The 234,076-nt window shown below is 38.9% G+C and overlaps 3 protein-coding genes and 4 long non-coding RNA genes across 8 annotated transcripts; 4 read left to right on the forward strand and 3 right to left on the reverse strand.

Annotated features, from left to right (window-relative positions):
* Nucleotides 1-23,244: 23,244 nt before the first annotated feature.
* LOC132711233 (uncharacterized) lies at nt 23,245-25,329 on the reverse strand. The gene is made up of 2 exons (XR_015732986.1): nt 25,202-25,329; nt 23,245-23,724 (listed from the first exon to the last, which is right to left on the reverse strand). It is a non-coding gene; the product is annotated as an uncharacterized LOC132711233 (long non-coding RNA).
* On the forward strand, nt 25,220-38,102 carry KCNK15 (potassium two pore domain channel subfamily K member 15). Its single transcript, XM_034413881.3, has 2 exons — nt 25,220-26,095; nt 30,527-38,102. The coding sequence occupies exons 1-2, from the start codon at nt 25,780-25,782 to the stop codon at nt 31,441-31,443; spliced, it is 1,233 nt and encodes a 410-aa protein (XP_034269772.1). The 5' UTR covers nt 25,220-25,779; the 3' UTR covers nt 31,444-38,102.
* Nucleotides 38,103-47,225: 9,123 nt separating this feature from the next.
* On the reverse strand, nt 47,226-146,523 carry RIMS4 (regulating synaptic membrane exocytosis 4). Of its 2 annotated transcripts, none has more exons than XM_034413883.3 (6): nt 145,166-146,523; nt 86,412-86,550; nt 63,984-64,096; nt 61,283-61,384; nt 58,578-58,717; nt 47,226-55,009 (listed from the first exon to the last, which is right to left on the reverse strand). In XM_034413883.3, exons 1-6 carry the CDS (start codon nt 145,260-145,262, stop codon nt 54,791-54,793), a joined length of 810 nt encoding a protein of 269 aa, XP_034269774.1. In that variant the 5' UTR covers nt 145,263-146,523; the 3' UTR covers nt 47,226-54,790. The 2 variants fall into 2 exon arrangements, with proteins under 2 accessions (XP_034269774.1, XP_034269773.1); XM_034413882.3 differs by having other exon boundaries at nt 86,412-86,553.
* On the forward strand, nt 83,124-91,490 carry LOC148114522 (uncharacterized). Its single transcript, XR_015732987.1, has 3 exons — nt 83,124-83,876; nt 86,756-86,917; nt 89,855-91,490. It is a non-coding gene; the product is annotated as an uncharacterized LOC148114522 (long non-coding RNA).
* On the forward strand, nt 95,049-143,375 carry LOC148114523 (uncharacterized). The gene is made up of 4 exons (XR_015732988.1): nt 95,049-95,162; nt 98,588-98,658; nt 128,310-128,416; nt 143,207-143,375. It is a non-coding gene; the product is annotated as an uncharacterized LOC148114523 (long non-coding RNA).
* Nucleotides 146,524-206,736: 60,213 nt separating the features above from the next.
* Nucleotides 206,737-208,697, reverse strand: LOC117663612 (uncharacterized). Its single transcript, XR_004590756.3, has 2 exons — nt 208,415-208,697; nt 206,737-207,697 (listed from the first exon to the last, which is right to left on the reverse strand). It is a non-coding gene; the product is annotated as an uncharacterized LOC117663612 (long non-coding RNA).
* An 84-nt stretch (nt 208,698-208,781) lies between these two features.
* On the forward strand, nt 208,782-229,654 carry YWHAB (tyrosine 3-monooxygenase/tryptophan 5-monooxygenase activation protein beta). Its single transcript, XM_034413884.3, has 6 exons — nt 208,782-208,911; nt 214,583-214,884; nt 219,367-219,490; nt 224,278-224,441; nt 226,020-226,115; nt 227,468-229,654. Exons 2-6 carry the CDS (start codon nt 214,591-214,593, stop codon nt 227,522-227,524), a joined length of 735 nt encoding a protein of 244 aa, XP_034269775.1. The 5' UTR covers nt 208,782-208,911; nt 214,583-214,590; the 3' UTR covers nt 227,525-229,654.
* The last annotated feature ends 4,422 nt before the right edge of the window (nt 229,655-234,076 follow it).

Consider the following 234,076-nt stretch of genomic DNA (forward strand, 5'->3'; position numbering starts at 1 on the left):
CCAGCAACCAGGCAGAGAACCCCTTGCTAAAATTTTTGAAGCCCCACCCCTGGATAGAATAGAGGAGCATGTGGCTCGGGGACTTTATCTCCCCACGTGGGCTTAAACGCTGATGTACAGGGGGAAATTATATAATAAATTATCAATTAAAACATTGATCATCCTCTCAAAAGTCGCATTCCTTGTCCTGTTGTCTTTCATTGTCCATCCCAGTAATGGGAACCATGCTACAAATATTTAGTAACAGTGATCTCGGAGGCCATAAGACAAGGGTGTTTAGGGACTTCATAAAGCCTCAGGCCATCAACTGCCTTCTCCATATCATTGTGATAGGAAAAATAAGACCCACAACTTTATAAAATGTCTGCAAAGACAGAAAGAAAAAGATAATAGGGCGATATTCAGCAGACACTGAAGTCAGTGATGAATGTTTGATTTTCCCTATAAGTTTTCTTCCACAGCTAGCTCTGAACATCAGGAAAAATTTGTATGATAAATATTTACTGAACCAATTTGTTGTTGTTGTTAGTTTCAAAGTCGTGCCCGACCCATCGTGACCCCATGGACAATGTTCCTCCAGGCCTTCCTGTCCTCTACCATCCTCTGGAGACCATTTAAGCTCACGCCTACTGCTTCAGTGATTCCATCCAGCCACCTCGTTCTTTGTTGTCCCCTTCTTCTTTTGCCCTCAATCTTTCCCAGCATTAGGTTCTTCTCCTTCCTTCTCATTAAGTGGCCAAAGTATTTGAGTTTCATCTGCAGGATCTGGCCTTCTAAAGAGCAGTCAGGGTTGATCTCCTCTAGGACTGGCCGGTTTGATCACCTTGCAGTCCATGGGACTCACAGGAGTCTTCTCCAGCACCATAATTCAAAGGCCTCAGTTCTTCGGCACTCAGCCTTTCTTATGGTCCAACTTTCACAGCCATTGAACCAATAATACTTATCAAACTATTTTCCCCCAAAGATTTGGAAACTGGATGAAGATTCATCATATCAAGCTGTCATTGTGTGAACTAATAGATCTTCTTTGGAAATCAGATCTTCTATTTATATCAGAGAATGGTGGTAACCAAATAAATATTTACAGTTTAGAAAGCAACATGACTTGACTTCATTTGCTTCAAAGGCACATGAATACAAGCCAACTAGTCTGGGTTTCTATAGAGCATTACAAGATCCTGCTCATAGGGAAACATGGGGAAGAAATGGACTTATTTGGTCAGTTGGCTAAGAAACAAGAACACAACTGCTGTGGTCAGTGGATCAGATTAAGCATTCATCTTGTCTAAAATTTTGCTTTCCTCAACTGAAGCTCCACAACACATCTTAAAAAAAAAATTCAGACAGATCATAACTGCAGTCTTGATGTGGTGACAAATAAATAAGCCAGTACAAAGGGTTTTAATCAGGGGTGAAATTCAGCAGGTTCTGACAGGTTCTGGAGAACCAGTAGCGGAAATTTTGAGTATTTCGGAGAACCGGCAAATACCACCTCTGACTGGCCCCAGAGTGGGGAGGGAATGGAGATTTTGCAGTAGCCTTCCCCTGGAGTGGGATGGGAATGGAGATTTTGCAGTATCCTTCCCCTGCCATGCCCACCAAGCCACGCCCACAGAACCGGTAGTAAAAAAAATTTGAATTCCACCACTGGTTTAAAAATCTCACTTCAGCTTTCCTTTGCTTTATAGATCTGTGAAGATTGTAAACGATAGTTGCTGGCCAAGTCAGTTGCTAAACATGGACTACAGTACTTGTAAAATCAGGTTAGTAGCCATTAAAGAAAAAAAATTGCTCCATGAAGAAAAAAAAACTGGTTTCAAAATATTTGTTCAACCATGGTAATTATGGATTCAGTTGAAATGGCATGCCTTGTAATGTATCCTGTGAATTTCTAGGCTTAGCCTGTAATGGAGTAATGCGTACCAGAGAAAATGAGCTCAAAGTGCTCATGAGAGAGAAGGTGACTGTAAAACCACAGCAGGAAATTGTGCCCAGAGCTTTTATTTACAACTGGAGGGTGTGAGTATAGAGCAACATCCATTCCTCTCGTCTCAGCCTGGCTGCTGACATACTCAGACAACAGTGCAACCAGAGGTGCTCATAAGACATAAGATCTGTCTGTGCTTGGTAAGAAATCCCAGGTGTTTGGCATTTCATGTTACAGTGGATTCTGCCATTGTATATTTGTATTAGGAAACAGGGACATGGTGGCTCAGTGGCTAAGATGCTGAGCTTGTCGATCGAAAGGTGAGCAGTTCAGCGATTTGAATCCCTAGTGCTGCGTAACAGGGTGAGCTCCCGTTACTTGTCCCAGCTTCTGCCAACCTAGCAGTTCAAAAGCATGTAAAAAATGCAAGTAGAAAAATAGGGACCACCTTTGGTGGGAAGGTAACAGTGTTCCATGTGCCTATGGCGTTTGGTCATGCCGGCCACATGACCACGGAGATGTCTTCGGGCAATGCTGGCTCTTCAGCCTTGAAACGGAGATGGGCACCGCCCCCTAGTGTCGGGAACGACTAGCACATATGTGTGAGGGGAACCTTTACCTTTAATATTAGGAAAATGAGCAAGAAAAATAAATCATGTTCTATCTATATCATTTCACAGCCCATAAGAACACAAGTCCATAAGAACAAACCAGAAAAGTAGGAGGAGGGGGGAAAATAAGATTTATTTTAAAAAATTACAGCCATAAATTTAAAAATAAATCTATAAATTATGAAGATAGGCAATAATCAAATATATATTCTACAGCCTAAACCCCCCACAATTAATTAATACATTAAGGAATTGTTATGGTTAATATTATACAAACCAGAGAAGAATGAACACAAAATAAAATTTAATGGAGGAAGCTTTTTTTTTTGGTAAGGCCAATTTAATGATAGGAAAAAATGGGGAGGAGCAGGGAGTGGAACAGAAAACAAGGAACAGAGTGAAATTGCAGTAAAAAAAAAATACTGAAGACTATAAACGTCCTCTATAAACAAGGTCATACAGATATAAAACCACGTGTGTCATTGAGAACCAGAGATTTTTTTTTAAAAAAAGTCTAACTGCCTCAATAAAAGCAAATGGAATTTAAAAAACCAATTACATTTTAAATGTTCAACGTAAGCTTAAGAAATGAAGCACTTTTCAGCTTCCATGAATTTCTAAATACCATTTGATAGATGACAAGTGCCTGCTGAAATATTGAAGATTCTCCAGAGGTGGGATTAACAAAATTTACCTCAGCACCAAAAATGTGAGTGCGTACTTCACTCGCACATGCCATCTCTGGCATTCGCCTGGCCTTCCGTGCATGCGCTTTGCTCGCACGCCTTCCACGCATACACTCAGCCTCAAAAACCTGGCTAAATAGTGGTGGGTTGCTCCTGGTTTGGACCGGTTTGCAAGAACCGGTAGTAAAACCGGTGGGAGACTCTGTCCACCACCCCGGATGTCGTCATTGGCGATCTGCGCATGCGCAGAAGCTTCTCCACATGTGCAGAAGCAAGGTGCGCGCACGAGCAAAGCAAGCGAGCACGATCCCATTGCGAACCAGTAGTAAAGGTAAGTAGAACCCACCCCTGCAGCATACCCATGATTTCTGCTACCGGTTCACTCAAACCAGTCCAAACCGGATGAATACCACCTCTGAGATTTTCCCTTGAGTGGTATTTCTTCTGTTATGAAGCATATTTCTGCAAGAGACTTTTGCTATCCTCTTTCAATTATATCAACAAAGAGGACATTCCTTAAGATTTCATTCCTTGAAGAAATGCCTAAGGAACTAAATAGCTGGACTTATCATCTGTGTGAAAAGGGGAAACTAAAATACGATGCAGTCTCCAAATATCTAGCCAATAATCCCAGAGGGAGCAAAAGTCTCCCAAATCAAGGTTAACTTTGTTGGCTGGCCTTTCTCAGTTCCATCCAGAGAAGTGCTGCCTTTCCTGACAAGACTGAGGTTCTGGAGATGTGATTTTGACCTGAAAAATCTTTAAAGCTTTTGGTTAAATTAGTCATATGTGTCCATTGACTTCCCAAGATCTTCGAGATATGCCCATCATTTTCTTCAATAGATCACTCTATCAAAAAAGTTCAGGTTGAGTTGACACAACTTATTTTTGAGAAACTCATGCTATCTTATCAAAAATAAGTTGTAAGTAAGCACTGCCTACTTTTCTAAATACTCATAGACCAACTGTTCATCTGTTGATGAATCACCTATTTTGGAGTTTTAGCCAGGATGAACCAGGATGCAGAGCTTGTGATTTTCAGCATTCTTAGCTTAGTTGTGTGCCCCACCAAGTCTTTAACCATCCATGGATGCACCTAAAACAAATAGGGAATTGACCAGAGAAGTATTACTTTGTCTGCAAGACAGGGTCTTTAACAAGTCATGGTTAAAATAATCATGTATGAATAATCATGATACGAATACAGCCAGTAGTGTGTGAATACACCCAGTCTTTAAATGGAATTATTCAACACATTAAAATCAAATGTCATTTATCTGTTTGTATCTCAGGAACTGTGTTGTGTTTTTTTTGTTTTTTTTTGGTAACCACAATTAAACAAACCTCATGTGTTTGGCATGATGTGTAATTAAAACATCTAATTGGCAACTGGGAAGACATTTAACATTTATGATATTTTTGCAGTTTTGAATTTATTGCAGTCTTCAGATTTATTTATGCTATGTTATCATTTGCATGAATAATATGGTTTGGCAGTATAAAGAATGGAGATAGGGTGGAAAATGGAATGTGGAAAGCTGTTTTGATGTCCTATATTTCATTTGTTGGTCCCTGTGCCAGAAGTGAACATAGAAAAGCTTTACACAAGAACTCTGTCTTGTGTTCTTACAGGTTTAATCTACTTTTGCTTTTAACAAGGTTTGTGACATTTGTCATAACACTATTTTCACAAGACATACTGAACTAGCCAACTGCATTGTGGCCTAATTCAATGTGTGCCATCAGTATTTGAAATTATTCTCTCCAGAAAATTGAGTTGAGTGAATCATGGTTAACTCTGTGAAAACTACCATGCAGTTGCAGCCAAATTGCATATTGATATATTGCCCATTTTAAAGCCTTTATTGTGGAATAAATAACACATTTATTTGTAAATGTATGAGGAGGGAAATAACACTAACCAACTTGTAACTACATATCCTAAAAGACAGATAGGTCAGGATAACCTAGCAGATATAAGAGGCAATTCTTTCATACTGATGAATCAGAGAAGGGAATTAGATTAAAGGCACTCTAGCTTTTCCATCTATTTCTGAAAAAAAACTTAAAATAGCCTTGCTTTTGTGTTTATTCAGCAATACTTTAGCCCATATGTAGCTGAAATACTTGTGGGAAAATGTAATAAAAGGTAGTCAGTGACTGAATTCAGGTCAGGGGTCTCTGCAAAGTTAACATGATGCCCTCAACCACATGTTCAAAGCCCTGTACCTTTGGTAGGGTTTTAGGGCATTTTTGCCACATTTTGATTCTTCTGACCTCTATTGATGCTCCAGTTTATATATCACATCATGTCATTGTTTATTTAACCATTGTGGAATTGTGGTCATTGTGATATATAAGCACAGTGTGCTAAGTCTTAAATCATGGCTTGCAAACCAGAATGGTTGGGTTCATAAAATACTGCAATACTACTATGAACCAGGTCGCAGCTCAGCAACAACTTTTATCCAAACAATACACACTAGATATGTTACCTTGCACCATCTACTTGCATTATCCTGGCATCATTTTCAGCCAGTGCAACAATGACCATGTTGGCTGAGGATGACAGAAGAGATAGGCAATATGTTGAAGAGAAGAGTTGTCTAAGATAAGGAGGCAAAAGCAAGCTTGGAGAGGGCTGAGGGGCAACTTCAGGAAGGAAAGCTAAATAGTAGGTGTGTGTATATGAGAGAGAGAAAGAGACAGACAGACAGACAGACAGACAGAGACAAAGACGGGGAGGGGAGGGGGAAATGGAAGGGGGAATAGGAAAATGAATAAAAAGGGTGTGTCAGATAAAGGTGTTATGACAAAATATCAGAAGGATGATTGAGGAGAGAGAAAACATTTTGGGGTACGTAAGTTAATATGAAAGAATATTTGTGGATAAATCAATCATTCTGACAGTGAGAGCAATTAATCACTAAAACAGCTTGCCTCCTGGAGTTGAGGGTGCTCCATCACTGAAGATTTTCAAAAACAGACTGGACAACTCTTTGACTGGGATGATATAAGGCTCCTGCATTGAGTAGGGGGATGTCCTAGAAGACCCCCAAGGTCCCTTCCAGCCCTATGAGCTTATGATCCTGAGAAGAATGACTACTCATCAGTTTAGTTAGTGATCCAGTCTGTCTTTCACGGAATGGAATGGGAATGGGTTTGGGGACTCTAATATGTCTTTTGTTGGTAAACTAAACCATGCCCTTATACTTAATTTTGGAGGTCAGGTTTTTGTATAGAATAGGGAATGTGGCAGGAAGCTCAGCTGTTGGTGGCAGACTGTCAAAATATCTTTTCATTGGGGATCCTTGGCAGAGCCTTTGCAAACATTTGGCAATGTTCTCAAAATTCCAAGTATCTACACTGTCCTATAGATCTGCAACAAACCAAGGTTAGATTAGATAAACCAAGATTACATCAAAATGACAATATCCATGTGGTGACATCATGATGTAAGTATTTGCATCCTTGTCTCTGACTTAACTACGGAAGTCATGGCCTTTGTATCATGATATGAGGACAGCCACAGATACAACTTTGGAACAGAATGCAGAATGGACTTTGGAACAGGATACAGAAATGGTTATGAATACAAAAGCACGTATTAAGCCTAGAACAGAACGTATGAGAAAGAAGCTAGACCAGCAACACCCTAATTGACTGAAATGTAAGAGAGAGGGAAAGGAAAATCTATTTAGGCTTTCAGGATTCTGTTTGTGATAGCCTACATCAGGGATGTCAATCTCAAGGCCCGGGGGCCGGATCTGGCCTGTGGGGTGCTTAGATCAGGGGCACCCTGAAAAACAACAAAGGAGCAGCCCATGGTGCCTCTGCCAGGGAAAACGGCACTCGGGAGGGCTGCCCCGGCAGAGGGTTGCAAGAGGCTGTCGCAGCCGAAAATGGAGCTCACAAAGGCTGTGGGTGACCCACCCAAGCTCCATTTTACCTGGCAGAAGGTTGTAGGAAGCCGTCCCAGCCAGTAGTGGGTTTCAAATCCCATCACTACCGGTTCGCTCGAAGCTTCTGCGCATGCACAGAGACATCTGGGCAGGTGGGCAGAACCTCCCGCTGCTGCTACCGGTTTTCCCGATCCAGGGCAAACCGGTAGCAACCCACCACTGGTCCCAGCTGAAAACGGAGCTCGGGAGCCTGTTTTTGCTGGCAGAGCACTTGGACCACCATAGGCGCCCCTGACATGAATGATATCGAGCTGGTCATGCCCACCCTGGCTCCCCAAAGTCAAATACAACCCTGATGTGGCCCTCAATGAAATTGAGTTTGACATCCTTGGCCTACATCAATAAAGTAGAATTCCAGTCAAATCTGCGGTAGTCTGTTTCCTGATCTGCTCTGCCTCATTTTGTCATTTCCCCCTACTTCCCTTGCTATGGGGACCCTCTTAGGGGCTAGTAACTCCTTTTTAAAAAACAATAGTGCTCTCATCAAGTCATTGTTGAGTCTTAACAACTGCATAAATTTTCTCCATGTTTGTCTAACTTGTTCTTTCAGGTCATCCAAGAATACATAAAATGCCCATTTTCAGTCCACTTATTTTATCTTTTATTTAATCTTCCAACTCATTTTGGATCACTCCACCATTTTCAAAGAACACTTTTCTCCCCCAGTCCTTCCAGCCCATTTTTTAAGATTTCACATCTTGATTCTAAAAAAAATCTGGTCTGGATTCAATTTCATGTTTCTCCATGAATTCATTTCAGTCGCACTGAATGTATTGAATGTGATCTCAATTTCCCATCAGTAAAACTGGATCAAAGCAAGATGGGAAGCTTTTTCAGGATACATCCATCATCTCATATCCATTGCTCTAAAATATATTTAAGTATACAAATATCTTCCTGTGCTCCTAGTTCATTTAAACTAGTATCTGTATCGTATCATACCCCATAATAACGTCCATATCAGTGTTGAATTTTGAATATATTCCCCTCCCCCCAATGTTGTTGAGACATCTGTTTAGGTAGCAGAACAAGATGCTTTTGACCTACACTTTTCTTTTAAAAATTAGCAAAGATTTTAGGATTCAAATTTGTATGCAAAAGGATGAGTTAATGTTACAGTAACTATAACAACAGGAATTAAATGAACAATAGTCACAGTGACATATCACCCACATTAGTAGAACTAGGAAATAATAACAGGGTAGCAGTTTATAGAAACAGTACATAATAGAAAGCTTCAAGCTTTATAGTAGTTTATAGATTTGTGCAGATGGTTTGGGGCATAAACAATGATTGTAGGTTAGATAAAGAGCAAGCAGAATGAACAGCTGAGAATTAGACAATGTGATATATGGATGGTTTACTGTAAATTCTGATGGGAGCTATTAGAATGCAACTTTGATCCTGTCTGGCTATCCAAACCTTTTTTGGATTACATTTAGTAATAATTCTTCAGGAACTCAAGCAGACATCTTTTCTGTCATCTGCTGCCTGACTATCCTAAGCAGAATTCAGAGTTTAAACTAGCCTTCCTAAACTGATATTCTGCAAAAGATTTGGAATTGCAACAGATTAGGTGGATATCAGATAGAGAAGAGAAGCATAAACCTTGGAGTTGACAAATGCTTTTCTAGCTCTCAACATTGTTGTTACTAATTAAGACTGTGGATTACAACTCAAGAGGTCCCACTGGAAATGGAAAAAAATATCCTCATATTAAGCCCTTGCTAATTTTGTGAATTTCTCACAATCTGATACCACCTTGACAATATTATTGAAGATCTTAAAATTTTAATTTCTCACAAATAGTGTGGGAAGAAATATCCATCTGGTTCAGTTCCAACACTGGAAACATGGAGGCTGATTGGAAAGATGGCTTAATGATGAAGCAGAAGCACATGGGTGGTTCTTGGCAGCTGATCACATGGAGTTGAGAGTGAGGGGTATTTATATCTTCTCTTGGGCTTTGAACTTGAGCCTCCTGTTCCTGTGCAAGAACATGTATTCTATTGGCTGTTGTAGGGGTCATAGCTGGCTCTGTAGGTTGTCCCAGGTTTGGTTGACATTTGGAGGGTGTGGGACAACTGAGATGATGCAATGAAGGAGCTTGTGTTCTGAAAAGGTATTGGGCAATTCCTATTATGGCTGATCCTACCTTTGTTATGTCCTTGCTGCAGGGAATTTTTGCCTATGAATAGAACTACCTATCTCTTTATCTCTTAAGTGCTGACATCTGCTGTGGGCTATTAAGGAAGGTGGGGGCTGCTTTCCAAGAACATGTTTCTCCATTTCTCATCCAGGGAAATATAATATTCTGCCTTTTTAATATTTCTCAAAATATTTCATTCTTCTAGGAGAGGGGTGGGTGCTAACTTTCTACAATAGAATATGAGTTTGCAACATGATGTGAGAGCACAAAGTCAAACACACATTTAGCCTGCAAACCATGAGAATCCTACCCTTTGATTCCGTATTGGTTAGATCACACCCACAGTTTAAGAAAAATTCAGAAAAGTGAAAAATTTCCAAAGAATGCCAACAATGATTGAAGATTTGAAAATTAATTCCCAAGTAAAGCTTAAGTTTTATTTTGAGCAGGCTGTGAAGATGAGGTAGCGACAAGGTGTAGGTAGAAAGGCAATCTTACCTAAAGCATTTTGCCCCTCCAATTTTAAATTTGGATGGAATTAGTGGTCTTTGAAGATATGAATCATGTACTCCTTTGCTGAACTAGAAACCCTAGCCTTTGGGCAGAAGATACAGTACATCCTTGTTTATTATTGTACAGAGAACAATTACTGTGATCAAAATTTGGCAGAACAACTGAGAAATTCTCTTCCAAGCTAAGAGGATAATTGACCTTATGATTGTAATGAAACATAAATAAGTACATGGGGCCTAATATCTGTCAATTCAAAAGTTCTAAGACAAGAAATCTATTGTAAGATGTTCATATACAAGTATCAAAACATGAGTTGTACCACAGTTTATCATGTTTGCAACTTAATAAAGGTATTTAATAACGGTAGTGGGATCTCTTAAGAGCTGTTTAGTCTGAATACTACTTCATAATAAATGCAGTAGATTAAACTGAAGTTGTTCACTGCACTTTTAGTGCATTTTATCTACTGTACGCTTTTCCTGCAAATGAGGTGGAAAGGGAGCAAGCAAGGAAGATGAACAATTTTTTTTATTAGCTTGGAAAGGAAAATTACATTTAAACCCTGAATGTAGAATGGTTTCTTGAAATATGGAACAGGTAGTGAAGTTTACTAAGCCCTTTATTTTGCTGATGCAGTTGGAAAGAATTCTGGCCTTGCCTGGCTTTTCTCATAACCAAAATCATGCAGGGACTGAATGGATATTGGACGAATCCTAGCTGCTGCTTATATCTTTGCTGAGAAAGCAAGAGAGATGAAATACTGCTGATCTCCAGGTTGCAATATGGTGATTCCAGGGGAAAAGAGCAAACTCATCAATAGGCGATCCAATAGCTCAAAATAACAGTTTTTTGTCTATTCTGCTATTTTCCCATTCAACCTTGAACCTGGGACAATATTTAAATGTGGTGTGGCTTAGCAAATGGCATTAGGGTAAAAACTAATAAATTCTTTAGAGCAATTGGTCCTTTGAAACTTTAGTTCATGACAAAGTGCTGGAGAAAGAGGCAATTTTGAAGGGTTCCAGCTGGGAAGGGAAGGGCTAATCTTCCTTTCCCTTTCTCATGGTCATTTATTTATTTATTAAGTGTATATAGCAATAGCACTTAAACTTATATACTGCTTTACAGTGCTTTACAGCCCTCTCTAAGTTGGTTACAGAGTCAGCATATTGCCCCCAACAATCTGGGTCCTCATTTTACCGACCTCGGAAGGATGGAAGACTGAGTCAATCTTGAGCCTGATGAGATTTGAACTGCCAAATTAGCAATCAGCTGGCAGTCAGCAGCAGTAGCCTGCAGTACTGCACTCTAACCACTGCACCACCGCAGCTCATATATCTTGCTAACATCATACAGTTCTGCATATTCTCTCATGGTTGTCAACCATGACCTGGATGACTGAGATTCTCCATAGACATTTAGTGATGCATTTTGGGATGAACACCCTCCGAATGGTGCAGGAGTATGAACAGATTTCCAGAAAAGTTGCAGACTACAGGAACCATTTGCACTTCAGTTTGAGATGCAGACAGCACACTCATCCCCAACATCCCATAAACTGAGCTCAACAGTGAAGGCACACAGGGCAGAAAACATCCTGCAGAAAGCACAGCTCCAACTTCTCAATATCAGAGCTAAAGAAGCTTCTTGGATGACAAGCAAAACGTCTTCAAAGTGCAGACTAAAAACCGATCCATAAATGAGCTCTTGGTGGAAACGAGTTTCTGATTTTAAAATTAAGTGTTGGTGTATTTAAATGGAGAAAAAGAAGTGTTGAGATACTGAACTCATTTCTTTGTGGGCCACTTTTCTCTAGCAGTAATAATCCTCTCTAGGCTGCTTTCCTCCCTATATGAAGAGAGGGAGAAATTCTATACTAGCTTTTTTTTTTTTTGGACATAAAGTACAGTCTCCTTCAAGATGAGTTCAGCTTGTGATGATTTCATCCATTGGACCTTGTGGTTTTCTTGGCAGAATTAGGGATTTGCTGCTGTTTTCTTCCAGAATATTCTTTGAACTGTTCAATCCAATCTACAACCCTTAATATCTGGAAGCCTCCTCTCCAAATTCTAACCCATCTTAATTTCTAAGCCCAAATAAGGTCAGTCAGGTGCTTCTGCCTGCTCCCAAAGTGTTAATATTCAGAGTTGTCAATCGCACACATACAAGACTATATGCTATGATTGCATTCGTATCTGGTACATCTGCTGGTATTTTTATTTTTAGCAACAGTGATCTCGTTGCTGGTTCCACAATGTGGCTTGTTTCTTGTTTCTTTTTGGCTTAGTGTATTGTGAAGAATCCAGCCATTTGGGTTTGTATATTAAACTTAATGGCTTAGCATGATGTGTGAATCCAACCAATTTTGGCTTACTTAACACCCTGTGGTATAGCATCATGTATGAATTCAGTTAGAATGTCTAATGTGACACAGATCCTCCTGTATACAGAAAGAGCAAACAAGCAAACATTTTAAGACCCCTCGAAAGGGTTCCCCCCACTGGTGAAATCCAATTTTTTTTACTACCGGTTCTGTGGGCGTGGTGTGGCTTGGTGCGTGTGGCTTGGTGGACATGGCAGTGGGTGTGGTGTGGTGTGGCTTGGTGGGCGTGGCTTGGTGGGCATGGCAGGGGAAGGATATGCAAAATCTCCATTCCCACCCCACTCCAGGAGAAGGATGCTGAAAAATCTTCATTCCCACTCCATTCCAGGGGAAGGATACTGCAAAATCCCCATTCTCTTCCCACTCCTGAGGGAAGGATATTGCAAAATCTCCATTCCCACCCCACTCCGGGGCCAGCCAGAGATGGTATTTGCCAGTTCTCTGAACTGCTCAAAATTTCTGCTACCGGTTCTCCAGAACCTGTCAGAACTTGCTGGATTTCACCCCTGGTTCCTCCTTATTCCTTCTAGCATCAGAGATGAGAAAAATTGTTAATGGCCTGAAGAATCAGTCTGTTCAAGTGCAGTTGCAGTTCAATCTTTCTCCTAAAGAAACATAATGAGTTATTTTGGTATTCTTTTCACTAAAATGGTTGATAATTGTGGTAGTACTGTATTTACTAAGTATAAATAGAAGGAACAAGAGGACACTGCTTGCCTGCTTCAGTGGGTTTTTGGTTCCATTCCATTAACTCAGGAGGAGGATAAGGTTTGATGGCAATGTATCATCACATCTAATTCCACTAATAGCAGCAATAGATCAGTTTCTGAAAGACAGTGTGCTGGGTGGGGGAGGGGAAACCTCAGCTGAGTCCCTTTTTATTACTATTATTTGCTTACCACTTTGCTGATAGCCCACTGTGACCTGGCTGGAGCAGATGGCAGCTATTGCAAGGGGGAAGGAATTCCCCTCCCCATCTCTTAAAGGAATAGAATAAATTGCTGCAAGGAAATTCAAACTGACAAGAATGAGCAGACTTACATAGCTTGTTTGAAAATTGTCATTGCAGCTAAGGAAAAAAAAATAGTTTTGTCTATCAGCCAGATGATTTTTTTGCATGGGAAGAAATGCCATCAAAAGGAAATCCAGTTTCCCAGATCTTCATGCACTTGGTTCTAAGAACTCTTCCACTAACCCCACAGCAGCAGTCCTTTGCATTATACATTGTGTAATTTATTTAACCATTGATGATTAGAAAGTGCAATAGTCAGGTTTATACAATACACCCATGATGGCAGACCTGTGACACACCTGCCACAGCTGGCATGCAGAGGGCAAGCGAGCTGTCGCCCCAGCTCCGCTACGCTACACCTCCCGCCAGCCAGCTGGTTTTTGGGTCTCTGCCGCACATGCGCGGGGTGGTGGTGGTGTGGATGCGGGAGATGTGCATGCATACATGGGGTATCGTGTGAATGCACAGGAGCGGGGCGCACGCAGGGGTCACGAGCTCATGCACGTGGGCAGACGGGGGGGTCGCACATGTGGGGGGCAGGGTGAGGGGGTCTCACATGCATTGCATTGTGTGTGTGTGTGCGTGCTTTTCGACACTCGGTGCCAAAAAGGTTAGCCATCCCTACAATACACTAATAACCCATAGCTAACAAATTGCAACCCTTAATGCACTAAAGCTGGGTTCATACCAGACACTAAGCTTGTTTGTGGCTTAATGTCTTGTTTGTGAGAACCCAACTCCTGTGTTCTGATTTAATATGATGAATAAATCATATCAGTTTTAACCCATTCAATATATAATCATGAAATAGAATAGAATTTTTTATTGGCCAAGTGTGATTGGACACACAATTGTGATTGGACACACAATTGGTGCATATGCTCTCAGTGTACATAAAAAGAAAAGATGCGTAAGGCATAATTTAGCTCAAAGAACTATGGAAGCCCAGCCAATTAATTAAACCCTAGTGAATTACATAATAGCAATATTGCACTCAGAGAAGATCTGGGTTCAGGAGCTCACAAGGTGATTTTTACCTTGTGAGCTACACAAATGTTTGCCCAAATTTGGCACCATTTGGAACAAATGATCTGTTTGGGGCAATACATTCATTTAATGATTGCAATTGTTCCTAATCATGTTCCTTCACCTTTTGATCTCTCTCTCAATTTCTTGCCATAATTTAACATAATTATTTTATTTTCTGATTATTACCTGTCAAATGCAGACCAAGCTATCTCTCTGAGTGGGCTATCTGATGGTCAGATTTTTCCTGCAAAAAATTAACTACTTACACTGTTTATCTTGTAATTAGTCTTGGGTTTGGGGTGTTAATTTTGTATCCAGAGAATTCTCCAAAACTATGAATTGTTTTCATTAATGAAATATTAAAATTCATCAACTCACCTTCAATATTATTCAGTATAATTCCATATTAATTCCATATTCAATAATGAATAAAATTATTGACTTTCATGGTATTGTGGTAGTTAATATTACAATACACCGCCTGTCGAGTATTTGAGATTATATTCTATCTCCATGGATTTTGACAATTGATATTTGTTTATCACTTGAAGCCTTTCCTGCCAACATTATTACAGCAATGATAAATAGTAAGAGAAAGAGTGGGCATCCTTGCCTTGGACATTTGCTGATTTGAAAATCTGTGGAGATTGCTACATAATCTTTGTTATTTGCCATTGGTATATGATTCTGTCTTAAACTTGGAACTCTTATCTCATTCAGTATAGCCAACAGGAATTGCCACTGCAAATTATCAAAGGGTTTTTTCCCACACCATAAATGTAGCTTTTTTCCGTTTCCCTCCTGTTCTATTATCTTGATTGTGAACCTACTGTTGACTTTGATATTTCTCTTTGGAATGTAGACTGTTTGATCAATCAATATTATATCTGAAGCACATTTCAACTGAGCAGCTAGTACTATTATAAAAAAATTGTAATCTACATTCAACTTCTTTCTTTGTAAATCAGACTTATGAATGCCTCTTCCCATGTGGGTGGTATTGTCAGGTGAGAACAAACAAACCCATACTTGAAGGATTCAATTAGCTGTTTTATTGCTCAAGTCTATACACAGGAACCTTCTCAGTCTAAAGGTTTGCACCTGGGTGAGACTAGATAAAGTTCAATGGCATTCAAGGGGGCAGGAGGGGTCAGATTTCTCTCTCTTGTGCCCACATAGGGATTCTAGACTAATTCCCTCTTTGACTCCTCCCCCTGTCTCTGCCTGTCTCTTCCTTTTACAGATATTGCCTTTATTTCTTTAATCTCCTTCATGATGTTCATCAATGGCTCCAAACATCCTCCTCAAGTTTTTATAACACTGAGTTTTCAACCCATATGGACCTGATAGTTTTCCTAATTTGATTTGGTTTTTTGTTTCATGGACAGTTATGATTGTACTTAGTGTTTCCATGTATTGATCAATGAATTCTTTGATAACTGACTTTTCAGTATATTTGTTCGTGAAGCTTCATGACTGTTAATTTTTTAAAAAGAATTTAATTCTTTAAAAAAACAAAAACCCTCTGCTAGTTCTATTATTTCCAATCTTGAATGTAGTAGTTTGAATTCCGTCTTTTTCTGTCAGAAAATCCTGACATGAATGCAACAAATAATTGTTCCTAAATAAGTGTAAAATATGAAATGGCACTATAATCACAAATTCTGTTAGGTGCACAGCATTCTTACAAGGAAAAGTAATGCAGGCTCCTAAACTTAGCACCAAACTGTAAAAGCACCTGTCAGTGAAATATTCATGCCAAGCTCAGGGGAAAGTGAAAGGTATTTTTAAAATTTAATTTGCTACATATTATTTTGGGCTATGAAATGAGAAACTAAGGTTGCATGCACTAATGTTTCCCTAAATAAAAAAGGAGACAATGCACAAGGCTAGAACAGTATAGTGAGTAAAGAAAGATGGTTCTATTGCTATGGTATAAGTTTTAATTTTTGACTGGCAGGTAAGACTTTTAGGCAGTGAACTTTAGATAATCTCCAAATGTTGATGAACTACAGTTCTCAGTATTTCACCCTGTCTATTCTACCTAAGACCGCTGGAAGTTCAGGCATATCTGGAAGCCAATTGACTTGAATAACAAAAATATATATCTTCTGTGGTTTAATTTGGAATTGACATCTTTTGTTGACTTGAATGGAAGATTGAATTTGGAGTGCAAGCACCCCAGGGCTATCCTTTATAGACTACAAAACCTGGATGACCATTAAATAGCAACAAATATTTAATATTTTTTGCATCTTTTTAATGCTGTCTAATGTTGTCTGGATTTTTTCTAGCCCAGATCTTGTAGGCACAACTTGTTGCATTCCTGTCCTTTTTAGATTCTCTCTTTTTTTTACAGACCTGAACAATGAGTTGATCTAAAATGTTGGCTGCAGCATTATCCTAGACATTAAGCTGTACAACACATTGATTTTACAATGTTCTTGCTACTGCACACATCTTGAATGACCTGAAATTGGGATCAGCAATTGGGATTGGGCAGAGACCTCAAAGAAGCAATTTCATTCAGAGATCAATCAGGTACAAAACAGAACTATCTGCCAGTTTGTCAGGAAAACACCCAAATGTCCTTTGAACACTTGTGGATCCATAAAAGGCTTGTGAAATTTATGCTCAGAATGAATCACTTTTGGTTTTAGTAGCTGCCAAAAGCTGGACATTGTATTTCCCAAAATGATGTCTGCAGAAGGGCCAAGGTGACCAACTCTGGAAATATCAACTCTGTTCAATCCTAACAAAACTAGATACTTGTGGTTGTTAGGACTGCCTAAATCTGGGGAATTTCTATGTTTATTTTTGGATGGAGTTACACTTCCCTTCAAGAGTAGTGTGCGATCTGGGGGTCCTCTTACACTCACAGCCTCCGCTATGAATGAAGAGCAGGTAGCAACTTGGCCAAGAGGGTCTTCATACCATCTGGTGAGTGAGTTGCGCCTCTTCCTGGGCTGAGTAGCTCTTCAGACAGTCACTCATATCATTACCTCATGTCTTGATTAATTCAATATGCTGTATACAGGGCTGCCCTTGAAGACTAATCAGATGTTTCAACTGGATTGGAATGCAGTGGCACAAGCCATGGAGGTGGATGTCAGCCCCACCAAGTAGACCAGACCAGGAAATCAACACCACAGGAAGACTAAAACCCTGTTTATTGAGAGTGGCTATAACAGAATTTTGCATCTGATTACTCTGTGCCTCCTCCCTTTCTTGAATTCTTGTGAATTAGGGAAGCCAGTCTAGTCTTCTTCAGCATATTTTTGTCAGTTGTGGAATAGAATAGAATAGAATAGAATAGAATAGAATAGAATAGAGCCTAGGAGCCTTGGTAGCGCAGCAGACTAAGTGCTGTTAAGTAACACCAGCTGCCTGCAATTACTGCAAGTTCGAATCTCACCAGGCTCAAGGTTGACTCAGCCTTCCATCCTTTCGAGGTAGGTAAAATGAGGACCCAGATTGTGGGGGCAATAAACTGACTTTGTATAAAAAAGAACACCGCTTAGAGGGGGCCAAAAGCCCTACTAAGCAGGTATATACAAAAGTATGAAGGCTATTGCTTAACGCATTGTAAGCTGCCCTGAGTCTCCGAAGAAGCGCGGCATATAAATTGAACCAATAAATAAATAAATAAATAAATAAATAAATAAATAAATAAATAAATAAATAAATAAATAAAATAGAATAGAATAGAATAGAATAGAATAGAATAGAATAGAATAGAATAGAATAGAATAGAATAGAATAGAATAGAATTCTTTATTGGCCAAGTGTGATTGGACACCCAAGGAATTTGTCTTTGGTGCATATGCTCTATGTGTACTGTACATAAAAGGGAAAAAAAAGAAAAAATGAAAGGAAAAAAATACATAAGATACACTTAGTGATATTCAGGGAATTATTTGTTTAGCAGAGTGATGGCATTCGGGAAAAAACTGTTCTTGTGTCTAGTTGTTCTGGTGTGCAGTGCCCTATAGTGTCTTTTTGAGGGTAGAAGTTGAAACAATTTATGTCCAGGATGTGAGGGGTCTGTAGATATTTTCACAGCCCTCTTTTTGATTCGTGCAGTATACAGGTCCTCAATGAAAGGCAGATTGGTAGCAATTGTTTTTTTTTTTTTTTTGCAGTTCTAATTATCCGTTGAAGTCTGTGTCTGTCTTGTTTGGTTGCAGAGCCAAACCAGAGAGTTATAGAGGTGCAGATGACAGACTCAATAATTCCTCTATAGAACTGAATCAGCAGCTCTTTGGACAGCTTTCTGAGTTGGCACAGAAAGAACATTCTTTATTGTGCTTTTTTGATGACATTTTTAGTGTTAGGTGTCCATTTTAAGTCTTGAGATATGATAGAACCTAGAAACTTGAAGGTCTCTACTGTTGATACAGTGTTGTCTAGTATTGTAAGAGGTGGTAGTATAGGAGGCTTTCTCCTAAAATCTACCATCATTCCTACAGTTTTGAGTGTTTAGTTCAAGATTATTCCAGTTGCACCACAAGGCTAATTGTTCAACCTCCCATCTGTAGGCAGATTCGTCGTTCTCTTGAATGAGACCAATCACTGTTGTATCACCTGCAAATTTCAGTACTTTAACAGAGGGATCTTTTAAGATGTAGTTATTGGTGTATAGAGAAGAGAAGTGGAGAGAGCACACAGCCCTGGGGGGCTCCTGTGCTAATTGTACAGGTTATCTGATGTGATTTTGCCTAGCTTAACTTGTTGCTGTGCCAACTCAGAAAGCTGTCCAAAGAGCTGCTGATTCAGTTCTACAGAGGAATTATTGAGTCTGTCATCTGCACCTCTATAACTCTCTGGTTTGGCTCTGCAACCAAACAAGACAGACACAGACTTCAGAGGATAATTAGAACTGCAAAAAAAAAAAAAAAAAAAATTGCTACCAATCTGCCTTTCATTGAGGACCTGTATACTGCACGAATCAAAAAGAGGGCTGTGAAAATATCTACAGACCCCTCACATCCTGGACATAAATTGTTTCAACTTCTACCCTCAAAAAGACGCTATAGGGCACTGCACACCAGAACAACTAGACACAAGAACAGTTTTTTCCCAAATGCCATCACTCTGCTAAACAAATAATTCCCTCAACACTGTCAACTATTTACTAAGACTGTATTACTATTATTCTTCTCATCCTTCCTATTACCTATCTCCTCCCACTTATGACTATAACCATGTTGCCTGTATTTTTACGACTTACATTGTTCTGTTGTTTCTTAGTATGATTTGATTGCTTATTAGTAATCTATGAATATCACTAAGTGTATCTTACATATTTTTTTCCTTTCATTTTTCCTTTTCCCCCCCTTTTATGTACAGTACACAGAGAGCATATGCACCAAAGACAAAATTCCTTGGGTGTCCAATCACACTTGGCCAATAAAGAATTCTATTCTATTCTATTCTATTCTATTCTATTCTATTCTATTCTATTCTATTCTATTCTATTCTATTCTATTCTATTTCTAATTCTAATTCTAATTCTAATTCTATTCTATACTGCAAAATGGGGATTTTGCAGTATCCTTCCCCTGCCACGCCCACCAAGCCACATCACACCCATCAAGCCACACCCACAGAATCAGTAGTAAAAAAATCTGAATTTCACCATTGCACCAAATGACAATGCAGGCATTTTTTGGCACCTCCTGTTCTGCTGCAGTGGTTCCCAGTAGGCTTCTAAAACCAATTCTAGGTGATGATTACTATCTATAAAGCCTTACATGGCATAGGACCAAGCTATTTGTGGGAGCATTCATTCCCCATTGGTTCTACCAGCTCTTCCAGGTCTAACAGGGAGAGCATGCTCTGGATCTCTTCAAACAATGCCATCTTGTTGGACCCTGGAATATTGCCTTCTTTTTGACTCCACCCACAGAGATTCATATGGCCCCAACCCTATTACTTTTTGTAAGACACTGAAGACCTGGCTGGTCCCTTAGGTTTTTAGGCTAGGGCCAGGCAGTTAAGCAAGTACTTTGTTTTGGGTATTGTTTAATTGGGGTCTCGTGAATTTCTACTTTTGTGATAATTGATAGTTGCTGGTAAAACTTCCATTATCAAAGATTAATTACTGAATGAGTATTCAAACCTGGCACAAGGAGTTGCTGACCAAGCATAACACCTGGCTGAGAGAAGGGAATGGGATTTAATTTTTCTCAGTTCCATCTGCTGAGTTAGCCTGTGATACAAGCTAGGGCTGAAAGATAGGAGTGTGATATGAATCTTCTCTGCAAGAATTCCATTTTACTAATCAGAAGTTCCATTTCAGTCTTACAAATTTTTAAACATTTACAACTATATTTGAGTGGCTAAAAAGATACAGCTGGTGTACTGTCCTTCCATTGCATAATGTTTTCTCTTCTTGACCTATTCTGCATTATCTTTGATGACAGAATAGACAACATACCTCTTATCCTGGAGGACTTCAGTATCCACCCTAACACTGCCTACTTAGGAGCAGAAGATTTCAGAGGATTTCATGCCTGTCATGATGATCACAGACCTATTTCTGACTGGTATATCTGTAGTAGGGCACAAACTGGATTTGGCATTTAATTTCAGTTCAATTTGGATTCAATGGGACCCAGTGATCTGAAAATAGAAAATGTCTTTGTAGTTCTGTTGTCATGGGCAGATCCATTCTCCGGTCACTTTCAGAAAGCAATCTGCTATGAACCTCTTCTGTAGTGCCTGATAGAGGCTTTCTGAATGCACTGCAGATGTTCTCAGTCTGCTGACACTGTTGTTGAAATCCTGGTCAGTTTACAGAACATGGGAATGGCCTAGGCCAGGGCTGTCAAACTCCCGGGCTATGGGCCGGATACGTTATGCAATGTCCATGCCCACACCTGGTTTAGCAAAGGGGAAATAAGTCCTGATACATCATGTGACACCGCCATGATGACATGAGTTTGACACCCCTGGCCTAGGCAATTGACACAATTTCTCCTGAGTATCCCTCTAAACCAAGGGTCTGCAACCTTAAGCACTCAAAGAGGCATTTGGACCCATTTCCCACAGAAAAACACCAGGAGCTACAAAACCTGGGTGGGCGTGGCCAACTTGATGTCACTCACTTCCACCAGTCACATGACCCCCCCCAGCCACGCCTACCCAGCTGGTCATTAGGGCAGAAAACCAGTTGTTAAAAAACACCAGGAACCACAAAAACCTTTTGACATCTCTCTCCCTCCCCCCCCTCCCCCCTCTCTCTGTATCTCTATATCTCTCTCCCCCCCCCCCTATATCTCTCTCTCTGCCCTGGCCATTTCTCCATCCCCTGCTGTCGCCCTTACCTTCTCCTGAAACCTTATTGATTTATGGTTGCAAGGATGTTAAGAAAAGACTTTGCCTAAATTTTAGTAAGGCTGATGATCCTTGTATTGCACTGAATTTTGAGAATGTTTCTTATGGTCAGATTACAATATATAAAGAAAATTGTGGGTTAATTTAAAAAGTTGATGGAGCCATCAATTCCACAGAAGTGACTTTGGATGGTGTGCAAAGGTTTAAAATCATCACAAAAGTAGAAACTCAGGAGACCCCAATTAAACAATAACCCCAACAAAGCACTTGCTTAACTACCTAGCCTAAAAACCTAAGGGACCAGCCAGGTCTTCAGTTTCTTACAAAAAGTAATAGGGTTGGGGTCATCTGGATCTCTGTGGGTGGAGAATGCCACTCCATAGTGCAGGTGTAGCCAAAAAGAAGGCAATATTCCAGGGTCCAACAAGATGGCATTGTTTGAAGAGATCCAGAGCATGCTGTCCCTGTTAGACCTGGAAGAGCTGGTAGAACCAATGGGGAATGAATGCTCCCACAAATAGCTTGGTCCTATGCCATGTAAGGCTTTATAGATAGTAATCATCACCTAGAATTGGTTTTAGAAGCCTACTGGGAACCACTGCAGCAGAACAGGTGACGCCAAAAAAATGCCTGCATTGTCATTATGGACCAACTACAGCTTCCAAACACTCTTCAACAACAAGCCCATATAGAGCATATTTCCATAACCCAGGTGGAGGGTGATTAAGACATGAATCACCATGAAAAAGGCCTCCCACTCCAGGACAGGGTGCAATTGATGCAAAAGATGCATCTGTTCAGAGGCCCTTATCCATGGCTGTCACCTGCTCTTTGAAACCAAAAGAAACCCCCCCATTGCACACCTGCTCTGACTAAGATATTGATGACAAAGAAATAAGCAGAATAGATAACTTTAGACTTTGGGAGATTGCCAGCAACCCAACAACAGCCTTCTCTTCATTAGCAGCTGCAAAGAGTGACAGATTCTAACTAATTGTAAATCAGGAGTTGGCAATCTTTTAGTGTCTAAGAGCCATAAATTTTGAGATACATTAGGGGGACTGCGGGCAGGACACATTGACCCTAAAATTTAATAAGCTGTTGCTTCCAGCTCCTGAAACTCTCATATTACAAATAGGTACTAATAAAATTGCTATCATTTTTTTCAAAGCTTGTTTTAAATTTCATTTATTTTAACAGTGTCTTACTGAAAAAAGCAATTGTGGCTTACCATCTAAAAAAAAGCTAAGCCAAAAAGTAAAAAAAATTAAAGATATTACACTATGGCTTAATATGATGTGTGAATTCAGCAAAAAAAAGTCTTTGATATAATACTTGCAGGGGGAAACTTTATACAACATAACCTACTGGCTTTGCAGGAGACCAAATTCTTCACAATTGGGTACCTACATCTGCTGAAGCCTTCATGCAGTGATCACTATGCATAAGCATTTTCTATGCAGATGCCAAGTGAGTACACAGACATAAAGTTGGGAGTATCTGCATGACTTAGGGTCCTGTTGTATGAGGCTTCATCCCTTTGATTTATGCAGCACTCTTCCTGATTCTATTGTACAAAGGTGTGTTAATACAACACAGATGTTCTAAATTCAACATAAAATTCCTAAATGATGTAGAATTAAATCAAATTTTATTCTGAATGTATAATGGGATGTGGACTTTGGGACATGGGGTGAAGAGAGGGTCCTTTGTTGCTGTTGTTAGTTGCAAAGTCATGTCCGACCCATCAAGACCCCATGGACAACGTTCCTCCAGGCCTTCCTGTCCTCTACCATCCTCTGGAGTCCATTTAAGCTCACACCTACTGCTTCAGTGACTCCATCCAGCCACCTCGTTCTCTGTCGTTCCCTTCTTCTTTTGCCCTCAATCATTCCCAGCATTAGGCTCTTCTCCAGTGAGTCCTTCCTTCTCATTAGGTGGCCAAAGTATTTGAGTTTCATCTTCAGGATCTGACCTTCTAAAGAGCAGTCAGGGTTGATCTCCTCTAGGACTGACCGGTTTGATCGCCTTGCAGCCCAAGGGACTCGCAGGAGTCTTCTCCAGCACCATAGTTCAAAGGCCTCAATTCTTGCTAGAACTGTATTTGCTAAAAACTGGAAAGGAGAGAAAATACCTACTGATGAAGAAATTATTAGGAAAATGATAGATTGTGCAGAAATGAGTAAATTGACATTTGAAATAAGAGAACAGGAAGATAATCAATATTATTTGATATGGGGTTTGTTTTATCAATGGATAGACAATAAAACATGGAGATAAAATATGAAATATGAAGTGGAAGTTAAGATAAAATGTGTAAAATTCTCTTTTAGGGAAAGGAAGCTTGTGTCATGTATTAATATTTTGAAGATTTTTTGAGCACAAAAGGATGTTAACCAATCGATACGCTGTCTATGACTGTTTGGAATGATGATGTTTTATGCTGTTTTTGTTTGAAAATAAAAAATATTATGAAAAAAAAAGAGGCCTCAATTCTTTGGCGCTCAGCCTTTCTTATGGGCCAACTTTCGCAGCCATACATTGCAACTGGGAAAACCATAGCCTTGACTATACACACTTTTGTTAGCAGAGTGATAAGTGGCAGCATATTCCCCATCTGGATAGTGGGTGGGGCAAGAGGCTCAGAAGAGATCCTCCCTAATTTTTTGGGATGTAAAAGTGATGGGAGAGAATTGCACTTTCAGAATCACAAGATTCTGATAATATAGCCTTACAATATAGTGGAATTAGCTCATCTGGTCATGTTTCTTGTTTGGTCCACCTGGTAAGGCTGACAGAATATGATTTTGTTTTTCATATATGAAGTTATTTTCAGCAAGTTTGCCATCTGCTTGGTCTAATTATTATTTTAAAAAATTACAAAACAGGAACTAAAAGCAGCAAGCATGTGACTTATCCACCCTGTTGTGCTGGAGGGCTCTTCAAATCTCCTAGCAGTGGGTGGGAACAGTATAATGTCTATCCAAAGGATTACTGAGAGCTAAATTTATACAGACACCATTTTGGCTTTGATCTCAATGAATCAAATCCACAGTTTTACCACACTTCACCTTAAACCATTTTTCCTACCTTCGTTTCAAGTACCTAATTTTTGATAGATTGCCTGTTCATTAGTTTGATACGTTAATGGAATTGCTGACATTAAATTTACCACACGTTGGCAACAACTATAGAAGACAATTTCGGTTGCAAACAGAATAAAATCAAGAGTAACCTGTTTAGTCGATAATGGGAATGTTTTCTTTTCAGTGCCTCAGTTAAGCTTTTACTACCTGGTGGCTTTTCCTGGCCAAAGCAAAGCAGCATTAAGCCAAAGGCTGCATATGAAATCGGAGGTGCTTCAGAACCTTAGATTTCCAGCTTCTGAAAACCTCCCAAAAGTTATTGCCAGTGGAGAGAGGGGAGATAGACTACAACCGCAATAAAAGATGCCAAACGCCAGATAAAAGCCACTTTAATTTTTGTCCTGCTAGAGGGGCTCACTGCTCAAAATGTCGAGAGAGCCAGGACAAAAACTGGGCCTAATGACGTCATCCGAAGACCAAAGGGGAAAAAAATTGCATACAGTACTTGGAAAGAAATCCTACTGCGCGCCAGTGAGTGCCTTGCTTGAGAAACCGATGGGATTTCGCTTCCAGTACTGCTAAGGTTCCGGACCGCAGTTAAGGGGCTAAAACCTAAAGGCGATTCACGGTCCCGGTTTCAAGGCGCTCAGGTTCCAGCTAGGACAGCGCGAGTTCACAAAGCGAAGCTCCTTCGGCTCGCCGGGGTGCGGCCTCCGGTGGCGCAAGAGCTCCCGGCCCCGCCCGCCTCCTCTTCCCACACCCGCAGCTGGAAAGGGGAGGCGTGGTGGCTCCTGCCTGCAACTGGAGCCGCTCGTTTGTGGCTGCAACCGCGCCGGAGATCGCCGCAGGTACGAGCAGCTGAACCAGGGCGGGAGGCAGAATCGACCTCTCGGCTGTCACTCGGGGAGCTGCTCGATCCGAGGCAGGGCAGGCGAGCCCGGCTGCTGGCGGAAGCTGCTGCCCCCGGGAGCTCAGCTCTCCCCTCCCCCGGGCTCCCTCGCCGCGCAAAGCCCCGGGGGTCGCCGAGGGGATGGCGGGCTGCTCGTAAGGAGGCTGCGCGGGGGCCATGCGGCGCCCCGGCTGATGCTGCCTACTTGGGGCGGCCGCCTGCTCGCCATGAAGCGGCAGAACCTCCGCACGGTCTCCCTGATCGTCTGCGTTTTCTCCTATCTGCTGGTGGGCGCCGCCGTCTTCGATGCGCTCGAATCCGAGGCCGAGATCGGCCACAAGCGCCTCCTGGAGCAGAAGCGCAGCGACCTCCGAAAGAAGTACCGCTTCTCGGCGGAAGACTACCGGGAGTTGGAGCGGCTGGTCTTGCGGGCCGAACCTCATCGAGCCGGCCGTCAGTGGAGGTTCGCCGGCTCCTTTTACTTTGCCATTACGGTGATCACCACCATCGGTGAGTGCGCGACTCTCGGCACCAAGCGCCCGCTTTTCCCTTCGGCCACGAGGCGGCGGGGCGGCCCTCCCCTCCCCTCCCCTCCCCCGCCCCATCCCCATCCCCATCCCCATTATCTCCTCCTCACTCTCCTTTCAAGAAGCCACCTGTGGGTGCGCTCGGCTCTCCTCCGCCTCGCCGGCTGTACTAGGAGGTGTGGCGCGGGGCATCCTGAGGCATCCATCCATTCTAGCCTAAACGCGAGCTCTGTGCGCCAGATCTTAAAAGGCGTAGCAGTTTAGGGGCGTTGGCGTTGGCATGTAGTAAGGATTGGTGGACAGAGTTTACCTGCGTTCAGGTGAGCCTTTAACTCTTGGGTGGACTCAGAGCCCACGAAGTCACAAGAAGCAGAGCAGAGCAGAACAGAACAGAACGGAAAGGAACGGAATGGAACAGAACAGAACACAATAGAATAGAATTTTGTATTGGCCAAGTGTGATTGGACATACAAGGAATTTGTCTTTGGTGCATATGCTCTCAGTGTACATAAAAAGACAAGATACGTTCATCAAGAATCATAAGGTACAACACTTAATGATAGTCATAGAGTACAAATAAGCAATCAAATCATATTAGGAAACAGTCAATTTAAATCGTAAGGATACCAGCAACAAAGGTTCAGACCGATGACCTTAGTCAGTGTGATCTTAGTTCCTGCAGCTGCTCTTACACCAGCCTTCCCCAGCTTGGTGGTCTCAAGATGCTTTGGGGGCTACAAGCTGAGGAATTGGCAGGCAGATTGGACCACCAGAAATCATGGTTGCAGCCATCAGTCAGTGTGAGCTTTCCTTGGCTCCCCCAACAAGCCCACATTTCAAGCTTAATTTTAGCTGTTTTCTGAACGATAGAATGTACGAGCTAACTTATGAAAAGCATTTCTGAATATGTATAGTGTACTTTGCTTGCTCACAATCCACTTTCCACCGGGAACTGGGGTCACTTGCAAAAGAGAAAAGGACAGTACAGGTAGTCCTTGACTTATAACAGTTCGCTTAGTGACAATTCAAAGTTACAACAGCCCTGAAAAAAGTGAATTACGACCGTTTTTCACACTTACGACTGTTGCAGCATCCCCAAGGACACGTGACAAAGATGCTTGGCTACTGACTCATATTTATGACGGTGGCAGTGTCCCTGGGTCATACGATCCCTTTTTGCAACATTCTGACCACCAAAGTCAATAGGGAAACCAGATTCAGCCGTATTACTAATTTAACAACTGCAGTGTTGTCACTTAACAAATGTGGCAAGAAAAGTTGTAAAATAGGGCACAATTCACTCAGCAACATAAATTTTGGGCTCAGTTGTGGTCAGAAATGGAGAACTTCCTGTACTTCCAAAACAGGCTTGAGATGTGAATACTGCTCACTGGAGAAGTCCAGCATCAATGCCAGTTTAGTGTACTGACGATTTTCAAGAAAATTAGGATGTATAAGCTCTTTATCTCATGAGCTTTCAGTGAGAATTATTGCTATCTCACTTCAGATCTCTTCTTCCAATGCTACTCTTATATTCTTTTGCAATCTTATATGCTATAATGTAACTGGCCACTCATCCCCAATTGATCTGGGAAAGTGAAGAGAAGGACCAGGGGAGACACGATAGGAGTGTTCCAATATTTGAGGGGCTGCCACAGAGAGGAGTGGGTCAAGCTGTTTTCCAAGGCGCCTGAAGGCCAGACAAGGAATAATGGAAAAATTAGTATTGCACCATAACAAGATTTCTTCTCTTCGCACAATAACATAAATAATAGCAAGTATGATTTCCATCTATGGTGATATATTCATGTATCTTTAACTGTCTCTTCTTTGGAGAAGAACTGTTGACATCACTGTTTATGTACAGGATAAGGGGACAAGAATGAATGGGAAAGAATCCATGCAAAGTTGTTCTTGCCAAACCTTGCAGAAAGCGAGTTGCCATGTCTGGTTTGCATATGACTCTATCCTTAGAGTACCTTCTCTTCCACTGTACTTTTGTGCAATTTACGTTTCTCAACATCCAGTTTTTGATCCCCGCTTTCTTTTTTCTTGTCGTGCAAATATTGTCTTTACTTCTCAGGAAACCAGGACTTGGGTTTCAATTTGGTTAAAGATTGAAGTAAATACTGTGTTTCCCCGAAAATAAGACCAGGTCTTATATTAATTTTTGCTCCAAAAGACACATTAGGGCTTATTTTCTGGTTAGGTCTTATTGGGGGGGGGAATGATACTAAATGCACTCATCTGGCTGACAATCATAACTAGGGCTTATTTTGGGGGTAGGGCTTATATTACAAGCATCCTGAAAAATCATGCTAGGACTTATTTTCCAGTTGGGTCTTATTTTCGGGGAAACAGGGTAGTAGAAAACATGGGCATTTTTCCGAGTGGAGGGATATAAGACATGGAGCTCCAAGTGAGTCTCACCAATGGAAATGTTGATTTTTAATATTTTCTCAGATAATGTAGAGATCAGAATGGGAAGTAGATGATGCTCATTGATGGTGGGGGGCAAGAGATTACAGAGAGCTCTCCAAGCATGATTCCGAATTGAATGGATAAGCAGTAAAATGTAGATGTAGGTTATGATAAAATATTTATTTTATATATGCATGAATTTGACCAGCTGGGAAAAGTGCTATAATGAGCATACTGTACTCAAAGAAAACATTGACCTGACATTTGGCAACTGTTTAGCAAAAAGATAATGGTGTAGCACATTTCATTAGGAAAAGAATTGAAAAGAAAAAAAAAACCATAATTTTATAATGCCTATAAACAAATCTAGAGAGGAATGACATTTGAAATATTTATTTGTCTACCCACTCCAGCCAAGAAAGAAAGAAAGAAAGAAAGAGAGAGAGAGAGAGAGAGAGAGAGAGAGAGAGAGAGAGAGAGAGAGAAAGAAAAAGAAAGAAAGAAAGAAAGAAAGAAAGAAAGAAAGAAAGAAAGAGAAGAAAAAGAAAAAAATTGGAAAAGGTTTAGAAAAATAATAAAATAAACAAAATAATAAATAGATACTGTTAATGCATAAAGAAAATCAGCTCCTGTAGGTTTGAAGTGGAAATTCGTAGTTCAGCTTTGCCAATAAGTCTTCAAAAGCAGCTACCAAACAAATATTTACTAGCTTTCTGTCAATACAATTTCATGCCTGGAACTAACTCATATTCCACTCAATAAACTGGGCATGTACGAACAAGCTGGAGTTGTTGCTTGTAGGCCTCTTTGTTTCTAAAATTACTGGAGTAGGGGCCTTTTAGTGAACTGGCTACTCAAAAAGGGTATTGGATAGAGAAGACCAGAAAGCTTTTCCAATGGTTCTCAAACTTGGCATTGAATATAACAAATTTCCCTTTCCCCCTCTTGAGTAACTCCACTCGCTAACAGTTCTTGGGGTTTTTAACAGTGATCAAGTTTGGAAAAATGGAAACAAAGTTGTATCATGCTAGGAATCGCCATCATGCACATCTTCAACATCTTCAGCAGCAAGTGTTTTTAATTCTTGGAAAGGATTATCAGTAATCTCTAGTGCAGGGGTGCCAAACTCACGTCACCATGGTGTCGTCACGTGACGTAGCGGGACTTGTTTCCCCTTCGCTAAACGGGGGGGGAGCACATGATGCATCTGGCCCGCGGGCCGCAAGTTTGACACTCCTGCTCTAGTGTGAATGCGAAAGCTTTGTTCTACTACGTATTATGGGTTAATAATAAGTTTTCTTTATATATCGGCTCAACATAGGTTGGGCCAATAAATTATTACTTGTGTTTTCTAAGGTGTCATATCATTTCATGTTTTCATTTCTTCTCATCATCCTTAAATATCTGGTCCTTCAATACATGTAAGGTTTTATTATCTTTTCTTTGTGTATCATATTGTACAAGGTTGTTTTGTATCGTAGGGCAGGGGTCTGCAACCTTAAACACTTAAAGAGCCATTTGGACCCATTTCCCACAGAAAAGAAAACACCAGGAACCACAAAACCCTTCCCGTGCCTAACTATTTCTTGAACGGCCACAAAACTAGCATATGTAGTTGAATTAAACGTTCTGTTTTCTTCAGAATTTTTTCTTTTCTTGGATTTATCCATGGTTGGGGGTTGAAAAGCTCAATAAATCGTGTGCCGGTGGGTTTCGCACATTGGTGGCTGTGACACATTTTGAGTGATAGGGAGCCACCGCAGAGGGGTGAAAGAGCCACATGCGGCTCCAGAGCCGCAGGTTGCTGACCCCTGTCCTAGGGGAATATCTAGTTTTTGAGACCGACATCACCTGTTGCCCACACACACAGGGAAAGACAGTTACCTGAATTTTCCATTAATAAACTAGTTCTTGAAATAGGATGGACTGTGATTTTGTTTCTTTCTTAATGTTTAATACAAGTTTCTCTTTTTGTTTCCTTGTTTTGCTGCAGGCTATGGGCATGCGGCTCCTGGAACGGATGCTGGCAAAGTGTTTTGCATGTTCTATGCGATCCTTGGTATCCCACTCACCCTGGTTATGTTCCAGAGCCTTGGGGAGCGTATGAACATTCTTGTTCGGATGGTGCTAAAAAAAATAAAGCAGTGCCTGGGAATGAGGCAGACAACAGTCTCCATGAAAAACATGGTTGTGGTTGGTTTTCTCTCGTGCATGGGGACATTAGGCATTGGGGCAGCTGCCTTTTCCTATTTTGAAGGCTGGACTTTCTTCCATGCCTTTTACTACTGCTTCATAACGTTGACCACCATTGGATTCGGAGACTTTGTCGCCTTGCAGAAACACGAAGCTTTGCAGAAGAAGCCTCCCTATGTAGCCTTCAGCTTTATGTACATCCTAGTGGGCTTGACAGTGATTGGGGCCTTTCTTAACTTAGTGGTCTTTAGATTTTTGATCATGAACTCAGAAGACGAGCGTCGGGATGAAGAAGAGAAGGCATCTTTAAGGAGAGCCAGAAATTACATCAACTTGAAACCCAGGGAAGATAGCAGGAGTACAAACGAGATCTTGCTCCCTGTAGAAGACAGGACCAGTCAGATGAACCTCATCCCATTGATCCATGATGATGCTGAGCGGCAGAGAGGCAAAGCCTTGGTTTCTACCACGAAAGTCCCTTCCTTTTGTACATGCCTATGTTACAGGCCACGGCTGAGCAGAAGCCCAGATCCTCCCCATCCCGAACCTTTCAACTGTCATACGAATCTGGTTTATTACAATTCCATTTCTTACAAAATCATGGAAGTTTCCCTCAGTGGTAAGGATCCCACTGGCCTCTCTTCCCCTGGCAGTACTTTGTCATCTGATAGTCCCAGTTGCCGAGGGCACTCCAGAGTCCGGAGAAAGTCTATTTGAAAGCATGCATGCTCTTTGGGACTTTTGTTTTGTTTTTGTTTTCATTTTTACTCGGGCCCGTGTCCTGCTGCCGAACGTGTGTTTTGATGATAAATTGTGAATTGAATTGTCAGATAGTTGTGGAGTGCCCTCTTTTCTTTCTTCTCCCCCTTTTCTTTGCAGGCACATTCTGAAACGTCTACCTGTGTATATGGCATTCTTGCCGAGCCCATGCAATGCTGCCTGAGCAATGCCCTTTGAAAATTAATGCTGAATAATAGTTCTCCCGTCAACATATGTCACAACGTTTGTATTGGAACCCGAGTGTTCAGTGGGTTTACTCAAACCCCACAGTGCCTCTGAGTTGCCGTAACATCTGTGGAGATACCTAATTATTCCTTTGGGGGTAAATATACAGATAATACCCAGTTTTTTCAAGACAGCCTGTAGGCTCAGCTTGTCTTGTTTTTTGCTGAAGAAGTCGACAGATTCTAAAAGACACAGTGAACAGATGTCAGGCTTGTGGGCTCTGCTGAGTATTCTGCAATAGGGCAAAGAATGGACACAAAGTTTGGGAGCACCTTCAAGTCCAACCAACCTTAATAAGGCATCAGATTTGGAGCATCATAAAGTTGGTTAGTATTGGAGGTACTACCAGACTTAGTATCTGTTTTATTGTCATGGACAAATATGGTTCTTTACTCCCCTATCCACCTTTTGCTCTTCACTTGGAAAGAAAGGGTTCTTTCTAGAAGTTTATTATAGGAATCAAACATGAGCAGGGTTCATTGTCCTTCCCTATAAAAACTCCGCTCCTATTTATCCAAATCATCTTAATTTTTGCAGTTCACATTCAGGCTGGGAGGTATTGCTATTGTTCAAGAATTGAGAACCAAGAATCTGTATGGCTCTAGTTCAAACCACTCAACTCTAGTAGCTAAACCAGATTTACCTTGGGACTACAGGCAGATTTTGTTTAGCGACTGCCTCATTTAGTGACCGTTCACAGCAACAATGATGGAAAAAGTAACATTACAAAATCCATTCGCCATCTTTGCTTTGGTAAGGCAAAGGAAAGCTGAACTAAGGTCATAAGCACAGTCACAGTTTCATTTAGCAACCATTTCATTTAACAACAGAGTTTTGGTTGTAGTTTTGGTCACTAAACAAGGACTATCCATACTTGTGTGCCCCACTGGGGCTTCTTTATAATAGTTATTGTGGAGAAGGTCTGCTTTCTCACCACAACTGTCTTTGTCTACAGTACTGGTGCATATCTTTAAACATCAACGGTTCTTTGGAGGGATGTTGATAGGGAGATGCTTCCATTCAGATATTTTAGATCTGTGCTTTAATTGCTCTCCCATTTGATGTTCTGGAATTGAAATGTTATTCAGGGATGAAGGTGGGGGCGCTTATTTTAAGGCCAATCAGCATAGCCTATCTCATTTGAAAATGGGGAGGACTAATGGTGCCTCAATTAAATTTATTTATGTGCATGTATTTACAAGTGTTTTAGGCCACTGAAAAAAGCTATATAGCTGTCCACCAGACGTGAATGATAATCTATCATAGTCCCATCACTCAGGCTACACATCCATGTGCATCTCACTTCATTTTGGCTATACAAATAGCATATTTAGAAACTTATTTGCATACACAGTGGTAGGAAATAAAATTGTACAGTGATATCACTTTGGGGGCTGAAAACAGTATTCAGGAGGAGTGGGAACAAAGATACTATAAAAAGCCAATGTGGTTTTTTTAAACCATAAAGAAACACAGCAATTTATAGAGCCAACTTTCACATACAGACAGGATCCAATTAAAAGCATTGCTTTGTCTGGAAATCATTATGGAGCAATTGCCTGCCACAACTATTGCATGTCTTTAGCCGTTCTCTTGGTTATTTATATTCCAAGACTTCCAGTGTTGCTAGGATCTCTCAACTGCCTTTCTCTCAGCTGATAAAACTGGACAAGTTACATAAGATAACATTGTTCCTTGGGCCACTTAGTTTACATTTCACCTGCAATCCTTAGTGGCCTTTGGAAGAAAGTCAATCAATCTGTGCTAACCATCAGAAAACCTCTCCTGCTCCTCTGCAAACCCCAATCATAGTTACAAATTTTCTCCTCATTTCCCTTCCGGTTTAGAAGAACAAATGGGATCACGTATCTGAGGGGCAACAGATTGGGGAGCAGCCAATTGTGATTCACAATTTCTGTTATTGCTACCTCCCTCCCAAGTCCCTTTTCTGAGGAGCTTTCAATCTTGTTTGATCAATATATGCAAATATTTGCTTGTAAAAAAAAACTAATTCTTATCACTTGGCAAAGCTAGGCATAGAATAGAATAGAATAGAATAGAATAGAATAGAATAGAATAGAATAGAATAGAATAGAATAGAATAGAATAGAATAGAATAGAATAAACAGTGTTCTAAGCCCTGAGGAGAAATTTTAAGTTCAAGTAGTCCACATTTGCGGGCTTGAAAATTAATGAACATCATTAAAAAAGAAAAGAAGGAAAAGGAACCTGATGCACCAAAGACCGAAACCAGCCTTGGAGTAGCAGTATCTTTCTTGGCTGCAGCCTCCTTCGGCAGCTCTACTGTCAATATATGCAATTACAAAATGGAAAAGAGATCAAGTTAGAAGAAAAACTGCATGTTTTTCATAGCCTGGTGCTCCAGCAGCTGCTGCTGCCTGGACTTGGTTGGCAGATAACATGGAAAATAATGGCAATAGAAGGTTGCTGTTTTCCCTTTCCCACTGCTGCTGCAGTGGTGGGTTTCAAATTTTTTTGCTGCCGGTTCTGTGGATGTGGCTTGGTGGGCGTGGCAGGGGAAGGATAATGTAAAATGTCCATTCCCACCCCACTCCAGGGGAAGGTTACTGCAAAATCCTCAGTTCCTCAGCTAGAACTTGGGAGGAATAGATGGGTGTGAATTTTTACTACTGGTCAGAATTTTTACTACTGGTAAATTTCCGCTACTGGTTCTCCAGAACTGGTCAGAACCCCAGTTCTGAAACCCACCTCTGAGCTCCTGGTTATATGTGAAGTGAGACAGAGAGTAAGTATTGTCTTCTCCATGTCGCTTTTTGGCTTCACTTGGGAGGGTTAGCAATGGCATGGTTAAAATCCTTTCAGAAAGGCCAAGGATGATATTTATATTATTGTTTAGGTTCTGCGGGGTCCTTGGTGCCCTCTAGGCTTGGTTGTTTTGGTTCTGTTTCTAGTTTAGAATAGAATAGAATAGAATAATAGAGTTGGAAGGGACCTTGGAGGTCTTCTAGTCCAACCCTCTGCTTAGGCAGGAAACTCTATACTGTGGTGTCAAACTCAAGGCCCGGGGGCTGGATCTGGCCCACATGGTACTTAGATCTGCCCCATGGGGCCGCCCTAGAAACAGCGAAGGACCAGCCTGCGGTGCTTCTGCCAGCAAAAATGGGCTCCCAAACTCCTTTTTCACTGGCAGAGGGTTGCAGGAGGCCGTGGCAGCCAAAAAACACAGCTCGGGAGCCTGCTTTCACCAGCAGAGCCCTCAGGCCACCACCGGTGCCCGCGACAGGAGTGACGTCAAGCTGGCCTTGTGCACCATGGCCACACCCACCCTGGCCCCCTGAGATCAAACACAACCCTGATGCATCCCTCAATGAAATTGAGTTTGACACCCCTGCTCTATACCAGCGGTCAACAAATGGTGGTCCATGGACCACTGGTGGTCTGTGAGAAAATTTTGGTGGTCCCCAGAAAAATTATTTGCATTTTTTATATTGCACTAAATACTATTTATCCTTTTTAAAAATTCATATTAGTGGTCCATGGGATTTAAAATTATGAATTTAGTGGTCCCTGAGGTCCGAAAGCTCTATACCAAAGCACTGCTCTATACCATTTCAGACAAATCTGAATTGTCCAATCTCTTCTTAAAAACTTCCAGTGTTGGAGCATTCAGAACTTCTGGAGGCAAAATGGTTCCACTGATTAATTGTTCTGTCAGGAAATTTCTTCTTAGTTCTAAACATACAAAGTTAATAACGTACACAAAGCATTCTTGCTGTGAAAGGATTTATTTGGGAAGCCTCCATTTTAGAAAACCCTAAGCTACATTTTCTCATCGGGCAGCATCCACCTAACCTTTGGATCAGGGGTGAAATGTAAAATTTGTTACTACCAGTTCTGTGGGCGTGGCTTGGTGGGGGGGGTTAATGTGACTAGGTGGGCGTGGCCAACTTTTTAAAAAAAAAACTTTTCAAAGCATTTTTTCTAATGCTTTGAAAAGCCTCTGCCAATCAGGCAACTCAGCTGGGATCATCAGAGAGGCATTTAAAAAAATACCTCTCTGCCAATCAGGCAACTCAGCTGGGAGTTGCCAGAGACTTTTCAAAGCATTTTTTTAACCACCTCTTCTGCCAAGAGGTTGCAGAAAAACATTCTTTGAAAAGCCTCTGATGATCCCAGCTGAGCTGCGCCATCATCAGAGGCTTTTTTAAAAAAAACTTTTTAAAGCATTTTTTCTTCGGAAGAGGTTGTAGAAAAAATGCTTTTAAAAGTAAAAAAAAAGCCTCTGATGATCGTGCGGCTCAGCTGGGCATGGTGGGGGGGGGAGGGATTTTTGCTACCGGTTCTCCGAACCACCCGCCGCCATCGCTACTGGATCGGGCAATCCAGTCTGAACCGGGAGCATTTCACCCCTGCTTTGGATTCAGGCCAATTCAGATATTCTCTGTGTCCTGCATTGATAGAATGTGTGCTGTGATTTTAAGTGACTCTTCCCAGTCTGCAGCATCTTTTCTAAAATTGGTAAGATCGCCCCTTTGCAATGGAGGATTGGCCTATATTGTCTGAAACTGGGAATGTTAACTACAGTGCTGGGAGCAAAAATGACACTTTTTCTCCAGTTAGATAACTAAAATAGGCACACCGAAAAAGCAGTCTTAACACTGAGTTCCAGTCTTGAGTGTAATGACTAATTTGGCACAGTGGTTAATTACTTTTTAATTTAGTTTCTTGTACAGTGAATGCAGGAGCTTCCCCTCCTAAGGTGCCATAGGAATGCAATAAGGATTGCATTTGAATAAGTGAGCACAGCATTTTCAGGCTTCTACAAGAAGTGAGCAGGCTTCTAAATTGCTTCAAACTAATTTGAATAATTATTGCAAATTAGGCTTAAGATGGTGAGTGAACCTAGTTATTTGTGACTTATTCAACAGCCTATGTGTAACACTGGCTTAGTGTGACATATGAACCTTTGCTATTACATAAGAAGTTGCTTTTCTTAAACTAGGTCCATTTGCCCATCTAGTCCAGAATAATCTAGCTAGACCTTTTGGTGATAAGGGAAATGTCTGGATATTTTTTTTAAAATCCATAATTGTTTTTAGCTACAGTAGAGTCTTACATATATCCTTTTACATGCAAAGCAGGCATATTGCAGATGAGGAGATGTTCTTATTCCTTTCACAAGAAATATATTGCTATATTTATTGCTTGGCACTCTCCTATGGTTGCTGAACAATACAGGGCTGTGAAGTTAGCTTATTTATAATATGAAGTCTCTTAGAGTATAATAACTGTTGAAAGGCATGGATGATGAGCATAATTTTTTCTTTTTAAAAAGCCCAATTTTGTTGCATATTGTATGGGAATGGTATGTGTTTCTGTAAACACACATCGTCTTGCTAATGAAAAAATTGAAAATATTATTATGCAGTAGTTGGAAGCAGAGTATCTATGCTTGCTTGTTGATGATTTAATCTCAGGATGCGGACCAATCACCTGATTTGATTCTGGGCTTATTCTAGTATTTCAAAGGGGAAAAAAAATCTCCTTTCCTTGAATCAGAGGTTGTCTGCTTCAACTTTGGTCCTGATTTGTGTTTCCCATCAACTAGCATGGGAGAAATCATAAATGGCTGCATCTTTTTCAACAGATGTATTTACTGTGAAGTATCAGTAAGTATATCCGAAAGAGTCAAGCTGCTCAATTTTTAAAAAGCGGATGCCAGAGATTTAGATCAAGGCCCCTTTAAGTTTTTTTTTTCCAACGATGGTAATGTTATTTTTGGAACTGATTTAGCAACCAAATTTAGAGAGATATTTAGAGAGAAATTTAGAGAGGGAAGGAGAATTTATTAATTCCACTTATTGTTTAATGGGTAAAGACACAGTAGAAGCTTAAGGCAGGGAACTTGCAAATTACCAAACAAAAGAAGGAGGTTTTTGTTATTTTAACTTTTCTATGCTATAGTTACCAGGTGCTGGGCAACATTAAAATACTTCTTATGCAGTTAATCAAATAACCCACCAAAAGTAATAGAAAATTAAATATTAAAACCTATAAAACAATGGAGTTTAAATAATGTGGGTGCAGCAGCAGCATGAGACATCAAATGTCTAGGAAATGAAATATGATTTCAACAACATTGAAAGTAAGTTTTATATTGATTTTAACGAATTTGTCTGGAAGACTGTTCAAACAATTGTTTTCATTTGGGTATGTTTTCTAAAAAGATATAAAGCGCTCAGGTCCATTTTGTTACTACATATGGATGGCCTAAACTTTTCCAGTGGTTCCTTATGTCCATCCAGAGGGACCATCTTCGTGAGAAAAGATATTCTGTATTCTTCCTTCAAACATTTCTGTACTTGCTCTAAGTAAAGAACTATTTCAAATTTAAGTGTGACTTTATTCCACTCTACAGGTGTACATAAAATGGGGGAATGATCCTCTACTGAACCATTTCAGGTCAGCTATATGTCTATGGGGATTCTCAGTCATCCAGGTCATGCTTTTTCAAGAGGCAAGTGGACTTTCTGGTTTTTCTTTGAAGATGTTTTGCTTCTCATCCAAGAAGCTTCTTCAGCTCTCAGAAAAAGCACCTTTGGTTCAGGCCAGCTATGGTGCATAGAACTGAAATTCAGAGTGAGGGGGTGGTCAAGGTTGGTCTCTCTTGGACCACGGAGATACATCCCTCCAACTCAATCTTCCCAGCATGTTCCTCCTTTCCTCTCTCTTCACCAACTGCTGATCTCACCTTTTTCCCCCTGCTGCCCAAACCTGCTTGGACCAAAATATCCTCATTTTTATTCTGTGCACAGACAAAACAGGTGCTTCTGTTCAGGCACAAGCTGTTCCTTACCCAGGTTTTTTTTTTCTGCATATACCTATTTCTGGCTTTCTCTCTTTTCCCATCAGAGTGCTTTACAGGGGGAAAAAATGGAAATAATCAAGTTTTACTGATAATCTCTCCCCTTTTATCCCCCAGTCCTTTAAAACAGTGTTTATCAACCTTGGCAACCTTAAAATCTTAATCTTAAAATCACATCGTAAAAACGGCCGTGGCTGAGAAATTCTCCTCTATAGCATCAAATCGTATAGAAAACCTATCTGCTTCAAGTTTTGGTTTTTTTTCATAGGAATCCTGTTTTATTTTTCCTGTCATAGGCCATGTAGCTGTTTTGACTAAATCTAGGGCAGATTTATGCCTGGCTAAAAGAAGAGGATGCGGTGGTTCAGTGGCTAAGACGCTGAGCTTGTTGATTGAAAGATTGGCAGTTCAGCGGTTCAAATCCCTAGTGCTGTGTAATGGGGTGAACTTCCGTTACATGTCCTAGCTTCTGCCAACATAGCAGTTCGAAAGCACGTAAAAAATGCAACTAGAAAAACAGGGACCACCTTTGGTGGGAAGGTAACAGCATTTCGTGCGCCTTTGGCGTTTAGTCATGCCAGCCACATGACCCCGGAGACGTCTTTGGACAGCGCTGGCTCTTTGGCTTTGAAATGGAGATGAGCACCGCCCCCTAGAGTCGGGAATGACTAACACCGTGATGGCGAACCTATGGCACGGGTGCCACTGGTGGCACGTGGAGCCATATTGGTCAGGCACGCAAGCTCAACTCCGGCACGCATGCGTGCGCCGGCCAGTTGATTTTCAGGCCTTCTGGGCCACCAAAAGTCAGGAAACACACTGTTTCCGGCCTCCGGAGGGCCTCTGAGGGGGTGGGGAAGGCCGTTTTTGCCCTCCCCAGGCTGCTAGAAAGGCTCTGGAGCCTGGGGAGAGCGAAAAATGGGCCTACCGGGCCCACCGTGCCATCGTGTGCCAAAAGCAGGGGGAGCTTGGGGGGGTGCATAAAATTATGGATGTGGGCACACATGTGGGCTCCCCCGCACTCTCCCACTTTTGGCACACGATAGCAAAAAGGTTAGCCATCACTGGACTAACACATATGTGTGAGGGGAACCTTTAACTTTACCTTTAAAAGAAGAGGGAACAGATTATAGGAAGTGCAAATTGCTGGACTAAATACACTTTCTGTGATAATGTATTTCTAATTCTCTTGCTCATTACACCTGGAACAAGGGATAATTGACATAATGGCTTTTAGAATTTCGCTGAAATAATGGAAATATTTAGAATAGCTGACGTACCACCTGTTTTTTCCTATATGGGAGAACAGGTTCATTGTGCGTCTCTTGTTTAGGCCATAACACACCCACCTAGTTTTCTTAATCTGACTAATCAAATTAGCATGTTCTCACATGCTATTCTGAATCAGAAAGCAGACAATCATATTTTCATCTAATGGGAAGGGCAAAACAAGCCACTTAGGGTACATTGTTTGCAAGTGCTTTTTTTAAAAAACCCACCTTTAATTCAGCTTCAGTGTGCTAATAATTTATGAAGAAGTAAGTGGGTCAATATACTAGATATGTTGCTAAAAATAGTTAACTGTTACGTGAATTGCACTGCTTCAATTAGCTGTGCGGGGATTTAAAAATACAAATTATCTTAAAATACACTCTGATAACATATGCTGTAATTATTTTGAGAGCTGTCTTTGTTCGATGATCTCAAAATAGATTGGTATTTTCAGTTTTACCATAAATTAATCCTCTAAAAGTGGGAGGTGGAGTGGGAGAATTGATTTTTTAATTTTTAATTTAATTTGTTAAAATTTCATTTCTCCACTGACTTGCTTTAAATGACCTAATTATGAATGTTACTTGATAGTTAAAATTAAGTATACTTTGAGACCAGCTTTCATTTTTTTCCAGAATATATGAAAATATTTTTCCTATGTTCAGATGCCTGGACAACAGAAATGGATTCCCCATCTTTTAACTTGTTTTTTTAACTTTACAAAGATACATTTATAGTACCCATTTCTCAATGGAATAAAAACTTGGACCTTGTAAATTAATTCCTTGTGGACCAAATTATAATATGGTTGTCCTTTATTGAAATGTTTGATTAAATTCTCTAGCTCATAGATATGCATGAGATGCCTTAAATTTTCTTTTTCTTTTTTCCATTCTTTAATTAACTAAAATAAAAGGGGGGGGAGAGGAAAACCACAACCCTGCCTAGGTATACAACAGCAAGATTGCAAAAGTTCAGAAAGCCGCTACATGGAAATCATAAGAATAATCTTTTATTCCTTTGCTGTTATCCAGCGCTTGTCCAGATGCTTGCAGTACAGATATAAGCTCCTATTAAACCAGTGGTGGGTTGCCCCCGGTTCAGTCCGGTTCTATAGAACTGGTAGTAAAACTGGTGGGAAGCTCTGCCCACCCACCACGATGTAATCATGGGTAATTTGCGCATGCGCAGAAGCACACTTGCTCCCGTTGCGAACCGGTAGTAAAGGTAAGTAGAACCTATCCTTGAATTAAACATAGTAAGAAATATACAAATAGAAATCCCATTTTTTATTACATTCCTCCAGTTTCCCAAAATAAGGAGAACCATTTATGGGTATAATGCAGGGGTGAAATCCAGCAGGTTCTGACAGGTTCTGGAAAACCGGTAGCGGAAATTTTGAGTAGTTTGGAGAACCAGCAAATACCACCTCTGGCTGGCCTCAGAATGGGGTGGGAATGGAGATTTTGCAATATCTTTCCCCCAGGAGTGGGGACGGAATGGGGATTTTGCAGTATCCTTCCTCTGCTACGCCCACCAAGCCACGCCCACAGACCCGGTAGTAAAAAAATTTGGATTTCACCACTGGTATAATGTACAAGTAGTCCTCAACTTAAAACAGTTCATTTAGTGACCATTCAAAGTTACAACAGCACTAAAGAAAGGGACTTATGACCATTTTTCACACTTACAATCATTGCAGCATCCCCTTGGTCATGTGATCAAAAAATCATATTTATGATGGAGTCACGTGATCAGTTTTTGCGCCCTTCTGACAAGCAAAGTCAATGGGGAAACCAGAATCACTTAACAACCATGTTACCAATTTAACAACTGTAGTGATTCACTTAACAACTGTAGCAAGAAAGGTCGTAAAATTGGGTAAAACTCATTTAATAAATGTCTCACTTACTGCATTTAGTAGTAACATAAATGTTGGGCTGAATTGTAGTTGTAAGTCGAGGACTACCTGTAGGGTATCATGCCTATAAATCTTTATACTGGCATGGTATATGAACGTGGCTACCCATGTTCCTGTGGAGAGAAAATACCCTGAAGGCAAAACCACAGTAAGGAAATACTTAATAAAAGAAGAGTTATTATTTCACAGAAATGAGTGCCATCTTGTGGTCAACAGGCAGAACAACTACTCAACAGTCTGTGATTACAGAATTTTGTCAAGCAGGAAGATTTTTTTTTTTTTTGACCTGGTTGCAGAACCAGCCCAAAGAACCTCTTAGGCTGGGGGACCTCTCCTGATTTTCATCCATTAAAAAAAAACCACAAGACTGGCATTTGACTCAACTGCCAACAGTCTCTCTCTCTCTCTCTCTCTCTCTCACTCTCTCTCTCTCTCTCACACACACACACACACATCCACTCCTTATTTTTAAAATCTTCCACTTCAGTACACTTAAGCAGAATGAGCTGGTGTGTTGTTGACATGCTAAATATAGCAGCACCTTGGATTTTGCATCCAGAAACAAAGATTGCACTGCTTTTCATGGTTGCAAGCTTAATGAAGACTGGTAAACAAGGAAGGACACATAGGCAGGGGTGGGCCTCAAAAATTTTAGCAAGGGGTTCTCTGCCTGGTTGCTGGGTGGGCGTGGCCTTGGTGGGCATGGCCTAGTTGGCCTCCTGTACCATGGCAGGGGTGTATCTGTTCTTACCCTCGCCGGGCTCCATAGACTTTTCTCCAGCCTCTGGGAAGGCAAAAATGGCCTCCCCAGGCTCCAGAAGCCCTCTGAAGGCCAAAAACGGGCCCATTTCTGGCCTTCCTGAATTTCTGATAGGCCCGTTTTTCGCCCACTCTGAGGGTCCGTGCACGCCCTGCACTTACCTGCATCCAAAACGGGTCATGTGGGGACTCCTGGGAGGGACTGGGTGGGGTGGGCAAGGCCAGCCAGGAGTGGGATTTGTGGGTTCTCCGAACTGCACAGAATTTTAGCTAGAGGTTCTCCCGAATCCCTGCAAACCCCCAGCTGCCCACCCCTGTACATAGGTAAGGGAAAGACAATAAGTTCACAAAGGAACTTTCGGTAGCCTATCACTGCAGAACTGGTGCCAGGAAAGCAAAAGCCTGGCATTAGCAAAGGACGTTACAAATAACAAAAAAAGACTTAAGTTTTCCTCTGTTTCCCTTAAAAAATATGAAGTTTGTCAGTGGTGATTGAAGAAGGCAAAATTCTAACAGGGTAACAAAGGAAAATCAGAGTTACTCAAATGTCCTTATGGGTTATTCCTCTCTTTCAAAAAAAAGAAAAAGTTGTGTTCCACCAGGAAATTGTGAAGAACAAGACGAAAGGCAGGATTGAAACTAAACTTTTAGGGATATGGTCAGGAAGTGCATCTTCATTTTGAATTATCCTAATCTCCATAACAAAAGAAGCATCTGGCCAGAAGTCAGCAAAGACTTGTCCGGAAAAAAAATCTTGCAGGGCTATACCATTGTCCATCATCAAACTGGATATAGGTGTCAAGTAGTTCTATATTATTCTTATTTGTACCCTATGACTATCATTAATTCTTGTACTTTATGATTCTTGATGAACATATCTCTTCTTTTATGTACATTGAGAGCGTGTACACCAAAGACAAATTCCTTTTGTGTTCAATCACACTTAGCCAATAAAAAAATCTATTCTATTCTATTCTATTCTATTCTATTCTATTCTATTCTATTCTATTCTATTCTATTCTATTCTATTCTATTCCATTCCATTCCATTCCATTCCATTCCATTCCATTCCATTCCATTCTATTCTATTCTATTCTATTCTATTCTATTCTATTCTATTCTATTCTATTCTATTCCATTCCATTCCATTCCACTCCAATCAGAATTGGCCCATCTGGTATTCATTTTTTTTAAGCAATGACTTGAAATGGTTTAGGGAAAGCTAGTTACATCTGCAGTTGATACAATTAGTGGGTGGATAGCTCATAAAACCGTTTAAAACTGTACTGTGACATAATGTACTTTGTTTAGTTTGGACCTTGTGTGAATCAGTCTGAACCCACTCGCTGTAAACCATGGTTTGACTTATCTTGATGACTCCAGTCATTTCCCTTGGGCTCCCTGTCTCACTTAGCTTCCTACATTCAAATCAATTTGTTAAAAAAAATTAAGCCGCCCTGAGTCTTCGGAGAAGGGCGGCATATAAATCAAATTAAATTAAATCAAATCAAATTTAAAAAAAAAAAAAAGAGATACTGGCAAACAACAATAGCCTCTGGCACTAATTTCTAAGAATGCTTCTGGAAACTTTCCGAGAAAATAAAAAAGATTGGTAGACACTGTCCTGAAGTAGAAAAAAGGAAGCAAGGGTAGTGAAAACATTCTAAAATGGTAGGTTAGAAGAAGTTGCAAATGGCTAGGTTTCCTATAGCAGTCATTTTGCAAACTGAAAAAGTCCTTTGGCAGCCATTTTTGTGAGAGCTTTCAGGACATGTTCTCAACTATCTAAACAAGTCTTTGTTATCCAGAAAGGTTACAGATATCTAATGAACTGTAGCTAAAAGGAATCTTCAGGAGGCAGAATCTGGATCCCGATTATTTTTCTGAAGGATTATTTTGTGGATCATATACTTGTGTATAACCACAGTGATCAGTGGTGGGATTCAAATTTTTTTTACTACCGGTTCTGTGGGCATGGCTTGGTGGGAGTAGCAGGGGAAGGATACTGTAAAATCTCCATTCCCTTCCCACTCCAGGGGAAGGTTACTGCAAAATTCCCATGTCCCGATCAGCTGGGACTCGGGAGGCAGAGAATAGATGGGGGCGGGGGCCAGTCAGAGGTGGTATTTACCGGTTCTCCAAACTACTCAAAATTTCCGCTACCAGTTCTCCAGAACTGGTCAGAACCTGCTGAAACCCACCTCTGATAGTGATGCAGCAACAGGTTCTGTGACACAAAGCCTGCTTGCTATTCCACTGACGGTTCCCCGCTTTACACTGTTGTCTTTTTGCAGTCTCTTCAGAACTGATGGAATTTCTAAGTGGGGCTTCCAGTAGGCTGTGTTACTTCCACAAAGCAGTGTGACTGCTGGCCCTATAGAATCTGGCAAACCATCAAGCAAAACAACCATTTGTTGTTTGTTGCCATTACCATGCTGATGTTGCTAGGTGATATTGATGCTAAGGCCACTAGTTGCCTAGCAGCTGTCAGAAATTGATGTTGCCTTTGGAAACTGGAGTGGGGGACTTTATAGTGGCTCTCTTACATTCATTTGTTAAACTTTTGATTAACAAGAATGGAGCAAACTTAGCATCATTTCTTACTTTGCTATTCTTTCTGGTTTTTATTTCATCCTCTCATTTCTTTCATTCCATCTTCCATTGCTGTGATCAAAGGAATGTATATTAATCTGAGTAAGACCTTTGGATGTGGCTGTAATTGACTTCAGATAAAGCCCATGCATTCACCTACCAATATTTCTATTATATATTCAGTTTTGTCCAACTTGATAGACTTTCTAGATTTGTTGATCTAGTGATATGTAATCAGCCTATGTGGCTTATCAATAACCTCTTTACTATGGCATTATCAGTGGTGGGATTCAAATTTTTTTACTACCGGTTCTGTGGGTGTGGCTTGTTGGGCATGGCTTGGCTTGTTGGGCAAGGCTTGGTGGGCGTGGCAGGAGAAGGATACTGTAACATTTCCATTTCCTCCCACTCCAGGGGAAGGTTACTACAAAATCTCCATTTCTTCCCATCAGCTGGGGCTCGGGAGGCAGAGAATAGATGGGGGCGGGGCCAGTGATATTTACCAGTTCTCCAAACTACTCAAAATTTCTGATACCAGTTCTCCAGAACTGGTAAGAACCTGGTGAATCCCACCTCTGGGCATTATGCATGTCAAGGAGGAATTCTGGGCCACATCATGTTTAGAAGAAATGCTAAAAATATCAGCTCCGCCCCTGCCCCCCTGAACTACAGACCCATTTTTAGAATTTCAAGTGTGGTCTCCCTTTTAACAGACCATTGTCTTCGTAAATGGACTTTAGCTTCCAGAGTTTTTATCAATGGCCATTCTGCACATTTTTCACATTTAAATCCACATTTCTGAAGGGTTTTGCAATAAAAATTATCTAAATTTTTTTTCCTTGCTGTTTCCCAGGGGATGCAAATGTTTGGTTATTGGGTTGGTTGCTTGTGAAGATGATTATGAAATGATACATTTCCAGAAACCAATATGCAATGTACATCTTATTTGCAGTATCTAATCTGGGTTGGTTACCGGGACTAGAAGTTTTGTCATCTGAATTTTAGTACTTGTGCTAAAATCCATCTTCAAGAAACTTTTAAGTTCCCTGAAGATGAGCTCCAATATGAGTCTGAAGGCTCAGAAGACAAAACCTCTGGTCCAAAACATCTGTCCAAAACCTCGGAAGACAAAACCTCCAGATTGGATCCTGCAACATTGTCCTGGGACATGTATATTCTCCTTCATTTGTGCATCTTATTTGTTTATGAACATGTTTATGAACTTACTCAATATATTATATAACATTTATGAAAATATTGCAAGCCATTAAAAAGTTTCCAGGAAAAACCTGAGCATCCCATTCAATTATGTTGATTCTCTGAATTGATCTCATCTAATATCTCACCTAATTCCAATACTTATTGTGTTTTATATATTAGAGTTCCTTCTCCCACTTCCCTCCAACAAATGTTGAAGAGAACATGTCTTTTAAACCTGAAAAATGTCTAGGGTTATGGCAGCAATAACAGTCTGGGTTAGAAGTCTTTTTGGACAGACTTAATACCAAGGTTATAATGATATTGTACAACACTTGCATTTACAATACAAAAAATACTTTTTACAACAGTTAAATCTAAAGGGAATCAGGAATAAGTGAACATATTTCAAATCCTCATAAGCAGTGAACCTGTCAGGTTACGATGTCGTCTCAAATAAATTGCATTTCCAAACAAATAGTCTTTGATGAAATCTTTCATTTATTGAGCACAACAATCTGTCCCCGACTCCATCGTAGTCAGCACTGACCTTCTGATCCCAAACGCTCCCTTTCCGTTCCCCAATTCTCTGCGTCTCATTGGCCATCTTCCAAGTCACTCTCCCCATATCTACTACTTCAGCTCACAGGAATGTCCCCCCTCCCATCCCATCTCTTAGGGGATAATATCTTCAGGGAAAATAAGTAGGTGAAGAGTCAAGCGTCCTCTTCTCTTCCTTATGTCAGCACTGCAAACTACATTCTACAAACTGTAGTTTGGTAGTTTGATGCAAATTGGGCATGTTCTCTCTACTTCATTTCTTTCCCCAAGAAGGAAAGTGTGTTCTTAATCCCAATGCAATGTGGTAAAAAAAAGCATGCAATCAATAAAAAGCCACAGATTCGGTTTTTTTTTTAAAAAAATGAAGGAAGATTTTTTATTATTTTATTATTATTATTTTCAACAATTTCTTTATCTTAACACTTAATTGTAAATTACCCAACCATTGTGTATTTTCCAGATAAAATTAACGAAGAAAACAGTATACCAGAATCTTCCCTTAAAGACAAAAGACAGTATCCAACATGAAGGTGCCAGACACTATGTGTGAAATCACACTTTGCCACATGTACAGCATTGCGACTGTGGGCAGGACAATCTGCCACAGAAAATTCCAACCAGGGAAATTCATGCACCTTAGTAAAACTTTAATAGTATTCATTAGTAGAAGTTAGCGCCCTGGTCTTTTGGGGGAGAGCTTGTGCTGTGTGCTGCAGTTGCAAATTGGCAATAAAACAAAACAAACCTATTTATTTACTGAAACTGCTGGAATTCTCATGTGCTGGTTATTAAATTCTAATACCAGCTAAGCATGGCAATGGAAATGAGATATCCTACCTTAACCAGGGAGATAGGGACTAAATGACTGCCAAGATCTCATTTTTTCCATACTTTTACACAGTATATTTTGACTATCTTCACACCTAGAGTTATTGTGTACAGGGCAGAACAGGCTGGACTTAATCAACCCTCACAAAAGGCCCTTACCTATATGAGTTATTATTTTAGAGCCCTTGGCTATTGAACTCTCAACCTTCTGAGTGGGAGGCAAACATCTTTACAACTAGGCCATCATGCCACTCATTCATTGCACCATGATGCTTATAAAAAAGGACTCTTTTATATTGTTTCCCATTGTGTCAAAGATGCAATCCGAAAACAATATTTGACCCCCCCCCTTACACTGGTTTCTTAGCAGCTAGTCTCTAGAAGTAGGCTAGCAGATATTGTAACTAGTTTCATATTCTTTGAATATATATAACCCTCTTTTAGAGCTTCCTATGTTGGCAGCCATCACTTTATCATGATGAATTTCATGATTTAACTACTGTAGTCATGCCGATTTGGGAATTGAAGGAGTTGAAGTTTACACATCTTAAAGTAGCCAAGGTTGAGAAACACCAGTACACATAATGTGACTTTTCAGGGAAGGCCTTGGCATTAGAGTGGTGGACTTCTCTAGGGAAAATACTGTACCTTTGTGTTTGGGCTCTGGGTTTGGCAGATGGAAGTAAGATTTGGCCCAGAGGAATTGTTCCCTGACAGCTATTTTAAATTTGGCACGCTAAATGTAGCTGGCAATTAAATTAATCAGCACAAAGGTATTTAATTTTCCATCAGATTGCCAGAAAAAAAGGGCTACCTGAGCTAAATTTTAGCACAAGAAAGTAAAATATATTTTCAATGGGATTTTGCCTGCTCATTCCCCCCCCCCTTCTCATTGCATTTCAGCACTTTTGTTTGGCACTGGATGGAGCAGAATAATATTTATTTTGTAAATTGGGCTGATGGTTTTTTGGATGCTATTTAACAAAGTAGATTCTACAGCTGTCCTCTGGCAGAAGCCTTAGGTAAAAGCTCCCAGAAATCATTTGCAATTTTGTGAAAAGACACACAAACAATATATTTTTGCAGGTTTGGCCGTTTGATTCATCCTTGCAGTTTATAAAGGTGCATGTATTTCTCTGCTTTGGTGTCATCTTAGAAATATTAGAATATAGCCCAGGAAAAATAATGCACTGCAACTCATTTCTTTCCGTGAGGAACATTTGCCAAAGAGGCCATTAGAGGGGGCAGTGCTACTATGAAATTCAGAGTTTACATTTTGGCAGTGACAAAGCCTGGAATAACAATGACAAATGTTAAATGATCCCAAAATTAGAAAATCTGACACATCTGTAAATTTTATATTGAACCCTGTATCATGAAAGTCAACTTACAGAAATGGGATGGTCAGTGAAAGGATTTGCTTGCACAAGTAAATTGAGAATTAAACCATTGGCAGAGCATTACTAAAACATACATTTAAAGGACCATGATTAATATGGCTATTCCAGAGCTGAAATTCCAAAGAATTAAGTCTGTCATTGTAGATTATATCCATGTACTGCCATCTCCACATCACAATCAATACACACCAAAAAAAATATATTATTGCTTGTAAGACTATTTAAACTTATTATCAAAAAGACTCTTTTATTTTGTTTATAGGGATATAGGATTAGGACAACTAGCAAAGTAGATCTCTTTTTTCCCCCTCAGCTTCAAATTACATCAATTCCTTCAAGAAAGGCTTGGTTCTTAAGACTGTTAGCAGTGATTTAATAAAGAATTGCAAATATTCTTACACAATATTAATAATATTAAATTATAATTTCAAGTGAAATTTCTACAGGAAGATTTCCTGGTATCTATTTACATATTTCTGTATTTCCAGACTAAAATGTTTAAATTATAATATACTGTATCTAATGCTAAATCGATAAAGTCTTTCAAGGTTAACTTATTAGTTGTGCTGAAGTTCTGTTTTAATTCAGTGGGACAAACCAGTTACTATGATCCTGTAACCCATTTATTTCTAGTAGGTTTAAAAAATGTTTCTATGGACAAGAAAAACAATATTACATATACCAAGAGCTTAAAACATTTTCTGTTTTAAAAAAAGATTAAATTATATAGCCTCTGTAAAAAAAAATACAGCATTTTTTGTTTTTAAAGAACATATTTCTCCAGTGTTAAACAGCCTGTAATAAACTTAGAATTTATTTCATTAAAAAGTTGACCTGCTCTCTAAGATGGTTTCTACTATACATGCTTACAGTGAGATTCTTACTGCCTCAACATCTACAGAATTTCCTTCTATACATTAATTTATGACTACTTTTTAAACAGTACATTTATAAGAGATCCAGTATTAGAAACATTAAAAAGGTGTTATATATACAATAAAACCATTCGTGATTTATTCTTTTCTTTTTCTTCGGAACTCTCATCACAGAGCTAGAAATTATAAAAATAATTCTACTTATCGAGAAAGAATAATCAGGTACTCTCAGGCACTGGAAACCCAGATTCACTTTCCTGTTTCAAAAACAGATTTCAATTCTGAATCTGGGTACATCCTGTGCCATGAAAACTATTACAGACAGATCTTTTCATTCTTAACAAATCTTAGTTTCTCCTTTTCTACAGTTAGGAAGATGGAAGAGAAATCCCATCTTTATTCTTGCAAATTTCTACACCATCTATGGCTGTTTAAAAAATAAATAAATTTGCATCTGGTATGGCTCATCTTTTATCAGATGTATACAGGTGAAGAAAAACTGCACCTAAAATATAACTTAATTCCGGTGCCAAAAAAACAAGAAAATTTTGTAGGTAGGTATATTTGCATGTATGTAGGGGTTGGAAGTGGTTGTTTTCAGATCAAATCTATATACCTTCCTTACTATTTATGATAACTGCTGGACTCTTGCAACTATGAGCGTTGCTAATTCCCTCTGATGACACAGTTTTGTCAATAATTATTAATAATATCACTCCCATAATAGATCCATCTTCAGGGGAAGTCTTTTGGACTGAATGCTAGGAATGAGAAGAGGCTAAATAATTTCCATAAATTTAAAAGGTTACAAGTACTCCTTCCCTCTGTTTGACTTGTAGTACATGCACCAGGACTTCATGTTAGGACTTTATTGGGTGATCAGGGCTGCCATCTTGATATTTTTTACCCTTCCTGTTACCTTGATATAAGATTAGTAAATTCTGCCCCATCCAGGTGTACAGCTGGTTTCTCTTTTAGAGGATGCAGAGAACCCGGCCAAGATGTGGAAGCTATAACTTGTGACTCTTGTTCTCCTGCCCTGAGCATGAATGAGATGCAGGGCACATAAAATGAATTGGAGGAGCACTATAACAGTTGTTTACCCTCTTGCACCATTTTTATTTAATACTATCACTGATGTAGCTTTATAGAGGAGTTAGTAACCTTGCCTGCTATTTCAACAAATTTCAGTTAATTTATAAATAATTTGTATACAGAACGATTAATGGAATTGCATGCTTACAAAGGACATAAAACCTGAATTTCAATAAATCAATTTCCAATTCTTCATTTAAAAACAATCACTATGTGCATTATGCATATGGTTTAATAATGTATTTGAAATCATTCTGGATCAAATAGCAATTTATATCTCATTTTACAACAGTGATTTATTCAACAGGCTTGGAACCAGCTTTTAACCTGATCGTAAAGCCCATACTGATATGAGCTTGAATTAACAGAAATATTTCAATGCAGCTGGTATTCTACTACTTTTGGTACTTTCCTGTACAAGTTTGCATATTAATTATTGTTTGCAACCTTCCAAGTCAGATAGCTGTATATTACAGTAAATAAATATTTAAACCACAAATGTATGTTAACTTTATATTTCATTGTCTATTTCCAAATGCAGAGTGTACATTTACATATATTAAATCATACGCCATAATGTATACTTCTCAGTCAAGATAGCTTTAGGCAGAATTTCTCAGAGGATGAGAACTTACTGAAAACTTCATCATCTTTGTCCCACTCAACTTTATCAATGGTTTTTGCCCTAGGCACGCAAAACTCTTTTTTATGCTCCCAGGGCTTTAATCTATTAAGAAGTGAATTTTAATCGTGTTAATGTTCAATTCTATTTTGCTATATTTAATAGAATCTCTTAGTGGAATCCTTGGGGTTTTTTTGGATGCAGTTTTTGTTGCCTTTTTTATTTTGTTGATAATTATCCAGGGAATATAAGAATAAAAGATATTTAAATTTGCAGTAAAAATTGGCAGCTGATTGCAGAACATATACAAAATACGATCAGATTTATAAGTTTAAATAACCAAAACATCTTTTGAATTTATAAAACATGAACATCTGCCCTTCAGTTCCCAATCCTGAAATGCATCAGTTTCCTATAGTTCTTCTAAACATCAAGATTGTTAGATTGGCTACCAACTATTAAATCTAACCTAAACTATTCTAATTCATACAGATATTGTACAATATTGCCTAATAATTACTATACATAAATATGAATATATACCAACTTGAAGTATAAGGTTTTTAAAAATAAACTTAGAGTCATAACATACTTTGACCAGTGTCTATACTGCAACTACCTTCCTTCAGTCTATACACAGAAATTCTCTGATATGAATGTTGAAAGAAATTCTCTGGAAAGCACATAAATAAAACAATTTTAGACAATCAGACTGAAACTCTGGAGGTTTTATGATTGTAAATGCTTAAAATTAACATCATTCTTGTATTCTATTACCTATATTAGATTATTCCTAGCAGAGTTCATACTAGGCTTATTGATTTTGCGATCAACATTTGATTGTTATTTTACAAACCATTAAAATGCTACATACAACATACAACTGTCTAGATTTCATTCTATGGGTATCCCTATAGTCATGCTTTAGCCATGCTTTTTTTGTGTTTCCCCTGATTACTACTTTCTTCTGTAATAACAGGTTAGGAAGCCATTTTCAGATGGCTCCAAAATATTAATACATAGTTTGGAATCTTGAATCATGAAATGAAGACAACTGTTGCCATTCTAACAGAAAAACATAGCAATCATTAGAGTAGAAACGAAAAGGAATATATAATAACATCTAGATAGAATTTCTAATCCTGGCATGAAACACCATTTAAAACAACTGTCTCTAATGCAGTCTTATGAATGTTACCTTCTAGATGTGTTGGGGTATAAATCCCAGAATTCCCAGCCAAATATGGACATCCATCATGCTGGCTGGGAATTTAGGGCCATGTAATCTAAACATTTGGTGAGGACCAGATTGGAGAGACAATTCTATTGCCTTCATTTAGAACAATGTCCAGGTAATCTAGGATAGTGATTAAATTATCCACCACCAACTGTTGATATTTGTTGTCTAGCTGTATATTATATATGTGTATATATAGCTAACCTTTTTATTGGCTAATTTAAAATATTTACATTATTATTATTCTTATAGTTTTAAATTCTCCCAAAGGTAATCTGCAACAACTAGAGCATTTTCACAAGTGACTTGTTAGAAAGTCATTATTCCATCTGCAAATGGTGATAGCCCCACCTCTTCTGTTGATTCAAAGCTAACTCTGCTAAAAAATAAACGTTCTCTTTATGCTAGATGTAGATCAGTATATCTAGCACAGTAGAAGCCATATTCTTATTTGCTGCTTCTGGAACATGTACAATTGTATAATGATGCATGGAGGAATCAAGAATATAATACAAGTAGGGCATGTTCACTCATAGATTAGCTATATGTACAAGCATACAAAGCCACATGAAAGCCAAAATGCCAATTTTAATTATTCCCTGCGCTCATTAGTTCAAAAGTGCATTATAATAATTCACATATGAACACAAATAATTTCAAAGACCTCATGATGCTTTTAGAGTCACTTGTGAAAATGCCTTTACTACTTCCTGCAACTGAACTTGGAAAAATCCAGCTCTTTCTCTCTTTTCCCCAGGTTGCCTCTCAACACTGGTAGATCAAATAAAATTTCCTTCTGTTAAATGTAGCTTCCCAAAACCCTTTGCACATGTCTCTCAGATGATAAATGGAATGTCATCTTCTTGTATCTTCCCCTTAAATAAAGCAAACCTTTATATTGTAATTTTACTTGCAATAGTGGAATAAATTATTGTGTTTGAAACAAAACCCTATTCTACATCAAAAGATATGCACTAAAAATCCAAAGCATGGCTAGAATATGGAAATAAGAAGACACAATGAGAAGAAGCACAGCAAAAGCTGAGGTAAGGTATGGTGTGTGTCTTTCTGTACTGACAATGTTCATATCCAATAATAAATCTAATCTCTACAAATTTTCCAATTTGTAATTTTTGCGCAGTGTTCCAGTTAAGTGGTTTGCTATGTTCTGTGTTGCAATTGAGTGACCTAGAATCTTTTCTAGTTCTTCCCACAAAATAATTCTTCAGCAGTATTGTTGACCTAAGTCCTATAGTAGTAGAAGACACTGCTGGTAATTTGGCACAGCATTAAAAAAATACAGCAATGGTACTTGTACCTTAAATGCAACTTGCTCTAAGAAATAGTTGCAGTTCTTTCTCCCTCTTCCCCACTTTAAAAGGAAAAAGAACATTTACAAACCCCGTAAAGTTTCCCTGAAACTGCTGTTATTTAGGTCAGATGTTTGCTTTGAATAATTAAGAATAGCCAAAGTTCATTTTATTTTCAAATTTGTAAAATAGTATTAAAAAAGAACATCTTCCCCAATGAAAATAAATGGTTGCAACATTTCAAGATGTTACATTGATCTGAAGATGTGTAGATGACAGTGAATAAATGAAAAACCGAAAAGTGTGTCTTATCAGCATCATTTCATAATTAGGACTTGTGCCCCACAGCTCCTCCTACTTGGATGGAGAAAGGTCAGTGGCCTCCATTTTGATTTCATCAAGGTTACTTGGCTATCCTCACCTTCAGACTCCCCCAGGGACTGATTGAAGATGCAATGCACTTGAGGACAGCATTCAGGCAAACAAAACCTTGAGATCATGATCTTAAAAATAGAATCAGTACCCTTAGTACTTCCTTGCTCATTAAGATCTGTCACAACAAGGTCCTACTGTACTCTCCAGGGAAAGCTGTGAGGACTGGCGCAGGAGGGGAGCAGTAGTAGGATCCACCATTGAAGAGGTTGGGAAAAGCTTATACCAACCAACTGCCAGAGTGGACAAATCCAGTTCTTCCAAGAGGACCCGAGCAACACCCATGAAGTGCTTGCGTTCCATGCGCCCGTAGTTTCCCCAGACGATCACCTTGGGAACAAAAAGGATGGGGATTGAGTTGGATCCAGGAACACTAATGATGGATGCTGAGAGATTTTTAACATGGGATTTTTTTTTTCTTTTGACAAAGTATTGTCACACACTGTGATCTAATCAACATCAAAAGGAGAAACTTGAGGGGAAATATGATATCAGAGGAGGTTGACACCAGGTATTTCCAGTATTGTCAAGATGGAAAAACCTATTGGTTTGTCTCCTGCATTTCTACTTTCAACATAGCATTAGGGCAGACAGTTTCTAACAGCCCAGCTATAGGAATATAGACATCTCTTTTAATCTACATTATATTATTTGATCCTCCCAATATTGTTTACTCTTGCTTACAATAGCTAGCTGGGGTCTTACTATCTCCTGCTATCTGACCTATTTCTTCTCTAATTATAACATATTGAAGACCTCCTGCATGAAAGTGACTACATATTGAGCTATGGTTCCTTCCACTTTTTGTCATTTTCTATTACAACCAGAAAAACAAATTAGGGTACAGTTGAAAAAAGGAACGGAGCGGGGAATGGTTCACTATGATATCCCTCCCCTTTTAAAGGCATATGAATTACTCAAGCCAGTTGGTAGAGATTTATCCTTTCATCAGCTACACTGAACAATGTTTTTGATCATTACATTTTGTATACCATCTAAAATCTTTGGGGACTGAGTCATTCATAAATATTATAAATAAATGAAGGACTATAAATATTCAATATGTTTTCAGGCTAGTAACTGCTACTGATTTGATTATACCTCCACCATCCTTAACTATAGGGCTGGGTTGGATGGTGTTTAGAAAGACCAGCTGGCCCCAGAATTTTGCAGCAAGACTGGTGATTATGAGAAGTATATGATTTCCCTGGTCATTGAGTTTTTTTTTCTGAAGGCAATTCAAGTATTGGTTATATGACTTATGTACAATACATGGCTTCATACTATAGGGCATGGTTGTCTAAGGGACTGCTTTTCTCCACTCTTTCTGCCCATTCTGTAAGACCCATCAGGCATGCTTTGAGTCCCATCCAGGGGTTTGCTGCTGGGGGTTTGTAGGGGTTTGTGAGAACCTATATCTAAGATTCTGTGCAGTTCAGAGAACCCCCAAATCCCACTCCTGGCTGGCCCCACCCACCCCACCCCACCACTCCCAGGAGTCCCCAAGCGGCCCGTTTTGGATGCAAAATGGGCACGCACAGAGGCTCATGGAGGGTGAAAAATGGGCCTACCGGAAGTTCGGGAAGGTTGGAAACGGGCCCATTTCCAGCTTCCAGAGGGACTTCGGAACCTGGGGACGCCGTTTTCGCCCTCCCAGAGGCTCAAGGAAAGCCTCTGGAGCCCGGGGAGGGCAAAAATGGCCACCCCCTGCCATGGTACAGGAGACCGACTAGGCCATGCCCACCATGGCCACGCCCACCCAGCAACCCCTTGCTAAAAGTTTTGAAGCCCACTCCTGGTTGCAGTAACATTTTCAAACGGATCCTAGGAAATACATATTTTCTATCACATTGCCTGCTGTATGCAATAGCAGCCCACCAGAAGTTTGAACTGCCTTTGAATGACTCTTGTAAACCTATTTTTTCCCCAAGCTCTGGAATAGATCAAGATGTCTCTTTTCACAAGGCTCTGAAAGCTCTGCCTTTCCCCCTGAAAATGGCATGAGAACATTGGATGAATCCATACAGAGTTTAAGGAATGAGATTGTGTTGGTTGGTCTCAATTGCTTCTGTTATTATTGTTATTTCTATTTCATTACCCTGTTTGTTTTTAACATTCCAAGGCCATGCCTTTTTAGAATGCACTTTGTTTTATTTTTTATTTTTTTCATGTTTCTTTAATTTGCCCAACGTCACTCTTACATATTGTTAGCAATATACACCAAATAAAAAAAACAAAGAAGCTGGGAGCATATTTATCAGGGATACCAGAGATAGTTTCAGAAATTCTCTGCAAAAGGAGGGAAATGTAGCTTTGATTTCAAGTACTTGACATGGCTATTTTCACTTCCCAAAATCTCAAGAGTTGTTTATAAACCAATTGTGATTATGTGTTTATTCTATTGACTTGAAATGTTGAGAACATTGGGCAAATTCTAAGGTTGCTGCTCAGGATCCTGTAGCAATAATTTTTTTCTCCTCAGCATTGTTTCCACAGAAGCAGCCTCTGATTATCTTATTATTATAAGACCCCCCCCCCAAAGAGAAAGCAAAACAGAAAACTTTGATCAAATTTACCTCTGCTTCTTTTAGCTGGATTATTAAGTGGAAGTGCAAAGCTCTCAGAATAGCATCTCCTTGAGACCCCTTGGAGAGGGGTCTCCAACCTTGGCAACTTTAGCAACTCCTGGAGGCCCCTTGGAGAGAGGTCTCCAACCTTGGCAACTTTAAGACTTATGGACTTCAACTCCCAGAGTTGAAGTCCACAAGTCTTAAAGTTCCCAAGTTGCCAAGGTTGGAGACCTCTGCTTTAGAGGACCTCTGCAGGCAGAAGGAAGGATAAGGGAAGAGCGCCCTGCTATACCATTTCAAAAAGGCACAACATTGCAGCAGGAAAATATTAGTTTCACTCTGCAGAAGAGCCAGAAAGAAACTGATTTGCTGATGTTGTGCAAAAACACTGGAGTTACTTTCGGACTGGTGCAGCACCCTGGTGTGCACTCTAATGACTTTTTGTCAGCAAGCATTGGGCTTTTGAGGGTTAAACTGTCTTGCTCCTTAATTAGATTTCGGTGCCTGCTTCCCTGCCTTCCCCTCCCCCCAATGGTATGCTTTTCATTTCATTTCATTTAAAGAGTGTAGAAAGTCAGCACCGACACCCCATCCTAGAAGAATGAAATATTTTGAGGAATATTAAAAAAGGCAGAATGTTATATTTCTCTAAATGAGAAATGGAGAAAAATGTCTTTTTAGAGGCAGAAAGCAGGCCCCACTTTTTCTTAATAGCCCACAGCAGATGTCAGCACTTAAGAGATAAAGAGCTTATTGAAAGAAGGCAAGTATCTAGATAGCTCTATTCATAAGCATATACCCTCACCCAAGAGCCAAAACAGGACAAAAGCCATTAAGCCACAATAAGAATTGCATCATCCTCAGAGCAGTCCAAACTTCAACCAGACCTGGGAGCTCAGACAAACACCTAGGATTTGCATTTCCTCTTTTGCTTACAGAGCCAGCTACGACCCCTACATGACCCCATAGGAATCTGACAACAACCAATAGAAGACATGTTCTTGCACAGGAACAGGAAGCTCAAAGCCCAGAGAAGGTATAAAAACCCCTCATTCTCAATTCCATTTTGTCAGCTGCCCAGAATCACAGGTGCTTGGTGTTTCTGCTTCATCAATAAATGGACCCTTTTTCCAATCAGCCTCCATTTTTATTTCCAGTGCCTTCCTCCCGGATTGGAACTGAACCAGATGGATATTTCTTCCCACAAGAGTTTTGATCATAATGTTATTTTATCTAGTTTTGATTGTGTCTTGAAATGGAAGATTGTGTCTTCCATTGAAAGCAATGGAAAGGGGGAATATAAATAAAGTGAACAAATTGCACCTTACCTGAAGTACTTTGCCTTGCGGGCTCTCTGGGAAAAGTAGCACTTGATTGTACAGGGGGTCTAAAGATTTGCGAGCCACTTTAGTTTTCTTCTTTGCAATGCAAACCCCATTTTCTAGGAGATAGGCCTTGATGTATGCCGCTAGAAGAAAAGCATGTGATTCAGGGTAAGTTCAAAGCCTTTTTTTTTTTTTTAAATTCACCATGAAGCTTATGTGGCTTTTTTCACAGGCAGGAAGTTATTTTGTGGAAAGAGTTTACTGTATAGTTACTGGCTTTATTTTTAAGAAGTTTAAAAAAAAGGTTTCTTCACTTGTGTGTCTCAGCAAAGGGTGATATTTGGCTTAATGGATCTGTGCAAGATCAAACCTGACTATTACTTGAATCTCAAGGAAATATCAAGGCTGTAAGCTAGGCTGAAAAGTCAAAATATATTTCAGAAAAAGGCAGTGGCCAACCATTTCTGTAGAAACTCAGCTGAGATTCACTTAAAGTTTTCAGTTTGTACTTTGCTTTGATGGCTGCCCTGATCTAGTGCCTGAAGGTTGTGAGGATTGGAGGAGGGTGAGCAGAGGGTGAGCAGACTGAAACTGAATCCCATTAAGACAATATTACTATTTATACAAATGTGTTCGGGGCCCCATTTGCTTCATTTATTATTCTTGGTGGAATTGTGTTTATCTGAAGAAGTTGATGTACAAACTGAGGGTTTCCCAGCTTCTAGAGCAGCAAGTTGGGATCTGTGGCCAGGGAACTTTTCAGCCAGCTTTGGCTGTTCTGTCAGTTGCAAATTTTCCTGGACCAGGAAGTGTAGAAAACAATGATTCATCTGTTAGTTAAGCTGCCTACCTCCTGTGAAAGTAACTGGGAAGTTGCAGTTGGTGCAAAATGCAACTCCTCATACAGTGATCAACATTAGTCAATTCAGTAGAATTAATATCCTCTTTGTGAATTGCATTGGTTGCTTGTTCCCGACATATATATATCTATATATGGCGTTTTAGCCACATGACCATGGAGACGTCTTCGGACAGCGCTGGCTCTTCGACTTTGAAACGGAGATGAGCACCGCCCCCTAGAGTCGGGAACAAGTAGCACATATATGCGAAGGGAGCCTACACACACACACACACATTCTTATTGGAACAAAAATTTAATTCCATTCTCATATCTAGAGAGCTTGTGAAAATTAAGTTTCCCACTAAGAAAAGTAAGAAGGGCGTTTTCTTCCTAGGGACACTAATTGCACAAAGGGATGAATTTTTGTTCCAATCATAGCGGGGAGGGGAAAGAGATATACCTTAATCTTTATGTACTGTGTTTCTGCTATGGATCACACATCCATAAGACCACTCATATGTAATTAAATTGTGTTATATTGAGGGCAATTAATTTCCCATCGTGATAGCTTGATTTGTTTACAGCTACAGTGACAGTTCACAATCATAATGAAAAGCTCAATTCTTAGCAATGATTGGAAGAATTTTTCTCACTATCTTGCATGAACCTTTTTATCTCTATAGGTAAAGGTAAAGATTCCTCTCGCACATATGTGCTAGTCATTCCCGACTCTAGGGGGCAGTGCTCATCTCAATTTCAAAGCTTCGTTTCAAACCTGAAGAGCCAGTGCTGTCCGAAGACGTCTCTGTGGTCATGTGGCTGGCATGACTAAACATCAAAGGCGTACAGAATGGTGTTACCTTCCCACCAAAGGTGGTCCCTATTTTTCTACTTGCATTTTTTATGTGCTTTGGAACTGCTAGATTGGCAGAAGCTGGGAGCTCACTCCGTTACGTGGCACTAAGGATACGAACCGCTGAACTGCCGACCTTTCGATCGACAAGCTCAGCATTTTAGCCACTGAGCCACCGTGTCCCTTTTTTAAAATCACTATAGGAGACTTTATAATAAAATTAACCAATGAGATGATACCAACCAACAGTTCTTGCTAGATTTTAACAGTTGGTGGACTTTTCTTGCTCAAGGTCCATCATCTTGCAATAATACTTCTCAATGCCTTGAAACAGAAATGCAAAAATGTGGGAACTACTGTATAAGGAAAATAACAAAATGGTTTGATCTTCCCTTACTCATACCTTTCCTCGTCCCTTTTTCAAGCAAAGAAGTGCCCTAATAGATTGCTTACTTCATGTAGTCACGTTAGCTAGCAGAGCAGCTAACATCCCTACCCAACTGTTTGGGTAAATTGTCACTGGCAAAGTTGGCCAATCAATGTCTTCTCAGATTAGTCCCCAGGTTATACTATGCACAATGGTAAGGAAAGGTGAAGGGGCACTTTTGGGTGGGGATTGGCAGGAAAAGACTAACTGGCTAAAGTAGAATATTGGCAAAAGATTTCAAGCCTTAATCTAAACTTTCTTGGGTCTCTGGGACGATCTTAGAATGGATTGCAACTTTTCAAAAGGTGTGGATTTTACTTTAATCATCTTTAAAAGTGTTTATCCATGTCTGAAAATTTCTCATAGAAGGACTTCAAATCATTCAGCTATCACTAAAATATTTAGCTGCATTGTACAGCGAAATAAATTGCTGTAAAATCATCTATCCTTACTGATTATCCTTTCTAGAATCAAGCACCTTCTGCTAACAAAAACAGGGATGTAGCTATTGTCCAACATTTTGTAACAACAGTGAGGAAACAACAGTTTATTAAAAGGAAGAAAGAACTGAGACTGAAATATAGTACCTGGAAGGGTTTTAGAGCCAGGCTTTGCAGTCAATCCTCGGGCTTGAATAATATCCACTTCCAGCTGTCCATTTCGTTCTTGCAATCCAATTTCCACATCTCCTGTGCATCAAGCAAAGTGTAAATTAAAAGCCAAATAGTCTTAACGTTTAATCCCACTATCCCATAGAAAAGAGCAATATTCAACAGATTCTTTACATCTAAAAGGCTTTTAAATATATGGGGGTCTGTTGAACATTGATTCTTTCTAAGAGAAATTGCAACATTTAGATATAGCTTTTCCAAACACTTCCTTCCAGATATTTTGTGTTCACCCATCACCTTGGCAATTCAGTTTAGCACTAAATACACCATGAGGAACTAATATTCATGTGAATATTAGGTCACATGATATTTTTAAATATCATGTGAACTATCCTATTTTTTTTTTAAATGTGTTTGTTTATTGGAGCCCTGGTGGTGCAGCTCTGCCCACAGCCTGGAGTTTGATCCTGATGGGGCTCAAGGTTGACTCAGCTTTCCATCCTTCTGAGGTCAGTAAAATGAGGACCCGGATTGTTGGGGGCAATGTGCATCTAATGCTTACCTTGTAAACAGAGTGTTGTAAAGCACTATGGGATAGTATATAAGTTTAAATGCAATTGCTATTTATTTTACTGATCACCTTTTCTTGGGAAGTCCAGGACAGTTTGCATGGAGAGTTCCCCATGGTTTTATTCAATATTAACCTTTTGATGTAGGTTAGGCTGTGAAAGAAGAACTAGCTCAAAAAATCACTCTGTAAGCTCTATGGTCACGTGAAGCCTTGGATCTGAGTTGTTTTGATGTACAGGGCAGCATCTTAACTGCTACATTTCCCCTAACAATACTACAGTGGCAATAGTGCAAATAAGATGGGAGAAAATGGCTACAATTAGAGATATTATCTGAATCAACAAGGAAAAGAGAGGGGAAAAGAGACCATCTGCCCAGGAAGAACATGCTTGCACTTTTACCATCTGTTTCTCTTTGACCTTTTCCTCAAGAAATACTCCGAAATACTGCTAATCATTCTGTTTTGCCTCCTTGCCTCAGCTAATTTAAGCAATCCTTGCCCACTTCTGGGACAGGGTTACAAAAAATTGCTAAAGGGATTGTTCTGCAGAAGATTCATTTTTCTTTTTTCTTTCCTTCTTTCTTCCCTCCATCCCTTCCTAACTTCATAGCATAATTATACATATGTTGTTATAGAACAAAATTTCTTAATATGTAAAGTATAGGTAAAGGTAAAGGTTCCCCTCACACATATGTGATAGTCATTCCCGACTCTAGGGGGTGGTGCTCATCTCCATTTCAAAACCGAAGAGCCAGTGCTGTCCGAAGATGTCTCCATGGTCATGTGGCTGGCATGACTAAACGCCAAAGGTGACACGGAATGCTGTTACCTTCCCTCCAAAGGTGGTCCCTATTTTTCTACTTGCATTTTTTACGTGCTTTCGAACTGCTAGGTTGGCAGAAGCTGGGACAAGTAACGGGAGCTCACTCCACTATGCGGCACTACAGATTTGAACCGCTGAACTGCCAACTTTTCGATCGACAAGCTCAGTGTCTTAACCATTGAGCCACTGTGTCCCTTATGTAAAGTATGGTAATAGACAATTCTACAAAGTAGGGCATAGCTCTTTTTAAACTAATATCTGATCATAGATTACCATGTAAGTTGGTCACCTGGGGATATCCATGGTGTGGATAGAGTGACAAAATCTGTAAGATGGTGGTCCTGGCATTGTGGCAGAGGTAATGCCACCTTGCATCCATACACAATATGAGCAAGGTTCTGATTGCAATGCAGTGCCCATTATTAGGGCCTGTGATGACAGAAAAAAGGATGGCCTTGATCCCTTAGCTATCCTATATAAGGAAGTGTTAGTAAACTAGAAGGAAAATGAGTCTGCTTTAATAAACAGAATGTTACAGCATTCAGAGAACAGAAGATTACAGCTGCAGATCATTAAGTTGAAGAGAATGTAGTTTAAACCTTTTCATCTGCTTCTCCTTCAGCTTAATCTGTCTATCTCAACTGCTGGTTTCTTCCTTATGAACATTGGAAAACCTTTTAATCTCTGTACTCTTTTAACTGCTAAGGCAAAGTATATATCATTGAAATTAGGACTTATTCCTTTCCTATTTTTGTCCATATCTCTCTCAGTTGTTTTCCCTGACCCCTTGTGATATGGATTCATCTAACCCAGGGGTATCAAACTGGATTTCTTCAAAGGCGGATCAGCATTGTAGTTGTCCTCTATGGGCTGCCCGTGGGGGGTGGGGAGGAGATGGGACAGATGACAAACAGGAAGGACAGCCTCTTGCAGCACTCTGCTGGCCAAAACGGGGCACAGGGGAGGTGTGTGTAGCCCCCTCACACCCCATTTTGGCCAGCAGGGTGCTGCAGGAGACCATCCAGGCCAGAAATCAGGCACGGGGAGCCGGTGTGCAGCCCCCCATGCCCCGTTTTCACTAGCAGAGGCACCGCCGGCTAGTCCTTTGCTATTTCCAGGCTAGCCCTGTGGGCCAGATCTAAGTACCCCATGGGCCAGATTCGGCCAGTGGGCCTTGAGTTTGACAGCCCTGATCTAACCAATTCTTCCTAAAGCACCACAGAGATAGATAGGGCTAAATGAATACTTTCATTCAGAGAGAGAGAAATTTTTTTTTTCCTTACCCATGGAGGTAGTGGCCAAGGTCTGGCGACCCACAAACTGTGCTGGTCCCATGCTGCCCAAGAAATCACTGAACTGCCCAGCAGATGCCAGATGAACTCCATTGAAATTCAAGCTGCAAAATCAGTAGGTTAGCACTGACTATTATTTCAAGTCTTTACAATGGCCTGATAATTAAATAGTCGACAATTACTTGAAGATATGCATAGAATGAATAACTATTTCTATAGATACCATTCTCACTGATTTTCACACAGATTGTTACATGTCTTTCTCAGTCAATTTCTCTTTCTAATTTAGGAAATATATATGTGTGAGCAGGTACAGATAATTACAGGCAAATTCTTCTTGGTAAAAGAATTTGAGGAAAATATAATTTTCTACACCAATCTTAAATGCTTGCCATTTCTCAACTGTACTCCTCTCACCCCCTCCTCAATACTGCAGAAAAATACAAAATATGTATCCTGCAGAGCCACGTAGTTTACAATTAATGTTTTAATGAATCTCTCTTCTGAGGTATACATTTTTAGAAGAAATCTATTATTGCACAGACCAGCCATTTGTTATTCATACTCAATGAAAGTGCTGGAAATTGGGGGGTGGGTGGGTGGGAAATATATCTACTCTTACAGAATTAAAAAAAAAAAGCTAAGCTTTTTATTCTTTTAAAGATCGTGTTCAGAAATTAAAATAACAGGGTGTGACATACTGAATCTGCTATGGAATAAGTGATAATTTTCTTAATTTTATTTTGGCACCTCTTTGTCCCAGCTGGAGAGGGGAAAAAAATCCCAATTAATATGTAATTTAATAATCAACTATCACCCCTCATCTTATTCAAGGGTGTTTTTTTCCCCCCTAATATAAAATGTCTCCCAAATCATGTTTTTTGGGGGAGAATTCGGCTCATTGCTCCCAAATCATTGCTCATATTTTCTTCATCATTTTGATTATGCAGCCTTTTCCAGCTGCATAATATAAGATAATACAATTGTTTGAGAGGCAGCAACCAGTTTAAAATAGTATTTTAAACATTGCACTATATACTTTTATAAAGACATTCCATTTTTGATTCCTGTCTTAAGAACTTCCAACATGGAAGCTGTGTTTTGTACAGTAATCACACCCAATAAACAGTTTCATCAAGTCATAAACCACAGTGTCAAGATTTATTTCTTGGACAGCTGACTTAGTTTTCTTCCAATGACCCCAATACAGTCTGAAGTAACAACAAAAGTAAAAGCAAAGGAATAAAGCAAGCAAACAAGCAAACCCCAATATAACACCTTAAAAAACTTATTTATTAAAAATGAATATGTGAGGAAAAAATACATCACTTTTTCATCCGCTGGTTTAAATATATTAACTGCACAACAAAGGTTTTAACAGCTGTTTATTACCCAATTTAAGTTTCCTAATAAATTTAATTAAATAAAGTTATAGGTATTTTGTGTTTATACTCTGTTCATCGTACTGTAAATGAAAACAAAACACTACTTTGACCTTTTTACTCATAACTAGGGTTGAGAGGGATGTCTGTTCCATCAGTTTGATGAAATCTTCTTAAATAATCTTTAGTCTTCAGTTTCATTTTAATCTTCCTGAACAAATCTGGACCACTTCTTGTCATTCACTGTACATCATATATGAAATAATTAACGATTTCTAGTTCTAACAGAGCACGAAGGGGTTATTACTTTTTAACCCTTCCACTTATATATGTTCTTCAGGTAAATATTGACCACTTTACGGCTTGTGGACTTCAACTCCCAGAATTCCTCAGCCAGCACATATGGACTTCAACTCCCAGAATTCCTCAGCCAGCATGTGCTGACTGAGGAATTCTGGAAGTTGAAGTCCACAAGTTGTAAAGTTGCCAAGGTTGGAGACCCCTATACTAGAGGACTTCAATTTCTATGCTATATGGTAATTGTAGGGTTTTTTTTTTTTTTTTGCTCTTTTGAAAATCCAGTTTTTGAAAAGATGGTCTTTTGAAAATCCAGATTAATAATTGCAAAATCTTTAGTCTACATGCTTTTGACAGTCTTGATGAAATAGAACTTTATTAAATATTATGTTTGCAAACTTTCTTTGCAGAAGCCGTATCAATCCTTAAGATCTGTCCTTGACAGATATGTGGTCTTTATTAACTTTTGCAGCAATTATCTAGAAGAGACTGTAAACCAGTAACTTCCTTTTTGCCCCCCCCCCCCTCTTTTTTTTAATAAACTGGAATTGTATAATGTTTCTAATGTTATAGAAATTGGCCTTAGGAAAACATCATCTCCACATTTGTGTTTTTTAGAATTCTCAGACAGATATTGTAATGTTTGCTTTCAATGTGTTTGTATGATTTTAGTGGGAACTTTATAGCAGTAAGCTCCTCTGTCAGATGCCAGATGAACACATCTTGCAGAAGAAAATAGCAGAAAATTAATTATACCATTTCAATCAATTGGTGAGAATCCTTTTAGAAACGGGAGGGCAGATTTTAACCTTTACCTCCAAATCCTTTGTAAATTAAAAAAATAATAAAAATGGGTGGGACACTGAAAGATTTCGTCCCAGCATATTATACTAGCTTTCTGTTTAAGGAGCTCCAGAATTTTATGTAAAGAAACCTTCATGAATAACATCATCTTTATTTGCAATTTAAAGTGATACATTCTGTTCCACCATTTGTTTTTGCCTTATGCTACACTTTCTGCTCTTCTTCATTAGAAAGCTAAAGCATCTTTATGACATCATCTAACCATCACTGAGATAGTACAAAACCTGTCCTCATTACTGTTATATCAGTACAATGATGTTTGGATGACATAAAAGAGAGTAGAAATCACTAATGAGAAACTGACCCAAGTGTTGTCTTCAGTCATCAGTGCAAAAATAAATAAGCTCAGTCTGCACAACAGAATGCTAGTAACAATGCATTTCCTCAAAATTTGTTTGTTCCAACACCACACTAAGAAGAATTCCATTCCACTAAATTATATGAATATAGAGAGCCAAATGTGTAGATTATAAGAACAAATTTATGTATGTAGTTAGTTAACAGTCAGTAGCTGGTATATTTCACCAGCTGTTAGATGGTAGCAGAGGTGGGTTTCAGCAGGTTCTGAGCAGTTCTGAAGAACCGGTACCAGAAATTTTGAGTAATTCGGAGAACTGGTAATAAAAATTCTGACTGGCCCCGCCCCATCTATTCTCTGCCTCCCAAGTCCCAGTTGATCGGGAGGAAATGGGGATTTTGCAGTAACCTTCCCCTGGATTGGGGAGGGAATGGAGATTTTACAGTATCCTTCCCCTGCCATGCCCATCAGGCCACACCCACAGAACCGGTAGTAAAACATTTTTGAAACCCACCACTGGATGGTAGTTAATTTATAATCAGAGGTGTTAGAACTTAGAATCCTCCATTCTTGATTTAGATACATTAATCCAAAATGTCCCTTCTCCTTTATTCTACAAGTGAGTAGACCTTCTGGGTTTATTCATTAGCAAAACAAGTCCTGTGCAAAACTTTCTTCATTATTAATTAGGATATAATTTAACCATTTTATAATGACATAGAAAATGAGTGATGCAGTGGCCTAGAGGTGGAGCTCTCGCCTCACAATCAGGAGGCTGTGGGTTCGATCCTAGGTAGAACTAGATATTTCTCTCTGGGCATGATGAGAATATATCTGCTGAATATAACTCCGCATTGGCGATAGGAAGGGCATCCAGCCAGTAAACACTCAACTCCATTCAGTTGCCCAGACTCCATCCCACAAGGAATTATGGGGTCATTGAAAAGAGATGATAATGACATAGAAAATGCTGCTCCTGTGATGTGACCTTCCCCAAACTGGCTGGGAGTTCTGGGAGTGTTGTAGTATCAGTATATCGTATGGATATCATGTTGGAGAAGACTGTGTAGTGGAGCAGAATGATATTATGAATCAGTCGTGAAATTCAATTTTTTTTACTACCGGTTCTATGGGTGTGGCTTGGTGGGCGTGGTGTGGCTTGGTGGGTGTGGCTTGGTGGGCATGGCAGGGAAAGGATACTGCAAAATCTCCATTCCCACCCCATTCCAGGAGAAGGATACTGCAAAATCCCCATTCCCTCCCCACTCCTGGAGGAAGGATATTGCAAAATCTCCATTCCCACACCACTCTGGGGCCAGCCAGAGGTGGCATTTGCCGGTTCTCCAAACTACTCAAAATTTCTGCTACCGGTTCTCCAGAATCTGTCAGAACCTGCTGGATTCCACCCCTGTTATGAATGTTCCAAATAGAGCTTAGAAGTGAATTCCAGGACTGACTCAAAATTTTAGTACTTGTCCATATTAAACTTCACTATAATATGGACAGGAACATTCACAAAACCATAAGGCCTTTCTACTTCTCTGCAGATAATACATAGGCATCTTTAATGCATTTCTTTGTTTCTGAAAAATAAAACAAATTGTGTATTGCTAGATCACTATTATAGCTGATGGTGAAATAGATAGCCTAGCTGCTAGACCCAGCCTATTCCTGCTGCAGATATTTCTCCCAGATGTTGGTGACATGCAGAAGCAAAGCTGGAAGAATGTATCAGTCTTGTGCTACTTGTGAAAAATCAAGCCAGCATCTTTCAACAATGAATTGGAATAGGAGCAGAATGGCAGGATTGGCAATTGGGAGACAATGTTAGGCTGGCAAACCAGTCAGTCCTAGAAGAGATCAACTCTGACTGTTCTTTAGAAGGCCAGATCCTGAAGACGAAATTCAAATACTTTGGCCACCTAATGAGAAGGAAGAAGGAAGACTCACTGGAGAAGAACTTAATGCTGAGAAAGATTGAAGGCAAAAGAAGAATGTGACGACAGAGAATGAGGTGGCTGGATGGAGTCACTGAAGCAGTAGGCGTGAGTTTAAATGGACTCCAGAGGATGGTAGAGGACAGGAAGGCCTGGAGGAATGTTGTCCATGGGGTCATGATGGGTCGGACACGACTTCGCAACTAACAAGACATGTTTAGGTTGAGGAAACTGGAAATAAAGGGAAGTTAAAGAGACAAAAAAGGAGGGACATTAAGTGGCCTACAAAAATATCCTTAAAAGAAACTCCAGAAGGTCCAAATTATTACTAGAGACAGGTTGAGATGGGATTTATCCATGCAGACACTGGAGATCAACACTGACTTGATGCACTTAACTAAATCATAAGCAGATTCCTGTGCAACTTGACCCCCCCCCAAAAAAAACCCAACGCAAAGGATTAAGACAAATTACTTCTTGTACATTCCAGAAAAGATAAATCAGAGAAGAAGGAAATTGAGGGGGAAGGGGAAGGGCTCTACCTATTCTCTATTACATAAAATATTAAATTCACGGTTCTATTAATTCTACCAGACCTGAAGAAACCTCTGCATTCTTTATTTAACAATGGCTTTGTCCTCTGTGCTTGGCTCTCTAATTGTTACATATGCAAGCAAGGAACAAAAAACAAAAAAACAAAAACAAAGCTAAACTCAGTGAGCCACCTCTTTTAAATCCCTTCAATCTCTTGCCTTCTATCATTTTTGCCTTCTAGTCAGTATAATTAATGATGTACTCATTTCAGCAGCATGTTAATGATTTTTAGAAAATTAGATCCGATCGCTTTAGGAAAAGTCCTCCTCAAAAACTTTATACTGATGGAAAAACCTGCCCTGAGGAGCAGCTATGAAGCAATATGTGCTGTATCATCAGGTTTGAACAAGGTCAGCAGAGTGCAGAAAGGGTTGCTGGGCCATTGTAGTGGAAAGTAATCTATCAGCAAGAAAAGGAGGGTGTGAAGGAGAAGTAAGCCTACATTACCCTCAGTCAAGCATTGGGGACTTTTTTTGTAGATTTGTAAGGAATCAAGAATGACAAGAGAAGTTACCTCCAAGTATTGTTGCTCACATATAAAAGATGCTTGCTCCTGGGGAGGAAAGCTATGGCAAATCTAGACAGCATACTGAAAAGCAGAGACATCACCCTGCCAACAAAAGTGTGTATAGTCAAGGCTATGATTTTCCCAGTTGCAATGTATGGCTGTGAAAGTTGGACCATAAGAAAGGCTGAGCGCCAAAGAATTGAGGCCTTTGAACTACAGTGCTGGAGAAGACTCCTGCAAGTCCCTTGGACTGCAAGGCAATCAAACCGGTCAGTCCTAGAGGAGATCAACCCTGACTGCTCTTTAGAAGGCCAGATCCTGAAGACGAAACTCAAATACTTTGACCACCTAATAAGAAGGAAAGACTCACTGGAGAAGATCCTAATGCTGGGAAAGACTGAGGGCAAAAGAAGAAAGGGACAACAGAGAATGAGGTGGCTGAATGGAGTCACTGAAGCAGTAGGTGTGACCTTAAATGAACTCCAGAGGATGGTAGAGGCCTGGAGGAATGTTCTCCATGGGGTCTCAATGGGTCGGACATGACTTTGCAACTAACAACAACAACAAAAAGGAAAATTTGCCAGACGTAAGCCCAAATTTGCATAATTTTTATATGTACCCTGTAAAAGGTTAGGGAGGGTTACCTTGGCTCTCTTCCTACACATCAAAACTTCCACACTGAACTGCCTTCTTGCTCCTTGGGAAAGATACCTCTCTGTTGTGTCTCTGAAACATTCCATCACAATATTAAACTATCTTGGCTTGAAATTTGATCACAAGAACACAGCTAATATAATTTTCAGTGAATTTATGAGGTCTGCATTTTCCAGATCCCTGGAAGAAGGGGAAGAAAGAGAGAGAGAAGACTGAAGAGGGGAAGCAGCAATCATTTTGCTAATGGAACTTTGAGATGACTGCAAAATAAGAATACTTTTTGTGTGTGTGTGTGTGTGGAAAAACCAGGTAAAACATCCAAGTCATGTGGGCAACAATAGCAATCCCAAATCTTTCTAATCTGGCTATATAATTTTTGTTCACATTCATCTGAACATCCCCTGTTATAAATATATAAGTGGCTTCAGACTTGGAAAAAGCATGATAGTACTTGTGAAAAGAAAGTGAGTGTTCTAGGAATCTGAAGATTGAACATGAATCAATAGAATGCCACATGTACCAAAAGAACCAATGCAATCTGGGATTGCATCAACAGAGATATAAGATCACAGAGAATGACAGGCTATGCTGCATTGGTCAGATTGCATCCTGTTTTGATCACCACAATCCATGAAGGATGCTGAGAAACTGGAAAGAATATAGAGCAAAGCAATATAGAATAACAGAGTTGTAAGGGACTTTGGGGATCTTTAAGTCCAACCCTCTGCTTAGGCAGGAAACCCTATACCACTTCAGACAAATGGTTGTCCAATCTCTTCTTTAAAATGTCCAGTGTTGAAGCATTCACAACTTCTGGAGGCAAGCTGTTCTGTCAGGAAATTTCTTCTTAGTTCTAGGTTGCTTCTCTCCTTGATTAGTTTCCATCCATTGCTTCTTGTCCTGGCTTCAGGTGCTCTGGAGAATAGCTTGACTCCCTCTTCTTTGTGGCAACACCTGAGATATCGGAACACTGCTATCATGTCACCCCATAGTCCTTTCCATTAAACTAGACATACCCAGTTTCTGTAGCCGTTCTTCATATGTTTAAGCTTCCAGTCTCCTAATCATCTTTGTTGCTCTTCTCTGCACTCTTTCTAGAGTCTCAACATCTTTTGTACATTGTGGCGCCCAAAACTCAATGCAATATTCCAAGTGTGGACTAACCAAAACATTATAAATGGTATTAACACTTCACGTGATCTTGATTCTATGCCCGTTTATGCAGCCTAGAACTGTGTTGGTTTTTTTGGCAATTGCTGCACACTGCTGGCTCATATTTAAATGGTTGTGCACTAGGACTCCAAGATCCTTCTCATAGTTACTATTATTGAGCAAGGTACCACATATATTGTACCTGTGCATTTTGTTTTTCTTGCCTAAATGTAGAACCATAGACATGAAGTGCTTGGAGGTGAAATCCTATAGTTAATGGAACTGGGCAGGTTTCCTTTATCTTAAAGGGAGACATGATAGCAATCGTCCAATACTTGAATGATTATCACAAGAAAGAGGATCTGGATTTATTTTCTGTAGTGCCAAAAGGTAAAACAAGAACCAACCAAATGGAAACCTCATAGAGAAAGATCCAATCCAAAATGAGGAGGAATTTTCTGTGAATTTTTCAGTGGAACAGCCTGTTACCTAGAATTACAGCTGCTCCATTTCTGGAGGTTTTTTAAACAAAGGTTGGGCAGCTATTTGGGTGATTTGAAGATTCCTGCCTTGGGCAGGAGGTTGGACTAAAAGACCTCCAAGATCCCATCTAACCCTAAGTTTTTATGAGAGAGTTGTGGTACTGCAATTTCCACTTCATATTTTCTGCATCTCCTACTGCCTGCCAGATGAAAAGAAAAAAAAGCAGACAGTTAGATAAAAGGAACAGCTTCCCATTGCTGGGATCACAGAACACTACTGCTACTAAAAAGTATTTTAATGTGGTATAATCCAAGTTTATAGGCACTGATTTATAGGTGTATGTAAATATTTGGAGAACCAGTTTGACGTAGTGGTTAAAGGACCAGGCTAGAAACTAGGAAATGATAACTTCTAAACCCACTTTAGGCATGAAGCCAATTGGGTGACCTGGCCAGCCAGACACCCTCTCACAGGAAGGAGGCAAGACAAACCATTTCTGAAATTCTCGCTAAGAAAATTGCAGGTACTAGTCCATGGAGTCACCAGGAAGCAACACTGATTCCATGGAAAATCAGGCTAGTGAAAGCAGCCTTGCAGTTCAGTGGTGGGTTTCAAAATTTTTTACTACTGGTTCTGTGGGTATGGCTTGGTGGGTGTGGCGTGGCGGGCATGACAGGGAAAGGATACTGCAAAATCCCCATTCCCTCCCCACTCCAGGGGAAGGTTACTTCAAAATCCCCATTCCCTCCCCACCCCACTAACCTGCTCTGGGAAGAAATCAAACTCCCCCCTCTTCATTTCCCCAAATAAAATATTACTCATATGAAAAGGCTCCCAGAAAAGCAAGGAAAAATCAAGCTGCTAACAAGGAACCTGCCTGATGCTCATTCCATATTCCTGCCAGATGCATAAAGGAAACTTTGTAAGAAGAAAACAGCTACCAGTGTTTAGAGATAATAGAAAGTGGAAGCCGGAAGTTTGGCTCCATTTACAAGCAGGCAGAAAATACATTCAAGACAGGATATTTCACAATGGAAATCGGCCAAACCTTTTTAGAAACACAAAGCCTATGTTGCACAAACCCAAAACTTCAAAAACATAGAACCATATAAGAATCCCTCCTCTTATCCAGTTTGTGTTCAGCTGACCCAGAAACAAACTGCTGAATGTCACTTCGCTTCTGCAAGCAAAAACCTCCTTCCAGCAGCTGCTTCTTGGCTTGTCAATTTAAAGCGACAGCATCTTTTATTTTTCTTTCTTCTTTGCCAAGTGGTCTCCTGGCTGAGAAGTGAGTCCTGATTTTTTCCTTCTAGCCAATCAGCTGGGAGTCAGGAGGCAGTGAATAGATTGGGGGCGGGGCCAGGCAGAGGTGGTATTTACCGGTTCCCAGAACTACTCAAAATTTCCACTACCGGTTGGCAAGAACTGGGGAGAACCAGTAGCAACCCATCAGTGCTTGCAGTTTCATGTGAATTAGATAGCTTCAACCTATCTCTTACTTTTAAAAATTACCAGCTGAAACCTTGGATCAGACCACCTTCAAAAATGGTATTTTGAGGATGACTGTGGGTAGTTTTAATATATCATGCTAACCAAGAGACATAAAAAAGACCAAGTGCGTGTACAGAATCTGCAAATTAGCAATAATCTCTGATCCCCTTTGATCGCACGACATTGGTTGTGATGGATTGCTGAGCTGACTTATTTCTGGATTAGCCTTTTCTTATTTAAAATTGTAGTACAGCTCGTATTTTGTTTTAAAAGCTAGGCTCTTTGAAGCTTGTGAGTAGACCATTTTCTCATTTGCCTCTTCCTACCTCCCAGTTTTAGAGTTTGAAAATGATCAGATTTTTTTTTTTGGCAGATAAATGCATGCCATCTGAAATATTGACATGGGAGCATGGTGTGGGCACAAGCAGTATGTTTTATTTCCCTTTGGAATGGATTGGGAGGTTAGGGGATTTTTGTTTCCCAGGGCTACCATCAATGATTATTTTTTCCTTATGTTGGAAGAGAAGGGAATTCTCTATTGATTGACACTACTTTTGAAGAATTCAAGTAAAAAAAAAACTGATGTTATGAAAATACCCACTAGTTCTGCTTTTAGTTGCAGGGATAAACATGAAGGCTAATATTCAGTGATTGACAGGAGTACCACAGACCACTTATTAGTCTTCAATGATATTTAACATGTATAGCAAAAAATCTCTGGCAGGTGTTATCAATATGCTGATGATGCTATATTTCTCCATATAACATGAATCAAGAATGTCAGCATGTTCCAAACTAGAATCTGAAGACAGCAATGAGATGGATGAGAGCCAATAAACTAAGAATAAATCATGACAAGATCATGTAGTTCTTCAGTGTGCAAATTGGGAAGATTGCTTGTTGTCAGAAAGAACAGGTAAATAATATGGGGAGGGGGCTCTTACAGATTTCACTGTCATGCAAGGCCAATCTTGAGTGGCAGTTATGCTCCAAAACAATCTTGTCCCTGAAATTCATGAGGGGGCCTATTGTTACATCATCTTTTAGACCTTTGCTGAAAAGCCCTCTGTTCATCTAGGCCAGAGGTCTTCAAACTTGGCAGCTTTAAGACTTGTGGACTTCAACTCCCAGAATTCTCCAGCCAGCAAAGCTGACCCCTGCTCTATAGGAAGATTAGATTACCTGTTTCCCCCCAGTGTTTTTCCCATTTCTATTTATGGTTTATATATATTTTAGTGTATTGCTCTTATTCTTTGTTTTGTAAACCATTTCGAGAGGCTTTTTTTACAGGAAGTGGCACAGATATTAAATAACAAACCATGTGGAGCAAATGTAAAGGTAAAGGTTCCCCTCGCACAAATGTGCTACTTGTTCCTGACTCTAGGGGGCGGTGCTCATCTCCATTTCAAAGCTGAAGACCCAGCGCTGTCCGAAGACGTCTCTGTGGTCATGTGGCCAGCATGACTAAATGCCAAAGGTGCACGGAACGCTGTTCCCTTCCCACCAAAGGTGGTCCCTATTTTTCTACTTGCATTTTTTACGTGCTTTTTGAACTGCTAGGTTGGCAGAAGCTGGGACAAGTAACAGGAGTTCACCCGATTATGGGGCACTAGGGATTCGAACCGCTGAACTGCCGACCTTTCGATCGACAAGCTCAGCATCTTAGCCACTGAGCCGCCACATCCCATCAGAACAAATGTCACCATGTACAAATAGAAGCAACAGCAGCATCAACAATAAAGTTAGACAGAAAGAACAATGTCACAGATGTTGCAGTTATTCATGACAATACTAGGTCAGCCAATTCATGAATGCTTACCTAGTGGCTAATCCCAACTTGGTTACCCTGCTGTTCTGCTCCTAGTTGAACCTGACATTTCTAATATGTAAATATTCTCCTAGCTCAATGTCTCTCATCATCACATTTATTCTGTGCCATAAATCAGCTAGATATTCAAACATATCACCTTGTTGTCTTTGCTAGATTTAATGATATTTTTCCCATACATTCCCTTATAAATTATCTGTATTCTTGACCTGCTTTTAAACTCTTATTTTGGAAAGTCATAGTCTTCAAAGAGCCTAATGAAAGAAATTGCCTGCAGCAGGGAATGGCTTTGAAGAAATCCCAAGTGGAAGCAATTCCCTTTCAATGTGCCAAATGTGACACATTAGCAGGTGGAAAGCATCTTTTGCACAGCTAAGTTTAGTCCAACATATCATTAATTTCTTTTCTTGACTGTGTGGAGTTTGTGACCTCTTTTCAAATCTATTTTTAATGCTCTTCTAAGATCTTGCATGCCAAGCACTGCTATGCAATGCCAGACCAGACTTATTATTCAGCTTCTTAAATCCCCCCAATCCCCCAAATAGCTATTGATCCATATCTTAAAAAAAGATTTATGTAGCAAAAGCAGGTTGAAGATCCTCCTCACTGACATTTAAAAGCCCTGTCTTTTGGCTACTTACTCGGGCTTACATTATGGCATTTTTGTAGCCAGCGAAGGCCTTAAACTTAGTAAGATTACCCTGATTTTCTGTGTTAAGAGTTACAAGTTCAATCATAGCAACTTTAATTGAAAGGATCTTGCCTTAGAGCAAAGCTGACTGAGGAATTCTGGGAGTTGAAATCCACAAGTCTTAAAGTTGCCAAGTTTGGAGACCCCTGCCTTAGAGATTCAGTAAGATTCCAGCCACGACCTTGGGAAAACGATGCTAAATGGAAAGAGAATATTCCAGTGGTAAAATCCAATTTTTTTTACTACCTGTTCTGTGGGCATGGCTTGGTGGGCATGGTGTGGCTTGGTGGGTGTGGCTTGGTGGGTGTAGCAGGGGAAGGATACTGCAAAATCCCCATTCTCTCCCCACTCCTGGGGGAAGGATATTGCAAAATCTCCATTCCCACCCCACTCTGGGGCCAGCCAGCGGTGGTATTTGCCGGTTCTCTGAACTACTCAAAATTTCCGCTACCGGTTCTCCAGAACCTGTCAGAACCTGCTGGATTTCACCCCTGGAATATTCCAATATTTCATGTCACCAGATAACTAAAGTAGGTGACAAAATCCTGCACCATTCTTGTGAATATTCCACCCAGCAAGCCTTTTTTAATCCCACCAAATTGAAAGAGAATAACAAAAGAAATTTCTAGCCCAGTGGTCATTAATCTAAAAAAAAAAAAAAAAAGGATGCCACTGGAAAAGTGCAGCAAGAATTAGGGAACATATACAGGCTTGCTGCTGGATGTAAAATGAAGTGGAAGGAGACCTAAATAAGAGAAGTTCAAATCATAATTCTGTGGTTTAGGTTGGTTGGGAAGATAATTATACACCAGTTATAAGCTGCAAAATTACTTCTAGATGGCATCAAAACTACAAGGGTTTAAAAATCTTCTAGCCCAGCTGTGGTAGATGGGCATTTAATTGTCAGAAGCCCCAATAATTTGGCCAAATGGAAATGAAGAAAGTGAGTTTTCAACATATAAGTGAATTCAAAATGCCAACACCAGTGAGAGGGAATGGACAGCATACTAACAGATCTCCAATACCAAGAATATTGTTTATAATTGCTGTGAATTTCATACTTCTGTTCATCAGACATCAACCTGAGAATTGAGATAAACTGAATCAAAGATACAGTTATATTCAGTCAAAAGAAAGAGAATTGCAGTAGCTTCCTCTTATTCCTGGAGACTATTTATTAAGGGCCATGGTTTATAAAGCAAGCACCAATGATCAGAAAAGAATGAGAGCAAAAATCATTGTCTTAATTGTTAAATGCCGCATCACCATATATTTTCTCTCTAAAATTGGTCTTTTACGAAATCTGTGGCCACTGAGTTGCCTGATTACCTAACGTAATAAATGGAGCAAATAATCGGTTAGAACTGGCTTTTTGTTTACTGCTCTACTCCTTAAAAGAGATTAGCTCTTGTTGTTGCTGATATCATATAAGTTAGACAATTAAATGTATTTCTATTCTCCTTCTTCCCAGGCAATTTTCAAGAGAATTTTCCTCCTTATTATTAGGAAGCCCTGGACCACCTTGTCAGTTTTTTTTCTAAACCAGCATGTCTCAGCCAATTATCCTTTAAAGTTGTTGGAAATCTCTTTTAAAAACTGAACTGGCTGGATTTTCTGCAGTGACTAATGACCATTATAGATTTATAGAGAGGAAACATTTCTAGTTACATAGAGAAGACCTCCCTGGAGTCAAGTTCCACTACATAGATGTGATCATGTGTTTTCTTGGAAACAAAAGTGTTAGATATGTAAGAAGACTGGAAGGCATGTTAGACATAAATAACCAAAGGAGAGCAACGAAGTCTACAGGAGTTTATCCCCCTTATATTCTGCAATCCAAGGTTGGATCTACCATTACTTTACTTTAAGGTAGCCCAGTGTGAGAAAGTTGGAGGGAACTTTAGACATAACCAAGAGAGAGCAGTAAAATCTACTGGCAGTTTATTTCAAATGACAATTTAGTTGACATGGCAAACCTGGGAAGAATGGGTTCAAATCATGTTGAGATAATCTATTTTAATAAACATACAGTTTCCCAGATTCTCTCTTTACCCTTCGTACTAGTATAAAAGACACCTTCCTGCAATCTGGACAATTCATGTTGCTTTTATCTAGTCCAACTGGATGGGGGCTTCTTCCAGATGAACTTTCTAGCGTTTAGCACACCTGTATGTGCTATGAACAGAAATGATGTCACAAGTAGACGTGTAACAAACAGCTGCAGGCTCTTCATCCACTCAAGTTGCCTTTTTGAGTGGAGTAAATGAGAAACAGGCTCATACAATCTCTAGGGAAGCAGCAAGAGAACATTTTGTTTTAAGAGTTCAAATAAAACCTGAAAGGGAAGGCGGAATACAGTGACAAAGTGTCCTTGAATAATGGGTTTCTTTTTACTTCCCCTTATCAAACAGGAGTACCTCTCTCCTATTCTTGCAGTGACAGACTGTTGAATTACACTATTCTAAAGAAGGCTATCTTAGCTCCAGCAAGCAAAACAAGCTAGTGGTAAACTAGAAAACAAGCAAGCCTTTAAATACTACTCAATGTGGGATGTCTGAAACTTTTGCACTGTTGGTATCCTGTGGACTAGTCAGCACATTGTAGGCTGGGTAAATGTTGTAGGATAGTGTGGAAAAATTATCTTTTCTGTGTTTGCAATAATCTCTGATCTCTCTTACACATTAGGGCTCTGGTATTTCATCGAAACACTTATACTCCACTTTCTGGCCACATCAATACCCTTCTCAAAATAATTATAATTAAAACAATAAAACTTCCCTCAGACATATACTCTCAAACACAGTCATGAAAGCATCATAAAAATTGTGCTGAAGGAGTGCAAAGGTCGAGTTCAGCAGTTTATTCCTACGGTGGCTAAATAAATCATTTCAGTACAATATCTAATCACGGTAGGAGGATGCAAGCATCCCACAGAGTCAATAAAACAAACATAATCTGCTGAAAAAACAAAACCACAACAAAAGCCTACTGAATTTCTATTGGAGTTAGCTCCAAATCTGAAAGAACAACAGTGATACTCTGATATTAAACCTTGCCCTTCTCTTCACTGCAACCAGAGTTCTAAAGGCAGCAATACATGAAAGGAAGTCATAAAAGAATTCTGAAGAACGTCTTCATACAGACTGAATATGCAAAAGGTTGCAAGGGTGGCGGAATTAGCTACAGTTTGTGCTTCATGGCTAAAATGATGTCTGTAAGCCTATGAGGGAATTTTAGACATGTATTGATATATCACGTACAGCCCAACTAGAATAATAGAATTGTCATATTGGAAGAAATCACAAAGGTCATCTGTAGCAGGGCTCTCCAACCTTGGCAACTTTAAGACTTGTGGACTTCAACTCCCAGAGTTCCTCAGCCAGTTTTGCTGGCTGAGGAACTCTAGGAGTTGAAGTCCACAAGTCTTAAAGTTGCCAAGGTTGGAGAGCTCTGATCTATAGTAGTCCGATTAATCCTCTGTGATGTATAGGATAACCATCCAAGAGAGCCTCTTCTTAAAAACTTCTAGAAATATAGAACCCCAAACCCCCATAGATACTTTGTTCTGCTGTTAGGAAAGTTTTCCTTATATTTAAAAAAAAATCTAGATGGCTACAATTTAAATCCTTTGTTTCTGGTTCTAGTTTCTGTGGGCATGGAAAACAGTTCTCAGGGAGCTTCCCTATAGCTTTTCTTTATGGATCCAAGCATGGTTATCATGTCTACTTCAATCTTCTCTTCCTGAAGTGCCTGTATTATCTTTGTTGCCATCCTTTGATTGGTTTGTCAGCATTTTTTTGGAAATATGTTGCTTAGAGTTGTAAACAGTACTCCAGGTATGGTCTTCTATAAAAGAAGGATTCAAACTGGATGGAGATCTGTTTTCATACCTCAGTATGTACTTCAATATATACATAATGCCATTTCACAAAATGAACTATGTCCTATGGATCAGTGGTGGGTTTCAAAATGTTTTACTATCGGTTCTGTGGGTGTGGCTTGGTGGGCGTGACAGGGGAAGGATACTGTAAAATCTCCATTCCCTCCCGATCAACTGGGACTTGGGAGGCAGAGAATAGATGGGTGTGGAGCCAGTCAGAATTTTTACTACCGGTTCCCCGAACTACTCAAAATTTCCACTACCGGTTCTCCAGAACTGGTCAGAACCTACTGAAACCCACCTCTGTTGTGGACCTTCTTACATGAATAAGATGTAATTCATGTGTTCGGCATGAAATCATGCTGTATGGAAGATTCAAGTGGGAGAGACTAGTTCTGCAAATAAGTTGTACTTAGACCTTTGAAACAAATGCAGATGGATCAAGATAATGTACTCTACAAAGCAAATTAACAGTGAGCATTTTAGTTCTGTGTTTCACATTGGATGAAATTAATGAACACTTTATAAAAATATCCCCATGCAGAGTGCTTTGCAGTGACTTGATCTGGTTTCTTCCTGACTGTCTGTCAGACCTGGTTTGGAAATCAGAAGGCAGCCTCAAAAACATCAGGTCCTCTAATAAATATTAGTTTTAATTAGATCAGCATCAGTTCACATTTAATCCTAAACCACAGTTATAGCTGACAAGGTAGAGAAGAATCATGGTTGAAACATTAAAAAGAAAGGGATCAACAGTTTCAAAGATGTTTTCTATCTGAATACTATTAATTACAAGGGAATATATATGTATATTCTAATAGCTACATGGCTTTGTGTATGAAGGGCACTTATTTCCATATAAACTATGTCAAGGTAAAAGCAATGCAGAAGATAGGTGAGCCAATCAATAGTGGGTTTCAATTTCGGCCGCTACCGGTTTGCTCGTGGGTGCGCGCATGCTCGTGCAACTCTTCTGAGCATACGCAGAAGCTTCTGCGCATGTGCAGAGATGTCCGTGTGGGTGGGTGAAGCCTCCTGCCACTGTCGCTACTGGTTCGCCCGATCCTGGGCAAACCGGTAGCAACCCACCACTGGACCCAATGTAACTGCTTGTTAGCTTCATTAAGCAATTAATTTTTTATGAATTCAAATCTAATTGAAAGAATATTAAAGTCAGGGTTGAAAACTGCATTCTACTATGTAAGATCTAGCCTAGTATTTTAAGCAATGTTTCTAATGGGGAAGATTCAATCCTTAGTGAAGATGCCAGGACTGTATGTTGAACTTTCAACATGGAAAGCCTGAGTTCTTAAATCAAATCATAATATCACAAAATGAAAAAAAGTAGAAGATGCATTGTCATTATTAACACATATATTCTGAATGCACTAATTCAAACCATAGGTTATGAAAAATGAAATTACATCAATATTTGCAAGTAAACAACCAAGCTCAGAGAGCATCAAGGGCTTCATAATTACATCATATAAGTTATACATACAATGCATTTGTTCTTTAGCAGTATTGCCTTAAATAAATTACAGTGGCAATCAGTGCACCATTGGAAGACTTGAAAGAACAGGTTAAGGACAGATCATCAAGGAAAAAAATCTACATTTGTTGTTGCTAGGAGTCAAAAATTACTTAATGGCATATAATCAATCAATCAATCAATCAATCAAATATTGCCTTAAATAATTGCACAATACTATTTCTATGCTACAGGTTTAGTCAGCCGTAACTGAAATCTTAATTCAAACACTTCTTTATTAATCCTTTAGCACTGATTGGTTTTGGCAATCAATTGAAAAGGAAATTAAAATGGAGATTCCATGGGAAGTATTTATTTAGTGCCTTCCTTCTTTGAACACAGAAAAGGCAATAATATAGAATATTCTCTAGTACCACAAATGGTGTCCAATTCTAGAAAATAAAAGTGAGATTGGTACTGGAATAAATTTAAGGATTCACATCTCACACTTTCCTTAAACTGCCTATAAATTTTGCAACAATGAGATACTATCAAAAATCTGAGACTGTGTCTGAATTTGGGAACCTTAACCTTTTAATTTGGAAGAAAGCTTTCTCTAAGGAAATGTATAAGATAATAATTCTGCTTTTATCGTGTTTTATGGAGCCATCGTTTTGTCTATTGTATTAACAGCTATTAATCCCATGACATGAATACTTCAGAGGCATAAATGTCTATCAACTGACATTTTACATTAAGGAAAATATAACCCTCAAGGAAGCAAACGATCAAGAATGAAAATGAGCGTTTCCAGATAAGCACAAATTCACACTATTCTGCTTACATCCCATTGGTTTATTTAAAAATACCCCAAACGTGACATTTTCAGCATAATATAAAAAAATCCTTTGTGGATCAATATAAGAGAAGGTCTAGAATATGAGGCAGCTTTTTTATTCTTTCATTCCTCCTCTAACTTTACTGCCAAGACCACAGGTGCATGCCATTAAGGGAGCAAGTTTATATTTTGTCCAGATGCAATACTATTTTTAGAATTGCACTGTTATTGCCTTCTCCCCTCTGATCACAGCTGGAAAGTAAAATCAGCTCACTGTGCAATAAAGCTGCTGAGATGTTGCAAGGTGTTTGTTGTTTCTGAGAAAAAGTCAGAATATCCTGAATAGAAGATCTGCTGTCATGTGGCAAACAGCTTTTTAGCAGCGTCAAAGGCATAAAAATGCATCCCTGTTCATCTCAGTTTTGTAATACAGACAAGGAGCAGAGCTGCATTATTAAAATTACACAGGAGAATCATTTGCTGGAGGCATTTTCATTGAGAATGTAAGTTGTATTATAGTTACATAGAGCAAAGCAACTTAATGGCAGTGATGAGTGTAATAGGATGATGAGAAAAAACAACCCTGTGAAGGTTCTTAGTTTTAAATCATCCTTCAAAAATTAACTGAGTCACTTGTCTACGTATCAGTTAGAAGGAAATTAACTAGAGAGACAGACAAAATACTGAATAAGACAGTGAAAAGATTGGCAAAAATTAAATAAGGATGTGCAGAGGAAGTTGAATGAATTATTTGCAACTGTCTTTTCAGGAAGAAAGAGAAACAAGGCAAATATTGACATGAAATGAAGAACTAGTAGGATCTAAAACCTAGATTTTACTGACAAACTGAAGACAACCTAGATTTTACTGACAAACTGAGGACAATCAGTTTGAAGACAATCACCAGGTCCACATAAGAGTCATCTATACATTCTTCAAAAATGTGAATGTAAAATTTTGAACTTTTCAATAAAACAGGCAATATACTCTTCTTTATATTGGAAAACTGGAAAGTGACCAGTGTTAATATCCATTTTTAAAAAGGAATGGAGAAGAGATCAAGAGAATTACAGGCTGAATAGCTTACGTGTCTGTTTTTAAATAATTGATGGGGAAAAAATTGCACCATAGGTGGACATTGGTTCAAAGTGGTCCAAGAAATTGGAACATTGGGAAGAAGACTAGTCCCAGCAACTGGTGCTAGGAGATTGTTGCTAAGGGGATGGAACATACAATAAAGAGCAGTTTTAAAAAGCAATTGGAGAAAAGGAGGAAGAAGAGGAAAATTGTATGCTCTGCAGATCCAGAAATGAGTCAACATCATTATCACCGTTCCAGTAAAAAAAAAAAAAGCAATGCAAGAAGCAGGTTAAAAATGCTATGGATGTGCAGGAGCTTTTGACCAAGCTAAGAGTTAAAAGAAAAGTGTAGAAAATTGAAGATGGATGAAATCATCAAGCAGAAATACTAGCAAGAGCCTCATACCTGGAAAATATTGATGATAATGTGATTATATGTGAGTAGATTATAACTCAATCAATGGTATAATATAGGATAGTGAACTATAGAAATAGAATTTATGTAAATATGAATGTTATGGATGATATGGAAATGCTGTAATGAGTGGAAATTTGTGTGTTGTGTTTTAAATGTTGAAAAATTTATATATATATATATATTAAAAGGGGGGCCTCATACCTGGAAAAAGAGAGTCAGAAAGGCAAACTTGCCAAAGGAACTTAGGTTAAAAGATCCAAAAAAGGGGTGCTTTTGGGTTAAAAAGGAATTTTAAAGCAAATTTTTAAAAATATAAATACTGCTCAGATAATATAGTGGGATATTTACAGGTGATGGGAGTATACACCTTGCTTCAGTCTTGCCCTGCAAGAGGAACAATGTTCCAGGACCTCAAGGAAGAAACAACAACAACAAAAAAAAGCAAATAGTAGTATATACGCAAAGAGACAGTAGACTGCCTCAAATATGCCCTCAGAACCAACTCATTTGCATCCAAGAGCCTTGAAAGACCTTGAAGGATGCCATCTCAGGTCCTGTTCTATGAACTCTGAAACTCACAAAAGATGGGGATAATTCCAGAGGATCAAAGAATGGGGAATATTGTCCCTATCTTCAAAAAAGGAGAAAAAAAAAAGGACTCGGACAGATGATCCGCTTTTACTTTTTTTACTTTTACTTTTACTTTTACTTTACTTTTACTTTTATAATATTTATATACCGCCCTTCTCCTGAAGGACTCAGGGCGGTGAACAGCCATGGTAAAAACAATATACAAGACAAAAAATTTAAAAACTTATTAAAATAATTCAATCACTGGCCAAATTTAAAACACCCAGCTAAAATCATTATTTAAAACCCCTATCAAAACCCAATTAAAATCCTTTATCCCATCAGACCGGCTTGCTGGAATAATAGGGTCTTCAAAGCATGACGGAAGGCTTGATATTGATACAATAGATTATTAAGCACATGGTTTATGTAATGCAAGCATTACTTGGCAGGCACCAGCATGGAATTATCATTGTTCTTTGATCTTAAAAGATTCAACCAGATTGCCACCAGATTTTTATGAGGCAGAATGGCTCTGAGCGACAGTGATATGGATCTTGTGGGAGGAAAGAGTTCAGCATATTGCTGATTTTTCCATAAAAAAAGACAAGAAAGGCCACAGCTGCTAAAACTGAGAATATCAATAATGAATAAAGAAGAAATATAATTGTTAGGGAAAGCAGACAAAACCCAACCCTGATTCTTAGAAATAGGATTTTAATATATGAAATTTTACTGCTTTCTCTATGTGACTAGATCGTTCTCAGAGCTTTGTTTATTGGAACATGTGACTTTTAGGTATCACATGTTGTTTAACGATAAGATTATAAGCCATCCAGAAGGACAAGTCTGGCTAAAAAACACTTGGATATGTTAAAAAAGTTTTTTCCCAAGGCAGCCTTAGGAATAAGAGAAGCAATGATTGAAACTGGGTTTTTTTTAAAAAAATAAAATAAAATAAAACAAATAATTATTTCAGTTGATGAAAACAAACAAAAACCACAAAGAACTCAAAAAGGTTCTCCCCAAACTGGGACTAAATTGATTCATGTTCATATAAACAAGTATAAAGTGGTGCACATCAGAGGTGGGTTCTAAATTTTTTTACTACCGGTTCTGTGGGTGTGGCTTATTTTGTGCATGTGACTTGGGTGTGACTTGGGGTGTGACTGGGTGGGTGTGGCCAACTTTTTTTTTTTTACTTTTAAAAGCATTATTTCTACAACCTTTAAGAGGTTGCAGAAAAAAGTGCTTTTAGAAGCCTCTGACGATCAGGCAAGTCAAGTCATCTGGGATTGCCAGAGGCTTTTAAAGGGATTTTTTTTCCTACAACCTCCTCGGCTGGAGAGGTTGCAGGAAAACAGGCTTTTAGAAGCTTCTGATGATCAGGCAAATCTGCTGGGATCGCCAGAGGCTTTTAAAGGGATTTTTTTCCCTACAACCTCCTCAGGTGAAGAGGTTGCAGGAAAACAGGCTTTTAGAAGCTTCTGACAATCAGACAAATCTGCTGGGATCGCCAGAGGTTTTTAAAGGGATTTTTTTCCCTACAACCTCCTCGGCTGAAGAGGTTGCAGAAAAAATGTTTTCAGAAGCCTCTGAAGATCCCAGCTGAGCCGCACGATCATCAGAGGCTTTTTAAAAAACTTTTAAAAGCATTTTTTCAGCCAAAGAGGTTGTAGAAAAAATGCTTTTAAAAGTTAAAAAAAAAAGCCTCTGATGAGGTGGGCGGGGTAAGCAAGTGGCGACCGGGCTGGGGACCGGTTCGGGGGCATGGCTAGCCAATGTTATTACCGGTTCTCCAAACTACTAAAATTTTTTACTACCGGTTCTTGTGAACCGGCGCGAACCGAAAGCAACCCACCACTGGTGCACATGAACTAAAGGAAACTCCACCTTTATATATATACTGGTGGAAAACCATCAAAAGCATGAATTGCAGAGAATGTAGAACCACATGCTCCTTTGTCTCTTGCTCACTACTTACTTTCCTTCTGATCCATAGCTGTTCATACTGTCCTCAATGGATTCGTGACTGGCTTGCCGGATAGTTCGACTTGGCATTTCAACAGCCAGTCCAGTTTCTGTACTCCGCTGGATAGCACCTTTGAGTTTGCGGCCATCTCCTTCTAAAGCAAAGAGGAAGAGAGAGAGGGGAAGGGAAAGCGAGGAGAGAGAGAGAGAGAGAAGATTAGGCATTTAGACATTGGATGAAAAGTATTCAGTAATGAAACACTACATACTAATAGCATGCCTAAAACTCTAACACTTAGAAATCTGGAATTTCAAGCTAGCATAGACATTATTTAACTTGAAGAAGATCTCTTTCAGAAATACAGGCGGTCCTCCACTTACGACCACAATTGAGCCCAACATTTCTGTTGCTAAAGCAAGACCAGTGGTGGGTTGCTCCCGGTTCGACGTCATCATGGGTGATCTGTGCATGTGCAGAAGCGTGCGCACTCCTGCTCCCGCTGTGAACTGGTAGTAAAGGTGAGTGGAACCCACCCCTGAGTGAGACATTTGTTAAGTGAGTTTTGCTCCATTTTAGGACTTTTTCGCCACAGTTGTTAAGCAAATCACTACAATTGTTCAGTTAGTAACACAGTTGTTAAGTGAATCTGATTTCCCCATTGACTTTGCTAGTCAGATGGCTGCAAAAGGTGATTACATGGCCCTGGGACATAAATATGAGTCAGTTGCCAAACATCTGAATTTTGATCACGTGACCATAGGCATGTTGCAATGATTGTAAGTGTGAAAAATGGTCAGAAGTCACTTTTATCAGTGCCATTGTAACTTTGAACAATCACTAAATGAACAGTTGTAAGTCAAGGACTGCCTGTATTACCATAACACATTTCAGATTTTGTAGATTAAATTAAAGGGAGAATCTTTCTGTCTTTATCCTCCAACAACAAAACTTTTGGGGTTGGTCTTGCCTCCAAATGCTGGTTCAGTTGAAATTACTACACCCACCTATTCTTTCACACTTTTTCTGGGTTCTATCTTGAGATTATATTAAAAGAATATTTGTGTATTATATTAAGAAAATCAGTTCTGTCTGAAAAATGTCATTTTCAGTGCAAATAGCAAAAACACTCATTTAAAATAATAAGACACTGCTGATCAAGTGCAATCAAGAAGAGATTGGGCTATTGTTCTGGATGCAACCAGAAAAGAATGTGCGGTAAGGCTTGAGTGTTTCCTCCTGAGAAAAGACCAGCTCTTGGCATGACAAACCATTAAATCAATGCTATACAGAGCTACCAGTTAATGCATTATTCATTTATTTAGTATGTGGCAATGATACATTATCCAGGATACTACTATGTTAATACAGAGTACAGTTATTTGGCTGCCTAAGATTCAGAGGTGGGTTTCAGCAGGTTCTGACCAGTTCTGGAGAACTGGTAGCGGAAATTTTGAGTAGTTCGGAGAACCGGTAGTAAAAAGTCTGACTGGCCCCGCCCCAATTTATTCTCTGCCTCCCAAGTCCCAGCTGATCGGGAGGAAACGGGGATTTTGCAGTAACCTTCTCCTGGATTGGGGAAGGAATGGAGATTTACAGTATCCTTCCCCTGGAGTGGGGTGGGAATGGAGATTTTACAGTACCCTTCCCTTGCATGCCCTCCAAGCCACGCCCACCAAGCCATGCCACATCCAAGCCATGCCCATAGAACCGGTAGTAAAAAAATTTGAAACCCACCACTGCTAAGATTGCTAGTCTGTATAATTCATGCTTGCGCAATATCCAGAAGAGTAAAATAAGGGGCAAACTAACAGCATTCTGCAGCATCATTCAGGGCTTTCTTCCTCCATTGAGGTTGCCTCACCTTCAGGTGGCACATTCGGGTAGGTCCAGCACCAGTTGGATGTGTACTACTGCATGAAGCGGCATTATTTTCCCACCAAAATGGTACCTATTTATCTACTTGCATGTAGCATGCTTTCGAACTGCTAGGTTGGCAGAAGCCAAGGCAAGTGACATTAGCTCACCCCATCCCCTGGTGCTAGGACTCGTATTACTGGAGCACAGACCTTCTCGAGTGTCTTTAAGCCACTGAGCCACCACACCTATAACTAGTTGATTCAACATCAGCTAGTTATAGGTGATGCAAGCTGAAAGCCCGTTTTTTGAAATCTTTCATACTAAGACTTAGATGACAATGAATAATTTAATTAATTTTTCACATTTGGAGCCAACAAAATTTAGAGGGCAAGTGAAAGTCGTACCCCTCTCCTGCCAATTCATAAATATCATGGAGAATTTTAAGATAAAGGATAGAAAACCAGCAGCTTTCCATTCGTTAAGAGTCCAATTTCCTTCAGTCTCATTCAGTAGACTCAGAGATGATAAGTTGTTGTCTACCTCTTGGATTTATCCACTTATTTTTATGAGCACCTGTTGCTTCTATTCCTGGGAAAATTTTAAAAATCTCTTCTCTTTATGAGTAATGAAAACTGTATGTAGCCAATAAGATGGGGGAGGTTATTATTTATGCAACAATTCCTTTTCAGCCACTCTATTTTATTTATTTTATTTCTGTCTTGCAATGTGGTTCGTATTTTAATATATTTTTTTCCTGTTTCTTAACTTCGTACTGTATTCAGATTAGGCTTTTGTGGGATGATTAACCATTTTACCAAAATTTGACCAGTTCAAGGAAAAAAAGTCTTACACAGTGCCACTGAGTGGTAGTTGGTAAAACAATTAATGTCTGACCCACTAACATATCAGTTAATTTCAGCTTCTGCAGAAGTCAAAGCCTGTCAATGTCTTTCTTCCTTACTGTATATCAATTTATCCACCATGAGAGTTCTTACAAGCAGTAATTACAGACGAAGCCGCCACTTATCTAAAACTAGAATCAGTAATGATTATTTATTCCAGTCTTCTGGGAACTTGTTTGCTGCTCCTTATCAGAGGGTCCTGTCACGCAGTGATTAAAAAAGATTAAGTGATGTGAAAACCTCATTCACTCTAAACCCATTAAATAGTCCTATGCCAAGGGAGCAGAGTATACTTTTGGGTGGCTAAGACCACCCTGAGAATTTTCAAAAGTGTACTAGGTTCAAAAAATGGGTAGGAACAGGGCAAAGAGAAGAACTGCTACATTTGACCTGATCAAATTAATTAAATAGAATACTCTCAAGGCATGTAATATTTTCTCTCAATTCAGGAATCCAAATTAAAGCATCCCAGGCAGATGGCTCTCTAGCTAGTGAAAAGGAGGCTTCCCAACTATGAGTAACTGGTTCTGTTGTTGGACTTCTGCTTTTCTCTAACTTGTATCTGTTATTCCATATCCAGCACTTTGGGATAATGGAAAACAGATCTTTACTTTCTATGTGAAATCCTTTCCGGTAACTGAAGCATATTACACTATCCCCTCTCAACTATCTTTTCTCAATTTTATATCTGCCCAGATCCTTCAATCTTCTTCACCTTTCCTGAACCTATTCCAGTTTCTCAGAGTCCTTCAAATGTCATGTCGGGAACTGAACATAGTGCTTGAGGTGAGATCTGAGCAAAGCAGAATAGAGTGAAATGATTACATGTCATGATCTGGAAATAATACTTGGTGTATGATGCAACCTAGGACTGCATTCCTTCCTTCCTTCCTTCCTTCCTTCCTTCCTTCCTTCCTTCCTTCCTTCCTTTCTTTCTTTCACCAATTCACATTGCTGGCTTAGATTCAATTGGCCACTGGCTACTATTCCAATATTTTTTTCACAACTCCTATTGTCTGATCCTACAATTCCTATTATCTGATTTTACACCTGGCATTTAAATTTTGATTCTAGGTGAAATTTTCTACATTACTCTGTTACCAATTTATTCTTATTTTCAGCCCATCCTTCCATATCATATCAAGGTCATTTAATTGTATTTCTGTCTTATAATATTAGTGATGCCACCCAATATTGTAACACCTGCAAATTTGATAAGCAGTTTCTCTTCCTATTGATCTGGGTCATTAATAAAAATGCTGAAGAGAACTGATCCTTGTGGCATACCACTTGATACCACTTCAATGTGATGAATAACTATTGATGAACGCAGCTTTTCAAGCAACCTAATTGTAATGCCATCCAGATCACATTTACTTCAGGCTGCAAATGCTAGTTATAAATATGGATACATGGCAAAAATGTAAGAAAATAGTGTTAAATTTACACTGTATCACAAAGTAAGAGGATTTTTTAAAAATAAAATGATGTATCATAGATATATGACACTGGTCAAGCTGTCAAAAATGGACAAAGAAATATCAAATCGGTGTTGGAAGTGTGAAAATGAAGAGGGGACCTTTTATCATGCATGGTAGACATGAAAAAGCAAAGGAATTTTGGGGGCTAATCCATATCCAAAAAATATTGCAGATTAACGTTATGATGAAATCAGAAATTTCTACTGGGTATTATGGACATTGAACTAGAAAATAAATACGGGAAATTAATACTGCATCTGGAAGAAGAATGAAATTGCCACAATAGAAGATTGGATTATAAAATTGATGAAGCTTAGAGAAATGCTTTGATAAAGACTTTTTAAAAAAAGGTTGGAAACCTTGTATGGACTTTTTGTTGAAAGAAGAAAAGGGAAGAGAAAGATTAAGTTAATAACTATCCAATAGAAAGAAGGACCGAAGTTATAATTCTATTTTTTGTTCTCTTTCTTCCCCTTATTTTCTCTTTTTCTTATTTACTTATTTACTTACTCATCTTAAAGTACAATTTTTATGCTTTTATTGTATTCAAAAATTGTAATAACCCTGCGCCCTGGTGGCGCAGCAGACTAAAGTACTGTTATTAACATCAGCTGCCTGCAATTACTGCAAGTTCAAATCTCACCAGGCTCAAGGTTGACTCAGCCTTCCATCCCTTCTAAGGTAGGTAAAATGAGGACCCGGATTGTGGGGACCATAAGCAGACTTTGCATAAATATACAAAAGTATGAAGGCTATTGCTTAACACATTGTAAGCCGCCCTGAGTCTCCAGAGAAGGGCGGCATATAAATCAAATTAAATAAAAAATAAAAAATAAATAAATAAATAAATAAATAAATAAATAAATAAATAATAACAAATTTTAAAAAGATTATTTTTACTTTGCAAGTGTATAAATTACTGAAATAACACACATGAATATTTGGGAGAATATATGTGAAAACATAGACTTATACTTCAGCCCAAATTATATGAGAAAGATATATATAAGTTGATCAAAATTTTGTTTTATTTCATTCAACTGTGTAATAATAAGTGATTTCTTCTTTTTATCCAAAAGCCATTTTTCACCTCCCCTTTTAGACTTTTCTGGTTATAAATTCCATTTGCTGTGATCATCAGTTTTCATCAGATCCATACGTATTTATTTAATACTTTAGAAAAATTTCACTTGAGAAGTGCCTTTTCTAACAGTTAAATTAAGTACTACTGATTCAAGATTGAAACACAAAGAAAAAAAACATTTGATGTAAAGAACCTTATCTTCCAAGAATCTTTGTTTTACTTTAAAGCAAAACATTAATATAGCCAACATTTCTTTTTCAGCAAAAGTTCATTAATGCACCAACAACCTGAATTCTCATCAGCAATAGCCTTGAGACCATAAAGCTATTAAATAGTCTTCTAGCTCAGCTTATTTCTGTGGGTTGTGTCTTCTGCCTATTTTTAAGAAATAGACAAGAAAGCCAGCTTTCTCATCCCCATTTAGGTCACCATTCCCTTTTTTTTTAAAAAAAATCTATTTTCATAGACTACTTTAAGAAACTGCCTTGTGCCCAGTTGCAATTTTTTTAAAAAATTTATAAGAAGGAACTTTAAAAGGAGAACATTTTGTTCAGAGGCATTCTTGTTTGGAGGTCCATTTAACAGTAAATAACTACAGGAAGGGGCTCCAATAGATGTTTCAATCAATAGTTGGTTCTGCACAGCAAACGGAACAGGTTCATCAGTCACTTGGTCAAAAATGCCCACATAAAAGTGGCCACATTAATATATCCTAAAACTTCTTAGTGAATTAAGAATGTAAAGCTTTTTTGCTTAACCCCAACAGGTCCCTCCTCCTTTAAGAAGCTCAGTTCTTATTTTCAGAGGTCACATCCAAAACTTTGAGCATTTGCATCTGTCACTTTTCTTCCAAGGAGCAAAAATCAGTGAGCAATGCTCTCTCCAGCTTTCCCTGTGACAAGGATAGCAGCTCAAGGTCATCTACTGAACTTCAAGGATGAGCCTTCTCTAGTGCTGATCAGCCACCTTTTTTCTTCCAATTCTTTAATTTGATTTTTGTCTCAGGGAGCTTGGTTCAATGTGATTTTGTTGATAGCATATATTTTTAATTTTCCCTTTCTCTCTAATTCACATGCAGACAACAGAAATCCAATGGATTATTTGTCAGGAGGTATTTCATTACACATTCATTCTTTGCTGAATAAAAAAAAAACCCTTTTGTTCAAAATACAAGTGATAAAAATAGTAACTCAGCCGAATGACATGAATACTTAACATCCTGCTGCACACTCTAAGTTCACAAAATGATTTGTTTTCACCAGGTATTTTATGCAGGTTTTCATTTTCTTGTATTAGTATGTTTAACCCCTGTGGATTGGTGTACCAGGAGCAAACAAGGATATATTTTATAAATTTGACAAGGAAGGAAGGAAAAATGAACAAAAAAGCTTATTCTTTAGTAGAGAGAAGCCAAAGTCAATGACTAAAGTCAAAGGAACAGCAACAACAAAAAGTCTCTAGTGAAGCAGACCAATGTGTTTGTATGTGTGTTTAGTGCTGCAAACTTTACCCACAAAGGCAGATCATAGTCTTCCCCTTTTGATGCAGGAACTGCAATCCATTGATGTCCTCTACAATAGGTATCAGATGCAATGCTTCGTATTAGACTCCATAATTAGGACTTATGTTCATCCACCTAAGCCAGTTTGGCCATTTCTATATCCCATGACAATGAATTCTTAATGTATTCTGAAATTGCTTTCAGTTCTAATGAGATGCCCCTGAGGTTTAATGAAAAAACAATGTAATCATGCAGCTTAAGTGACTGAGTGTGTAAGAAGAGCTAAGGTGTCATTGACAGCCATTTAAGATTCTTTATTCTTAAGAAGCCCAGTTAGGGTCAATAAATAAGTGACCTTGACTAACTTCCAAAAGCTAAACAAGATTGGTCCTGTTAATACTTGGAAGGGAGACTACAAAAGAATACCAGAATTGCAGAGCAGATAGGAAGTAAAAAAAAAAAGAAGTAACTAAATGCAAACCATTTTCCTCTAATGGCAAGGAAGAAGGAACAGAGGTTAGTGCCAGACTAAGGAGAACTCAGCTGAGATTACTGTCCCTCGTCCGATCCAGACCCTCTCTCGGACAGAACTAATATTTTGAATTCTGTACAGTTTCATTATCTTTGAACTGACCTTTTCGTATGGCAATCTTATTTAAAAAATTGTTCTCATATGAGAGGTTAAACAAGACTTTAAGAAACAGCATTAAAAAATGACCAAAGTTTCCCATACCTAAAAAAGCAAGTGAAAGCGAAATCATTATGAAATTATCAGTGATTATTTGCTTCATTTAAAATAAATAAAACACATAGACCAAGGCTATCATGTAAATGAAGATTCTCAATCACCCAGGTAGAGTAGTCTGGAACTTGAGTCATGGCAATGTTTCTGACTGTCCGCATTTTGTAAAATAGAAGAAATTAATGAGTTCTTCCTGTTCATCTTGGAACCTGGTTCCAGGAAATGACCTTGTGAACACACCAAAAAGATCCACCTGCACAAAGATACCTTTTCATGAAAAGTGTCAAATGCCAAAATCAGAAAGAATAACTCAATAGTTCTATGTTGCTCAGAATTCCCTGGGTATGGGGGGGGGGAACTCATTGGGGAAATGACTATATTAAAACATATCTTTTATTGTGCTAGGCATCTGAACAAGTCTAATCTCAAATGTACAAAATCACTGGCATGAAATTTTAGTCTCCTAAAACCTTCAGGTGTGGTCTGGCAACTGACCATTAATGAAATAATTTCCAAGTGTGCAATTGTTCAACCTGAACACATCAGAACATTTACTTTTATTACTTGTGTTCAAAAACAGACAACCCATTCAGAGGTGGGTTTCAGCAGGTTCTGACCAGTTCTGGAGAACCAGTATTGGAAATTTTGAGTAGTTCGGAGAACTGGTAGTAAAAGTTCTGACTGGCCCCGCCCCCATCTATTCTCTGCCTCCCAAGTCCCAGCTGATCGGGAGGAAATGGGGATTTTGCAGTAACCTTCCCCTGGGTTGGAGTGGGAATGGAGATTTTACAATATCCTTCTCCTGCCATGGCCACTAAGCCACGCCCACCAAGCCATACCATGCCCACCAAGCCACACCCACAGAACCGGTAGTAAAAGTTTTTGAAACCCATCACTGAACCCATTCGATCAGAGGTGGGGAATGATGGCCCCTTTATGACTTGTGGACTTCAACTCCCAGAATTCCTGAGCTAGCCATGCTGGCTCAGGAATTCTAGGAGTTGAAGCCCACAAGTCATAAAAGGACCATCATTCCCCATCCTGCATTAGATTCTGAACAATTAAGTTTCGATTCCAGAGATCACCATCTGTGAACTTGGGTGACACAAGCCCCAACACAATGTGGTTTTCCAAACCTGGTAAAACTGACCTTGTTGTTTCCATAGTCTGGAATCATCTGAAACGTCTGAACTCAGGTGAGCCAATGCCTTTACTAAAATGTGCTTATTATGTTAGAATATATCCATGCTACATTTCCAGGAGAAACAAAAATGGAATGAGCCATTTATACTATTGATTCCAATATCCTGCTTGGTGCAGGAATACAAATTAAAGCAACCCTCAGAATGAGTTCTTAAGGAGTTTTGCACTGCGTGAATCCAAATAGTATCACAACAACATTGCCAATTAACACAACCAAAGAAAGACAATTTCTCCATGAAAGCCGAATTGGGAGAGGTCACAATCAACTTCAAATGTAGGAGAAAACAATTCTAAGCTCTGGCTGGAGGCAGTTCTATATTTTATGGAAATCACTGCAGAAAATTAAATTTCTGACTGTTTCCAGACTAGCTGAATCCACTGTAGAAAAGGAACAGAGAAATATTCTGATGTGAATGTGCAAATGTGCTCATATGAGCATTAGGGACAAAAGACTTTTTGATAGGATGTTAATTAAATTTAGACAGAGAAGAAAAAATAAGCATATGCAATTGTCCCAATTTGTAGTCAGATGGTGGGGGGTTGCTATCTTTCCAGCGCAACAGAAACAGCTTCCGACCACATTCCTTGACCTTGTGTGCTGGGAAGAAGGTGATAGATAGACATGAACATGGTATGCAAAATAAAAGGACTTGAACTTGAAAATGGTCACTTTTAGGTAATCCTCTGGCTTAAGCCAATAAGTAAAATTTAGCTAATAATATGTAATAGCTCCGGAGAATAAAGAAGGTCTAAAGCTTGAAGTGCAGCACTATAAACTGGGCCTGAAAGCAAACGGATGTCAAGGTTCCAATACATCCACAGTCACATGGTCCAATCAGCATATAGTCCAGTTGCTAGGTGACTTTCAAACACCTGCATGAACGTCCTTGATTCCCAGGGGAAAGAATTTTATTTTGGCTACAACACCCCAGTTATCTTTACACATACACTCCTCCCTGCCCCTTAGGTCCAGGCTGTGTCAGCCCTGAAGCAATGCGAAGAGAAACCTCTTTAGAGGAAAGCTACAGAAAAGAAAATGGCCACAGTTAGGCCAGCTTCAGGGTTGACAACAGATAATAAAGGTTGCAAACAGAGATGACCACAACACTTATAATAGTACTTGCTGGAATGTGGAGAACTTTCTGCACTATAGGATCATCTTTTCTTGTCTTTTTTCAGGGGAGGTCACAAGTTTCTTGCTGGCCCAAGAGATTTTGTCCCCAAATTAGTGCAGGTAACACTGTGCCCTTTCTGTTGCATCTGAATGCAACAAATGAGCTGAATGATACAGGAGAGATCTAGTGACAAACCAGACTTTTCCTCTTGCCTACCCCACCACTCTCCTGCCGGGCATTTGCTGCCTTATTATGCCAAAACTTAACCATGGATCACCACAACAAAAACCCCAGAAAGAGAACGTCCTATTATTAGTCAAGGCCGAAAGCAATCAACCCTTAAAACTAAATCTATCCTGCTTTTTCTGAAAACAGGAATAGCTTCAGGCTTCTCATCACAAGTGCTTGCAGTATGGGAAGGAAGCATGTCATACCTGTGCCTAAATATAATCTCGTGAAACTCATTTGTCACGTATCAGCATGCAGTCTCAAGGGAGGGGAAAGGGGAATTTTCATTTTGCCATTGCTACTGAAATAGATTTCATGGGGACAGATTTATAGAGTGCACTGGAAACAATCTGCAATAAACTGTGATTAAAACAAGGTCAGCCTGTACGGAGAGGCTGGATTATTGAAGGCCCTGTAAATTATTTTGATGCTATGCCAGTGATGCAGCTTGCTTGCTTTATTCTTGTCATCTTTTTGTCATTATTCATGTTTACAGGTTTTCATAATTAACTGAGGAGCTTTTGGGAATCTAACACACATTGGATTTTTCTTTATTTCTGTGGAAGGGCGGGTGCTGTCAACAAAGAAAATTAATTTAATATGCAGCACAACAAATTTTCTGCCTGAAAATCTGGAGCAATGTGAACTTTCTCATGACAGGCACTGTAATTGTGTTATGGTTCTATTGTTCAGCTACTTCTGGGGCTGCCAGAAGCTATCCAGTGGAAGCACCGATACTCTATTGGCCCAGAGGAAATGCAAGAATAATTTATCATACAATTGATTCAGTGCTGACAATACCTGCAATTCAGTGAAATTGGCTTATTGGTGTTAAGAATGCATAATTTTCCTTCTACTTAATTTGGCATTTGGGAATATCATACATAGTTACTACATGGCATGGAGAAAAACTCATTAGCATACAATATCATTTTCACATCAGGGTATTTCTTCTTAGGAATCAACCAGGTGTGATCTCTAGAGCAGAGGTACATCAGAAACCTTGATTGTATTCCTTAATAGCATTTCCAAAATCTTTAGTTTTAATGTGACATAAACATTTTAAATGCATGGAAATAATTATAATCACTTAATCATTTAAATATATTTAATTTAATTAAAGTTTAATTACATCTTGATCAAAATTAAATGCTATATAATTTTTGTCATCACTTAGCACATTTCCCATTCATATTTTGGATTGTTCCTCCTGATGTGTGCAAAAAAACAAAATCTTAAACTAATAAACTAATGGACATAAAAGAAAATAGTGTTTAAGAGCACAAATCTATCTTTAACTTGCATTATAGATAAATGGACTGAAAATGAGATGGTATGCACTTATTGTATCTCACAGTATTTTATTGTTTATTTTTCAGCTGCCCCTGACTTGGTTCTAAGATGCAATTTTGTGCACAATTGATTCAGATTTAGAAATTGGGTCTTTGTAATCCCTGATTTAGCTCAGACATGGTTACTTCTCTTGTGTCTTTTATGCTGCTCAAACAAAGGACTTCTGAATTAGAAGCAAATTTTCTGCTTTGCCAAAATTTCAGTGAGTTACAGACAAGGAAAAGTAACAAAACAGCAATAGTAAATCACAGTTTAAATCACACCTTAATCAATTAATAAAATAACTAAATATTCTTTTGGTGCAGAATTTCTAATGCAATAAAAAAATCAAGATGATTGTGTGTGTGTGTATTATAGTCTTGAATACTTCAATAGTATTCAAGACTATTAGAAACTGCTTGGATAAATCCATGAAGTTTTCTTGGCAAAATTTTTCAGATGTGACTTGCCACTGCTTTCTTCCTAGGCCTAAGGAGGACTGATCCAGCCTAAAACAGGTCTGGAACTCAGTTTCCAACCTGATGTCTTTTAACCGCTACACTCAATGGGCTCTTGTTATGTTGTTAGTAATGTGCTGCCTGTTTACTCTTAGTAAAACATTACCAAGCCAGACTATAATTTTAAAGAATGTAGGAAGAAAAATTACCCACTCACATTTAGAAAAGTATCTCTGTCAAGAGACAGAGTTCAATAATTGTGTCAATTATTCTTATCTTTTATAGTTATGCAATTGCAGGAGCATACAAGAGAGATTATGACTTGTGCAAAGTTCACTAATAGTCTACTGGCCAAGGTAGGATTTTGCATTCATAATATCCCTTTTGTAGCATCCAGTTGACAATGCCAGATCATAAACTATTGCAATTTATTCTATGTAGTCTGGCAGACCTCTGGCAAGCCTACGTGGATTCTGTGCAGAACATTTCCATAAATGCAAATGTGACTGACTTGACTCATAAGTGGCCATAAAATGTCTGAGCTAAAGCCAGCTCAGCCAGAGCAAGAGAAAACTGCAAACCAAAACTGAGTGAAGACACACTGACTTTTTGTTTTGATGAACATCTGTTATAATAACCATTAGACTGTTTCAGTTAAAGCCAGTATTAAATACACGGTGATCCAGTAAAATAATATCAGAACAGGATTTTTATTATTGTAGCCCACTAAGATAAGGTGTAGAAGTAGTCCTAACAAGAAAGAGGCTACATCTATACCCAACACAAACAAAGTCATTATATGATTTGACTTGGCACGTTACATGAAACACCTTTCTGAACTCATAATCATAACTTAATCTGAAATATGAACCAAAGTATTATGATCAGTTTAACGAATCCTGATTAAGTTAAACCATTGTTCTGCACAGAAGGTGGATTGATATGTTTTGGGCATAATTTTTTAAACCCTGATTTATTGCATGAGTCACAAGTCTCTGAGTGCAGATACTGTGCTGTGCCAGGAGAGGGTACTGATTTCCCCCCATCCTTGCTGTTATAAGCTCCATGAACTGGATTTCTGTCTTGTTTAAAAAAGTATAGATAGCTGTTTTCTTTGCTGTCTCTATTCAACCTTGAGCAGTAATGAGGACCCTGCCTTTAATGGTATTATTACATTATACAATAACACTACAGTGTTGGCCATATTGGCTGAAGCTGAAGGAACTGGAATACTATATCTGTAAGGGAAAAGTTTTAACGTCCCTAACCTAGAGTTCTGAACACCCAGGGTTTCTTGTGTTGTGTGAGTATGCATAATTAGATACAGGTAGTCCTCATTTATCAACTGTATCCATTCACAGTTACGACAGTAATAAAAAAATAAATTTGCAATTCAGATTTATGACTTTTGCAGGTCTGTAAAGCAAAGGAAAACTGAAATAAGATCATAAGCACAGATGCAGTTTCACTTAGCAACCATTTCACGTAAGACTTAGTTGATGGTTCCAACTGTAGTCACTAAATGAGGACTATCTGTAATGTTAAATTATGATTGAATTCGGGTTTTTTTCTATTGCAGAATATTATTTGGTTAGCTCTAAATGAAGCTCTTTTATTGGCATTTGAACTATTTAATCTCGGCAGTTTATTCTTTGAGAAATCACATAATCCCCTACTTGGTTTTCAAATGCCTTTCTGTTCTATCCAAGATGTGTTCAGAGCTTAATCATATTCCACTTGCAACTTATTTAGATTTTCTCTACGTCGAAACATGTTGCCCTGTTCTTGCATCTGACTAAAGAGAAAATGTGGCAGAAGGAATATTTTTTTCTCTTACTATGAAGTATGAGATTTTCCTCTTTATATTCTAAAACAACATAGCAATGAATCATACTTGTTAAATAAAATAGGAGCTGCATGCCATTTTAAATATTTTCTGCTATCCATCTACCCTAATGCTGCTGCTAGCACATGTTACAGCTTGTGTGGAGCAAATTAATCATTCTTCATAAACAGACGCTGAATTGCAAGAGCAATTACTGCAACATAATTCTTGCCTTTTATTAACATGTAAGGCAGCACATTCAGTTTTGGCACAAAAATTTGCACCAAGTCAAAGCCATAATCAATTAGTGAATCACATGTTGGATTGACTGCATCATGACAGATATAAGAATTGCCAAGCAGGAAGGCCATTTTTAATATTTAAATATTCCCATAGCCTTATCATCTCAGGAAGAGCAAAAAAAAAAGGAAGTAAGGAAAGAAGATAGATGCAATAAAGAAAAAAAAGAGTGAGAAAAGACTACATATTTCCAGAAAAAACAAAGAAAAAACAACAACAGTTGGTAATGTGTTCTATCTACTCCTCAGATTCCAGATAAATGTGTACATTGTTTAACAGAAGGTAAAATGGTTCATATTCATTAAATAATATATAATTCTGAGTTAGTACAAATAATTTCTTCCCATTTTTGTCTTTTTTTTACAATACCTTCTGAGTTTGGAAGTCATTAGAGAATAGCAAAGAGATTGAGCAAAGATGTGCACCCAAACTTTATCGGCCACACCACTGGATTCTGAAATCAGTTGACATCATCTCCATATAGTTCTAAATATATTCTAAACCAAGGGTGAAATCCAGCAGGTTCCGACAGGTTCTGGAGAACCGGTAGCAGAAATTTTGAGCAGTTCAGAGAACTGGCAAATACCACCTCTAGCTGGACCCAGAGTGGGGTGGGAATGGGGATTTTGCAGTATCCTTCCCCTGCCACACCCACCATGCCACGCCCATCAAGCCACACCACGCCCAAGCCACACCCACAGAACCGGTAGTAAAAAAAATTGGATTTCACCACTGTTCTAAACCATTAGAGATAGACACTTGCTTTAAAAGTTAGGAAACACAGGAGAGAAATAGAGAATGGAGGATCTCAGCTGGCCGAATGTGGTCAAAAGCATTCTTTGTATAAATTCAGTATACGTATTCCACATGGTGATATCTCCTTTCTCTTTAGAGGTTGCACACCCAAAGACACAGGCTAATTCAGACATTACATCAAATGGAGGATTGCACTAATATGAGTTTAGGATGAAATTTATACAATGGCACAGTGGTGAAATCCTCTCCGGTTTGCCACCGGTTCGCTGCCTGCACATGCACACGCAGTATGCACCAAACGTGCACTGTGCGCGGAAAAAGGCTTGGGAAGGTGAGTAGAACAGTGGGGGGAATAGCTGTTCTGTGTGATTTAGATTCACTAGAAAGCAGGATTTCCTGCTTTGTAGAGATTTTAAATCGCGCAGCACAGCTGATTGTCGAAATACTGGTTTGGACTAACCAGTAGGTTTTTTTTACTACCAGTTCGCTGAAACAGTAGCTTCTATCACTATTGGTTCACCCAAACCGGTGCGAACCAGTAGGATTTCACCACTGCAATGGCAGTCAATGAACAGTCTTGGCTCACACACATTTTGTTGGATTGTTTTGTTCAGTGCACTCTCTCCATGAATCAACATTATATGTGAAACAGGTCATGGGAACTGAATTGACCTGAATTGAACAAAAAATTGTGGGTAAATGCAACTTTTTGGTTCAGTCATTGCGTTTCTCCTGTGTTTTGCAACAGCTATAGATGTGAAGTAAAAACAGCAACTGCAATTTATTTCTGGCATTGCATTTATCCTAATTTTCCAATATGCTGCAAATGAGAGCTGAAAAAGAAAAAGTTCATTCTGGAGATTTATGTCAGATACTTGGCATCGTTCCTCCATGAGCATCTTTTTCTAAACTGGAGAGGGAGTAGCTATGAGCAAGCTTGCCTCAAACAGAGAGCAATGGGAGGAGCGAGATCCTTATTGTGTTAGTTGTAAACCACAGCAAGGTACTTAGTCCGGTGCACCTTTGCCAAAATAGCATCTGAGCCAGACAGGAAGAATAATGTCTCTTTATTTATGCATAAGTAAAAAGAGATCTCCCACGGATACAAGGTAGAAACCCTTAGAAAAGGGAGAAATCACTTTATATACAGTTCAAACACATTGGGTTTGGCATGTGTTCTTCAACGGGCCAGCATCATTTGAGTCACCAAGCATCTAGTGAACATGCTCAGTAACTATATATGTACCATGTAATAGTTCAAAGCATCCCATAATATTCTCAGCACGATCTTGTTAATGTCTAATTGCATATTCAGGAGGTGTGTTTTCCACATTATAAGGAGTTTTCAGGTTATTAAAGTTTAACTTTCTGAGTAGTTTTTATTTTTGGCCACTTTGAACCAATTCTCATCAGATTCTCGCTACCAGAATCCACATTGTTGCTTCCTTGCTTCAAAAAAACTAGAAACAATCAATTTTCAATAACAAGGACTGTTATTGAAAACAACAAGGAGGTCCCCTTCTCCTACCCCCATCATTTGCAACTAGTTGTTTAACATGCCTCATTGTAAACAGCCCTCCCCAAGGGAGAAAAGTTCATTGTCAACCCAATAGACAAAATGGATTCAGTTCACTCAACCTACCATCTGTGGCCTGAGATGTCCAATTAAAAAACCTATTGGTGGGAGAATTCTAAATTTCTTTGCCACTTACTGAAAATTGTAGCTTTCCCCTCTTTCAGATCACATGGCATATCACAGGCTCTCTTAGCCACAAATGGCATGGTGTTCTTAAAGGAAAGGCTGTGAATTTGCAAAATGTGATCACTGTAAGACTCTGTTTCACCCCCAGTACAAGGACAGCCAAACACGTTAATAAATCAAAATGACAATAAGCAGTTAGAGGGCAATGAATTATTGAGCAGAAAGTAATTTACTAAGCCAGGCACAAACCTAAAAGTGCATAAGCCAATAACTAACCAATGTAGGAACCGATTGCCCAGGGATGCTTTTATTGATTGGCTATAAATTGCCAATCTAGGAAATATTAACTGGGATTGAAATAACACTTTTGGCCTCCATCATTAAAGTAAGAGTAATAATGACACATTCTATACCTAAAAAGTAAGAGAAAAAGTTAATAATTATTTAATGTAACAAGGCAGACTTTTACACCTGTGTGAAACTCAGGAACTCTTATATTTATTAGATTTGGTGCAATTTGAGTATTACAGTTTACCTAAGGTTGCATTTTAATGCCTCTAAGATTTTGTGGAAAGTTTTTTTTAAAAAAAGCAGATAAAATATGATGGGTTTTTTTTCCCCAAATGCCTGCAGGTATTTATCAGAATCTTATGTTTTTCCTTTAAAACCTAGATGGCTTGGAACTAAAATACACAAAGTAGTATATTTTCTGTATTATATATATATTCCATAACTTCAAATACTTTTTCAAGACATCAACGTACATTTATAGAACAAGGCAGTAGTGGATCTTCTTTGTTGTGGTCGGGATTGTTGCTTTAGGACCAATGCTAAACCAATTAGTTTTTTCCAGTATTTTAATTGCAGGATATGAACTATTGTACAGCTGCATGCAAATGTTTAGGCTCCTCTAATCAAGCTGTACGCTTTGATGATTCCCTAAGAAAATAGAAATTTTTCCACCTCCTGCATAGCAAAAATGTTAAACGCAACATCCTTCACCAAACTTGAATGACTATTTATTTATGGCAGTTTTTTACGAATTCAGAATAGGAAAACTTTGAATACAGCAGGTGCAAATATCTCAGGTTACGATTATACTTTCTTTCCAAATATTCCCAATAGCAAAAAATAACAGCTTCCAAGTATTTTCCATAGTCAGCCAAGAGCTTTTCTGTCCTTATCTATGTTATATTTTGCACCCTTTTCCCCGCAGAACTCTTCTAGCTCAGAAATATTCTTAGGTCTCCTTGTATAAGCTGCAATTTAGAATCTTCCCACAGAGTTTGTGTAATATTTTAAGTCTGGGGATTCTAAAGGCCATTCTAAAATCTTTTTATACTACACAAATCACTCTTAACTTATGACCATAATTGGGATCCGAACTTCTATTGCTAAACAAGGTGGTTATTAAGTGACTTGAACCTGATTTTACGACTTTTTTTGGCCATGTTTGTTAAGCAAATCACTGCAGTTAAGTGAACCAGTTAGTCATTAAGTGGATCCAACTTCCCCCGTTGACTTTGCTTGTTCAAAACCAGCTGAGAAGGTCACAATTGGAATCAAATGAACCTGGGATGCTGCAACCATTGTAAATACATGTTGGTTGCGAAGCGCCTGGATATTGATCATGTGACCATGGAGATGCCGCAATGGCTGTAAGTGTGAAGACCAGTCACTGTTTTCAGTGCCATTTTATAACTTTGAACGGACACTAAATAACTGGCTGGAAATAGACAAAATACCTGTACTTCATTATTAATATAGAAACATGTTTCAGACGGTATTGTTAAAATATCCAACCTCTCTCAGCTTTAATTTTTTCACTGATTGAAGGATATTGGCTCTGATAAAGGAGAATATTTGTAGCTCGGGGTTGACATGAGGGGTCCTTGGTGCTCTCTGAGCTTGCTTGTTTCCTTGCAGACTTTTCATTACCCTAACATCATCAGTGCTAGTAAAGAGTGCTGTTCACTGTCAGTTTATATTTTGGTGGGCTTGCCTGTCAGTGTTGGTGGGGGTGGTCTTGGCGGTTCATTGGTTGGACTGTTTCTGGTTGGCTTCTTTAGCAGCTTCTTGATTGGGCCATTGTTTACTTGATTGTTGGTCTGATGTTAACCTTGGAGTTAATCTTTGCTGATCTGGGTGCTGATTGCTGGTGGAGAGATTCTTAGGCCTTTTGCATACTCTATAGATGTTGTTAATGTATATGTGTCTATTGATGGATGATTTGTCAGAGTGCCAGGCTTCTAGATATTAGCTCCTAGGATATGTTTGTTAAGTTGAAAGTCCCAAAGGTACTTTTTCAAGAGCAACTGGACTTTCTTGTTCGTTTGTTTTTTGAAGACATTTCACTTCTCTCATCCAAGAAGCTTCTTCAGCTCTGACTGGATGGTGGAAAATGGAAGGATTTACACTCCTTGCAGACAGCTGGTCATTTGTATTGTTTTAGAGAGTCATTGAGGCCACCTAGAGGTTTACCTATGTCATCAGGGTCACCTGAGTAGTGCAAATGGGTGTGGAGCCTTCTTGAAGAATGAGTTGTACTGCTTCTTGGTAGGCTTCAGGTTGCTATTTTAAGTAGATGGTTAGTCCTTCATGGCACAGTCCTTCATGGCACAGAGACCCATTATTTGCAGGACTACTTTTTCCCATTTTTTCCTGCCCTCCTATGAGATAAGACAGGGTGAACATGCTCTGGAGTTCCTTCTATTAAACAGTATCATCTGACGGAACTCAAGAAGGCATACACCTTCTCTATTGCAGTAATGGAGATCTTGGAAAATATATTCAGCTGCCATGATGTGTCTATACCTAAAAAGATTTGAATTATACAACTAATGGTTTTCCCTATGACATTCCATGAAAATAAAAGTGGGACTTTGAAGAAGTAAGACAAAATGATAAAACACCATTTTTCCGTTGCAACCTTGGAGGTGTCAAAGGTCAGAATTCGCAATTGATAACTTTTCTATCAATGGAGCCGCTACATCAAATGTGGATTCTCATTTTCTTCAGTCATCATGTATGTGAGAAGAAACGAAGAGTTTCTACACTGCAGACACTCATTGGTCCTTTACAGATGAAGGGGATAAGAGCAGGGTAGACCTGTTTGTCTTCCTTGAAGCGCCAAGCAGAAGCCTCTGTCTCTCTCCTGCTTCTCTTCCAGCCATTTTGCACCTTCTGGTGTTTCATTATCCTCAGTTGAGTCTAAGATGACCTTTTCCTAATTCTCAAGTAGCTACTTAAGGGGAAAAAAACCTTTGGGTAAATATGGTATTTCTGGCATACTGTGTTTCCCTGAAAATAAGACCCTGTCTTATATTTTTTTGAACCTTGATATAAGCGCTTAGCCTTATTGCCAGGCGCTCAAAAGCCCGATTGGGCTTATTATCAGGGGATGTCTTATTTTGGGGGAAACAGAGTAGATTGAATGGGATTGAATTGAATGAATGCACAGTTTATGGGACGAGTCTGGAAGTATCTTTCCTTTTGGAAAAAAACATATTGGGTGGAAATCCCCAAAGTGCTTTTCCCCGCAAAGGCAACTGGACTTTGTTTTTTCCTCGAAGATGTTTCGCTTCTCATCCAAAAAGCTTCTTCAGCTCTGACCCAAGAAGCTTCTTGGATGAGAAGTGAAACGTCCCCAGTTGCCTTTTGGGGAGAAAATAAAAGCACTTTTGGGACAACCTGGATGACTGAGAATCTCCATAGATATTGGATTGAAAGACAAATAGCCTAGCACTGAACTGTGGAAGCTTGTTACGGCAGAAGCAGAATTGGATCCAAAGATTTCCTGATTCATCTCATACACCAAGCTAACAGAGACAATGTATAGTTGCAGTTTTTGGTGCCTTATTGTTTGCTTGCAGATGTTTCATTACTTAACTAGGTAACAATATCCTATACTCAATGAACTACCAAAGAGAAAACTAGACCCTCCACCAACACTGGCAGGGCTATATATGACAGATATATTTACTATATATGACAGGGAGCAAACTCCTCACTTACTAGCACTGATGATGTTGCCTAGTCAGTAATGAAACATCTGAAAGCAAACAACTAAGCTCAGAGAGCATCAAGGACACCATAGTTCAAACTGGAGCGGCATTTATCTTCTCCTAATGGAAACACTAAGTAGCTTTGTAATGACTTCTACTGTCCTCTGGCTCAAGAAGGCTACTAGCACCAGTTTTGTCCATGCATTCTCTAAGATCCAAGATAGGAAAGCCATGAACCATCTGAAGATTTCTTTATGCATCTGAGCAGGCATCATTAATTCACAATAGCTTGGTGAACAATTTTGCCTGACATTAATCATGCATCATTAACCTCCGCTTTGTCCTTTTCAAATAACTTTTTATTTTCACCTCTCTCTGTTTCCAAGTTGGTGTTACATACCTTGTTAATGACACCTTTCAGTATCACATGCTGATGAAATCCACCAAATTTGCACCAGGAAATGGCTTGATGCTTTGAATGCACAGTATATCACCAATTTCTGAACATTTATGCAATAGAAATGAAAGATATCATCAAATATAATTCAGCTTGCTAAACAGGTCATTGGCAAACTATGAGGGAAACATGAAAGGAACCTTCCCAAAGATTGCATTACTTCTGGAAATTGGGTGTTCCCTGGGCAACGGTGTTGTCACCAGAAAATCCTTTCAGTCCAGAAGCACCCTCTGGTTAGATTTGTAGGTGCTTCTGAAAAGAATACAGACAGGCAAACTATGAAGAAGTGGAGAGCAAATAAGTGACCCATTTATATCTCAGCCTGTTAAGTTTTTCCCATCTGAAAATAGGAAAGATCAGCAAAGATTTTTGCCCATACTTGTATTGAGCCTGACTCTAAATGACAGACATATTTTGTTAACTCATTTTAAAAGACTTTCTGACAGATGCAAGGTATGTTATCTGTAGAAAGATGTATCTAGAATATTTGAATTATGTAAGATACATTACATTACTCATGGACATTGAGGGAAAATGGTGCTATAAATCATGTTAAAAATCAATACATGTTTGTCTTTTGTCTTTTTTTAAACAAAACCAGTCTCTGGAGCAGCCTTTCTTTATGGCTTCCATGCTGGCTATAACCAACTGGAGGTACTAAGTTGAGGATGATGCAATGAATTCTCCTTATAGTTCACTTATAATGGCTACAGAAAATAAATAGTTTATAAAAATTGTAAAACATTCCAATAGGACAAATATGGCTCCACATGAAAAATAGATAATCACTGAGTTTTCTTAATAACTACAGGTCAGGAAAAACAGAGTCATACCAAGATGTCAAGTGTTTTTATAAATATCAAAGACAGAATGATGATATAGTCAGTTTGCAAAAAATAACTTAAGAAATGTGGATGAATCAGAAGGAGGAAAAAGGCAGAATAGAAATAAGGAAAATAAGGGTAGCTAAAAAGAGTGAAATCAGAGGAATACAAGAAATTATGCAATTTACCAACTCCTACAAACAACAGTGGTACTTGAGACACACCAGTCACCAATTCCCTGCTATTAAAAATAACTATGATGTGGCAAGATGGAATGGCAACATATGCCTGAGTTACAGTCAGAGAAGTCACTTTGAACTGAGATATAGTTAAATTAATTAATTATTTTGACTCTCTGAAGCTAGACAAATTGCATTGAAGGGTCTGAAGGAAATTGCTGATGGCCTGGCTGAAACTCTTATTATTTTTGAGAAATTCTAAAGTCCCAGATGGTTTGGGGAAGATAAATGTCCCTGCATTCAGACTAGAGAAAAAGAAGGATTATAGAGAGCTTGAAAACAGTGCATTAATGATCAATAATCAGTATAGATTTGTTAAAAAATTGCCATTCTTTAAATGGGCAATTTCCTTGGTAGAAGTGCTATGGAGGAAATATATCTTCAGCAAAAGTATTAGACCAAAAAGTGATTAGCAAACTGACAGCCTGATTTGCAAACTAGTTAACTATGAGCCAGATACCCTGACAACTGAATGGAAACCCTGCTGGCTTGAAAAGTTGCAAAGACTGTTCTACTCTTTGAACTTTCAACATGTAAAGTGTGGCTCTTCTACTGATCAGAACATTTTTCAACGTATGTGTCGTATCAATTTATAGTAATAGGGAATATAGGAGCAACTTTGTAAAATGAAATTGAAAATGAGAACAAAAGCTGAAAAAACATGTTCAGAGTGCTTATGAACAGTTCTTCAAACTAGAGTTAGGTTTACAATGGGAGCCACAAACATCTTGGTCCATCATTCCTCCAAATTTATGGACGGCTTGAATGAGAAAGTGAAGAGAATGTGAAGCTGCCCAGAGTCCCTAGGGAGTTGGGCGACATAGAAATGCGACTAATAAAATAAAATAAATAAATAAAGAGAATGTTTATCAAACTGCAGCTGATATGATACTGAGAGAATAAATAATACAATATCTTAGAAGACAGAAATAAAATTTGAACTTGACAGCTGAGGCAGAGCTGAGAATAATAGAACAAAGATTAACTGACGCAATTGAGAAATAATTCATGGAAATGCAGATCAAATGAAAAAAAAAAGAGAACAAGTCATATCTAGTTTGGTTGCACCACTTATAAAAAAGATCTTAGAATAATAGTTGACCATAACCTGTATATTAGTCAACCATGTGATGTAACTGCAAAATACAACCACAACCAAAAAAACTCCACTAACAACCATTTAAGCCTACATCAATGAAAGTATGATTTCCAAATCATGGAAAACAATAGTTCAAATTACCTTTGTTGTTCAGAAACAACCTCAGGTTTCCAGCTCGGAATAGCATACTTTAAGACCGTTTCAAACAAATTGGAATAAGTATATCTTGGCCCACTCACCAACCTTCTCAGCATCTTCTTTTCCATGCTTCCCATAACTGCTACCTATCAGTGCCTCCAATGAATTCAAGGGCAGCATATCTGACTGGCCTGCTTACTGCCTGGTTGACTAAGCCTTGTTTGAATGCAAAGTTAGCAACAACTAAAGGGAGATGGTTTGCTTCCAGATTTGGAAACTTCAGTCTTTACAGTAGTAATCAGGTGCAACCTTATTTATCTTTTTGAAAACAGCCAAGGTTGGCTTTGGACTATCTCAAGGAGCATCTTCACTATTTAAACTTTATTCACTAATCAAAACCTTAAGATTTTCATCTTGTGGTATGGCAAGATTGGTGGCTATTAGAGGAAGGATCTTTTCAGGGGTTGTGTTCCATCTGTGGAATTGTCTCTCAAGAGGCTTACAGTGCCAGGTGAAATAGCAATAGCACTTAGACTTACATACACTTCATAGTGCTTTACAGACCTCTCTAAGTGGTTTACAGAGTCAGCATATTGCCCCTGACAACCTGGGTCCTCATTTTACCAACCTGGGAAGGATAGAAGGCAGAGTCAACCTGGAGCAGGTCAGGATCAAATTTCTGGCAGTCGGCAGAATTAACTTGCAATATTGCATTCTAACCACTGCTCCACCACAGCTCTACAGTGCCAGGTGAAATATTATATTTTCCCAAGTCTTTAAAAACTATTTTGATGTTTTACATTTTTGACATTTTATAGTTACTTTATTGTATATTATTGTCTATTGTGACTGTAGGCCATATTCATTGCCCTTTTTGCTGCTTCTGATTTTTATTGTGTGTTTTTGTTTCTCTGTTGGCTTTTTCTTTTGTTTCATATTGTTTCACCTCTTCATATTTAATTAGTCATACAGAGCTCATGGGTTGCTGTTACATCTCAGCTGGTTTCAATAATGTAGACTTGCCCTGCTAATGACTTGAAGGTGTTGTTCAATTCAGGTTTAGAAGACATAGAAGGTTCATGATTTGTCATTTTGGATCAAATGAACTATAACTGAAAAAGGAACAGAAATCAAAGATGCAAAGGGTTGAACAGCCACGTGTTAATTTCTATAGCATTAAATCATGTTTTAATGTTTTTTTGTGACGCAGTCCATTGGGAAGAGCTCAAAAGTTAATAATTTGCATGAAAAATCAGTTCAGTCCATGATGACTTCAGGCTACATATCTGAAACGCTAAACAGAATTACCCAGATGGATCAAATGCCATCTATAAAGCAAGTTTCATCATATGATTTAAACAAAAATTGCAAACTCACAAACTAAAACAAATATAATAGCAGGATTATGATCTAGTTTGCACATTACCAAACAAAGATGCTTTACAAGCAAATAACACTTTTATTCAACTAAGCTATTTTAATTTAATTTAATTTAATTAATTCAATTTATATGCCGCCCCTCTCCAAAGACTCAGGGCGAATAAAAAAATACAAAATAGAACCCAGCAGATCTGTATCCAATTACAGCTCCGTTATTCCAAACATGAATTAAAACAATTAAAATACCTATTTTAAGTGAGAATGATGACTAGAAAAAGAATGCAAGCATAAAAAATGGCTACAAGAAAAAGCATGTATTTTCTGTATGCATCTTATGCCCATGTCTTTGAAATCACTGGTATTTGTTTGTGGAAGTAATTAATGAAGTTGTTTCCTAAATGTGGGTACAATTATGTGGCTATATATATCCAGTGAAATTAAACACATCCCTTTTGGAATGTTTCACAGATTCAAGTCTCATTTGGGTTATCAACTTGATAACTAGTTGTCAAGTTGAAACAGAACAGTGTTAAATATAATCCAGATCTGGCCTAGATTTTTGTCTTTAAAAAAATAACAATAAAAGTAGTTTACTTGTACAGCTTCAAAACTTACAATGTAAGCACCAAGAAACCAGAACAAAAGCTAGTTAAACTGAAATGATCTATTTTTTTATCAGTATAATTAAACACATTTTGCTTTGTGCTTTCAGATTTTCTCCTTCCAAAGATATAAAGGAGGCATTAATAAGGAAATATTCTATGAAACTTGACCCTAGAAAGATGTATTTATGCCTAGCATGAAATCATTCTTTGTCTTGCTTCAGTCTACAGAAATAGATATATCAGTGTAATTTCGTACAGAAAATTATGACAAGCTTTCTTGTGCATTTGATCAAATTCTATGGCAACATTTCTGGAGTTATAGCACTTAATAAAGGAGCCTCTATAGAGCCAAAATATTCATATGTAATATTCGCCTGCCTCAAGCTCTATTAAACTTAAGCACCTCACCTATTCAGACCCTACACTCCAATAGCCTTCTTCCATTACACAAACCTCCTGGCACAGGTAGTCCATCATCCAGAATCTTCTTCTGGCACTACATACTTGATGGAGAATGAGTGTAACAATGAAACAGATTGTACAGTTTTCCTGGCTGGTTGCCTTTTGTTTCACTCATCTTAAAAACTACATTTTTATGTTGGATTTCCACAGTTGTTAGCTCCTTATAATACTTGTGATTTAATAGATTTTATTCTGAAATATTACAAACTGCTCTGGGATTGTTTGCAAAGAGATATAGTGTGCACAGATTTGTTGAAGTAACCTTAATTGGAATTCCTGCACTGAAAAGGGGATTAAATCCAGATCTGGCTGCTTTCAACTCTATAATTTACCAAAATATTTTTCAGTAATAATACTTTTCAGTTCTTATATTTCCCCCATAATTGTAGTCCATTTTCTAAATTCTTGGTTATAGACATTCTACCTTAGTGTTTCTCAACCTTGGCAACTTCAATCTTTGCTGGTTGAGGAATTATGGGAGTTGAAGTCCATGCATCTTGAAGTTGGCAAAGTTGAAAACATTGCTCTACATAGAAAAGTACTGTGAAAATGCCCTCAAAATATTTCAAAACCTTTAAAAGTAATATAACAGGAGGAGTTTCACTGGCAGGATGTTTGCTCTCACTAACCAATTCTCTACAGTTTGTCATAATCAATCAAGAAGAGAAGAAGAGACAAGAAGAGATAGCTTTCCATCACTGATTGTTTTTAGTCATGTGCTCTGAATTCCAGATCAGAAGGCTAGTTTATGTTATAGGAAATGAATAGTAAAAACAGGAACCAGTGAGTTAGGATTTATGCAAACATGGAGTTCTACTTACAATGTTTTTTTAACATTGACCCTGATAAGTTTCCACAGATGAGTACATGGAAGATCTTCCATTACCTCTTAAGGGGAAAACGACATGCTCTGGCAATCAGAATATTCAGAGTTGCTTGTGTACACCATATAATTCCTCTAAAAGTACAGAATACTGCTGAAATTTGGCTAAGTCTTATAGATACTGATATTTTGAAGATGCCATAAAATGATAGAAGAGAAATCTAAATTTGGAGCAAAATACTGCAGCTTCTGCTTTCTTCAGCTTTGCTTTCTTAGATGAAAACAGTAACAGTCCTCTAGTGAGGCATTACTTTGATGCAGTTGTGGGACTTGCATGTTTTGAGAGCTTTGCCAGAAATTCAACCATACTGGACAAATCTCATCAGAGGAGCCAGATGAAGAGTATCTTTCTCATAAACAATATTGTGAGATGTAATTTGTAGAAACCTACACAAGATCAGCCATTGCCCAGATCAACAAGGACTGTACTAGGCATTGGAGTTCCTGGACATCTAGTGACAAGTGGATACAGGATTCAGGACTGTTAGCTGAGCAACCAAGACCAACAGCTACAGGACTACTGGAAAAAAAATTGTTTACTTTGCAAAAATGAAAAGTCTGAAAGCAAAGAAATAATGATTTGGTATTACAAACCAAGTCTAGTGAGAAGAAGATACCTGAAAAAATGCATCAGTTCCATTCTTCTAGAAAGAAGAATATCCAGAATTAGAAATAGCAGAACATAGCACAGGAGAACATCTGGCAAAACCTAACTGATAATGAAAAATTCAGCAAAAAGGGCAGCATCAGGCAATCATAGGCTAATTAGCTGTTTACTAACAACTTGCTAACTGGTGTGGTAACTGATGCAGTCCAACAGCATATAGTTGAAAATAAACTGTTTTCATCTGAGCAGAAAAGGAAATCACCCAAATAGTAGAGAGACAACCAACCAACTGCTAATTGACAAGATGATTCACTGGATAATCAAGTATCTAGAAATAACAGGAATCAGTAGAAACATCAAAAAATGCACAAACATCAATGGCACTATGGAAGACACAATTGCTGGTCAATGGTGATAGACTGAGAGAGTTTAAAATCAAGAGATAAATCTTTCAAGAAGACTCACTATCACCACTAATGTTTGCCATTGCATTGATTCATCTATCAACAATACTGAACAAGACAGGCCATGACTAACAAACATCCAAAATGTCTATCCAGCTGTCCCACCTCTTTTACACGGATGATTGGAAGCCATATGAAAAAGCATGTTCTGAATTGGAATTACTGCAAAACACTGTCCAAATACTGTATACAGCCAAAATATTTAAAAGCCGTTTTGATTGGAGAAATGTGCCACCATTACCACCAACAGGGGGAAAACAGTAAAAACTAAAGGAATCAAGATGCTTACAAAAACAACATCAAGAGTCATTTAATCCAGTCATTTAAATACAGCTAGAATAGTGGACTGGATTCAACTAGAACTAGAAGCCCTAGTCAGAAAAAGGGCAGAAAAATAATGACAATGAATCATGTCCTTCATTTATGTAGCAACGTTGACAGACTGTATGGGGCATAGGTGGGCATGGAATTTTGCAAGTACATTAAACAATTGAAGAGGAAAAAAAGGACATCAGAAGACTATCTGAAAGACAGTGAAGAAGATGCACTGAAGCTAGTACACTGTGAAGGCTTACTGAATAGCAAGGAGATCAAACTGCCCTATACGAAAGACCAAATTAAGAATGGAAAAGAGACATGGCAAGGCAAAGTATTACATGGCCAGAATATTAAAAAAGAAAGAAAGAAAGCTACCAGGCAAAACAGGTAACAATAAGATCTGGTAATAGTTAAGAGCAGGAAAGTTGAAGAGACGGGAGATTAAATCTGGCTGCACAAAACCAAGCCTTAAGAACAAATGCATACAAAGCCAGAATTGAGAAGACAACAAAAGAGAGCAAGTATAGCCTTTGCAAAGAAGCTGAAGAAACAGTGGATCACTGCAAAAAGATTGCACAGACTGATTACAAGCCACAGCATGACAAAGTAGCAACCATAGTGCATTGGAAGATTTGCGAGATACCATTTGCCTGCAAGCAACAATTGGTGGGAACACAAAATAAACAAATAATAGAAAATTAAGAAATTGAAGTGTTTTGGGAAATTAGAATTCAAACAGAAAAGCATCTGCCACATAATGCTTCAGATTTAATAATTGTAGATAAGAAAGATCAAAAAATCATTGCAATACCTGGAAACAGGAGAATAGAAGAAAAAAGAACGGGATAAAAAAATCACAAAATATAAAGACCTGCAAATATGAGTAGAATAACTGTAGCAAAAGAAAGCAAGGACAGTGCCAATAGTAATAGGTGCCTTGAGTGCAATCCTAAAATATCTGCAACACTATTTGAGCACCATCAGTCAATTGCAAAAGGCAGCTGTACTTGGAACAGCTTACATCCTGTGATGATACCTTTAATATTATTAAGTAACAATATCTGCCTATTCCAGGTCCTTGGTAAGAGCTCAATAAGTGGATTAAAAATGTCAGTTCCAATCTAAACATCTGGTGGCTATGCAACCAACAACAACAATAGTAAACATATCAGCCTTTCAAGTAGAAATCAGAGTCATGTAGACCAATACTATTTTTACTGTTAAGTTCAAAATCTTGCAAGTTTGAATGCATCTCCCTGCTCCCTTCCATTTTTCTCTGTCTGAAGCAGAATCTCAGATGTTTCTATGTTACTTTCCTGCCCTAGACTTATGTTTCTTTTATCTGACCATTTCTTTGGCAGTGGCTCTTCCTCCAGTCCCTCAAGGCTACTCCGTTTTCCCTCTATCCAACCATACCCCTCTAATACTAGTTTTAAATATCATTTGAAGCTTTTCAAAACATGAATATATGTATGAATGTAATAAAAAGTGCTATTACTAACCTACTTTGTGAAGTCACTATGTCACCATCATTTGGGTATCAATCCAAAAACTAGAGGAAAAAATGAATTGCCACTTTATAAGAAACAGATGCAGCTAAATCCAGAGGCTAATCTATGTAATGGCTCTATCCACAAGCAGCCACTAGAATATTGTTGAAAATATTATCACACAACAACAAATAAACTAACTGAGATAACCTTTAAATGTGACCCTTTGGATTAAATGGATATGAGCCAGTGGTGAAGTCCAAATTTTTTTTACCACCGGTTCTGTGGGCGTGGCTTGGTGGGCATGGCTTGGTGGGTGTGGTAGGGGAAGGATACTGCAAAATCGCCATTCCCACCCCACTCCAGGGTAAGGATACAGCAAAATCTACATTCCCACCCCACTCCAGGGGAAGGATACTGCAAAATCCCCATTCCATCCCCATTCCTGGGGGAAGGATATTGAAAAATCTCCATTCCTACCCCACTCTGGGGCCAGCCAGAGGTGGCATTTGCCGGTTCTCTGAACTACTCAAAATTTTTGCTACTGGTTCTCCAAACTACTCAAAATTTCCGCTATTGGTTCTCCATAACCTGTCAGAACCTGCTGGATTTCACTCCTGATATCAGCATTGCAGAATAATTTCTGTATGGTTTGGACTCCATAGGAACTGAGGTTTGCCAGGAGTGATAGAGAGATTTTAATTTGCTAATCAGTTAACTAGCTATTTGGTGTGTTTGCTACTAAACTACAACAGGCAAGACTGCCATGTGAGAGCAGAAGAAGGACTTATCGTTATCAATGAATTTTCTGAAATTTATTAAAATAATGTAGGGAATAAAATGGACATTTTTAACTCACCAATTCTCCCCCAGTGCTCCTTTTTTTACTGTATAATCCTACAGCCCATATATTCCCTGCTGATGATTGTGAAAAATATCAGCAGTGACCCTATGATATAGAAAAATCAGTAGACAGTAAACACATAATACAAGATGTCCATGTCTTACCATTTTATTAAAAAGCACGATCTGGATAAAATAGTATAGTAATGTTACATGCAGTTACAACAAGGCTCTCTATGAAGCTGCCCCTTTGGGTGTCACCACAGGAAGCTTTTTTTGTTTTAGAAAAGAAATGGTGGCAAAGCCAGACTGGCTGACATATGGGAAAATTTTATCTTTTAATTCTGGTGACCCAATATTAAAGCAGAGGGAAGAACTTGAATCAGAAGGTTACGTTTGCCATTGGTTTACTTATCAGCAACTGAAAGAAAGGTTTAAACTGGATAACAATTGTTATGGATTTGACTTTGTTAAAAATGAATAGGAAATTTTATTGAGTGGCAACGATGAACGTATTATTGCTAAGATCTATAAAATGTTATTGAAATTGAATTTGGAAAATGAACGTTGTATGATTCAGTGGGCAAGGAATTTTGGATATAATGTGATGCTTGAACAATGGGAAAATATGTGGATGAAGGGTTTAAAATTTACATTAAATTATGATCTAAAAGAAAATTTCTATAAAATGATGTATTGTTGATATTTAACACCAGATAATTTGTTTAAGATGTATAAAGGTATGTCAAATGAATGTTAAATGAAGTGTAAAAGCAAAGAAGGGACTTTTTAATCATCTATGGTGGACATGTGATAAAGCAAAAAAAATTTGGAGTATGATTCATATTTCAATACAGAAAATTTTGAAAATGGAGATAAAAATGAAACCAGAATTTTTCTTTTTGGGCCTAATGGAAAAAGAACTGGAGAAAAAAAATGGAAGTTTGTTACTATATATGTTGACAGCAGCAAGACTATTGTACACATAAAAATAGAAGGACACTTTGATTCCTACCATGGACGAATAGTTGCAGAAGTTGATGGAGTTGGCTGAAATGGCAAAACTGACTACATTGATTAAAGAAATGAACATAAGTATTTTTGCTTCCACATGGAAACCGCTTTTGAACTTTGTGCTCGATGTGGAAAAGAATGAAACTCTGACTTTGGGTTTTACAGATTAGACTGATAGATCTTTATAGAAATGGCTTGTTTATACCCTGTTTCCCCTAAAATAAGACATCCCCAGATAATAAGCCCAATCAGGCTTTTGAGCGCATGCACTAAAATAAGCCCCCCCCCAAAATAAGCTCTCCCCGAAAATATTTAAACGCATGCGCAGCCGGTCCCCATTTCCTCTGGTTTCCTCCATGCACCCCAAAATAATAAGACCTGCCCAAAAATAAGGCCAAGTGCTTATTTCAGGATTCAGAAAAATATAAGACAGGGTCTTATTTTCGGGGAAATATGGTACTATTATGGAAAAGCAAAAAGTTGTGATTTGATGTTAATGCCTTATTTTACTGTAACAGAGAGAGTTGGAAGTCAATGCTTTTTTCTTTTTTCTTTTTCTCTATCTTTCCTCACTTCTCTCCCCCCTCCTCCCTCACTGCTCTTCTATTTACTTTTGTATTTTATAATATTCTATAACTCAATAAAAAAATGCTTACACAAGGTACATGCAGTTACATCTTTGCCCATATGCTGAATACCAGAAGTAAAAAAACAAACAAACCCTCAGAGATAACATTTTCAATAACGTCAGCAGGAATGACATTTAAATTTCCTAGGTCAGTGAACCACATTTGAGAGTCAAGCAGAACAAAGAAATGGAATGCTTAATCAGAATATTTTAGCAAATAACAATTTGCTAAGAATTCCTTAATTCAAAATAGCCAGCAAAAAAATAAAAAAAAACCCTACCATGCAGCATACAACAAGGAAATAAACCATGCTGCAGACTACATAATCAGTCAACAAAAGGTGATCTAGAAAGAAATGTGTGACAAATTGTCAGCCTTGTGAGATGGTCCAGATAAGAAGCACACCCAGAAGTACAGGCTTTAACTTTATTGTAAGGTTACATTAACAGAACTTTGTACATCTGAAGTCCAAGAAACACACAAGCCAAGAAATTAGGGAGGGTCCCTTCTGAGACATTTGCAATGCCCCCATCTTTTCTGTGGACTCATCTGCCTCTTATCTGACAGTTGTCTGGATCTTCAGCTCCTGTTCCTGCCTCCCAAGGTCATTTCTATTTACCATTACAGAAATGCTGTTAGATCTTTTTTTAAATAGGGATTTAAAATTCTGCTGTAAGGGACCTCATTTTAAGAGACTTCACAATTTGTGCATGGAATCTTTGGATATTGGCATATCAACTTTCCCTTGGCCAATTTGCATGAGAATGTGTGACTAAATATATTCAATAAAGCTTTTGTAGGCTAACAGAGATCCTATGGGTATACCTTGGGCATTTCATTGGATATGTGTGAGCAAATCCACTAATAAATCAGCCCAACCAACACTGCGTCACAAAGCCTCAACTGCACCTATCTAGCCCTGGAGTGGGTAGAATGCAAGGGAGATGCAATGCATATGTGCCTCTGAGGGATGTCTGAAAGTAAAACTGAATGAACAATAAACTGAGAATTTTGTAACAATGTAGTGTGCTTAGTTTTGACAGTGTATTGTATAAACCCAGTTATTGTGTCTTATAAACCATGGTGTAGGATTTAGATACATCAAATCAACAGTAAGAAGGAGAAAATAAAGATTTACTGAATAATATGTTAATTCTACATGGTTACTTTTTTCTTGAAAAAATGTTATACATAGGCAGAATGAATTCTCCGTGTATAATAAGAAACAACCACTTTTTTTTCAGTTGCAACAGAAATTGACCTACAGGCTTATTGTATGATCCTGATGTCATGGGCTGAGAGAGAGAGTGACTGACCCAAAGTTATCCAGCCAGTTTTCATGCCCAAGGCAGGACTAGTCTGTTCCCTTAGCTACTGGATCATACTGTCTCTCTTTTCTGATGCACAACATTTCAATGAAAACTTTCTGCTTCACGTATTAGTACTCTTACATTGTCTGATGGCACGGAAATATTTAATAATTATTTTCCTTTTTTTTAAAAAGGAAATTCTACCAGATTATGCTTGGTCTCAACAATACTTTAATCAGAAGTTATCCTAGAATTCTCTACTTAGAAGAGGAGCCATTGAATTAAAAGAATATAAGCCCATGTAACAGGATACTGTACAAGTCTGTAAAGATTAAGCCTGAAATACCAGTCTGTGATTTATTTCTAAGTAGATGTATACAGAATTATGCTGTTAGAGACTATTTTGTTTCTGATGAAACTGATGCGTAGGCATTTCAGTATTTTTGGTAGAAGTAAAATATGAGTTAAGTAGGATGTTCTTCCAACTAATTGTGCCGAGTACTGAAGCCTTATGTTTTGGGAAAAAAGAAAAAAAAATAAGATCAAGTTAAAAACATAACTGATGCACATGAAATAGCAATTATATACTGACGAATGTAACAGATGTAAAGAACATATTTTTTTTTATAAATAGGATAAACAATTGCCAATACAGGCAAAGGTCCTTCATAATAGACAGTTTAATAACTGTATCCCTGAGGAAAATGTATTACAGTACTATAATATTTTTTTAAAAAACCAAATACCATAAAATGTTGGTGTAGCATGGATAGAAATTGAAAACTCCTGGAGGAATCAGGCCGTATGCCAAAATGCAGGATTTTTTTCACATATTTGTAGCAACGCCAGAAACATTAAGACATAACAAAACCATCTTTCGTAGACAAAAGATAGAAGAAAGCAGACACTATAAAAAGGCTGAAATGCCTTGTAGAAGGAAAAATGTCAGCGGTGTCAAGGAATACTTGATATTCAGCTGCAAAGTCAGTGACCTGTCAACTTGCATACTGAATTAACACTAATTTTTTGCAAAACAACATGGGCAGCAGAACAGCAGATCTAAGCAATGGTAAACTTGACATTTTTAAGAAATGTAGAAAGAAGAGAAAGAGAAACAGGATATTTCAGAGCAGACGGTCAACTAAAAACAAATCTTTTCTTAAAGTAAGGAAGGAAAGACAAGAATCTGCGTTTTGTAACAAACATTAAAATAAATTTTAAAAGACTGAAGCTCTGTTTAGGTTTCCCACTCCTGTGGTTAGCCATTATATGAAAGGAAAACAGAGTCACACTCACAGACCCTCACCCTCATCCAAAGCTGGTATAGGGACCATGTCTAAAAAAGGAAATATGTAATATGAGTTACATGCATACACTGCATACAATTTAATACCCAGAATAATCTGAGTCCAAAGTTTATACAAAGAGTCTACATGCAAAATCCCATCAGATCTGCTCTATTTCACTGTCTAATTTTGCTGGTCTGTTTTTTTTTCCCCTATAGTCATACCTGGCTCAGGTAGGAAATCTGTTTTCCTTGCTGAAGTCTTTAAAACAATCAATGTATAGTACTCAGAAAAAATGGGTCTTTTTGCTCAAAGATCCAACCTTATAGAGCACTTCATAGAATTCCTATATTGGGTGACGATACATCATTACTTATTTACGAGACTGCCTTCTGCCTCCGATAGTCTCCCACCGACCAGTATGCTCCCACAGAGAGGGTCTCCTCAGGGTGCCGTCGATTAGACAGTGTCGACTGGCGACCCCCAGGGGAAGAGCCTTCTCTGTGGGGGCACCTGCCCTTTGGAATGAGCTGTCCCCGGAGATTCGTCAGATTTCTGACCTCTGTACCTTTCGCTGCGCCCTTAAAATGCTATTATTCCATCAAGCAGGGCTGGCCTAATAATTTTATTGGAATGGGTTATTTTATTTTAGATGATTGGCCAAACTATTTAATAATTTTAAATTGTTTTTAACTTTTATATTGTTGGTTTTTATTTTGGCTGTACACCGCCCAGAGTCCTTTGGGAGAAGGGTGGCATAAAAATTTAATAAATAAATAAATAAATAAATAAATAAATAAATAAATAAATAAATAAATAAATAAATAAATAAATAAATAAATAAATAAATAAATAAATAAATACATAACTTGGGCATTCCAGTAAATTGGAATGATTCTTTAAATATTAAAGAAAAGGTAAATGCAAAATAGCACTATTCAGTATAATCAGACACTGATAAGAATTAGTGGGATTTCCAAGCTCTATCTACGTCTTTGAGAATGTTTTCAAGGACAAGTCAAATTTTAGCTGGACTTCAGTTAATGTGTGCTATCATAGGAGCCAGTTTCCCAAAGAGTTTCCCAGCCAAAATGATGGAGAATATCATTATATATCCAATGCAGCATGGTGCCCCTTTCAAACTTTCTATATCTATGAAGGACCAAAAAAGAAAGAAAGAAAGAAAACATAAAAAACAACAATAACAAAAAGGAAATTACAAGATACCAAAGGAAGAATCTGGGCCAGAGAGTTCATATCTATTCTTGCCTTTATGTGATTTTAACTACATAAAAGATCAGAAGTTTGAATTTTTAAAAGCATCCTGTTCTTTCACACTTTATTTAGTTATCAAATTTCTGTGCCACCCATTTTACCTAAATGACTCTGGTTTACAACAACATAATAAAACAATGTAAAACTAAAAGCACAATTAAAAGCAAAATGGATAACGAGATTAAAATTTACAAGTGAAAGCGAAAATCAAAATTAAAAAATTAAAAAGGCTAGAAATATTAACTATTTAAGCATCCATTAATAGGTTTACCTCAACTTCTAATTACCAAACTTAGCAATACCTATCAGTCACATATTTTGGCTTATTATTATCTGCTTTGGCTGATCACATATATAGGGGGGGGGAAATCAAGTCCCTGTTGAGCTACCATATATGACTCAGGGGCAGGTTTCAAAACCTATCGCTACCAGTTTGCTCGTGGATGCATCCGCACGCGATGCTTCTGTGCATGCACAGAAGCGTCCGGGTGAGTGGGCGGAGCCTCCAGCCACCGCCACTACCGCTTCACTCAACCCACTGGTAGGTGGGTTGATATGACTGGCTTCAAAACCCCAAGCAGCCCATTGAAATGTGGGAAAGCCATATTTTACTTCTCCATTTTAAATTTTTAATAAAGAATTAAAAGGGGAAGAAGGCAACAAACCCCCTTTGCTTCTCTATCTGTTACCTTCCTTTACTGAGTTTGCCATGAAATTGTAACATACTTTTGCATTTCATTTCGTTTCGTTTCATTTCACTACATTTTAAATAAATGAAGAAGACCGTCCTAAGCATCTTTATCAAAGATTTATGTTATGTCTGGTTCTTTCATTTCGGCTCAAAGAAGATATGGAAGTAAAATATACCAAGGGGGAACTTTTTTTCCTATAAAAACATCAACTCAGAACAGATCCTGAAGTTTGAGGTGGGTTGGTTACATTACCAATACCATACCATAAAAACAAGCTAATCTCCAAGTCTGCTAGTTGCCATTTGAGGGACGCATAACAATGCATGAAAGTTAATTGAAGCCAACAAAAGAGAGTATTCATAGCTGGAGAAGCTGAAGAAGCTTCTTGGATGAGAAGCAAAATGACTTCAAGGAAAAGCAAAGTCCAGATGCCTTTTGAAAAAGCATCTTTGGAACAACCATGACCCAAATGACTGAGAATCTCCATAGGCAATTTGTTCTGTCCCCACTGCACGTAATTCATCCATGCTAGCAGTGACTCAGTTAACTGAAACTTTTGTCCTGGAAGGAGCTGGAACTATATTTCCACATACATCTCAATTTGCATTATTTATATTCCTCCCAGTTTTGTTATTTGTTGCCTCATTTTAAAAAAATTATAATTACACTTAAATGTGACTGCTTGGCATTATCACATTTATGTTATAAAACATTAAAAGGCTAGTCTACAAATCTTTTACAACATAAATAAATTACTATAATCATCCCAGTACGAATTCTAGCAATACAAGAGGCAGCAGAATATTCAGACAAAAATTGTGTGCAATGTGTTGGCTACTAGGTAGGCAAAGCGTATCATGTAGGATCAGATGTAAACAGTATCAGACTTCCCGTACCACCATACATACCACCACATTATGAGATATGATTGCCTGAATACAGTCTGTCTGACCTTATTTACACCTGCTCAGGCAAAGTTTCATAAATCCCCCTAGCGTACCTGCGCTAGAACCTAGTTTAGGATTTTTATGCTGTTTGCAAGCAATCTTCTGGGAGAAGACTGTATAGGTGGCTACAGAAGCCTGTGCTGATTCTGAAGTTCAAGGCGATGTACCTTGGGATCTGCACGTTGCCATGGAAATGTCCTCATACAGTGCAGCATTTTGACACAGGCGGTTTTATTGCAAGCAGCTTGAATACCACACAGATCAAAACGTCTCAGTAGCTCACCACAATTACCTCAGCAATGGACAGACAATTCAAGCTGTGTGGCTACTGGATCCCCACCATTCTGAAACCTTTCAGCTCTAAAATACTCAAGAAATTCTTTTTAAATGAAGAATCTCCTAAAGGATTACAAGACCCAATATCTATTAGGGACACTACTGGTTTGTCTGCCTAGTGTAGCATGTTCTGAAAGGTTTTATCTTTCAGATATGTTTAGGTAAGTCTAATGCTAGCGAATAGCTGTATTCACGCATCATGCTTAACCAGATCACTTGTAAATCTAGTTGCAAATCTGCAGCATATGAAGTTGGACTGGTTTAACCTAATGTTTTGTGACTTACCCTGAAGTGCAAACTCGAGTTATTTGACTAGTTTATGCTTCTATATATTGTGCAAATGCATAACAGGTTAAATTTATAACTGGGTTGAACATGTTGTATGAACAGTGCTATTGTATCCACACAGGATAGCATTTCATTTCTCATGTTCACTTTCTCATCTCTTTTAAAGTGGGACCTACTACTATTATTATGGTTCATCCCACAGTCAGCCAGATGTTTAGACTGGATTTGGCATTTTTATTCTCCTATTGAATCCTTCCCAAGGACCTGATATAGGCAGACATTCTTGTTTGATGGTGTTAAAGGTATTGTCGCAGGATGCAAGTTGCTCCAAGTAAAACTGCCTTTTGCAATTGATTGGTGGTGATTTTGTCAATGCCAATGGCATTCAAGTGGTGCTCCAGGAATGTTGGGATTGCACCCAAGAAGCCTAACATTATTGATACAATACTTGCTTCCTTTTGACAGTTTCTCCAGTTCTTTCTCTTCTGTTTTACTGTCTCCAGTATTGCAATGTCCACTATCCAAAATTATTTGTCTTTTTATCAACAATGGTTAGGTTTGGGGTGTTTTCCGGCAGATGCTTTTCTGACTTCTGAAGACTATTTTTTTTAGCTTTTTCTTTTTCTATTACTTTATCTATTTTGTGGTCCCGCCTGTTCTTGCTTGCAGGCAAATTGCTTGTAGATATTCCAATGCACCGTTCTTGCTACTTTGTCATGCCATAGTTTGTAATCAGTCTACCACGCGATCTTCTTGCAGCAGCTAACTAGGTGGTCTACTGTTTCTTTCGGTCAATTAGGAGTTGATCTTTTCTCCCTCTGCTGTTTAAGCATTTTCCTTTTTGCTCAAATGGAAAGAGCATGTTTTCAACTAGATGTTGTAAGACTGCAATAACAGTCAACAGTCAACAATAGATTATCATACCAGTTAGCAAATTGAAAGTTGTTAAGCAGGTAATTAGAGTATAATTGGCTGGTGCTGCCCCTTTTGTTGGATTTCTCATTATCAGAAACGTTTTGCCAGATATTAACCAATCTTCAATCTTAACTCCTTGCAGTATGTAGTTAAAGTGCTTGGCAATGAGTCAGTGCAAACCAGTCAGATATTTCAGCCACAGCCCATATAGTTCATTTTCAGTTGGTGCCAACCAATTCTTGATCTTCCTTGCCTTTTTTTCCTACCATTTCTGCTATAATTACAAGTTGCTTAATTTCTGCTTCTTTTTTCCATTCTCCACTTCCTTTATCCAAGCTGCATTCTGGTTGCATTTCTTTGGGTTGCCTCACAGCTGTGTCCCGAACTGCACTGTTTGTTCTTTGTCAGGTGTTGATTGATTCATTACAGTCTCTGATGGAAGGGTAGAAATATATCTGTTTTGACTGAAGTTGGAGATTTTTCCTGTAGTGGAGCTTCATATTTGCCGATTTACTTTGCTATGGCTGTTATTGGTTGCTTTATTATTTCCAGTGATTCCTTGATCTTCCTTATCTCTATTTCTAGATCAGATAGTTTTGAGTCTTCTTGTTTGTCAGCTTCTTTTCTTTCATTTGTACTAGCCTGCTTGCATTTGAGTTTAGCATGCTGATCTTATTTTCCAATCTGATTTCCATTTTGGCAGTGCACTGTTTGGCTTTTTTTCTTGTTTGTTGATTTTGCATGCATGATCTTCAATTAGAATTGCAGCTGTGCCATATATCAGTTGGTTTGTTTCTTACAGTGAGCTGGTACTTATCTTTGATAGTATTGGTATCTTTTAATACCTGCGTGAACTTGTAACAGGCTTCAATGCAGGCAACCTTATTGTTTTGTTTCTATACTTCAAGGAAGTGACTTACTGGGGGATTATTGCTACTATTTTAAACTGGTTATTACCATATTCTCCTTATTTTTACTTATGGTAATCCACCAAAGTTGTTGAAAGTTGGGTAACATAAAAGCTTGATTAGTAAATATATAGCAGGTGTGTTAAGTGTAAACACTCTTTTCTCTCCCATGAGAGGAATCACCCACATCACAAGCCTACAAAATAGTGGCATTATTACCTGTATTCAAATGGAAGTTTTTAAATTTAAAATGTTAGATTTCCCATTTGGTTTTCTGCTTGCAAAATGACAAAATCCAATGTTGTTCTTATCTCTATAATTAGATATTATTTATTTGTTTGTTTGTTTGTCAACAAGTACAAGGAAACAAGTAACAGTATAGGCATAGACATGGACACATGAAAAAAAATTGGCACAAATAAAAGGAAATAAATAAGCAAAACATAGCCATAAACACATAAAATGAGTACATATAAATGGGAACAGTAGGACAAGGACAGTAGGCACGCTGGTGCGCTTATGCACATCCCCTTAGGGATCTCTTAAAAAACATGAAAGGTCCACGGTAGACAGTTTAAGGTAAAAGATATCTTTGAAGTGGCAGTGAATTTTTGTCATTTTCATCTTATTTGTTGTATTCCTTTTGAAATAATATAGGAAGCTGTAACAGCAGTGGTAGAATCATTTTCCTACAAACCTAGATGTGGTTTGTAGGTAGGTAGGTATAGATGCAGAAAGGTAGGTAGGTATAGAAATACACTGTAAACTTCAGTTAAGACTCTTCTGCAATAATTTGCTGAATAAAAGGTATGGTTACCAGAAATTGCAGAGAGATCATTATGCTTTAGTTCTCAAAAGCTTCCTTAGTGCTTTGAAACCCCCCAAAATGACACTATAGCTGAATTTTATATCACCAAAACATTTGCAAACTTAGTTTTTGCAAATGAAAAAGAGAATGGACAACATAACTTAACAATGAAATACATTGAGCTGGCAAAATAAGGGTATTTGAATTCTCCATAAAAAAAGAAGAATTGTCTATAAAAATCCAGGAGAGCCAGTGCAGGTTAGTGACTGCAGGGGTCAGACAAGTTCACCATTAGCTATGGAAGCTCAGTGGGTGATTTGGGGCCAGTCATTCTCTCTCAGTTCAACCTACCTCACAAGTAAGAGAAAAGAGAAGGAGGGAATGATACATATATCATTTTGACTTCCCAGACGAACCATAAGGATATAAATCTTAGAAATAAAGAAATGTGTAAGACACAACTCCAAATAAGAAAGAAATAACAGAGAAATCTTCAAAATATAGGTAGTTCTCAACTTACAGGTGAGTGACTGAAGTTACAATGGCACTGAAAAAAGTGACTTATGACCATTTTCACACTTATGCAAAGTACAAGCAAAGTCAAGGGGGAAACCAGATTCACTTAACAACCGGGTTACTAATTTTAACAACTGCAGTGATTCATTTAATAAATGAACAAGAAAAGTCATAAAAAGAAGCAAAATTCACTTAACAAATTTGTCACCTAGCAACATAAATTTTGGCCTCAATCATGGTCATAAATTGAGGTCAGCTTATAGTCAGCTCATGTCTGTGTATCACAACAGTCTTCTGCAGAATCTCTTTCAAATGTAATAATTGATCCTAATTCCAGAAGCAATTTGGGAGAGTAAGGCTGCCTGGATTAGTTTTAATATAGTTCAATGAACCAAAGCAAGATAGAAGACTTGCATTTTCTACATTTTGAATGCTAGGTTTTGCCGGTTAAAATATCCTCACTGATTTTATGCCATCAAATCATTTTCAATTCCTAGTGAACACATAGATAGATTCATATAAAACATCCTAGTTGACCATAATTACTTGAAAAGTGTTCCCTTACCATTTAAATTACACTGGCTTAACAGCCATTACAACTCTTGTGAAAATTGTAGTATTTTTAAAAATCTGTTGTACTTATTCAATGATTTTTAATGGCTAAATGATGTTTTGTGACCATTCCAGGATACGCGCAACACGAAGCAGAGAGCAATTGAGAGAACACAACGTGGAAAAATCCAATACAACAAGCTCAGTGAAACACAATTCTAAGTTTTTGTTCCTGCTGTAAGGTATGCCATAGTGAGCTTCAAGAGGTATTGCCTGCTTTAGGCAGAATAGACCAACATTGCTTTGCAGAGGATCGAATGCATGCCTACTCTATCATGTTCGATTTATAAATAGGTAATTACCATTAAAATCTGTATCCTGCCAACGTTTTCTCATTTAAAATGGAGCAAAAACATGCACTGTTGATTCTGATGCTGGTAGAATATATGTATTCAGAACTAATTTGTAAGAAGGAAACACAGTCCAAAAGAGACACTAACCCCGTATTTCTCTTTGAGAAGCCTTTATTCTTATGATTTCTGGATTTAAGTAATCCTACCCCATGCAATTTCCTCCAAACTCCTTCAAACATATGGTACTGTAAATGTTGCAACTAAATACTCTTCCATTTTTCTGCATAGACAAGGAGGATAGATGAAACAAGATGGCTGGATTTGAAGTTCCATTAAATACATGATCAGATATAGTGAGAGACTCCAGAGGAGTTTCATATTCTCTGAAAATAAATTCCAACAGAGATGGACAGCATCCCCTGTGCTCAACAGCTGTTCAGAGAGAGTTATGTTTCCATTCAAATTGGTTAACTTGCCCCAGGCAAACCTTTAAAAAGAAGAAATGTTGCATAAAGATTAAAATGATCAGACCTAAAATTTTGACAATTAAAACAGTCGCTTTTGATGCATGACTAATTTTTATTTGAAAATATGAACATAAACATTGTCTACAACATTGAAGATAGAGCTCACTCTGTTATTACCAATAATCATTACCATGTAGTAAGACGGGCAGCCAATAAAACAAACAAACAAACAAACAAATAAATAAATTGATCAATGGACAGTACTGTATTTCTGATTCGGTACTTTTACACTGCATTGGTATTTTACACTGGCATATATTTTAAAAGGTTTATTTTTATCATAGCTTTATTATGTCATTGCATTTTGTTGTCAACACCTTACAGTCATACTGATTGCAGTGAAGATAAATCAAACTCAGTGAGAAATATTAAAAGTAGGCCAGTACAGTATAAGGTCATGCTTGCTGAGCCCATATTTCTTCAAAGTATTTTTTTTTCTCCTCTGTGTGAGAATCTGTATATTTGTACGAATGTATGAGACTATAGGGGTCTGTGAAAATGGTTCCTGTATGCCTATACAGAAGGGGTTCAATTACTACTACTACCACCAGTAAGTGTGTATATTTGTGTGTGTGTTTGTTTGTGTACAATAATTTACAGGCAATTAAATTTATTCTGTAGTCATTAATTCAATTAATATTAAGTGAATTTCCCTTCATTTAACCTGTCCTTCTTTGGTTACAGACTCCCAGCATTTCATATACTATATGCAGGCATTTATTGGTACATGCAGGTGTTGCATTAAGTGCAAATTTGTTGTAAGGAAAAAATGCTGAGCATTGACTTCATTGGGAGTTGGAAACCATAGAGGGCAGGATAAAAACACAGGGCATTATATGGGACTTTTGTACATGTTTATCCTGCAACCTTCTAGCTATCTAAAGTTAATCTTTAAAAAGCTAAAAAGGTATTACTTTACTTTCTGGATGGGAGTGTGAAGGTTACATTCCTTTCAGATAAAAACAGTATGATCCATTGGAAAACTTCTTAGTTCAAATAATTTGATCAGATTTAAACATCTTATTTTTTTTTTTTACCATATACTACAAATATGTTTAGATAATGATTTCTTGTCCAGTCCTAGAAATGTAAGGTTTTAAATCAAAGTGATTAAACTGAACATCTGTGTTATGCTTTAACTATTACAACATACAGGCTTTTAATTTCAAGACTGCGAGAGGCTTATTTTCATGAAAACATGAACTTTATTGCAACCAAGGGAATACTGAGTCTTAGTGACCAGATTTGGATCTTCTGTAAAATTATCGCTTCCCAAATGTTAAATTTCCCAACAGTGCACCCACCCTTGCTGAAATCACGTCCATCCCTTTTATTGCTGGTTGACAACTTTTTCTCTTTTCTTCCATCATTCTAAACTTTTCAGAAGAGCTGAGTTTTTTCACAATGTGTTCAAAATAAAATAGGCCAAGTTATTTGTAATTTGAATGAGAATTCTTTGTTGATTAATCTAAAGGTACACCTTCCAAATCTTAGTTTAATACACCAATCTGGTCATAGAGAAGTATTAAACAGATGTAATAAACAGATGTGATAGATAGATAGATAGATAGATAGATAGATAGATAGATAGATAGATAGATAGTAACTAAGATCCCTTTATTAATCCCTTTTCCATCTTCCTATTTCTTCTACCGAGCTTGTTGCCTATCATTAAAAGAATCCACTAAAAAGACAAACACAAAAACATTGCTGAAGTTCTTTTGATGAACAGTACTAAGAGTCACCCTGAATACAGCTAATCTCAAATTCTGTGTTCAGAAATGACATACCAGGACTTCTAATTAAAATGTCTTTGGTATCGCCCTGCTGCATCTGTTGCCTTCTAAAGAACAGTGATGCTCTTCCGTTAAAATTAATGATTAAACTTTGCTTTTGTGAATCCAGTAATGAAATTGTTCATAACCTATCATTATTTATAAGTCTTTAAAAGGGAGATAATAAGAGGAGCCTCCAAATCTTGGAACAGTAGTCTCCTTTGTTCGTCAGTACAGATAAAAAATACAAAACTCTTGATGTTAAATAAACATAATTTTAATGGAAAAAGACAACTGGGGGTACTTCTAACTTCAGTACCAGAACTGATAAAATAGAAATCACTTTCTCCCAACTGGGTAACAGTTCAACAGCTTCTGAAATCACTATAACAACTTTACAAAAAAACACAAAACATTCAAATGTTACAAACAAAGCTTATGTACCTGGAAGTTCAAAACATAAAGGAGTAGCATAATTGTTGCCACTCATTAAAAAATATGAAAAAGAGAAATCCTGTTATTTAATTGAGACCTTCTGGCATGAAATATATGATTTACCAATAGATTTTCCAATTAAAGAGGACTCATTAAATTCCACCTCCACTTCCATCATCCTTGATGGAACAGGAACAGACATTCCTAGCCATTTAATTATCAACCTAGGAAGATGTATTTTACTGTGCTCATGAACAAGGGGAGATTACATGGATTGTTGGTTAAAGTCAATTAAAGAGCTTTTCTGACTACAAAAGGAATGAAGAAAAAGATGCCTAGAAAAGAGATCCTCGGTATTATACTAAATATCCATATATAGTTTGTATCTGCTATTAAAATGCTGTGATATTTTAAAAAGGTTGAAACCGAAAAACAATTTCTCACATAATAATTTTGAAGGGAAAAAAGGTAGGTTTTTTATTGTTTTACTTTTTTCTGATATTTAAAAAAATGTTTTGAGCATTATTATTTCCCTCCTGGTTCTCATTTTCTTTTTTTGTAAAAGCATAGAAATTATGCTGTCAGACAACACAGATGAAAATACAAATTCATCTGATGCTTAAATTAAAGATAAATATGCAGATGTTACCACTGAAACAATTACCTTTGCAATTATGAAAAAGCTTTGGAATGTGTATATTTTTAATATTGGCCTTTTAACATTTTTGCATGTAGATGTATACTTCCTTGAGTTATATTTATTTAATTTATTTTTATTTATTTATTTATTTGTCAAGAACGTATTAGGTAATTTATATAATTATAAGCATGGATAGAACACATAAAATAGATACAAGTAGAGGAAACATTAGGACAGGGACGGTAAGCATGCTGGTGCTCTTATGCACGCCCCTTACAGACCTCTTAGGAATGGGGTGAGGTCAACAGTAGACAATCTTAGGTTAAAATTTTGGGGATTTTGGGATGAAACCACAGAGTCAGGTAATGCATTCCAGGCATTGACCGCTCTGTTGCTGAAGTCATATTTTCTGCAATCGAGTTTGGAGCAGTTTACCTTGAGTTTGTATCTATTGTGTGCTCGTGTATTGTTGTGGTTGAAGCTGAAGTAGTCATTGACAGGTAGGACATTGTAGCAGATAATTTTATGAGTTACACTTAGGTCATACTAAAGACAGCATAGTTCTAAGTTTTTTAGGCCCAGAATTTCAAGTCTGGTGGCATAAGGTATTTTGTTGCGAGCAGAGGAGTGGAGGACTCTTGTTAAATATTTCTGGACAGGTTCGATTGTATTAATGTTCCCCAATATTATATATTATAATGTATTATATATTATAATATATTATAATGTATTATATATTATAATATACATAATATTATATTATATATATTATATTATATTATATTATGTTTAATTTAATTTAATTTAATTTAATTTTAATTTAATTTAATTTGATTTATATGCCGCCCTTCTCCGAAGACTCAGGGCGGCTTACAATGTGCTCAGCAATAGCCTTCATCCTTTTTGTATATTTATACAAAGTCAGCTTATTGCCCCCACAAACTGGGTCCTCATTTCCCCTACCTTAGAAAGGATGGAAGGCTGAGTCAACCTTGAGCCTTGGCGAGATTCGAACCCTGCAGTAATTGCAGGCAGCTGGTCTTAAGCAGCTTAATAACAGGGTGCCTTAAACCCTAGTACTACCAAGGCTCTTGGTTATGTTATGTTATGTTATGTTATGTTATGTTATGTTATGTTATGTTATGTTATGTTATGTTATGTTATGTTATGTTATGTTATGTTATATTATATTATATTATATTATATTATATTATATTATGTAATGTATTATATTACCCAATCTTGTCATGTGTAATACATATGCAACCATAATAAAAGGAAGCAAACTTTTACTGCACTTAAAGAACTCAAAGAGCAGATTTTTTTACAAGAAATATGCTCAATGGATGAGGATAAGGATTAGCTGCAGAAAGAATGGGATTAGTGAATTTACAAAAATAAAATGGAAGTGACCATGTTAATAAAAACACTTTTGTTTCCATGCTCCTAGTGACAGAATGACAAAGATCTTTATTTTATTTTTGCTGGTTGTAGAAAAATTATGTTTTGATTTATACCACTATACCACTACTATATTTTATTTTTTTCTAAACAATTTTTCCCTTATTATTCATATGTTTCAATAATCGGTACAGATTTTAAAGACGCTAATCTAAGAAACTACAGACTTTAATTTAGTTAGCACTAAGAGCACTAAGGGCCAGATTTTGTAGATGCGTCAAATTATCTTAACTGAAATAAATTATATCTTTATATAAAATTATTCTCACTGGATTTTTAAAATATTTATTCATCATCTTTGTTTATAATATATGGATTTAGTATATAAAATACAATTGCAATATCTGATCATCTTTGCAACGGAGGAATTCTTAAACATTTGGTATTTGGATATTTCCTGGCAAAGAAATAATTAAAAACAAAACACAATTGACCTTCACAAATAGATAATATGCAGGTGTGGGTTCTATTTACTTTTATTAACCGTTCGCATCGCGCCCGTGCTCTCTTTTGCACATGCGCAGAAGCTTCTGCACATGCGCAGATTACCTATGATGACGTCCGGGTCAGTGGGCGGAGCCTCCCACTGGTTTTACTACTGGTTCTTGCGAACCTGTCCAAACCGGGGGCAACCCACCACTGGTAATATGAGACAAATATATATAAGACAAATCATTTTATATGCTGCACGTAATGGAAAGGAAATAGCATTTCCAAGAAGAAAAATTAATTGAATTTTCTACTCAGTCCTCTCTTAAATTTTTCAAGGAACTGCAAAGTCCTAAGTAAAAAATTAAATAAACTGATTTCTACTAGGATAAATTATGCATTAACAAGTCCATGGTTTGATTATTTTGGAAAAAGAAACGGGACACTTTGGTATATTGATTAAACAGCAGTAAGGCCTGAATTTTATTCAAATGATTTGGGGCACTCATAATACTTACAATTCCTGAAGAGATAAATTGCAAATTTTACAAGTTTTAATCACATTCTTATAAAAATATAGGCCTTTTCTTCTCTCAATGGAATATTTTATATCAACAAAATGAGTTACTTGTTGAAACTATTCAGACGGAAGATGACTGATTATATGAGGAACACTAAAGGGCAGAGGAGGGATCGTTTTCCTATAGAACAGAATGAAGTCTATACAGATTTCTACATTTTAAAACATTTATATCTTTATCACATCATGCCTGAATCAGTGGTGGGTTGCTCCCGGTTCGGTCTGGTTCTTGCGAACCGGTAGTAATGGCGGCAGGAGGCTCTGCCCGCCCGCCCAGACGTCATCATGAATGATCTGCGCATGCGCAGAAGCTTCTGCGCATGAGCGAAGCAAGAGCGTGTGCATGCATTCCCGTTGCGAACCGGTAGGGTAGAACCTACCCCTGTCCTGCATGTTTTATGCTATTAACTTCTATTACTCCTGTATCAATCATAGCACATATAGACTCATATTTCACTAACGAACATAGATCTTAATATACAATCTGGCATTCTTGTTAACTGACAAGAAAGTATGACATGCTTAATAATTCCAATCAATAACAACAGCAGCACGAATAATTTTTGCACAAAATTGGAAGAGTAGTGACATACCAACGGAAGTAATTAGCAAAATCATGGAATATGGAGAAATTGACAGACTCACAAAGGAATTACAAAATAGAGAGGAGCACGATTACTATCTAATGTGGGAAAAGTGGTACACCTGGTTGGAAGATAAAAAAGGGAAAAAAGTATAGGAAGTAAGTGGAGTGACCTAATACAGAAATAGGAACATAAACTACGAATACAGGTTAACAATGAACCACAAAGATAGACATAAGAGAAAGATCAAACAATGAGGAGTCAAAAGCACAAATAAGAACATACAGTATAATTGCGATAAACTGGATAAATCTTTGAATTTTTGCTTATATGTTTACATGTTTTGTATGTTTTGTTGTTATTTGTTTTGTCTAGTTTGTATTTTTAAATGAAAAATGAAAAAAAAAATTCCAATCAAGCATGATTTATTTATCATCAGGGTCTGAAGATTTGAAAGTATTAGTGAACCTTGTAGTTCTAAATAATGCTAAAAAAAACCCACCCAGCTATACTGCAGACTGTATAATTGAAAAAATTGCTATAATTTGTCCCTGATTCTCCCAAAGAATTGTGGCAATTATAAACTGTTGATAATATTATGGATTTTTTGATCTTTCAAAAAGAAAGTAGTGCTGAATAGTCTCTTTGCACAGAGATACCAAAGTATCTTTGCCATATTATTGTTCTATAATCCTCAAGTAACTATCAAGACAGATCTTAAGGCAACTCACTTTCCTCTCCAGTTCCACTAAAGTTACAGTTTATTTAGAGACAGCAATATATTCAAAATAATGTTACCATCCAAGGTATCCTGGGAACACCAGGCTGAACAAAAATAATTAAAGCAAAGTATGTTTGGTATGATGTAATATTTAAATGGTGGAAAATGGACTAGTTCATCCTTGCCATAGAAGATGTGTTTATGCCAGCCACTGTTTCTCAGCTGAATTTACCTCACAAAATTGTGCTATGGAGATATAATTAGAGGAGGGAGAATAAGCACACTGCCTTAAGCTCTTGGAGAAAAATGTTTAAATAAATAACAATGAAATTGGAGAACGGTGATGTTACCCAATATTTAGGTTTTTGTGCAACCTAAACAGACCTTTACAAAGGTAACCCAGATTTATATAAAATATTCTTTCAATATTTATAGTTCTATTTCCATAAAGGATTTTTATCTCCCATGCAATAAATGCACTTTCTGAGGGAGGCAGCAAATGCTTATAACTATATCTGCAACATGCTAAAATATGTAAAAACAATTCAGAAATCTAAAAAAAAATTAGGATTAATTATCATATAAATGCATACGTTTGTACATACAGTATAGAGAGACAGCTTTGTGTAGTGGTTAAGGTGCTGGGCTAGAAACTAGAAGACCGTGAGTTCTAGTCCTACTTAGGGTGTGAAAGACAACTGACTGGCTTTGGGCCAGTCACACTCTCAGCCCAACCCACCTCCCAAGGTTGTTGTGGGGAAGGAGGAAGGAGTATTATGTTTATTCGTTGCCTTGAGTTTTTTATAAGGATAATAAAGGCATAACGATAAAACAAATAAACAGCCTTGCAGCCATACCATAAATGGCTGTATACGGAAAACAGAGCTAGCTACAACCCCCATGGAAGCTCATCGTACATACAAAAGCCAAGCACTAGTGATTCTGTATTATGCATACAGGAATTTGTCCTATTAACATTTATTTCAGAACATCTGCCAAAAAACATAGAGAGCTTTCTTAAACATCTTTAAATATTTTTTTTCAATTTTATTTGGTGTATTTTGGATTACTTCTCCACTATGTGAGAATTTAAAGATGTTTAAGAAAGTATACAAATAAAAAGTATAAAATACATAGCTACAAAAAGTTAATCAATGATGAAAATATTGTTCATTGAACCATCTTTTGGCACGCGATGGCAAAAAGGTTAGCCATCACTGATCTAAGGGTTCAGATTTCTTATCACGTGATGCCTGGTCTTTTCAAACTGAAAATCCAAGGACTTTCTGCAAGCCAAACTCTACCATATAGCTATGATCTTGGCCTCAACCCAATAGCATCCTTTGGAAGAAGAAGACCTCTTTCAAACATCTCAGCCAAGTTCTTCCTTCATATAAGGATATAAACCAGTTCAAACTTTGTAGGTCTTTAAGAATTAATATTTTAATCCCCCTGCAACTAATCTCCATACAGATCAGTTGAATCTCTGGCTCACAGCCCAGTTCATAAAATACTTCTCTAAAACAATGCTCAGTGCAAACTGCAGGAAAAAAAGAAGGGAGATTACAGTTCTAATGCGACAAATAATTGATCCTAGTTTAGAGCTCTTACATAATTTCTTAGCAGCAACTGTTTGGTTTCTTGCTCTTACAAGTCATTTGCTTGCTTGTGAATCCAAGCAAGTTTCAAGTTCATTGCTTTTTGGCTTACTCTTACTTTTGGTCTCTGCCTTTCAACTTTCAGAAGTGTGAGTATATCATAGTCACTAGGAGTATAGCAACAATTATGTGACCTTGGAGTTCCCTAGTGTATCACAACAATAATTCACAAAATTGTCTTTGATAAACCAGCATTTTCATGGGTCTCTTAAATGTCTGATTCTCAAAGGAAGGGTATCTCTGCAAGTTACTACACTCACAGAGCCAAACTCGAACTCAAACATTTTCACAATCCTAGGATCTGATTCAGTGGTGGGAGTCAATTTTTTTTACTACCGGTTCTGTGGGCGTGGCTTGGTGGACGTGGCTTGGTGGGTGTGACAGGAGAAGGATACTGTAAAATCTCCATTCCCTCCCTACTCCAGGGGAAGGTTACTGCAAAATCTCCATTTCCTCCCGATCAGCTGGGACTCATGAGGCAGAGAATAGATGAGGGTGGGGCCAGTCAGAGGTGGTATTTACTGGTTCTCTGAACTACTCAAAATTTCTGCTATTGGTTCTGCAGAACTGGTCAGAACCTGCTGAATACCACCTCTGATCTGATTCCTGCAACTCCAGTTTGGATTATTTTACACCAACTGTAGGAGGTACAGTATGTACTGTATGTATACATATACATATAAAATTTAAAGGCACTTTAAAGTTTGCAGCGAAGAGTTCTGTTGGAATAATTTACTTGAGAGCTGCTATTACTCCTACGTAGCACTGCACTTTGAGCAAGAATGTGGATTAGCTAAAGTGGAGTGGAAGCCTCAGAGAACACTTAATATAAAAAGCTCTCGAAATAGTGTGGGGAAATAACATTTTCAGCCTTTGGGGGAGTGGTCTAGCCAGGACTTTGACTTATAATGCACACCTAGATTTCTGAATCTTTTCTATGTCTGTTATCTAAGTTCAATGGTAACGCCTTTGTTTTTTAAGGTGAGGATTGACTGTTCTTGCTGTTTTCCATCTGCTATTAAAGTCTTCTGCTTCTCTGATCACGATCATTAGACAAGCTCATTTGCTTTGACCTACTGGAATAAGATACTGACAATGAACTTCAGCTCTCATCTATAATATAAGAATGCTAATGCTAATGTGTTTTCCATGACTACCTTAAGGATTCTCAAATAACATATGCAAAAGTATTTGGGATGCATTAAAAATGCTATAAAACCATTATTTTATATGGGGTTGCCTGCAGTCTGTCTTTCCAGAAATTTCTAACAAAGCAGAGATGGTTCTCCTTTAGGCTTTCCTCTATTTTCCCTTATTAAATTACTGCATAGTTTATTTTATCCATTTGTTTCAGGACTGTCATGATTGCTTTTAACTGTCTGTATAAATATTTATATTTATATGATTTATAGAATTTTTAATCTGCAGTAGTTCAGGAATTCTGTTATTCCTTGAGAAACATCTTAAGGGTTTACTGTTGGGCATAATATGCATTTTATCTTATCTTTTCTAGATGCAGTGGAAGAAATATGAACCATTGTTTTAATCATGGGGCCAAATTTATATATATCTTTTTAATTGTAATGTTTAATGTTTGTAGTTTATGTTTTTACTTGGCTGTTCACCGCCCTGAGTCCTCAGGGAGAAGGGCGGTATACAAATTTAAAAATAAATAAATAAATAAATAAAACCAGAAGATGCTCTTGTTTCACAAAACACAATTTAGAATAAATGATACTGTATATATCAGTCGTGAAATCACTTTATTTGGCAAAAAAATCTGACTTTGTTAAAGCCATTGTATTGGCTAGCACAGCTTGAGACATACCCTATTTCCCTTTTAGCATTCTGAAAACAATAATCCCAGTGCATTTGCATGAAAAAATGAATTTGCAAGCATAATTGTACACAAAAAATATAGCATAATATTAAAAATTGTGTCAAGGAAAAAATGGGAAAAAGATAAGGAATTATGAGAACAGGAATGGCATTACAGGGGTAAAGATATTGCTTTAAAAAGGAATTTATCTTACAACATTAAGTTATTTGCTTAAGTTAGCACTCCTCTAGAATGACATCAGATCACATGCAGATGGTTGTTTTGGTTTTATTACTCTGCCCCCAATTAAAACGGATGGGAGGACACAAGATAATTGCCCAGTAACCTATTGCTGGCAGCATGCATGTGGTACATTGTAGTTATTTAAAATATATTAACGCTGTATTAATTTTCATCTTTTCATCCAACTCACTCTCTGCAATTTAGGATTTATGGAAACCAAACTGCAACCTTTTAGAGCTTTCTACATTGCTCACTTTCCATCTGATCACGTAATAATGCAAAAAAAACTTCTCATGTTCTATAGTTCTCAGCCTGTTCTATAGTTAAAGTCATGTACCCAGGGGTGAAATCCAGCAGGTTCTGACAGGTTCTGGAGAACCGGTAGCGGACATTTTGAGCAGTTTGGAGAACTGGAAAATACTACCTCTGGCTGCCCCAGGAGTGGGGAGGGAATGGGGATTTTGCAGTATCCTTCTCCTGGAGTGGGGTGGGAATGGAGATTTTGCAGTATCCTTCCCCCCGGAATGGGGTGGGAATGGAGATTTTGCAGTATCCTTCCCCGCCACACCCACCAAGCCACACCATGCCCACCAAGCCACACCCACAGAACCAGTAGTAAAAAAATGTGGATTTAACCAGTGCATGTACCTACAAACACACACACACACACACACATACACACACACACACACATACACACACACACACACAAATGTATAGAGACAGGATACACAGAAAACATTTGGAATCACTAACTTAATATCACTATTGACTCCATTAATAAATAGGGATAAAAAGATAGAAATGTAATGTTTTCTCTATTATATTGTTCTTTTCACATTGTCTACATCAAGCTATGATCAATTAACTACCCAAATGCATGCACACCTTCCAAATTATTTTGTTTAATATCATTATTTAGAAGTAGAATAAAACAGAATAACAGAATGCTGGAAATCAGCCAATAAAATGCTGGAAATCAGCCAAACAAATAGGAGGAGAGTTGGAGGAGATTATGCTGGAAAATATGCTGGAAATTAGCCAATAATGGTGGTAGGCTTGGAGGAGACTATACTAGAAATTAGCCAAAAATATTGGTGCTTTGGAGGAGACTATGCTGGGAATCAGCCAAATATAATATGCTGGAAAACAGCCAAACAATAGAGGGAGGTATGGAAGAAAATAAGCCAGAAATTAGTTTAAATAAAACATGTTTTTGTGATAAACCTGTGTAACATGAAAACTGTAATAGATGATAAGTGTTTTTAAGTGTGTTTAAGATACTAAGATTCGAGGAAAAGGGTCAAGAGATTAAGAATTAGATAGAATTTTATTCTATAAAGTGTAATAAAAATGGAGTTGTATTGAATTTGAAATTAAGATTTATGGTGATAAAATTGTAAGGTAAATAATTAGAATAAGAGGTTAGAATATTGTTAAAAATTATTTTGACACTGATGGTAAAAGATACAAGGTGAAGAAGAACAAGATAAAATCAGGATTGATATATAGATATAAAAATGAGCGAAAGTTAATTTGAAATTAAAATTGTATTGATATAATGGATTTGTTTAGGTGAAGATGCTAGACTTTATGTTAAAATCTGTTCTTTTATGTTTTGAATTTCTATCCGTAAAAGATGTAATGGGAACTTGTGAATGGAGCTTGTTAAAGGAATGTAAGCGTAGTAACTATCTATGACCGGATGGAAACTCTGTTCTTGAAAGTTATATTTTATGTCTATGTTTGAAAAAAATAAAAAATATTTACCCAAAAATAAAATAAAATAGAATAACAGAGTTGGACCTTGGAGGTCTTCTAGTCCAACCCGCTGCTTAGGCAGGAAACCCTATACCATTTCAGACACAAATGGTTGTCCAAACTCTTCTTAAAAACTTCCAGTGTTGGAGCATTCACAACTTCTGGAGGCAAGTTGTTTCACTGATTAATTGTTCTATCAGGAAATTTCTCCTTAGTTCTAGGTTGCTTCTCTCCTTGATTAGTTTCCATCCATTGCTTTTTGTCCTGACCTCAGGTGTTTTGGAGAATAGCTTGACCTCCTCTTTTTTTGGCAACCCTGAATTATTGGAACATTGCTATCATATGACCCCTAGTCCTTCTTTTCATTAAATTAGACATACCCAATTCCAGCAAATGTTCTTTATATGTTTTAGCCTCCAGTCCCCTAATCCTCTTTGTTGCTCTTCTCTGCACTCTTTCTAGAATCTCCACATCTTTTTTACATTGTGGTGACCAAAACTGGATGCAGTATTCCAAGTGTGGCCTTACCAAGGCATTATAAAGTAATATTAACACTTCACATGATCTTGATTCTATCCCTCTGTTAATGCAGATAAACTTGATCAAAGAATACACATTTGAAAGATAAAATCATAAATGTAGATCAACCTCTACTAAGCTGGTATTCTACTTCTGGAGTTACAGCCCTAGCACATCTGGGGAATTTTAAGTTAGGGCTTAATGTAAGATTTTTCTGACCCAGGTAGAATATTTGGTGTTATCAATTATTCCTGTGCTGACTTATTCAGCTGTTCTTTTCAAATGATTAGCTATGTTAATGAAATAATTTGTTCAGCCCATGTTTTTCTATGTCCAGTTCTCCATGTGCAGATTTCAAGCAGATACAAATCTCTGTGTGATGCCCTTTGTGAGTATTTATTTGTGAGGCTATTCTAGGACACCGGTATTCTTCCACAACTGATACTTTTCCTTTTTCTTAAAGGAAGGCTTAATATGTGCATTTCCATCCAATTACTCATCAAATTGGCCTCATCCTTCCCCTTTCCATACGCAATATATGTTGCTTCTTCGGAAATAACTCTTTGACAAAGAAATTTGGAATTATCAGTGGATGTCACACTAGAGGAATCGTAATTAGAAATAAAGTTAATAACCAATGGTTACAAGGGTTACACATTAACCATCACTTAAAAGAGAGACCCAGGATTAGAAATGATACCTAGAAAAGAAATATGAAAATAGCAGTAAGATATCAAAAGATGGTTACTGTTAAACTAAATGAAAACTTTTAATGTAGGGCCACAAGTTTACACACAAGGGTACAATCCAGGGTACTTTATTAAGGGAAAGAATTTAAATTGCATGCCATCCAGTTCAAATATGGAACTTAAATGCAATAATATTGCAGTTTTTCTCAAAAGGCTGTTGACGGATAACTCTCATTGCTTGGCGATGGCAAGATAAATCTAGAAGTGGAAGGCAGGTGGTATAGCCTTCCCAAAATATTCTGAATTTGTCCCTTCCCAAAGCATTTATTGCTGCCTGAGGCAGCCAACACAGTTGACCCAATAGTATGGGTGAACATTTATCTTTATTAATTGGCAACTCTGATTCTGCAGAACAGTTTGCATGTAGCTGTAGCAAGAAAATCTACAAATTCACTTTCCATTTTATACGTTCATAAAAAAAGAAAATAGCACGGAGCTACTACACATGAAATATCAAGGAAAGACAATAAGGATAAGATTTTTTTCATTAGAGGTGCTTCTACTTTTTCTCCCACACTCAAAAACTTTAATCTGGAGAACAGCTTCAATATCTCAGAATATAAGAATGTATGTTTAATTAATTTTAGAATATAGGGATTTTTTTCCTCTTAAGATTCTACAAATCAATCTCACTGGTCCATAAAATGTAAACTGTAGTGGAAGAGCTAGTATTGGCTCATAAAGAGTATATCTATGAGATTAACATCTGGCATTTTAAATTTGAGTAAATCAATTAATTGAGTAAATCCATTAATTAATGCTTTTATCTCTCCCTCAGGAAGCAGACTTGTTGTTCCTCTAAAGGAATAATAATAAAAAAGAATCTCCAGCTTTTCAAAGTCAACAAAGTCCCAGGTTGCATTTTTCACATCTGGTATTATTTTTACAATGCATATATTTGCTTGAATTTTAGCCACATTGATCCAATAAATGAATCAAAATCTTTATTGTAGCTGTGTACCACTGTATTGATGGATAAAGTTTTCTTTTAATTTGCAAATTTAATTAAACATTAAAATGTTGTTCTTTAATTAGCATGATTTAACTATTTACATATATAAAATATTTGCTGTGTTTGTGCAGAGTCAAATCAATATATTCTTGATCAGTATATGATAACAACCCGTGTTTAGGATACTTGGAAAGATTCATTGTCAGATGAGGCCTTTTTATCATATTTAAACTTTTGCATTTCAGTGTTTTTCTCAGAAGGCTGAGGAGTAAAATAGAAGGATTAAAAAATATGTGATGCTTTTATAAATACACTGACTTCATAAAAATCAAAAGGTAAGGAGTTTGATTATGGGAAAAGTGACCCTTTAAATGTATGCACAGTAATTCTGAAATCTAGCTCGGCATACTTCACAGGACACATAGACAGCATGTACAAAGAGCTGCATCTGGCAGTTTGCAAAAACGAATTAGCCAGATTAAATAAAATTGTCATCATACTGACTCAGGTAGAAATTGACTCAGCATATCCATGACCATACCATTCCTATTGACAGGCCAACAAAACTTCAAAATCTAGTCCATCCTGTATCCTGCACTTTAGTCATGCTGTTTGAGGATTATGGGAGCTGATATTCAATATCTGGGGCCACCGGATTGCAGACATCTGTTTTACAGGCTAATAGCAGTCACTGGTTCTATGCTAGCAGCCCTAGCTCTATAAATTCAGAGAAGGAAACTGCACACATACACACGCTTCTTATTCACATCCTGGATTTGAATAGTGCTATCCCATAACACACTTTCATTGATACATTAGCCTCCTCCACCATTTACTCCCACCTTCCATTCATTCCTCTCTAGAATTCAACCACTGCATATTATAGCTTTCCTCAATCTGATTATTGAACAGCAACTCCTCTTAGCAGCAGCCAGCACAGCTAATGGCCACATTGGGTGGAAGCTGTCACTCAACATCTCTGGAAGGCTTGAAGTTGGGTAAAGCTGGTGCCCTGACTTACTTTCTCTCTCTGTCTGACATGACTGGATTCTACTTTTCCCTTTTCTTGGTTGTTTATCCAAAAAAAATGCCCTTAGCTCATTCAAAGCCTGTTTATTTCCTACCAGTTTATTTAGTTTCACCAATGCCCTGTTTCCACACATCACAGGGCAGAAAAGGTTTCACAAAAGTGGGTGAATTCTTCCCCAGCCAGCGGCCTTTCCAAAATGTAAGCTTCCTCATTTTTAGTTCCATTCACGATGGTTTTCACTGCTGCCAAGCTGCAACAGTGGGAGATTGAAATGCACCCAGCGGGAAAAACCACACAGAACCGTTCCCTTTTGCACCCTGATGTAGACCACAAGGAAAGGAGGATGAGCGTTCCTGGAGACAGCCTTTTTCTCACCCTGTTTTTCTTCTCTAACCCTCCACCAGAAATGGAGAACCCCCCCCCCCAAAAAAACCCACCTCACCCCATGGTGGAGGGAAGACAAAACTCATCCTTCTCTGGGTACCATCCTACTGTCTGAGGCTCAGGGGCTTTTAGTAGGAGGGCACCTGCTTGGAGAAAGTTGGTGCCTTTTATTTGGGGGGACGGGGGGGGGCGGGGGACAGGGAGGGAGGAGTTTGGGCTGTAGGCACCCTATTGCCTATAAGGTAGGCCACCTCCTTGATTTCACTCCAGCGGGTCGGGGGTCTCCTGCCTCCCCCCCCCCCCAAATCCCTCTCCAAACCGCGGACAGGTCCTCCCTCCTCCCCTTTGATCCTCCCCCCCCCCAATCTTACCCGCCTCTTCCTCATCGAAGCTGTTCATGCAGGGGAAGTAAATGGCCAGGGCTTCGAAGGAGGCAGACAGGCTGAGGCGACTTTGCGAACGCTCCATGAACAGCCCCGCGCCGGGGGCGCCGCCGGGGGCTTCGGCCGCCGCCTGCGATTTGGCCAGCTTCGACGCCCCATTCTTCACTCGGAGTACAGCCCGCGGCGTCTTGGCTGCTGAGGGGGGCCTCGGGGAGGTGAGAAAAGGGCGGCAGGAGGAAAGGTGAAGCGAGTCAAAAGACGGGAAGGGGAGACGGCGAGGAAAAAGGAGCCGGGACCCAGGCGGCGATGGAGAGGATGGAAAGAGCCGCAGAAACGCCGGCGGGGCGGGAGAGAGAGAGAGAAAATAAGCCGCGGCTAGTGGTACCCAAGGGAAAGAGAAGGCTGGGTTGAGGGATGCTAAGCTGCTGTTGTCGGGAAAGGGCTGATGCTGCAGCCGCCAGCCCCGGCCAGGAGGGATACAGAGGCTACGATTGCAGCTGATGCAGCAGTGCTGAGATGCTGAAGTTGCTGACGCCGCCAGAGACTGAAGACGCTTCCGCTGCTTCCAGAGATGCAGGCGAGAAGACCACCTGCTGCTCGGTCCCGTCTTCCCAGACGCCCTTGTCTCCGCCGCCCGGTTCCCAGTCAACTACGTCCCTTGCAACTCCTTGCGGCGGATGCTGCTCTCGCTCCGCTCCTTCATTCACTCCAGCGTCGGGGGCGGAGTCTGCCGTGAAGTCATTCCTGGAAGGCAGTGCCTCCAATCGTAGCCGGCTGGCGAAAAGCGAAGGGGCGGGAGTTGGGGGGGGGGAGAGAGAGAGAGAGAGAGAGAGAGAGACGCTAGTCTTACAAGGGACTGAGCTACTACACTGGTTGGCGGGGGTTGTTGCTAAGCGAAAAGCGAAGGCGCGAGCGTCCCCCTCCCTCCCTTTCGGAGTCCACACTACCCAGTTTTCGGCTCATGAAGTTCGGCTCTAGAGCGCGACATGGAATATTAAATACCATCCATCATCTGGAATTATTTAGCTTCCCTATCAGATGACTGGAGAAAAGAGTGGGTTTTTTTAAAGGGCAAACCCTACATGTCTATTCAGCACCTAACTCCCTGAATTAAAAAGCAATAGGGGTTGTACCACCTTGGACTTGTGGAAACAACAACTGTAAGAAAGAAACTTCATGGTGGCAGGATTTATAAAGCAGTGGGATGATCTGTCTAGAGAGGCTGTAGGTTCTCCATGTCTGGACCTTCACCTCTCATGGATGATTTGCTTTTCCTGCCCATGGCTGAAGCTTGGACTAGATCAGGGGTCAGCAACCTGTGGCTCTGGAGCCGCATGTGGCTCTTTCACCCCTCTGCTGTGGCTCCCTGTCAATTCAAAATATGTGTGCGACTGCCAATGTGCGACACCTGCCGGCATGCGATTTATTGAGCTTTTCAACCCCTGGTAGGCCAACCATGGATAAATCCAAGAAAAGTAAAGTTTCAGAAAAAAACAGAACGTTTAATTCAACTACATATGCTAGTTTTGTGGCCGCTCAAGAAATAGTCAGGCACGGGAAGGGTTTTGTGGCTCCCGGTGTTTTCTTTTCTGTGGGAAACAGGTCCAAATGGCTCTTTGAGTGTTTAAGGTTGCAGACCCCTGGACTAGATAATGCTTTGGTCCCTTCCAATGCTATGGCTACATTTACTCTTGGGAGCTAAACAGAGTCAGGCCTGGTTAGTATTTGGTTAGCACAGTACATTTGTAAACTAGACTTGAAAGGGGCAAAAAACATACTGGAAGAAAGCTATGGACAGTCCTGGGGATGTTTCTATCGTTATCAGGAGTTGAGCTGTACTTCAGGGCCGGGGGTGGGTTTACTTTTAATCCCCAGATAAATTGGTGAAACTATTGTCCTTAAAGTGATGCCCTGCTGATAGGTTTAGTTGGAAGGAAAAAAATTCTAGGTATATCTCAGTCTTCCTTAGACAAGGAATCCAACCTGAGCAATAGAGGAACAGGTTTTCTAACTATGCACAAAGATTTGTTTAAGGATATACATTATAGAGATACAGAAAGCCTAGCACCCAGCTAATTGCATCCTACCAGGAGGACAGTCAGAAAGTAAAAGCGTATATGTGAAGGCCTGGGAGCAAAGGCAGAAGGACCCCATCCTGAAATAATGTCACAGAGAAGAGGCAAAGTGATAGAGGGGAGACCGAATAAATCCTTGACTCTGTCTGCCTCTTATGGCCAGTAGGTCAAGAAATGCCAGAGTCATTGTAACAGAAATTACACTTCCAAGTGCAGCTAGCTAGCTGAGATTTAAAGGGGGCAGGATAAATCCGTCACAGCTGTAAATCATGAGGCTGGGGTAAAAGAGTAATAAATAGATAAAATGCTGCACAAAAATTAAGATCACATCGGCCAAACTTTTTAAAGACCGCTAAGGAAGTAACAATAAGATACATTATTCTAGAAAAGCAACAACGCTTTTTAAATCATATACATATCTATTTGAATTGATTTCAGATGGTAATGCTATCAATTTGAACATGTCAGCTGAATGAATGAGGTGTTAATGTATATCAGTAGAATATAACCGCTGAAATAATCAGAATCCAGGCATATATCTATGCCTTGCTGTAATATTTAACTTTTGATTAGTGGTCAAGCTTTAAGAAAACTGTAAAGGAAAGACAAGTAAGAAATAAACAAATTTGGGTCATGAAAGAATGAAACACAAACATAAAAATCAGTTATAGCACAAACCTCTTCATATTGTTATCTTTTATTACATTTCTTTATACATATTTTCAAACTGTCATCCTTTAACTTAGTGATTCAGATATAAAAAATGAGAATCAGTTTATTTCTAAAAATCTCAGTATTGGTCATTCTTAAAATGGCTGCCTTGAAAACTTTAAATATGTGTGAAATGCCTGAGATAGTGAACATGAATGTTAACAAAATACTCATTTTTCAAAACATAGTCTGGGTGAGGATGCTACCAGTGTTCCTTCCAGGTTAAGATGATCCTTATCATTTCAATTAATCTTTATCTTTGTTTTTCTGTGTAGTACATATATCCAGTCAAAAAAAGATATCTACCATCTTTATTTTTTAAATTGCCTTGAGATGAGCTGTATCAGAGATGGGCATAGGTCAATTGGTGCTCATGAGCATCATGTAGAGAATTCTGACCTAAACTTAAGAACTTAATTTTCCTTTTTTTTTTAATCCTGTGTCTGTCCAACTTCACCCCCCCCCACTGCTTATTCATTCCAGTAGTTGTCTCTTCTTAATGCAAAGCAACTCCAATATTTCAGCATATCATTCTCACTCTTATCTAACATATATAATTGGAGAATCTATTGTTCTTTTGTCAGTTTTGACTTTAACTGACCACATAGACATAGTTTTACCTGGATTGTCAATTACTGAGTTATTGTAAGCTGTCCTTAGGATGTCAATGACAGTACCTAGCCATCCTGTTTCCTATTAGTCTCTTTTATTTCTTTTCATTTTTCCAAATATCAGCGTCTTTTCCAATAACCTCTGCTTTGCGTTATCTTTGTATTATTTAACTATTAATGCAAAAATATTTTAGCTTTATCTTAATTGTTGTTATAACTGAGGGTTTTCCCAAGTCCCTGACAATGTACTTCTTTATTGTAATTGTGATGTTTCCACACTTCAAAATTTTGTCTAGACCAGGGCTGTCAAACTCCTGGCCCATGGACCAGATGCGTCATGTGCTAGCCACGCCCATGCCTGTTTTAGCGATGGTGGAAAAACTTTCGATACATCGCATAATGCTGCCGTGATGATGTGAGTTTGACACCACTGGTCTAGACTAACCAAGAAGCAGACATTGTTTAATATCTACAGTCACTTTTGATGTGAATTTTTGAGACCTGATGTTTTCTAGAATTCAGTTTTTATTGGGCATATTTTCATGACTTGCTTTTTGTTTTCTCCTTGTTTTTCATCTATTTTCACTGTATCAGCAGAAAATATTCTGCATTCTTTTGCTTACAGCTTTTAGGATATTTTTGCTCACTTCATCTTTAATCTTGTCATGAGTTTTAGCCTATAACTCTTCAGGCACCCTGTTAATGACATCTAACCCATTAAACTTGTTCTTTACCTTAATATTCGGTCATGTGGAATATTGCTGAGGTAATATTTTATTGTCTCATTATTATGGTTTATTTTAAGTTTAATTTATTGTTTTGCAAAGCGTTCATAATCTCAGCCATGATCAGCACCACATCTTGTTTTTGCTGATTGAAAATAACTTCCCTATTTTAATTTGCACAGTACATAGTTAATTTGATTTTGTGGGTCCATCTGGTGATATTCATGTAAATAAAGTAATCTTTTAGGTGGCTGGAAGTATTTACTATAATTTCCTCAGCAGAACTCTTTCAGTCTGTCTCCTGCTTAATTTCATACACCAAGGACAAAATTTCCTGTTATTTCAGGTGCTATTTCATTTCCTACTTCAGCATTCTAGTCTCCTATAATTAGTATGATATATTTTTAAGGTACTGCATCAAGATGTTGCAAGTCATCATCAAACTAATCTGTTTTCTCTAAATCCTATTGGTGCATAGACCTGAATCACCATGACATCAGTTCACTGGTCTTGAACTTGAATTGAGATAATTACACCATTTTGGGGATTGTATTCCAGCACTAATCTTGACACCTCTTTGTTAATAGTTATGAATACTCAATGTCTTCTACGTTTTTCTTGTCTGCAATAGATTTTATGTTCTTCTGATATCAAATTACGTAGCTAGCTGTTGTTGAATGAACAGAATGTTACTGTTCAATCTTGGCATTTCTGCTCTTACAACAAGTTTGCATGATTTTGATATTCTGTTATCAGCAGTATCTTTACATCCTCAAACTTTCCTTTTGCTTCTTGGTATATCAGCAACCACACATCCTTTCAGCTTTAATCCAGACAGTGGATAAACCTTAGTGCTATTCACATGTGCTTTTTGCTGTTCCTCAGTCATTTGATGGATACCTGGAAATACACTAGAATAACCTGGGGGACTCACCTTCTAATGTCAGGTTGTAATTATTGTCTTAGATGTGAATGCTTTGTGGGTTTTCTTGGCAGAACCCTGCAGTAGTTGCCCTTTTCTTCTTCAGTGGTTCATATTTGGTTTAATCCATCATCTCATTAATATCCCCATTTCATGGTAGCAGCTGTGCTAAATATATGGTTGGATCATCATTGAATTGCATACCATGTCCATGAAACAGACAGAGCCAGGGTTTTTAGAACTTCAAAAATCAGTATATGATCAGAAAATTTAAACAGATACAACTAGGTTATCATGATCATGGCATAGAGAGCCCCAAGAGATCAAGGAGGGCTAGGAGGGATGCTCTACTTCCATACTGGTCCCCCCCAAAATCATCCATAAATGGAATCAATGCTATCTCAGTACTGTATCCTGTAACCTGAGCGGAAGGGGCCAAGATAATCCATTTTATCCAAAACTTTTTGGAGTTGTAAGCCAATCACCTTCTCAACAGCTTTTCCTAAAAAGAGAAAGTTGGAAACTGATGAAAATTGTCCTGTATCTTTGTGTCCAAGTAAGAGTTCTTGAAGAGGAGATACCCTAAAGATGTGGGATACCATACTGTCACTCAAGGAAGTGTTTGATTTTAGTAAACTGATTTTTCATTAACTTAGGCAGTCTATTGTACCATTTTAATTTATATATTAAATTTCTTTGCCTGGAATTTCACGGAGACGGCATTGGTCGCGCTGGTGGATGATCTCTGGAGGGCTCAGGACAGAAGTTATTCCTCTGTTCTGGTCCTATTAGATCTTTTGGCAGCTTTCGATAGTGTCAACCACGATATCTTGCTGCAGCGCCTCGAGGGGCTGGGAGTGGGAGGCACCATTTTACGGTGGTTCTCCTCCTACCTCTCAGGTCGAACGCAAGCAGTGTTGGCAGGGGGGCAGAGATCAATCTTGAGGCCCCTCACTTGTGGGGTCGGTTCTCTCACCCCTTCTGTTCAACATCTATATGAAACCGCTGGGGGAGATCATCCATGGTTTTGGGGTGAAGTACCACCAGTACGCTGACGATACTCAGCTCTTTATATCTACCCTGAACCAACTCAGTGATGCCCTCGACGTGATGGCCTGATGCCTGGAAGCGGTACGGGTCTGGATGGGAAGGAACAGTCTTCGGCTCAACCCTGCCAAGACCGAGTGGCTGTGGGTACCGGCATCTCAGTCCAAAGGAAAGGTTCCATCGTTGGCTATAGGGGGTGAAATTTTACCCCCTGTAGACAGGGCTCGCACGGTGGGTGTCCTCCTGGACTCATGGTTGAGTTTAGAAGACCATATAACAACCATGACCAGGGGGGCATACGCCCAGATCCGTCTGGTGCGCCAGTTGCGCCCCTACTTGGTCCGAGATGCCCTACACACAGTTACTCATGCGCTAGTCACATCCCATATTGACTACTGTAACACTCTCTACATGGGGCTGCCCTTGAGGACCACTCGAAGGCTTCAGCTGGTACAAAATGCAGCCGCGCGGGTTGTGATGGGAGAATCCTGATACTCCCATGTAACACCTCTCCTGCGCGACTTGCATTGGTTGCCAGTTGCCCTCCGGGTGAGATTCAAGGTGCTGGTGATGACCTATAAAGCCCTATATGGCTTAGGCCCAGGATATTTGGCAGACCACCTGCAGCCAGCAACAACTTCCCATCACCCTGTTCGCGCCCATAGGGAGGGCCTGCTCAGGGTGCCGTCGGCTAGACAATGTTGGCTGGCAGCCCCCAGGGGTAGAGCCTTCTCTGTGGGCGCGCCCACCCTCTGGAATCAACTCCCCTTGGGGCTCCGGTTGGCCCCTGACCTTCGCACTTTCCGCCGCGATTTAAAACTTGGTTATTCAAGTTCCCCGGCCTGGACTGATGGGGTTTTATATGGGTTTTTAACTTTTATCTGGTTTAATTAGGTATTTTAACTTTGTACTGTGGTTATTGTGGATTTTATTGTTGTGAGCCGCCCTGAGTCCGTTGGAGATAGGGCGGCATATAAATAAAATAAAATAAATAATTTAAAATATTTTCACCATCTACATTTACTGTTTGACAGATAAATGATCTGATGCACAATATACTCAGTCAGTGACTGGAACAAAGGAAAACAATACAGTAGAACTGATTAATTATCAAAGTCTTATATTTTGTCGTATCAAATACTTTGCTTCATGTAGGCATGAAAACACTGGAAACCCAGGCAGTCTGCCTATAAAAACGTAGCACTCTGCAAGAATTCCAGAACCATCTTTCCCATTAATCTTTTAATTAATTCCACTTTTACTGATTATGTGTTTGAATGAAATAGATATAGCTATGATATAGCAATAGATATGAAGAGGTTTCAGCAAACGTGGAAGCTTCTTTCAATCTTTCCTTCTGAAGGCCTTGTCTTTTCTTGAAACCCATTCAGAAAGGCTGGCAGTGGGTCAAAAGTGCCAGCTGTCCACAGAAGACGAGCATTGCTCATGCAGGAAACTCAGAAGTAGTGTAGGCACAATTGCATCATATGCTTCGATTTGGGTGGAGGGATCTCTTGCTGCTGTAGAGAATCTGAATGACTCAAACTTCAAATGGAAAAACAAGATGCTGGTTCATTCTTCAATTGGCTTTTCTAGGATTTGCAGAGGTTTCTTAAGAAAAGGACTTTTACTAATATTGAAACCATATGATGTAATAATGGACAAGAAACCTGAAAAATCAATATGTTTAGATATAATAAATATTCTATTCAATATGGTAGATCATGCATAATATCTAGAATAACGTAGAAGAAGAACAGGATGACCAAATGCTTTCATAAAGAAACATCTCCTGAATTTTATTAATCTAGGAACCAGCTTTTCGTCTACAACCCTTACTTCTGTGCCTTATTGTACATATACACAGAACAATTATTTCTGAAGGGAAGTTACTTCTGAAGAGTGAAGGGATAAGCCTGCCCAGGGGTGACCATTCGGTATGGTAAAAAAAAAAAAAAAGACAATATAGCAGCCACAATGCCATATTTACTTCTTCTTTTTTTCATAATATCCTGTGGAAACCCCTAATGAGTCAGTTACAATTTCAGTAGTTTTGTTTTGGAGAATAATACAAAAATCTAATAAAATGAAGATTTCAATTTCTAGAAGTAGCAAAATCAGCAATCTACTTACTTATTCCTCATGCTGGGTTAGATGATTTTGCATCAATGTACATAAGTTGTTTCTAGCTTAGGGTAAAGGACCTTTGAGCTATTGTTTTCAGTGAAGTCATTTCCATATGAACTATTGAATCTGAATGCGCAGTTAATCACTTGCGCTGTTTGGCAAGCTGTGCCTTTCTAGTTCTGTATTGTTCGGTAATAAATTATTTCATTATTCAGTGTTTCATGACATCTGAAATCCTGTTAAGGCATTACCAGGTGAGCCTCCTTTGTTACCTAATTCATTACACTTAATCTCAGCTGATTTTCGATAGGAAGCTGTTGCCAGCTTTGTTTCTGTTATCTTTGGAAATGGATACTGCTTGCGTACGCAAAAGCAGAAGATGCTTGTTTATGGGGGAAAAGATTGACCCATATAGCTTTCTTTTGCAAAATGTGGAACAGACGTTTTGGGCTATGTATAGGAGGAGGTGGAAAACATAATAAAAAAAACTTAGCAGAATGGAAGCGTGGTTATTATTTGGAGTTTAGAGTTTATTGGATTTCTATACCGCCCTTCTCCCAGGGGACTCAGGGCGGTGTACAGCCAGATTAAAACATATGAATTTATAAAATTTAAAACCAATTAAAACAAATATATACAATTTGGCCCTCAAATTAAAACACATATACACCCACTTAAAATTCATATTAGGCCAGTCCGGCTTGCTGAAACAGAAAGGTCTTTAGGACACGGCGAAAAGTACACAGGTCGGGGCTAAGACGAAGCTCTAGGAGCAGCTCATTCCAAAGGGCTGGTGCCCCCACAGAGAAGGCTGTCCCCCTGGGTGTCGCCAGTCGGCACTGTTTGGCCGACGGCACTCTGAGGAGCCCCTCTCTATGGGAGTGTATTGGCCGGTGGGAGGTTGTTGATGGCAGAAGGCAGTCTCGTATGTATCCCGGTCCTAAGCCATGGAGCACTTTAAAGGTGGTGACCAACACCTTGAATTGCACTCGGAAGACCAACGGGAGCCAGTGCAGCTCGCGCAGGAGGGGTGTTACATAGGCATGCCGAGTTGCACCCATAACCACCCGCGCGGCCGCATTCTGGACCAGCTGGAGCCTTCGAGTACTCTTCAAGGGGAGCCCCATGTAGAGAGCGTTGCAGTAGTCCAGACAGGATGTGACGAGGGCATGACTGATTGTGCACAGGACATCCCAGTCCAGAAAGGGACGCAACTGGTGCATCAGGCGAACCCGATAGAAAGCTCCCCTGGCCACGGCCGTCATGTGCTCTTCCAAGGACAGCCGTGCATCCAGGAGAACACCCTGTTGTGCAGGCAATCTGCTTCCTTCACATGACTTTCATTCATTTCTACTCATATCTCTGGCAGTGTTACAAATAGAGGCAGTGTTGAAAAGACAGGCACATTTTCAAGTGTCTGAATTTTAATAAGCACTTTACCCCCAAAGAATAACAAGCACAGTGGCTGGACATAATTTAAATCTAATTCCATGTAAAATTCTCACCTATTAGGGCCTCATGCAGGGGTGAAATTCAGCAGGTTCTGACAGGTTCTGGAGAACCGGTAGTGGAAATTTTGAGTAGTTCGGAGAACCAGCAAATGCCACCTCTGGCTGGCCCCAGAGTGGGGTGGGAATTGAGATTTTACAATATAAGGGGCGTGGATAAGAGCACCAGTGTGCCTACCGTCCCTGTCCTAATGTTCCCTTTAATTGTGTTCATTTTATGTATTCAATTCATGCTTATACTTATATATATTATCTAATATGTACTCGACAAAATAAAAAAAAATAAAATAAAAAAAAAATATCCTTCCCCCAGGAATGGGGAGGGAATGGGGATTTTGCAGTATCCTTCCCCTGCCATGCCCACCAAGCCACGCCCACTAAGCCACGCCCACAGAACTGGTAGTAAAAAAAATTCCACCACTGGCCTCATGGTATACGTGGAAGGATAATACAAAGCAAGGTGGCCCAGGAATGCTTGAAGGGTAGGAGGGAGAGGTTCCCAAGTGCAACACTTTATAGGATAACAAAATAACAGTTGGAAGGAATCTTGGAGGTCTTCTAGTCCAACCCCCTGCTCAGTCAGGAAACCCTATACCATTTCAGACAAATGGTTGTCCAATCTCTTCTTAAAGCCTTCTAATGTCGAAGCACCCACAACTTCTGGAGGCAACTTGTTCCAGTGATTAATTGTTCTAACTGTCAGGAAATTTCTCTTTAGTTCTAGGCTGGTTCTCGCCTTTAGTTTCCATCCATTGCTTCTTGTGCTGAATTATATTTTAAGTCAATAAAATACACATTAAATAGCTCCCCAAAAAATCATTGCATCTCAGATATATCTCTTCACACCATAAGATCATTAGTTGAAAATCTGAAATTAATCCACAACTCAAATCCACTTTGGCCATGATAAAGTTCCATCAGAACACAAGTACCTCTGCATTTATGTCATACATGGAAATGAACAAGAGTAGACTTGCTTTGATTCTTTAAAAGTTAACTATGCTGTTAAGATAGTAAGAATGGGGTGTGTACTGAGTAAGTTGTAAAAGGGGAATAAAGGCAGATCTAATAACTAAATAATGATTAAAAAAAAGCATCCTATAAATTCCCCAGCTGAGACAGTTATCACGCCCATGAAACAATTCCCAGAATTCTCGGGAATGGATGATGCTGTGGAGTAATTCTAAGAAATGACTTCTTGTATCTGGAAGGCAGCAGGCAGTTTAAGGGAGAATACTATAATGTGTGCTAAATAAACACGCAGTCCTATGGTATAATAATAATAGGAGCCTGGATAGCTCAGCAGACTAATGCATTGTAATTTAACACCAGCTGTCTGCAATTAAAGTAAGTTCGAATCTTGCCAGGCTCAAGGTTGACTCAGCCTTCCATCCTTTCTAAGGTAGGTAAATTGAGGACCAGTTTGTGGGGGCAATAAGCTGACTTTGTAAAAATATACAAAAGTATGAAGGCTATTGCTTAACGCATTGTAAGCCGCTCCGGAGAAGGGCGGCATATAAATCAAATTTTTTTTAAAAAAATTTAGAACTAGAATCTTTAGCTGTATAGACTATTAGTAATATACAACCTCTGCACCAAAAGCATAAAAACCATGACTGAATAGAGATACTCAGACAGTTTTTATCATTTCTTAATGCTTACCAAGCTCACCAAACCCACAAAGCAACATTGCTATGTGTAAAGCTATATTTAATGAGCTTACATATTATAGAAATTGAAAGACACAGCGGAAAATACTGAAAGAAGGATGTAATATACTGTATATGGACAGCCAGTTTGATCTAATGGTTAAGGCACCAAGTTAGAAACTGGGAGACTGTGAGTTCTAGTTCTGCCTTAGTCATGAAATTTAGCTGGGTGATTTTGGGCCAGTCACTCTCTCTCAGCCCAACTTATTTCACGGAATGGTTGTTGTGGGGAAAATAGAAGAAGTATTGGATATGTTATCTGCCCTGAGTTAAATAAAAATAATAAAAAGGCGGGATACAAATAAAAAATAATAATAAAATAAATAAAATAAAATGTTTACACAGGCAAGAAAATCCAATTCCATTATAATGTAATTCTATCTGTAGGTCTTGATGCTTCATAGCAAATATATTGAAAGCCCGAACAAGGAATTGGGGAGTGAAATGGGGCTTTGATAGGATAAATGCATTTAACTTGGGCCTAGCAGTGAGCATTTGAAAATCCAGACCTAAAGAATTTGCTCTTGTTAAGGAGAGATCTATTTTTATCTTGGATGGAAACAATAAATAGTCTGTCACATGAATTTAATCAATTAATGTTCACTGTGCTATTTATAGTGAACTGCATAGTCTTGTTCATTCACTAAAACCTTCCAATGCACATGAAATATATTCTAGAAAATATTTTTGAGTATACGTGCTAATTTTGTAAAATATGAATTTATTGGAAAAATAATTACTGTTGATATAACTGATGGATCAATACCGAGAAAAGCAAGAATATTTTCTCTTCTCATGTATAAATGAAACAATAAGGAGAAATATACTGTTATAACTTCATATGGATAGAAGTGTAATCCAAATTAGTTAGGAAGGCCTTGTTAACCTTCCTCAGAGCTATATCAGGATTTGTTCATGGCCTCTCATCTGCTTTTCAATGGATTGTCTGAATTTGGCAAAGTTGTTAGTAGAGACTCATAAGGAATGGGGATTGGGATTCCTACTAACCCTCCCAAACTGACAAAGCCAATTGGACCAGTAACAAGTTGGATGAAAATGAATATACCCTAAATATATTTTGTTTAATAAGACTCTTTTGACTAGATTTATGCAGGGGTGGGATGCTGGGGGTTTGCGGTGGTTCAGGAGAACCTCTAGCTAAGATTCTGTGCAGTTCAGAGAACCCCCAAACCCCATTCCTGGCTGGCCCTGCCCACCCCTCCCCTCCCAAGAGCCCTCACGCGGTCCGTTTTGCATCCAGGTAAGTGCAGGGCACGCACTGAGGCTCAGGGAGGACAAAAAACAGACCTATCGGAAGTTCGGGAAGAACTCCAGAGGGCCTCCGGAGCCTGGAGAGGCCGTTTTCTCCCTCCCAGAGGCTCGAGGAAAGCCTCCAGAGCCCGGGGAGGGCAAAAATGCAACACACACACACCACCTTCCCCCCCCACCCCCCACCCCATGGTGCAGGAAGCCAACTAGGCCAGGGGTCTCCAACCTTTCGGACCTCAGGGACCGCTAAATTCATAATTTTAAATCCCACGGATCACTAATATGATCTACCTAATGACCAGCTGGGTGGGCATGGTGGGCATGGTAGTTATGTGACTGAGTGGGCATGGCCAACTCAATGTCACTCACATCAAGGGGCACCTCGCCAGCCTCTATTCACCCCTTCCCTCCCAGCCACTCCTTGCCTCCCCGCCTAGGCTCCTTAGGGTCCCAACAGGAAGCAGTTGTTGGAGCTAAGCAGCCACCATGAGAAAGAGTTGGCAAAACAGTTCAGTTCAAATTGGATCTGACCGAGAAGGAGGCTCAGCAGAAGCACCTCACTGAGGACTAGGAGCATAGGCTTTCCAAGCAGAGGTAAGACCTGCGGGAGTGCAAGGCCAGGTACCAGCTCCTGGAGGCTCAGTGGGCTGAGATGATCAACCAGTTTCAGGCCATGATGTAGTCCCATTGGAACAAGATCCTCTAGCTCTTCACCACCAGCGGCTCTTCCCTCCAGCCCAAAGCCCTGCACCAGGAGGCTGAAGCAGACCCCAAGTCAGAATTTCTGCCCCCTCTGACCCACACAAAAAGACCCTGAAAGGGGAGACTCTTTGCAGCAATACAAACGTTCATTGCATGTATCTGGCCCAGGGGCCGTAATTTGAGGATCCCTGATTTAGTGCAATATAAAAAATGCAAATAATCTTACTGTGGACCACCAAAATTTTCTTGTGGACCACCAGTGGTCCACGGACCACCAGTTGGTGACCTCTGGACTAGGCCATGCCCACCATGGGCACGCCCACCCAGAAACCGGGCAGAGTACCCCTTGCTAAAATTTTTGAAGCCCACCCCTGGGTTTATGCTATTATATTAAGCCACAATCCAAAGTATGCAAACACGATGACTATGTTTACATTACACAGAAAGCTAAACCCACACACACTTTTGCTTAGTGTGATGAATAAATACAATCAACGTGCGTCAATTTCCTGTATTTTTAATGTCACAATTGTAGACAATCGCTAAGTATCAATTCATAATCTGTTTAACTATGATTTGATTATACTATTATTAGCTGGGTTCAGATCTACTGTACACCATGGATGATCAAAACATAATGAGGTGGGTTCACAAACATTATGAAAACAAAACATTTATTACAACTTCATGTGTTCATTTAAAATCTTCCACATGTAATTTGGGAGAGCTGCCCCCCTTTGTTGCCTCTAAATGTCACTGTAGCATTATAAGCATTAAAATACTTACGTGAATAGCTTTACAGGTAAGGTGGAATTTCACTGGAAAAAAGAAAATCCCACGATCTTCCTTCCCTAATATAAAACAGTGTTCATTGGAAAGAAAACAGGTAAATAGGATAATCTGTATAATCAATCTTTTGCTTATATCTGACAAACAGTTATCTTGGAAAGGAAATATTGGATCAAGATTTAGACAAAGGATGCTTTTTAAAATCTAGAGAGTAGATACTATACCATAATTTAGTGAAGAAGCCTTTAAAATTCCAATACAAAATAAAGGTATTGCAACAAAGCAACTTAAGTTATTTGAACTGGTGTTGGGGGAAATTCTTAAGAACACTACTGTAAGAAAAGAAGTAAATGGATTATTCGACAAATCAACCCGGTGTTCTTACATTTAGCACAAACGACCAGGTGCAAATGATGCTACTTCAGGCACATTGTGCAAAGACCCAGCTCTCTGGAAAAGTCTCTTGAACTGGGAAATGTAAAGAAGAGGAAAATGAGCAGCAAGGTGAATGGATTCAGTTACAGTGGTGATGGATGCATTTTTGGAAGACCTGAATGGCTGGGTTAGGGACAGAGAAGAGAAATCTATCTACGTGGTCAACAATAACATGATGGTACTTAATCAACCAAAACTGACAATGATGTCTAGTTCATTGGCAGCACTTAGTTGGCCTTGGCTGATCTTGAAGAAACTATGCAGGGGCAAACATGGTTAACATTTGGATTAAAGAACACAGGGAATCCTTAGTTTGGTAGCTAGATTATGAAGTAAAAAGAAAATCCCTCTGTACAGATATAAACACCACCCCAAAAGAATGCAATGGCAGAGAATTTCCATATTGTTGCCAAGAAATGAATAATTTTGCCCATGTAATTACCAACAGGTCCTCCTGCAAGATGCTAGCTTTGAAAATTTCTGCAACGCTGTTACATAGAGTATATATAATGAGCATTTTAAGAAATAGGATGGACAATGAGAATTAACAGATTGGGAGATGGGTGAAATCTAAACCAAAGAGGGCCGGGAGGAATTGTTGCCAAGATAAAAAAATCTCAGCAGCTACTGGCTAGATTTTTCTGCTGTTTGTTCCTCTCAACAAGACCAGCCAGTAAATATCTATTTTTTTCCCCACCTCTTGCATTGTTCGGGCTTTTAAACTTAATGGCATAAAATCACAGAGTCAGGATGAATGTTATTATTTCTATTGTTATCCTTAAACAGTATTTGAGAGACCCAGTTATATCCAAAGCCATCTCACATAATGGCATTTTGACATTTCTTTTAAAGGATGCTCTGATTAAAAATAAATAAATGTGAATGGATGCTCAGTGCTCTTGATTTTAACTGAAAATGGCCCATGTATTTATCTAAGTACTGCCAATTGGTAGATGTTTCACTGAATATAGCTACAGTCCCTTAGCCTTTTTTTTTTTTAATTTCCATATGTTGGATAAATGCTTAAGGTCTGAAGAAATTATGAGAAGCTGTTGCATTTCAGCTTGGAATTCATACTGTTCATTTAATGTAATGCTATGCTATCTGATGATCTACCAAATCAAATAATAACTCACTTGGATCCTTTGTATTCCTGAATTCTATGTGTTTGACCTTCCTGTTTCTGCAAGCCCAGGTATCCAGAAAGTTGAGAGCTTTTATTAAGCTGGAATCAGTTATCTGCATAGTGTTTAATTTATTGGATCACAAATTGTCCAACCTTTTCTAAACATTCTAGCAAAGCTATGCATAGGCAATTAAATTAAGAACAGCTCTTAGCTAAGTGACAGCTGAATTTATACTGAGGCTCAAATCAGATGCACCTTTCTCAATGTTACCCACATCAGAGGTGGGTTTCAGCAGGTTCTGACCAGTTCTGGAGAACCGGTAGCGGAAATTTTGGGTAGTTCGGAGAACCAGTAGTAAAAATTCTGACTGGCCCCACCCCCATCTATTCTCTGCCTCCCAAGTCCCAGCTGATCGGGAAGAAATGGGGATTTTGCAGTAACCTTCCCCTGGATTGGAGTGGGAATGGAGATTTTACAGTATCCTTCCCCTGCCATGCCCACCAAGAAACACCCTCCAAGCTACACCCACAGAACTGGTAGTAAAAAATTTTGAAACCCACCACTGACACACATCTATATTTTGCTAAGAAACCAAGGCTTCTCCCAAAGGAATATATGTTCCTGTTGGTGATTTCAACCTGGATTTAGCAGTATTAGAATCTTATTACCCTTGCCAGCCAATGTGGTTCTTTTTCTTTTCTCTCCTTTTCTCACTATCAGCTTATGCAAGACCAAAAATGTGAACAATGGCACATACCATTTTGATCTGAAAATGTGGCAGCTAAAGTTGAGAGCTGTTAAACCCTGGCTGCAAAAATCCAGCAAGCAGAAAAGAAACGATTGGCTCTTTGTTGCCATCTTGTGGTGATCTAGGTTTTTGCAGCCCAGGTTTGACGGCCTTAAAAAAAATGAGGACATGAAAAGCTCATCTTATGATGCTAACCCTATCTGACAATGATGCTCCAGTTTCCAACAGAATCTCTCTCAATATTCCCTATAGGAGCCAAGAATTAAATCTGCTTCTTCCTGCATGAAGAGCAGCAGCATTAAGGGAGAGGATACTTTTCCTTAGCCTTTATTCATCCACAGTATGCTCAGGAAAAACAAAAAGGAATGAGAAACAATTTGCATAGTGCTCCCTAATTGAAATTTCTTGGTGAGATTTTAATAATTGGGACCATAAACCCCTAAGCAGAAAGGTTAATTTCTCTGAGCTACCATGAATTCTGCCTTGCCTGCACGTCAGCTCCTCGGCAGAAAAATAACAAGATACTGTTGATGCTGCCTTGTTCCCACTATAGAACTGTCACTCATACAGCTCAGTATGCATAGTTGTGACGTCAGAACCATGTGTCTGAGCCAACTCTAGTGTCAATCAAAAGTCTTTGCAATTTGGGTATAGCATTAGGAATGTGGGCAAGAACAACCTCCTCGGCTACACTTTCCTCTCCACATGAATTTATTCAGACTTACAGAATAATGACTAATAATGATGCCATTTCTGTAGTGGGCATTGTAAAGAATTTTTTTTTAAAAAAATACTAGGATCCTACTTTGCAGAGTTTACAATCTCAGTGTTGCCTCTAGGGAGAGAGAAATGAGGGCAGAGAGTTAAACCTCAAAACAACATGCTGTTGCCTCAGTTATCCGCGCTTAGATTGATCTTTGAGATTTGTCAGAACCAGTTTCTGAAACTCCCAGGGAACATCTGGAGATTGGGAATGCTGATTTTTGGGTCTAGACCAAACTTTTCAAGGAAAAGCTATTTTTATGATGGGATTTGAATGAATTAAAATCTATTAAAAAAGGTTTTCAGGGACACTATTTTCAGGGACAGTTTTTCCCTTTTTCCCTTTTAAAACACAAATTTTAATTTGTTTTTAATTTATTGGGGTGTTTTTAAATCTGTCTTCGGCCAAATTGTTTAATTCGGTTTTATTCTGTTTTTAAATTTTGTATTTATGTGTTTTTATCTTGTGGCTGTTCACCGCCCTGAGTCCTTCGGGAGTAGGGCGGTATACAAATCAAATAAACTAAACTAAGCTAAACTAAACACTACAGTTTTTGAAGAACCATCCAGTTACAACTGATGAAGCTTCTTGGATGAGAAACAAAATGTGTTTTTTTTCTCTCCCCCTCCTCCTCCTTCTCCTCCTCCTCCCCCCTCCTCCTCCTTCTCCCCCCTCCTCCTAAAAACAAACAAACCAGTCCAGTTGCCTTTTGAAAAAGCACCTTTGAGACAACTATGATCTGGATGACCAAGAATCTCCATAGACATTTTTCAAGGACAGTTTTCATTAAAATAAGTGACTGATAACTACTCTTCAGAGGTATTAGTTCAGAGCTGTGGTTGTACTTTTAAAAATACCAGTTTCCTTATCCTGAAAAAGAAACCTATTATTACCAATTTGGTATATTATTTCCACAATGCAATAGAGGGGTTGCAGTTAATATGAGACTTGGTTGAAAAATCTCACTAAATCACAATTTCCTTAATTATGTTTGTTTTTTTAAAAAACCAAACCTTTTTGTGGTTGAGAGAAACTCTTTCCCTGTCTATTATTCTTTCCAATTCAATTGGGCAAGGGGGCTATGTCCACTTGGCCATCAGCATAATAATTCTCTGAAAACTAAGCAGAACAGGGCTAAATTTCAAATAATGGGAGAAGAATGCACAAGAAAGTTTGAGTTTGAAATGGCCCTGATATGGCTGGTGGCTGCAGGGGACAAATCAAGAAAAATTTTTCAATCCACATTATGGAAGATATGGTTGAATTATGGTTTTCTTTCATTCACAGTTGCTCTCCTGGTCATGTAACTCAGACTGGAGCATATGCAGCCTGTCCTTTGTTTCCCATCACATATAAACACAACAAAAGAGCAGAAACACATACAGAGAAGCAACATGCTATTTCATTATGCAGAAGAGGCACCTCCTAGAGTCACTAATGGTAAAAAGATCGAAAAAGAATTCCAGGAGCCGTTTTCAGCATGTTTTCCCTACCTTACAAACAGGAAGCAGACCAATGGCGGGTTGCCCCCAGTTCGGACTGGTTCTATAGAACCGGTAGTAAAATCAGCGGGAGGCTCCGCCCACTGTCCCTGACATCATGAGAAGTGATGTGCGCGATCCCGTTGCGAACTGGTAGTAAAGGTAAGTAGAACCCACCCCTGAAGCAGATCCCTCGCATCCTGGACAACTAGACACAAGAACAGTTTTTTTCCTGAATGCCATCACTGTGCTAAACAAATAATTCCCTTAACACTGTCAAACTAGTTACTAAGTCTGCACTACTATTAATCTTCTCATTGTTCCCACCACCCATCACCTTCCACTTATGACTGTATGACTGTAACTTTGTTGCATGTATCCTTACGATTTATATTGATATTGTTTCCTGATTGCTTATTTGTACCCAGCTCATTTGTATGACTATCATTAAGTGTTGTACCTTATGACTCTTGATGAATGTATCTTTTCTTTTCTTTTATGTACACTGAGAGCATATGCACCAAGACAAATTCCTTGTGTGTCCAATAAAAGAATTCTATTCTATTATTACCTAAAGTAGATTCTGTTCAAGAGAGCTCTCTGAAAAGCAAACAGAATTTGTTGTAGAGAGCCAAAGTAAATTGAAATGTGCTGGTTCTGACTGAAGACTGAAGAAATTGAAGCCTTTTGTCATTGTCAGGATTAGACCCCTTCTTTTTCCATAGTCCTGCCAAACTAGGATTCCAAGGAAACATACAAGATGATCATTGGAGAGTCAAAAGCAGAGGTGAAATGCTCCCGGTTCAGACTGGATCGCCTGATCCGGTAGCGATGGCGGCAGGTGGTTCGGAGAACTGGGAGCAAAAATCTCTGCCCCCCCCATGCCCAGCTGAACCGCATGATCATCAGAGGCTTTTTTTTTTTACTTTTAAAAGTATTTTTTTCTGCAACCTCTTCGGCCGAAGAGTCTGTACAAAAAAATGCTTTTAAAAGAAAAAAAAGCCTCTGAGGATCAGGCAACTCAGCTGGTGTTAGAGCCTTTCAAAAGCATTTTTTAAGAAGAGGTTGTAGAAAAAATGCTTTTAAAAGTAAAAAAAAAAAAAGTTGGCCATGCCCACCCAGTCACATTACCCCCCTCACCAAGCCATGCCCACAGAACCGGTAGTAACAAATTTTACATTTCACCACTGGTCAAAAGAAATATGTTTATTCAGTCCAAAGGTCTCAAGTAACTTTAGATGGGTGCATCAAAGAACTGCCCCTCACCTTCCTTTTTATAGGGTTTTGTAGTGTGGAGATTTAGCAGATCATTTCAATGGAATGTGTTCGCTTTTTACACATATTTCCTTATCTTAATGCTAAAACAGATGCCTCCTTATTTGTAGTTAAACAAATGTCTTTTTATCTAGAGTTGAAACAGATTTGTTTTTAAATGGGCATTTTTATCTGTACATGTATTTTTCTATTCATAAGATATATGTCTTCCTTTACATAGGTATGCATAAGATATATAACTTCCTTTATGGGGGTTTTCTACATGATGCACCCATTTGTTTCAAATGGCAAGAACCAACCTTTACTTATATAAAATGGCTATTGCCTATACAGTCCTTAATTTAAACTTACTATAAACATATAAGAAAAATTTCTAATGGTGATACAGAGGTTGGCTAAGACAGATGACTTCCATAATGTTGCCAAGGAAACTCGATGAATTTAGTTACTGGGATGAAGCTAGACTGGAATGTGTCTTTTTTACACTTTTTTTTTTTTGGGTGGGGGAGTGCCTTCAAGTCAGTGTTGACTTCTGGCAGCTGTCTGGACAAGTCCCTCACCATTGCCTTCTTCCTAGTTCTGAGAGGACAAGCTCAAGGTCACCCAGCTGTTTTTGGACCTAAGGAAGAACTAGAACTCATGGTCTTTCACTTTCTAGTTTGGTCTTTTAACCACTAAACCAGAGTGACTCTCTACTTTTTACACATATTCATACATTATTCAGTGCAGGAAGATCTATATGATATCTAACTGCTACTTTATGTTTGGTTACCCTGTTGGAAGAAATATCCTTCTGGGTTCAGCTCCAAGTGGAGAAAAAGACACTGGAAACATGGAGACTGCTTGGAAAGATGGTTTAATGGTGGACAGGATCACGTGGTTTGAGTTCCTGAACAGAAAAGGGACTAGATGCTGAGCGTGCCTTGGTTTTATGCCCTCTCTAAGCTTTGAACTTCCTGGGGCACAGGAAGAGTATCCTGATTGGTTGTCAGACTCCCAGGGGTGGGGGGTCTTAGCTAGCCTTGATGATTGATGTAATCTTCCCAGGTGCCATGTGGTGAGTTTCTGTTGCTAGATGGGTCCTATTGTGTTGCAGATGATGGTCCATTGACAAAGGTGGGGGGAATGAGGGAGCTTGGCTGAGGCCTTAATGGTCCATTGACAAAGGTGGGGGCAGGCAGGAAGCTGCTTTGTCTTTAAAACATGTTTCTCCATTTCTCATCCAGGGAAATACTGTATATTCTGCCTTTTTAATATTTCCTAAAATATTTCATTCTTCTAGGAGAGGGGTGGGTGCTAACTTCCTACAATCCTTAAAGAAATTTTATTTCCCCCTTTTCCTTTCATTATTCCTCCTCTCGCCTCCCTCCCAGCAATTACACCATACATAAATACTGTAATACTTTCTTCTCTCTGACTAATGCACCATGCATCTTACGATATGGTCTGTGATCTAGAAATGCTTATTCAGCTGTAAACTGTTTTAAGATGCCAAAATACTTTATTGCTTTCAGTTAAATATATGGATATTCTATTTTAAAGAAGTAAAACTCTTTCCCTTGCCCTTTTTAAGAAAAGTCCAACCCTCCAAGATGTCAGGAGAATCCACATTCGATTTCTAGCTGTTTTATAATATGTTGCTTCACTGGGATGAACCAGGCAGTTACCACTGAGAAAAAGGCCACTGATATACTGAATGGTGCTTTATCTTCCTGTTAATTTCAGCATGGAATTTTGGTGCTACCAATAGATCTGCCAAAGGAAGGGCCCCTATTATGGCATCCCTTTGGCCATGGGTTGTGGCATTTGCTTCTGCCCTGGATTTGTGTTTTCTGAAAATATTTGTGCTATCACATGGACCAACATTGTGGGTCAGGGGAATGCCTAATGAATGACTGCTTCTCCCTTATTACATATATCTGGCCCACCAGAGCAAGGTGGGTCCCAATCATCAAGGAACTACATCTGGTGGCACCTAGGAAAAGGGTCTTTCCTGTGATGGTTCCCTCCCTGTGGAATATCCTTCCGCCCCAGGAATATAATTGGCCCCCATCTTATTATGCTTTTCTGCAAGGCCTTGAAGACATGGTTTTGTCAGTGGCCTGGGCCTACCCATCCATAGCTGATCATGTGGCTTGTTTGATTCTGTTGTCACCAGTGGGGATGAGTGGGTATTAAACTGTGAATTTTTAACTGTGGGCTTTTAATGTGGACACTTCCTGGAATATCGGACATTAATACAATCGAGCGAGTCCAGAGGTATTTCACGAGAAGAGTAGTCTACTCCTCTGCTCACAATAGAATACCTTATGCCACCAGGGTTGAAATTTTGGGCTTGGACAACCTAGAACTACACCGCTTACAGTCTGACCTAAGCATAGTACACAAAATTGTCTGCTACAATGTCCTACCTGTCAACAACTACTTCAGCTTCAACCGCAATAATATATGGGCAAACAATAGATACAAATTCAAGGTAAACTGCTCCAAAGTCAATTGCAGAAAACACAACTTCAACAATAGAGTGGTCAATGCCTGGAATGCTCTACCTGATTCTGTTGTTACTTCCTCAAACCCTCAAAACTTTAACCTTAAACTGTCTATCGTGGACCTCACCCCATTCCTAAGAGGTCTGTAAGGGGGCGTGCATAAATGCACCAGCGTGGCTACCATCTCTGTCCTACTGTCGCCATTTATTTGTACTCATTTCATGTGCCCATGTCCATGTTTATACTTATACCTGTTATCTCGTACATGTTTGACAAACGAAATAAATAAAAAAAATCACTGGGTGTGAGTTGGGCAGTTATATAAATTTGTTTAGTGTGTTAAATAATATTAATGCAATAATGGGGGAGGGGGATATTCTCCTGCAATAGAAACAGCATAATGACAATCACAAAAACAAATGCCAATTGTATCTCTGTCTTGCTGAGAGATGATATCATTTCCTTGTTCTGAGGAATTGTGCAAAGGGCTGGGCATCTGATTGGTTTTCAAGAGATATTTTTAATTTTTTGCAGGTCAGGTCTCAAACAGAGTCCAAAGCTGTGGTCCTGCCCAACGAAAGAGAAAGTACAGCCAAAAGCCAAGAGCAGGAAATAATACTGAATCAGGCAAAAGAAAGGCACAGGCCTTTTTCCAGCAAGCTCTCCTGAGTATTAAATAGACTGCTATGAAATGTTAACCATGCTGAATATTTATTTGTGCATTCATGGAGGCTTAATAGCTTCTACATTTGCATTATCCTGCAGGCAAGGAGAATGGTGGCAAGAGTTTTACACAGAGACAAACATTTTGACAAGCATGCTGTCAGCTGTAAATCTTGGTTGATTCATGCACAATTTAGTTACTTGTTTGGATTCTAAAGAATCTTTATTGTTGATCATTTTTATGCCAAATAAACAGAGCTTCAAAAAGCAACTTTTCAAGTTAGATTTGAATTTAATTGTGCATGTGTATAAGCTTGATTTCTTGTATCTGAAAACTGAGTAATAGAATAAATATGTAAATATCTTTTTTTTCCCACAGTTCTTTTGAACTCTTTTCAATTACTTTTTTTCTGTGTCTTAAAGTCAGTCTTGACTCCTGAAGACTGCCTGGACAAGTGGTAATATTTTTAGAGGTGGCTTGCCATTGCTTTCTTCCTAGTGGTCAGAGAGGTTGACTGGCCCAAAGGCATTCTGCTGATTTCTGTACATAAGGCAGGATTAGAATTCACAGTCTCTTGGTAGTGTATCTAGACTGGTAACTTTCACTCCCACAGAGAGGGCCTCCTCAGGGTGCCATCGGCTAGACAATGCCGGCTGGCGACCCCCAGGAGGAGAGCCTTCTCTGTGGTGGCACCTTCCCTTTGGAACAATCTACCCCCAGAGATACGAGTGATCTCCGACCTCCGGACTTTTCGTCGGGCCCTAAAAACTCATCTCTTTCAGTTAGCCGGTCTCTCTTGATTTTATGATTTTATGGTTGGTTTTAAATTTTGATATGGATTTTAAATTGATAAATTTTAAACTATGGGCCAAATTTAATTATTTTAAATCTATTTTTAATCGTACTTATGTATAAATGTTTTTATTTTGGCTGTTCACCGCCCTGAGTCTGAAAGGAGAAGGGCAATATAGAAATTCGAATAATAAATAAATAAATAAATAAATAAATCTTTAACTATTATAGCAAACAGACTCTCATGAGCATTATTTATTTGAAAAATCCTCAGTCTTGAGAGGCAGAAACAATGATTTGTTTAAATAATGCACGTTCTCATCAGGGTTGTTCTGAATCACAGTTCAGTCACACACCTAGTTATTATACCCTTTCTCTCTCTTTCTTTCTTTCTTTCTTTCTTTCTTTCTTTCTTTCTTTCTTTCTTTCTTTCTTTCTTTCTTTCTTTCTTTTTCTTCCTTCCTTCTTTCCTTCCTTCCTTCCTTTTTCTTTTTTCTTCAAATATTTTTAAAAAGCATGCTTATATCAAATGTGTTATGTTCATACTTATATCAGTAGTTCTTAAACTGGGAGCGATTACCCCCAAGTAGTAATTTGGGCATATCCTGGGGCTAATGGAGCAACTTGTATTTGCTTCCTTCTGAGAAATGGCTGAGGATTTTGATCCTGTTGTGGTCTTAGCCTCAGTTTGTGCTTAATACAGTTTATACTGTATATACTGTATTAACCAAATTGCAAGCAAAATGACCAAGGGTTAGTTATATACTGTACCTTGAGATCTTGATTTGGTATCATTCAAATCAATGAATGAATGAATAGATTTTGTTCCATTTGCAGTTATTGCCATACTGATCCAATTGCATTTAATCACTTTTACCAATATGGGTCATCTGAGTTTAACTAACGTTCTAAAAGTTGGCAGACATCGTTTCTCTTTTTTCCCCATGTTTTATTTACTTTATTTGAATAACATATAAAAATTCCATTTCAATCAAACAGTGTGTTGTCTGGGTACAGTTGTTTTTAGGCAATCGTAATCAAAATGTTTACAATAACATTCATCACAGTAACATTGATACTAAAATAACAATAATATTTTGTTTGTCTATTTTATCAAATTTCCTTTTCAACATTTATCCTTTTTATGTCCCTGCATTTCTAATGTCTGTTTTTATTGTCTAACCATTGGTAAAATAAGTCCCATGTCAAAAAGTATTCAGTTTCTTCTTTGTCCTTAATAGTAAACGATAGTCTATCCATTTCGGCACATTCTAATATTTTCTTAATTACTCTCATCTGTTGGGATCTCATCACACTTCCATTGTTGAACATATACAATTCTAGCTGCAGTTAATACATGTAAAATCAAGTATATAGTCCCTTTGTCATATCTTTCCAGCAGAATGCCCAATAAAAATATTTCTGGTTTCATGTCTATATGCTGTTTCTCTTGTATTGCACTGGTTTTCCAGCTCTGAAACAATGAAAAGAAGAAAATAGAACAGTAACCAAAATAGCCATGACCTTTAGATTTCTCCTAGAACCTCACCATGATGGATTGGGGTTAGTATTGTCTTCTAAGCATATATAAATAAATACACAAACAAAACAAGAGTGTAACTCAATAAATGCTTCTCTTACTTGCCAATCAATATATTCTCAAAGTCTCAGATGCTGATATTTACCATCAGTCCTACCTGCAGTCCAGGGGTGAAATCCAACAGGTTCTGACAGGTTCTGAGAACCAGTAGCGGAAATTTTGAGTAGTTCAGAGAACTAGCAAATACCACCTCTGGCTGGCTCCAGAGTGGGGTGGGAATGGAGATTTTACAATATCCTTCCCCCAGGAGTGGGAAGGGAATGGAGATTTTGCAGTATCCTTCCCCTGGAGTGGGGTGGAAATGGAGATTTTGCAGTATCCTTCCCTTGCCATGCCCACCAAGCCACGCCCACAGAACCAGTAGTAAAAAAATTTAGATTTCACCACTGCTGCAGTCTTATATTTTGAAAGTGAGCTATGGGACTTAAAACTGGAGATTTTGCCCACACAGAGCCCTGACTTTGGCTACCATAATGATCCACAGACAGGATCCATTTCTCATCCACCATAATTGATTACATAACATTTCACTAGTTTGCTCCGTGCTTCTGGCCTCATTGTAATATCATTTCAGAACTCAATAAATGAAGCTACCCTGCTCACTATATAACTGGGGACTTTGCTATTTATTCTAAAAGAAAAGGGAAAAAAAAGAAATCTGAATGCCTCAGCTATATTTGTCCAATGGAACTGACTAGTTTTTGGAGAACAAAAGCAATCAGAACATCTTCACAAGGCTGACTCATGCTTGCTTCTCCATCCCTTGCACATTCACCTCTTGGGTTGTAAGAAACTGCAAAGAATAGTAATCAGAAGTGCTCCCCCTGTTGCAACTTGAAAGGCATAGTATTCAAGGGAAGCAGAAAAACACCATCCATTCTGTCCATCTTATGGACAGAAATAAACAGATTAAATATTTTAATCCATTTTTTTAAAGGATATTTAATGATGATCCCTTAAGATGGCCTTGAAATATTTCTCTCCCCTTCAAGTACAGTTAGTCCTCATTTACCAACTGCCTCATTAAGTAATCATTTGAAGTTATGGTGGTGCTGAAAAAATATTTTTATAACTAATGCCCACATTTAAAATCTGTGTAGCATCCCCGATTTGTGTAGCTGCCATTACAGTTAGTACATGTTGCCCTGTGAAGGATCTGTGTTTTTCTCTCCCCACCCCCTTGCAGTGTGAAGAGTTTGGAAAGGAAGGAATTACAAGAGAGTAAGCTGCACACAATGGGGAATATTCATCAAAAGCAATGTGCTGCCCCTAGTAGCTATAAGTATGTTTCACACATAGCCTGGTATATTTCCCCATTGTGTGCCTACTTAGTCTTTTGTAATTTCTTCCTCCCCAATTAATGTAAACACAAATTAATTCCCTTATTGCAAATTATTCCAGCATCTAGTTGAGCATTCCAAAGGGCAGGGTATTGAATAGAAGGAAAGTACAGTCAAATTTGTGTTTTCTCAGAGAACTACTATTTCACTTAGCGATGGAGTTGTTCCCAATTGTAGCTGCTAAACAAGAACCACCTGTAATTTATAGATTAAAACCAGAGCGTGAAAGAACAGCCTGTTTGAGCAGATTAAAAGCCCCTAGGTGCCTTCCTCCCCCTTCCTTATTGGCCCATCCCCTATCATCATAATGACTAAGCTGCCAATCAAATAACAGCTGTCAATCAAAAGCAGCATTAGACAGGAGGTGGGGGGAAGACAAGATGGCTTCTGGGGAATTCTTCAGCCATAGGCCTTGCAAAGAAGAGGTTGAATAAACAGAACCAAAGTCCTGAACTTAAAGTAAAGAGGAAAGTAAAAAGATAGACAGCTCTGATGAGGAGGCATTAGGAAAAGAGGCTAAGAAAACAGGCAAGAGACTAGCGTTTATTTCATGAACATCTTTGTACTAATGACTAATTAACAAGAGTATAGTGACTTTAAAATATTATTTGTCCCTATTCACATCACAGCAAATTGAATCAAAGCACATGATGAATTGTAGGCAAGCTATTTCACTTTCAAAACTGATTTCAAATCCGATCTCAAAGATTATTGAGAGATTTCTGTAGGAGAGTTTTCCTATTGATTTTTGAACATTGCCATTTCTGATCACAAATAGGTGACCATTTATTCCTTAGTTTCAAGAAGAAGAATACAGAAAGAATACAAAAAGGCTGTGCTGGCAGATGATGGGACATCTCACTGGAGGATGAATCCAGGTATGAATTTATATATGAAAATATTGTGGCCTGCTGCTAAAATAAAGGCAAGGACAGAACTGCTATTTGGATCTGTGTGATGCCTTGTTCCTGTGCTTGTACTGTGCTTTTTCTATGTGTTGTGTAGGTGTGAAAATATTCAATAGAAACTAAAGAGCCTACTCATCAATAAAACCATTATGGTGTAGTGCTTAAAGGTTTATACGAAGAGAAAGGAACCTTGAGTTCAATTTCCCATTCAGTGATGGAGTTCAATGGACAAAAATTGTTGCATGGATAAAATGAGAGAGAAAGAAAAGAAGAATATGTGCCAGCCTGAGGATTTTTGAAAAAGACTGGGATAATTAACCAATGTAGTTAACTTCAAGAAACATTTTTGACATTTTGCTTCACAGGGTAGAAAAACTTATCACATGCAAACTATTGATATGAAAATATTAGCAAATGAAGCTTTTCTCCATTCTGTAGCACAATGGAGAATAACAAAATGTACCAGACGATTTGTTTTTCCTAGAAGGTTCTCCAATATCATACAAATCACGATTAAAGAGAGAAAGTTAGCATTAGGATGAGTGTAAAGAAGCTAAAGCATTAGATGTGTCAATGGCCTGGCAAATACCTGCTCATGTTGTTTTTTCATTTTTGTTTTTGGAAGCTACATTCTTAATGGAACTGCACCACACTGATTAAACCTACTGCCTAATGACATATCATAAATTGAATAATATTGCATTCTTAGGCATTTGAGTATCACAGCAATTAGATATAATTAAGTTAAAGTGTTTGTTTTGTTGTTGCTGTTTTTTTTAAAAAAAAAAAAAAAGCCTGGAAAGAAATGCTTAAGACAATTCTGTGTAACTGAATCCTAGGACTGCACACTGTGGAAAAGGCCGTTTCAGCTTGGATCAGATAATCATGGACTTCATGAAAGGGAAGATGCAAGACTTTGACCTGGGTTTGTAAAAGGAACCTTTCTCCACTCTATTTCCCAGTTACTAGCATTATCCTATTTGGCTCCACAAAGATGTATTGAATCTTCAACTCCTGGAAGGTTCCTTAGCCATCATGAACCATACATATTAGATGAATAAAATTGTTTCAGTCTAGAGCAGCTGTCATGGTTCCAAGTAATAACCCCAAAGCAATCAAAACTCCAAGGCCTAGAGTTTCCTCAAAGCATCATTTTATTTGGAATGTCATATTGGCACAGCTGATGAAAACCCAACTCTGAAGGACCCAAGGTTTTCCACATTCAAATCAAAACCCAAAGTTCTTGCCCCCCAGGTCACATGTCCATCATATGGTTCGATCAGGTAGCAGTCCCAACTCCGGCGGGCTTTGGTTCACACCCTTCCAACACTTGGTAGAACGCCCTTGGCTCCCAAGGGAAAGAATGTTATTTTGGCTACACATCTCCCAACCTATCTCTACCTCCCCCCTTACATTCCCACAGCTCCACCCAGCCTTGCTGTGGCAACCCTGAAGATGCTCTCAAAATATGGATTCAGGGCTGACAGCAGCCTTCCTCACATACACCAAATGATCAGGTAGATAGGGAATGATGACAGCTATAGTTCAATATAAGTAGAGGACTTCAGGTTGGTATGACATCATCGATGGGAAGCCACAAGATACTATGACATGGCACTTCCCCTTTCCCTTCTTGCCCATTCAGATTTCTCAAACATTTCACAGAAGAGTGAAATCAAAATGATTAATGTGATTCGCGTTAGAAAAGCAATCAAAAACTTAAAACCCCCATCAATTGTTTACTAGTCTTGGAAAATTTGTAATTTACTTACATTTATTCTTTGGAAAGATGGGATTGAGTGATAAAAATCAAAGTCTTTCCCAAAGGCAAAATAGCAAGAGTTAGCTAGAGGACAACTTCCTAAAATATGGGGCATGACTTCCATAGATATGCGGGCCTGAGATATTTCTTGATCTGTATGAAAAGCGTTAGCCTTGTATCTCCTCCTCATTTAAGCAACATCATTTTTATAATGGTATTTAGTGTAGGAGCCATCTGGACCGGGTCTGTTATTAGCTTAGAATAATTTAACTGCTTTGCTAATCTCATCCAATTTCATATTTGCTCCAGATTTTCTGCAGTGCATTTTGGAAAAGCTGGCATCAGTTTACCAACATCAACAGTTTTTAAGTAGTCATGTCACCTTTGAACCACTTCCTAAAAACCAGGGAAAGGGAGATAGGAAATGGATTGGTTTGCATTTTGATACTATATAATATTAATGTTGCAAAGCAATACATAATCTGAAATTCAGTTATCCTTCAGAATTCATATTATTCGCAATGTGTCTTTCCAATTTAAGAGAAAAAATCCACAAAAGTTTAAAACTTGGGGAAAGTACATGTAAACTTTTTCCCCTTCCATTTATTATGTCCGATTCTTGGAAACCACCTGGGCAAGTCTGTGAAATTTTCTTGGCAAGGTTTTCAGCGATGGTTTGCAAAATGGCATTAAAATGTAGGTTTTCAAAATACACAAAATTATCTAAATATTTATACAAGCTATTAGAAACATACTTATAAGCACAAAGAAGACAAATCCTATTTGAGATTGGGAAAATAAGAAACAGATATGTCAGAATTGGCAATAGAGCCCATTAATTTATTTGAAATAGAGATACGTTTGATCTTTCTGGTTATTTGGAATGTTCCACAAACACAGACTGCTTTCTCTATCATAAGAAATACTTTTAAAATATGTAGATAAAATAAGCTTAAATCCTAGAAGCTTAATGTAAGTTCTGGTGAGGCTGAATATCAAGATGGAATGCCACCAGACACTTATTGAATCTGCTGTTAAGCTTGTGCATTTGGCCTTAAAGCTCCTCTTTTGTTGTTAATGTCTGCTCATCTTTCCAAACACAAGGAAAAGCAGTAGCTTTATTTCTAATTTCAAATTTATTGGCTTGATTTATATCCCATCTTTTCTGCGGAGCTCAAAGCCATTTATATAGGGATTTCCCTTCATTCTAACTCTAGGACCATGTGACATATTTTGGACTACAAAAGAGTGATTCAAACTCCATTTACCTATACTTACTTTGTATATACTGGGACTATTAGCATTTTTTTAATTTTGAGAGCATATTGTGGCAGTTTCACAAGCTGGCTATCAGAATGGAGGGGCCAGACAAACAACATCTGCTTATCTGAACAGAAAGTAATGAGGTTGCTTCATCAATTCCCTGCCCTCTACCTTTCCAAAGCGTATTATTTAGCTATTATTCAGCTTAACCTTTTAAAAAAAAACTTCTGGATAGGTGAGTATACTTGTAAACAAAACACTAGATTGTAGCCTTTTATCATTTATTTTCTACGAATGTCTCAAAATGTATGCATGGTCCAGATCTAGACTATAGAAAGCCATTCTTCTTCAAGGCTCCATCTTTTTTTTTTTTTGCAAAAGTTTTACAATTACATTTTCACCCCATTTCCCCCCCCCCCGCGGCCCCACCCCAAGCTCCCCAACCTAACCCTCCCAGACCAACCCTAACCCTCCCCTCCCCCCCGGACTTCCATAGAATGTACTCCCATCAAAATCCCCTTAATATAAAACTTGAACCCCTCCATCCCCCATATAATTTTTCATCTTCACAAAATTCAAATATTTCTATCTTAATATAATACTGTCATTGAAAAGCTATTTGATACTTCCTAATTTGATATTTGTTCTGCACATAATCTATCCACTTTTTCCATTCCCATTCATAAGTCTCTTGTGAGCGGTCTTTTAGATATGCTGAAATCTTCGCCATCTCAAGGCTCCATCTTGACTCAGACCATGATAGCAATCTGATGCAAGCCAGTGCCCCAATTTGGAAATCAAAGGACTAGGCCTTCAATAATTTCTTCTGAACTTCAATTGATCTTGAAATGAAACATGAACAGGGTTGAATCAATTTAACATTTCAGTCAATGGAAAAGGTAATGTGTGCATGCACAGTGCATGCTGTACATAAACGTTCTTTTTGGGATCTGGATTGAATTGGGTCAACTTGCAGAGACCTGGAGAGGTGCTGCTGGTCACAGTAAGGACCCAGACTTAGTGAATGTTGTCACAAATAGGCCATGCTGTGTACTGTCCATGGTACTGAATATTCTTGACTTGTTGAGATACAGACTTCACGTTGCCTCATTCCTTGGGACTATAGAAGAACAGTATGACTAGTCTCTCTATGTTTAGATCTAAACCAGGGTAGTGATCACTGAATTGGTTCATATATACTGATAATTTAAATCAATCTGATATTTCACTTTAATAACAACAAATAATCATGTTTATTTCTATGGTAGAAAAATCTTGAGTTTGGCCAGCTTAATAAAAGGATTATTTTAGCAGCAAGAACAAGAACTGCATCACTTAAGATTCTTGACTATGGATTAAAAAAGAAGCATATGAATGCTGGTAATTGTTACCATTTGAGTTTTCCTCTTTGATGATATATTAATTTGGTTCCTTAATTACTTGCTGCTGAAAGATATTTAAGCAAAGGTGGGTTGAATGATTAGAGGTATTTGAAATTGCTTTCAGCTTTGAATCAAGAAATTCCATTCTGTAAACAAGGTTTGCTTGTTTGTTTTCAAGTCAGTAATCAAGTCAGCGATCAATGGAAATATTTATTGTTTCTGTCTGGATTAGGAATGTGGAATTAATATTTTTTCTTTCTCAATATAGTTAGGACCAGCCTACATCTCTAGTGCTACAAGGATGATAAAATTACTTTTCTTCTTATTTTATTTTATTTTTATTTTATTTCCAATTTATATACCGCCCTTCTCCCTGAGGACTCAGGGCAGTGTACAGCCAGAATTAAGGACATGAAATACAAATATTAAAAAACAATTAAAATATATATAAATTTGGCCCAAAAATTAAAAATCACAAACCAATTTAAAACTTTTAAAAATTTCTTCTTAAGCCAGCCTGGCTTGCTGGAAAAAGTGGGTTTTAAGGGCACGGCGGAAGGCACTGAGATCTTGGATTCTCCTTATCTCTGGGGGCAACTGATTCCAGAGGGTGGGTGCCCCCACAGAGAAGGCCCTCCCCCTGGGGGTCACCAGCCTACATTGTTTGGCTGATGGTACCCTGAGGAGGCCCTCTCTGTGGGAGCGCACGGGTCAATGGGAGATTGTCGGTAGCAGCAGGCGGTCTCGAAGATAGCTTGTTGTCAACCTGCAAAATGACTTCAGCTGAAGCCATACTTATTTCTGCTTCATTTCTTGGTTGCCATTCCAGGGGGAGTGGGGAGACCTTGGGGGTGGGACTCAGGAATGTGGTGCTTCAGCCGGCTAGCCATAACATCTACCAGCCGGCGTGAGAACCAAGGTCATATCAATGGACACTTGTTGAAGTTGAGCAAGAACCTAAATGAGCCATGGTGGCGCAGTGGTTAAAGTGCAGTACTGCAGGCTACTTCTTCTGATCACCGGCTGTCAGCAGTTTAGCAGATCGAATCTCACCAGGCTCACCAGGCTCAAGCCTTCCATCCTTCCGAGGTGGGTAAAATGAGGACCCAGATTGTTGGGGGCAATCTGCTGACTCTGTAAACCGCTTAGAGAGGGCTGGAAAGCACTATGAAGCGGTATATAAGTCTAAGTGCTATTGCTATTGCTACATCTGGACTGTTTGGCCCATGTGACCTGAGAGACAAAGGGGGGTGGGAAGGTCTCATTCTTTTAACTATTCCTTAAGCATGGGAATAATTTAGAGCTAGCTTCACCTTTCTAAGTGCCGATATGATGTACTCAATAAAGGATATCTTGAACCTGTACAAAATGTCAGAGTCCTGACTTCTCTGAATTCCTTACTCAGAACGATGACACTTGTTAAAATAAAGAAAAATGTCCACACATTGTGTTGAAACACAGGGTAAGTTTCTGCAAGAAAGTTTTCTTTTGTTTTTTAATTCAGGTTTGTCCAACACAGGAAAACATGTGATCGTTTTCATGTCTATGATGAATGAAGGCATTCAGATTCAGGGCAGTGAAAACAAACCAATTAATTTGTTAGTAAGACTGATGCTTTCAACCCTAAATGAAATATGGGGTTCATGACATATCTGCTTAAATGAATCATGATTTAGAGAGTCTGCTTAAAAAATCAAAGGTGAGCAAGGCACACCAGTTTATAATTATTTCATCTTAAATTAACACAGAAATGATCTGAAATCTTTTTTAATGAATTGCATATTAGTTTAATTACATTTGGATACAAATTAAAGTAAAATTGTGGATTATGTCATAGTTCTTTCAAGTGATTCTGGTCAAAATGGGACAAAACACCATGGATTGCTTCATCTAGGTGCATCTGCTGCTGGTGGAAATTCTCTATTAAAAAGAATCCAAGGACTGCTGTAGCTAAAGATGCAACTGATTCTAAAGGAAACTTCTGGACTATTAAAGAGTCTTATCTTGATTTTTTTTAAAGCTCTGACATTTGTAAGACTAAGATTCTCCTTAATGATTCTGTCTTGGATATAGATAGAAAGACTATCATCTTCAGTTAACAGTCTTGAAAATGGAATTTATTGTCCTACAGAAGATTAGATTAAATCAGATTGTTCAGGAACTAGGAATGTAAACTCCAGAGATCTATGAATATTTGGGGTTGAGCTCTAAAACTCTAAATCCTAATCCTAAATTAAGATAACAGAAGATAACCTCAAAAGGTTATCTCCAATCGCAAATCATGATATCCAATTAAATGATTAAATTAAATATGAGCCAACAGTGTGCTGCAGCTTCCAAAAAAGCCAACACAGTCCTAGGCTACATTAAGAGATAGAATCAAGATCACATAAAGTGTTACTACCACTTTATAATGCTATCACTTGGAATATTGTATCCAGTTTTGGTTGCCATGATATAAAGAAGATGTGGAGATTACAGAAAGAGTGCAGAGAAGAGCAACAAAGATGATCAGGGGACTGGAGGCTAAAACATACAAAGAATTGAACATGTGTAATTTAATGAAAGAACTAGGAGGTGACATGATAGCAGTGTTCCAATCTTTAAGGGCTGCCACAAAGAAGATGGGGAGGGGGGGTCAACTTATTCCCCAAAGTACCTGAACACAGGACAAGCAATGGATGGAAATTAATCAAGGAGAAACCAACCTAGAACTAAGGAGAAATTTTCTGACAGTTAATCAATGGAATGACTTGCCTCCAGAAATGTGGGTGCTCCACCAGTGGACATTTTAAAGAAGAGATTGGACTACCATTTGTCTAAATTGGTATAGGGCAAGGGTGTCAAACTAGCAGCCCACAGGCCGGATGTATCACACACTGGCCATGCCGACGCCCGGTTTAGCGAAGGGGAAACAAATCATGATACATCATGTGACGATGCCATGATAACATGAGTGTGGTACCCCTGGTACAGGGTTTCCAGCCTGAGTAGGGGGTTCCATGAGAAGACTTCTAGTGTTCCTTCCAACTCTGTTATTATTATTCTAACCTCTTAAATGTTTCTGAATTATCCAGAACAGTAAGTAGTATGATATAAAATAGTTACAGAATAACAAAATAATAATAATAAAATGTTTTAATGACTATATTTGACTACTATAAAATGGAAGTTAAAAGTGCATAGAGTGACCTTGATGTTTGGGGGGGGGGGTTATCTCAGTTTAACGTTCATTCTGATGTCACATATATATTCTCAAAGAGTCAAACAAAGTCAAATTAAATGCAGATTAGCTTTAAGCATCAGGCAAGATTTAACAGCATCTAGCATATTCAGCAAAATTATATTTGCTATATTTAAGCTTTCTTCTGCTTGTTCTTTACCTACAGCTTAGTTATAACTTCCAGTGCTGTCTGCCTCGACCATGTAATAATTAATGGTGCCCTTGCTCAAAGTACAAATAGAGCATGTGATGGTTTAGGCTAATTATAAATCACAGCAAAGTTTCATCTGGGCCAAAATCTATTTATATCACAGCTGCCCAAATTAGTTTTCAAAAACACGAGATGTTGGTAATTCAGGGTTTTCTCTCTCTCTCTCTCAAATGTTTGCATCTGAAACGGGGGGAAAAAACACAGTTCATCCAGCTTTTCCAATTAAGAGGAAGTGAACAAATAGATGCCTGAAGATAAGAGAAAATTCAGTATCAAGTCAATGGGATAGTCTTTTCCGTTATTGAATTGTATGCTGCTTCTGCTAGTATTGATGACTTATAGTAAGATGGACAAGCTTCTGGTGATTCAGAATCCAAGATAACATTTGGGGGAAGGATGATACTGGTTGGATTGATGGTGTAAATGTAGGCTGAGTTTTGTCACACGGGGAACTGGATTGAACTTTTGTGATTGTTTATTTTGTAGTAGGTTTTTTTTTTGGTTGATTAAGGGTTTTTTTAAAGCTATTTTAAGGCATAATGCTACGTTTTTTGTAGTTTCTTGCTCAAAATAATTGGAAGCCTCACCATCAATTTTCAATAATGTTATTATCAAAATTCAATAGTGTACACAGTATTTTGAAAAATCATGGAGAAAATCTACTATATGTGGTTGCTAACAGTCAACAACAACTATATATATATATATATATATATATATATATATATATATATATATATATATATATATATATATATATATATATATATATATATATATATATATATATATTTACTAGAATGTTGAAGATCCCTCAGCTTGATCAAAATGGAAATACAAGTTTAGGATACTTACTCAATTATGTATATTACCCATGGCCCATATGTATGCGATGGTTGACATCTATATCAGTGGTGGGTTGCCCCCGGTTCGGACCGGTTTGCAAGAACAAGGCTCTGAAGACCCTATTATTCCAGCAAGCTGGTATGACAGGATAAAGGTTTTTTAAATTGGGTTTTGATAGGGGTTTTAAAATGATTTTAGTTGGATATTTTAAATTTGACCGAATGATTGAATTATTTTAATAAGCTTTTAATTTTTGTTGTACATTGTTTTTACCATGGCTGTTCACCGCCCTGAGTCCCCTGGGAGAAGGGCGGTATACAAATATAATAAACTAACTAACTAACTAACTGGTAGTAAAACCGGCGGGAGGCCCTGCCCACTGCCCCAGATGTCATTGGCGATCTGTGCATGTCATAGTTACTTCCACCAAAGAGTGATTTTCACACTGCCTTGTTTTTCCTTATCTACTTTTTGAAGTCTGGTTTAACATAGAAAGAACTAAGTTTGGCCTTAGGGGTTATTTTTAATAGTATTTTGAACCGTTTAAGAATCTAGCCAGGCAAAAAGAAGACAAACTTATGAAATTAATTCTCAATTCATAGTAAAATTGTATTTTTTCAAGATTCATGTTGGATTGTTGAACCACAAAGCATTATGCTCTTTTATTGGGTTTTAAATAAATGGTCACCTTTAAGAATTTCAAACTATTGAGTAATTGAAAAAGAACATAGATGTAATTGAGAAAGAACATGGATGTAATAATAAATATGTTGTATAGTAATGGGTTACCGGGAATGAATTGAATTCCTACATTTGTGCATTGTCTTGGTGGAATAGGTACAAAATGTCTAAGTAGATTATTTTTCTTCTCAAATTCAATAATACATTATTATAGCCAGGTGATGATGTTCACAGCTTCTAGGTCTTCAAACCTGGGAGCTTTAATTCATAGAATTCTGGGAGTTGAAGTCCACAAGTCTTAAAGCTCCCAAGTTTGAAGACCTCTGTTCTACAGGAACCTTCTCCAATCTGTCATCTTCCCATTAAATCGAGAATGTAATTCCCAGAATTTTCAGCTTGGCCATGTTATCAGAGGATCCTAAAAATTGCAGTCCAACACTTCTGGAAGAGCACAATTGAAAAAGGCTGCTTCACTATGCTGATAAGCATGTTTGGTCTGTATAATCTTGCAAGAACCAGTGGCTCACAGTAGGGAGTTGAATTAATAATTATTATTTCACAATTATCCAGCAGCATCTAAGATATTGCTTAGATCATTTTCCTTCAGGCCATTTATAGCAGCTTCCAGCATCATTCAATCTTGTTGTTCTAAATAACAGTGAGGGGACAAGATTTGCAATGCTGAGTGATGCTAGGGAAGATGCTATAAGTCAAAAAAGTGTCAAACTCAAGGCCGGGGGCCCAGATCCGGCTTAGATCAGGCCTGAGGGGCTGCCCTGGAAATAGCAAAGGACCAGCCCAAAGTGCCTCTGCCAAGGTCTGTTTTCACTGGCAGAGGTTTACAGGAGGCTGTCACAGCCGAAAACAGAGCTCAGGAGCCCGTTTTCACTGGCAGAGGCTCGGGCCACCACAGGTGCCCCCCCCAACACAAGTGATATCATGCTGGCCATGCCCACCCTGGCCCCCCAAGGACAAACACAAACCTGATGCGGTCCTCAATGAAATCGAGTTTGACACCCCTGCTATAAGTCACTAATAGAGAAAATAGCCTTACACAAGAGTAGCTGAAGGCACAAGTGAATAGGTAGTACACATACACAGAAGACAACATTTCTGTCAGCTGCTAAGAAGTAGAGTTAGCCTATTCATAGACAAAAGCTTCTTCATGCTAGATTTTAAGAAGACAGTTGTTAATTCAAGATAATATCGAGACAATAAACTCTTAATTAGATGCACTTACTTTATAAAAACATAATCGGCTTTGCCACATCTTATTCGTGAACTCTCTTGCATTTTTATAGTTCCTGGGCTAATTAAATGTGCAAATTCAGTTTATTTTTCTCACTGGATGGTCCCACATAAAACTGCACTTTTATGTAAAAAAATTCAACAGACTTTAGGAAAACATATTCACAATGAACACCAGTTTTGGCAGTTTGCTGCAGTTAACTACAGAGTATAAATTTTAGTTTCTAGAAAGAGGAGATTTATTGCTGTGTCTGATGTAAAGTCTGGCAATTAGAATTCTTTTCCTTTACAGTAAGGTGGAAATTCCAAACCATAGAACTCATAACAGTGGCAACTCAATAATAATAGACCAGAAAACTAGTTCTGGAGTTTCAAAACTTGTCTAAATGAAGCTTAGTGTTTATGGTTTGTGTGGTTCCTTGAGGAGTCATACATTCAATTATGGAACTTGCAAACTGAGTAACTGGCCCAAGTATCAAGTTCAATGCTTGACAACTCTAGTTAAAAGAATCAGAAAATGTATGACAGGAAAATATATATCTCCTCTACCTGCAACCCTGGAGAGCTATTGCCATCAGAAGTAGGCAATAATGGAATAAATAACATCATAAATTCATTTGTTATGAGGCAGTTTCACATCTTCTGTGCTGTTCAATTTGATATAGTGTATTCTATGAATTTTGCATGTATCCCAAAGCATCAGTTTATCAAATTATAAATGTGTTCAAAATTGTGAATAAATCATATAGATTCTGATGGACATTTTACACACTGCTTTTCTAATTAAGAGAAATATTTTCATGATGTGGAAAATAATTACCTCCTTTCAGTCCCTATGTCAGCACACCAAGCTACATTCACTCCAGTGCTGACATAAGGAAGAGAAGAGGACGCTTGACGCTTCATCTACTTATTTTCCCTGAAGATATTATCCCCTAGGAGATGGGTTGGGAGGGGGGACATTCCTGTGAGCTGAAGTAGTAGACATGGGGAGAGTGACTTGGAAGATGGTCAATGAGACGCAGAGAATTGGGGAACGGAAAGGGAGGGTTTGGGGTCAGAAGGTCAGTGCTGACTACGATGGAGTCAGGGACAGATTGTTGTGCTCAATAAATGAAAGATTTCATCAAAGACTATTTGTTTGGAAATGCAATTTATTTGAGACGACATCGTAACCTGACATGGGCTCCAATATAGGTCCAAAAGGTGATTTTTCAAAAGGCAAATGGACTTTCTTTGTTCCAGTTGCCTTTTGAAAAAGCGCCTTTGGGACAACCATGACCTGGATGACCGAAAATCTCCATAGACATTTGGCTCCAATACATGTTGGGGTCCTCTGATACTTCATAAGCTAGCAGTGGTCTTTAGCCGAGTGAGATGAATTTGAGTATAAAAGAAGCTGCTTTATTAAGTCCCAATTTACAGAGGTAGAAATTCTGACTAGCCAGGATTCATATTTTGCGCTTGCAAAACCCACACATAACGGTCTGACTCAATTGCGCTAATAGCTTGTAATCAAGCTGTGAAACTACAAAGGCAAAGAACCTTTTAAGCTGAACTTGTCTGGTGACATTTAAATACAGATATTTCTTTAAAACAGTATGGAAATATTGTTGTTTGTCATTGCCTTTTTCAAGGATCCCACACACACACTTACCTCCCAGTCTAACCTCACATGAGGATATTTCCTAAGCATCTCCCTTCAAGGTTTGATCCTGTTTATCTTTTTTTTTTTATTTCAGTCAAGGTTGGCTAGAGCAGTGGTGAAATCTAAAATTTGTTACTACCGGTTCTGTGGGCGTGGCTTGGTAGGGGGGGGGTAATGTGACTGGGTGGGCATGGCCATTTTTTTTTCTTTTAAAACCATTTTTTCTACAACCTCTTCAGTGAAGAGGTTGTAAAAAAAAATGCTTTCAAAAGGCTCTGACGATCCCAGCTGAGTTGCCTGATCAGCATTTTTTCTTTTAAAAGCCTCTGCCAATCAGGCAACTCAGCTTGGATCGTCAGAGGCATTTAAAAGAAAAAAAGCCTCTGCTGATAAGGCAACTCAACTTGGATCGTCAGAGGCTTTTAAAAGAAAAAAACCCTCAGCTGATCAGGCATCTCAGCTTGGATCGTCAGAGGCATTTAAAAGAAAAAAAACCTGCCGATCAGGCAACTCAGCTTGGATCGTCAAGGCATTTAAAAGAAAAAAAGCCTCTGCCGATCAGGCAACTCAGCTGGGATCATCAGCTGACAATCCCTTTGACGATCCCAGCTGAGCCGCGCAATCATCAGAGGCTTTTTTTTTTAACTTTTAAAAGCCGAAGAGGTTGTAGAAAAAATGCTTTTAAAAATTAAAAGCAAAAACCTCTGATGATTGTGTGGCTCAGCTGGGCATGGGGGGGCAGGGATTTCTGCTACCGGTTCTCCGAACCACCCGCCTCCATTGCTACCGGATCGGGTGATCCAGTCCAAACCGGGAGCATTTCACCCCTGGGCTAGAGGCTGCCATCTGAGATGGGCTACAGATATCAAGAGTCTGGAACAGTGGTGGAATTCAAATTTTTATACTACCGGTTCTGTGGGCATGGCTTGGTGGGCGTGGTGTGGCTTGGTGGGTGTGGCAGGGGAAGGATACTGCAAAATCTCCATTCCCACCCCACTCCAGGGGAAGGATACTGCAAAATCTCCATTCCTACCCCACTCTGGGGCCAGCCAGAGGTGGTATTTGCCGATTCTCCAAACTACTCAAAATTTTCACTACTGGTTCTTCAGAATCTGTCAGAACCTGCTGAATTTCACCCCTGGTCTGGAACCAATCCCATATGACTGCTCAGCCCTTCATACCGTACATCCATAATTGAACATCTAAAGAGAACAGAGGATTCAGATTATCATTTATTATGTGAATGTATTGCTCATTCTTGATGGCATAGACTAGAAAGCAACAATGGTTCATAGGAAGTAATATTCCCCTTAAAAGAAAGAATATTGAATTAGCCACAGAGGACAGAGTAAAGGATGAGGTCAAACAGATACACATTTCAGTTAAATGATCTGGATGCTTTCTTTAGAGGGCTGTTACAAGATTTATCTTAACTTCTTTACAGATCAGCAGCGGATGACACGGCAGTGGTGGGTCTTATCTGGGATGACAATGAAGATGCTTATAGGGAAGGGGTGAAGGCTCTTTTTCCTTCTGTCCTGGCTACTTTTTACAGAAGCACGATTGAGAGTGTTTTAACAAACTGCATCACTGTTTGGTTTGATGGCAGCTATGTCTCAGATAGAAAGTCCATACAGAGAGTGGTAAGAACAGCCGAGAAGATTATAGGAAGCTCGCTTCCTGTTATTCAGGATACTGCTTATAAGGGCTATGTGCTTAGAGCTCAAAGCATTATTAGAGACCTCACACACCCACTTTATGGTCTGTTTCTATTGCTCCTCTCTGGGAGGAGGTTTCGAAGTATTTCTAGCAGGATTACCAGATTCTGTAACAGCTTTGTTCCCTATGCCATCCATCTGGTAAACTCACAAAATTCATTTTTTTCACCATGCATATGTATACATCCGAACTAGACTGTGTTATTTCTCTGTGTCATATAGCATGTGGGTATGTGTGCATATGCATATTTCTTTCTTTCTTTCTTTCTTTCTTTCTTTCTTTCTTTCTTTCTTTCTTTCTTTCTTTCTTTCTTTCTTTCTTTCTTTCTTTCTTTCTTTCTTTATGTTTGTTTGTTTCTGTCATGTTTATGTAGTGTACCGTATTTTTTGGAGTATAAGATGCCCCTTTTTCCCCCCGAAAATCTGGGTGTGTCTTATACTCCGAATGTAGCCCTCCCCGGTTTCTGAAATGGAGGTTTCAGAGGCTGAAAAAAGCATCAGAAATGAAGCTTCAGAAAAGAAGCCCCCAAACAGAGCTTCAGAGAGCTTCAGAAAAGAAGCCCCCAAACAGAGCTTCAGAGAGCTTCAGAAAAGAAGCCCCCAAACAGAGCTTCAGAGGCTTTTTTTCTGAAGCTGTTTCAGAGGCTTTCAGAGGCAAGAAAAGAAAGTTTTTCTGAAACAGAGTTTCAGAGGCAGAAAAAAAAGCAAAAAAAAAAAAAAGCAAGGCACAGAGCTCACAACCAACGAACCTGTTGCTAAAATTCACCTCTGGGAACAGCTGATTGGGGGTATTCCAGGAGGCCGATCCACCTGCCAATCAGCTTTTTTCTTATTTTGCTACCCAAAAACTAAGGTGCGTCTTATACTCCGGTGTGTCTTATACTCCGAAAAATATGGTATATTGGATGAGATGACCCTTTGAGAGCTGTATGCCGATTAGTGTAATAAATAAAGTGACAATAAAATTATTCTAAGTCTAACTCTACCTCAACTGCTGATGCTGAGCTTGATATTCCCATGATTTTTCACAGAAAACATAACTACATCAGCACACTTTTATTCCAAATGTCTGAGAAAAATAATTACCATATTTTGAATTTCAGGATTGTATACAAGAGGTAAAAATTGGACGTGTATACTGTATAATTTTTTTAAAAAAATTGGAACAATGTTAAAAGGAAAATAGGCATATTTTCAAATGGGACAGCATAAGAAAAACAGAAGGGATTTTTTTTTTGGCAATGCTGCACCATCTCCCCAAGCAGATGAAGTACAACTCCCATGGAAGTAGGTATATAAAACAGTTGCAACAAGAACAATACAAGGAGTCCTCAACTTATAACCATTCTTTTAGTGACCGTTTGAAGTTACAGTAACACCAAAAAAGTGACTGATGATCGTTTTTTCCCCACACTTATGACTGTTGTATCATCCGCAAGGTCACATGATCAAAATCCAGGCACTTGGCAACTGGCATGTATTTATGACGGTTGCACTGCCCTGGGTCATGTGTTCACCATTTGTAACCTTCCCAGCAGTTTCCCTCAAGCAAAGCCAACAGGGAAGCTAGATTCGCTTAACAACCGTGTTATTAACTTAGCGATTCATTTAACAACTGTGGCAAGAAAAGATGCAAAATCGGGCAAAACTCATTTAATTACTGCCTTGCTTAGCAACAGAAATTTTGGGCAGTTGTGATTGTAAGTCGAGGGTTACCTGCAAAGTATTGGAAAGTATTATTCTATGTTTCACCAACCTGCAGTCTTCCAGGGACTTTAATCCTAAATCCAATAATATTTCAGGTTCAACAACAACATGGGCTGGGAATTATGGGAGCTGAAATCCAATCAAAACCAGCGAGAGCTATTTTATAACTTCAATAGAAAAAGAGCCCCAAATTTTAGGCCAGCTTTATATACTCTTTATTTTCTTGCATGAAAACTTATTTCTTTTGCATCAGTAGCAGAAAGATCATGTTAGTAGGTAACATATTTTAATGTTTAGGTAACGTTTTACAGCAAAGTTGGTGAACTGCTTTGGGTTTATCCTACATCTTCTTTTCTTATTCTGGCGTACAATACACGAATCACCCAGACCAATGTTATTGGGTGGCCTCATATAAATATGTTATTTTTAAAGGAAATCCTTCTTTTTACCATGCTTCATTCCATCAGGATTACTCCCGTTTAAAACAGAAACAGCTATTTCTTTAAATGCAATCTAATAAATGAAAAACTAAAAGAGGAGTGAAATAAATCTTGCATGTCTCTGAAATGCAAATGCCAGAGGTAGCCGGATGGTTGTACTTCAGTCTGGATTGCTTTTCACAGCTTAACAGCTCCAAGGCCTGCAGCCGCATTTGGGTGGTGAGAGAACCAGTGGATGGCATTGCTAAGCCTTAACTGAATGGCACTGAACAGGGCAGAGCTGATAATTATTTATCAACCTGGCATGTGCTCTTTAGCAAAGGACAAGCTGAAGTGCAAAGCCCTAGATGACTGCTTAAACAGCAATAAAATATGCCCTTTGGGAAGTTTTAATGATTTTTTTTTCTTCCATTTGTAAAAGCCAAACATTGTTTTCATCGAAAAATGCACAGCAGGAGAAAGGCTGCAAATGTGTCTCTTCTCTCCAGAAAACAGAGCACATGTGACTCAGCAGCAAGTTTTCCTTTTCTATTCCATGGCATACTGAAACTTTGGAGGTTATTTCTAAAGATCTAAGTGCCAGAGCCCACTGTAACAACATTGCCAAAAAGGCATTAAGAGTTGTTAACCTAATCTTGCGTAGCTTCTTCTCTGGTAATATTGTAGCATACAAAACATTTGCTAGACCAATTCTTGAATACAGCTCATCTGTCTGGAACCCGCACTGCATATCAGACATAAATAGAATTGAAAGAGTCCAGAGATATTTCACGAGAAGAGTCCTCCATTCCTCTACCCGCAATAAAATATCGTATGCCACCAGATTTCAAATTTTGGGCTTAGATAACTTAGAACTATGCCGCCTACGGTCTGACGTAAGTGTAGTACATAAAATTATCTGCCACAATGTCCTACCTGTCAATGACTACTTCAGCTTCAACCACAACAATACATGAGCAAATAATAGATACAAACTCAAGGTAAACCACTCCAAACTTGATTGCGGAAAATATGATTTCAGTAACAGAGTGGTCAATGCCTGGAATGCACTACCTGACTCTGTGGGGTTTTCTTCCCCAAGCCCCCAAAATTTTAACCTTAAACTGTCTACTGTTGACCTCACCCCATTCCCAAGAGGTCTGTAAGGGGCGTGCATAAGCGCACCAGCGTGCCTACTGTCCCTGTCCTAATATTCCTTTTTACTCTTACTCTTTTCATGTATTCAAATTATGTTTATACTTTTACCTGTTATCTTATATATGCTTGACAAATAAATAAATAAAATAAAATAAAAATTTTCTAGAGTCAAAGGGTTGAACTGTTGTGTATTTGCACAATATATCAAATGCAGATTAACAAAACTTCTGTGTTCAGATAACTCATTATGCCACAACAAACATATTACAGCTTAAAGTGATGGCCATACTAAGACAATGGCCAAATCCACAGAATATACTAGACTACCCGAACCATTTTCAGTTTAATGGGTTATGTAAACCCAATCAATACATACAACCTCAACTCCTTGTCCTGCCTGCCTCCATATTTGAACTAGAAGCAAACCATTTTTCCTATCTGTTAATTTTCATTCACCTCGGCGAAAGAGAATTTGATCTAGAAATCAGAATCAGAAAATAAATTGGATGAAATTCTATTTAAGGAGTATGATATTCTTCTACTTGCAGTATATTGTAGCAAGTTGGCCCAAGGGTATAGATCAGGGGTCCACAAACTCTTCAGGTCATCAGTCTCTTCATGAAGTTTCAGGCTGTTCATCAGCCTCCAACCATTTATTATATGAAAATAATTTCATTCATTCATTCATTCATTCATTCATTCATTCATCAATTTCTACAGCCACCCATCTCAATCAATGACTCTGAGTGGCTTACAGTTCAAAAAATCTATTACAAGCAAAATACTAAAAACCTTTTAAAACAATAAAAACAAGTAAATACTTTAAAAGTCCTATGAATAATAATAGTTACAACAATGGGACAATTCAAGTCTTCTCTTGCTGGCCACTGACCATCCATCCTTGAATAACACAATCTTGCACATAGCCACCTCACCTTCAAGATTAGACACTGGTGTGAAGCTCTACAGAGATCCCAAATGATTAATCAACCCTTATTGACCATCTATTGACCTGCCAGCCATTTAATGATTCCCCCCAACCACCATTATTTATCAATCCCTTGGATAGGTCCATTGACCTTTGGTAGTTATTATGGACCACTTTGGAGAACCCTGGTAGAAATTAATGTTTTGTGTTCCATCATGTAATCTTCTCTCCAGCAGTCTGCAGTTACCCGCCTTCCAAATTCTCTAATTACATTAGAAGATACTAGAAGGGAACTTTTCCCAAGGTTTTTACTGTGACTCAAAAGAGGAAATCCTACTCTTAAGAACTTATTGCAAAACTGTTATTTCCCTTGTAGAAATTTGGGACAATGGCCTCCTCAGATCTCTCACACATCCACATCAATGTATTTTCCTTCTATCTTTGGAAGGAGACTCTATTGACTTAGATTGCAGAGCCTCTACAACTGCTTTTCCCCCACCTTAGCCATGAGGCTGACAGTGTTGCTATCTAGGAGCGGTTTCAGTTTGGTCTAGTGGTTAAAGGTATCAGACTAGAAATCAGGAGACTGTGAATTCTAATTCCACCTTGGGCACAAAGCCAGCTGGGTAACCTTGAGTCAATCTTTCTCTCTCAGTCTTAGGCAAGAGGCAATGGCAAACCACTTCTGAAAAACTTTGCTAAGAAAATTGCAGGGATTTGTCCAGGCAGTCTCCAAGAATTCAACACACCGGAACAGGGTGTTTCATGGCAGCTACTGATGGATTTTCTCTCAACCTTTACTAACTCATCCAGCATCACCTACAGGTAGGAAAATGATTTCCTGTATGCGCTTCTGACAGGGCTATTATTCTCCCAAGTCATCGCCTTTAAGTAGCAGCATCTATGCAATTGTTTCATACAACTATTAATCTGGGAGAGTGATACATTTGTCAGAGAAATAAAAGATGGATATACCTATGTCAAATATGCAACCACCCCAAAGTCTGCCTCATTGATTGAAAGAGGTGATTTCAAATGCAAAGTGGAAAAATTCAAGAGAGCACCCCATGCTATAATGCTACTAGATCTCTCTTTCTTCTCTTCTAATAGTAATAGCAATAGCACTTATATACAGCTTCACAGTGTTTTACAGCCCTCTCTAAGCAATTTACAGAGTCAACATATTGCCCCCAACAATCTGGGTCCTCATTTTACCCACCTCGGTGGGATGGAAGGCTGAGCCAACCTTGAGCCTGGTGAGATTCGAACTGCCAAATTGCAAACAGACAACAGTCGGCAGAAGTAGCCTGCAATACTGCATTCTAAGCACTGCACCACCATGGTTGTAAGGTCAATATCCCCTATGAATAATTCTTGGCCAGCCAAAGAGACCCTTCTCTCTACAATTTTGGATGGATTACGCATCTGGGTATGTATCACACTTACATAAACACATTAAGACAACAACATACAGCAATCTAGCCTCTCTTACAACCAATGATAATGGCCATGAAGGCACAGCGGCCAGGTGAGTAGAGGTTTCTATAATAGATTTGCCAAGACAAATGGATGCTGACTGCATCCTCTCAGGCTCTTCTCATGATTGCCTGCATGAGAGGTTTTGTTTGGGGTTAGGGTTAAGCCCACCCCTTCCAGATTAGACAACTAAAGAAGCTCAAGGTTGCCTCAGCAGCTGTTTGGGGATGGAGAGTGACTGGCCCAAAAATATTCAGCTGGCTTTCATGCCTAAGGCAAGAATTGAACTCAAATTTCCTGGTTTCTTGCCTAGTGCCTTAACCACTAGACCACATTGGCTCTCTTGTCATGAAGATATATCCCTCAAAACAGTTTGTAAGCAACTCTGTTCCACAATGAGCAGAAATTGAAGATGAGGCCTTAGTTTCTTTGGCCACAAATTTGGTGAAAATTCCAAAGGGCCATTCATATCTACATGCAGACAAAAAGAAGTGGTAGCGAACCTGTCATCCAGCTCTGATTTTTGAAGCAAAAGAGCTACAATGCCCATTTATAGGAATTAGAAACAGAATAAGTCTGTAGACCAAGAGCATGGACTCTTTTTTAAACCAGCTCCTTTACTGAGGGGCCAGTGAGTTTATCTGAAGACAAATAACCAGCAATGCAATCAGTGGTAATGGCTGAGCCTGCAGAAGTGAAGAGACAGATTGTTCAGGAAACAGGTTTTGTCAGCTATTGAATATTAAGCCATCTGCAATCCATTCAGTATCTCCGTAACTAAGGAGTGTTAGTGTCATGGGATAAAAGAAAGCATTTTTATAATGCAAGAAGTCTCCATTCCAAACTCATTCTGGGTTGGAGGCCTATATAGCTGCTTTCTTTGGCTCTTCTCTGCTTTCTCCTTCTCTCCTAGATATGCTTGTATCATGTAAGATTGCAGAGTAGATGCCATCGTAAACCTCTCCAGATGAGCTTTCACTTTCTCTGTCTCATAATCCGGTGGAGAGCAATATTCAGTCCCAATCCCATCAATGCCAAAGCTTTTTGTGTGTGTGTTGACCTTTTATTTATTTATTTCGCATATGGCTGCGATGACCATAATCCAAACAATCACAACATCGTGGATGATGATTTTTTTAAAAAATATATATATATCCATTTTTATAACTGCTTATCTCACCAGAAATTTTCTTCCTTACTTGTAAGTAATTTTGGTATTTGTCATACTAGCCTTTGGTCTGTTGTGCATTGATTTTTTAAATACATTTCTGATGGAAGAAAAGCACAGTCATTTGTAGCAATAAGACATCAGCCCTGCTGTAGATCAGCAAGCAGAATAGTGCCAAGTCACAATCATACTACTGAAAAAAAAAAACCCTCCTATACTCTTCTTTATAAGGAAAAATACAACAGACCTCATTTATTAAGTTCCTGAATAGGAAGGAGGAGGAAACTCTGATCATATAAGAGATTAGCTTTTGCAAATGAATTCGTGAATGCATTTACACCATGGATGAAATCCAGCAGGTTCTGGAGAACTAGTAGTGGAAATTTTGAGCAGTTCGGAAAACCGGCAAATATCACCTCTGGCTGGCCCCAGGAATGGGGTGGGATGGAGATTTTGCCATATCCTTCCCTTGCCATGCCCACCAAGCCACACCATGCCTACCAAGCCACGCCCACAGAACCGGTAGTAAAAAAAAATTGGATTTCACCAATGATTTACACTATATCTATTTATCAGCCAAAGATTTTGATCCTGGCCTGCTTTTCATATAAAACCCAGTATTCTTTCCAGGGTCAGGATTCTCTTGTCAAGGAAAATCCATGCTCTTATTCTATACTAACTTGGGGCCAAGCCATGCATCTTCTTCAGTAGCAGCTTGATGGTGTCTTACTAACAGTTAAGGATATGTCCTCATGACCCTGTCTTTGTCTCATCCCCAATCCATGGCTGTGAAGCAGCCTGAATTTATATTTAGAGTTTTAAAAAAAACAACCACCAGATATTTTCCATGATATGAGCCATGGTGGCACACTGGTTAGAATGCAGTACTGCAGACTACTTCTGCTGCCTGCTGGCTGGCTGGCTGCAATTTGGCAGTTTGGATCTCACCAGGCTCAAAGTTGACTCAGCCTTTCATCCTTCTGAGGGATGAAATGATTTTACCTTCCTGGGTAAAATGAGGACCCAGATTGTTGGGGGCAATATGCTGACTCTGTAAATCAGAGCTAAGAAAGGGCTGTAAAGCACTGTGAAGCGGTATATAAGTCTATGTGCTATTGCTATAAGTGCTATTCTACCTTCTCCTGCTACAAGCCTTATTTTCTGTGTTAGGATTTTCCCAACTCTTATTCTCTATTCTTTTTTGCATCATACTTGCCCCCTCCCCTTTAGGTGTTTCAATAACTGTCTTTCTATGGCCATTTTTATTTCTGCTCTAGGACTGACATGGTACCTGGTTTCACAGGAAAATACCTGCATAGTATCTTGGTAGAGCTTTCTAAAGTCCAAGTCATGAGCCTTATGAACATCTGTTTACCACGTTTGCAAAATCTTAAAGCAGCTGTCTGATGTCATGTTTCTCTTAATAGAGACTAAAACTAGAAGCAATGCACATATGCCCTCGAGACAAAGGATAATTAAATTTCTTGCAAGGAACATTGAAACCGATAAGAACGTTAGAGATTGCCAAGTATGAAATGAAAGCCCAATTTAGAATGAAATGAAGACTCAACATTCTAGCACCTTTTTCTCCAGCCCAGGTGGTGTGATTGACCAGAAGCTTCACTCTGTTGAAAGTGGCAGGAATGATTTCCAGCTGTTCCTTGTTATGGTATTGGGTGATCAAGTTTTAGGCTGTTTTTGATCTTGCTAGAATTAGCACTTATACATGAGCTTTATCTTTAAACTGTCCCCACCCCCCAAACCCTGAAATAAATGGAGGAAACCAGAGAAATTGTTGCCCACTCCATTAATATGGCTCAGCCACTTCTTTAATATACTTTTTAAGTGTTAGTGAAATGTACTGCGAAATGACATCAGTATACGAAGTAAAAGCATTCTTATTATGCCTCTCTCTCTCCTAGTTGTATACGCAAAAACCATTTGGCCACATAGTGGGGTAAGCAGATAATCAGTTTACATTTGACATCATCCATCTAAAGTCCTGATGTTTCCTTCAAACATAACTAATACGATGGAAATGTACAATTCAATAATGAGATGGAAATTGCTCATGATGATGGGGAACATTTCACACCCAGCAGAACTGCACTCAGCAGACACAAAGTGCTCTTCTCTCCAAAAAGCTCTAATTTTCTCCATGACACTTGAAGGAAACCAGTCAAATGAAAGCGATCAATTTTAAAACAACATCAGTCATACAAGTTTGGGTAAAACTAACACACTTTCTGAATACCAATATATAAGTCTCATCCAGTTATTAGTATCAGAAGAGTACAGAGATGGTCTTGAAGATGATATACAATAGCCATTAGATAAATATCAGTTTAGCTCCAGGAAGGGAGGAGAAAGTGAGAAAGAAACTCAAGATTGTCCTGTCTTGATACTCTTTGGTATCATGTTCTCAAGATTCTGTTATTAGACCTTGCAACAACCAGAATTGGTTTTCTAACCCAGTGTTCCTCAAAAGGTGGCATAATTTAGAAATTGAAATGGGCAAAAACAGGGGATAATTTTCATCTGACCGTATATAGACCTTCAGTTTTCTAGATTCATGAAGAATGGTAAGAAATGATGTGGTAGAAATTCAGCAGTCACTGAGGAGAATAAATTAGGAAGAAATATTTGATGAACATAACATGATGAATATTTGATGTATATTTACATCAGAATGTTATGGTCATTGAGGCAGATAACTGTAGATTCTGGATTTAATATCTTAAAGCAGTCTACTGTTTTTGATGGCTGGGTGAATTATGTTCAGCATACACAATTTATCTCTTCTCATCATAATGTTTCTTTTCTATGGTTTACAAATATTCCCACAATTTTGAGAGGTTAGAGCAAAACATAAAAAAGTTTGGCAATCTCAAGAAGATGAATGGGCATACAAAAGGCTCTCAGCTAGGGACATCTGCAGATAGGTAAGTAATCTCATATCCATCAAGATAATAATTTATAATTTGTCCCCAAATGGTGTGAATTATAAATATCATATTGCCTCTGTGATGGCATCATGACACTATATCATCATGTCTTGCTAAGATCTTGAAGTATATGAAATTTGTTTTAAACTCAATAGTACCTAAAATCAGCTGCTCATGTGTAGATATCCAAAGGCAGAAATCATAGCGTCAGTGAGCAATATTCAGTCTACTTATTCCAACAGTCACACTGTTGCAAAGTGTTATCTATATGGTGAAGATGGAAGAAAGGGCAACATTTATTCCAGTGGAATGAAAATGGACTAAGTTTCCTAATTTCATATATTATGGTATGCAGTCCTGGCATTTGTTGGGTTAGAATAGAATAGAATAGAATTCTTTTATTGGCCAAGTGTGATTGGACACAGAAGGAATTTGTCTTGGTGCATATGCTCTCAGTGTACATAAAATAAAAAATACGTTCATCAAGAATCATAAGGTACAACACTTAATGATAGTCATAGGGTACAAATAAGCAATCAGGAAACAATATCAATATAAATCATAAGGATACAAGCAACAAAGTTACAGGCATACAGTCATAAGTGGAAGGAGATGGGTAGTATTTGTCGGGTTAGTATATGAAAATCACACTGTCTTATTTCATGTGCACATGTGAATACTGCAGTGGACATTTGCTTGGCTGGCATGAAAGATTTGCAGCTCTGAACAGATTCAGTGTCACTGAAGGAAGTTAATTAAGCTTAAGCCATGCTCCTTATCCAAATTTATTTGACACCTTTCTTCAGGAACCAGAGAAGCAAGAAGCAAAAATTTCCCCAAATACTGTCTGCTTGGACCGGATATATTATCTCTCACCAGTAGGAGTAAGCATCTGTCAATTCCTATTTCAGAACTATGCAATTAATGTTTTACTAGCCCCGAAGCTATTATAAATGTTGCCTCACTCACTTGCCTCCTGGGGCAATGGTTTATTTCATGCTTCTGAAAAAATAAAAAAATGAAAAAATAGAAAACTATTGCTAAGTGTGATTAAATGATAGGAAAGTTAGATGTTGCACAGATGTGAGGTGCTAACCAATGTTCCTATCATGTAAAACACTGATAAAAAGGCTTTTTATTCTTGGACATCCAGATGTTCTGATCACATACATAGTATTAATACTCTGCTTAAAGAAAATATTCTTTCAAATGATATGCTAATCTCTGCCTAGCATTGCTCATGTTTCCCTATATGGATTTCTCTCTAGTTTGCATGAAACTACAGTATTTTGCAGAAATAGAAATCAATTGTTCTCCCAGATTATTTACATTTAAAATCATAATCTCCCAGATTATTTACCATTAAAAATTTCTGAAATATAACTAAGGATGCAAATCTGCTCCCCGCTATAATCTTCCTTGATTGAAAATGATGGTGCCAAATTCAAAGTCATCTAATGAATGATATTGCACTATTTTGGCAGTGCTCCTGAAATTCTTATTTTTATAGCTTTCCTTAAGGTATTTTTCAGATTCCAAGTTTGAGGTTGAGGTGTTGTTACAGAATTTTATCTCCTCTGGGTGTGAACAGCAATAATATGAGAAAATGGCATGTAATCCTTCTTCTCTAGTAAAAACATTGCAAAAATCAAAGTAATATACCACAAAGGCTAAGAGGTTTAACTAGAAACTAATATATTTTCTCATCTTAAATCTAGCTTCTGTGGCTAAAATCGAGAAATTTCTCTCTCACTTATTGTTCAGAATATCATCCTTGATCTGTTCTCAGAATTCATCAAGAATTCTGCAGTAATAGAGACAAAACACTTGAAACATTCTTAAGCATTATGCAGAAGTGAATTACATCACTGAAGTAAGAAACAAAATGATATTGGGTTATGAGGAAATCAGAAATGGTCTGCACTCCAGTAGTTCAAGTCCGGCTCTGTGGGTGGGGTGAGCTCCCTTCACTCAATCCCTAGCTCCTGCTCACCCAGCATTTCAGAAGCAAGCAATATTGCAAGTAGATAAATGGGTACCACTTTGGTGGGGAAAAAACCCTAGCTGCATTTGTATGTGTGGAGAGAGCAGAAACTGGCACTGGACCTGGCCGGACAGGAGGCATCAGAATACGAGGAGAGACGAGACTGGTGGAGGAGCCGGGAAAAGCCAGCAACCCGAGTGCTGCCCGTTGATATAAAGCTAGTTCACCCACCTACCCCAAAGTGCACGCAGGCACTGAACGTAAGGAATTGGCAATCTAGGCAGTCAGGACTGCATTTTGTCTAGCATGTGTAAATTTCCCTGACATTGTTTGCCATAAGCTAAATAAATGTGGAAGCAAAACAATGTGTTACCCCAAATGAAATCCATTTTTCTTACTTTTATTTTCCTACTATTATTTTTAAGGGCATATTTCTCCTAATATTGGCATTTATATGGTTTTCCTTCACTTGCAAACTGAATTTAAAAAGTGGGAAAAGTGTGGAAAATGTTCATTTTGTTTGCATATATGTTTGGGAAATGCAAATTGAACAAATATGTAGTCCTATTCTTTCACCTCTGTGTTCAAAAGATGGAGAAAATGAGTGAAAACAGAATGAACTATGCCTAAATTAGTGGACAGATGGAGATTTGAAACTATTAGGGATAGATAACAGTGCTGTGCTAAGATTATTTAATAGTAAAACAAATAAATGAAAATAATACCTAATTGTTCACTAGAAAATAACAACAGGAAGTAACTGTTTTTAAACTGCACAAATACATATGCCTATCATTTCTTTAAAAACTGGACTAGATAACAAGTGCTTTTCAAATCTGGCATTTAAAGATGAGAAAACTTCAACTCCAGCTTCAATTGGCTGGGACATTCTGGGAGTAGAAGTCTACACATCTTAAAGTTTGAAAAACACTGAAATAGGCCAGCATATTTTTCTTCAAAATTGTGATTCAAAGTTGTGACAAAAGATCTGTTGGATTTTGAAAGGCCAGATTTAATATTTATATTATTAAATATGAAATATTTAATATTCATTGCATTCTGGAGGACAGCAGATTGAGGAGACATTGTGTTTCATTGTGTAACTAAACTATGGAAAACATTGCAAAGAGATATGTCTCAAATGATTTCAAAAGGAATTAAAATCATGCAAAATACATGCACCATTGGTTGATAATCCAGATGGCTCTGTATCATCAGGTCCAGAGATATGAGGAAGGATATGTAGAAGGTGTATTTTATTTCTGCTCTGCTTCTCAAAGCTGCAGTTCTGAGTGCGCACACACACACACACACACACATACAGTGTGTGTGTGTGTGTGTGTGTGTGTGTGTGTATGAGTGTGTGTGAGAGAGAAAATTGCTTACAATTTACAATTTACAATTGCTTAACGCATTGTAAGCCGCCCTGAGTCTCCGGAGAAAGTGGCATATAAATCAAATTTATAAAAAAAAAAAAAAAGAAAGAAAGAGAGAATTACACAAGCATCTTGTCAGGGCCAGCTGGGTTCAAACTGGATCTGCAAGTCACAAACAAGCAATTATAAATTGCTCCATTAACTGAAGGATACACTCAAATTGCCCCCCAAAATACAACCCTTGTGGTAATTACCTTCCGTTTTAAGGATCACTATCTCAGAAGCTTATCTATTAGGTCTCTAGATGGACTAGAGACTAGCATTTGTTTTGTTTAGGAAAGCATTACATAGATGCTTCTAATCTAATTTTGAATAAGCTTTGCAAAATATTCATCCCATATAATATGGCATCTAACGTACTTTAGTAAATTTTAGTAAATTTTTCCATATAATCCAAAATTCAATAACATCAGTCATCTTTCCCCACCCCTCCCAATAGATAGGTTTTCCTGTTATGAACTCAGATCTCCCTGGTGCCTGACACCTGAAAAGTAATTTCTAGTAGAGATTATTACTCTTCAATTATTTATTATTCTCATTTCATTCATTCTAATGGGATATTCCAGTAATTAAAATAAGTGAACGGGGGAGGTGATGACACTGAAAATAGTTGGATTCTTTGCAAAGATTATGATTCTTTTAGTCAGTTTGTAGTGTCCCATATTGTGAACGGAAAACAACGTTTTTAATACATATTTTTTATACATAAATTTATCTAAGTATGAAGCCACAAACTGATTCATGATCATCTTCTCACTTGGAAGAACATTAGAGGATGGGCCTTCGGAATTAGAACTGGCTAGAGACCGGTTCTGCTGTATCCTAGACATATTCTGGAGAGACCTAGATCTTTAGAAGGCAAGGTTCTGGATCCAAACCTATGACAAGTCAGAAGCCTCACTAAGATCAACAGAATAATAGAGTTGGAAGGATCGTGAAGGTTTTCTAGTCCAGCTCCCTGCTCAAGCAGGAGAGTCTATACCATTTCAGACAAATTATTCTCCAACCTCTTCTTAAAAACTGGGTGTCTGACAACCAATCGGAATACAAGCTCAAATTCAAAAGTTTAGAGAGGGCATAAAACCCAGGCATTCTCAGCATCTCTTCCCTTTTCTGCCCAGGATCTCAAGCCATGTGATCATGTCCACCATTAAAAACCTTCTTTCCAATCAGCCACCATGTTTCCAGTGTCTTTCTCCCCACTTGGAACTGAACCCAGATGGACATTTCTTCCAACAATGGGAAGGGTAGAAGAAAAGAGAAGTAGAGGATGGCCAACTGCAAGGTGGATGGACTTACTTACAGTGGTGATGTGTGGCCTATTGGAAGACCCAAAAAACTAAGTTAGGGGCAGAAAATCTATCTATGCGGATGCTAAGAATCGACAATTTGATGACACATAATCACTGTGTAAAAGCCAATGAGTATTGCTGTTCAGTTTCTATCCCAATTTCTATAAAGGAACATTTTTGTTTTTGTTTTTAAAAAAAAATCATTTGAGATACTAGCAGCACTACATTAAAATACAAAAAAGAATTGTTTGAAAGGACAAGACAGCCTCAGACTATTAATAGCTTTCTTAAGATTTTAGGCAATATTCTCCTACCATCTAAGCTTTGCTGCCATCTGCTGGACTGAAATGACTTTGCAGAGATTCTATCACAACCAAGTAAAATTGTGGGGAAAATTACGGCATTGTTCTGTTATTCACTGCACAGATTGTTATGTTCTCAAGGTGGAAGGCCAGCCCGTAACATTTTGCTGCCTGAAAAAAAAACCTTACCAGTATTGTAAGGTGAACTTTAATTGTACACTGAGGGTTGGATAGTATATTTCAGCACACGAAAAATACCAGAGGACACAGTTGTCCATTTTGCACATCATACTAGCCAAACTGTGACTTTAACTTGGCAGGTTGAATGAGCTCCCTTGGGGCTTATTTGCCCTTGCATGGTTCAGTGAAGATGGCTTAACATGTCTGGTCTGGCCATTTTGTGCCAAAAATAGTTCTGTCCTCCAACTGAGGAAAATGCCCGAAGGCTTCCACCCTTACTCTCCAACTTCTATTATCTGAGGCCATTCATAAAATTGTTGTGGTAACTGCGTCCTCTGAAGCTACCTTAAGTATGCATAGATGTAGAACAATATTCTTTTAAAAATTATATTTAATTTTTTTTTCAGATTTATAATTTGTATTTGAAATTCTACAATTCCACACATTCCTTTACAAACACTTGCTCTTTCTGGTTCAGCGTATTATCCATTAACAATTGGGAATTTGAATTATCTACACGATCTGAGTATAATCCATCATGTACAAGGCATTTTGTTTGGGCTATGGCTAACTTCAAACACTCTATAGAGCGTCTGTATTTGCACTAAAGGCATTTCAAACAGTGGTGGGTTTCAAATTTTTTTTACTACCACTTCTGTGGGTGTGGCTTGGTGGGTGTGGCAGGGGAAGAATACTGTAAAATCTCCATTCCCACCCCTCTCTAGGGAAAGGTTACTGCAAAATCCCCATTTCCTCCCGATCAGCTGGGACTCGGGAGGCAAAGAATAGATGGGGGCGGGGCCAGTCAGAATTTTTACTACCGGTTCTCCGAACTACTCAAAATTTCCCCTACCGGTTCTCCAGAACTGGTCAGAACCTGCTGAAACCCACCTCTGGTTTCAAACCTACATAGATTTGGAAGCAGTTATACCATTTTTTTCAAGATTAAAGAAAATGTAAGGGTTTCCAGGTTTTCTTTTCTCTGTGTGCTAGAGAACTTTCCCTTCCATTCATCTTCCCTGTTGCTTCTGAAATCAGAGGAAAGCTGGATGGAAATGTGATCAAAAGAGGAATGTGTTTGCTGTTCAGTGGTGGAATGCTGCCAGTTTAACAACTGGTTCTGTGAGTGCATGCTTAGCGTGTGTGTATACGTAAGGCACTTGTGCGCAGCGGTGAAAATGGAGCATTTAGAAGCTCAGCTGCTTACCTTCCAAGTCATAAAAGGTAAGTAGAACAGCAGGGGAGGGGAATCAGCTGTGCCGTGTGAGATGAGCTACAAAGCAGGAAATAAAGGACAGGATAGAGTGGGGGCAGGTGGCCGGGCCAACTAATCATTGGCACAACCGGTTGACCCGAACCGGTCCGAACCGGCTGAATTCCACCTCTGTTGCTGTTAGATGCCATTCCATGGGCTGAAAGTGACATTGGACATTATACTGATGCACAGAATTTAAACGCCAAGGAATCAGTGGCGTTTGCTCAGGAATCTAAACTGAACAAATCTCAGTTGATGGTTGTGTAACCTCTGTTAGAACACTTCAGGGAAAGGGACCTGTTTATGGATTGGATACCAAAACAGGTGAATCCCAAAGAAGATACCAAGATGCTTACAATAAATAAATATTTATTTAAAAGGTTCTTATACTTAAGATGTGGAATAAGTCCACTCCCAGGCAACCACAGTGAACCTGAACAGCAAGGATGGCCTTTCATGGAAACAATTCACCAAGGGGTTGCTTTCACTGGGCAGGTTTTATAGCCATTCAATAAACCTCAATCAAGCTCTCTCTCTCTTTCCACTCTCTCTCTCTCCCACTCCTAGCAATTGCTTATTTTATGCATTTCCATTGGAAAGTCATATATTAATGACAATTAGTTACATTGCTAAGGATCTGGGTATAGAGCACCTACCTAAGACAAAACTGGGAAATAATTATCTAATTGGAGTAAGAGTGTGAAGTTTTGTTATCTCACAATTCCACAAGAGTAAATAATAAGAGCTCACTTGTCAAAGCAGCCTCTCTTAGTTAACAGTAACAGAGTTGGAAGTGACCTTGGAGGTCATCTAGTCCAGGGGTCAGCAACCTGTGGCTCTGTGTGCTACTTCCGGCACATGTGCCCTAGGTTCGCCATCACGGCTGTAGGACACAAAGTGGAAATAATACTTATCCTATGAGTTGGAACCTGTATGTCCACTGATCCTGTTTAAAGCTATATTTGGGTTTTTTGCAACTGTACCACAGCAGCTAACATATTCAGTTTGCAATCTGCAGTGTGAACAATTAAACTTTGCCTTCAGAGATTGTGGGTACTCCATCACTGGAGGCTTTTAAGAAAAGACGGATAGCCACTTGTCTGAAATGTTATAAGGTCTCCAGGTATAGGAACTAAAGCAGGAGATCCTATACCATTCCAGAAAAGTGACATTCCTTTCTCTGAGAGTCAAGGACATTCAGCCTCCACCTGGAGTGGCGTGATGGGGAGGCATCTCCTGTTGATTGGACCATTGTTGTGACCCAGGCCCAAGTAAGTAGTAGGAAAAACAGTCAATGAAAAAACAAACAAACTTTATTCGAACAGCTGAGAATTACTTCATTCCCAGCTTCATTCAACTAAATTAAAGCAAATTCCTCCCAACACAAATTCCTCAGTTCTCTCTCAAACCTTGGTCCAATTAGGCAAACTGCCAAAGGCCTTTCTTGGCAAACATTCAGAAGTCACAGATACAAAAATAAATACAAGACGTAGACAAAGACGACAACGAAGCTACCAACGTTGTTTTCCAGCAAAGCCCAAATGCCGTTGCTGGTCTGTTTTAAGCCTTATGGGAGGGGCCAATCATCTCTTAGCCCTACTCCCGAGTTGTCCTCTTTGCTTGAGCTGCTCTTGCCTTCTGACAGCTGTTCTCATGCGTGCATTAGGAACAGACTCCTCCTGTTCCTCTGCCTCACTCCTATCAGTCTCTGGAGGCTCTGGAGTCTGCACCACACTCCCTGATGGCCCTCACCCCATCTCTGCCTCTGATGCAGAGCCCTCATCCGGGCCTTCCCCAGCCTCCAGGACTGGCCCATGTTCTTCCTCACCTTCATCGCTGTCCAACTCTGCTGCCAGCTCCACAGGCTGCTGGCAGACCACAGCAACCATGTGATGGACATGTGGATGCAGGGGAAGGGACTTGGACTTTCTTTTGGGTGGGGAAAACCTGGAAGCTTTCAGATTTGGGTTTTCTCAGATGTACCAATATGACATCTCTAATAAAATGGAACTTTGAAGAGTCTTTTTTCATTGGGGGTGTTACTTGGAACCCTGACACACTGCTTGCTTCCCTCCATGTGGATGTAGTTCCATTAAGGACTACTTGTTGAGTATGGTTTGTCAGCCAGTTACAAATCCATCTGGTGGTGATGCTGTCTATCCCACATTTTTCTAACTTACCAAGAAGTAGGTTGTGGTTTACTTTGTCAAATGCTTTACTGAAATCCAAGTATATTATGTCCACAGCATTTCGCTGGTCAATTAATTTAGTCACCTTGTCATAGAATGAAGTAAGATTTGTTTGGCATGATCTTTTTTTTTTTTTGACAAATCCATGTTGGCATCTGATTATAACTTTACTTGCTTTTAGGTATTCACAGATCTGTTGCTTGATTATTTTTTCCAAAATCTTCCCGAGTATGGATGTCAAGATGATTGGTTTGTAGTTTCCTGGATGTTTTTTCTGATTTTTGAAAATGGGAACCATATCCACTCTTTCCCAGTCCTCTGGTAGTTCCCCGGTGCTCAAGGATCTTTGAAAGAAATAATTCAGTGATTCCAAGATCATGTCTGCCAATTCCTTCAGAATTCTGGGATGTAATCCATCAGGTCCCAGTAATTTGAGCTCATCTAGAGCAGACAGGTGTTGTGACTGTGTGGCCAATACCTTGATTTTTTCTCCCCCCATACTGACACCCCTATTTTGCTGCATTATTTTAATATGTCCAAAGCCTAATACTAGCTCTTTTTCATTCACCTATCTTTCCCTTTTCAATGGCTCCACAATCCTAAGAAATTTCATGACTGTTAATAAATAGGCAGGCCAATTGTAACTGATGGGTAAATCTCTCAAGCACAGCTGAAACATCCAGTTCCATCCAGAGGAGTTGCTTGTTGTTCTCTTCCAGACAAAAGGATGATATTGTATTAGTTAGAATGGGCAGAGGCAAAATAAGATACTAGGTGAGATTTCCCTCTAGGTGAGTAGAGTCAGGCAGAGAGAGAACACAATTTATTTCACATTTCAGGGTAATGATGTGCTGCAATCAACTGGCAGAAGAAAAGGACTCTATCTGAAAGTCTAAGCAAACTAGATTTACTCCAGGCATACATTTTCTCCACCCATATCAATGTTTATCATGAAAATATGTATCTTTGTCCAGTAAGGAGCTTTTACTTGGGAAAGGGCACTCCCTTAACATGAAGGTTTATCTGGCCTCAATCATATTTCAGAAGCATAAATATTACCCACCCGGATTACTAGGAACTAGGCTAGGATCTGACAACATAAAAGAGGGATCTCCTATTAGCATAACAGGAAATGACCAACTGATATATGGAATCTTTTTCTATTTAGGCCACAACTGCCATACTAAAAGTAGAGGGAGAAAGAAGCAAATCCACCCTTTATTTTTAATATAATATCAACTTGTCTTTTTTATAAAGGAATTTAGGGAATAAGGGCACAAGTCCAACTGTTTTCACAACAGCCCTGTGAATCAGATGAAAAGCCAGCCAGGGAGCATCAGGTTAAACATGGGTCTTAGTTAAGCACTTACACCACTTGTGTATTAGCTCAAGATAAACCATAGAACAGGGGTGTCAAACTCACGTCGTCACTGTGGCCTCACATGACATTTTGGGATTTTTTTCCTCCCCCTTTGCTAAACTAGGCATGGGCGTGGCCAGGGCGTGACGCATCCAGCCCATGGGCCATGAGTCTGAAATACAACATTTGGAAGATATGATGCAATAGTTACTATGATGCAATGCTTAATAGTCACTGAGGCAATTGGTAAATTTAAGGCAGGATTGTCCTCTTGCCTCTTCTCCATCTCAATTTTCCATTTCTATTCCCAGAATGGAGAGCCGAAAGCTGTCCACAGTGGGTGTGGTGTCTGCAGTGTCAGTTGTGGAGCAAGGAGGTTCTGTGGATTTGCCCTCACCCTGAAAAGCCGAGCAGGGTCAGACCTACAGTATTTAGTACGTAGATAGACACTTACAAGGAAATCCCAAGCCCAAAGTAACAATCCAGAAGGCAACCGTTGCAAAACCCTTTCTCCTATTGCCTTAAAAAAATGCCCAGCTGTGTCCATTTGTCACCAAGGTTTGAGTTCAAATAGCATTATTTATTATGGCATATTTGCTAAGCCATAGTCTTTAAAAATTCGGCATAATTCTATGTGAGTTACATACTACAGGCTGCCTAGAGGGATCAAGCCATCAAGAGCACAACTGGAAACCATGAGGAACTACGGCCCGTGACTGGTAGGTTGCTTCCCTCAACTAGATGCCCTTAGCCTGGGCTTGGCCCAAAACTGATATGCTTGCTGAGGAGCTTGAGAGGAGCCAATTGTCCTTTGGGATCAGAGCTACTACAGAAGGAAAATCTTCCTCATCTTTCATCTTCTCCAGGAGCTCTCTGGCCCGGAACGCAAGCTTCACCAAAGAGACTTCCCCATCCCATGGAGCTATAGGTGGAAAAGTAAATCAGAATCAGAATATTTGAATTAGAATCAGAACACAGCTGGAAGGGGCCTTGGAGGTCTTCTAGTCCAGCCTCTTCTTAAAAATAGTTGCATTTGAGTGAGAGAAAAACTGCTTTGGAGGTTTACACATCCAAGCAGCCGCGGGGAAGAATAGAAGCGGGAAAGAATAGGTGGCATCAATACTAGAGCCACAAAATTCTGGGTTTGAATCAGAATCAGAACAGAGCTGGAAGGGGCCTTGGAGGTCTTCTAGTCCAGCCCCCTGCTCAAGCAGGAGAACCTATACCATTTCAGACAAGTGACTGTCCAGCCTCTTCTTAAAAACAGTTGCATTTGAGAGAGGAAAATGCTTTGGAGGTTTACACATCTCCAAGCAGCCGCGGGAAAGAATAGGTGGCATCAATAACTAGAGCCACAAAATTCTGGGTTGCAAAAATCCAGACGAACGCAAGAGGTTGGCGTTTTTCTGGCTCCCTTTGCTGCCCTCTAGTGGCCGCTCTGGCGGTCTTCCATCTTCGCTCCCCGGATCTCCGCAAGCCCCACCTTTCAGTTCCGTTTGGAATCGACCGCGAGGTGCAGTTGCAAACCCAGCCAGGAAGAAGAAGCTACCATCGGGAAAGGAAAAAAGGGGAGCGCACATCTCCCCCGCCCCTCTTGCCCCTTTGGTTCTCCTTTAGTGTCTTTCAGAAAATCCTATACCTGGTCGGAAAGGAGGGGGGCTGGACCGAACCAAAGTAAGGGTGGTGCCAAACGAATGAGAGTCCTGCGGCGGCCGAGGTCCTGGCTGTCCAGCGGGAGGAGGGAGGCCCTTGGTTGGAAAAGCCTATCTCCTCTGTCTCCCCCCTCACCCTCCTCGAACTACACCCCCCCACCCCACTTCCACAGCGCAGACCTGCACGTGCACATGCCCGTTGCCCCTAACTACGGAGCCACCTCGCCTCTCCTTTCCGCGGTCCGGTTCGCCCAATGGGCTTAGCGGGACAAGGCAAAGGGGGCGGGGAGGAAGGAGAGGAGTGTCCGCGCCGGAAAAGGCGTGACCCCCGCGGCGGAAGGAGCCGCAAGGAGCCGCAGGGTGTGTGTTAAGTGTGGTTAAAGAGGGAAGCGGGGTGGCTTGCGCGCCGACACCGCTCGCTTCGCCCGCTATCCGAGGCCTGAACGTCCCTCTCGTTTTTTTGGACGCGGTCGCAACCCGTCAGGTGAGCGTTGTCCCGCCAAAAGTCTCTCACTCACCTCCCCCGGCCCTCCCTCAGCGCTGAGCGACGTCGGCGCTGAGTTCTCTGCCCTCCCCCAACACCCCCCCCCCTCAATAACCGAAGGGGAGGTGAGCGGAGCCGAGGCCTGCTCGGTTCCGGCTATTTGACCCCGCCGGTGGGCTCTGAGATGCGCTCTTTGCCGAGACGCTGAAGCGAGGTCGGTCTTCTCCCCCCCCCCCCCGAGACTGCCAGGCTACCGCCTTATGGAATGGAATGGAGGGGAGGGGAGGGGAAGGGAGGGAATCGCCTGCTCTTCGCGCGCTGCTTTCGCTCCTGTTCCGCTGCTGGAGCGCGGCTTCTCGGGGAGGGGTCACCTAGCTAGCTTGGGAGCGCCACGCCCTGGCTGAGTCACCTGCGGCTGCCGCTGCTGCTACACCCGGGCATGGGCGTGCTCACCTGTGCGTAACGAACCGGAGGCTCTTCGTTCTTGGCGGAGCTTCTGGGAGAGGCCACGCTGCGGGTGCAGAAGGAAGCGGAGGGCGGGCCTCTCCTTTCAACGCAACCTTTCTGTCTGCCCCATGGCCTGGGCCCCGGGTATCTGCAGGATCACCTCCTACCGGCCTCCCACCGCCCAGTGCGCTCACATAGGGCTGCCCTCCTCCGGGTCGCCTCAGCCAGACAGTGTCGGCTGGCGGTCCCCAGGATGAGGGCATTCTCTGTGGTCGCACCGACCCTCTGGAATGGGTTGCCCACCGAGCTCCGGACGGCCCCCGACCTCCGCGCCGACCTAAAGACATGGCTTTTTCACCAACTTCCCTGATCTGCTGTGGATTTTAACTTGGGGATTGGGGATTTTAAATTGGTTTTAATACTATTTAATTCTTATTTATTGTCGGGTTGTCTTATTGTTGTGAGCCGCCCCAATCCTGCGGGAGAAGGGCGGCATATAAATCTGACAAAATAAATAAATAAATAAATATTCGCTTTGTGTGTGTCCTGGAGCCATAGGATCCCGGTTCCTTTAAAAAAACCCTGGTGGCTTAAATGGCACAATTAGGCTCCGAGGTAGACCCGGATCCAGAATTATTCGTATCCCCCATGTATTCTTAAGCTGATCTTATATTTCAAATTCGGCGTCCTGAAGAAATTGAGTCTGCATCTTGAGTGGCATCCTCAGGAGACATTATTGGTTGCAGGCGTTGTTTGTAACGTTTGGGGATTCTGAAAGGTTGGGGTATGGATCCATTAGGAAAAAAGGAATGGGAGCCTGGATCCGTGGTTGGGAGCAAAGGGGGGGGAGGCCTTTTCCCAGCTGGGTTGGAATGATAAAAGCAATTGGATCTGTGGGGATGAGAGATCCTAGTGAGGAGATCTGAGGAGGGAGCCATGGTTTTAAAGGTTGCACTTGCTCCAGAATTTTTTTGTTCTTTGGAAATCATCGCGATTGAGCTTTTCCCTTGGGAAGCCTCCACTTTACTCTGTGTAATCTGAAATGAAAACCCATATCCTCTAGAGTAGTGTTTCTCAACCTTGGTAGCTTGAAGATGGATGGACTTCAACTCCCAGAATCCCCCAGCCAGCAGTGCTGACTGGGGGATTCTGGGAGTTGAAGTCCACCCATCTTCAAGCTTCCAAGGTTGAGAAACACACTGATCAAGAGCGTCTTGGGAGATGCTAGCACTTAAGCTGGTCTTTTCTATGTTCAGAAACCAAGCAGGGTTGGCCCTGGTTAGTATGGATGGAAGACTACCAAAGAATCTTAGAGCTGTAGGTTAAGACTTAAAGATCAGAAAGCATCCTGGAAGAAGACATTGTCAAACTACTACCATACGGTTGCCAAGAGAAATTAATAACTTGTTATCAATTAGCATAATAAACTATATATAGAAAGACATGTTTGTTTTGATGCTGATGCTGGCATTGTAAGCTAACAAAATATTGTGGACTACTATCCATTTTGTAAGATGAGTTATCACTATAGCTAATTATTCACTTGCTTATGGTCATTAAAAGGCACAAAACGTGTGTGAAAACTTGCTCTTCCATAAAGAGCAAGTGACGTATTGCCACACTGTTGGAGTACATAGGCCCCAAGGATATACTACTGTTGCATTCCCTGAAAAATCCCCACCAGCTGATACAGCCTATTGGGAGAGCATCACATAAGCTGCAGTATCTGTCAATGCTGCTATTGGTCTTGCATCAGCATGTCTGTGTGCCTGAATTATAAAGGGAATTTGTCATTTGTTTTTAAAGCTTTTCTTTCTCTTCCCCCTTTTCTCTTTCTTCTTGTTTGTTGCAAACACATTTCCTAAAATTCATAACTGATTTCTAGCACCTGTGACTCTAATGGTAATATCTGACAGTTGGAGAGATATTCGTCTTGCTTATTAATTTGGGTTGAATTTGGTTCTTAAGAAAATTAGGGTCTGTTTCTTCAATATCTAAAAATTAACAAGGATCTCATTATCCATAATTAAAACAACTTAAAATTTGTAAAAAAAACCCACCCCATTTTACTATACTGTATTTTTATGCAATTGTAATCTGACATAAATCTAAAAGGTTTGGCAGCATAACATTTTAAAAGTATTGTGGAACCATTTAGGCAGATAGGTAGTGGGATCCATTGAATGTTTTCAGATAGTTTAGAGAGCATTGTCTGGAATGCTTAATTTGGATTTTTGTATTGATCTGGTTGTTGGATATAAGGACCTTAATGCCCGTTCCAATTTAGTTTCTAACATAATTTGTTTTAATATATAATGATGTAGTGTGATAATCCAAAATCAAGCAGATTATATAATGGCTTAATTGTGTGAACCCAGCCAATAAAATACCACAAATAATATTTTTACAGTTGAAACTCTAACTTATCTTCAAAAGCTCCTATAATCAGTTGCAATACCAAAGTTTTGAGTCATTGTTTGGAGTTCTTTCCAAACACTTTCCCATTTTTCAGACTGTTCCTTTACTTATTTAGCCCCATGTAGCTTCTTAATGAAAAAAAACCCACATCTTTTGAAGGAATGTATTGTCTCCAGATTCTTACAACAATTTATAACAAATTCTGTTATAAATATATTGGCCATAGGCCTATTATCACAGTAAAATATAAAGTTTAATAAGTGCCGGAAGTCCTGTAAAACATGAAATTAAGCATTTTTAAAAAATCTCAACTAAGTTCATTCCTTTTGATCAAACAACACTGTACCTGGTCATTCATATCTTTTTGCCAGGGGCTGTTGGTACCACCTAATCATAGTTTTTGCCTGAGGAAGAGTGGCACAAATTTAATCATTAAGCAACCAATAACAATAAAAACAATTTAAGTAATATGTCACATTTGCCATTTTGAAAATATGCAATTGTCCTTTGATAATAGAATGGTTTATTTTTTGTTTCTCTAGTTGATTTCATGCATTATATAAATCAGAAGCAAAATAATTACCCTGGAATAAGATACAAAGAGCCATGACCCAAAGATGCTTTTTCAAAAGGCGACTGGACTTGTTTTTCCTTGTAGATGTTTCGCTTCTCATCCAAGAAGCTTGTTCAGTTTCTTTGATGAAAAGCGAAATGTCTTCAAAAAAAAACAAAATCTAGTTGCCTTTTGAAAAAGCACCTTTGGAACAATCATGACCTGGATGATTGAGAATGTCCATAGACATGAAGAGCCATGCTTGTGAACAATCAATTCATCTTTGTTTTCTTTAAGGGAAATGATAAGCCTTAATTTCCTTAACTATTTCTTCTGTCTAGCAAGCTTTAACCTTCTGGAAATTCTTATTTCCAGAAACATAATATTTTGGTTTTGTACTCCCAATTGAGCAGAAAGGACAATTGGGATATCTATTAGCTGCCATTTTTTCTCTAAAATTGGTAGCAAATACATTGCATTCTATTATGAGATATCCCTAAATTTTGATGACCTGTTATATCTGTGACTGATTGTTACAGCATTTCCTGTTTGGCTTCCCTAATTAAATTTCTGAGTGCCACTTTATTCATCGGCTCCATATATAAATGCAGGTGAAGTTGATGTTAAGATGTTCTTTTAATTGGCCTAGTTTCTGAGGAGTAGTTTCTTCCATTCATTCTTTGATATTCAAGTTATATGACAAATTGAACAAAAAGTTGGATTAGAAGTTATATGTATTTATGGATTATTTCAGAAGAGGATTGTTCAAGTGAGCAATATCTAATCATAAAAAAACTACATGCATTATTTAGCTGAGTAGATTTGCTAAGTAGTCTAAGTCTGCTCTGGAGAATCCTCTAACTGCAGAGTGACTTCAGGAAGCTGAGACCGGACAATGAATTATTTTTCAAGTACAATTTGGCTAACAATGAGACAATTCAATATCTCGGGTTAATAGAGTTTAAAATGTTGTGATTGATTTGAAGCAACAGTAATATTGTCCATGATTCAGATTGAGCTCTGTTGCTGAGCTCCTGCTACTTGTCAAAACAAAATTTTGAAAGTTATCTTCCTGCTGCTAAAAAATATTGTATTAAGAACAATATCCATCTTTGTGTCTCTTTTATTTGTAGTTATAAGAGATTCATAGAAATGGTTTTTAAGTATTTGCAGAGATTTAGGAAATGCTTAAGAATGAGAGTTACAAGTTGGAGGTTTGTTTATTCTTTTATTCATCATATTTTTATAGCATAGTGAGTCCCATAGCGTTGCAGTAATTGTAGAACAGAAAAATAGAATCTTTAATACCATCTTCAAATTTAGAATGCAATGCTTTGATAGTTTGTTTATATACATATACCTTTTAGTAAAAAATTCCACTTCCTGTTCCTATAGCATCTAATATGAAATTGGAAGAGGTCACGGTGGATATGAATAATATAAGGCTTTCTGCATTTCAGTCTGGTTCTGATTTTCTTTTAATACTTTGGACACAAATCCAGGCAGCTTTTCTGACTGTTCTGTATTTCCAACACTTGCATATAAAGTTGAGTCCATAAGGTTACTTTACAGAAAGAAGGCATGTCATTCTGTCATTGTAGGGTATCTGCTATTAATTAGGTTTGTTTTTTAGTTATCTTGTGCTCTGTTTTTTTTGAAACCTAGTTAGATTCCAATTCACAGCAACCTGGCACTAATCTCTTCTTTTAACTATAATGCTGGATCTGATTATCCTAGCAAATAATTGGAAGTGAAATAAAATTCTTGGAAATGTGGTTATGATAAAAACATGTATGGGGTATAAAAGTAATGATTAGAGAAATTGATGGTCTACTACACAATGTTTTTTTAAACAAATCCTTATTTGTCTGGTTCCTTTTTGTCTATGGATTTTTATTGCACACTAGGATTAAATTATTTTAAGCACTTGACTGTTGTCTGTCAATATGAGATGACAGTTTCAAATCCAGTCATTTTTTATCCTTTTCCCTTTTTCATTTCCCATGATTTAATGGACAATTTTATTTTCATTTTTCAAGCTTGGTGGTAGGTGTCTGTTGTAATTTTATTTCTTGTCTGGGAAACTCCCCTCTCAGTGTAATTTCCACACTATTGAAGAGCAAACTTCTCATTTTTTGGCTCAGACATAAAAAAATACATTGCTTTTACTATTAAAATATTTTTTCTATAGATTTGAGGGACATGAATATGAAATACACATTTTATACTACTTAGATTTTTCCTACTCTTTAGGAATAACGATGGATAAAAGTGAGCTTGTACAGAAGGCCAAGTTGGCTGAGCAGGCAGAACGCTATGATGATATGGCTGCTGCCATGAAGGCTGTCACTGAGCAGGGTCATGAGCTATCCAATGAAGAAAGGAACCTACTATCTGTTGCCTACAAAAATGTGGTTGGTGCTCGTCGTTCTTCTTGGCGTGTCATTTCCAGCATTGAACAGAAGACAGAACGGAATGAGAAAAAACAGCAGATGGGAAGAGAATATCGTGAGAAGATTGAGGCTGAGTTGCAGGACATATGCAATGATGTTCTGGTAAGAGTCTAGTAGCAATCTATTCCAGCACTTCTTAAAGTATATTATTTCTAAAAAATACTTGCAGTGATGGGTCAGCAGTATAAGGTTTATTCCTTGTTCAATTTAGTACAGTCCAACATATAAAGAAAAGTTTGTAATTAGTTTACTGAAAGAAATCTTTTAAGGCTTACTCTAATGTGTAACTTATGCACGTATATAAATTAAAAACACATAGTTATATATACAGTTAATAAAATCTTTGGAGATTTCCTCTTGATATTTGGCAGATAACTATTCAGAATGGCTTTAAATGACCCATTTTTCCCTCGGGTAATTTTGTTCGCTTCATCCACTTAACGCCCTCATCATGGTCAGTTACCCACTCATAACTTCTTGCAAGTGGAGAAAAAGCAAATTGCTGGAGAAAACTCTGGTACTATGATATTAAGAGCCTGGTAGTACAGTGGACTAAAGCACTGTTATTAACAACTGCTGCTTGCAATTACTGCAAGTTCAAATCTCACCAGGCTCAAGGTTGACTCAGCCTTCCATCCTTTCAAAGGTAGATAAAATGAGGACCCAGATTGTGGGGGCAATAAGCTGACTTTGTATAAATATACAAAAGTATGAAGGCTATTGCTTAAAGCATTGTAAGCCACCCTGAGTCTCCGGAGAAGGGCGGCATATAAATTAAAGCAAAAAAAAAAAAAAACTTTCTGTCCCTGTATGAGGGTTTTTGTGGGTTCCATATCCTCTCTTTCAAAGACAATATGGCAACTGAAAAAGTTTTAGATACTATTTTAGATACAACTAGAAAATTGACTTTACCCAATTAAGAAATTTAACAAGAACCTAGGGATCAAGGGAATAGAGTTGAGGATTCTCACAGATCTCTAACTTGATCAGGCTACCAAAGTTTTTCTGATGCTTCCATCCCATTAGAAGTCTCCCTTTCCCTGAACTTTTCAACTTGGTTGTCTGTCTTCTCTGGACAGCCAATATTTGAATCCTTCAAGTGCCTCTAATTCATGCCATAAAAATACTTTTCATGAGGGAAAAAAAAATAATGGAGAAAAAAATGAGTGGTATTTTAATTTTTTTTGCAAACATTACAGAATAACAGAGTTGGAAGGGACCTTCAAGGTCTTTTAATCCAACCCCCTGCTCAAGCAGAAGACTCTTATTTATTTATTTATTTATTTAATTAATTAATTAATTAATTAATTAATTTATATACCGCCCTTCTCCCGAAGGACAGAATTAAGATACATATAATATAAAAGTTAAAACTCTATACTATTTCAAATGGTTGTCCAATCTCTTCTTAAACACCTTAAGTGTTGGAGCGCCCACAACTTTTGGAAGCAAGTCGTTCCACTGATTGTTCTAACCATCAGGAAATTGCTCCTTAATTCCAGGTTGCTTCTCTCCTTGTTTAGTTTCCATCTATTGCGTCTTGTCCTGTCTTCAGGTGCTTTGGAGAATAGATTGACCCCCTCTTCTTTGCAGCATCCCCTTAGATATTGGAACACTGCTATCATGTCACTCCTGAGTCCTCCTTTTCATTAAACCAAACATACCTTCAGTGTCTGGCAAATTTTGAATTTGTGGACTTCTGAGAAGGCCTTGGGAGACTCCTGGGGGTCCTCAGACCACACTTTAAGAAACACTGCTCTAGTTCATACTCTCATATATAAGTCATATTAGCCAAAAGTGGATATTAGCTAAGATATTAGCCTTGTAAAATTCTGAAAGGGTTATGGCCCCCCCCAAAATTCTCTAGCTTAAAAAGCAGGGAATATATATTCCAATTCTAAAGTTTCAGAGCCATTTCTTGTTGAAAAACCTTACCGATAGCCATTACCTTCACATGATGATTTTCAAAACTCAAGGTCGTGTCCCCTCAAAGTTGTGTCCCCCAGCCTTATTGCTGGATTACAGCATAGTGTCAGAGGTTATGTCTTGTTTTCATTGACATTAGCTCCCGTCATTTGCTGTAGATTGAGTCACTGTTAGAAAAAGCATGACCCAACAAAATGGATGTTCTGTAGCTGTAAAAGGCTACCAGACCAGAACCTTTGAATTCAGACTCATTGACAACCTCTGTATGTCCTTGAAACAAACAGTCCTGGTTACAGAGTTTCCATGCCATTAACCCTGCTGTATTATGCTATTTACCCTATCTATGGAGTTCAGTCATGTTCCAGAGAGGTCGTGTCTAATTCTAGATGAAGTGCTATCAACTCTATTACTTTTAATATTCCTCTAGGAGATACATGCAAGGTGGCTGCGTGGTATTACACACTGTTTGTACATTGTTTGTCAAACTATTTTTAAAGTGCTAATACTTAGACCTTATGAAGCTGTTAAAATAATATTGAATATGCACATTTTGATTTTATTGTATATCATAGGTTTTTATCCTAGATATGTCTTTCTTTATATTGTGATTTTATATTTTTGTGGTACATTATTACTTGCAGATTTTTGGTCTATGCACTGCACACATGTATAGCTCCATGACAGATAATTTGCAACTGCAACTACTAGAAGTTAAATATTTATACTTCTTTTGAAGTCTCCTTTGGCTAAACAATCCTGCAAAGAATGGTTCCTCCCACTAGCTAGGCCTTAAGATTCTTCTACTATTTAGGATTGCTTTCATATGCTCCACTGTTGGATACCTACTTCCATTGTAGGTCAATAGAACAATGGATTTGCTGTAAATGTCCTTTTTCTGTAGTAGGAATAGGAGACCCTCCTATCCAGATATTTTCCCAAAGGAAATATTGCTAATCTGCAGCTTTGCCCTTGTTTAAATTTCATTTTCCCTCTAAAGAGTGAACTTTTATGAACCTTAGCTAATGGCTCTGAAAGTGAGTTGGGCTGGTTAGCAAAATGAATGGGAAGAGTAACCTGTCATGTACATTTTCTCTTCGGGGGTGTCTTAATTTTTTTGAGATGCAGGATGCTGCGAGCGTAGTCACCTCTTGGCTGCTGGACCCCTTGATCACGGCCCGTGGATCAGCTGATCCAGCAAGGGTCCAGAGTTCTATCTCTGGGTGCCTGGAGACACTCTTGCTTGTCCCAGCCCTTCCCACTGCGCCAGGCAACCTCGCAGCCAAGGGGCCACTCTTCCACAGCTTACCTTGTGGCTATGGAGCAGGCGGCAAGCACGGTTTGTGCTCCGCTAGGCCTGGATCTCAGGTGTTGCTCAGGCTGCTGCTACAATGAGGCAGAAAGCCATACGGCCCATCAAAATCGGTTCCTCTACCCGGCTGCTGGGCCTGCTGCACCTGTTGCTGCTGCCCTCGCAGGGGCTTTTTGCCCTCCTGGCTGCTTGCTCTCAGCAGCCCTTCTGGGCTGCTCCTGCCTGGCGCGAAGCAACTCAGCCCAGATCTACAACCGCAGAATGGAGGAGGGGGGCGATCGCCCCTTCTTCCTTTGCACTCCAAAACCCCATCTTTCCTGGCCCCCAAGCCTCCAGCCTGCACCCATCTCGCTGGAGCAAGACACACAACTCAATCTTACCCGTGGAGGCCTTCCAGTGCAATGCTCTGCCGTAGTTTTGGAGCAAAAGTCCCCCTTGCAGGATTGCAAGGTAAAGGCGAAGCCACGGGGAGAGCAGTTTGGATGTGTGTCTGCAAGGCTCCCCTTTGAAAGGAGGATTGGCAGGAAAATCCACCCCTCACTCGGATATCACTTTCTGAAAGAGTTTCCTCACCCTGCACCCTGCTTCCGATCTTTCTCCCTCTCCTGCATCTCAAGCAAAATCAAAGTGTGGGGTTTTTTTGGGTTTTTTTTTTGGAGAATTTTCCTGTGAGTACAGGCTAGAGATTGGGGGGGGGGGAATTTTCCTGCCAATCCTCCTTTCAAAGATGCCCAGAGAGACAGAACTCCCAGCCCTTGCTAGATCAGCTGATCTGCGGACTGCAATTAAGGGGCCCAGCAGCCATGAGGTGACAGGGAAGGGAAGGGCTACCTCCTGTGCTGCCTACGCCCAACCCCTTCACTAGGGCTTATTTTGGGGGTAGGGTGTATATTAGCCCCCCCCCTCAATTAGGCTTGGGCTTATTTTTAGGGTGGGTCGTATTTTCGGGAAAATATGGTAGCACATAGATAAAACTATTTATATGGCTGTCTAATCTCTTATTAACCTTAAATTTGAACCATTAGTCTCAATGTAGTTAAAGTTGCTTTGATTTTCCTGTTTATTAATTATGCTCACTAATTATTTGCCTCTGTTAGATATGTTTGCTCATTATTTTCTGGAGGGAGAGGTTTTGTCTGTATGTCTCCATTCATTAATAAGGAGTACTTGAGTGTCCATATTTTTATTTGGTGAGTATATTTACTTTGTATAGGTCTAGCTTGTGTTGAGGACATTATTAGTCATCCTTAAACAAAGCATCAGAAAATTATTTGCTAAAATTCATCTCAATAAATAATGATAAATTGAAGAAATAGCATTCTTAATTATATGAATAATTTGTTTTTCAGGAACTCTTAGATAAGTACCTTATTGTTAATGCCACACAACCAGAAAGTAAAGTCTTCTATTTGAAAATGAAAGGCGATTACTACAGATACCTTTCAGAAGTGGCATCTGGTGACAACAAGCAAAGTAAGTGATGTATCTTATATGGTAGGGTGATGTTCTACAGGAACTATAGATAGCATTTTAAAGGTTTGTTCCAACATTTCTAATTACAAATTGACTCAGGATTGTCAAAATATAGGGAAAAAGTGATTTTCATTGCATTTATGTCCTCCAAGGTAACCAGTGCTCCCAGTGCAAGGAGAGATGAGATTTGACCACAAGAGAAAATGTGAATGTTCTACTTCATTCTACTTCAAATGTTCAAATGTTAAAAAATGCGTGGGAAGCAGAAAGCATGAGTCACTTGTTGTTCTTGTACTCCACATCTTAACCCTGTAAAGGCACAGATGTATGGAATGAAATGTGTTTGCTGTATTTATTTATAGAAACCTAATTTTTCATGTACCTTAAAATCTTGGAATGAAGTGGGCTGTGCATATGTTAGTTTAACGTGGGAATGTTCTTTTCACTAAGTTATTGATATTTTACTGTATACCGTATTTTTTGCACTATAAGACACACTTCCCCCGCCCCCAAAAAAGTGGGTGGAAATATCTGTGCGTTTTATAGAATAAATATTGTGGCGGAGTGGAGGGGGGTTGGTATGGCAGCAGCATTCGCTGCTGCTGTTTGCCACCACTGGGGAACGCTGGAGCCTTCGCTGCTGAGCAGCTGATTGTTGGATCAGGTTGGATCAGCCTCCCGGAATACCGCCGATCAGCTGTTCAAGGCGGCGGGGATCATGTTCCCCGGCAGTGACGGCAGCTCAGCTCAGTTGATTGGTAGTGGGCGCAAAAAAGCAGAGCCCTGACGAGCCACATGCTGGGGCTGCGATACCGGGCTAAAGCTGACCAGGCTGTTTGCTGTTTGCTGCAAGGACACTAGCCAGATGAATACTGGATGGATGCTGAGAGGCAGAAGCAGATTTTTTTTTCTTGTTTTCCTCCTCTAAAGCTAATGTGTGTCTTATGGTCCAGTGCGTCTTACAGTGCGAAAAATACGGTAACCTTTTCAGACTGGGACTGGGACTGGATTCCAGTAGTGCTGTTCCAGATATCCCAGCTAAAGATAGGCAGAAACTTAGGTTTATTCCCTCCATCTTCCTCCACCCAATCTTTTTATACCATTGTGAAATATCTGTTAGGCCACTATAGGTAGTCCTTGACAGTTCAGCAACTGTCTGAAGTTATGACAGCATTGGATGAATGGTGGTTATGGCTGGTTCTGGGAGCTCCAGCCATCCCAACATCCCCTGCGATCATGTGATCACGATCTGGATACTTGACAACCCCTTTGCCTTTACAGTCAGTTGCCAAGCACCCTGTGATCACACAATTTGCAACCTTCCCTGCCATCTTTCCCAAGAAAGTCAAAGGAGAAGCCAGCAGGGAAGATTGTAAGTCACTCGGGTGAGTCTCCCCTACTCATCTACCTTCCCCCCAGCTCATCTGCACTTGACCCACGTGGCACCTTGCTCATTCTCCCTGACCCACACAGTGCCTCTTGCACATCCTCGACCCTCCCCCATATCCCCACTCCCTTGGTCTTTCCCCTACCTGGCACCAGCCATCTTATCTGCTTGTGGGCCTGGGGCTTGTGACTTCTTGATGGCTTCCCCATTGACTTTGATTGTGGGAAGGCAACAGGAAGTTGCCTTGCCTCACCTAACAATTGTGAGATTCAGGTAATGACAGCAAGTGGTACTGAAGTGATTTCTGTCGCTAAGCAAAATGGGTTGCATTTTATGAACATCACTTAGTGACAGAAATTCTGGTCCCAGTTGCCATTGTAAGTTTAGGACTGCCTGTATACAAATAGTATACAGTCTGTAGATATTTTACTATTTTCCCATTTTAAAAATCCTTTGCAATTCTGCATGCGTAAAATCAAATATAATGTTTAGTTATTCTCACATTGATTCACACTTTTATCTTACTACAGTATTTTTTAAAATAGATTTTAAGCTTGTGATGGCAAAATTGGGAATTTTTAAATTCCCAGATCATATTGTAGAAAGATTAATTTGTTGAGGGCATATTATTAATTCAGACTTCAAGTCTTCAGATTTTAAAATTGAGCAAACTTTTTAGTCACTTGTCATGAGTTATGCCTTGCTTGCTCTCTCCAAACCAAAATCTTCATTATCTCTTTCTCAGAACATTTAATGCCTATGGAATTTAACAGGTCTCCTAAACTAGTTTCTAATCTCACAATCACAGTCCCTTTGCTGCCTACTAGAACAAACAATTTTGCCGTAAAATAGAAACTGCTGCAAGATTTTATTCGATGAAGGCTGCAGCCCTGTGATATGCTTTGTAATGTGCTTGTATACGCATTGATACAAGCCCCATCTATTTTTAATTCCCTTACCAGCTATTTAAAGAATAACAGTTTCTTGAAACAAGAGTTCCCCAACCTTTCTGACTTTGCGGACTGGCGGAGGAGAGGGGGAGAGGAGATGGTTCCATGTGAGCAGTGGGCAAGTGTGCACGCACAGCTCCATTTGTGTGAGCGGCTGGCATGTCTGCCCACCAGTTGCACAAATGACGCGCACTTGTTCGCCCCCCACCCCACCCCTAGGTGGCCCGGTTTGGAACGGCTCAAAGCCCAGTAGTGAATTAATAAAAAAAAATAGGCAGAGACTTTTTTTATATATAAAAGTTTTTTATTTTTATTTCTCATAAAACATATATAAATGTACAATCTCTTTAACCATTCTTATCACACATACTATCTCTTGGTTTCCATATTGGTTCGTTCTTCATCCTAAAACTTTAAAATACATTCGGAGTTGTTGTTCTACTATTCCATATCTCCCTTCTTCCACAACAACCATTCCTCTCCTTCTTCCTCTTACCTTTCCCTCCCTTCTTCTATTCGTTTCAACTTTCTTTTTTCCTCCTCTCCTTCCCCTCCTCTCCTTCTCCTTCCTTTCCCCACTCCTCCCCTCTTCCTCTCTTTCTAACCCTCTCTCCTACTCTTATTTCCCCTCCCTTTCTTCCTCTCCTTTTCCTCCCTTCTCCTGTCTCCTTCCTACCTGTCCCTCTACTCCTCTCTCCCTTCCCTCTCCGTTGTTGTGTCCATTTTCAATTCAATATTTTGTCAAGATTGTATTCAAGCAACCCCGATCTTATATTTATTTTACTTATTTTTATTTATTTTATTGGATTTCTATACCGCCCTACTCCTGAAGGACTCAGGGCGGTGAACAGCCACAGAATAAAACACATAAATACAAAAATTTAAAATAGAATAAAAACGAATTAAATAATTTGGCTGAGACAAATTTAAAATGCCCCATAATTTAAAAACAAATTAAAATTTACATTTAAAAAGGGGAGAAGATTTAGGCCAGGCCAGTTTGATGAAATAAAAAAGTCTTAAGCGCACGACGGAAGGTGCGCAGATCCAGGATCCTCCGTATCTCCGGGGGGAGCTCGTTCCAGATCGTAGGTGCCCCCACAGAGAAGGCTCTCCCCCTAGGGGCCGCCAGTCAACATTGTTTGGCTGACGGCACCCAGAGGAGCCCCTCTCTATGGGAGCGTACTGGCTGGTGGGAGGCTATTGGCGGTAGCAGACGGTCCCATAGATAACCAGGTCCTAAGTCATGGAGCACTTTAAAGGTGATAACCAAAACCTTGAAGCGCACTCGGAAGTTCACTGGGAGCCAGTGCAGCTCGCGCAGGAGACCCACGTTTACCCACATTTTCCTTTCAATTTCTTTTCTATTTTGCTCAGGTGTCATCTGGATTTCTATATTTTTTTTGTCTTTTCTCTCATTTATTTTTATTCATATTCCTTTTCTAGTCAATCATAAAAACGTCCCCATGTCTTAAAGTACACCGATTCTTCTTTATCTTTTATTCTTCACGTTAATCTGAAGTAATGAAAAAAAAAATAGGCACAGGCTTTATGGTTCTCATGGTTAAAGCCCTGCAGAAAGATTGGTGACACAAGTAGAAACTCTGCTGCAGCTCTGTGCAGTGAAAGTGCAAGTAGTTCTCGACTTACAATCACAATTGGGACCAGAAATTCCATTGCTAAGTAAGGGATTTGTTATGTGAGTCATGCCCGATTTTATTTTATTTAATTTTGCCACAATTGTTAAGCAAATCACTGTGGTTACAATTTGGATTACTTGAATGCAGGGTTGCTGTAAGAGCCATATTTGTGCGAGGACCCACATATATGGTCACTTTTTCCAGTGCTGTTGTAACTTTTAGTGGTTTCTAAACAAATGGTTATAAGTCACCTATAGTGGTGAAATGAGAAGAAAGGAGCACAGTACTTATTGTCAGCAGCAATTCAATTCCAGCTGAGACCCAGGGCATGCCTGAAGAGGTGGGGCCAAAAGGTGAGGCTCCAATCCCAAGGAAATCCCTACCATCCTTCTGTGGCGGTGGCCTCCAGGCCTACAATTGCAGTCTGCCTCCTGGTACCTGTGGAGATTGTAAATGAATGTAGCGCTACTGTTGTTTTTAATTTGTAGCCCAATTTTATAATAAAATCTCAGCTTGGCTATGTATTTTGCATCCGTTAACTGAGCAGGTGACAACACCTGGCTGAACGTATCTTAAGCTTAGCAGTTAAGCAAGTTGGGCCTGGCTAATACTTGGAATCTTAAGTACTCTTTCCCAGGAACATTTATTTTTGGATATACTAAAAATATAACAAACAAATTTGTTTGCTTTCCTGTATTGAAATAATTATGAAAGAACATTCAGTTTAATTGCTCAAGATTTTCATTATTTGTTTCTTACTTGATTGCTCATATGATGAGGAATTAAAAATATACTTATCTTTCTTCATAGCAACAGTAGGAAATTCTCAACAGGCATATCAAGAAGCGTTTGAAATCAGCAAGAAGGAGATGCAGCCAACACATCCTATTCGGCTTGGTCTGGCACTTAATTTCTCTGTGTTCTACTATGAAATATTAAACTCACCTGAGAAAGCCTGTAGTCTGGCAAAGACAGTAAGGACTTAATTTTATTTGAAAACTAGTGAATGGGGAAGAATAGGAAGTACACATTAAGGGGAACCTAATTTAGGTTAAATTAATATTTGAGAATTATTATCCTCTAATGTATTTAATGAAATGTTACTAAGCTAAAATAGCTAGCTGGATACTGGAAATAGTCTCTAAATAATAACTTAAAATGTGCATACTTTTAGATTCTATAGCATTCCAATGTTAGTGGGAAAAAGCAAGGTATGACTTTAATTTAGATCCAGTTACATAATCTACAATTTAGATTTATACCCAACTCAACACTAATTTTAAACATATGAATTGAAAACAGATACCTTAACTTTTTTTGTTTTGTTTTTAGCTATTGTAATAGACATACTTAACCAAAGCAGGCAGTGCATGTCAGAAGGGCATGCCCTGACCTATTCCAGAGCCTGGAGGGAAAAGAGTTTTCTGATTGTTTAAACCTACAAGGTTGAGGCTGTCTGAACTGGGAATGGGCAGTTCTATTTCAGAGAGAGAGAGAGAGAGAGAGAGTGTGCTGCAGCAGAGAAGATGTGTTTTTTTATATCCCAGGGACGCACAGTGTGTCTTTTGTGTCAGATCTTACAGGAAGGCTGAAATGAGAAAGAAGTGCTCCCTCTGATAGCCAAGCCCATTGCTATAAAGGGCTTTGTAAGACATATTGAATATATCCATAACAGTTTGCACCACCTTTTCATGGACTAGCTGAATCTTCCAAGTGGTTTTTTAGGGCAGTCCCAAGTAGAATGCATTGAAATTCATACACAAAGTGACCCATGCATGCATGCATGACTATAAGGGGGAGATTCCTCCAGGAAAGGGTACAGTTGGTATACCAGAGGAATCTGTGAAGGCCTTCCTCACCACAGCTGCCAGCCACCTGCTCCTCAAGCAGGAACTGTGAGTCCAGAAGGGACTTACAAATCATAAACTGGTTCTGTTGGGGAAATGCTATCCTATTCAGAACAAATAATGCAGAATTCTGGTGCGAGGAAATCATATACCCATAGCCATTCAGCTTGTCCGGGCTGAGTTGAAACCTGTTCCTCTTAATTCATACCCATATAGCCTCCAACTGCTGGGATAAGACCTAGGCAGCATTACTGATAATCCTGAGTCAAGCTATACCTGAGCCTTTATCAATGGATGACCTCACCCAGCAGTTTCATGTAGATGTTAAACAGGATAGGTAAGAGTGTTCAACTCTGAAGCACACTGATATCAAGATCTTTGAGCTGGCGCTCTCCTCACCTGTCAGAATTGGCCATGGAGAAAAGAAATTCTAACTCTTAAGCTGCACCTAACTTTATCACACCAAAGCAGCCTCTTAGGTCCACCATTACCAACCCCTCAGTGGAGTTCAACAGTTTAAGCAGAGAGGTGGAGCAGAAAAGCTATTGTAGTATCAATAAACCCAGCTGCTCCCCAGAGCCCAATTTCAACCTTGTAAGTAGTATGTCCCATTTAGTTAGCTCTAATTAGACTTTAAAGTGAATTGTGTTTCTTAGTTGGAAATGGCAGAAAAAACAAGTCAAATAATACTTGAATTTGTTTTAGGCATTTGATGAAGCAATAGCTGAACTGGACACACTGAATGAAGAATCTTACAAAGATAGCACCCTGATTATGCAGCTACTTAGAGATAATCTTACTGTAAGTATCTTTAGAAAAAGTGGCTATGCCAGTTAATTTCTATGGAACATCGTATCTTTAACTGTTTCTAAATATACAGTTAGTTATTATTTGTGGATTAATTGGAGTCCTGTGGAAAATGTTATATTTGGAAATACTATAAGGCAGCGGTCCCCAACCTTTCTGGCTCTGCAGACCAGCGGCAGCTGCGGGGGGGGGGGGGTGATGGTTTCATGCATGCCGCTTGTGCAAATGCAGCTTCGCACACTCACCCACCACTTGTGCGACCTGGTTCCCAACTGGGCCATGGACCGGGGGTCAGGGACCCCTACTATAAGTGATAACATAAAGCTTTATACAGCAAGCATATCTATATTAGAAAACTTAATAAATGCCTTTTCCAATCTGCTAACATGTCTTTGTTTTCTCGTTTCTTTAACTGCCTATATTCTCTAGTCTTTAATTCTTCGTTAAGTGTTTCTCTTCACTGCCGTGCTGAAGCCAAGTCAATATAAAATAGACTGCCCAGTATCTACTTTCTAGACCAGCGGTCACCAACCAGTTGGCCGTGGACCACTGGTGGTTCGCGAGAAAATTTTGATGGTCCATAGAAAAATTATTCGCATTTTTTATATTGCACTAAATCAGGGTCCTCAAACTACAGCCCCTGGGCCGGATATGTGCTATGAACGTTTGTGTGGCTGCAGAGAGTCTTCCCCTTTGGTGTCTTTTTGTGTGGGGCAGAGGGGGGCAGAAATTCCGACTTGGGGTCTGCTTCAGCCTCATGCGGGGCTTTGGGTGAAGGCTGGAGGGAAGTGCCACTGGTGGCGAAGAGCCGGAGGACCTTGTTCCAGGGGACTGCATCATGGCCTGGAACTGGCTGACCATCTCAGCCCGCTGGGCATCCAGGCGCCGGTACCTGGCCTTGCACTCCTGCAGGTCTTCCTTCTGCTTGGAAAGCCTATGCTCCTAGTCCTCAGTGAGCTGCTTCTGCTGAGCCTCCTTTTCGGCCAGATCCAATTTGAACTGAGCCAGCTGTTTTGCCAACTCTTTCTTGTGGTGGCTGCTTAACTCCAACAACTGCTTCCTGTTGGGGCCCTAAGGAGCTTGGGCGGGCAGGCGAGAAATGGCTGGGAGGGAAGGGGCGAATAGAGGCCTGCGAGGTGCCCCTCGACACTAGTGACATCGAGTTGGCCATGCCCACCCAGTCACATGCCCACCTAGCTGGTCATTAGGCAGATCACATTAGTGGTCCACGGGATTTAAAATTATGAATTTCAGTCCCTGAGGTCCGAAAGGTTGGTGACCCCTGTTCTAGACTAGTGAAATTAACTGCATATTTTTAACATAAACATTCTTGTATATTCTTGCAGCTATGGACATCAGAAAACCAGGGAGATGAAGGGGAAGCTGGAGAAGGTGAAAACTAAGTCTGTCGTGCTTCACTATGTGTTCAATGTCACTGTATCCTACACATTATATTCCTTTGTGCGGCAAGCAAAAAGAATAGTACATCGACTTCACAACCTCAACGTAGCAAACTGTCTGTGGGGTAAAAAAAAATTGGTTGGTGTTCTGTGTATGTCAAATGGAAATCAGTTGAACAATGGCATTCTGAACCTTTCCTATTATGAACACTTGCAGTTATGATTACCGTGTTTATATTTTTTTAACTGAACACTGTGATTATGGGTTTTGCGATTGCAGTTGACTTTACAAAACTCAGATGATGAAAGAATAGATACAAATCATGTAATTCCTTGGAAGGATAATAATCTGGTATCAAAGTTGCTGACATACAATTCTGCTGTAAAGTTGTATAGAAAATTATAGAGATTATATTGTGATACTGCAACATGGAAGGGGAACAATCTACTGTGTGGTATTCCAGTTCAGAAGCTCACTTCTGTGAATTGAATAGGCATGTTCATTCTGACATTTCTTGTGTTTTTTTTGTTTGTTTGTTTTGTTTTGAAATAATGATGCTGGACACACTGCTTTTTAGCCAAATGCTCATGTGATTTTAATTTTTTTCTTAAATTTCGTTTAAAGCCAAGGGGAAATAAAAATCTTAACTAGCAAATACTTAACGGTGGCAGAAAAATGTGGCCTTGCCTTTGGCCAAATAGTCCACTGCTCTTGCCACTGGCAAACATAATTTTGGTCAGTAATGTATTATACATTTATTTTGTAGGCTAGTGGATTAACGAAATTTGGATTCTACTTTTATGGCTTTATTAGCAGTAGAATAGTTGCATGAAATAATATTTTTACCAGTTTTAAAAAGTTAAACATTAATTCCTTCCAGGAAAGAAACCTGTATCTTTAAATATTTGAGTTCTTGGTACAAATTGTGTCTCTCCTGATGTAATTTAAATTAGAAAATCACTGTAATTGAGCTTAATTTCTGTAATGGTAGAAAGTAAAATATACTGGAGGACAGGTCTCACTTAGATGCAGATGGCCTATTGCTGCTATAGTTTTTGCCACTCCTGGTTCAAAACAAATATCAGGCTCATATATAACATTTTCCTTAACTTTCTTAGAAATATAGATCATAATGTTGAATTATATACAAATTTGTCCAGGCAAAGATTGGAATTCAGTAGTAGTTGCATGGATAATGCAGTGAAAGATGAGACTATTTCTCTTATTGGTCTTTTCAATATCGTTTCTCTGCTTGTGACATTCCACTTGGCTTATAGAGTCCATCTGTCTGTTCAACTGTTTGCTGAAAAGAAAATTCATGCACTGACTTCAAAATTCCCCTCTACTAGCTGAACAAATTGTGCAGTTTTACTTGGCGCTTGATAAATGCAGTAGTGAATGTGGAACCGAGCCTGTCTGTATATCTGGTAGCTCTTTTTGCATTGTTTCTACTGACCAGTATTTTGCCTAAAGTTTGCTTCTGTGATGGTTGTATTAACTAGCACACATGTGGTTGTGAGAATAGTATAGCAAAAAGAAATACCTGGTTATCGATGTACTAGATTTGTGTATGTCTTTCAAACAGTTCTAGTTTCACCCTACACAATCAGGAAAGTGTAAAACGATTTAAAAATAAAAAAATTTATCAGTTTGCAGTTTCTCTTTTTTTTATGTTATCACAATCACTTGATAAAATTATGGCTACATTCAATATGATGGAATGGCTATGTTATTTTGGGACCCTAACAATACTGATTGTATTAGATTATATGCAATTGATGTAATTAATGTATCGGTGATGTCTATGAACTGATTTTTCTATTGGTCTAAAATGATTTAAACTTATTACTATTTCTTTGTGAGCAAAATAATGAAATTTGGTTTTCTATATGGAATAAAATTGTACTTTATAACATGATAGCATATACTATACTGTCCAATTTTCCTGGAAACATCATCAGTACTTCATAAATGGTATAAAACTAAGGTACATTATAGTCTACATTTTTAAAAAGGAGTTAAAAAGCAAATTGCATCATAACAAGAAAAGTTAGTCTTGTAAAACTTCGTTTCAGAACAAATTGCCCTTTGGTATAAATATTGGATCTAATAAAATGGAATATTTACATTGAGTACTTGTTTTAATCTGGACACAACTAAAAATATTTCTTGAAACTCTTGCAATAAAGTATCTTAAAGCCAGTCTTCTTGTAGAATATAGGTGGCAGCAGCCCGAAGACAGAGATTGTTGTATGGCCATGAGGAAAAAAATGTGTATCTATGGAGTTACAGCTGTTCTGATAATACCATACATCGAAGTGGTTACTTTAGTTTCCAGCAGTTTTGTTTCTTACAAATGGGTAACATCTATGAATTGGAATTGACATTCACAAATAGAGGAGTGGGATATGGTACACTAATGGGGGGGGGGGAGGGTCTGAGTGACCCCATATACTGCAGCAATCCAGATGAGAGAATAATTCAATCTATAGGAATTAACTCAATGTTTCTATACGCACACAAATTCTGTGGCACTTTCATTTAGAAATCTATTTTATACAGATTTCTTTGCATCTGTAGTTTTACATTTCCTGTAAATGCAGAAAGAAATCTTTTGGAATGTGTTTAGATTCTTTTTAACTTCCAAATAGATTGGTCCTCAGATTCTTTCTGAAATGAAGTATGAACTCGTATTCTCAAAAGCTACATTTATTACAAAAATAAGACAAGGTTTTATATTTTATAATTGACTCAGAAGTACAGAGATTGTAGAATGGATTTTCAGACTGGGCCATGGTGACATGTTCCTTTTGGTTTAAATTGTTGAAGCAAAGCAGAAGCATATTTTGACAGCTCTTCCAGTCTGCCTGAGCTGACTGCAATACTAATAGTTTTGAAAACTTCAATAAAAACTGACCCAATGTGGATCCCAGTGAAAACAGTTTTATTCATAGGGGATATTCTTGTGATGTAGTATGTAGTGGTACATACTACTGCATTTTTGAGAATGCCTGGTTTCTATATAGTGATTTAAGTGTCTTTAAATAAGTCTCTTAAGATAAACCTTAGCAATGGATGAACTATGCTATTTTACATTTCATTCAGATTCAGCAATCTTATTTTGGGAGGTATGCCATACATCCCAAGCATTGTTGTCCTAGCAAGCCATAATAAAGTCATGATGGCATATCTGTATAATATCCAATGCAGATATCAAAGTCACTTCACTTATGCCATGATGCATGTGTCATCCCATCCCATTCTCCACACGTTAGTGCCTGCAAGATTTTCTTTGAGTTTGTTTAGTGAGAGTGAGCTCCTAGAATGTTGGAGTTTTATATTTTAGAATAGTAATTTGGAAAATGGCTTGATCATCCTATAACAGGTATCAAACTCAAGGCCTGTGGGCTGGATCTGGCCCGCCACAGGGTGCTTAGATCTGTGGCCCACAGGGCTGCCCTGGAAACAGTGAAGGACTGGCCCGCGAAAACGGAGGTCCATTTTCAGCTGAGATGGCTTCCTGCAGCCCTCTGCCAACAAAACCGGAGAATAATGATTTATTTTTGCTGAAAACACTATAGTATGTCAAAAATATTACCTCTATTGTAATATCAACTAGAGAGGCAAAGATATAGGTAGTCTTCTTTTAGCAATCACAGCTGAGAGCTGCAGTTCTGTGTTAAGTTGCTAAATAGGAAATCACATGACCGTGACCATTTTCCCCACTCCCCCATCCTTTGCATAGCACTCTTGTAGCTGCCAATGCCATCTTATTGCTTTTTATGTGTATTCCCCATTGTGTGCCTATTAACCTTCTTGTAATCCCTTCATCCTCTGAACAGGGCAATCGGTTAGTAAGATTTACCTATAATGCATACACAATGGAATGCAGCTCTTGCAAATATTGTTGGCACTTCCATAGAGATTCTATTCAACGTATTTTTTTGTAAATTTTAGCATCCCCCCCCCTTTTGGAGATGTTAGATTTTTAATTGTCTGGGTTTTAGTTGGGATGTTTTAAATTTTGGGCCAAAGTTGTGTAATTCTTTTAACAAATTTTAAATTTTGTATTGGGATGTTTCTTATTTTGGCTGTGCACCGCCCTGAGTCCAGCAGGAGAAGGGCGGTATACAAATTTAATAAAATAAATAATAATAAATAATAAATATACAGTATACCGGTGTAAGTAGTTTTCAAAAATGGGTTCCGAAGTACTTACATTTCATGGGAAATGAGGTTCAAAAATGAATTGCCTTGGATCCAGAATATTTCATCACATGAATTGCTTACAAGAAGGATCTGGTATTTTTCTGTCCTCTCTCATTCCTAGAATATAGGAATATCTAGTCTAGCCCTCAAATATCAGAATTTAAAAAATTGCAGTGTTATCATAAACAGCATTGGCTGTAGTCAAAACAATATAGAGAATAGTTTTCATGATAGACTGAACTAAAGCTAACCCAAAGGATGGAATTTAACATGTCAGACAAAAATGTGGCTTGTTGGGCTTATACCCTACCATTCCTTTTGGAGTTCAAGGTAGCATATGTTAGCATTTCCTCCTCTTAAAAAAACCCCACTCTGGGATAAATTGGTCTCTGGGAGAACAAGTACCCCAAACCACCCAATGAATTTCTATGGTTGAAAAGGAACTTGACCTTGAGTTTCTGAGGTCCTACTACAATCCCTTAACCCCAACACTAGGAACATCCTTGCGGGAGTATCACAAAATTCCAGATGACAATCACCACCAAACCCCTGCTGTTTTTGTTACGTGCACTGTACATACACATAAAAGAAAGCAGCATGGCTTTAAATACTCAGTCACAGCTGCTATTATGACATTTTTTAAATCCCCATTCCTGAACACCTTTCTCAGAACATTGTATGAACTCAAGCAGTATACACAAAGTCCTTGACTTACAGCAGTTCATTTAGTGATCGTTCAAAGTTATAAAGACACTAAAAAAAAGTGGCGTGACTTTTTCACACGTCTGTTGCACCATCACCCTGGTCACGTGATCAAAATTGACACGCTTGGCAACTGACTCACTTTTATGACCATTGCAATGTCCCGGGGTCATGTGATCCCTTTTTTACGACCGCCTGACAAGGTCAATGGGAAAGCTAGATTCATTTAACAACCGTGTTACTAATTTAACCACTGCAGGGATTCACATAACAACTGTGGCAAGAGAAGTTGTAAAGGGAGGCAAAATTCACAACAAAAAGTCTCATGTAGCAACAAAAAATTACGATCGTAAGTCAAGGACTACCTGCACTCAGGCGTTAATAGCTCATTAGTTAAGCAATTGGTTTAAACCACAGATAAAAATGTGGGTCTTGAAGCTTCTTGCAAGAAGACATTAAGCTAGAGCCATGATGGCGAACATATGGAAGTAGCACGCAGAGTCGTCGCCCATTGTCCTTCCAGGTTCCAGTGCGCCAGCCAGCTGGTTTTCACACACACGTGAGCACCGGAAGCCAGAAGAGCAGCTGCCCAGTGCGCATGTGTGCACCGGGCAGCTGTTCTTCCACTTTCTGGCACACTCGTGTGCTCCCATTTTGGCACTTGGTGCCAAAAAGGTTCGCCAGCACTGAGCTAGTCTTGCCATAAGGCACTCCCCCGCCCACTCCCACCCCCTTCTCTATGCTGCTGAGAAGAAAAAGCTTTTGATCTGCTCCTGTAAGATTCTTTGGAGAGGAGTAACAGCCTTGGTTAGGATGTTGGGAACAGGAACTGCCTGGTGGTCACACCTGCTGCTCTGTGAGTGGAAGGGGTGGGGCTATGGGATTCTGAATATCCACATTAGAGAGCACCTGTGCAAGAGGAGAGCTTTTTACTGGTGGTTTTCCATTACTGTAAGTGAGTGCTTGATGGAGAAGGGGTGGGTTCAGGAATTTGAGCCCCAGCATATTTACTCAAACAGCAATCCATTTTGTTGGAAGGGGAAACTAATTTTCAGAAGTAAATTGGACAGAGGTACTATAGGCAAGTGAACAGTGGTACTATTTAACTCAAAGGTGTATTGTATTGAATAGACCAAATCCATTAGAGCCCTTCTATCCTGCAATGGACTGGTTTCTCATGACTGCTCTGTAGCCAGTAGTTGAGCTTGTATAAAATGCTTGTCTGTAATTAAGTTAACCATGGTTTATTCAACTAAGCTATCTTTTGGGTACAGGTAACCTAAGAACCGTATGCTAACTGCATAGGTTGGATTTAAGCAATGTGCTGTTATAAAATGTGATAGACTGATATTATATAATCCAGTGTGTGGTACTTACAGAACTGCTTAATATCTCCCCTCAGCTGCACAAGCCAGCTTTGTGACTTTGGCTCAGTCATCCCATTATTCAGGCTAAGTGAAGTGTTGTGAAGCTATGTTTTAGGGTCAGGAAGGACACAGAATTAGATTAGAAGAATAAGGTAACGAATAAGGCACACATTTGCTTTCTTTTATTTATGTTCCTCATTGAAAAATGGTTGGGGTAGCTGTTTTCATCTACTGAAAACATATATGTGCTTTTCTTAGGTAATGATGCCGGCAGCA

This window comes from Pantherophis guttatus, chromosome 3 (genome assembly GCF_059756535.1).
Source record: "Pantherophis guttatus breed Tessera chromosome 3, ASM5975653v1, whole genome shotgun sequence".
NCBI classification, from domain to species: domain Eukaryota; kingdom Metazoa; phylum Chordata; class Lepidosauria; order Squamata; family Colubridae; genus Pantherophis; species Pantherophis guttatus.

Bases quoted from the DNA above. Each gene is read 5' to 3' on its own strand.
- KCNK15 (XM_034413881.3), top strand. From the start codon at position 25,780: ATGCTGCCTACTTGGGGCGGCCGCCTGCTCGCCATGAAGCGGCAGAAC. The intron at 26,096-30,526 runs GTGAGTGCGCGA...GTTTTGCTGCAG, and splicing joins TACGGTGATCACCACCATCG to GCTATGGGCATGCGGCTCCT.
- RIMS4 (XM_034413882.3), bottom strand. From the start codon at position 145,262: ATGGAGCGTTCGCAAAGTCGCCTCAGCCTGTCTGCCTCCTTCGAAGCC. The intron at 61,385-63,983 runs GTAAGGAAAAAA...CTTGATGCACAG, and splicing joins CTTGGCCACTACCTCCATGG to GAGATGTGGAAATTGGATTG. The intron at 58,718-61,282 runs GTACTATATTTC...CTTTTCTTCTAG, and splicing joins TGGCTCTAAAACCCTTCCAG to CGGCATACATCAAGGCCTAT.
- YWHAB (XM_034413884.3), top strand. From the start codon at position 214,591: ATGGATAAAAGTGAGCTTGTACAGAAGGCCAAGTTGGCTGAGCAGGCA. The intron at 214,885-219,366 runs GTAAGAGTCTAG...TTTGTTTTTCAG, and splicing joins ACATATGCAATGATGTTCTG to GAACTCTTAGATAAGTACCT. The intron at 224,442-226,019 runs GTAAGGACTTAA...AATTTGTTTTAG, and splicing joins CCTGTAGTCTGGCAAAGACA to GCATTTGATGAAGCAATAGC.